The sequence below is a fragment of the Myodes glareolus genome, chromosome 3 (genome assembly GCF_982192425.1).
Source record: "Myodes glareolus chromosome 3, mMyoGla1.1, whole genome shotgun sequence".
Taxonomy (NCBI): Eukaryota; Metazoa; Chordata; class Mammalia; order Rodentia; family Cricetidae; genus Myodes; species Myodes glareolus.
Window position 1 is genome coordinate 38,119,676 of NC_142028.1, and position 206,055 is coordinate 38,325,730.

General features: G+C 40.9%; 2 protein-coding genes, 2 long non-coding RNA genes and 2 pseudogenes across 21 annotated transcripts; 3 read left to right on the forward strand and 3 right to left on the reverse strand.

Moving 5' to 3' along the window:
* Nucleotides 1-7,955: 7,955 nt before the first annotated feature.
* Nucleotides 7,956-87,804, reverse strand: Setd5 (SET domain containing 5). 17 transcript variants are annotated; one of them, XM_087904441.1, is made up of 25 exons: nucleotides 55,462-55,648; nucleotides 54,433-54,657; nucleotides 52,063-52,121; nucleotides 50,439-50,544; nucleotides 50,208-50,344; nucleotides 49,904-50,112; nucleotides 49,507-49,565; nucleotides 48,707-48,885; nucleotides 47,776-47,814; nucleotides 45,290-45,532; nucleotides 44,649-44,797; nucleotides 44,140-44,257; nucleotides 43,333-43,442; nucleotides 42,603-42,852; nucleotides 41,914-41,997; nucleotides 40,414-40,671; nucleotides 38,845-39,165; nucleotides 38,223-38,465; nucleotides 33,003-33,132; nucleotides 24,437-24,684; nucleotides 18,297-18,767; nucleotides 12,936-13,234; nucleotides 11,644-11,777; nucleotides 11,142-11,230; nucleotides 7,956-10,546 (listed from the first exon to the last, which is right to left on the reverse strand). In XM_087904441.1, the coding sequence occupies exons 5-25, from the start codon at nucleotides 50,268-50,270 to the stop codon at nucleotides 9,938-9,940; spliced, it is 4,305 nt and encodes a 1,434-aa protein (XP_087760567.1). In that variant the 5' UTR covers nucleotides 50,271-50,344; nucleotides 50,439-50,544; nucleotides 52,063-52,121; nucleotides 54,433-54,657; nucleotides 55,462-55,648; the 3' UTR covers nucleotides 7,956-9,937. The 17 variants fall into 17 exon arrangements, with proteins under 17 accessions (XP_087760567.1, XP_085542959.2, XP_085542954.2 ...); XM_085686833.2 differs by lacking the exon at nucleotides 52,063-52,121; XM_085686828.2 differs by lacking the exons at nucleotides 50,208-50,344; nucleotides 52,063-52,121 and adding an exon at nucleotides 50,817-51,009 and having other exon boundaries at nucleotides 49,904-50,055.
* On the forward strand, nucleotides 64,669-87,781 carry LOC125403147 (large ribosomal subunit protein uL5 pseudogene; annotated as a pseudogene).
* Nucleotides 87,805-87,918: 114 nt separating the features above from the next.
* Nucleotides 87,919-94,310, forward strand: LOC125403278 (uncharacterized). The gene is made up of 2 exons (XR_007232892.3): nucleotides 87,919-88,194; nucleotides 93,338-94,310. It is a non-coding gene; the product is annotated as an uncharacterized LOC125403278 (long non-coding RNA).
* A 1,816-nt stretch (nucleotides 94,311-96,126) lies between these two features.
* Thumpd3 (THUMP domain 3 tRNA guanosine methyltransferase) lies at nucleotides 96,127-117,758 on the reverse strand. 2 transcript variants are annotated; one of them, XM_048438551.3, is made up of 10 exons: nucleotides 117,634-117,758; nucleotides 116,352-116,637; nucleotides 114,343-114,420; nucleotides 109,421-109,897; nucleotides 105,563-105,693; nucleotides 102,386-102,455; nucleotides 99,611-99,726; nucleotides 97,936-98,046; nucleotides 97,237-97,360; nucleotides 96,127-96,773 (listed from the first exon to the last, which is right to left on the reverse strand). In XM_048438551.3, exons 2-10 carry the CDS (start codon nucleotides 116,604-116,606, stop codon nucleotides 96,621-96,623), a joined length of 1,515 nt encoding a protein of 504 aa, XP_048294508.3. In that variant the 5' UTR covers nucleotides 116,607-116,637; nucleotides 117,634-117,758; the 3' UTR covers nucleotides 96,127-96,620. The 2 variants fall into 2 exon arrangements, with proteins under 2 accessions (XP_048294508.3, XP_048294509.3); XM_048438552.3 differs by having other exon boundaries at nucleotides 117,651-117,732.
* On the reverse strand, nucleotides 104,758-104,858 carry LOC146895231 (U6 spliceosomal RNA; annotated as a pseudogene).
* LOC125403279 (uncharacterized) lies at nucleotides 117,693-156,005 on the forward strand. The gene is made up of 4 exons (XR_015000969.2): nucleotides 117,693-117,858; nucleotides 118,669-119,164; nucleotides 150,637-150,701; nucleotides 154,809-156,005. It is a non-coding gene; the product is annotated as an uncharacterized LOC125403279 (long non-coding RNA).
* The last annotated feature ends 50,050 nt before the right edge of the window (nucleotides 156,006-206,055 follow it).

The window sequence follows — 206,055 nt, forward strand, 5'->3', positions numbered from 1 at the left end:
AAGGGGAACTCACTAGAGTATGGAATCTGAGGTTGGTGGAGAGCATTGCTGGATAACCCCTTTATTTGAACCTTGGTAGAGGTATGATCTCTCTAGTGGCTTGATTGCTTTACTTTTCTTCATCTTGAACCTTGATATCTGTTTCTGGGTTTTTAGCATTCATGCTACATTCCAGTGTCTGGCCTGACTCCCATACATACTCATGACAAATATTACAATGAACATAAAACCACTTGGTGATTTGTTGGGATTTTTTTCCTGTTTTTTTTTTTTGTTTGCTTGTTTCTATTTTAGTTTTTTTTAAAGTTTTATTTATTTTATTTTATTTATTTATTATGTCTACAACATTCTGTCTGTGTGTATGTCTGCAGGCCAGAATAGGGCACCAGAGCTCATTACAGATGGTGGTGAGCCACCATGTGGTTGCTGGGAACTGAACTCAGGACCTTTGGAAGAGCAGACAATGCTCTTAACCGCTGAACCATCTCTCCAGTCCCCTCTATTTAGTTTTTTTAAGATAGGATTTTTCTGTGTAACAACAGCCCTAGCTATCTGAAACTCACTTTATAGACCAGGCTGGCCTTGAATTCACAGAATTCCACCTGCCTCTGCCTCAAGTGCTGGAATTAAAGGCGTGCACTTTCACACCTGCTAAAACCATACAACTTAATTTCCTCTCACCTGAGGCAGAATTAGGTGGTGAATGGTGACAGGTTTTCTAGATATTCTTAGGTTATCTTCTCCAAGATGCAGTAGGAATCCAACTTTAGGATTTAGAAATAGGGTTTCTACTGCTGTAAAGAGACATCATGACCATGGCAACTTTTTTTTTTTTAAGATTTATTGATTAATTACGTATACAGCATCTGCCTGCGTGTATCATTGCAGGCCAGAAGAAGGCACCAGATCTCATTACAAATGGTTATGAGCAACCATGTGGTTGCTGGGAATTGAACTCGAGACCTCTGGAAAAACAGTCAGTGCTCTTAACCTCTGATCCATCTCTCAGCTCAACCATGGCAACTCTAATAACAGAAAACATTTAATTGGGGTGGCTTGCTTACAGTTCAGAGGTTCAGTCCATTATCATCATGGCGGGTCATGGTGACATGCAGGTAGACATGGTGCTGGAGAAGTAGCTGAGAGTCCTACATCTTATAGGCAACAGGTCTGAGACACTGGGTGTGGCTTGAACATATATGAGATCTCAAAGTCCACCTCCACCATAACACATTTCCTCCAACATTACCTACTCCAATAAGGCCACATGTCCTAAAGTGCTACACCCTTTGGGGGCCATCTTCTTTCAAACCACCGCATTCCATTCTTTCGCTGACTGGGGGATCAGCCTCTTGCAGCATAGGGTTCAAAGGGAAGTTCACCGAGAGAGCACACTGCGACTTTTTTTTATCTGAGAGGGTAAGGGGAAAGACACATACTTTCTTGATGGTTTCCTCCTTCATTCTGTAGTCTTCATTCTGTGTTCTATATTCTCTTTTCTTATCTCTATCCAGAAATATCCCTTCCGTCTCTCTTGATATTCTCCTTCTAACTCTATCTTTATTCTTTCCCTTATAGCTTATACTCTCCAGCAAAATCTTTCAGAAAATATAATAATTACAATGTGGTTATATTCCATTTTTCAAGTGAATGATTACAATGAGTACAAGTAAAAAATAGCATGTTACCCATATTCCTTACATGATTAAACATTTTACATATTATAGGTAAAAAATAAACTATCCCAAGAACCCATATACATTCACACCCAAGACATTTGTTATAGATTAACAGAATGCAAACAAGCAAAGTAATCTTCTCAGTCAAGTCTTTTACTGACAGGCTGTTTTTTGTGGTTACAAAGAAAGGACAATCACTTTATTACTTATTTTGAAAGGAAATCTGAAAGGAATCACAAACCTAAACTTTTATACATGAAAAACAGTTCTACTTTAAATCTTTAGGGTGCATACCCACTCATTGATTTTTTTTTTATATCAGGAGATTGAGGGCAAAAGTGAGTGGGTGCAAGGAATTAATCATCTTTGACCACCAACCAATCCTAGCAAGGAAAATACGTCAGCTAGTATTAATCAGGCGGTTTTATGTTTCTGACCCTAACCTAATGAATCTATAACTAAGCTATCTGCCCTTGTGAACTTTTTCATCTCAATCCTATTATCAAAACATCTAACCTAACCTGAAGTTATTCTAAGGCTTTGTCTTAACTATGATGCACACCAAACCTGAGTATGTATCTTTCAACATTAAGGTTAAAAGAATTTGAGCCAGTCTGGCTCCTGGGACTCAGCTGTTTCCCTTCATCATTAACCTCCACTGTGATCTATGCAGTTCTTTAGTTGAAACTCATAGGCCCTAGCTGTGTGGCATTTTCGTGTACATGTTTTTAATCATCAAAACTCTATTTAAACTAATATTATTATCAATTAGTCAGTACAGTTTAAGAAGAAATCTTCATAATAATCCACAGGTAAAAATGCCCAGTAAAATGGGATGTTTCCATGAGATAAACATACATTACAGGCAATGGGGATCTTCTCATACCCACTCACACTATGCCTAATACCAGAGAAAGATGGCAGCAGCAACATGTAACTGCACAGCAGAAGCAAAAGACACTCTGTGGTCTCATTGCCTTGCTTATCTATGATTCACCCATTAGGGGGATTTGCTGCCTGGTGGGCTGACACCAGAACTTAAACTGCCACCTGCTGCTCCTCTGACACAGTGAAACCCTGGCCCCCCAAACACTGTACAAAACCATAATACAAAATGAATTTAGTCCAACTCCAAAGTACCTATACTCTATCAGTCTCAACAATGTTTAAGAGTCCAAAGTTCAAAGTCTCTTCTGAGATTCACAAAATCCCTTAACTGTAATCCCCTATAAAAAACCAAAACCAAACAGTAGATCACATATCTCCAACACATAATGACACAGAATATACATTACCATTCCCAAAGTAGAGAAGGGAGCATAGTGAGGAAATACTGGCCCAAAACAAGACCAAAAACCAGCTGTACAAACTCCAAATTCTGCATCTCCTTGTCTGATGTCAAAATGCTCTTCAGTGCCAGGTGGTGGTGGCACACACCTTTAATCCCAGCACTCGGGAGGCAGAGGCAGGCGGATCTCTGTGAGTTCGAGGCCATCCTGGGCGACAGAGTGAGTTCCAGGACAGGCTCCAAAGCTACAGAGAAACCTTGCCTAAAAAAACAAAAAAACAAAACAAAACAAAAACCCAACCAACCAAACAACAACAACAACAAAAAACCTTAAAAAACAAACAAACAAGACTACTCTTCGGATCTCAAACATCATTAGATTTGTTGATGGCAACACACTTCACACTTCTTTCTCTTGGGCTGGTTCCACTCCCCGTTAGTAGCTCTCCTCAGCAGGTATTCCATAACTCTGGCATCTCCAATATCTTGGGGTCTCCAAGGTTAATACAGGCTTCAACTTAACAGCTTTACACAATGTCCTCTCTAGACCTACATTTAGGGTTACCACAGACACAGGCCTGGTCTCAGAGGCTTTCCTTAGTGATAGAGGCAAATTCCATAACTCCTTTCTTCTATCCTTAACTCCAGAACCTGTGGCCAAACCTGCCAAGTTTTGCTGCTTATTGGGGCTGGAACATGACCCGCTTGTTCATTCACATATTTACCAACTTTCTGGTTTTGATGGTTTCCTTCACTGCCTAAGCTTGGCTGTTCTGGGACTTGTTCTGGAGAACAGGCTGGCCTCAAATTCAGAGATCCATCTCTGTCTTCTGAGTGCTGGAATTAAAGGCATGCACCATCACACCTGGTGCTAAGCTTTTAATTCCTTTTCACTAGTTAGAATCTTAGGTGGTTGGGCTCTTACGCTGAGGTCTACATTCCCTTTATTCCATTGCTTATCTTTATCTCCTTGAATACAGGACTTAGTTCCATTACATTTTCTGGTGTGTAAATGGAGCCAGCGTGTTGGTTTCCCAGCCACCCAGACCCAAATAATTACACCAAAACTCTATTAATTACAACATTGTTTGGCTAATAGCTTAGGCGTATTCCTAGCTAGCTCTTACGTCTTAAGCTATTTTTATTAATCTGTGTATCACAAGGCTGTGGCCTACTGTAAGATTCCGGCATCCTTCTCCTTTGGCAGATACACAGTGTCTCCCTGATTCAACCTACTCTCTCTCACTATCTCTTCCAGCCTAGTTATATTCTGCCCTGATATAGGCCAAAGCAGTATCTTTATTAAGCAATGGTAATAAAGCATTCATAGCATATAGAGGGAAATTCCACATCACTTGTGCTCCCTTTCTCCTCAAATATTTTTCTTCTTTAGCTTGCTCCTTTTCATTATGTATTTTCATTAAAGTTAACACTATTATACTAGGCTTTTTTGAGGATTCCTCTACTAAGGGAATTAATCCAAAAAAACAAAACAAAACAAAACAACAACAAAAAACAAACAAACAAAAAAACCCCCACCAAAACCTCTTCACTTTAGCCTCAGGCAAACTTCTCAGGCAAAAAGCAGCCATATTCTTCCCCAAAATATCACAAGAATGATTTCTAGGTAACATACTAAAATTTTGCTCTGAAACATTTTGAGCCATTCCTCCGGAGTTCAAATCAAGCTAAGCACTTCTGTCTTCTGTGCTCCTACTGGTAAGGCCCATTAAGCAGTGTTTAAAGCATCCCACTGCTTTCTAACCCAAATTCCCCAAATCCAAATTCTTATAAATAAAATCAAGTCAGGCCTATCACAGCAATACCCTAATCTCTGGTACCAACTTCTGTCTTAGGGTTTCTATTGCTCTTTAGAGACTCCATGACCACAGTAACTCTTATAAAGGAAAACATTTAATTGGGGTGGCTTACAGTTCAGAGGTTCAGTCCATTATCATCACAGTAAGACATGATGGTGTGCAGGCAGACATAGTGCTGGAGAAGTAGCTGAGAGTCTTACATCTTGTAGGCAACAGGAAGTAGTCTGAGACATTGGGCATGGCTTGAGCATATGAGACTTCAAAGCCCACCTCCACAGTGAGATCTCTAAGACCATACCTACTCCATCAAGGCCACACCTCCTAATAGTGCTACACTCCTTTTTGGGGCCATTTTCTTTCAAACCACCACCCTTACTTTCTGAGTGCTTTACTTTACTAACGATACTGTTATCATGAGTCTTAGGGTTTCTATTGCTGCAACAAAACACCATGACCAGCTGGGTGGTGGTGGCGCAGGTCTTTAATCTCAGCACTCAGGAGGCAGAGGCAGGTGCATCTCTGTGAGTTTGAGGCCAGCCTTGTCTACAAAATGAGATTCGGGATAGCCAGGGTGTCACACAGAAAAACCTCGTTTTGAAAAATCAAAACAAACAAGCAAACAATCCACCATGAACCAAAAGCAAGTTGGGAAGGAAAGGTTTATTTGACTTAAAGGAGTCAGGTCAGGGACAAACAGAACAAGATCTTGGAGGTAGGAGTTGATGCAGAGGCCACAGAGAGGTGCTGCTTATTGGCATGCTTAGCCTACTCTTCAAGAACCAGGATCACCAGCTCAGGTATAGCATCAATCACCATGGACTGGACCCTCCCTAACTGATCACTAATTGAGAAAATGCCTGACAGTTGGATCTCATGGAGATATTTCCTCAACTGAGGACTTCCTCTCTGATGACTCTAGTTTGTGCCAAGTTGACACACAAAACCAGCAAGTACACCACGTTTGATACCTTACACACTCAGCAAAACACAATTGGTTAGAGATACTGAGCAAACTTCTGCCAACCAAACCCACTGCCAAATTCTGCTGTGTAACTGTAAAACATACCTGATTCCAGCTTCTTTTCAGCTCCAGCATTGCCATTTAACAGAAGATTGCTGTATTAATAATCAAGATTTTCTAGAGTAACAGAACTTAAAGATTGAATCTATATTTATATAGGGGAGTTATTAGATTAACTTACAGGCTGTTGTCCAGTTAATACAACAATGACTAGGTGTGAATGCAAGCTCCAAGAATTCAATAGTTGCTCAATTCACAAAGCTGAATGTTTCAGTGGATCTTTAGTATACACTGGAATCTTGAAGTAGGCTCCAATGACAATGAAGAAATGGACTTGCTAGTGAGGTGAGAGCAAGCAAGCAAAGAACAAAAGCTTCCTTCTTCCAGGTCCTTATATAGTATCCCAGCAGACTATGTGGCTCAGATTGAAGGTGTGTCTACTTGCCTCTAATTCTAGATTAAAGGCATGTCTTTTCCCAGCTCAAAAGATCAGCATTAAAGGCATGCCCTCTTATATGAAAGATCTATATTAGAAGTGGATCTTCCTACTTCAAATTAAACAAAAAATCTCTCACAGGTATGCCTTCCATTTTTATACTTCAGTTAATTCCAGATGTAGTCAAGTTGACTACCAAGAATAGCCATCACAACACCACCACACTCTTTGTTTTCTCAAGTTTCTATTAATTTTTCCCTCAACAAGATCAAGACAATCTTAAGAGTATTTTAAGAAAACAGCAACCATATAGTACACTGCTTTTCTGCTTGAAACCTTGCAAACTCTCCACATCGCTTATAATGTGGACACTTTAAAGACCTTTACATTTCAAGACCACAAATTACAGCCTACAGGCCATTATCTAACCTCCCACCTACCTCTTCTGAAGTGCCCTTTTCTGGAGTTGGGTCACATACTGTCTACAGTTGCTTTTATACAGCTCTAAAGAGCTGAGTAAAGTAGCAGACAGCATGATTCACCCCATCTCCTCCATCCTATCTCTGGATCTTCAGTTAACCCTTTCCCAGTTCTATCTCAACCAAGGTTTTCCTAATGGAGCTTACACTTCCTGAAATAACCAGCACCATCCAATGACTCCCTCATCATCACTAATGTCTTGGTTTCAGTGTCAACTAACTCCTAGGAGATTTTCCTGATTAAACAAACCAGTCTTTCAACCACTCTAGACACCTGTCCTGAAAACAATAGCACTGAGGTGTTTTCCTTTGTAATGGTGAAAAAGTTTATAACTCAAATTACCTTGTTTTTTTCAGAGGTATCCACCTCTTGACACTGCAGCATGATGCTGTGGTTTACGAGTGTATTGGGCCACATTCATAGCTGTCCTGGGATATATGCCACATGCAAGGGCTTTAGAGGATCCCAACTTTGCTGACACCAGAGCTAGGAACCAGCTGAATGCATGCCTTGTCTAACCAGAGTACTGACCTTAGGCAGATCAAGGTCGTAGAGCTGCTTCACAATCAGTTCCATCTGCTGCTTACTGGCTTCGACACTTACCATTGCAGGCTCAGTAGCAATGTGTGACTGCTTGTTTTCCTGAGGTGCTCTTCTAAGATTATTGTGGATGCTTCTGGAGTCAGTGTCTTGGACTGCTGACAGTGACAAGAGGTTTGTCTACTTGGGTTTCCAAAGCTGTTGTTGGGATTTGGAAAGGACAGGGGCTTCCGTTTTTATGCTTTTGGTGCCATCATGAAAAACAATGCAATAACATAATACTAAATATTAAAATTACACACTGGTTTACTAGAACATAAGTAGGAGAGAAAAGACCCTGCTTTTTCAGACCCATATCCATTTTATCAGCACAATACACTTCGTACCACAAATAATGTCTAGTATTGCCTTTAAATAAGTGACACCATTTACTAACTGCTGAGTAAATGACAGGACACTGTTCCAAGTCAAGTCAGCTTCCAAAGGTATGTTCTAATACTGTAGATTTCATTAACATTGGCCTGATACCAATCCCAGATGGCCCGAGGAAGACGAATTAGGACTGCTGGCTGAAATGCACTAAGAGCAACTCTTTTGGACATGGGACCACTTTGCACTTGGTCAGGTAAGGTTAAAATCAGGGAAAGTGATGTTCCAGAACTGAACAAACATATTCTCAACATTATAATGATTATGGTTAAGAATTTTATTATCAAAATTATTACATCTCTTGTGAAAGTTCAAATGTTACAGCAAGGTGTAAACACTCCACTTGAGGAAGAAGCAATGCTCCTTCCCTTCCAAGAGTCCCCCCTCCCCCCTCCCCCCCAGAGGTCTGGTCTTGACAGCACCCTGCCCACACAAAGTGGCTGGGGTCTCTGCACGTGCCAGGCAGGGTGAGGGCCGCCTGCCCGCTGGCCTCTCCCCTTGGCTAAAAGCCAAGGGGAGAATGCAAACCCCAGCCCAAATGGAGAGACATTTACATACGTTTTATATAATATACAAAGAAACCGGCATCCCAGGCAACATGATTTCCACTCCCAATGCTCTCCCAGACTGATGGGTTTGTGGGGGAAAACAAAACAGAAAAAAAAAGGAAAAAAAAAAAAGAAAAAGTACTATGCTGATGGTTCAGCATTAAAAACAAAAAACTAAAACCACAACAGAAAAATCTCCCCTCATTTGAGCAAACACCTGATTTCAATTTTGAAAAGTGAAATTTTGTAACAGTCACACACAAAGAGAGAAGACTGTGCATATGATAGTTGTAGGTCAGGGTAGAAAAGAAGGAGATGAAAGAGGCTGGGGAATGGGAAAGAAAACAGATTAGAGGTAAGGAGGGAGACTCACAGTATATCTTGTCCAAAAGAAGTACGGTCCACTGCAGCACCAGGGATCACACTGTCATACACTCGCTACCCTACCAAGGTTATAGCTGAATACAAAATTAGATAAATAAAAACACGCCAGGTATTACAGTAAACAAGTGAAAGAAATAAGCTGGCAACCATATGGAATTTAAAAAGATTGTGTACCCCACCTGGGCTGGCTCTAGGCTCCTCCAGGGGTGTACAGCAGGCACAATGCACTGATGGGGAGAAGCCAGTCTGCTCTTGTCTCTCATCCAGAACAGTGTTAGGGGTATGGGTGATTTGTTAACTCTCACCTGCCCACTCTCATGTAAGCATCCCCTAAAGAAATGTGGGGCAGACCCCACACACAATCACAGCCCTGTCGGTGCCACTCTACAACCCTATCTGCCCCATTCTTACCCTGCAGTCATGAGTGCATGCTTCTCAGTCATGGAGCAGTCCTGCTTTTAGGACGGCAACTCCTGATTAACTGGGAATAGGAAAATTAAAATTCGAAGGTTCCCCAGACCACTGGATCCTTCCTAAACGGGACCACCTCCTTCTCTGCTGACTTCACTGGGCTATTTATTATTAAGCCACTGAAATGAGGGAAGGAGTGAGATGGTAACAGCTGGGGCCCAACCCACCCCAATCTGCTCCCAAATAACCAAAAGCTGACCACTAGCTCTTCTTAGAGAGCCAGGCAAGCCTCAGAGTAGGTGGCAAGCATTCCTCTCTGCCCACTTCCTTTAAGACAAAGGTAGGGAGTACTCCTGGTGGACACACCTTGACCATGCACCTGCTCTTGGAATGGTTGTCTCACAGCAAACTACATACCTACCTTTTTTTTTTCCTTAAGTGCATAAAACCCTAACACTACTCAGATGGCTTGGGGCTTTGAGATTGGCTCTTTCCACTTTTTTCTTTTGAAAAGAAAAAAAAGTTTTGTTTTTTTTTATTGAAAAAGATGTCCTTACTGCACAAGTGACTACAGGCTACAGGCAAGGATGGGAGACATAGGCTTCAACACAAGTCATTGCACTTAGAACCGTTACTAATCGGAACACCATTTGCTTGTTAACAATGTACCCTTACAGCAGGGAGAAACTTCTTTATAGTCTCTGCTTCAGACAAGATTTACATCTTTCTCCAGGGCCGGAGGCCAGTCACGACCACAAGTCTTATTTCTTGCTGACCAGACCCATTCCTCTGGCACCTTGTACCCCTCTTCCCCAGCAATATGCTCGGCCTTGGTTCCAGAGGCAGCTGGAAGGAAGCAGCTATGGGCTCATCAAGTTCAGTTTGCCCATATCCAGAAGCCCTAGGAAAGTCCTGTCTGAGTCTTGACTCCTGACCCTTGCAGTGGCTGGAGTCGGTACTGGTGTACACCCCCACTCCCACGATGTGGGTAGTGCTGTGAATTGGAAACCGCAGATACCCTGGAGGCCTGGTAGGCAGCTGACTGCCCAGCACTGGGCAGACTGATAGTCCGTAAGTCTGATGGCAATGATGACCTAGAGTTCTGAGGAAAGGAGGTGGAACTCAGTGTTCCTGTGCTGGGCTGAGAAACCGAGTCTGAGGTTGGTGAGTCTGAGGGGCCCTGTGGGGTAGGGCTAGCAGCACTCGAAGAACAGCTCCTCCTCGGAAGATTGCTGCCAGTGCTGTTTCCAGAATGCGGCTGGCTGCTGTAATACCCTGCAGTCCCCGTAAATGGGGCCAATGAGTCTGTGGACACAGGGTGGGCAGGGCTAGGGTAGGATGCGGAAGAAAGGGATGATTCTGAAGAACCATGAGAGGGGGGGTTTCCAGGTCTCAGTGCAGTAGTTCGATAACTGTATCCTGGAGACTGGGTGGGATGTCCTCTGAAGGGGGACGAACTCTGCTGAAGGAGGCTTTGCGATTCTGTCCGTGGACTGTCACACTGCAGGAGCTTCGACGAGTAGAGAGGAAAGCAAAAGAAAACAACACAATCCCGTCAACAGTGGGTAGTGTTTACAACATTCTAGTTTTATTTTATTATTATCATTTTGGTTTTTTGAGACAGGGTTTCTCTGTGTAACCCTGGCTGTTCTAGAACTCATGCTGTGGACTAGGCTGGCTACAAACTTACAGATTCATCTGTCTCTGCCTCCCAAGTGCTGGAATTAAAGGTGTAGCCATCTGGCTACAACATTCTATTTTTATTCTTTGCATTAAAAAGTGGTTTAAGTGTATGTGCTACAACACTAATACGGAAGTCATAGGTCAAAAAGAAGCAGTCCATTCTTTCCTTACACTGTGTGGGTTCTGGGAATTAAACTTAGGCCATGAGGTTTGATCACAAGTGCCCTTACCCACTGAGCTATCTTACTAGCCCCCTGAAAATGTTTTTTAAAGGATATCAACTGTTGTCAAATGGCTGTCTTACAGAACTTGCTGACACCATGAGATGTCAGCAGCTGACAGTGTATCTTGACTAGGAATATAGCATCTAATAAGTTCCATAGGTAGCCCTGTCCCTAGAGCTCAGCAGTCTCTTGATTTACCTGGTAGCTGTATCTGGAAGGGCTGTAAACAGTTGCTCCTTTAGAGAGTGCTGAGCTCAACGGTTCTGGGCCTTCTCCATCTGCAGGGTCTGGAATGCATTATAAAAATCAATTTTAATTTCTCAGAATACATATAGACATCATCCAGTCAAATCATCAAATGTTATCAACACATGCTGCCCTCTGTGATAAAATGAGCGCAGTATGTCAGGAGGGCAAAGTAAGTGGTTAATTATGCGCTAAATTTTAAATGCCTCATCTTATTCTTGTCTCCTTCTTTCTCTTCATCCTTCATGGAGGTGGAGTTCTGGAACTTTGGAGAGATGAGAGTTACAGAAAAGTATCCCTTGGGAAAAGAGCAGACAGAGAGCAGGCAATGCTAGATCTCATGAATATTGTAACTCAAAGAGCAAGACTGAGCTGAAAACTAGCATAGAGCTTAAGCATGTCAGAAATGGACTCCCTTTATCCCAGCAGTTGTGAACTGTAGACCTTTGCTCACCTGACTCTTTCTCTGTGATGTTACTCTCCCATGTGGGAGAGGGCTCTCCCTTTTGGGCCACTCTCACACTGCTTCGGAGAACTTTAGGGATGCTTCCTCCTTCTCGGAGTCGCTCAACTGATGTTGGAACCATCCTGCAAAGGTATAGGTTTCAGAGTTAAGAGCCAAGAGTCTGAAACTAGTAACCATGACAAAGATGGTGTAGTAAAGCCTCTCTCTTTTCTTTTGAGACAGCCTCATTGGCCTGGCTTGTAGACGAGGCTGGCCTTGAACTCAGAAAATCCTCCTGCTTCTGTCTCAAAGGTATGCGCCACCATCTGGCTTGCCACAGTACTGTTTCATATCTGAAATTTTCTCCTCGAGAAGCTGTGTTCCTGAAACATATATCGTAATTTAATATAGAATTCTTAGGCTAATGAATATAATAATTTGAAACTTTGTCTCTTCTTTCCCATGCTCATTTCTTCATTTCAAGATTCCCATACTTGAGGATTCCTGGAGCTCATGGCTTAATCAGCGAACTCCAAGTTCAATGAGAGATCCTGTCTTATAAGATAAGGTGGGAAGTGGTAGAGGCAGGCACCCAGTGTTGACTGTGGGCCTCCAAATGTACCACGTCAATGTATCCTCCTCCATCCCACCTCTGAAAAAAGGAAAAATATGAGTACCCCTAGTTGGGTTACTGTAACACATATTTATAATCCCAGCACCCAGCAAGTAAAGGCAGGTGGATCAAAGAGTTCAAGGCCAGTTTGGGCTACAGAGTGAGCCCTTGCCTCAAAAAATTACAAAGGAAAACAAAACTAACCTGAATTCCTAATTCATCCAATACCCAGAACTTGTTATCAGTACTACTTAGTTTGTTTTCTTTGTTATTTCCTAAACCAGAGAAGTTCTTTCAGAGTATCTTATTGCTCTGCATATGTTATCTACATGGGACAGAGTTCTTCTGGAATTAGAGGAACTTGGAGTTGGCAAGAAAGAACTGATTCCTGGAAGTCCTCTGACCTCCATATGCATGTATGTATACATACTTGGCTGGACTGTTTACTTTTCATACAATGAGGACACGGAACCCTGTAATAAAATTGCTTATAGGTAGCCACAACTACACACTGTCTGGTGAGACTCTGAAGGGTGATGATGTGGCCTATACTAACTAGCTGAACAGGACAGAGAACAAATTTGTTGTCTGTTTCAAGTTAAGTTACATTTTAGGTAAAACTGGGAACAATCCGAATGAACATTTCCTACCTGAATTTAATTATAAAGCTAATTAAATATAAACTTACCACCTACTGCTGATGTTTTCTTGAGGTCTGCAGTGAGAGGAAGAAGTGCCCCTGGAATCTGATGGGCTTACCGCCTCCAAATGTGATGTAGAGGAATGAGATGGGGAGAATTTTTTGTGAGGGGATGAGGGGGTTCGGGCTGAGGATCCCTGCACACCATGGGCGGCAGCGTCAGAAACAGAGTTACTGCTGCCTTGCCCAGCTCCTGCAGACTTGCTTTTGCTCTGTGAAGAGTCACTTCCCCCACCAGAATTCTCCTTGGCTTCTTGTTTCCGTTTGCGGTACTCTAGCAAGGATACCTAGATGTGAAAAAAAAATATCATTAGTGTGGCTTACAGGCAACAAGGACAAGAAGAGTTCTGGGTAAAGCAGTAGCAACTCATGCAAACAAAGCAGGCATCAATTAGGACAACCTTTATTGTATTTTTAAACTATACTTATGCATGACATCTGTGCATGCTGAGTGCAGGTGTCCAAGTTGAAATACCCCTGGAGAGCCAGTACAAGCAGTTGTGAACCATCTGATATGGGTGTTGGAAACTGAACTCATAGACCCTTTGGATAAGCAGTATGGGCTCTTAACCACTAAGGGATCTTTCCAACCCCCATAAAACAATCCTTTTCAGGTATAAAAAAGATCTAATCACTGCTACAGATTCAAGTCAGCTAGAAACTGGTGAGAGGGAAAAGAATATCCTAAATGTTATTTTTGAAGAATGGCACTTAAGTAGACTGTATCCTTTAACTTTCTTCAGAGGAACCTGTGAGATCATTACCTCCTTCGTCACCATCAATGTACGAGTAGGACACAAAAATGGAATTCTTCTCTGTCTTCGAAAAAACGATTATTCATTAACTCCCTAGGAACACCCACTCCACCAAGAACAAACAAACCCACAGTAAATAAAGTACCATCAAGAGGAAAAAGCATATTTCAGGGTTCTTCATTATATTCAAAATCTGCAAACACACAATGGTATTGGGATTGGGGACTATCTGTGTTACGTATAAGGGGACAGAAGCATTTTAAAGCAAGGAGAAATGATTTCATTTATAGACTTCAGCAAGTTATCTGTTACTTGGAAACTTTTTCCCAATCCTGAAACCACATTCTAATCTTTACTCATCCCCCCCGCTGCTGTTAACAGACCCTTTTCCTGTCCACTGAGTACTGTGGTCTATCACTTATTGAACCTACTGTAGAATCTTGTTTCTTGATTAATCTATTAGTTATATTAAGGTATAGGTTAATATCCTGGGCTTTTAATTTCTTTTGTGTGTCTGTAACAAGCACATATAATGATATAATGATGGGGAAGGGGAGGTCAGAGGACATTTTTGGAGTTGGTTTTTTGAGGGAGTTTGTCTTAGTATTTCTGCCCTTGTACTGCATATGTGGACTTCTGGCTGATTCTTGTCTCTACTTTGCAACTTGCTATGAGTGCTGAGACTGGGACTATAGACTTGAACTATTCAATCTGGCTTTAAATTTTAAATCATTTGTGTGTGTGTGTATGAGTGTTTTGCCTGCATGTATATCTGTGTATTATGTACACGGATGGTACTGGCAGAGGCCAGAAGAAGAGGGTGTTGGGTTGCCCTAGGACTGAAGTAAAAGTTCACTGTAAGTCATTTGGGTACTGGGAACTGAACCTCATTCTTTGAAAGAACAGCTTGTAACTGCCAAGTCATCTCTCCAGGACTGGCTCTGGCTTTTTAAATGTGGGTTCCAGAGATCAAACTCAGGTTGTCAGGGCTATATGACTAGCACTTTTACCTGCTAACTCATTTTGCTGGTATGTATTTATTTTTTAAGGGATGAGTTGGGTTTCTTTGAAGATAGTCTCATGTTGTCCTGTATGGTCTCAAATTCCTGCCTCCCAAGTACTTAGATAGATTGTAGTCAAGTATCACCATGCCTGGTTCTATTTGGCTTTTCAAACATATATATTTTGTGAGCCAGGATCTATGTAGCCCAGGTAGGCCTTGGACTTAAGAGCTACATACCTTAGTCTTCCAGGTGCTGAGATCACAGATACATGACACCACATAAACTTATTTCAATTTAAATAAAAAAACAAAAACTCATTTACTTATTCATTAATGTGTGTAGGTCAAAGGGCAACCTGGGAGAGTGGGTTCCCTCCTTCCACTATGTATGCCTTGAGGATCAAACTCAGGATGGTCAGACTTGGCAGGAAGTGCATTTACCCACTGAGCCACCTCGCAGGCCTTTTCTTAGCTTTAAAATACTATATTATTCGCTGGGTATGGTGGGGCACACCTTTAATCACAGCACTTGGGAGGCAGAGGCAGGTGGATCCCTGTGAGTCTGAGGCCATCCTGGTCTAAAGAGTGAGTTCTAGAAGAGTTAAAGCTACACAGAGAAACTCTGCCTTGAAAAAAAAAGATCAAACCAGGTTGCTGGGCGGTGGTGGCGCACGCCTTTAATCCCAGCACTTGGGAGGCAGAGGCAGGCGATCTCTGTGAGTTCGAGGACAGCCTGGTCTATAAGAGCTAGTTCCAAGACAGGCACCAAAGCTAGAGACAACTCAAAAAACAAACAAACAAAACGAAAAATCAAACCAGCGGCTAGAGAGATGGCTCAGTGATTAAGAGGATTGGTTGCTTTCCCAGAGGTTCTGAGTTCAAATCCTAGCATCCACATGGTGGCTCACAACCATCTGTAATGGGATCTGATTCCCTCTTCTGGTACATATATAAGACAGAGCACTCATACACATAAAATAAGTAAATCTTAAAAAAAAAGAAAAGAAAAATCAAACCAAACCAAAGTAAAACAAACCTCACTCTACTCCGCTGCCAAAAACAAAACAAAACAATCCTATTTTATTGACTGCATGTATATGGTTTCAGAGGGAAAAAGGGAAATGTGGAATGCTTTAGAGCTGGATTTACTGGTGTTTGTGAGATACCCCACGTACTAAGTTCTGAACTCAGATCCTGTGACAAACCAGTAAGTGCTTTTACCTGCTGAGCCATTTCTCCAGTCACCCATTCCTTGGCTTTTTACTGATAACATTCAGTACAAAAACTTGGCACATTTATATGCTTTGGTGTTTTTGCCTTCATGTAGGTCTGTGTGAGGATGCTGGATCCCTTAGAACTACTGGAGTCACAGACAGCTGAAAACTGCCACATGGGTGCTAGGAATCAAATCTGGATTCTCTAGAAAAGCAGCCGTCCTCTTAACTGCTGAGTCATCCCTACAGTTCAATGCTATGTATTTTGTTAAGTCAGCACTATTCATGCAAGGCTTTGAGCCCCCATCACTATCTTATTCCTTATTGTGTGTCAGTGTTTCCTTTTCCTATCATATAGGCTCTTAATTTTGGGCCTAAAGTGTGAAAAATCACAAAATAACCATAAAGATAGCCTATGTAAAATTTTTATATAAAATAATCCCCAGCAACCACATGGTGGCTCACAACCATCTGTAATGAGGTCTGGTGCCCTCTTCTGACCATCAGGCATACACACAGAATATTGTATACATAATAAATAAATAAGTATTTAAAAAAAATCTTGGAGAGAAGTTAATAAATTGGATAATGAACACTACTGTAATTAAAATAAAGTCACAAGGCTCTCTTCTCTCTCTTCCTGTTTTTTGAGACAGGGTTTCTCTGTGTAGCCCTACTGTCCTCGAACTTTCAGAGATCTTCTTGTCTCTGCCAACCGAGTGCTGGGTGTGCACCACTACCGCCAGGCATCACAAGGCTCTACTTCAGTGATTATATAACCACCTTTTTCTATGAAAATGTTACACACAGGATACTCTGCATTTTTAGTACCCAACAAAAAATTATACCCAAGTCACTATGATAACCTGAAATACTGCCAAAAGCACAGACTAAAAAACAAAAGCACCCGGCAGATTTTAGGTTTTGTGATTTTGAGAATAGGCATGACTTATAAGCCTCACCCCATGACAAGCTCTCTAAGGTCTGGTCTACCCACTGAGCTCTGAATTTGGGTCCTGGTTTTCACTGGCATCACCACTACTGTCAACTGTCTGTACCCATCTGCAACCCAGTGCAGTGTCACCAACAGACTGTACAATAACATCCTCACCTAGATTTGTTGGTTTATTTGTATTCTTTGCTTGAAATGTGGATAAACCTGCCAGTTCTCAATTCCTACCTCTCAAGATAAATAAAGACTTCCTGTTCATTCTTAAACTACCCACTGCGCAGGAGATTTAAGATATGAACAACTTCTCTGGAACAACTATGACCACCATAGTTCAGGATTTATTAATGCTATTCTCTAGTGAAGCTCCATGAGCACAGAATCTAGGAGGTGATCTAGCATATTAACAGCTAGACCATGTAAACTTGGAATAACAATCAGTGTAGTACCCTGACTCCTTCATTTTTTAGCGTTGTCACCAAAGACAAGTTACTCAACTACTGCTTTAGTTTTCTCACATTCAAAATGGGAAATTCCCTAATTATACAACCACTGTACAACAAAATGAATTACTGAAAACAAAACATGATCTCTATGTAGCTCAAGTTAGCTTTGAGCTCTCTCTAAAAAAAAAAAAAAAAAAAAAAAAAATCAACTCATGTCTGTCTGTGGGTGTCCACAGAGGCCAGAAGAGGGCAGCAGAACCCCTGGAGCTGGGAACTCAAATTGAGTCCTTTGTTGTTGGCCCAGTTCTTCTCAATCCTCCTGCCTCAACTCTACACATGGGAGCTGGGATTATAAATTTGAACCACATCTGTCTGAGAAAACACATCTGATGGTCTTAAAACTGTGACCCAAACTGAATTCTGCAAGTAACACAGCTTTCAGTGATATTCCAGTGTTCTTGCCTTTCAGCTGCATAGGTCAGCTATTTAAAATTTTTTGTGTTTAAAAAGCCTAGGATGGTTTCAGCTTTGCAATCCCACACCAATCTCCAGAATGCTAAAGTATTTGCTTTATTTGTATTTGGGATGCCGGAGATGGAAGGCCTTTCTCATGCTACACAGGTACTCTTCTACTGACCACACACTTCAGGCCTCTTGGCTATTCACACTTACAGCTATACTAATACAGTCTACTTCTCAGGGTCTGAGAGACAACTTAAGTTCAGCCCCAGGATCCACATGGTGGAAGGAGAGAACTGACCATCACAGGTCATCTTCTGACTTCCACATTATGTTCCTTTGGCATGTTCATGCCTCACAACACCCCACATAAACCAAAGAAGTATATGTAATTAAGTAAAAGACCTAATTTTTCACAGATCACATCAGAGAGTAGGACAAGCTATACAGTGGAGCTTGGAAAGTTCTGAATTAACCTGGTTAATATTCTTTAAAAGAGGTCCTATGAAACATGAATACTTACTTTTTTCCTTTGTGGTGGGTTCTGAGGAGCAGATGGGACTCCTTCACAGGCTCTTTCACCACTAGGTGACATGGATCCACGAGAGAGGTCTTTCATAAAACCATGTTCATATCTACTGGAAAAGCCTTCTGCAGGGGAGCAATATCCTCCATCTAAATGTAAAGGCTTCCTGTCCCCCACCAAGGGGGACCCTCTATACAGTCCATCTGCTCGAGGCATAGCGTTCAAAGGGGAGTAGGCGTACATCAAGTTGAACTCTGTCCTAAATGCCTGGTCTGAGTTTCTAAGCAAGGTCTGAGGGCCATCTCCACTCCTGCTTGAGAAGCCAGCCTCTGAGGTTGGAACAACAGAGGGATGAGAAGTCAGGTCTGGATGACTACAGTTGAGCAGGGAAGGTCTATCAGCACAGCTGTGAGCGCTGGAGTCTGGGTATCCCACTTTTGTCAAATCCAGGTCTTTTCGGTGACAAAGCTGAAAGGATAAAAATCAATAGAGCTATAGGGCATGGTAGAAAGGAAAAAGTCAAAGTGCAGAAAGGGAGGTAAAGGGGCACAGGTGTACAAGGGGAGGGATGAAAGCATCAGAGAGACCCATTAACATGTATAAAGTCCACTGAGCAAAGAAAAGTGCCCACAAGCCAGACTACTAAGAAATCTCAATGTTTCTGCATGAGAACACTGGGGAAGCGGGCACCAGGCAACTGGACAACATAGTCACTCTGGCCAACTGAAACACACTTGGGGGCTGGCAGTGCAGTCAGGGGCATATGAGAAACCCATAAGAACAACAGAAAAGGGTCTTAAATTGCTGGTTTCTGGTGTTCTACATTACTAAATTAGTATTAATAGAAGGTGGTGAGGGAAGGTGGCTAAAAAGTCAAGCATGTAAATTACTGGTTCAGTAGGACTAGCACTAAAGATAGCAAGCAACCTGTCCTTTGTAAACTTTTCTCATGCAACTTTCTGTCTGCTCAATTCTTTTTGTTGTGTCCTCTGCTGTCTACCAATGTATAAAAGGACTGCTAATGCCTACCACTGAAATATCACTACACACCTGTGATAAAACCCACCTACTATTATTCGCTAACATCAAGATTTCCTCTATTAGTTCAACTGCCTACAAAGAAGGTACCAGAAATTCAAATACCACATCAAGTATCAAATCCCTGCTATACTAGAATCTGTAGCAACCAAGATCAGAACAACTTACACTTTCCCAACACCCAGGAAATCAACAGTAAACTAGTGGAATACAATCTTTTCAGTTTCTTAATTATCTATAGAAAATCCCACTGACTCAGAATTTGGTTAATTCTCAGAAAGTTGGGCCCTAATTATTTTAGAGAGTGGGATTAAAAATTAGTTACTTTCTAAAGGATAGAGATTATAACTTTCTCTTTAAGAGGAAAAGGTCCCATGTAGATTTATAGGGTTAATAATTACCACATTTGTCTAAAGTTTATAATAAAAGCTAACACTAAAATCTGAATTTAGGATCTTTACAACCGAAGGGTTTCCAAGAAATGCACTCATTGATAGCCTAAGAGGTATCAATTACTGTATAGCAACCATATCCCAGACACTGGAGAACAGAGGGCCTGTAACCCAGAGTATGGGCTTAAGGTTCCTTGCATATTTACACACAGTAAGGAACTCTAGAAAAGATGAAGGAAAGCTGAAGAAAGTTGGGTTCCCAAAGGTAGCTGCTCAACTATCACCCAAAGCCTAATGCAGAGCTGTCAGTTTAAGCCCAAAAATAAGTCGCCAGCATGATGAATACTGAGATAGCGCCTACCAACTCTACTTTCCTTGTTAACATGCAGACATTATTCATTACTTTCTTTAACAAGGCTCTGATAGCACACAGAATCTGCAGCCTTTGAAGATTTTCTTTTTTAATCAAACTCTTCAGCCACTGCTTCTCCCAAATGGCAGCAATAAAACCAACTCCACAACAAATATACAGCAACTTAATTTTCCTTGGTCTACTTTCACAGCTACACAGAAGATTCAATCTACTTGCTGTGAATGCATGGCTGCCCTCCACCCCAGCATCCCATTCACTCAAATTCCCAGCTCTTCCACACATTCAGGACCACATCCAGGCACTCACTCTCAGCTGCCATGTGTGACTGAGATTGTGTGATAACTACCTTTATGACTATGCATAGGGGAGAGTAAGAACTCTCTTACTCTCTTACCTCAGGGTAAGAGTTCTAGAGGAGGGAAAAGCATCTTGTTATTCATCTACATAAGAGAAAGATGAGCATGGGTGTTAGTCACAACTTTTTTTTTTTGGAGGAGGGGGTAGGTGTGGTTAAGAATGTACAGGGGAAATGCTTAACTGTAGAACTCATCTCCATGGACAAAGTGATGTTAAATGCTTCCTGGTGTGTTTTTTTTTTCCTCTCTCTCCAAGACAGGGTTCTTCTGTATAGCTTTGGAGACTGTCCTGGAACTCACTCTGAAGACCAGACCGGCCTCAAATCATAGAGATCCGCCTGCCTCTGCCTCCCCAGTACTGGGATTAAAGGCTTGCACCATCACTGGCTGGTTTTTAGAGACAGGACCTGGTGTCTTGGAAAGCACTTAAGGAAAATTAGGTATAATGCTTCATGCTGTAAGTAAACACCTTAAGTAGACTCAGGAAAGTTAAGTGAAATGTTACAGAGTTAAACTTTTCTTTTAAAAATTTTTTTGAGGACTTAGGGTTTCTTATGGAATGGTCAAAGTACCCTAACCCTTATTCTTCCTAGAGGAACTCTGTTCCTTACCTCATCATACCCCCTCTGATCATCATCTTTCTTCACGTCCTTACTAGCTTCAGGCTTCAATTTTGAATTATCCAGGGGAATACTTAGGAACTAACAGAAGAGAGAGATGGCCAGTTCCTCTTAGACTTGAACGTCCCTACCAGAGTTACAATCCATTGTATTTTAGGGACCACAATAAAACAAAATATTCCCCCCCATCACACACACAAAAACCAACAAAAATACTATGCATATGTTCATTTGTTCTGTGACCTATACTGGATAGGACATTTAGCATGGGAACTGAACAGCGACCTCTTGATAGGGTGATGCAAATGACAACAGGAAAGTGATGATGGCAGCTATAACAAGAACTCAGGATACCAGGGTCTGGAGTAAGGGGAGGGTTCTCAATATATAGACTGTCAACAACTGTGGCCCAGATAGCAGACATATGCCATGCCATAATAGGATATACTGAGTTGCTTCAGCAAAACAAGGTTTGGAGAGAAAATGCTTTAGAGTGGGAGGGTGCTGGATGTTCAAGACACACTAGAACTATAACTATGCACCTGAGAGCATACCAGAAGGGAAAGGCAAGGCTAAGTGGGCATTGTTCTCTCAAGTTGCTTTTATTCTTCCTCTAGATTCTTTCTCTTCCTGAAGAGCTCATTCGTGACTTAGTACTAGATACACTGAATGTATGTCTCCTATTTTTCCAGTTTTACATTATGTGTTTGCCTGCCTGCCTGCCTGCCTGCCTGCATGTCTGTGTAATCACATGCGTGCAGTACCTGGCAGGATCAGAAGTGGGCATTAGAGCCCCAAAGACCAGCATTATAGATAGGTGGGAGAGGCCACGTAGGCGTGTTGTGAATTCAAAGTTGAGTCCTGAAGAAAAGCCAGAGGTCTTAACTAGAGCCACTCTAGCCTGTATTTTATTTTACTTTTAAAATTTTTAACAGAAAATTTTATTTCAACACTTTCTCCTTCCAAATAACTGTACATTGGAAGAACAATACAGTAGTTAAGTTTCGGATTGTATCACCTTTCAATATATTATTCCCTTTTTAGACTAACAGCTGTCTTCAAACTGAGGGATTTTAAATGTATGGCCTAGGCCCAACTCGCCGTATCACAGTTTTAATGAAAAAAGCTTGCAAACCAACCTTTCTGTACTCAAATGTAGAAAAAACCATCGCTATCAGAATGATGACAAAGAGTGGCATGTCTGGATGAAGTTGTTTTTTATAATAGTGAGAATGGCAACACTGCCTTATCCCCCCCCCCCCAAAACCTGCATGTATATCTGTGCACCATGTGCCTGTGGAAAAGAGTAGCAGATCCCTGGAACTAGAGTTAGAGGGTTATGAGTCACTACATGGGTGCTTGTAATCAAAGTCCAGTCCTTGGCAAGAACATCAGTTATTCTGAATCGCTGAGCCCCTAAAATAGTTTAACTTATTTTTAAAAATTATACGTGAATATATATGTATGTGTCTGGGCATGTTAGTACAGGTGTCTAAGGAAGGCATAGAGGGAGTTCCATCCCTTGGAGCTGGAGTTACAGGTAGTTGGAATCCACCCAATTAAGGTGCTGGCAATGGAAGAAGCTCTTGACTACTGAGCCATGTCTTTAAATCCTATATTTTAATGTTTAAAATTTTTTATTTATTTATTTTATGACTCTGTGGTGAAGCCAGAGGTTCAACTTGTGGAGTTGGTTTTCTGCTTCTACCATGTGGGTTGCTGGGCTGAACACAGGTGGTCAGACTTGGTAGCAAGTAGCTTTACTGCTGAGCCAGCCTGTTTCCTGGTATTTTAACTGTACGCTTAGACTGAGATTCACCAAAACCCATGTTCTTTCTCTCTTTTAAAAGATCTTGCATTTACATAGCATTTTATCATTATTACATGCAGCAAGGGATAGGAAATATGCTGGGTATAAACTTGCTTGTTTTGGAAGACTTCTAGTTTCATTAATTATAACGTTAATAATGAAGTTTAACCTAACCTGCCATGATAAGGTGCAACTCTATTTCTATAACTGATTGCACTCCAAGGACAATTTCTTTTTAGGATACTATACCATGAAATTCTAATTGCTAACTGAAAGTTTAATTGTTAAGCAGAAAAAGTTATAATGGTCTAAATTCTGCTTTAATATCTGATTAAAAAGAGCTGACAGTGGAATATAATTTCACTGGGAAAATCAAATGTAAACCAGGATGACATTTTCCCACCCAGAAATGTTTGCTCTATAGTAAATGAATAATGACTGAGTTAGAAAAAGAGGACATTGCTCTGATTTCACAGTTGCTAGATCTTTTACATTAGTCAAAGAAGAATCCAAGTGTTAGTAATCCTTACACACTCATAAAAGCTTCAACAAGAGTGTGGCTGTTAGACATTCAGCTTTATCAAGACAACACATAGAGAAAAGAAAATCAGACTTTTAAGTGGGTGGGTCAAGTTGCCCCCCATCACAGAGTATCTATTTAATTAAAGCAATACACATGCAAAAGATGGGTTTTAATACACATGGATTGTAGTCACATCTTCCATTTGAACTTAAATACTAAAGTGACTGAGTATAACTTTTAGAAACAGTTTACTACATATACTTCTAACGTAATCCAACCTTTAAAGCATGCTTCTAGCCTTTTAGTCTATCTCTAAGTCCTAACACATTATAACAAGGAGGGAAAGTAACCTGGGTGGTAAAACCAAAACAGCAACAACAAAAAGAGCAAACACATTCACCATAAGCCATACCCCAGTATTTCTAAGTCTCTGTCCCCTGAGGCCATAGTGGAGCTACCAAAGAACCTGCAAAGACACTATACAGTTAAAAGGTCTTAAGCACATAGACGTGAGCCTACAGCTCAGTCTGAGTGCCCAGGCATGGGAAACTAATGGGTACCACAGGCACCTAAACACTTCTTTTGACTGATACGTATAAAGATGAAGATCTAGCATACTTACTACCTAAAATTAAGGAGACTGAAGGACTAAATGCCAAAAGACAAATGAATGGGATCTCGGCAGCACTGTTCCTATTTTGGCAAGAACAGGGGCTACCAAGCAAGAGGCTACCAGCTATCAGTCCACATAGTGACTCTAGGTTTTCTTTTCTTTTCCCCAGAGTTCAAGTGAATATAGTTTTCTTTATAGGCATGTTAATGAATTTCACAACACACACACTCACAAACACACACACACACACAAAAGACAAATCATCTCATAAATTTGCAGTGGTCCAACCCTAGGGTTTTCTTAATGAGATGAAGGAAGACAGTTAAGAAACACCTGAAATGATATTATATGAAGAGGAAGTATAAATAATGATTTTCATATCAATCACTTCCAACAACCAAACCCCAATCACCTCAAACTGCAGAGGAGTGTTGGAACGACTAGCAGTAGTAAGAGATGTGATTGGTGAGAACATGAGGCTGTATCCATTTCGACACTCCTCTTCTCCTGGGTGAGTCTGGCCAGGTGTGGACAGCTGGGGACTCTTTGAGCCTGAGCTGGAAGGGGGTGGTGTAACTGGAGACAGAGGCCGAAGCAACTTGGTGATATTCTGCTCCATCAGATAGCGAGACTTCCATTTCTTTAAAGGGCTCAGTAAGTCTGTGAAACACAAAACTTGGATGAGAACTGAATCATATTTTACTGTAAGGCTAGGTAGCAAAGGTTCTGTAATTGGTCCTTCTTCACAACTCTTCTTATGCCTCATCCCATTATCTTCTCTACCCAAATCCAATGCCTAAACATACTTCTAATCACTACAATGAATGTAACTTCGGAAGCATTCTAAGTCCCAGAGAAACTACTTCTATACTACCACCTGCTGGGTTGTCACACATATATCCATCTTTTTTTATTTATCATCACCCTATACTGAAGATGAAGACTAATATACAGAAAGAAAAACTAGATGTTGTAGCACCCGGTCCATGTTTCCCTAGCCTATATGGTACTGGAGATCAAGTTACCCTAGACGGGAGCTTTTGCAAACAGAGCTTCCATCTGTAACCATCCTGCCTTACAGGCTTAATAAAAGCATACTAAACTACAGCCCCATGGGTTGGTGGGAACAATGACAATCACACCAGGCTTCCAAGGCAAAGTTTGGATCATGATCAGAGATGTGCTTAGGAACATCACTCTGCTGATATAATGGTATGGAACTAGAACTGTGAAGCTACTGGACTCAACACGCTAACCAATACAAAGAGGTATGAGGTACTAATTATGTTTAAGTAGATAGGATATTTATTTTTCTGTTTTCTCAGGATTTTTCATTTCCCTATACTGAAAAGAGTAACTTTCCAATTGCCCTATATAGCATGTATTGTTTTATTCTTAATGTGTTTAGGTACAGAAACCAAACATGTAATTCAAGACTAATCTGTACAGTGACTTTTAAATACTTCTAAAGACTTCGAACCAAATCTTTAAGAACCCTGTACTGGGAGTTCAAAAATTTTAACTACTAAAGATCACTGTAGGAAAGTTGGAGAAAGCGGCCATACAAATGAATGAATGTGATATCTATTTAAAGATATTTACTGAACACTTAGGATGCTATCCCCAGACAGACCTAGAGACTGCCGGAATTCACAGATCAGTAGTCTGTCATCTCTTTTCTGATTTTTTTGTATACAGTTGTCAAATTTTATGTCTAACACACACACATACACTCATCTTTTAAAAAAACCTTGACTCAATACTTCCCAAGATTATGTAAACAAACAACCATGCATTTAAACCCACACATATGCAAGTATGATTTCCCACAAATTTCTCTAATAAGGAATAAAATTTTCTAAGTCTCATTCTTTGGGGGCTAGCATGGGCTTTTGAAATAGGGTCTTACTTTGAAGTGACCTTGAACTGGCCATGTAATTCAGGCTGGCTTCAAACTAGCATCCTTCTCCTAACTTCCAAAACCTGGAAATACAGGCATGCACTACCATATCTAATTTATGAATACCCTTTAAAAATGAGTAAATGACATTAATATTGCCAAAATTTAACCTGTACTAAATATTCCCCTTCATTGCAATTATAAATGTACTTCAATGACTAAAAATGTTGTTTTCTATCCTTTTTTTCTGTATTTATTATTAGGACAAATATAGGGCTTTTTGTTGTTGTTAAAGAATGACTATGAGGCTGGGAGCTATGCAAACTTGAGAATCTGAGTTTGAATCCCCAATACCAATTTGAAAAGTCAGATATAGTTGTACTCTTGTCTGTAACCTCTGGAGGTGGAGGAGGACCAGACTATTAGGGCTTGCGGGTCACCAGCCTAGCAGCAGATTATTAAGCAAGAGGATGTTTCCAAACGAATAGCTCCCAAGAGCTATAGAACAAGACTGCTGACTGCCTTCTCCTCATTCTTCATGATTAACACCCACACATTTACATATATTTACTACCTTTGTATTTATTTTTGTGTATACTATCTGCCCATATTCAGCATACATTGTATGTGGATCTTTTTCTTGTTTTATAGAGTTCTATAAAGATGTTGACTGTCAAAAACGTTACAAACATACCTTTTCAGCTTGTTTGGTAGTGGTTAAGAGCATTGGCTACTCTTGCAGAGGAACCAGGTTCAGTGGCTAGTATCCACATGGCAGCTCATAGCCATCTCTAACTTCAGTTTTAGGGAATCTAATGCTCTCTTCTGAACTCCACAGGCACTAAGCACACATGTGGTGTATGTACATGATTGGTATAGGCAAAACATAAATCTAAAAAGTTTTTATTGTCTTTACTACAATGCTTTTATTAGCTAATGTATCTGTCATTTATCTTTTGCCTGTTACAATTACGTCTTTGCAATTCTATCCCTAAAACTAGGAAAATGTTACTTATTGATCTATGACCTTTAGGTTTAATTTTTAATTCCTATTTGGCTTTTAAAAAATATCTCACGTCATGTTTAAATGTATACGGATGCATACATGCAATGTCGAGTACTTCAAAGTCAAAAGACAACTTGGGGAGTTGACTCTTTCCTTTACCATGTGGATCTCAGGGATTGCGCCCAACTTCTCATGTTTGGCAGTATGTCCTCATTTTTTTTTTTTTAAATGATCTCAATATATTGAGTCTGTAACTCAGTATGCTTATGTGTGTTTGAGAGCAGGTTCTTACCATGGCCCAGTATGTAGTCCAGGCTGAGATGGAACTCACTGTTGGCAATTTTTCTGCCACAGTCTCCCAAGTGTTGGGGTTATAGGTGCAAAGCACCACACTATCTTGTTTTGAGGGTTCAACTGCAGGACACCCATACATACTGGGTAAACACTCTATACATTTAGCTATATCCCTTACCAAATTTATACTTAAGGAAAAAAAAACGTGCCCATTTATACTCTACACCTATGTAGAGGCCAGAGGTAGGTTTTGGGAGTTTGTTCTCTTTTCCCCTTGTTGAAGCAGGACTTCTATAGCACAGCATACTACAGGTATGGCCTGTGCTTTTGTGGCCTGTCTCCACAACACCATCTCACTGCGCACCTGCTTTTTCCTTCTTTGCAAATCTTTTGTAACAAAAACAGCTATAATCTTTCTTCCCTGAATTAAACACATTTATTTCCATTAGACTATTCTTTGTTATAGACGTTTTTGGTCCTTGTATATTTCTGGCAGGTGCTTTACCACTAAGCTACAATGTTCCCCTAGCTTATTTCTATTGGTTTCTAAATATACTGGTCTTGTTTCTGAAAGTTATTCTACTTCTTATACAATATGGAATTGATATTAACACCCCCATCCCCTTTGAGACAGGATCTTGTAGTGCTTGTCTAGGTTGGCTGTAAACTTAGGACTTTCCTTTCTCAACTTTTCCAGTGATGGGATTGTAGGCAAATACCACATCTAGCAATACTGATATTCTTGGAAATGATAGCTGACTACTATTTGGTTTTGATACAACAATCAATTGTAATTTAGTGAGCAACCTCATTATTGACAGTTCATGACCCTTTTTGACTAATCAAGTTTTAAACCCACCCACCCCATCATTGAGAGACTTGATTTCCAGTTCTCTCTTTTCTCTCTCGCCCCTTCCCCCATCAGAACTTGCTCTGTAGACCAGGCTGGCCTCAAACTCAGAGAGATCCATTTCCTTCTCGAGTGCTGGGATTAAAGGTGTGTGCCACCACCACCTGGCTTGTTCTTTACTTTTTATTACAATTAGGAATAGGACATACTTCTCCATTTGTCCATCTTTATGTTTACATAATGGTTTTGTATTTAGCCAATCTATAGAGGCTTACTAGTTTTCCTGCTACTTTTCTTGGTACATAACTCTATTACTTTAATAAGACAGCACTCATCCCTTTTTACCAGTACTTACGCCCCCTTTCCTTTGCAAAGAGGGAAGTATGCTTATAGCTAAAAACTCTGGAATATGATAAATAATAACAAAGCAGTGGGGTAACTTGATAATTCATATTTTTGGGTGGTTTGTGGAATGTGTGGCGTATGTATGCAAATCCATGTGTGGGTGGGTGTGTACACCTGCATGTAGAAGCCAGAGGATAATAGATGTCTTACTCTACTGTCTCCACCTTGTCCCTGAGACAGTCTCTCACTGGACTTGAACCTCACTGCTTTGGCTAGGCTGGCTAGCCAGCAAGCTCCAGAAATCTGCCCATGTCTGCTTTCTAATGTGGTAATTACAGGAATACTAATCCACGCCTGGCTTTTTTATATGGATGATGGGAATTAAATTCAAACTTAGCCTCTTACGTTTGCATAGAAAGTGTTTTTGTCCACTGAGTCATCTCTCCAGTTTTGACAGTTCACTCCTCTTACCCCTGAGACAGGGTTTCTCTGTGGAGTCCTGGTTGTTCTGAACATGCTCTGTAGATCAGTTGGGCCTCCAACCCAAGAGATCTGCCTGCCTCTGACGTAAGTGCTGCGATTAAAGGAATATACCACCATTTCCAGATAGCTCATCTAAAAGTTTAGTTTTTATAATAAATACAGCTGGCAAATGTTTTTAGATAAATTCATTAAACAATCATACACATGACACTATCAAATTTCATGAGTGGCTGTTGTTTTCTCCATTTCAAATGTCAAAAAAAAATTTATCAAGGCAACTTTATATTCCTAAGAGACCTGGTCATATACAACATCCTTTAAACCTCTTGTAGATTCAAAAAGGTGAGTAAATCTAATTCACAGTGATGCTTTCTCCTGACCTAACATCAATTTGATAAAACCAATCAAGTATAAACTATTTAAAAAATTGTGGTACCATAAATCAAATAAAAGGCTTTCTACCACTACCACTGGGTGACGACCTCAAATCAAGAATAAAAATTAAAAGGGCCCATGAGATGCCCCAGAAAGTGAAGGTTTGCTGTCAAGGCTGATTACTTGAGTTCAACTCTCAAGACCCACAAGGTAGAAGGAAAACAACTGATTTTTGCAAGATGTCCTTTGAAACTACAAAGTGTAAGTGCACGTGTGCACACAAGTAGACACACAAACTCTTATACTTCTTTAAATGTTAATGATAATATATATTATTTCATCAAGCTCATGTAGGTGAACACAGTTCAAAATGACAAATTCTATTACTCTTTAATCAGTTGGGAGTTTATATTTTTAAAAATTTGTCTATGTAATTATGCAACTATTAGCAATTATGAATATTCTGTACACAATTATTTAGTGTCTTCATCTTTATAAAGTACCTACAACTATCGAGTTTCGGATTATAAATACTTTTAAAGCATATGATGAATCTGAACAGATTGGTTTTTGTCCTTTGTTTGGTTTTTCAAGACAGGGTTCTCTGTGTAGCCCTGGCTGGCCTCAAATTCAGAGAACCACCTGCTTCTGCCTCCTGAGGATTAAAGGTGTGGGCAACCACTACCTGGCTCTTGCTTTTCTATTGTTTTACTGAAAATCATTTTATTACTATATTAACTCAAAGACAGTAGGACCACAGAAACAATAGTTAATACTATTTGAATTAAAGTATTGGGTGTGGGGGTACATACCTCCATCTGGCATTTAGGATATTAAGGAAGGAAGATGGCAAGTTTGGAGCTAGTCAGGATTATATAGTGAAACCTTGTCTCAAAAAAAGAAACTGAAACATATCAAAACCAATCAACCAAAACAAAAATGACTCAAAAATAGTAAGAGAAAATATGTTAATGCACTTAGAACTTGCATTGGCAAAGGATTCAATCATTTAACAATCTCTCAAGTAGTTGAAAACTCCAGAGCAATTTACCATGCCCCTATATCACAGCCCTAATCTAGCTGTTTTGTTCCATATTCTCTTTTGCTCTTAAACATGTGCTATAACTCAGCCATTATGGTCACAGGGAATGTAATTATGTATTTTTAGCAAAGCACTTTATTACTACCTTTCCAAGTTTTATTTGAAAAATTTTAGATAAGCTTAGAATCCAATTTTTAAATGATGCTTCCTTGGAATCTGTTGGAGGAGAAAGAATATGGGAATATGGGTGCACAGAATTTATTCTTTCCATTAGTGAATACGGAATTTCCTTTATGTGTAAACTTAAAAAGTATTTTCAATAACATTTTTTTTGCATCACATATCCAAGTACGACCATTCCCAGGTTGTTTCTTAGCTTTGTTAACTTTGAGGCTGAAAAACCTGTCTTCATTAACTTTCTTAGTATTTAAGTCATATTTACTCTACTTCTAACCAAGGATTTTACTCAACTGTTATTAGCCCTGATCTTTTCGGTTACTATTAAGGTATCCCTAGGGTCATATAAATGTTATTTACAAACAAACATCATATCTCTTCCCTGTGTTGATGGTAATACCTCTTCTTTTTATACAATTTTAGTTTCTAGCATCCTTTGACTTTTCCTTTTGACAGCCTTACTATATAGACCAGGTTGGCCTCAAAACCAGACTTTCTCACCAGTCTTGACTAGTGGGATTACACATTAGGCGCAATCACACCAGAGGAATAATTTATTATTTTTAATCTAGGTAGTTCTAAGACAAGAACGAGTATTCTGTGTAGAATGACAGCAGCAATTTCTATTATGGGTCTGATACTAAACTAAGCACTTTATAAATAAATAATACTACTGAGCTTATTAGCCTTAAAGCAGGGATTGCTCTTCTTACTTTACAGATGACGATCAGAGACATTTAGTAACATCATACAGTTTAAGGATACAGAACTGGATTTCAAACAAAGATCTGTTTGATTTTTTCTACTGTATCACATATTTCCTCACCCTCTTCATCAACTTTCCTTAGTATTCTTGCAAACAAAGGTTTTTGTAACACAAAGTAACTCCTTATGACTCACACCACATTTAAATGATGACTACTGATGGATTTCTTTATGCAACTCTTTTCTTCTGTTTATACTGATCCTTAAGGACAAGGTGTATTCTGAGATGTTTCTCATTGCTTGCTAGGATGTAGGTAGAAATATAATAAAGGTTGGTGACTAACAGTGCTAATTCTATTCCACCGAGAACATGTAGTAACAAAGACAACTTCTAAGTATGTGGAAGCCAGAAAATGAACTGCTGTATAGTTATTGTTTTCTGAGATTAACTATCTATATACCTACACAACATACCCAACAGAGGAAGTCACATTTTATAATTCAATTCAGCTATTCTAACTACACTCTAATAGCTGTCTAAAAGTTGACACAATTGAGGGAAATCTGCCTCAAAAATCATGTTTAATCAAATCTGAATCTGACTCAGTAGATGAACTAGTAAAATTCTATTAATTAAACTCCATAATAATCAGCAAGTCAACAAATAGTGGTTTAAAAAGAGCAATTCACAACCCCCCAAAACAATATAAAGCAAAACTCTGAAAAATTATATTAGCTGTAGCCTTAACATGAGTTGTAGTAACTAATATATTTTGTAATTTTTGTTTTCTGTTGAGATAGAGTCTTGCTAGGTACCCCAGGTTGGTCTTGAACTTGCAGCAATCATCCTTGTCTTACTTTCCTCCACTTTTCTGTTTATGGTATGTTTTGATTATATAATATTCAGAAAACTGATTTTGAGGTAAGCTTATGGAAATCATAGAAAATGGTTTATTTTATTTATTTCTTTGTCCGAGTCAGGGATTGAAACAAGGGCACCACAAAAGCTAAAAGTACATGTTCCATCACTGAGTGACAATCTCCCATCCCAAGGACATACTAATTATGCTGACATTGCAAAATTTTGGCAAAAAAGGAGAAAGTATGACTAAAAACAAACAAAAACTAAGTAACATGTGAAGACAAAGATGGTGGTACATATCTGAATTCGAGCACTGGGGAGGATGAATTTGACACCAGCCTAGATTAAACAGAGAAACCTTGTGCAGTAAGTACAAAACCAAAAAGGTATCATAAGTCAATGCACCAATGTTATCTGTTAGAGGTCTGCAATAAAACATGGTGAAAGACAATGGATCAGAAGATTTAAAGCCAAGTCATCTCAGGAATTTAATATGTCTTAGGGGCAAATCCTTGAAAAAAAAATCAAAAATGATTCCTCATAATCTCATTATTTCCAGCCCCTTTAGCCAGATTCCACCCAACAAGTCACTTTACATTTTCATTTTCTTCCTGAACATTAGCATTCCACCACTTTCTACTGCCTCCCCTTACAAAATACAAATAAAGATTTCCTAAACTTACTACTTTAAACGTATCTAACCTTTTTTATAACCATTTCTGCTGTTATCTGTATACTGTCTAGTTCCTTCTTTGTCGTCCTGGGAAAACTGATCCCTGACTCGAGATCTCTCTCTTCCTCTGTAAAGACAGATGTAAAGTAACTATTTAGAGAACACACTATTCCTTTTTATATCAGAGTACCAACACTGAAATTTTTACTGTGCACCTCAAATGGTAACTGTTTCACGTCAAATTGATAAAAAGATCAGATACATACCTGCATTGTCTTTACAGATACTAGAAGAATTACTATTCTCATTACTTTGGTATAGTTGCTGTGTTCTAGTCTCTTGGGGCACAGATGATGTCTGAGTCATCCCTTCTTCCAAGGCTTGCTTTATCCAGCGCTATAATGGGGAGAAAAACAGAAAATTTTAAAAAAATGTTTAAAGTTATGTAGGACATCTGTTTCAGCGAACTAACCAGATCACTACACAACTGGTGAGAAATGCAATACAAATACACTCACACAGCTTCATTGTCAAGTGATTTTTGGACAGGTTCCTGGGTGTGCAACCAAGGCTGGCTTTAGCAGTCCTGTCCCTTTTCTTTAATGAAGATTATTTTTGAAATGTCTCATGCAGCCTAGGCTAGCCTCAAGCAAGCTATGCAGCTAAAGATCACCTTGAATTTAGGATTTTCCACCCCACCTTCCAAGCTAGAATTACCGGCTTCTACCACTCTACCAAGTTTATGTGGCACTAGGGACTGAGCCAATGGAAGCAGTTTACCTACCAAGTTATATTCCTAGCCCTCACAGTCAAGTCAGCTTTTATCTACTAGGCAAAAATGAAACAATCTGGATTATAAAATGGTATCCTATCAATAAAAAATGGTAACCACTCAACTTTGCACACTGCTTAGGATAGCATTACTGTTTAAAGACAGGCTGACACTTTTCAAAGTTTATAAAGAACCCTCCTGTTACTTTTTTAAAGTAGATAATATGCAATCTGAATGTATGAGAAAAAAATAAAGTCAGAAGAAAACTTGCAGAAATTATAAGATAAGAGTATAAGAAATTTTACTTTGTTTTTCCTATTTTTTCTTTTCTTTCTTCCCTTTTTTTTGTTGTTGTTATTATTTTTCAAGACATGGTTTCTCTGTAGCTAGCTCTTGTAGATCAAGCTGGCCTCGAACTCAGAGATCTACCTGCCTCTGCCATGCACAGAGCCAGGCAGATTAAAGGCTTACACCACTACCGCCAGGCTTGTAATTTTGTTTTCTTAAGATAAACAGTTGTAAGTTGCTCACCATTCTACCCTGATAGAAAACAGATCCAATTACAGTAAACACCAATTTTAGCCAGACTGTCTCCAAATAGAAAAGGGGAACTATTATAATGTCACATCTTTAGAGAACATATACCATCCCTAAATAAATAGTCTCTTCAACAGAGTAGTTCTAGATTTGTGGTTGCTCAATTCTTAGAACCTGAGACAATCCAGTGAAATTTTACTATGAAAAAAACCTCTATCATGCAAATATCTTTGTTGTCTATCAAACTCAAGAAAAAAAAAGTAAACAGAGATAAGTAAATGAGAATATTTTAAAAAAAGGTATCTGGAGTCACTTAAATCACATTAATATTCTAGGACATGACCAAGTGTCTAAAAGCCAAGAATGAGAGTGACATGCTCTCTCATACAGATTCCCAACACACAGATTATCAGAAGTACAGTTCCTTAGAATGTATAGGAGACCTCTGAGGTTATCTTGGTCTAAAACTCTTTTTCACAGATGGGTGAAAATTAGCCTGGGAGTACAAGTGAAAAATCCTTCATTATGAATATACAAGGTTTTATTTGTAGTATCTAAGTTATTAAGCTATTACAAATTTATTTTTTCCATACAAAGGAGATGACAACTCAAATTTGAAGATCCCTATTCTCCCTAAATAATTAAAGAATATTAAAAAATTATTTAAAAAATTTTCAGAGTTTAGAAGCCACTGAAGAGTTTACATTCTAGATCTTAAGACTACAAAAGAGGGAATATAAAACTAGATAGGAAACAGAGAAGTAAGATGCTGTTAGGCCTACCTCTAAGGCCAAACACAATTATTGCCTTCATAAAAAAGGAACATAACCATTTCTTTGTGCAAAAAAACCAAACAACAACGAAAGGTGTGTATGTGTGGGGGAGGAGGTCAACCAAGGCTGAGGATGGTCACAGAGTCTTGGAGAATATAATATGATGTTCGGTTAAATTAAATTTCTTTCTATCTGTTGGCAATGGAGATACTATAGATATCAAAGTTGAACCAAGTTAGGTGTTGTGGTTCATGCCTTTAAACCCAGCATTCAAGAGGCAGAGACAGGCAGATCTCCATGAGTTTGAGCAAGGTTAGCCTGTTCTATACAGAATTCCAGGATAGCATTATTTTGAGATTATCTTTAAAAGTGAATAAATAAACGAAATTTGAAGCATATCCAGATAAAAGGACCTCAAGGATGGCTGATGAGAAGGATCAGTGGGTAAAAATATTTGTTGCTAATATCTGACAACCTGAATTTAATATAAAGGTGAGAGAGTTATCCTCTGGCTTCCCCATGATAACTACCTGCCCACACACATAGTAATAAAACACAAAAACAAGCCGGGAGGTGGTGGCGCACGCCTTTAATCCCAGCACTCGGGAGGCAGAGGCAGGCGGATCTTTGTGAGTTCGAGGCCAGCCTGGTCCACAAGAGCTAGTTCCAGGACAGGCTCCAAAGCCACAGAGAAACCCTGTCTCAAAAACCCCCCCCCCAAAAAAACCCAAAAAACAAAAAACAAACAAACAAAAAAACACACAAAAACAAGAGCTCAAATGGATTTTCTATCGAATATAAGTCAGTTATAAACACATTTTTTGTTTGTTTGCTTGGGTCTCTGTTTACTGGAAAAACAAGATAAGAACAAAAAAATTACAATCCCATATTGCAATTACCAAAAAGGCATTTCAATAGTTAGTCTACATTATTTACATCTTTATATTAATCTCTACTAAATTACCATCAACCTTCCTTAAAACAAAATCAAGCAGATTAACTTTATTTTCTATGTGAGTGTTTTGCCTGAATGTACATGTGTATGTATATGACTGAATGCAGGTCAGAAGAGTGCATCAAATCCCCCGGAACCAGGGTTACAGGCAGTTGTGAACCACCACGAGAGTGCTAGGATTTGAAGCCGAGTTTTCTGCAAGAGCAACAAGTACTCTTGATTGCTGAGCCATCTCTCCAAAGCCCCCCATCAACTCTTCTTAATAGATTTTACTGCCTGGCTCGATGAAAATGTTTTACACTACACCTACATCTTGACTGTCTTTTTTAAAAAGGTGCTTTTCTTGGCATATTTGAACTATATATAGTAATGGGTCTCATGAGTTTAGCATATACATCCATAATAATTATGAACATGCGCTTATCACTCTTGCTGATCTTTTTTTGTAACCAACCTGACGTCTATTTTCTTTTTTATTTACTTTTAAACTTACTAAGAAGAGTTTCAAATTAGGATTTATTTACAGGTACAGTGCCTAGTACCACTAAAGAAAATACACCCCCGGTCACTAACTGAGTTTGCATCCTTAGGGAGAGATAGGATCTTTCTTTTCTAGCTTTTAAACACACGTCAAAAAAGCTGTTAGGATACTGCTGTTCCTTAGGAGGAAAAAAAAAAAGTTAAGCAGGGTGGTGGCAGCACATGGTTTTCATCTCAGCACTTGGGAGGCAGAGGCAGGTAGATCTCTCTGAGTTTGAGGTCAGCCTGGACTACAGAGCAAGTTCCAAGACACAGAGAAACCCCGTCTTGAAAAACTAAAAAGTTAAAAATTATAACAAAATACTCAACATTATAATTGTGTATATGGGTCTATGCAGATGTTAGTTGTGTATATTCATGTCTATGTAGATGTTAGAGGACAATGCTGTGGAATAGTTTTCTTCCTCCACTTTTACCTAGGTTCTGGGGATGGAATTCATGTTAATGGGTGACAAATGTTTGCCCACTTAACCATTACATCAGTTTCCTGCTATTACTCTTAATGAATTGAGCAAGGTAGGCAGACTGGATCTCAGTTTTGCCATTCTATATACGTAGGAGTTCTACCACTAACTATAGCCAGTAAATCATGTTTTATTTTTTGTTGTTGTTGGTTTTCTTAATACAAGATCTTGCTATGTAGCAGGGGATAGCAATACAACAATCTTACTTCAGCCTTCTGAATACAACACAACAGGCATGCACTACATAACAACGACCATTGGTTTGTACAGCAAACCATTTTCCTTTTCAGATAATATCTTTAAGATCCAAGACAAGTCAGTCGATCTGAATGACTTGGTATAAGCAAATTCTGTAGAGACTCAACTCTCCTACATTACCTAGACAAAACTCCTACAGTAAACAGCTTTTTGAAAATTATTGCTATTTATGACACCAAGTTACTTATGTTATTGCATCATGCAAAATCCCTTTGATAAGGATCTTGTGGCAAATATCTCAGAATTTCTTCTATGTGGAAGTTTCTGACACACAAAACAAGTGAGTGTGTTATTTAGGTAGAATGTGTCAATTAAGGCTTCTGCAGTGTGCTAATGATTTAGCAGCATTGCCCTTTCTTTATGTAGATGCCTATTGTCCTCCCTTCCACATCCTATGCCATTTTAGCTGATCCTTCATTTTCCCAGATCCCAAGATATAACTTATGTTCTTGGGGAAAAAGAAAATCTTTTAAGTTTAGAGGAACTAGGGAAGACCTGCCTGGAGTTGGAGACTTCATCACATCAAATAAGCTACATGCAGCATCCTCATGAATGTGGTGCCAGTGGAGGAGGGCAATACAGACACTGAGGGAGGCAGCCTGAATCCAGATCTGAGGATTAGAGAAAAGGGTATTCCAGGGAATAGAACTCTATCTATAGAAAGAACTAATGAAGTATGTCCTATGTTTCTGAAAAGCATTATAGGTTTGGAGAACAATCTATTCCCAAAACAACTACCAAATACTGCTGCTACTAGACCTAACTAGAGAGTCACAGAAAGGCAGACAGTCTTTTACAGCATGTTCCATATCTCTAGGGAACAAGAAGTCTAACCCACTGTTATCTGATCAAGTAACAGGAATTATGTCAATTATGAGATAATTTTTTTCTCTAAACTGCTTCAAGTAATAGTGATTGATTACTTAGCTACAATCATAAGCCATTTTTAGGGCTACATCAGTGCTTTAAATATTTGGGGCCCAACATCACACAATAATCACAAATGGCCATGCTAACCAGTACCATAAAACCATTTACAAAATACATCCCTTCTATCAATTGCCTTCTGCTCTCACTCATGAGACTCACGAGCAGCTAGTTATGTAAAATACACAACTATATGCATCATTTAGTATTATAACACATTTTCATCCGCAGAAGGTGAGCATACACATGCACACACATACCTTCTTACAGGAGCTGAATGTGCCATCAGGCAGAAGGGGCCTTCGACGCCTCTCAGGCATAAAGGGTGAGCCAAAGCGAATGTAGTGTTTAGGGGTGGTACAAATTAACGGGGAATGAATAAGACCCGGTAGCATGTTGAGGGTTGTAGCCAACACAGTTGGGTCAGTGGTGATACGTAAAGGACACTCAACAGGACATTCTTGCTTCTCTGCTTTGTCATTCAACCATTCTGTAACTAGATACTAAAGTTAAAAACAAACAAACAAATCATTAATTAACACTGAATACGTAACAGCCATAAGGTGCAGTAGTGTAGCTCACAAAGACAAACATCATCTAAAAACTAGAACAGATGCAACAACCATCATGAGGATGTATGGTTTCTTTACCCTCTCTGTGTTCACAAAGAAAAAACACCTTCAGTTACCAGTATTTAAGCTCTGTCTATAAAATCAAGTGAACAAAAAGTAAGTAGGATGGTTTCAGCTTTCAGAATAAATGACTTTTATCTAGAATGTTCAATCTATAATTCTAAGATTATTTCTTTTCTGGGGAGTTACTACAAATACTCTTATTTTACTAAGACACTCCTTGTCTGACCTGACTTATACTGTCACTTACCTTTTTGGTTTTAGGGTATTTAGACGCAGCACGGATGACATGAGATCCAGTAGCTGATACCACAGTTGGTTCAGACCCCATTAACTGTCTGTTCTCTCCTGAACTGTCTATGTTTCCAGCTTCAGGAGGAGTTACTGAGCTGTTACTTCCTCCTTCATCCAAGGCAGCTTGTGAAAGCTCTGCCTGCTGTGCACTGGCCTGCTTCTGGCGTTTTAGTCTTTGGGCTGAACTGGTCCGGTACCGAGAAATTCGACTCTTCGGTCGGGGTCTAGAAGGCTTAGCTGGAGGTGGTTTGGGGATTGGTTTTTCTGCAGCTACATCCTGTAACAACATCAGAGACAAATTTTACTAGAAATTTCTCTTCTCTTTTGCAGAAAGAATCTTGCAGGTTGGCCTCTAGCTTACAATTCTCTTGCCTTAGATTTCCAAGTGCTGAGATTAGACAAGCCACCTCTTAACCAGTACCAGAAATTTCATACCTGTTTCTTATTTAGTCTATTTAAAGCATTCTAAATGATAATGTTGAAAAAGAATTTATTGTCATTTTAAATGTAATCCTTGGGGCTGGAAAGATGAATTAGCAATTATCAGTACTTGGTGCTCTTGCAGCAAAGACCTGTTTCAGTTCCTAGCACCCACATAGTAGCTCACAACCTCCTCTAACTCCAGTTTTAGAATGCCACCTTCTGACTGTGGGCACCAGGCACACACATGTGTACATGCATACACACATGTAACCATTCACACATAAAAATAAAAAAATCTGAATTGGGAATGGGTGTCACATATCTTTAATCTCAGCATTAAGGAGGCATAGGCAGGCAGAACTCTGAGTTCAAAGTGAGCACAATCTACAAAGCAAGTTTCATGCCAGCCAGGGCTATACAGTGAGACCCTGTCACAAAGCAAAAATATTTTTAAAATGTAATCTTTACATGCAAAATTTTATCGATTAATATCACCTAAATAGACTGCAGATGAACATCTGGCTTAGTTAATTCTAATTCTAATAAACAAATAGAACATAAAAATAGATCAGAAGTCAGTTAAAAGTAGCTACCTAATATACAGGCTCTTAGCAGGAAAGTAAATTACTATTTCTTTTTCTACACCCAAGTTTTATGTTAAGCCTTACTGTTGCTAGGTCAGGGAAGAAACAGACAGGCTTATCATGAGAAGACCCTGAAAGGCCAGGCACGTTAACTGGGCCATTTAGACTTTCCAAGAGAGAAACCAACAATCTGCTTTCTTCCCTTGGGGATGGAGATAAAGCTAGGTGAGGTCTTCTGCATGTTCAGCACACATTCTCATACTAAGCTACACCAAACCCAGTCCCCAAACCAAATGATCCTTGAACTCACCACCCTGCTTATCTGGGAGACAATTAAGAGCTGCAGCCTTTTGTTAATCAAATTTTGACTTCACTTGCACCCCACAAATCAGCTGCTCTGATCAAAATGGCTTTACTTTTTCTAATACAGAGCCAAGTTGAAAATACTAATTTTTACCATTCTAAAAAAAAGACAACTAATGTTAGTAGACATTTCTACTAACATAGTTTTCTCTTACCCCAGTGTGGGAAGACCTCCTTGTATTCACACCAGTGCTCTGTGGGGTGCTTGGGATGGCAATATTTGAAACAGGGTTGCTAACTTCAGCCTCAGGAGCTGTAGTTTTTGTCTCTTCTCCAACGGCTGTCTCTGAACTGCTGGTAGTAATCTCTACGTCTGAGCTGCTCTGTTCTACAGGCTGATCCCGTCGTTTCTTTCTTTTTTCTAAATTTTCAAAAGCATGCATGATGGCTTCAACCTTCCTATCTTCCCGAGTCTGAAAAAAGAAGCAAGGTTCAACCAAAAGCAGGTACAGGTGTTTTATAAGTAACTATTAGTGGAGTTTATAACAACTTATTCAAGAAAGCATATGTACTATTGAACTATAAGACAAAATTTTAAAATTGTTTTAAATATAGGAAACAATTATAAAATAAAGCAAATTCAAAATTTAAAAATTTTAAAACCAGCTGAGATACCTTGATAGGTTTTAGTACATAAGTCAACCACAACCAATATCTATCCTATTTTCTGAGCTCAAAAAGAAAGCAAATTGTCATTAAGCTTTTTCTAACCACAAACAAACACAATTAACAAACTTCTTTAAACCATTTTACAGAAAAATTATTATAGCTAAGATATGAAATGCTCCCCAAAGGCTTGGAACAAGTGGTAATTACTATTGTGAGGTTGTGGAAACCCAAGGACTGGAACCTACTTGGATGAAGCAAGCCACTAGAGGTGTGCTTTGGAAGGGTATATTCTGTCTTTGGCCCCTTTACACTTTCCTTCTCTCTGCTCTGGTAGTAATGAGGTAAGTAATTTTTTATTGCAATGGACTCCTGCTGTCCTATTTCTGCTTGTTACCAAAGCAATTAATCCAGTAGACCTGAACTGAAACTTGTGAGACTTAAGCCCAAGTAGACCAGGCCTCCTTTACCTTTACGTTGTTTTTCTTAAACATGTCTGTCATGGAGATAGAAGGCTAACAGAGGTGTTTTTTTTTTTTTTTTTTTGGCCTACTACTCTAAGTGGATCTATGGTGGACGGTGGAAGGTTGTGTGTGAGTCGTTCTGCAGGTCGCCGGTGCTGACAGACGGTCACGGAACTACATGTGGTGCCCGGCCGGGAATCGAGTTCGGGTCCTCAGGTGGAACGGTCGGGCGGTCTGCCCCCTGAGCCGTCTCTTCAGCTGATGTGATTTTTTTCCCCCCCATCCTCCCAATAATTTGGGATTGAACTAAAGACCCTGTGCATATTGTGCAACTTTACTATCACTAGCTCTACTTGATTTTTATTTTTAAATATAAAACTCAAAGCAAGAAAACTAATCCAACAAACTCTGGTCTTTGCAGCCAAGTTTTAGGGAAATCCAACTGTTAGAAGAAAATATCTTAAAACCACTATCAGATAATTACCATAAACTACTGAGGGTGTGCCTACAAATAGAAAAATAAAAACCACAATGATATCTACTTTATGGTAAACTCCTAGAGTTAGGAGAAATGCAGAGACTTACCCTCCTGCTATGAGCTGGATTCTCCTGGTCGTCTGTAGGCTCATCTTTTTCTTCTTCAGGTTTTTCTTCTGGATTGTCAGCTTCCTTTAACACAGAAACACTATTAGATCATACTCAAGCTCCAAGCAACATCAACCTGCTTTATTCTGGCATCATTACTTCTTCAAGCCTTTCTATGCTCTAAGCTAGGAATTGAACCTAGGTCCTTATGCATGATAAGTAGATGGGCTATGAGTCCAAGGATGCTTTATTTTTGTTTGTACATTTATTGAGACAGGCCTTATTACACAGCCTAAGCTGGCCTCAAATTCATGATCACCCGGCTTCAGCCTTACAGATGCTGGGACTTTGTGTGTGTTATCACCGTACCAGGACTTGAAAGGATAGTTCTACTATTAGTGTCTTTTATTTCGTTCTGGGACACATCTCATGTTTTGTTTCTCAAGACAGGGTTTTTTTGAGTAAAAGCCTTGACTGCTGGATCTTCTGCCTCCTGAGGGCTGGTATTAAGGGCATGTACTACCATGCCTCGGAGTGGTCTCATAGTTCTTAATATTATAAAGGGAAAAGAAAACTCAAGTAAGTATATTCATGCTGATGTGAGTAACATTAAATGTTTTAGTACAATGACTCTAAAACAATACATGGCAACCTGAGTTCAGACATCCTGACTTGGCCAGGGAGATTACCTCATGCTCACTGGAAACAGCTACTTTTTCTGGAACTTCTTGTGGTTGTGGGTTATGATTCTCTTCTGGAGTCTCATTTTGTTGCTCCATTTCCAGCTCTTTCCGCCGCGCTTTTCTACGTCTGGTCTCTGCTCCAATAATGGGAAAGCTAGGAGGAGGTGGGAGTGGCAATTCTGCAGCATTGGGATTTCTTTTTTGTATAGGGCAATTCCGGTTTCCCTTGTGACACGCACAGTCCACTTTGTAATTACTGTGCCAAAGAAACAACCAAAAGTGTCTCAATATTCATGAAAAGAAAACATTATGGCATATTATTCATTCACTTTATTAAAACATTAGTGTAGAAATTTCCTCTGTTATCTTTGAATAACATAGAATAGGTATGATACTTTCAGTAAATATTCTGTTTCTTTGTGTATCTCTTGTAGTTTATGTACAGAAGTGGAACGAAAGCAAACCTCCACCAAATCAGCCTACAGCTTTATTTTTGAGACAGGTCTGGCTGGCATGGAACTCCCTATGTAGACCAGGGTGACCTGGAACTCATAAAGATTCACTTCTGCCTCTCATGTGCTGGGATTACATAACTTCTAGGCAGAAAATACATTACTCATGAAAAGAATAGGCAGAGCAAAAGGGTGGTGGTGGTGAAGAATTAAAAACAGACTTCTTGAGTTAAAAATCTAACAATGTCATTAATTTAGGCTGGTAAAAGTTTCTGATGTCTTACCAGTTACTATATTCATAATCAAAAGCAATAGTGACTTCAGCATCCTTGGTGATAGCAGAGACAGCATAGATACACAGGTGAATCATCCCATCTGCAATCATGTGTCTCACCTGTGTGAACAAGGTATCATTAGGTTTGCCTTTAAGACCAACTTTTCCATAAATGGGAAAAGTTTGTGAGCCAAATAATTTCTGCCCATTTTGAGTACTCTTGTTATTTTATTTAATGCTATCATTTCATTTGAAATTATTATATAGTAACAAACAATCTACTAGACTTCTTCAAAAGAGAAAAAGCCAACAATGTTAGAAATCAGGGTAAAATTGTTTTCTATTTTAAAGATCATTTGCATTCTGCTGGAGAATTACAATTTCTTAGCCTGCAAACAAAGCTATTAATCTTACTGCACTTAGTGTGAATGCATCAAATAATGAATTTTAGAAATGTCTAGAAATTCTCAACACTGTTTTCCATAACCTAGAAAAGTGAAGACAAATGGCTTAGCTGGGACTAATGACGACCACCACCACAGGACTTTATTTTTTCCCAGTACTATTTATAAACTTCTTATCCATTTTGTTTTAAATCTTAGCAAATACAAACGCGCCTTTTATTTCTATCCTCTCTAAAGCAATGTCCCTCTCCCATTTCCATATGGCACTACACTTCTGTTTATTCACCACTGCATTTAAAGATCATACAACTAATAGCTACAGACCTTTATCTGGGTGAAGTTTTCAGACTGTTTCTTCAGTAAACGTGTCCTTTGTGGTTCCACTGAAAGGGATGTTGCTAAAGATTGCTTACCTCTGCATTTGGTGTACATGATCTCCTGATGAACCGAGCATCATTACCGAAAGTACGAGCATCCACACACATCTCTACACCATTGAATTTTGAGTAGAAGAGCACAAAGGGATATGGTCTAGGGATACAATTAAAATTCCTGTAATTCTCAACACAAATAAAAGGCCACCCCACGACTACAAACGTGAATCATATGCTGACATAAGAAGGAATAGTCATTTGCAATGCCTAAGCTAGAATACACCACAAACTTGTCTGCTTTTCATTTAAGAATATACACAAAGCAAAGAATGCTGGGCTTGGAAAGGAGTCATCACCACTTCACACACTAAACATTTTGCAGATTTATTTGCCCTTTCAAAAGTACCAACGACAGACAGGCATGGGCTTATTTGAATCATTAGCTTTTCCTTAGAAGCAGCCCATCAAGTAAGATGATTTTCATAGAATAACTGACTGGTCAGCCAGAACCATGCAAGCCCTCAGTGCTCAATGCATAATGTTCTTACTTTTTGAAGAAATGCCCATTGACCTCAAACTGTTGTCGTAACATGACTTTCCCACGATATTCTATTATAAGAGTGTCCAAAGCCAAATCTCTTGCAGCTCTCAGGATTTTCCGATGCTTCTGAACACGAGTGACTCTCCCCAGCTGTAACTGAATAAAAACAGAACATTAACATTTAAGAAGAGTAACAGCAATGTGGTCAGCATTTACAATGTTTTCCAACTATTGAAAAGGCATCAACACTTTCAGGTTTTATCTGTGTTATAGCTTGGATATCAGAAAATTTTCATTTTGACATAGATCAATTTCTCCAGGAAACAAACATGTTCCAACTCGTGATTCAGAAAATGCAAACTTACAATGGCAAGAGAGATGTATCTACTTAGATTAGCTTCTAATAAATCTTTTCTAATTCCAATCTAGGCTGCATAAGAAATTTCCGCCGCCATTTATTAAATAAAAATATTTCTAAAATATGTACCTAGACAGTTTAGTTACTGTAATCTGATTTTGGACAAAGATGATCAGCAGGTAAGTAGTTCATTTATTATTCTGTAAGGAGCTAAAATTCTAACTCATTCTTGTTCTTTGGGTATTAAAAAAATCTCGATCTTTAAGTGTCTTTAATGCTTTAGTTCTTACCTGCATTTGTGAACCAATTACTGTATTATTACAGGCCAGTTCAGTCTTATTAATAGTGTCTAAAATAGCAGGTTTGCCAACAAATTCCTTATTAGAATGTAGATGTTGCTCAAGGGCATTCTGTACATCTGCACTGTACTGATTAGTGAAAGCTTCTTCATACTGATCAGTCCATAGTCTTATCCGATTTTCCCAGCCCTCAGTGGTATTTTCATCTAAATTCTGTGCTTCAGAGGGAGAATTCTGTAGAGAACAAAAATCAAGTGAATTAGTAAGAGATCATTCAGAAATATGGAGGGGGGCAGGATAAGCAAGATACTTGTTTTCAATTGGCAACTGGTGTGGTTTTAAGAGCAATGGACTAAGAATTAGGAGATTTGGCTTCTGTTACTAATGAACTGTGAGGTCTTGAACAACTTCAAGTGAGAAAACTTATCTGCCCATTTATAAAGTGAGAATTTAATGTAGTCAGTATTTTCACCTACTACTTACTGGCTTCATGATCAATTTAAGTCATGAAAATCAATTTTTTTAAAATCAAGATTTATGTCAAATTCCTAAAAAATTCAAAAAAGCAAAAAGGATCTTAGGTTGTTTTAGTGCATAAAATTTCAAAATGGATTAATATTTACTTGTGTTAGAATAGCATTATAAATGGTTTGTCTTTGTGTTAAAAGAATGGTTGTTTTTATACCACCTATTAATTTCATTAGCAATACTAGTTCATAATCTTACCCACCCACAAGAAAAATTACAATTTGGGAACATTACTAAATGTACTTTGAATAATGTATTGTCATTCTATGTAATCTACCAATTATTTCTCCAAATGTGTTGAAGAAACATCGGTTAACTTTATTGTTTTATTTTTAAGATTTATTTTACTAATGTGCATGTGCCACAGTACTCCAGTGGAGGTAAGAGGACAGCTTGCAGGAATTAAAACTCTCCTGCCACTTTGATCTCTGGGATCAAAGTCAGGCTGTCACACTGGGCAGAAAGTGCCTTTACCTGTTTAGTCACCTTGCTGTCTCCAAACTACTGGCTAAGAGTGGTATCTAGTATGAAAGTTCTTGACTTTGAGTTCAAATGCTGTTTTCTTCTATCCATTCTCCTAGCTAATAGCTGGATATTTAGTAAAGTTCTCATTAATTGTGAGAACAAAACTTAATAGCCCAACTTAAAATAATTAAAGTAAAACCCTTTTTTTTCTATTTAGATTTTAACATATACCCATGAGAGTGAGCTGAAACTAAAGAAAGTAACAGTTTATTTTGAGCTTTTCTGAGAGCAACAGATGGCTTTCTAAGGTTTTGAAACTCTGAAGTTAGTTCTAGTAATTAGTTGATAATAGAAAAAAGGATTTACAGTTGAGGTCTACAGTTAGCCCCCAAATTCTATGTAGGATCCTTCTTAGTAAATGAAACAAAACGAAATGACCAGTTAAAATAAATTTGGCTACTCGCAGAGATCTATCTCATTAAAAAAAAATAATTATAAATATTTTACAAAATACAGCTCAGGCCTCTGAAACTCCGTGGTTGTGAAAGTTGCCTCCTATTCAAACAAGAGGCTAGACCTCCAAATGTCAGGTAAAATGTCACTTGATATCACTAATAACATCAACTGGTGCTCCAAATAAATATAAAGTAATCCCATTAAGTTTATCCTAACTTAGTCACTGTTTATATAGTGGCTAATTTAAGACATAGGAATATGAATACTTAAAAGAGCCAAACTACAACTTAAAATTTAAACTAAAGATCTTGAATCCTAAATTTTTGGGAGGTATGAGAGCTTGTATGTGGACAGGGAAAAAGATACAAGAAAGTACAACCAATTTTCCTCCTTTCTGTTAACTTTGATAAAACCACCAGTACAACAACAAACAACAAAACCAGCCAGTACCTAAAAAGGACATTACTTCTACATTTTCCAACACCTCCCCTCTCTCTCTCAATCTCTCACTCACACACACAAAGTCACATAAGCCCAACTATTTGATAACTAGTATCATATAAATCTCCACCAAACAGATATGCTGAGTGATATTTCAACAAGACTAGCTCATATTAACAACAACAATTTCCTGCTAAGGCATTATCCTTCCAAATGGTGATCAGAGCCTACATATTGACTGGGAGCATTTAAAAGAGAGCCTGGGTCATCAGCAGAAAAACATCACTCCTGAAGTTGAATCCAATGACAGAAATAGTACATACTAGCCTTATTTTGTTTTGTTTTTTTTTTAAAAAGTAACTTACCCCACCACCAACAAAGCCAGCTAATGAAACAAAAATGTAAAAATATTTCATAAAATAGCCAAGAAAATCCACTTTGGAGAAAAGCTCTATGAAAACTGACTGGCAATAATTACAAATTTATGAAAAGCAGACTACAAGATTCTCAGATCAATGTCAGAAAAGAAACCTACCAAAATGCAAGATCAAATATAAAACACATCATCAGGGAAGGTTACCCCTTACCTTCATCCGCAAGGACTTCCGGGATCCCTCTTGAAATGCCTATCCCAAAGAGGAAAACAAGTAGAACAAAACAAAACTTGGTACCAAGAATGACAATGAGACTAAAACTAAGGCACTAACCAGTACTCTAAGCTGTCTCGTCTACTCTGTGTAACCAATATAATGCTATACCGCAAACTATGATCAAGAAAAAGAACAATTCGAAGGCTAATGAACACAGATATGAATTCCAATACTTCGGAACTAGACAACTAATAGATAAGAGCATGCACCACTTAAATACTAAACAGACCCCTGACACCAAGCAGAAAGTTGTAGATTACTAGCTTTGAAATTAAGAAGGAAACAAAGACCAATCCCCTTTACAAAGGGTGGGCAAGTGACCTGGGAGCAACCAAGTTGCTGTGATGGAAAAGAAAGAATAGAAAACACTAAAGATTTCTTCTGGAGACCTTTTATTTAAGAGTATAAGAAAGTGACCAAGACACTAAGGAAACTTAGACCATTCAAGAGATATTTTCTGATTTTTGGGGTTGTCTTGTCTAGCTACAAGGACAAACAATAAACCTAATGACATGAGGCCAGTCATATAACCAAGAAAAGAAGTTCAGATTGCTCTGGGGCAGAGAAGTAGGGAGATGCTGTAAGGACAGTGGAAGCTTAGACTTGAAGTTACAACTCATGGGATTGTACCAGGTAGGGCTGGAATTCCATACCTGTGATGGTAGTTGGAGTAGAAGAAACTGAGCCTATGATGAGAAGAGAGCTCGGTCTGTTTCTACATAACATAGATCAGCTGTTTTTTGAGGGGGAGTAGTGACCAAACACTGGCATCCAATTTCCCAACCCCCTCCAAAACCCCCATACTCTTGCTCAAACATTTGAGCTATTTCAGACATACTTCTATTCAAGGTATTTTTATACTGCATACCTTAATCTTCTTCGTCTTTGGTGCTGCACGACCCTTTTCTGGACTCTTTTTTCGCTTCTTGGGTTTGGTTCTTCTAACAGTTAAGGTGATGCTTGTAGGTGTGTGCTGTGTTGCTGTGTACAACACAGTGGAAGGAGAAAGCTCCTCATCCCAGCTTTCTGTTGCACTGCTATCCCCACCTGAAAAAAGATTTCACAGTTCAGGTACTAACATTAACTCCCTCCCTTCCATGTGCACATCTAGTGAGTCATTACTTCTACTGTAACTCTACATCTATACATCAACATACACCCCATCTTTCTTCTGAAAATAAGTTTTTTTTTTATTGCTGGCATTAATTATAAGATTTACTCTGTATTCCATCTATTTCCCTCCTTCAAAGTAGTCTCTAGACTCTGTTATTTTTTTTTAAACTATAAATGAATAACTTTAAGCCAGGCAGTGGTGGCACACGCTTTAATCCCAGCACTTGGGAGGCAGAGGCAGGCAGATCTCTGTGAGTTTGAGGCCAGCCTAGTCTACATGAGCTAGTTCCAGGACAGGCTCCAAAGCTACAGAGAAACCCTGTCTCAAAAAAAAAGAAAAAAAAAAAAAAAAAAGAAGAAAAGAAAGGAATTTATTTATTTATTTTTGATGCCCACAAAGAATAATTAGACTGTTACAGGTCTATTATTTCTAGATAGAGCTATACAGTGGCTTTATGGGGACTTCTTTATGTGAAGATAGCTATAAACTATAAGAGAACATTTAAATCCCAAACTATTTAGTCAAAATGTGGGTTTAACCCACCTTCTGCTCACCTGATATGTTGTCCTGCTTCCGCCGATGAAGTCTAATAACCTTCCCCCTGCTCATTCCCCTAAAGAGGGAAAATAAACTTAAAGTAGTCCTTCCAGCAACATGCAGCACATCACATCATACATGGGATAAGTGTCTCTGCATAAACTACCCCCTCCCTCCCACCTACCAAATGTTTCCAGGACATTAAATTTCATATCAAATTCAATAGCTTTAACATCAATCTCTCATTCCTTGTTGTCAGCAATTCTCACCTAGTGCAGAGAATTCGAGCCAAGGAGCACTAAGGAATCATCTACATTAACAAACACAAGAAAGAATACTTTGAGCTTTTCCCTACTGATAAGAAACCCTAATCCCAGCAACCCAGGTTTGAATTCAAATGGAACAGGATCTTACCTGCACTTGTCACAGTTGAGAAGGAAGCCATCCTGAGAAAGACCACAAGGACACCAGGTAGGAACAGTCTCTCCTTCAGAGTTCGGGCTGTCTCCACAGCGTTCCTCTACGGGCGACGGCAGGCCATTCAGGTCAGAACGAGGGATGATCGTCTGGACAGGGGGAGAAGCAGGAGGTGTCGGAGGAGGAGGGGCTCCGTAATTATGATCCTGAAAATAAGATTTTTTAAATCAACAGTGTCCAAACACTGGCCCCTCTCTCCCCTAAAGTATGGTACATATGGAAAGAAAGAAGAAAGTAGTACCCTTTGTTTTTTGGCTTCAACCAGGAAAGTGATAAAACAAAATGCCAAGGTCAACTGGGACATAAAAACAAGAACAATGATGCAGGGCTAGACGTCCGCTGGAGGCAGGGAAGTGCAAAAGGGGCAACTTCGTCATGCTGCATATAAACATTTCAAGAAAGTCACAATGTATAAGAATGGATTACACTCCAGGAAGATCACTGCTCTGGAGAGAAACAAGTGCATACTCACAGCATAAGGCAGTCCTCGACACCCATGCCTCTGAGTGGTCCCATAATTATGAGTGGAATACACGCTCTTCTCATTAACTGCTGGACTAGCCTCCACAGATTCAGGGCTGCACAAAGGCGAAAAGCAACGCATGATAGCATAACACCTACTCTTCCCTTAAATTAACAGTTTATCTCCCATCCTAACCCCTTCTCTTTCCACAACCACCAGCCACTAGAATAAGAAAGAACTTAGTGAAAGTCTATTTAACATAACTCAGCCTATAAATAATAGTGTTATTGAATGTGGATTTGTGTGTAACATGAAGCCAGTACAGGCAGATGTCTCAAGGCAGGCACCTGGGATACAAGGTGTCCCTAATGACAAACACAAACGTACCAGCAGAGCGGGGAGTTTCCCCTAGAGAAGCCACTCTGGGCTGGTTTAGACTCAGAACTATTCTTCTTAATTGGATCTCTTAATACTTCCATGAAACCTCACATGACATTTGCAGTGAGTGAGATGATGAAAGTGCCTTCTGCACTGCCCCAGGGACCAGGCCCTCTTCCATTCACTACCAAGACAGGATACCCTGAAGAAAGTACAGGCAAAAACAATGGCATCTTATATTTATCACACCTCGATCTTGATGAACCCCCAAATACCTTTCACATACTAGAATTTCTCATCCACCAAGGACATGCAAGCATATTCAAGGACACAATTGTTTAACAGCTGCATGATAGTAACATAGAACTTCAAAATAGTCAAAACTGAACTTGGAAGTTAGATTTGTTTCATGCTAAATAGTAACGGTAGCTACCATTATGAATCACCTGTTATTTGGGTCTACCATTTATTACTTCATTTAATATCTGTGATTATTAAATATGGGAAGCAGCACTTCCTTTTTACAGAGGGAAGTGAAGCTGAGGTGGTGAGATTACATTTTTTTCCCCCAAATTCATATGCTGACAGAGTCAGGATTTGAAATAAAGATATCTGACTCCAAAACCTCTTTCTTTCCCATTATGCCTTCCTTGAAAGCAAGGACAGCATTCTATCTGTAAACTGTATTTGAAGCCTTTACTAACCAGGCTCATTGAGAAGCTTGGGTTAGTTTTGCTTTCTGATACATCCTAGACGAGTAGAAAATAAACTGTCCAGGCATTTTTTTTTAAATTAAAGAACCAAATACACTTCCAGTAAATAAATTTGACATAAGCTATACTTGATAATAAAAAGGCATCCACAGCAAAGAAAAAAATAGATTTTAGTGAAGGGTAAAATAGGTTTTTGTTTGTTTACTTCAACTTTACTTGGTTAGGTTTTATGGAGTTTTGAAGAAAAATTAAGGAATGTAATTGTATACCTTAGCAGAAGTGAAAATGGATTATATTTAATGTATTTCAACTAGAACAAAGATTTACCCATTAGCAACTCCAAGGCTCAGTGTTAATGCAACTCCAGAGATCTAAGAGTTTTAGGGAACCAAATAATTCAGTTTGCTTCAAATAACCACTTGCCTGCTTTAAGATATACAAAATACACAACACTGAGCAGGAGTAAAGCGTGCAATTCAATGTAGCACATTAACTGCTAAGTGAGGGATAAAGTAAGATTCTGAGATATGTATCAAACTCACCTAGTTTTATGCTCCACAACTGTGAGAAGGGGTCTTATTATTAACAGCAAAGGTCATTTCTAGGTGAGGAATTTAAGACATAGGAAAGTATTCTCTGTTAGTGAGGTGCATGCACTTTAGTAACTGACAGGGTCTTCAAAATGGGAACTGGGAGTGGGGGTGGCTGGGAGGAAAATATATCAAGAATGCAGGTCAGTATTCTTGTGAAAAGGATGATCTGAACATGGGTCACTGAGACAACTGGCTGAGTATTAGGAAACAGGTAGAGTTTCCTAAATGAAACCAAAGGCAGACAAGCATTAATAAAATGAAGGTAGAATTTAGTTTCTATGATGGACAGTTAAAAGAAAGTAATGGATTAATATATTGTTATTGACTATGCATGTTGCTAGATAAGTAATCCAAAGGTTTGTACATATTTTTAGGTAGGAGAGTTTACACCATTAAACACATGGGGTGAAATAAGAATTTATTAGAAATGAATTCTTTGTGGGACAGAAAAAAATAAAAGTTGCATGAAATAAAAGATGGCCATGGAGATGGAGCTATGTTGGTTATATCTTACCCATCTCCAAACTGGGTAAATATGTACATATGCACTTCATGTGCAAGTCTAGGGAATAAAAATAAAACGTATATTGTGGAGGTTAACAGGCCATCCTACTGCTCAGTAGTATGTAGTCAAGCACAGCATTTAAAATATTGCCATGCACGTCTAAACTAACATTTAAACATATATTCAATGAAAAAACTTTATAAAGTCTATACCAGTTAGGGATTAAATAATTACACATTGATATACAGTGACTTTTATGTATATTTTAAAATACAGATTAAAAATTTACATTATCAAGACTTGGGAATGCAGCTCAGTGGTAGTAGAGTGTTTATCTAGCCTGTTTGAGGACCTGGGTTCAAGCCTCAGGACCGCAAAAAACACTACACACATACACACACATACACACACATACACACACATACACACACATACACACACACACACACACACACAAAGGAGTATTAGGATTGCATGTCTTTTATTAGACAACTATTTTATGCAAATAATTATTTCTTTTTCTCTTCTGTGACTAAAATGTTGTAACTGTTGGGCATACACAGAGAAATTGGGCTCACAACAGATACAGTCCATCAATTATGTTCAGTGAACAATATGCAGCTTGCTACTATAATGCAACTTCTTAGAAAATAACAGAAATTTTGTAATATAAGAGATGGAAAGATCTTTTTTGTTGTTATAGTTAAGACATTTTCCTATAAGTGTGCGTGTGTTGTAAAATGTAAACTGCTAGAATCAGAGTTAATAATTTCATGAGGCAAGGTATAGGTTTCTTCCTTGATTAGATATGTTGCCTTTAATACCAGGTTTAATCTTAACAGTGCTTAGAACAATGGTTAGGCATGATGAAGTACAAATATCATTAATAATTAATAGACTAGCACATAAGCTAAACATCTGACATTAGTGCTCTTTATAAAACTTCTCAACAAGAAATGTAAAATTGGTTGTGACTATAGATAGTACCAGAACTTTGGAGACACAGGAAGTCCTAGGACATGGCACTACACTCATAGTACAGGCCAGACTGTGTTCATTCTTGCATTATTCCTGGATTCCCCAGTACATGCATGTAACTACTGTTATATTTTGAGAGAAATATTAGTTCTAAGAATAACTGCTGAGTCTTTTCCTCACCTACCAATTTCAAACTTACTTGTTTAAGATCTTTATTTCTCAAATATTAATGAGATCTACTTATACATCATTTGCTAATATTGTAGTGGGTTATTATTTGACTTTATAAAGGCCCACAACCACTATACAACTGAGTTGGCTATCCTATAACACAGACATTTAAGTACTTTGTTTTAGAAAAGAGTTATATAATTGGAAGTCTCAGCTAATGGCATTTAACTAAATCTTGTTGGCATGCAAAAAACAAAAAACCTAACCATCCCACAAAACCAAACCAAACCAAAAAATTAACAACAAAACAAAACCTCTACAATGAAGACAACCAGTCTTTCCTATGCCCCGCCCCCCACTGTTATAAGCGAAGAAGCTTAAAAATTGTCTTTCAATTTCAGACTACCCCAGAATACTATATATTACTTTCTAGGGTAGTTTCATGTCTTCCTCTTTAAGGAAGCCAATAAACAGTCAACAGTAGGCAGCTTTATGAAGAAATATACATGCTCTTTAATAATATCCTCAGTTTTAAGGAAAACACTATGAACAAGGGACGCCATTCAACCCAGAATTCTGGAACAGTTGCTTTGCTTTGCTGAAGGGGGAAAGAATTCCCAGGGACTGAAAATGGCAAGAGAAACGGGAATTAGAGCAACACCCACCTCACTCAAGAAGTGGCTGTGGGATCAAGAGTCTGAACTGGACCTGAACATATTCAAAACACCAGGATTTTTCCAGCCCAGACCCTAATCCCTGGTACTGCCTGGAATAGACTTGGCTTCTGGGGGTGTGCTGCCCCCTAGGCCCCTTGGGTCTCTTTCGCTGGACTTTCACATCCTGGTGTAGTGCCACTTCGTCTTGAAAGGTAGGGGGCTTCCACTTCCTTTCTGTAAGCAAGGAAGATTGGGTACAAGGGAGGTAAAAGGACAAGAGGGGGGAATCTGTGAGCGGGGGCAATCTTGGACAACTTAAAAGAGAAGGGATACAAAAGGCTAAAAAATTTTAAACTGAGTAATATATAAAATTGTATAATGAAGGCCTACCTTCATTGTCATTTGGCATTTAAATTCTTCAAGAACTGAGTCTATTTTAGGGATTGGGCTTTTCGACAAATTCTGAATTCCTAATGCTGCTCTTAGCTGAAAAACAAGTTTGGTACCACTGACTTTGAAGGTCCTCTTTCTAGGCAACGAATATTGTAAAAACAGATGGTACAGCTCTCCATGTCTTCTACCCCAGAGTGAGCTGGTTAAGCAGTTTACCCCACTTTCAGCCCCTTTACTCTAGAATAATGTCAAGTACATAGGAAGAGGCCTTCAAAGAAAATCAGTTGGAAAGAAAACCTCCTATCTCTCTAATCAGAATGGTTAACTCTTTAGAAGGAGGTGGTACACCTACTTCATTTCAATCTTCCCCACCCATAAAACAAAGAAAAAAAATGTAACCATTGCTTTGCAACTTTGATTATATTTATTATGCACCCAGAAATCCCTCCTTTAAAGTTCCTTTCCTCCCCCTTCTAATTCCTTTGTCCCTCCAGCTTGGGGGCAGGGGAAGGGCAAGCCTATTGTTTTCTGAAGTGGGATAGGTTTTAATTAAGAAAATATTACATATAACTTATGAACTGCCCAGAAGAAATCCGTCCTCACACAAACTTGAAACAATCCTATTATCTAGGAAGTAGCACTTACTCTGATCCAGCAGCCATATCTGAGTAGGATGTATCTGGTGTGGTGACTCCCAGAGGGATTGCAATGCTCATGACGTCCAAGACAGCAGTGAGTGGAAATCACGGGGTCCAATTAATGGAGACTGACCACTCAGAGAGTGGGGGTGAGCTGCAGAGCCTGAGCCAACATGTTACGGACATGAGGAATCCTGCCACAGAAAAGAAAAATAACCACTGACCAGAGAGTTTTTTAAATTTATTTTAAACGCTGTAGGATATTTTCCCACTGTTTGAATGAGATTTTTGGTGTGCTTGTGCACAGTGTATGCACATCAAGTGTGTAGGCTTGAGTGCACTTGTGCATGCACATGGAAACCACAGGGTTCTGGATATCTTCTATGGCTCTCAAATCCTATGCAGTATCTTGGGGGGCCAACAAGCTTGGCTGTCTCTGTTCCCACCAACACTGGTTAGAGGTTTATGAAACCATGTCCTCCTGTCTTTTACATGGATGCTGGCTAGAGATGTGAACTCAGCTGCACAAGTGCTATTTATCCACCAAATCACCTCTCTAGTCCCTTGAATAAGGTTTTGAAGAATAAATCTAGTTTACTTTGTACTCTAATTTAGTAATGTTCTACAAATTTCTGTTTTAATTATTTTCTGTTCTGTCAAAGCAAAAACAATGGTCTGCCAGGTTCACTGACAATAACCACGTGCTCTTTCCTCTTTAATTGTCTAGCAGAGTTTTCCAATAGTCTAGGATATACCAAACAAGCCTTAAGATTCAGGGTGGTTATCAGAAATACCCTAGTTTTATTCCTTTATAGTTCCATTTAAACTTCTCCCTAGGTAATCAATAAAAGTAGCTTTATCAACACTCAAGATTTTTCTTCTAAAGTAAACCTGGCAGAGATCAATTAGCTGTTTATATTTGATCAGATAGCCACTTCTATGCGTTGACTTATTTTTAAAAAATGTTTATGAAAAATAAAGGAAAAAAATGTTTATGTATACGGGTGTTTTGTCTGTATACTACATGCATGCATGCAGTGACAACACAGGCCAGAAGAGGGCACTGGATCCCCTCAGGCTGGAATTTCAGACAGTTGAGAGTTGCTATGTGGGTGCTAGGTATTGAGCCCAGGGTACTCTATAAGAACAACCAATGCTTTTAACTGCTGAGCCATCTCTCTGGAACCCCCTCTGACTTAAATAGTCTTAACTAGACTTGGAGCAAGATGAAATTATCCAAAAAAAGTCTTTGGGCAGCAATATACACCGATAGATATGAATAAAAACATAAACCACAGGGGAAAGCTAAACATGTGTGGGAGCAGAAGATAAACAGAAATCTGTACTTCCTGTTCCAATTTTACTATGATTTAACAACTGCTTTAAAAAAAGTGTACTTTTTCTTTGTCTGAAAAGTAACAAAAACTTTCATGACAAAGACTAGATATTTTTGCATTAAAAAAGGCAATGAACATACTGATTTGGTAGCCATAAATTGGTATTATTTAAGAAGAAAAACTCATTGAATAGTAAGTAGGAAAAAAACAAACAATTTAAGAAATTTGGAGATAAAAATAGAATCTTCATGATTCACATGAGCAGTATCATAGTAACATAAAAAGAGCCACTAAAGCATGAAACAAGAAGCATTTTAAGTCAATACTGTCAAAGACCTAGGCTAAAAAGGGTCTTATGCTAAGACAAGAGGAAGTCAAATAATTAGGCAGTGGTGGCATATGCCCTTAATCCCAGCACTTGGGAGGCCAGCCTGGTCTACATAGTGAGTTCTACAACAGCCAGGGCTACAGAGAAACCCCGTTTCAAAAACCAAAAAAGAAAGAAGTCAAATAATTTTAAAATGAAAAGTATAAGATACTAATTGAATTGATTCAGGAATTAATGAAGATTTTAAAAGTTACTGATTTGAGACATGTGAATTTCATTTTTATAAATGACACATATTATTGTGGCTAAGAGAACTAATTCTGAATGGTGAATCAGTCCAAGAATTAAGATTGATTAACGGTTATTACTTTTGCACTGTTAGTTCATAAAGCTACCACAGCTATAAACTACAATATTTTTCTGTAGGACCTGGGCCCCCTCAAATAGGGCATGGGAAAATACCCCTTTCTCTTCCAGCTCAGGATGACACTGTTAGACTGAAATTGAAATACAAACCAAGTCAACTTTCCTATCTACTTATTATAATTTATGATAGATATGACTACTCCACTTGCTGTCTTTGGACCAACTTGCAAATAAATTAATGCGCCCCCCAGTAGTCAAAAGAATTCTCAAACACCAAAGCCATTGGCAAAATGACAAAATCTGCAAATGACAAAACAAAGAGACAACCTACAAATAAGGTCAAAGGGCACGCTGAAGGATACTCCCTCTAATTTTAGCACTGTTAGATAAGTTGCATTAAGAAAAGTCGGTCTCCTGAGTCCTGGGAAGACCAGCTAGCCCTGTTGCCCTGCTGAGCAGTTCTTCCCAGAGAGATCCCTCATCTGGCGTTGGATGACGATACAGATGGAGGCCCGCGTTGGAGCACCGAACTGAGCCCCCCAAGATCCAAACGAGGAGCAAAAGGAGGAAGAAAATGACGAAGGACTGCGAGGGATACTATCACCCACTGATACAAGGGGTCGGATCTAATGAGAGTTTACCAAGGCCAGATGGACCGTGACTGAACGAGCATGTGATCCAACCAGATTCTCTGAATGTGGCCGGATTTTCTGAATGTGGCTGGCCTGCAGTCTTTCCGAGAAGCCATTGACAATGACACTGGGACTGGTTTCCTCTGCATATACTGGATTTTTGGGATCCAGTCTGTTTGGATGCTCACCTTCCTGGACCTGGAGTGAGGGGGGAGGAACTTGGACTTCCCACAGGGCAGGAGACCCTGACTTCCCTAGGGGACAAAGAGGGAGGAGGAGAGGGAGGGGGGGAGTGGGAGGGCGTTGGGAGGAGGGGCGTAAATGGAAACTTTTTATAATTTAATAAAATTACAAAAAAAAAAAAAAGAAAAGTCTAGAAGTTGCTTGATCAGATAACCAGAAGTCCACCTGATGATCATAACCTGACTAGTCAAAGGAATCCAAATCTGAAAAGGCCTTTAAAAGAAATGACTTGATCCTTTGTTACAGTCACCACCAGCATACATTCATAAAAATATATATCCATCCAACCACACATCTGCAGACACACATACATACCTAGGTTGATAGCTAATTATTTCCCCTCTGACTATACTACAAGGCAAAAATGGCAAAGTTACTTCAGGTAGTGCCTCCTTTCAAGAATGAATAAATTTGGCCAGGCATGGTGGCGCACATCTCTAATCCTAGCCCTTAGGAAGCCAAGGTAAGCAGATCTCTGTGAGTTCAAGGCCATCCTGGTCTACAAAGTGAGTTCCAGGGCAGCCAGGGCTATACAAAAAAATCCTGTCTCAAAAAAAACCAAAAAGAAAAAAGGAGAATAAATAATTCTATATCATCTAATGAAATCCTAATATAATTGCTGAGTGTGGTGGCACACCTGTAATTCTAGCATTCAATAGGCAGAAGGATCAAGAGGGGCCAGCCTGGACTACATAGTGAGACCTTGTCTCAAAGGTAGTGATGAGATCTTATACCAACTATCTGGACAGCTGACACACATCTTTAAGAAACATTTCTCTTCATAAATTCTTTTCCCTTTTGTCCATATATACTTGTCTAATTATACTACTGTTTACTGTTCTGATGAAGGCAATTGTAATAGGCCAGCTTGACCATATTGTTCTAAATCATGTTTCCATAATGTTTTGTTTTAAAATCTATTCATTTATGTTTATGGCTGTTACATCTGTATGTACACCTGGGCATCAGATCCTGTAGGGCTACGGTTATGAACAGTTGTTGGGTGCTGGGATTTGAACTCAGGGCTTCTGAAAGAGCCGCCAAAGCTCTTAACTGTTGGGTCATCTCCTCAGACCTCACATGAAGAGGTTTCTTAATTAAAATTCTAATAGAAAAATTCTCTTTATTATAAATAGTCCCTTCCCTGAAAAATGGTGTGAAATGCAACTATCTAAATGTTAATTGAGAACTTTTACTAGATCATCTATATACAATGTTTTTTTTAAAAAATATTTATTTACTAGGTATACAGTGGTCTGCTTGCACGCATGCCTTCAAGCCAGAAGAGGGCACCAGATGGTTTTGAGCCACCCCGTGGTTGCTGGGAATTGAATTCAGGACCTTTGGGAGAGCAAGCAGCTCTTAACGGCTGAGTCATCTCTATAGCCCCTATAACACCTATCTCGTGTAAGAAATCAGATACTCACTCTGGTTTATTAAACTTAGAGCAACTATTCATTTAACCTCATGTTTGGAGATGTGCCCTAGAAAGAGTATAAAAACTCTCTAGAGGAAATAATTTCAAGATATCATTTACTCCATTACTCAAATTCTTTCCACCAAAACACAAACCATGGGCAGGGATTTTTACAAAATATATTTTTACCCACTGCTGTAGTTCTAATGGCCAAATACTATGTTTGACACAATCAAGAGGGATCAGGACAACATTTACTAAGAGAACTCATCATGGTAACCAAGTTTAGCATTTACTAAAATCTAAAATACAACAAATGAAAAGGATTTGGGGCAGTAACCTTTGATTCCCCCCCCCCAATTATCTGACAATAGCTCTGAAGACCTAGAAAAAGCTGAGACACAAATTAGTATACTAAGAAAAACTGATGGGTTAAGTACAAAATGGAATCCTACAAATGAATGACAACTTTATTTCTGTTTGCTGTACTGCCTTGTTAATCACTTTACTTTCCATTTAGCACCAAGCCTAACCTTTTAACTATGGTTTTAGCAATGGTGTACGCTACACAAAATAAACTACAGACAGGAAGGAAATGGCCTTGATTTCCAAGGTGATGAGATACTATATCAGGCTGTCTTTCTCTTCCCTTCAAATCAAAACTCTCCTGTTTCCCAAAGGATTCTCAAAGGTTTTTTTCTCTCTTTACTTGAAGTTTGTCACCTACCATCCCCAAACTAAGTAACTTCCTTTTTCTTCAAAGTCTCTGTAGCCCAAATTAGCCTTGAATAGGTACCCTGCTGGCTCAACCTCCCAAGTGCTATTACAAGCATATGCCACCACACCTGACAGACCGCTTTTCATCAAATACCAGATTTACTCTAGACAAGGGCTTAGGAAATAAAAAAAAACCCACACTAAATTGTGACTCCTTTCTTCTCATCCCGTTCCTGAGGGCAGGGTGCATGGGGGAAATCAGTTCTACCTGTGGTCAACTCCATCAATATTCTACATTCTCAAAAGGAAAGGAAAACAAGTAACCTGGAAGATTTGGGGTAAAGAGGTGATCAGTAGTTCTTAAATTTCAGTGTTTTCTCTACACAGTCAATAGTATCGTCAAGAATGAGCTCTTCATACCTGAAATATTAATAGGTCATAAGCATGGAAAGAGAGCTGTTCACGAGTCACCAATTAGAGGGCATGCACTTTTCATTTATATTGTGGATTTCGAATTTTTAAAAAAACTGAAAACTATTCCCTATAAAAATATTTTTAAAAGCATACTCAAAATTAAAAAGTGAAAAGTAAGGAGATGACAGTAAAAGGTATAAAGTAGGCCAAGACTTCAGCGGCATCAAGGAAGAGGACAGAGGCAAAGTAAAAACGTAGTTTCACTCTCCCAATTAACAACCCAACAGAGCTACAGAATACTGGATCCACAAACAAACCCGGCTTGTCTTTCAATACTGAATAATCTTTTGAGAGTCACTATTTATATGTAGTTTCTAGAGTTTTAAGAGATTTCCTAAGAAATACATCAGACAGGTGAGGCGGAAGCAGCTGGGAGACAAGAGACCAATAAATAGCCAATCCAATGAAAGAACCGCAGAACAAGTCTGCTTTAGCCTTCCTGTGAAGAGGACTGGCAGGAAGAGGAGTGCCGCTTCAGAAAGACAGCAGGCTTCAGACAGTCTTTGTACTGAGGCTGTGGACCTTGGCCACTCTCCCAGAGATGATGCAATCCTGATGAACAAGATCTGCTGCCAGACAAATGATTGTTAGCAGCCTTTGCAGACAACAACTCAGCCAAGAAGCAATCTCTGTTCGGCTCTCCATGAGCCACCAAAATGTCAAATTTCTTCAATTTCAGTCTCTGATAAAATAAAGGGAATATTCCGCCCCACATAACCCAAGCCCTTTTCTTAGAATGTTCCTTTGTCTTCTCCCACTTTCTTTTAATTCGTTTGGATTTACAGTGTCTACTATTCATAATTAAATTTAAAATGAAACACCAAGAGCATTTTTACTTTGATAAACAGAATTCTTTTAACTTATTAACGACAGTATGTTTATTATTATTATCTTCCTCAGTCTCCTAAGAAAAACCTGGAACATAATGACCTCATAAAGTGAAAATTGTTATAAAATCTGGTACCCAATTATGAATTACAAAAGTAAAAATAAATCAATTTAATCTAGGGCCAGAGGAGTAGTATATTTATTTCTGTAATTATATGGAACTCAGTACATAAAATAATGTCATCTAGTAGAGAAAATCTATTCTTGTTTAGGCCAACATAAAAGAAAGTTAAACAATGTAATCTTTACTATTTTATTCACAACACTCACTTTTCTAAGGGGCAGCATTATAGTATGACTTCAGATCTTACTGGAGTCAATGAGTATAATCTATTAACTGAGACTCCAACTTAAATATACACTCAATTTAAAAAAATTTTCCCTAGAATTGTCATCCAATTTCTTTTCAGTTTCAGTATCAGGTTTTTCATATATAACATTGTTTCTTATCTTGTTAAAGATCTCATGTTAGTGAACTCTGGCTAACTAGAAGCCACAAACCAAATTTCCTTTAAAAAACATACCCTGAAATCATTATGTTCATCCCTATACTTACATGATTACGTAATTAAAATAAATATATAGCACAGCTCTGAAAAATCTTCAGTAGGCTAATGAACAAATTTAACTCAGTTAATAAGAGAACAATTTTACAAAAAGGGACTGGCTATGTAATTTGGTAGGGTACTTATCTGGCACCATAAAGCCCTGGGTTCCATCCCTAGACTAGCACAAACTTGATGTGGTGTTACAGGGCTTCAATCCCAGTGCTTTGGAGGTACAGAAGTTCAAGGTTATTTTGGAGTACATATAGTAAATTTTGGGTCAACCTGGGATATTATGAGACCCCATTTTTTTTTTTAAAAAAAAACTACCTCCATAAAAATAGCAACAAGAGTTAAAAAAATAGTTGGTAATTTTAAAATGTAATCTTTCAATCTGGTTATCTAAAATGCTGTACATGTAAGCTAAATTTTTTCTTAAATCAGCTTTTCTTATAACTACAAAATTTAAAAGAGGAACCGACTGAAGAGATGGCTCAGTGGTTAAGAGCATCGCCTGCTTTTCCAAAGGTCCCGAGTTCAATTCCCGGCAAGCACATGGTGGCTCAGCACCGTCTGTCTGGTGCTCTCTTCTAGCCTGCATTCATACACGCAGACAGAATGTTGTATACATAATGAATAATACATAAATATGGGGAAAAAAGAGGAATGGGGAAATTATATTGGCGGTGGGGTTTGAGACAGGGTTTCTCTGTGCAGCCTTGGCTACCATAGAACTAGCTCTGTAGACCAAGCTGGCCTCAAACTTAAAGAGATGCACCTGCCTCTGTGCTTCTGCGTGCTGGGATTAAAGGCATGTGCCACCACTACTTGGCTTATATTAGGATTTTTAAATGATGACTTTTATCCTCAATAATTTTTATTTTTGTTTAATCTTATACTTTAAAATAAATTACAGAACAGTTCAAAATGCAGGTTTTACCTATACAATCAACTTTCTGCAGAACTCATAAACCATCTGAATTATATGTTTATCCATTTTTAATCAAATCCCAAGTATCCCGAGGGAAAAAAAACCTAGCAATACCATAACACCACTTTTTACCTCAGGAGAAAAGGATGCTATGAAAAAGGATTACATAAGGAGTCAAAAAATTTGTGATGTAGCCTACAATTTAGTTTGATGACTTCAGAAACATTGTATTACACAGGATGAATTCTACAAGATCTCAAAACAAAATGCTCATTTTCTTTCTTCCTGTTTCGAATTTCTCTGAGTCCTGGCATACTCCCAACTGGCTTGGCAATTTATATAATGTCTCAAGTCAGTCCAACAAAATGAATACTGTCCTGCTGACTCTAAGACACACACATGGCAAAGAATTTGCAGCAGGATGTTTACGCAGCTCTACAGAGTTAGGTAAGAATCTATGAAGAAAGAGGAATTATCACTAATAACCTGAATGTGGCTAAAAACAGCTTTCACTTTTCCCAAATTGTATGTATTTCAATCCTGCTATGCAAAAAAATGTGGAAAACATGACAGCGAAGGACGAAGGAAACAGTCCCACAATAAAACCCAAACAAACAAACAAACACATACCAAAAAGTACAGGCTGGGCGGGGTGGTAAAAAAAATCTTTAATCTCAGTCCTTGGAAGGAGATTTCCAGGTCAACCTTGTCTCAAAACAAAACCTACCCAACAAACTAAACAGCTAAAGGGAGAGAAGGGATAAGCATTATGTAAACTTCTAAGAATATTCAGAGATCTGGTGAGAATTTTATCTAACTTAGACAGTATTAAGTTGTGCTTAACTCTGAAGATAGTGAATATAGGCAAAAGATTCAGGAGTTGGGGGAAAAAAGAAACAGACAGGATGGCATAAACAGTAAGAGACTGAGATAGATGATTTAGTAATTCAAGCAAGATAAAATGTGCTTTTCTCCTAATTTTTTATCTATAACACTACTAGTTTACCCTTTCATCTCTTTAACTAAACTTACATTCTCTCCACGGGATTCTGGAGCTGGTATAAGCTAATGCCTGTAAAGCTTTATTACTACAAAGTAATTTAAAACCAAATAAAAAGACATTCCTACTTATAATGGCTATGATAGAGGCTGAGTTATATACAGTAGTAGAAGAGGTAGGTAAAGAAGTAGAGTAAGGCCATATACTATGACAACAGAGCTAAATAGTATCATCTTAAATTAGTAAAACTCTTTAAGAACTTTCTGTCCTAACAGTCAAGAATATTCTCTTCTTGCTCTCTATCATGGCTCAAGAACAAGGTGAGAAGAGGAACCCATGCAGAAACTTCACATCCATAAGCTCAATATCTGTGTTGGGGAGAGTAGAGAGAAAGTGACCCTAGCAGACACAGTGATGGAGCAGCTTACAGACCAGACACCTACACTTTCCAAAGCTAGATACACCTTAAGGTCCTTGGCATAAGAAAGGATTTGCTGTTCACTTCACAGTCCATCGAGTCAACAAAAAGAAATCATGGAAAAAGGTCTGAAGGTGCACGAGTATGAGTAAGGAAAACAACTACTCAGATGATGGAACAATATTGGAATTCAAGAGCACATTGACCTGGGCATCAAATATGACCTGAACATTGGGATCTACGGTCTGGATGTCTATGTGGTGCTGGGTAGGTCAGGTTTCAGAATCACAAAACTGACAGCACTGGGGCTAAAAAGAGTAAGCAAATAGGAAGCCATGTGCTGGTTCCAGAAGTATGATCAGATCGTCCTGCCTGGCAAGAAAATTTTATTCAAAAGGTCAAGAAAATTTTCTCAAAGAAAATACGTGAGAAAAGAAAAAGCAAGGATTCTAGTAATCAAATGGGGATCTTGTCCTCAAGGAATTTAGATTGAATTCTATACTCAAGACTTCTGAGCCTGGCAGGGTGAGGTACATGCCTTTAAGCAGTCAGTATGTAAAAGCAGACAAAGAGCTCTCATGAGTTCAAGACCAGTCTAGTCTATATAGTGCAGTTCCAAGTCGGTCAAAGGCTGCATTAGTGAGACTCCCATCTCAAAAAACAAACCAAACCAGCTAACAGACCAGCCAACCAAACCAAAACCCACGACTTCTGAGGTTCTGCCCTACCGTGTTCTTACAACCAGATGATACTTAAGAACTCTTTCATACCAGCAATGTACAGGAAAATCTCACACTCAAATATACCTGCTTTCTTCTTAACAAATTCAGACCTTTTTGATTTTCAAGCCCTGAAATGTAGACAAGTTTACCTTTTCTAGAGATGGAGTTATTTACACATATTTAGAGCGCATTACTAACTCGATAATGCAATGATTTATACAAATTTTTCTACTTCACAAAAATACAATTTTAGGACTTTTTATGAATTTTTTTGTGTAAGCATATATTCATATGTGTAAGTATGAGTTTGCAGGTCAGAGGATGACTGATATGTGAAGTTATCATCCTTGTTTAAGTGAGGGTCTCCTGTTCGCTACAGAGGATATAATGGTAGCTGGCCTGCATACTCCTAGAGATTTTCCTGTCTCTGACTCTCTATGGCTGAGATCTTGCATGGGTTATATAAGGAACCCACTCAAACTCTGCCCCCATGTTTATAAGGCAAGTACTTTTAACCACTAAGACACCTTCCAGTCTTATTATTTTATAGACAAAAACAGAATTACAAAAAGATTAACTTATGGGATTGGGGGTGTACCTGAGTGATAGAGTGCTTCCCTAGAATTCAACAAGCCCTGGGTTTGATGATTAACAATGAAAGAGGACAATTTTACTGTAGCAAAAATTCTAATTGATATTAATAATAAAAACCTAGAGTCAGATATGTGAGTGGGGGAAGCTGAGAGATCAAAGAAGCAGTGCAGCCAACCACTAGAGAGACCTTTTTACCTAGACTGAATCCTCAGACTACATCTGAGTTCTGGTCTCTTTGGGCCTTATATGCCTTTCTGCCTAGCCTCGAACTCACAGAAATCTGTCTCCCGAGTGCTGGGATTAAAGTGTATGCCACCACTGCCTGGCCTCTATGGCTAGCTAGTGGCTTAGCACTGCACTCTAATCATTAAGCAAGCTTTATTTGTTAGATTACAAACAAAATACCACTATATTTTGCTAACAAGAAAGTCACATAGCAGTAGAGTTCAAAAGAAAATTAAGATTTTAATGTGAAGCCTTTATTTATTAAAGCAAATAATTTCTAACTACTTTGGATAGTAGCATCTAAATAAAAAGACTGTTTATTAATGAATACTACATTAAACAAGCCCAGAATAAAACATCCAGGTCTTTGGGATGAACTTATGCATAGTTCTTTTGGGTTTTGTATTATGCATATTTTCCACTTTTTCCTTTACTCATCATTAATTTAATAAGAAAAAATAACTACTATGAACATAAAAGTTATTTGAAGATGGAACTTCCTACATAGTCTTAGGTACTCTGTAGGCTGATCTCAAACTCTTGCCTCTACTTCCTGGATGCTAGGATGATAAGAATTTGCCAAGACACTAGAGTTTTATGTGGTGCTTGGGATCAAATTCAGGGTTTTGTGCACGGTAGGCAAGCACTCTTACCAGCTTACCACATCTTCACCCCTGAAAATGGTCCTTCCTTCCTTTCTTTTTCAGACAGGGTCTCATTTTGTAGCTCTGGCTGTCCTGGAACTCCTCAAAATTGGAGATCTTGTCTCTCTGCCTCCCAAGTACTAGATTTATGGTGTTGCGGCTTACCTATGTAACAAGTATTGCATCTCACAATCACAAAAAAACAAAAACAAAAAAACACCCAAAAACCTTGTATGTTTCTGTCTATAACTAAGTAAATTTCTGAAGGCAAAGCAACCCTCCCCCACTGCTTAAAAGTCAAATCCACTACATTGTTTACCAAGAAGAGTTTCTTGTGTAAGTAGTTTATGATGCTTAGAAAAAACACAATTTTTTTCATAAGAATAAAGGTAAATATGACAGGAAGATTTCTTAAAATATAGAATGAGCTTTACCATGCAAGTTCTATGATTCCTGACAAAGGAGCTAAGAATGTAACACTAAAGAAATCTAAAGCTTAATATTCTGATGTGTACAAGAGACTTCTTCACTTAAGTTGGTTGTTCTATCAGTCCTAACTGGTTCTATAAGATGGTTTTTACATTTAACAAGACATATCTTTGTGTAAATATGTACTTCTTCAATGATCCCAAAGCACATTTCTATTGATTCATTATAATGAATCCTCTGAAGGAAGTTGCTCATATTATTGCTCATTTTTGGTATTCTGCCATGCTGAACTGAACACTCATCCATGTTCTTACTCTTAACTTTCTTCACACATATGCATACAAGTCCTTAGGACAAACTGTTCTAAGTGGCACTACTAAGATGATATGAACATTTTTCATAGTCTTAATGAACCATCCTCCAGAAATTAAAGTCATTTTATATTCCTACAGACACTGGGGTTGACTAACATGGTAAGACAGTTAAATGTTACTTAACCCCAGGATTATCTTATAGCAAGCTTCAAAAGTAACAGTTGTGCACATCACATCTGAGTACAGATGTACCTTCCTTAATATAACTAGTGCTAATACATGAGAGGGGCCTACTTATCCTATTCAAAGTTGTGGAGGGAATCAAGATCACTCTTCTACAAGGTTCAGATGAATAAGTTTATGTAAGCCAACTTCTAGACCGTTGAGTAATGTTCAGGTGTGAATTATACAAGTGGTTATTTAATGTTTCGGCGGATGAATTCTCCTAAATCAATGGAAATGTCATCACATAAAACAGGATACACTTGCCCAAATCAAGGAAGGAGATAAAAGTTCATGTGGTGTTCTATAAACTGTTTCTAGAAAGATAACTAATCACATCACATCATGGTGACCAGCTGTTCTTGTTTTTAGTGAGTGGCTTCTGAGTACTAAGGGAGTTTTGAATGGTGACAGACTTCAGGCAAAGAGATTCATTTAATCCTGTGAAAGAAAATGGCTCCCGAAGGGAGTGGCACTATTAGGAGGTAGCCTCGTTGGAGAAGTGTGTCACTGTGGGGGCAGGCTTTTAGGACCCTTTTGCTCAAATTTCCCTTGATGTGACTATTAGTTGACTTCCTGTTGCCTGCAAGATTTAAGACTTTCAGCTTCTGCAGCACCACATCATCACACTCTCTACCATGATGATAATGGATGGAACCTCTGAAACTCTTTCCTTATAAGAGCTGCAATGGTTATGGTGTCTTTTCATAGCAATAAAACCGCTAAGAGAACTCCCCAGTAGAAAAACAACTCGATAACAATGACTGAGTGTCACAGAATAAAAACATGCAGTAATTTGGACAATTCCTGTTCTAAATGCAAAGCCTATATAACTTGGAAGTCCAGTTACCAGAAAACAGGCTGAAAGCACCATCAATGAAAACTATACTATTACCCAATAACCAAATAAATCTTAACTGTACTGATGACAATGAAACTAACCTTAGATACTTTGTAATTTTTAAAAAAATAACAGTAATGGAAGATAATAGCTACCTGGAAAAAATATGAATAAACATTGGGGTAATTTTTGCCTTAGCAAAAAACTACCTTATATTAGCCACACCGTAAATTATTAACAAAAATGTAGTCTTTGGTATTAAAAGCATATTTATTTCCCTAGAAGGCAATGAGAATAAGTGGAATTAGCTAGCTAGTGGTTGGTCTGAGACCCAGGACCTTCGACAATTCCTATCTTCCAAAGCATCAAATATATTTAAAGTCTACAAATATTTTTGCAGAAGATCTTAATATAAAAAATGATTCTGAAGTTTCGATATGAATACTTACTTTTGATCTAGTTTCAGTAAACATTTCACTGTATTTGGAACAAATTGTCTCAGGGTACTGATAAAATAGTACTTTTGCTACTCTGAATTCCTATACAAAACATAACCACAACCATATACCATATTAACATTTTAGTAGTTATTTTATTAACTCCTGACTAATTTGATGTTTTTCTGGCTGTGACCTAAAACACAGCAGGGAGTTTGCAGAATGAAGTAAGACACAAAATATCTTATAATTTCCATGTATCGGTTATTTTCCTTTTCATAAAAATATCTATTTATGATTTTTTTCTTGAACAAAATATTTTCTTTCTTTCCTTTTTGGGAAGGAATTTCAAGACAGGGTTTCTCTGTGTAACAGCTTTGGCTGTCCTGAAACTCACTCTTGCAGACCACGCTGGTCTTGAACTCACAGAGATCTACCTGCCTCTGCCTCCTGAGTATTGGAATTAAAGGCATGAGCCTGCCCCGATGAACAAAATATTTCTAAATGAATGTTTTGCTACTACTTTGCAACAAATTTAAAAACTCAGACTTGATTTTATGTTGCTGAATTTGAACGTGATATGTGGCTAAAAATGACCTTGAACTCTTGGTTGTCCTCCCAAGTGTAGCACCAGTACAACAAAAGCTAAAAATTCATTTAAAACATTCCCTCCAAAGCTATGAGAAACCCTGCCTAAAAAACAAAACAAACAAAAAAAAAACAACCCAAAGAGAGACAGACAGACAGAAGGGGTAGTGGGAGGGAAGGAGGGAGGGAGAATGAAGGAGAGAGAGCGGAGAGCGAGAGCAAGAAAGACAGAGTTTCATGTCCCAGGGTCAGTGAGTAAAGACACTTGCTGAGAAGTACGATGATCTGAATTTAAACCTGTGAACTCACATAGCAGAAGAGAACCAACCCCAGCAAGCTCTCTTCTGACTTTCACATGGGGGAGTCCAATTCACATGCACAGAGTACATGAACACATTCACACAAAAACAACAAAAAAAATACATGTTGCCGATTCCAACAGACCTCTTATAAACCAACATTAGTACTAAAAAGCAGACTCCAGTGTTCTGAGAGGGGTGGAAAAAGATCCTTGAAAGTACAAAAATTGGTCAGTGTGGTGATACATGTCTTTGCTCTCAAAACTCAAGAGGACAGAGACAGGCTTGTGAGTTAAAGGCTGCTCTGTCTACATAGAGTTCCAGGACAGGGAAGGATATGTAGATTCTGTCTCAAAATACAAAAAGTATTTCTACTGATTAGAAAAATACTCCAAAACTACACTATGGAAAACTAGCATACTTTCGCATAGAATCCTTTACTTTCTGTTCTTACATATCAATAGCAATTTATATCCAGGTTAATTCCTACTTGCCACTAAGAGTGACAAAATTAACATGACCCTTTTATAAATTTAGGATTTCTAATGTTCAAGATTGCTTTCCACATTATAAAATCCAACTCTTAGAAGAAACAAATACACTGGTTCTCCATTTGCTATAGTTCAATATTCAAACAACTTTCACTATTTCCTGAATGTTAACTAGCTTGTTTTCTATCAGCTTCCAAACATAATACATTTTGAGCTATTGAGCTATTACTTGAGTACATACACTCACAAATTCCTGTTGACCCTGCTTTAGTGAACTGCTCAAAGGAGACAATATTGGTCCTCACTTGGCTTTCAATCTACTGTATTCTAAATACACTTACAAAACAAAAAGGGCAAAGATAAATGTTTTTAGGGGCTGCCACCATTCCTTACTCTCCTGAAACTCAAATTTAGGAAGTCTTTTATGAAGTCCAGATAGTTACTAATTCTTTCCAAAAAGTATTCTTTTAAAAGCTTATCAAGGGCAAATAGAGTCTTAATACAAATAAAACCAAGCAGGCTCCAATGTCTAGTAGAAAAGCTATTTGAATTCTCAAAAACAAAAACTGAATTCACAAATCGCTTCTTTGCTCAGACAATAACAAGGCAGGCTTCACAGTAGTTTTATTGCCTTTCCCCTTTCAGGTCAAAAAACTTGTGAAGTTTGGTATACACTGCTGTCTTAGAAACCAAATTCTAGTAGGGCACCTGCAGTTCTTATCTATTTTAAGGAGTGTTTACTGATATCCATAAGAATCTGATAAAGACCATAAAACTTTTCATCAGAAGTGTGGAGACAAAATATGATCTAAAGTGTCTAGAAACTCATAAGTTTTTGATCTATATGTCCTTTTCTGAGCTGTAGCTACCTGGATTAAAGGAGGCTCAAAAGTGACTGATAATGTATAGATATTTGGAAGAGTTTTGTCTCCTATTACCAAGGAAATAAGAATTCGCAACCACAATTATAAGGGATAATACTCAATAACATCCCATTCATTTCCTCTCTATCCACATTCTATGATGCAGACGCCCTATGCAATTCAAACCAAGCAAAACGCAAATCTCGTTTCATTTGTGTGTCTTTGATCAGGCAGTATAAATGATTAATTCAATTAATGGCAGCCTTCATGTGTACACATTGTTTCAATATTTTGTTTCATTAAATGGGAAGTACATGTAAAGGACTTGTGTAGTAGCAGATTGAAGTGAGATGTGTGTGTGTGAGTGTGTGTGTGTGTGTGTGTGTGTGTGTGTGAGAGAGAGAGAGAGAGAGAGAGAGAGAGAGAGAGAGAGGGGAGCTACACAGAGAAATTCTGTCTCAAAAAACCGAAAAGAAAAGATTTTAGAATCAATAGATTTGACATATGTTTGACATATGGTATTATTTAGCTGTGTGGTCATTCTAATTAAATCTGTTTGCAACCCACCTCAGTGCACGGCTCTGAGAATTAAGCACATCACAGGACCCAAATTTTGGTATGAAGCTTTCCAATACTAGGAAGGAACAGAAATAGGGGCTTGGATGAAAACAAGGAATTAAATTCCTGCTTCTAAGTCAACTGTTTCAAGTGGAGGCGAAGGAACTGACAGAGTTTTGTTCCATGTCACTAATGATGCTAATGCTTGAATAATAAGCAGACATATTTAAATATCGGATCAATTTTCTTAGTTAAGTACTGAGCATTTGGCATGGAAATGCATTGTCAAAACTTCAACCAACTCATAAAGTAAGATCTAGTGTATATCGAACATACTATTAACAATTAACAAATCTGCTTCCCCAATCTACTGGTCAAGAAGCTTTCTAAACATTGTAGATGTCTTTATTTAAAAGTTTAAAAATCATGACAAATCTCAGCTTAGTCTACAGAGCAAGTTCCAGGGCAGCTAGAACTACATAGAGAAATCCTGTCTCAAAAACAAAAAGCCAGAAAGTTCATGACATATCTATATAGACCACAATATTCTTTTATTGAGTCACTCCATTTTGTTGCTGACTGGAAATATGATAGTCAGGAGATGAACCAGCTCAGAATACCTAAAGTAAATAAAAGGGAGAAACCAAAACATCTGGTTGTGTTTGGGTTTTGCTTGTTTTTAATCTTGAGAAAGGACCCTATTCTGTAGCCCACACTGGCCTCCAACTCTAAACAGCCTTCCTGTCTTACCCTACACCAACAAATATTCAGATTATAGATATATCTACTGGTTCTGTTAATTACTACAGTAGTCTAACTGACCAAGTTCCACCATGGCCAACTCTATGATTATTTTTATTTTAAATTTAAAACATTTTATGATGAAGAATTTTAAGTACAAAACTAAGAGGTATATAGAGGTAATATAATCTAGTCATTATTTTTGTTTGAAGGAGGATTTTAGTTTGCCATTTTGCCCTTTCTTACAACTCCCTCTAAAATACTGTCATCTAACACAATTTTTAGTTTTCTTCAACTTTGACCTCAAAAAAAAAAGGACTGAATTTATTAAGTAACCTGCCATGTGTATTTTTTTTAATCTAAAAGTACTTTTAAAAAGCAAACATTCATTTCTATGATTAAGGAATACCTGGACCTGAAACCTGTAATCCCAGCTACTTAGGAGGTCGAGGTAGGAGCCCATATTACCTGAGTTACACTGTTAGTTAAAAGTCATCCCAGGGGACTTACTGAGAAAGCTTATCTCAAGGGCTACTTTTTTTTAAGTGTGTGTATGTGAACGCCTCCAAGCACTTAAGCTTCACTGACAGACAATCCCAACAGGGTAAAGAATGAACCTGACAACTGGTCAGCATAAATGGTACTCTATAACTACTTTGTAGACTCTAATTCCTAAGGTGCAGCTGTCCTTACAGCATCCTCTTCTATTAAATTTTTAAAAAATATTTATTCTTGTGTGAGGGTGCACACATAACAGTACAGGTGTGGAGGTCAGAGGACATCTTTTGGGATATGGTTCTTCCCTTCCTCCAACTTTAATTGAGTTCCATGAATTGAACTCTAGTTGGGTTTGCACAGCAAGAATTAATTACCCGCTAAGCCATCTAGTGATTACATTTCTAAAGTAAGCACTGGCATATTTATAAAATGAGAGACCTGCCTACTGCAGTGAAGATGAGTAGCCCCACTTAGAAGCAGTCAGATTCACAAGTTCAAGGTCAGCCTGGGCTACAGAGACTTTTAACTCAAAGGAGGAAGGACATGCAAGGACCTGGGTTTGACTACAGCAATATAAACAAGATAGAAGCTTCCAATTTCAGCCATGTACCAATTACTCCTTTGTTAACAATTAGTTAATTTCATATAATCAAAATAATGAAAATCAGATGCCATTTATAACATATCAATATAATCCTAAGTAAGGTTATTTCAGAGTTTAGAAAACTAAACAAATACTTCTAAAAGAAATATCAACTTTCAAATTAAAAGGTACTGTTTACTGATTATTCTGTACTAGTCACTGCTTTTATACTCCATTTTCATGCATTACCTTTGTGTAATGTTTATTAACAATTCTATGAGGAAGGTACTATTTCTATTAGGCCAAAGAATTACACTTGCCAAGAAACGAGTTAAAAATAAGAATCTGGGGCTGAAGAGATGGCTCAGAAATTAAAAAGAGTACACAATACTCTATCAGAAGTAGTTCCCAGCACTGATGTTGGGCAACTCACAATATCTATAACTACACTTGTACGGGACCCAGGACCTTCTTCTTGTTTTCTCAAACATCCAAACTATGTGTACATACATTAATAAAGACAGAACCAGAGCATGAGTTAAGATCCAATTCTAGAGCCCCTATCTTTTTTTTTGGTGAAAGCTGGGGGGAGGGGGTGACAAGCCAATCTCAAAGTGTACTTATTTCCTTTTCTTGTAATTTAAATTTGTATACACTGTATATTCGGTATACTCCTCTCACACCCCTCATTTTACCCTTCATATTCTAATTACTCTTCCTCACTGTTTCACCTATGATTTAATACTGTTAGTCTACTTAGAAGAAACTGATAGTGCTAAAATGTGAAACTGTAACTCTAAGATGTCAGTTAGCAAGAATTAAACATTTAACCAATTTAAAAACATCTGAATGTATTTGGAATTGAAGTGATAAATGTAAAAAAGGTACTTCTAAACAGCACCTGAAATTCAAGCCTAACAGTGAACTGTTCAAGAAATGTCTGCTGAAGAGCTATTACAACAGAAACAGTATCAAGTACACCTGAAACCACCAGAAACAAACATAATCTAGCATTTCAAGACTTCTTTTTAATGGAAAATGGAAGATTCCTATCCCAAATAAGTTTTACTAAGTCAAAAAAATTCTAGTTCCTAAAAGAAACTCTATGCCACGGCTTTTCTAAAACTATTATTAGTTGTTTCATAAAAATATTATTTAAAAATCTAAATGGAGATATTAAATAAACTAACTTAATCTAAATACTCTTCCAGTAAGACGGAAGTATTGGGGCTGGAGATATGGCTCAGAGGTTAAGAGCACTGGCTGTTTTTCCAGAGGTCCTGAGTTCAATTCCAGCAAGCACACGGTGGCTCACAATCATCTAAAATGAGATCTGGTGTCATCTTCTAGCATGCTAGAAGAATGCTGTATACATAAATAAATAAATAAATCTTTAAGAAAAACAACAACAACAAAAAAACGTCCCTAGAAGTATCCTGGGAAAATACCATCTTGAGGGCCAGCAAGATGGTTCACCAGAAAAAGGTGTTTTACCATTAACCCTATAGACCTTAGTTTGATCCACAGAATGCAATATGGCAGAGAAAACGGACCAGCTGACTTCTGACTTCATGCATGCATATGTGCATGCCTACCCATAAATAAATGTAAAAAACACTGATGCTCATAAAAAGAGGTCATGTCTGAGTATGAGACAGAAAGAGGACAGGGAAGATGACATTGGGGATAGAAACAGGATATTTCTGACCATAGTTAGCTTTGTAAACTTTACATAGTAACTAGTATTTTCATTTATTGAATTGTAAAGCAGAAGGTAATCCCTGAAAAAGAAATTAAAAATTAGCTTCACCAAGTATCAAGCTGGTGGCATAACCACACAGAGAACACTTAAAAAGATTTTAAAGTACTGTAGTTTAATTGACTGTGTCTGAAGGGATATGCTTTAGAGAAAACAAAAGAAAACAAACCACCCACCTTTTAGTAATAATGTTCTACAAATACTAATTTAAAACTGGTTTGAGTATATTGAGGCAAAAAGTGAAGAAATATGTTGGTGTCACTAGAAATTGAGAGCTGGGCACAGAAAAGGGGAGATCAGTTTACATTAAGCATGTGGTACTGAATTTGAAATATTAGTGATTAGATGTTTTAAAAATAAAAGCATTTTTAGCTGGGCGGTGGTGGCGCACTTGGGAGGCACAGGCAGGTGGATCTCTGTGAGTTCGAGGCCAACCTGGTCTACAAGAGCTAATTCCAGGGCAAGCTCCAAAGCTACAGAGAAACCCTGTCTTGAAAAACCAAAAAAATAAAAAATAAAAATTAGAAACAGCATCAATTAAAGAGCAACAAACATTCTTAGTCTCTACGGATTAATCCCAATTAAAACAAACTAAGGTTGAGAGAGATGTCTGAAGGAGGAAAAAAGACCTCAAAGTTCCAGGTGAGTCTATGCTGTATGTCCTCAAGACCGGGTCACAAAAGCAAAGCAAAACAATATTCCCTCCCCCCTCATACACATACACCAGAAACTGTTTTGGGGTGAAAAATAGTAAAAATGGTTCTAAAACATTTGGTCATACTAGAATTAGAAAACAATAAAACAACTGAGGAAACTACTAAGAATGAATTCAAAGGATTTACTTAAACAACAGTCAAAGGAGTACATACGATGTACTGAATGTCAAAAATAGTAACAGCAAGGGACTAACACATTAAACATATTCAAAACCACGAGCACAAAATAGTAATACTTCACTGATCACCTCCTGCAGTTGCTAAGTTACCAATCCATTATTTTGAAAATCAATAAGTAGGGGTGATGAAAACCAAGTACTTATTTTGCCTTCTGTATTCAACTGTAACTTTGCCCAAGAATACACCAGAGAGATTATTTCAGTTCAAACAATATATGAAATGATAGAATATCATTTCAAAAGCATAAAGAAAGAATGGCTTTAGGCCCATGATTCCAAGCACAGTTGCGAGAGCTCCTAAAATCTTCTAGACTCCCTCAACGATCACTGTTGAGTTCTTCCCTTTTCTGACTATATCCATATTATTTTCAGCTTATCACAAATTAAAGGCAGAAGCAGTTCTGAAAAAGCAGCTGTCTTTTATTAAGATAGGTACTAAAGAAATTTGCAAAAATGTAAAACAATGTCATTAAAAAAATAGAAAGTTTGTTCATTAAAAACCTCATCAAGCTGTCTGGTGGTGGTGCACACCCTTCATCCCAGCACTTGGGAGGCAGAGGCAGGTGGATCTGGAATTCACAGAGATCTGCCTGTCTCTGCCTCCCAGTGCTGGGACTAAAGGTGCGCTCCACCACCACCTGGCTATGGCCCTTACCTTAAGTGGATTTGAGTAGGGTGCTGCTGGGCAGAATCCTGGTGTATACTAGACTATTATTATAATTATTGTTGGGCAGGGTCTCACTGTGTGTCCTTGGAACTCACTTTGCAAATCAGGTTAGCCTTGAACTCAGTCACCTGTCTCTGCCTCTCAAGTACGGAGCTTAGGCATGAGCCACCATGCCCAGCCCTAAACAGGGTATTTTCAACTAACAGTTTGATAAAACCAAAGGAAGTCCATTTTTTTGTTTTGTTGTATTTAGACTTATCCTAATTAAGTTTTAAAATTAATCCAATCTCTAGCTAAATTCGAAAAATTGCTTAGTAGGGGAGAATAAGAAACCAAAAGACAAATTTTAGAACAGACTCAGAACTCTGCAAAGAAAATGGCTTTCTAGGTAGGGACTAAGAGTTTCTCCATAGTTGAAGGTCTGTTCTGGGCCAGTTTTGGAGAGTGAAAAAGATGCCACATGTTACAATGCTAGGACAGTGCAACTGTCCCACGGAGACTAAGATGTAGCATGGTCCCTCCTCATAAAAACTTAAGAAAAATTTTTCCAGGATTAGGGTGTAGTTCTATAGAGTACTTGCCTTTCCCATTAGTTGTCTCAAAAAGATAATCAGCTGGGGTGCTGAAGAGAGAGCTCAGTGGTTAAGAGCACTGGCTGTTCTTACAGAGGACCAGAGTTCAATTCCTAGAACCCACATGGGTAAACACAATACCAGAGAATCTGACACCTTCTTTGGTCTCTACAGGTATTATGCATGCACATGATGTGTGGAAACAGATGAAGATAAAACACCCATACATAGGAAATAAACAGGATTTTAAAAAAGTAGCTGAAACTTTTGCAGAACTATTTGCCACAGAAATGCATTATTATTACATATTTAGAAAAAAACCAAGGCTTACCCCCAAAATTATTTTTCACCTCTTGGTTAGCACATTGCTATTTTGTCTAAATTTGTTTTATTGTTAAATTATATGCACATAAATGCGGGTTCCCTTGGAGGCCAGAAGAGACTATCAATTCCCCTGAAGCTTGAGTGTGCTAGGAACCAAACATGGATCCTCCAGAATAGTGGTTCTCAACCTGTGGGTCTAGACTCCTGGGGGTTGCTGAACAACCTTTCACAGGGGTTGCTTGAGACCACTGAAAAACTCAGATAGGTACATTATGATTCATAATGGTAGCAAAATTACAATTATGAAGCAATGAAATAATTTTAGGGTTGAGATCACCACAACATGAGGAATTTTATTAAAGGGTTGCAGCTTTAGGAAGGGTAAGAACCACTGCTCTAGAAGATCAGGCAGTGCTCTTAATCCTGAGTTGTCCAGCTTGCTATTTTATAAAGTAGGGTATGACTACTTCTTGCTGCTCTGTATACCATGAAAATTTCCAGCCATTCCTTTTCACACTAACAGTTCATAATAAACTATAAGAGGAAGGTTACACCTACCCAGAACCATGTTTCTCAAAAAATACACGTCGTCTTCGAGGAACACCATACATGGTCTACTCAAATCATGATTGGATACATTATGATTAACAATACAATAAAGCCTAAAAACATTTGGTTCAGGCCAATTAAACTCAAAATTCCAAAGGAAAAGTGCTTTGGAGTTTGCTTTTTTATTTACTTGTTCTACCTGATATACAGCAATAGTAACTTTGGAGCAATATAGCTGATGTTTACTTGTTTTGATTCTTAGAAGGTATTTGAATTTAGTTCTGCTTATTTACTGTGCAGCCAATAAATTGTAACCCGTAAAGATTTTGTTTTGAAGATTTTAAATACAGACACACTTTTTCAATAAGTAGCCCAAATACAAAAATTCCAGCAATTTCATATATTTTAGCCGTATTTGTAAATGTGCCTTGACATTATCAACCTCTCCTTATTTTGGACTTTTGCTGGACTATGAATTAAAGTTTTATTTGATATAAATAAAACTAAATTCAACAAGAGCAGAAATATTTTAAAAGAGACTTAATTTTAGACTTCTAAAATTTTTCCCCCAGCTCTGTTCTTTAAAAAAAGTCGTTTTAGCTAACATTTTCTAGGCTGTGGGCACAGAAATATATTTACTTCCATGGCTGAAGTAGTTCTTGTCACAGCATTGAGAAAATAAAATTAATGCGTTCATACAGCAATCTAATGTTACACTCACTATGTAGTCAATCTTACTGCCTCAAAAGCACATCTCTGTTTTCATTCATATTAACTGCTTATCTTAAATGAAAGTAAGTTTTTCTAATCGTCCTTTCAGTCTTGTATATGGACAATACTTGCTAACACATTCAAGGTCCTGGGTTCAATTCTCAAAACTACAAAAAAGAAGCACTCTTTTGATATATCTCAAATGTCACAATAACCATATTTATTTCTAAAATAAATATAACTGTCTTTTCCTTTAAAAACAAGTCAACTTTCAACAGTCCATAATAAAGAAAATTTAATATAAATAAATGCAGAGGAAAACATTGTTAACATCCTTCAAGGTTCTTCATAAGTAAAGCCTTGCTTGATATCAAGAATGTTCAATTAACTGTTAAATGCAGATCACCCACCCTCCTTTACAAAAGCCAAGAAGGCACAAAACTACGTGTTATGGTTGGTGGTAGGAAATAGAATTTTCAATATGGGATCAGAATGAGACGAAATAAAAAAAAAATTAAAAAGTCATGCACATAGGGAGAGAAAACAACTCCCTAATACAAACTGACAACGAATGCAAACATAAAACAATGAAATCCCCCTGGACTGACTCTACATTATTAAACATGCTAGTAAAATCCTGAAAAGTTTGAGCCAGATCATAAGGTCTAAGAACTACAAAGCTTCCACTCTTACCATAACAGCAGCACACACACCTTATTAAATTATGGGAAGCAGGGGGTCGCCTAAGTCTTTACATTACAGGACAGAGGAAATCTCAGCATCAGAACACAACAATAAAAATGATAAAAATTAAAATTTCATTTTAGCATTGGAAAAAGCTTAAAGAACTCGGGCATAAAATTTTTATATTCAAACAGCTACTTAATTAGGTAAAGAGGTCAAAAGATATAAAGGTTTAACTTTAAAAAAAAACTTAATTCTAGTCACAAACCCAAACTGTATACATTGGTAATCTCCAATATAAACTGCAAATACACAATGAATTTCACTTTATAATACAGTGCCATCTGGTAGTGATAATAACCAAGAATAGCCAATGGAATTATATGTTTTAAAACCTTTTTTGTACGCTAAGAATCTGAAACAGCTCTGAAAGAGTGGAGGACGTAAGTTATCTGTCACTAGACTTTAGAATATTTAAACAAATCCACAACCTACCATAATATAAACTACAGTATCCCATTCGATTCCCCTCTTTGTCCTAGTTTCTTTTTTGCTGGGAAGAGGCGTAGTGGGATAATAATAGGAGGAAGTAAGGTGGAGCAGCTGTACAGCAAGATGAGGTGTTGTGTGCATGCGCGCGCACGTGTGTGTGTGTGTGTGTGTGTGTGTGTGTGTGTGTGAGAGAGAGAGAGAGAGAGAGAGAGAGAGAGAGAGAGAGAGAGAGAGAGAGAGAGAGAAAGACCTCCATGTTGGCCTACTGCTGCCTCGGTCTTATGAAAATGAAATTAGCTGTTTGGGATGCCATAAGTTATAAATATTACTGGGATCAAGATGTAGTTTTCTTCTACCTTTTCACTTTTCTTAGGATCTGTTTTAGGTCTCTAGTCAGATTCAGTTAAAAGAAGCAATAAAAGCCACGTTTTTAGAGATTTCTAACATTTTCAAAGGGAACTCTAATGCTAGCAATAGTTTGTTGGTAGAGAATGAGGCTAGGACTAGCTTCCTTTTAGTCCCATAAATCTATGGAAATAATCTATATCAATCTGACTGTAAACAGAAGAAATGACCACCAAAATTTCTATAGCAAAGTTTCTATTCATGCTGTTATTTTGTTGATGAGAAACTTTTCACAGTAGTGCTAACAAATTTACTTTCTTGTTCAGGCATGCGTGCACATGGGTGCGCATATTCAGGCCAGAGGACAATTGTCATGTCATTTCATTTCTCAGGCACTATCTTTCCCGTCAATACTCAGACAGGGTCTCTTACTGGCCTAAACCGGCCAAGTAGGCAAGACTGACTGCTGAGTGAGCCCCAGGGATCTGTCTCTGCCTGCCCAGAGCTGGGATTACAAGCATCTATTAACCATCACACACATGCTGTTTCACAAGGGTTTGGAGGACTGACTTCAAATCCTTTTACAAATATCTCATCAACCGAGTCTTCTCACCAGCCTCTCAAATTTCCCTTTTCAAACCAAAATATTCTACGTGTTGTAACTGCCAAGACAGTCATACTTAACATATTATGCGGACATTTGTATTTCTTTAACAAAAGAGAGAAATGACACAAAACTTGATCAATGTATATCATATTAGTTTTAAACCATGTCTTATTTGCCAATCCATAAGAAGAAATCAGCGTTCCAGTTTTCTCATTGGAGCAACAGATGTGATCTTGGAAAAACAGTTAAAGGATTTCTAAAAATTAAATCTCTTCAAACAACTGTTCATGAAAATGAACTGTCATATACTACTTTATAAGGAGGAATTCTTTTGTAATCTAACTACTGTCTAATTTGTGAATGCAATTCTTAAAAAGAACTCTCATACATGTAACATCTGACATTTGCTTTAAAAAGTAGTTGAAATGATTCAGGGCAAAATGTTAATAACAACTTCAACAGGAACCTAAATTTGGTAGTATTTCATGGTTTTGCCCATAAGAGATCTAACTTACACACCTCCAACACCCTAATTCTTATTAAGTAACAAGCTAGATGCAATCACCTTTTGCTGAGATCTAAGCACAAACTAACAGGATTGAATCTAAGCTAAAAGTTGGGGGGGGGGCGCAACAGTAATCTCCAGAGCATATCAGATTCTACAGGAAGTAGGAGGAAGACTGGAACAATAAGGTAGCTTTCCTTTTTGTGTGTGTGTGGTTTTGGGGGAGGTTGTTGTTTTATGAGATGAAAGTCTAATTATGTAGCGCAGGCTAGCATCAACCTTTGGCTGAGCCTCCTGACTCAGTTTCCTAAGTACAGGACATACAGATGTGAGCTACAAAGTCCTGTTATAAAAACTCTTTTTCAGTATACAGTTTACATGATGGTGACCAAAAACACGTGAATGTTGGATTGTGCTTTTCCTCTTACTAAAAGAAAATCAAAATTAACAATATGTAGTTACAGTACAAAGGAAAACACAGTATTTGACACCTTGTCGAATCTAAACCCAACTAAACATACTGCATGTATTGAAATACGAACTTAATTCACACAGAATATGACATTCCAATCCTTACTAAAATCTGGCTAGCAGATGCGCTGGTCCACTAAGGTAAGGAGGCAACTTACATTTATTTAAAAGGGCAGGGAACATAACCCACACAATGCTTGAGGTTTTGTTTTTTTCCCTTGGAAGATAGGGCAGATTCGTCCCAGATTTCTAAAATATATAGAATTTGGGCTTAAAAGTATATGCTTGGCATAAATTCAAGGCTTAAATGGGAACTAAAAACAGTTTCTTTAATTGTAAACCAAAGTGAATAATGGGGGGGGGATCTCCTATTGCTTTGCCTACCTCCTGCCCCTCCCCCACTAACACTGCTTCCCTGCTGTGCAAAGAGCCCTTTGTCCTGCCCCGCACTTATCTAGCTGTTTGGCCATATTGACAGGCCTACTGGAAGCATAATAAGGGAGTCAGTTTGATATAAGCAGCTGGCGATTTGAAACAAAAATCTTCCTTTTCTACTCACACCAAATCCTGCTGCAGTGGTCTGTGGCTCCTCCCATACTTCCATCTATTTCTCAAACAGAGCAGCAAGGAACTGATCCCTTTGATCCAGCAGTATAAATCAAAAACTTGACTCCTTAGTCAGAAATTTCTACAGTTCCTGATTTGTTTTGTATTGTAATTCATAACATTAAGGCTAAAAAGATTCCTTAACTCTGGGTGTACACATATATGACTATCACTTCAATTTGGAAATGAAAATCCTGGGATGTTTCATACTACAAGACAAAAGAGTGCAGAAATGGGAGATGTATGTTCTGAGCAAAACTGACCAATAAATTTAGGGTTTTAAAAAATACCAAGGATTCAAAACAGCTGAGAATTGAGTTTCCTGACTTCATATCAAAGATACTTCAAGGAAATTTACACTAAGTAAGGAATTTCCCCAATTACTCTGCAAAAATAAAATAAAAAATAATGTAAACAGAGTGGGGCAGGACACACCCCTTACTCAGAAGTCATGCACGCGTGCGCGCGCGCACACACACACACACACACACTGGACTTAGTGTCACTGTCCCTTTAGTTACCTCACAGCTCCCTTCAAGTGCTAAATAAGAACACTCTCATGCTTGCCAGTCACAGTTAATGGCATCTCTACCCAATTTATAATTAAATACAAAACAGAACAATTTCCCTAGGATTACATGATTTAACAAAGTTAAGTATAGATAAGTGAAAGAAAGGCTATTCTCTTTACCTTTTGCAATCTTCCCTGAATTCTAGTCACTAGAGGAAATGAACACAATACCAAGTGAAGGTCATGTCATTCAGTAGATGGGTTAGAATCTCTAGAGTCCAGAATACCACCAACCTATAACATAGGTGCATTATTTTCCTAAGAAGTCTGCCTGAAAGAACATTTTAAATCAAATTATAAATGACTAACAGTTGTACTATTATATACATTTTCCAAGGTGCTTTGCAGTTTAAGCTCACTACTAACTAGCTAAGCCTCTTAATTTCAAAAACTGACAAGTCACTAGAGTTTAGCCTAAAGTTATAGTACAATTTTATTTTACTTATGATCTAATTTCTCTTTGATATGTACTCAACAATTACTGATTGCTAAGGCCTAATGTTTCAAAGTTATTTCAATATGAAGACTTTATTTCTCCATCAAAGGCAAAGTTGACATAGCCAATACTGTCAAAAAGGGTCAGAATAATTTACAGAAGTAGGCAGATTTCTAGATACTAGACAGTATCAAAAGATGTAAGTATTTTTAAGTATGTCAGTCCAAGTAATCCTTCTAAGAAAAAATTCTCTTGATTCTCCAAAGTTATTACGGTGAGACTACAACCAGTACCCCCAATCCCCCCAAAAACCACCAGGAAGTAAAAGTAGCAGTCATTATTTTCTTAAAAAAAAAAAAAACCACAAAAAACAAACTTGTATATTATAATTAAGCTAAAAACAGCTGCATCTTAAATGAAAGTCTATTAAACGGTCCGCATAAATGAAATCATACCTATGGGATATAATATCTTATCTATGTAACAACTGTATTAAAACTACCTGAAATAATCATTAAGCAAAGTTTTGTTTTATAGACCTGCTTTTAGCACTGCAAAGAGTATGAACCACATTATGTGAATGACAAAATGTTCACCATTGTTTCTTGGTTCCTTGCCATAAGTGCTAGAATCAAACTACAAATTATAGATGTTTGTGGGATTTAGATACGTTGATACAAAATTAAACAAACAGGTATTCCTTGCAGTAATAATCTTAGGGAGAGAAAAACAACACATGATTTTATGTGTTGCACATGCCTGGGTGACGGTTCTGTTTCAAATAATCCGTCAGATAAACTATTGGGCTTAATTAGAGATCATCCTGGTTCTGTTCGGTTGGAGGCGGGTATCAAAAGTTAAAAGGGACTCTTGCTGCTTTCTTACTACACTAAACTTACTCAATATCTGACTATTCCTTCTGGTTTTTCCTGTGTTTCTGATGGATTACTGTCAAGACACATCTTTGTTCGGTGGAAAGACTATAATCCAACACATAGATGATTAATCCAATTTATAGGTCAAACATCAGTGAAGTTATCTAACCTGTAAAGGTCTACAGATTAATACAGAAAATAAGAACAAAGAATTAAATATTAATCCAAAAGTAGCTCTTTTTAGTTTAGGTTTCTAATTATAGTCAGATGTTTAGATGTTCATGAACGTAAATATGGCCTAATATGGAGAGACATATACAAATCAGGAGTAACTTAAACAATTAAGAGAGATAGAGGAAAACATATGAGTTGCACTGCAAAAACAAATCATAGATCCTCTTCACCCTATTCTGGTACTCAGGGACATCTTTACAATACTACTTTAGTCTTCAAAAGGATTTTTAAAAGATCAAAACACTAATGGACGTTATAGTCCCGTGGAGGCATAAAACCTCAGGTAATACCAAAAATCTACCAACCCCCTCCCCTAAACAAAAACCCAAACTCTTTAACTTGATCCAGTTTTCAGATGGGGCTATCCATAAATGGATACAGTTACAAACTGCTAATTCTGGTCTCTTCACTAACAAAAAGCGAACCAGCTCAGCAGTGCAATTTCCCAGGAAAGCAAGCAAGGTTTCTTTCCAGGCCTGAGCAGCCATCGCCTAAGTGCAGTTCCCTGCAGCCAACAGCATTAATGGACGCTGCACTGCTGTCCTTCCCTGGAGACAGCAGCCAGCACTACTCAAGCTTCTCACGTAGCAACCAGAGCTCCAGAGCCAGCAGCTGCTGCCGCCTTGTATACTCACTCCTGTGATCCAACACAGGAGCAACCTTCTCTTTACCCCACCCCCACTTCTTAAGACACTTTTTTTTTTGACCAGTGCTCCATGATAGAGGGCTGGACATATGATTTTAGAAAGAAACAATCCAAACGTCAGTTTTAAACTGAGATCTTTGATTAGAAAAATCAACACGTACCAAATTCCAAATATTCGTTTTTAATTAAACCAGCAATTTAGGAGCAAGTATTAAGCTTTGGTTTTTAGAAAGCCAATTTTCCAAACATTCAGTGATGAAATTTAAACTTACAGCTAGGAACAAGACTCTTGGGTCGTGTCCTAGGAAAGGACATAATTCAGTATTCTACACATGACAATCTGAATAACCTTAAAGGCTCTAATCCTGTAACTGGCCACAAATTTTGGCCAGAGAACTAATGATCCTGAGAAAACTGGAAGAGATCCAAGGGAAAAAAATTCCTGTGTCCTCCAAGCTCAGAAATCTCTGATTATGTCAGTATTCCCTGCTTTAGGTCAGACTGCACACATCAAAAAACACCCCTTATAGCTTTCCTCCCAGCGATCCAAAACTATTATTAATAGAAAACTAACCATCAAAAGCACTTTCCCTTCAAAACGTTGCACACAAAAACCTCCTCCTGAAAAAGCTCGTAATAATCACCAGGATCTTCCTCAATCAAAAGTACAGCTATTTAATATACGCCCAAGGAAGTAATGTAAACATGACCTTGGTCACAAATATGTCATCTAAAAACAATTTATTTAGGCAAAGTGTGAAGGAAATTAGAGAAGCTGAATTCTTTAAGTATTCTAAGCACAGAAAAAAATTGGAAAAAGGAACTCAGGTATAGACAAAACCCAGTGGAGTCCATAGCTCTGGGCAAGAAATGAGTTGCTAGTGAACACATTACACAAGTAACATGAGAAAGCAGAAAATGCAGGTCATACACGCACCCCTGACCCAGACCAGTAGAGCGGGCTGCAGCATCAGTACACAGGAGAAAGATCCCTTATTCCTGAGCATGAAAAAGGCAAAGACGTTCTATAGAATAAATTAGCATAGAAGGGGCTTTCCCAGCAGTTAAAACTTTCCCTCAGCGCGATTCACCAACGAAAACCAGGGCTTTTGCCCACCATCGTTCACCTCACATCTTAGCCTGCACGCCTAAGGGAAGAGAATTCACGAGGGGCACATTTCCCCCCGGCTTTAAAGTCGTTCTGAAAGATCGCTCTCCACGCCCTAGGCACGGAAAACGACAAAATCTGGCTCAATTCCAGGCTGGAACCCTACAAATTCAATGGGGACATCGCAGGGATACTGGGGCACACGCCACAGGGAGTCCAAGAATGTGAGGTGGGGGTGGTGAAGGTAATGTCTTTGGTAAGGGAAAAAGCAGCAGCCATCTGAGATAGGGACTCGAGAAGCAGGGAGAGGCATTCGGGTAGACTATGGAGGGGAGGACTGGGCCCCTGAGCGATCAGAGTTGTCACAAGGCCTCAAGAACAGGGGGTGGAGGTGGGGGGTCTCAGGGACAGGAAAAAAAAAAAGTATGCCTGTGTATTTTGAGAGCAGGGTTGCGAGAGGCCTCCTGAAAAGGGTATAAACGTGGAGTAAGCAGTGCCCAGGAAAAAAAGGGGAGCCCAGAGTAGGGGGAGGGGAAGAGTCCTGACCCAGGGAAGACATTAAAAGGGTAGTAGGGTCGACTGGATTAAGAGGAGCCCTTCTCCCCAGGCAAGGGGGGTGCAATGGTGTGTAAGGGTGGCCGAGAAGATAGGAAGGACAGCATCCTCCTGCTACCAGCCTTGGGAGGCCCAGGCCCACGATCCCGAGGAGCAGGAACGCGGGGAGACTGAGGTGACCCTTCTTCCCCCGGGGACCGGTCGTGTGGTTGGGTGTCTCTTTTTCTGTTGGACCCTTACCTTGACCCAGGCGCTGCCGGGGCCTGGGCCCGGGCTGCGGCGCACGGCACTCCCGGGAGGCAGCGAGACTCGAGTTAGGCCCAACGCGGCGCCACGGCGTTTCCTGGCCGGGAATGGCCCGTACCCGTGAGGTGGGGGTGGGGGGGCAGAAAGGCGGAGCGAGCCCAAGGCGGGGAGGGGGGAGGGCCAGGGGCGGAGGGGGGCCGGCACTACTGTGTTGGCGGACTGGCGGGACTAGGGCTGCGTGAGTCTCTGAGCGCAGGCGGGCGGCGGCCGCCCCTCCCCCGGCGGCGGCAGCGGCGGCGGCAGCGGCAGCTCACTCAGCCCGCTGCCCGAGCGGAAACGCCACTGACCGCACGGGGATTCCCAGTGCCGGCGCCAGGGGCACGCGGGACACGCCCCCTCCCGCCGCGCCATTGGCCTCGCCGCCCACCGCCCCGCACTTATTGGCCAGCTCGCCGCCAATCAGCGGAGGCTGCCGGGGGGCCACCTAAAGAAGAGGCTGTGCTCTGGGGCTCCGGCTCCTCAGAGAGCCTCGGCTAGGTAGGGGATCGGGACTCTGGCGGGAGGGTGGCGCGGCGCGGTCGCGGGGACTGGCGGGTGCGGCGGGCCCTCGAGGATGCCGGGACAGTCTGGTGGGGCCGCTGGGTGCGATCCGTACGCTGGACAGGGCAGGCGGGTGGCGGTCGGGACTACGGTCCGCCCCGCAGCAACCGGAGGGGGAGGGAGAAGGGAGCGGAAAAAAAAATCTACACCGGACGCGGCCATGGCTCCCACGGGGGAGCGGAGGTGCGCTTCCGGTGCACGTCTCGTCGCTGATTGGCCTCCTCTCCTCCCGCCGTGTGTGAAAACACAAATGGCGTGTTGTGGTTGGAGTGAAGCGCCTGTCAGTTAAAATGGGTGCTGGAGTGCGCAGCCGCTCGCTGCCTCGCTAGGCCCACTGGGTGGGGCGGGAGGTAGGTGGGGTGAGGAGAGCTGGACGTGCGGGCGCGGCCGGCCTGGGGCGGGGGAGGGGAGGGGAGGGAGGGTCAGCGAAAGTGGCTCGCGCCCAGGAGCCTCCCACCCTCCCCTTCCTCTGGAGGACCCGCCGCCGGCCTGGCCTCGTCGTCTGATTGGCTCCCGGAGCCCAGAAAACTGGCCCTTGCAATTGGCCCGCATTCCTGCGAGTTCAGGCCCTGAGCGGGCTGGCGGGGGCGGCGGGGAGGTGCTCGCAGGATCCGGCCCTCCCCGAGGCCGCGCGCCGCAGAGTCTGGCCCCGCGCCCCTGCGCAACGTGGCAGGAAGCGCGCCCTGGGGGGCGGAGACGGGCGCGGTTCCTTCTAGAGTTGCGGCCGCACGAGGGGCGAGATGAGCCGGACTTGCGGCGCACCCTCCGGGGAGTGAAGAAAGGAGCGGGGGACTCAGTCGGGCCGGTTTGGAAGCAGGAAGCGCCTTGCTCTCTAAAATTTCGTGGGAGCTGCAATCAATAAGGGAGCCGCAGTGGAGTAGGCGGAGAGAGGGCCGCACCCTTCTCTGCAGGGGAGGGGAGTGCCGCAATACCTTTCTGGGAGTTCTCGGCTGCCTCCGGTCTTCTAAAGACCCGCCCCGGGCCTGGAAGAATCCCTTCCCCCTCTCCCCTCGTGATCTTCAAGTCGAGGCTTTCTGGAAGATGGGCGGGAGACTTCTGGGCAGGCTTAAGGGCTAAACTGGTGCGTGGGCGTTGCCCTGCAGGGGAATTGAACAGGTGTAAAATTGGAGGGGCGAGGCTTCCCACGGGTTTTCGTTGGTGTCGGGAGGTAATTATAATAGGGGCAACGGAGGGAAATGGGAGACTAGGCGCTCACCTGGGGTTTTATGCAGCAGAACTACAGGTTATTATTGCTTATGATCTGCCTTGGAGTATTTTTCATCGAGTTAGATTAAAGGCATGCTCACCCGAGTTTATACTCCCACTTGAGATCCTTGCTGTATCATGAAATTATAGTATCGCAACTTAGAATACATAAACAGAATCTTAGCATTTTCTACAGAGCCCAGTACTTCACTCTGTCCCTCCTGCTCCCTCTGCAGTCCTACCAAAAGATATTTTAGCACTCTCTCATTTTAGTCCCTTTTTTATTTTTTTTGTACTGGTTTATCCAATGCCTAGACAGAGCACTGGCATTCTTCCTCTCTTGATCTTAGAAACCTGATGAGTCATGAAACCAGACAGATTAGTTACACCACAAATTGAGGCTGTAGCTGGCCCTTACCCTGCAGTTTTCCTTAGTACATCTTGTTGACTGTTAGCCTTGATTTTCTTTTTCTATCCCCACCCCTTCAGGAGCTTCACTACAATAGATTTATTGAGAATCTAACCTGAAGTTTGGCTTCTTTCCATTCCCATGAATGCCTTTCTCTTCCCACCTTTAATAAATTGAACTGTTTCCTATTAATGGTCTACAGATGGATATTTCCTCCAATATCACCGACATATCTTACATATTGCCAGGCTGATTGTATTAAAAGGTGTATGAATTGACATAAAATATGCTGACTCCTTAATGCTTTAGTGGATTCCATGAGTACAATACAGAAGACCGTTAATGGGCTAATGACAGCTTTTTCATTATTTCCTACACACACACAATCTCTTAGGTCACATGGAATTGATTGTTGCCTACATTTTGTCACTGTACATGTCTGTCTGGAATACAGACTGTTAAGGTTCAGATGTCTCTCCTGGCCTAAGGTCCTGTGGTCCTATATTTTCCTATTTAGGTAGTGTTTTCTTCTGGCCTCTGGCTTGATTCATGACACTCCATGTTATTGCTGGTTTTACTGAGCTGCTTTGGTATGGTCTTACCGAGTGGTGTCTGCTAAGTTCCTATTGTATTGCTTGACTTGTAGCCAGGCACAAATGAAATGACTGAATGTACTTGTGAAGCTTGGTCTTTAGGTTCTTTGTTGTGTGTGTGCTCTATAAGAATCCAGGAGAACTTACTGCAGAGATGTGGATACTCTGTTTTGTTCCAGTGTGGTAGCCAATAACCAAATTACTTGTTAAGCGTTTGGAAATATTATGGGAACTAATTTTTATTTGAAGTGTAAATAGTGTGGACAGCGGAGCCATTGCTGCAAACTTGTGGGTTTCAGAAGACTAGTGCAGACTTTTTAAAGAATTTTCTGTTACACTTAACAACAAAGAAATAAAAATTGAACCTTTGGTAGCCTATTTAAGTTGCTTGTTGTATTTTATTTTTGTGCTTCATTTATTCTAAACATGAAAGCAAGTACTGATTAATTTGGATTTCAAAAACAGAGCCAGTGTTTTAGCTGGGAAGTGGTGGCAGTTGCCTTTGATCCCAGCATTCAGGAGGCAGAGGTGGTAGATCTCGGAGTTCTAGGCCAACCTGACCTGCAGAGTGATTTCCAAGATAGCCAGGATTACACAGAGAAAGCCTGTTGAAAAATAAAATTTACTAAGCTGAGATTTTTTTAAATCATAATTGAGGCAGTACTTAGGAGCCACCGTGGGATTTGGATTTCTCTGTGGCTGATCAACCTAATTCACCCTCCCCCTTTTGATACTCTGGGCTTCCTTATTCTTTAAAGCCTCTTTCCCACCGTGTAGCTTCTTGTTTGCCAATTCCTATGCTGGTTTAAATGGCATGGCTTTTTATTTTCTATGGGCAGCTGCTAAGATTTGCATCTTGGTTTCTGGGGTGGGGTTTGGAATTCTTTTTAAAAAAAGTTTTAAAAGATGGGGAGTGTATAATACCTAGTTTTGTGCTCCCTAAAAGACTTTGTTTTCTATGTAAGATTTCTTAAAATATGGTATGTTTAGGACAGGGATCTTAGGGTTTTAGTATGCAGAAACTGTTGCCTTGCTGTTTAATTTGAATCTTCCAGTCTCACGGCTAGAGAATTTAAATTCTGGGTAGCCAAGGCCAGATTAAAATTCTTCCCTTTCATGTTCACTTGCTTACTGTAAATATAAAAATGATAACTTCATAGGTTTTTCCTGAGACAGGATTTCACTCAATATGTATCTCTAGCTGACCTGCAACTTAGTATTTATAGGCCAGACTAGTCTTTAAGAGTTCTACCTGCTTCTGCCTCCTGAGTGCTGGGTTAAAAGTGACGAATGCATGCCTGGCCTGAACTGTTTTTTCTTCCCTCTTAAACAACCAAACAATAACAAACGATGAGTGAAAGGAAAAACCTAAATGCAGGTCAGATTCTTTTAAATATATTAAGGGGGCTTGGGTTATAATTAGTAAAGTGTTTGTGTTGCAAGCAATGAAAACTTGAATTAAATCTCCACAACACACATAAAAAAGCCAGGCATGTTAGAGCACGGCTGTATCTGTAGGACTTACTGGCCACACAAGCCTAGTTACTTGGCAGGCTCCATGTTGGTGAGAACATATCTCAAAAGACAAGGCAAACAGCAACTAAGAAACTACAAAGTTGTCTTTCACACCCATCTACATAAACAGGCAGAGAGTTAGTAAAATATTTCAGATAATGTTTCCTTCAACTTTTTATCTAATACTATGTTTCTTCTGTCAAATCACATTTTTCAAGGAAAATGGGGATTTCTTTAGTGAGTAAACAGTTGAGAACCAAACAAATTTTATGATTTGTGAAACTACGTTTTCAACTGATAGTTAAAGCCTATGAAATATAGGACAAAGCTCTTATTGTGCAGGAATCTAATACTTAACTGAGGTGTCTTAATACTCTTTTCATGGAGGAAACTGAGGCTTCCCTGTCTGTGCTCACAAGCACTTCCTTGGGTTTCCCTGAACTAACCATTGCAGCTAGCTATCCGGTTCTTATACTGGGCATGGTGGTTTAAATAAACTTAGTTTCTTGTCAAGTGGTGTCATATGATTTCATTCTTAGGATAAAAACTGCTATGTATGTTAAACATTTGTGCTTATTGTGAGTTAGGTGTGGGCTTGTAACTTTTAATTTTCAAATTTTGAGCAAGATAAGGCCTTTTGCACATACCTTATGTTGGTGTAACTGTATAATTATGGCTGCCACCGTTGGTCTAGAATGTGATAGTTGGGCATCCCAAGAACAAGACTAGTTTGACTGGAAGGAACCTTAGCTATATAACACTTTCTTGGGTCACAACTCTAGGAGTCAAGCATTTGACCTTGAAGGTTGAGACCTTGATTTTGTTGTAGTGTATGCTAGTTTATATATTGAAGGGGGGTACTTATCCAGACTCCATTCCTGGCTGGATTAGTTAGCAGTAAGTGGCCTTTAGTCTTTAATTGACTACTCACCATAACAGAGGCTTTGGTACCAGTCTATGTACAGTAGAGGAAACGAAGACTCAGTGAGATTTATCAACTTTTTATGTAATTCTAACAAACTGGGGCCAGGTATAGAAACTGGTGTAGTGTTTGGTGTTCTGCTTTGTACTACCTTGCTCTCATTGAAGCATTGCTTGAGGAAATATAGATGTGGTGTGCTATAAGGTGGTAATAGGCTTATAGAAAATTGAAAGCAGAGTAACTACTAGATTACTAGTTTTCTCTGAGGGAAGAATTCAGAAACTGGATCAAGTGTTAAGTCACTGAGAGTGTTTCAGAACATCGCAAGGATCCCTTAATGCCCTCTCCCCTACACCGTATTTGGTCCCACTTGAATGTTGTTGTGGCTCTTAAAATAAAATTAACAATAGTAATTATTGTTTTTTCCTCCTTTAGATTGTTCCTTAAGGACAGGACAGTGCCTGTTTAAGGCTGTAACCCTGCTGTCTGAGCAAAACCAGGTCTTCGAGATCAACACTTTTCATAATCACAAGATGTGTTCTCAGAAGCAAGCAGAGGCACATGATTGTCACTGACAATATTGTCATTGTGTTAAATGGGTTGTGCAGTTTGGATTTTTTTCTAAGGTAGTTTGGGTATGGATCATGTTTCTTTATGAATTAACTCTAGGTTATGCCTTCCATAATCCATGTAGTGTGTCATGCAGTTGTTATTTTTAAATCTTACAGCGTTGTACATGATAAAAGTGTTTTATTGTCTTGATGTTTTGAACATTTCCCAAAAATTCCAAATTATAAAACTGCAACTTATAATTTATTTTAGAAAGATGGTTGTGGTTTTGTAAGATGTTTAATTGTTCTACTAATCCCATTTGTGTTTTAAAATATGTGAAACTGAAGAGTTGGTCACTTTAGGAAGTGAAATGTGTACTGGCTTTAGAGATCATTTAACTTGGCATGTCTTTTGCAACACACTAACTTTGAATAGTGTTGATACCAGCATTTTGAAAGGAGTCATTCCAGTGAGTAAACACTACTGAATATTTTCAATGCAGGTTTTTGGTGTCCCATAAAACTGTCAGAAGCTTCAAACTAGAAATTAAGAAGCTGAAGTGTTTCAGAAGGAGACTACTTGCTGAAGAAGTGTATAATAGCTAAGAATTTAGAAATCATACAATTGACAGTGCTTTGTATCTGCCAGATAAAAGAAATGCTCATAGTGGTTCTTTTGAGCAGTATAGTAACTTGTTAAAGATTTTCCCACAGATACAAGCTAATCCATAATTCATAGATATATACGTAACACTTTACAAATAGATGAAGCTACAAACATGGTTAGACTTATTACTGTGCTTGTATTTATTTATGTGAAAACTTGGCAATAAACTTATGTCCTAAAATAGTCAAAACGTGGAACGACTTTTTAATCTCATGACCTATCTGGAACAGCTATGTTGACGTTTATCCTAAAGGGGAAAAACAAAGTGGGTAGAGCTGCGATGCCTTGGCACATTGCCACTCATTTGTGGTTTAAACCAAAGGGGGACCAAACTTTGAGGTAAAAATCAGAATTGGGCAGACTTGTACATTGTTAGAAACATAAAAACTTGATTATTAATGGTCATAGCGAAGTGGACCTGAGCAAACTACTGGAAGGTATCTAATAACTCCAATTGATGGGAGATAGGTATTAGTCAGTTGGAAAGCACTCTATCAATTGAATTTAGAAGATAAAAACTACCTGGGCCTCAACCCAGAAATCCAAAATTGCAAACTCTTAGGTTAGTATTCTCACTGAGCCAATACCAGCCCAGTCTTGAAAACAGGCTGACCCCCCCCACCCACACCCCCCAAAAACTCCTAACATAAATGCAGACTATAGTGTTTCAAAATTTTAAGAATGGGTAAGAATTAAATTTTGAGAAATGGCTTCTTTAGGAAGATGTACATGGTAAACAATGACTCCTTAAAAGACTGGTACTAGGCACACTGGCCTGCCAGGTTTTAGAGGAAAAAACTATCGCTTTAAGTGAGTCACAAAAGAGGAGGTAAGAACTTGGGCTAAAACTGAACTGGCATTTACACCTTCACAATCAAGAACTTTACCCTGGGCAAAACAAAAAGGAGGGGGGAGCACGGGACAGTGGTGCCCAGACTGCTGTAGGAAAGGGCCTGAGTGCAGACCATGTCACCCACACTACTAGGCAGATCAAACTGCCTGTTAACTCCAGCTTCTAGCTTCCACGGGCACCTGCACACAAATACAATTTAAAAATAAGATTCACCTGGCATGTTATTGTATACTTTTAATCCCAACACCTGGGAGGAAGAGGCCAACCAGGCTGTGTGGCAGAACCTTAACTTGGGGGAAGCTGTTCATAGTTCATTTTTTTATTCTAGTAACCAGCCTAACAGTTTACTAACCAGAGATGAAGATGACATAGTAGTGCTCACTGCATTTGCAATATCTTAAGTCAGGTTTTCTGTGGTGAATCAAGCAAAAATCTGATGTATTAGTTTGAGAATTTAGCATAAAAAGTACTAGTTCAGGCAGTGCTGGCACACGCCTTTTCCAGCGAGGAGGCAGGGGCAGGTGGATCTTTGTGAGTTCAAGGCCAGCCTGCTCTACACATAGAAACCCTGTCTCAAAAAAAAAAAAAAAAACTAGTTCATTTGTTCAGTAAATATTAAATGCTCACTGGGAAATACTGTATCAGCTCAGTAAATGAAAACACATAACTATCTTTGCACATTCTGGCTGTGACCAGCTTACTTTGAGATTTAAATGGTTTCTTTTGTCAAAGATGGATTTTAAGTTTATGTTAAACCAATAATGTATTTTGGCAATTGCAAAAATACCCATCTAGGGCATAAAACCTTTACAAATTTCATAATCCCAGTTCATTCACCAGTGAGTAGTTCCAAGAAGCCAACTGGCTATTGACTATGCTGTCAATGTGGATTCTGTTTTCAAAGAAAGGAAGTACTTTGTCCTTTATTCTAAATAGAAACATCATACTGAAAATCTAAGCTGAATGAAGCCAGACTCCCAAAATAACTTCCTATCAAAACTCAAGCAGGGCTGCTTTGGGAAGCACTATTAAGGGACTGACCAGTACTGAGGTTATTTCATTTCCCATAGTACTGTCTGAGGAAGGATTCGGTACAACTGAAGAACAATGAGCTAGGCAGGAATAACAGCTCCCCCACAAAGACTAATAGGAATAGTTTATTATTATTTATTTATTGAGCTTTGAAAAGTAATATATATACTAAAAGAAAAATTCCTTTTATTTGGCTTTGTTGGTCCCATATTTCTTCCACTAATGCTTATACTACTTAGTAATGTCCTATTACTAATAAGTCGCATAAAAGCATCTTTGCCCTGTTTTGGTTTTATTTATTTTAAGGCAGATGGTAAACTGTAGGTCTGCAGGGATGCTTTAGTTTCTGACGGTGTCAAAGAATTTAGGCTACAGAACAGTAGGCTGCATAGGTGATAGAACATGGCCTGAAGTGTTCTCAAACCTAGAAGCCAAGCAATGTAGGCCTCTCAGGAATTACCATTACCTTCACCTTGTTAACAAAAAAGCATCTGGAATAGTTGAGCAGTGAAGACTGCAATACTAAGTTACTTTTCTGCTATTTTTCTTCCAAAGGAAGTTCTTTGTCCAGCATTATGAACTATAAACACTACAGTCCTCTTCATTTTTTTTCTTTTACCAAGGAGGATGTCTTTCTTCATCTTGTTCTGAAGGATGAATAAAGACTTGAGGTGTGCGTTTTAGAAGATAAACTGCAGCATGAAGGCCCCCGATGTTCACCCAGACCGTATGGACCTTTCGCCACAAATGTCCCATTCCAGATAATGCCTGGTACACACAAAAGCATAAAAGTCATTAGGCTGCCAGTCTGCGTTTAAACTACCCTGGAATCTTTGCCACTTAAGAAATGCTATGGGTGGTGGGCTACAGAGTGGGCCCAGAAGTGAAGAGCGCTTGCTGTTTCTGCAGAGGATCTGGATTCAGTTTCTGGGACCCACGTGGCAGCTCAAAACTATTAACTCCAATTCTGGGGGGGGGAGGGTCCATCCAATATCCTCTTCTGTCTTTTGAGGGCACTGGGCAAACATCTGGTGCACATACAGGCAGGGAGTGTATAGGGATGTGTGTAGTAAGGAAGGGTCTCACTGAAACCAGAAGCTCACTGAATGGCTGCACTGGCTGGCCAGCAAAGCTCTGATGCTGTGCCCATATTCAGGCACTAGGGCCCAACCCTTCTTTTAAGAATCCTAAAGTAACCTTAAGCTGAGATTTTAACTCTCATGTTCAGTACCTTGGTAAAACATTTCTTGTCCTGAGTAAGCAGTACAGCTCTGCCTGTCCCTGGTCTACAGACACGGCTCATTTCCCGAAGGCAAGCTGGATACAGATTCCAATTTCTCTTCTTGGAGCCCATCCTATAAAAGAAGGTTAAGTATAAACTGTTACAAAAGGTAAATGGGTAGTTTCTTAGATGAGACAAGAACAAAATCCAAGGTATGAAGACATCTTTTAGAGGCCAGAGCTTTGACCTTTGACATTCTATGCCACTAAAAGAAGCTATGTTAGTTAGTCAAATGTTCAAAGTTTTCTTTCAACATTTTTTTGTGACCAATTTTTGGTTTTCAAGACAGGATTTCTCTGTGTAACAGCTCTGGTTGTCCGGAACTAACTCACTTTGCAGACCAGGCTGGCCTTGAACTCACAGAGATCCGCCTGTCTCTGGAGTGCTGGGACTACCAGATGCACATTTTTCCTTTTTTACAACTGTAACTTATCTCAGTGAAGACAAGGAAATTACATGAGCCAAACCACTGAGTAGAAAAATCTGTCCCAAAGAAGCACATGTGCCTCCGCCTATAATGTAAAACAGGATAATGTAATGGAACAATGGATGAAATGAATTATGGTACATATTTCTGACTGAGAAGACAAACAGAACAATAACAGGTGAAATCAAACTCTATTTAAAAAGATAAAAACCCAATTTTACCTTTTTCCAAATGGCATATCTGTTACAATAATATCCACAGAAGCAGTTCTCAGTGGGAGGTTGCATATATCCCACTGCACAGCATCAATGGGCAAACCCCAGGATGTTTTTCTGTGGAGACAAAGGAAAGATACTTCAATATATTCTCCCAGGCTAATGAGATGGCATTTGCCATTAAGCCCGATGACCTGAGATTCCTGGGACCCACGTAGAAGGAGAGGACTAAATCCTTTGGTTTGACCTCTTACCCCCTACTCTCATTTATTTGTTTGTTTGTTTGTTTGAGGCAGGGTTTCTCTGGCTTTGGCTCACCCCCTACTCTTATTTGTTTGTTTGTTTGTTTGTTTGTTTATTTGAGGCAGGGTTTCTCTGTAGCTTTGGAGTCTGCCTCTGCCTCCCGAGTGCTGGGATTAAAGGTGTGTGCCACCACCGCCCAGCAATCACCCCTACTCTTGTGCCCACATACAAATAAATAAATGTAAAAAAATTTCTGCAGCGTTAACTTTTAAACATCGTTTTTCTTAAGAGAAATGTTACAGTAGTGTAGGAAGAAATATAGCCATAACTGAAATACAAGCTTTCTAAATGGTTAACACTGGATGTAAGGTTTCACACACAATTTTAAAAAGCACCAGGGGAAATGCGTTTACATGTAAAAAGTGTTTAAAACTCCAGAGAAATGCCCAGTTGGCAAAGATGCCTGCCACTAAGGCTGACAAACAGAGTTTGATTCCTGGGACACAGCAGGAAGAAGAGATCAACTGCACAGGCTGTCTTCTGACCTCCACACCATGGCACAGCTGCATGACACTCCCAGGCCCACACTTACACAAACAGAAAGACCAATCTGAAAGGCTTTAGAGGCAAAGCAATGAAAGGACTTCAATAGGCCAGGCCACGAGTCAGGGTCACTGGTAATGTAGAAGTTATGGGAATGGCTTTCATGCTTCTTTCACGTCACATTATTTTACTTATTTTGTTGGTTTTTTAAGGTTTTCTCTGTAGTCCCAGCTGTTCTGGAATTCACTGTGTAGACCAGGCCGATCACAGAGTCATGGCGATCCACCTACCTCTGCTTCCTAAGTGTTGGGATTAAAGGTGTGTCACCACACCCTGGCTTAACTTACATCATTTTAGAAAAAAGCTAAATAGATTGCAATAGTTCTATATGGATGGAATGTTGTGCAGTCATTTAAAATGAACTGTGTAAAAATATTAAAAGTATTTTCAAATATGTGACATTAAAATGAATCTACTCATGTACTACAAATGTAAATAGTTGGATTTGGTAGCTCATGTCTACAATCCCAGTCTTGGGAGGCAAAGTCAGGAAGATGACTCTTGAGTCTGAGGCCAGCTGTGCTATACAGTGAGTTCAAGGTAAGAGCTAGTTATAGGATATGACCTTTACTAAATAATAAATCTATACTGTATTGTACTGTTTGAGAAAAGGACATATAAATAATTAAGAGAAAAGGAGAAATAAAATTGGAGTAAACTAGAATGGAAATTATAATTAATTATAAATGATGTTCAATAAGCTACATGGTGTCTCTCACACTGTTCATAAAGTTATAGAGATGCCACAAAGCACTGGCAAGGGTGAATGATAATTCTAAGTCAGTATGGATTGTGACTCACAAAGATGGAATGCAGTCCCTGAAGTTAAACTTACCCATCTTTAATCTGGCTCTTAGTCAATAGAGATGAGATATTATTTGCTGCTCTGTTCACTGCCAGTGGGTTGTTGTCCCCAGCAATATGGTAACAGTGAGACCACTCAGTAGCACCCTATGAGACAAGAATGTTGGTTAAGTATGCCACAAGAGACAATTAAAGGGTAAGTCATTATGGTCAATTTTCAATAACATGGCTACCGTGCCAACAGAAATGACCTCCCTGTTCTTTTTCTGCCCGCTGAATTTTCACTTACTGGAGATGTAGCTCTAGTATCACCCACTGTGACATCAATATCAGCTCCAAAAGCACTTTGTGTGCCTTTGTTGCTGACTTGTCCCATTTTTAACTATGTCTGTCAACTCTGTCTTCCACGTAATCTGGCAACTCCTTTGGGATAGGTCTATTATTTTATTCAGTCCCTACCCGGCAAAGGCTGGTGCATACAAGAGATTACATTCCCTAAATTAACATGGTTTTAAAAACTAAACGAAACTGCCAGGCAGTAGTAGTACAGACCTTTTATCCCACCACTTAGGAGGCAGAGGCAGGTAGATCTCTGAGTTTGAGGCCAGCCTGGTCTACCAAACAAGTTCCAGGACAGCCTGGACTGTTATATAAAGAAACCTTGTCTCAGAACCCAACCCATCCCCCCCAAAATTAACCAAACTAAGTAGACCTATACTCTTGGATTGTGACAGTTTAGCTTTAAAAGATAAGCACCATTTGTTTCTTAAAGGATTTTACAGTTTAGTAAAAAATGTCAGCAGAATATAAATGCACGGAGACACGCAAGCATGAATACAGCACTAACTTTGTATTTGCCCAGGCCCTTGAGGGTGATGACATACTCTAGTCTATTATTCTACAATGACTGCAAACAAAAGGAATGTTCAAGTATGCCAGAAACTGGGCAGGTAGGAATACAAAAGGAACCCACAGAGTAGGTCTCTCAGAAGATTCTTAACCCAATGGAGATATGGCTCTACTGAGTAAGAATCTTTGCCAACCATTTCTCTTTTAAACTTTTAATCTAATTTGGATATCCTACCTCAGGCTGCATGTTACATTACTTCTAAATTTCAGCATATTCTAGGCCAGGTATTTGATACTTAACACATCTGTTCACAGATCCTGGCAACTCTTCACAATTTCCATCATTTCTCAGGTAAAGCTTCTTTCTACAATGGTGCTCTCATGCCTATTTTAACACGGAAACGGCTCAGATTGGCTTTTCCCCCACTTTTATTCTCGTGTCTGTTTCTATTGTATGTTTCTGGACACATGGTAACTTTACCTGATATTTCATAGAAAAGACATAGTTTAATGCTGGAGAACTACAGCTTTGTTCCCAGAATTCTTGACCATAACTAAGCTCTCAGGTTCAGATCTCAAGCAGCAGTCACTCCCCAGCCAACACCAGTCTGCATCACAACATGCAGACCACGTGGTTTTCTCTTGATCTTAACTCCTGATCAAAGTCAGACCTTAGATTCTAATTACACTCTGGATTATTTTTCCCTTTGTGGGTTGCTTTGGGCTTGCTCATCCATTCCATTTCTGCCCACTCAACACAATCTGTGGTACTTCTGTGCAGTTTCTTTTCAATGGTTTTTGGTATAGTCTGGAATGTTTCACCGTTTTTCACACAAACCTTTAAGTGATTTTACTGTGAGCTCCTTCCTGTCAATCGCTTACAGGTGTTGTGATTCAATCTCAACAGTTTTCTACATACAAGATTCCTTTTCCATTAAAATATCATCCATACATAAAAAAAAAGAAAAAAAAAAGATTCCTTTTCCACTGTGTGTGGTGGCTCATGCCTGTAATATCAGCACTGGGAAAGGCTCAGGCAGGAGGACGCCTTTGAATTCAAGGCCAGCCTGTGCTACATATCAAGACCCTGCCTCAAAAAGCTTAAAAATTATAATGAATAAAAAAATCTTCCCAGTTCTTATTTTGCCTTCTGTAGTTTTCTTGTGTTTTGGGTTTTTGTTGTTGTTTTTGTTTTGTCTTTTGAAGACAGGGTTTCTTTGGGTAGCCCTGAGTGTCCTGGAACTCACTCGTTAGACGGGGCTAGCCTCTAACTCAGAGATCTACTTGTTTCTGCTTCCACAGTGCTAGGATCAAAAGTGTGGGTCACTGCTGCCCAGTGCCTTCTTTATGTTTTATGAGTGAGGCAGCAATTCTGAAAATTATTTCAGGGCACTGGTTATGTAGCTTTGTCAGACTTCCAAAATATGTAAAGTAATTTTTTTAAAAAAGAAAAAACAGGTAAAAAGATGAAGTATGGTAGTTTGTAGCGTTAATCCTTGCAAAATGGGTAAATCTCGGTGAGTTGGAGGCCAGCCACAGGCACATAGTGAGACTCTGTCTCAAAACAAACAAATATAAAAATGTTCATAGGTGGTGGGTTTTTCTAGTTTTGTTTTGCAGTGCCGGGGATCAAGCCCAGGACCCATGGCATGCCAGGCAACTACCTCAGCACTGAGCTACAACTCTGTGGTTTCTCCTTTTCATAACTAAACTTGTTCACTCCAGGAACCTTTAATTATATGGAGAGGAAAACCAACTTCCTCCAGTTTATGATACCTTCAGTTATCCTCTGCTATTCAATCTAGTGGCTCATCTATCATAGAAAAAGGATTTATCAGTTTGTCATTTTCAGCTCCTCTGTGATCAAGAAAATTTTACTGTCTAGTTGTATGGCACTTCCTGTTTGAAATAAATGATATTATCACTTGCTTATGGAAAAATAAATATGGATTATTACCTCTATTGGTATTGCCCCTGTTCCACACATTGGATCAACTATTACATCAGTAGGTTTAGGTTCACAAAGCCTGGAAGGAGAAAACAATTCAGTATATGTGAGATCAGCCAAAAGCTGAGGCTTCCACAATAGGGATTCCTAATGGAATCCACAAGCATGAAGAAGCAGCAATCTATAGTCTAAAAGTCAGCCTAGGGCTGGCACTCAGCAATGTTCACCTATGTGTACAAGGCTTTGGGTTTCAAACTCAATGCTGTTTAATTCTAGAGATAACATCTTTAACATAAAATAACTGCTTTACCTTTATACACTTGTTATTTCCCTGAATCCTTGTAACATCCCATTACCATCTAACAGAAAAACTGATGCAAATACACATTTCCATAATGAGGTGGCAGTCAGGACTATAGGTCAATGTGAATAACTTCACGTGTTACTTACCTCCTCTGTGTAGTACCAATCCTCAGGTCACTAAGTGTCATCTGTTCTAACCTTTCCATGTTCTGTTTAAGATCTTGCACCACGCATGCTAACAATCTCCCTCATAAGATAGATTCTTAGGCAAGCCTGTAATGTCAGTCATTGCTAATGGGCCATGACTGGGCATTGGTCAAAATACGTCACTCAAATCCTCTTAGGAATCTGGAATAAAGAGCAAGTAGCCCTGGTTGTGTGAGCTAGTCATGTGCAACTGGAGGTGCATATATTTAAATGGCGGGCAGCCACATGCATGGCTGAGCTGAGCAAATGCCCAGAAGCTTTCAAAAGACAGAAAAGCAGTCTCCTGTGTTTTCTATCATCTAGTGTCTACCCTTCTTAGTTTTTACCCTTTATGTGTACGGATGTTTTGCCTGCATGCATATCTAGATTACAGATGAGCAGTGCCTGTCAAAGTCAGAAGAGAGATCAGGTTCCTTGAAACTGGAGTTACAAACAATTGTGAGCCACCATGTTAGTGCTAGGAACTGAACCCAGGATCTCTGGAAGAGTGGCCAGTGTTCTTATGGTGCTATGCCATCTTTCCAGCCCCATAGTTTCTACCTTTCTTGAAATGGCTTTCAAGACTTTTTGTGGATTTGGTATACTTTTTTGCTCATCTCCCCAACCACCCTATCCTCGGCTTAATTATCACTTCGTGTGTATATGTGCACATGCATACACATTTGTATTTGCCTACATGCATGTGAAGGTCAGAGGTCAACACTGAGCATTTCTCTCTCTCTTTGGTTTTGGTTTTTTGAGAGAAGGTCTCTCTATAGAGCCTTAGCTGTCCTGGAACTCACTCTGTAGACCAAGCTGGCCTTGAATTCACAGAGATCCACCTGCCTCTGCCTGCAGAGTGGTGAGATTAAAGGTGTGTACCACGCCTGGCTGTGCATCTTTTTCAATTGCTCTTCATCTCAGTTTTTGAGAAAGGGTCCCTCACAACTTGGAGCTCACAGATTCAGCTGGACTGGTCCTCCTGTCTCTGCTCCTGGTACTGGAATGAAAGACACATGTGCTGCTGGGAGGTCAAACTCAGCCCTTATGTGCAGAAACTGTACCGAGCTGCTTCCTCAGCCCAATCAACACATTTTAAATTCTGTTAAGCTTTTTAATACTTGCACCCAAAATAATTTTTGTATGCTGGTTTCTATAATTACAGCTGGAGGCAGATAATAAATGTCTGTTCAATGAATGAAATTTAGGAGTATTTCTTTTAAATTTTCTGTTATCAACTTCATATCCAGTTGTGAGGAACTATGAATTCACACATGACTAGAATAAAAGAGGAAGCAAAAACTAGAATGGAAGAAAATAAACTTATATAACTCATTAGGACATGCCAGGCACTGTATAAAAAAAAGACAATCTGTCTTTGTTTCTGCATTCAACGTTCATAAACAAAACTTTTTAATATTTTTTTACTCATGTATGTATTTGTGTCTTTCTCTGTGTATGTGTACATGTATGTACACGTGCACATGTGGACAGTACCCATGGAGGCCAGAAGAGGGTTTTGGAAGAGGGTATTGAGCTGGAATTAAAGACAGTTGTAAGATGCCAGATATAGGTGCTGGGAATTGAACTCTGGTCCTCTGGGAGAACAGCAGGAACTAGTAACTGCTGAGCCATCTCTAAACCCCACAATCAGCCACCACTATATTTTTTAAAAAGTATGTGTATGTGTGCATGTGTGAGTGGATATGTGCATGTAAATGCTGATGCCTGTAGACAAGGAGACAGAGGCTTGAATCCCCTGGAGCTGGAGTTGCGGGTCACTATCATCTCTCTGCCAACCTGAGCTGGCAAACCCAGGTTCTCTGCAGCATGCACTCTTAAATCTGAGCCATCTCTCCAGCAGATCTAAATCTTTTTTCCTTTTCTTTTTTGCTTACATGGAACACTACATAATCTGTCATATTTATGTAGGGACCTGCTAATCTTCTCTGAACTGCTTTAATTTTTGTATATGAGCTGCCAAATTGAGCACATGAATAATCTTTTGAGTCCCATGTCAAACACATTTTGCAGTCTTGAAATCTCAAGTTTAGAGAGGGAAAACTCTTATTTAAGACAGGATACAGGAATAACAGAAAAATGACAACAGAAAAGGGTTGCTTGCCTTGCCTTTCTAAAAGTTCCAAGATGATCCCTGGGTTGCTGCCATTGTAACATTTAAAAATATGAGTAAGTGGGGTGTGGTGGTGTGTCTAGGATCCCAGTTCTCACGATACCAAGCTGTCCTGTATTGCAACACCTTCACTCATGTACAAGTTCTGTATTCAGTTACACATTTTAAGGATCCCTTGTCTATTTCACTGTATAAACACAAAGCCTAGCAAATCTAGCTCTAACTCCTATAAAAGAATATCCTTTCTTGCCTGGTCTACTTTCTAGGACAGACTCCAAAGCTACAGAGAAACCCTGTCTCCAAAAACCAAAAAAAAAAAAAAAAAAAAAAATCCTTTCTCAACAGAAAAAGCTGATCCATTGAAGACACACAGGAAGCTACGACTTCTCTCACGCTATAATCAATACTAATACACCAACTAAGTCAACAGTGAATACTGAAGAGGAAACAGGTATCTTTGGGTCCTAACCAAGAAATATTTTTTTTTAGAAAATGGATGTTTTAAGGCAAGATTCAGAGCAAAGTGTCCATTGCAATATAGATAGAAAATCCCCTTCTGTTACCTGAGCATCCCATAGGCAAGAGTTGACCTAAGAGTTGTTGGTCCAAAATGTGTAATATTTCTGCGATGGAGACTCTCCTCTGTCAACGCAATGCCAACAATGACTTCATTATCATGGATGTTTAGGAGAACCTACATGAAATTTGACAAAACAAACAGTTGGCAATTCTTGAAACTGCACTTATTACCAAGATTTTTTTATTTTTTTTTATTTTAAAGCAGGGCCTTAGCTGGGTGTGGTGCTGCCTTCCAAGTGCTTTAATCCCAGCACCTGGGAGGCAGAGGCAGTGGAGCTCTAGGAGTTCGAGGCCAGCCTAGCTTACATGGTAAGTTCCAGAACAGCCAGGAGTAGATAAAGAGACCCAGTGTGAAACAAAACAAAATAAATAATTTAAAAAATTAAAATAAAACAGGATTTCAGATTCCAGATTGGCTTGAATTTCTTATGTAGATTAGCTGTATTGAAACTCAAAATCTTCATGCCTCTGCCTCATAAATGCTGGGATCACAAGTACGAGATAGATGTCTGCCTCATTAAGACTTTTTGAAGTTTTAAGATAAAACAGAAACAAAACAACTTTCTTATACAAGGCTGAGGAAATGACTCAGTGGAGAGTACTCACAATTATGAAGACCTGAATTTGGATCCCCAGCACCCACAGAAAAGTCAGGTGTGGCTTGGATATACACAACCACCATGCACAAAATCTTTCATTTTAGAAATTTTTTTATTTTTGTTCTGCAGTGGTGGCGCACACCTTTGATCCCAGCACTCGGGAGGCAGAGGCAGGCGGATCTCTGTGAGTTCGAGGCCCGCCTAGTCTACAAGAGCTAGTTCCAGGACAGGTTCCTAAGCTACATAGAAACCCTGTCTCGAAAAACAAAACAAAAAATTTATTTTATGTGCATGAGTATTTTGCTTGAATGCTTATCTGTGCAACATACACACACCTGATGTCTATGGAGACCTCGGGAACTAGAGCTACAGACAATTGTGAGTTGCCTGCCACGTGGGTGTTGGAAATTAAACCTGTACCCGCTGAAAGAGCAGCCAATTCTTTTAACCACTAAGCCATCCCTCCAGCCCACACAAACTTTCTGACTGAGTTACACTTTGCATGCTTACTATAAAGTGCATGACACTCATTTATTTATGTAATTGTTTATTTATGTGTATGTGTGTATATGGTCTGGGTGTGCAAACCAGAGGACAACAGCCACCATGTGTCCTAGGTATTGAACTCGGGTCAGCAGCCTTGGTAACAAGTCTGTCTACCCACTGAGCCATTTCATGAGCCCAAAGGTATGCAAATTCTAATGACATATATATATATATATATATATATTTCAGTGAGCTTGACCTATATACAGTACCCTTTAGACAGCTCCCTTTGTTTCCTTTCCGGTCAACATGCAGGGTGATCATTAATCTGACCACTACTATTATAAATTAGTTGTATCATTTTTGAATTTCACAAAAATGAAATACACACACATATATTTATGTATATTCTATTTTCATTTAATTTTAAAATATGTTTTCACTATATATATATGTATACACACACATATATACACACACAAGTTGGCTATCATTAGATTATCTCCCAGTTTTTATTGTATTAACATATTTTTATGACATGGCTTTAAAATATGAGTATATGTGTGTGTGTTAGTGTTTTTTTTTTAAGACAGAATTTCACTGTGCAGTGGTGGCATCCAACTTTAATCCCAGCACTTGGGAGGCAGAAGCAGGTAGATCTCTGAATTCAAGGCCAGCTAGGTTTACAGAGTGAGTTCTTAAACAGCCAGTGTTACAAAGAAACCCTGTCTCACAAAACCAAGAAGGGGAAGAATGAAAAAATAATCAAACAAGACAGGGTTTCACTATGCATTCTTGCTGTCCTGGAACTCACTAAATAGACCAAACCAGCTTTCAAATTTGAGATCTGCCCATCTCTGCCTGAGTCAAAGGCATATGCCACCACACTTAACTACATTTATTTTTTAAATTACTACAATTTTGGGGAAGACTTCAAACATACGCAAGTGCAACAAGCCCTCTTCCACAGCAGACTCTCGAACACACCTTTCTTCAGAGCTGACACAGACGCATTTGCTTTATGAGCTATTGTTTTCTTAGTATTTTTATAAAATGTCTAGTGATTGTCTTTGTCCTAGTTTTCCTAATTCAAAAATATTCTATGAAGATAAAACTGTTCCCTAATCGTCCCCTCATCACGGATTTATCAAAGTCGGCAGTCAAGAGCTGACACTCCAACATGCAAGGCCCTGCTCTACCCATCTTCCTTGCATGGCCTCATTTCCTATGAGCCCCTCTGAGCCTAGGACACAGAGACAGCAGTTCATGTGCCCGTCACACAAGTGCCCGAGTTACAATTTAACCCAGGCAGTGTGGCTCCATGATTTGTTCTGTGTGACTGTGCTAGTTTCTGGACATGGATCTTCTTTAGCCTATTCACTCTCATGGCAACTGTGTAAGGGAGTATGGAATGGGGAATTGTACTAGTCTGACATGTTTTTAAAGAAAAGTTACAAAGAAAGTGGCATGCCCCAGATTTAAGTATCCCAAAAGCAACAGAAATTGACTTCTTGGTAAAATGTCAACTGCTAGGGACCTATATTCATATATATTCATATAGGCACCAGAAATTTAAGGAACTCAAATTACTATTACCCACATTAGTCACCCACTAGTCACGCGGGTAATCAAGCTAGCAGGAGGCATTGGGTTTTGAGAACCTGGCTGACTTTAAAAAGCAGAGCTGGTTTCAGTCGAGGATTAAGCCCTACACCCAGACTTGAGGGTCTGAAAATTAGATTCCATTATGGTTTGGTAGCAAAACTCTGCAACTAAGATAAAAGTTTGTTTTAGGTAAATTTATAATCTATAAGTCCACATAATGTAGAAAATTACTAGATTAGAAATTAGAGGACCGTGTAGCTCCAGATTGGAAGTGGAGTGTTTGTCTACTATGTACAAGCTCCTGGGTCTGAGTCCAGCACAATTTATAAAAAGGACTTATCTTCTGCTGGACATGGTTTTGCCAAGTTCAGAGACCGAGAGACAGTGCACACCTGAGGGGCTTTCAAGGCAGGCTCTCTACATAGTCCTAGCTGTCCTAGAACTCACTATGTAGACCAGGCTTGCCTTGAACTCACAAGAGATACTCTCCCTCCTGAGCACTAGGATTAAAGGCGTGTGCCACCATTACTTGAGTTCTGAGAGCACCTGTCCACTGAGCACTGAGCATATACCAATATACCATACCAAACACTTTAAGTCATTATTTCATTTGCCTTCTGTAGTATAGACCTTCAATAATATACTATTATTGGCTCCACTGGAAACAGAGGCTCAAAGAGATAATCTTGTCCAATTCCAGAGTTTCAGAGTAAAAATTTCAATCTATACCTATCCCTCCATAGGCCACGCTATTCCTAACTGCATCCTCCTAGCTCTGTGGCCACTGTTTTACTGTCCCTTTACTAGGTTAGTCTGGAAATCTACAGATATCCGAGAACCTGTTTTCTCTTCTCTGTGAGCTTGCGGAAACCAGTTTACACTCAGTGTCTTTCTACTATCCTACCTTATTTTTGAGACAGGGTCTCTCACTGAACCTGGGTCTTTTTTTGGTTGGACCGCCGAACAAGCTCTATGGTATTGCCATCTACCTATCAATGCTAGAGTTAACATGCGCACATTTGTTTCTGGGTTTTGTGTGGGTGCTAGGGATCCAAACGCAGGTTTTCATGCTTGCTCAGCAAGCACTTTACCCACTGAGCCATTTTCCCAGCTCCATTACATCCATAATGATCAGTCAAGACTAATACCCACCTCTACATCGAAGTTGGTCATATCAGCTTTCCACTTAAAATACTCTTGAACAGAACCCCCAAAATCCCTCGCAGCCTCATTTGAGGTAAAGCAATGTTTCTCTCCTGCTCTGTTGCAGGTGACTCTAAACTTTTGTACTTGTGGCTCAGTTTCTTCTCTTAAGCATTCACCAGTCTCATCTTTGCAAGATGCCAAGACATCGCCCACTAAGGTTGATATTTCTTCTTTGATGGCTGGATTTTCATAATAGTCCAAGATATGTGATTCTGAAGTGCTGCCGGCAAGCTTCTTCTTACCACCTGTCTCTTCTGCTTTGTCTCCTTGTCCACAATTGGCCTTCTCTTGACCTGCACTCTGACTTGCCTTTCTGCGCTTTGCTTTCTTCTTCTTGAAACTGGTGTTAATTTGCCAGACTTTTAAAGGGTCAGACCATGGGAGCTTTCCAGCCAATTCTTCAAAGTCCTTTAGAACTTCTTCCTGCAAAGGAATGGAGAATGAAGCCCTTTCATTTCTCACCAATTTAACTGAACAAACAAATGCCCACTTTCTTTATAGACAGCTGAGTCCTTATGATGAGGTGTGGGAGTGCAGAAACCAAGGGGAAAACAAATAATGCCTGCAATTAAGGAAATCTCAGTGTAAACGATGAGCGAGGATATAGAAACATCATGCTACTAAAGAGTAATAGAGAAGGCAGATCAGACACAGCACCAAGGAATGCCTGTGGGGCCGGGAGGACAGCAGTAGAGGGGAAGAAGGCAACCAGTTTAAGGCTTCCTTTCAGATGTTCTGAATTTGAACAAGATTATAGAGGTTTAAAAATGTCATCTGTCCAGACTGTAAACAGCATGATTATCTTTTTGTTTTCCATATTTGAGACAGGGTCTCTTCTCTATAGCCCTGGCTGTTGTGAAATATGTCCTAGAATAGGCTCTGTAGACTGAGCTGGCCTAGAACTCACAAAGATCCACGTGCCTCTGGCTGCTAAAGTGCTGGGATTAAAGGTATGCACTACCACACCTGGCTCATATGATTATCTTTTTTAAGAAATAAATTTGGTGGTACCTGCCCTGTCAAATTCTTTTCTTCCAGTTTGACTACAGTACTAAGCATGATCCATGGTTACTGTTTACTAGCAAGGCCACTCCTATAAGTGTATGGTGGGAAGACCCAAATTACCTTGACCTTTGCTATAGGCCACACACCTACAACAGCAGAGGCATATAAAGGGTGGTTAATATACAGCTGCCAGGGTGGGTTTATTGGCATAGGTCTGTAATCCTAGCTACTAAGGAACCTGAGGCAAAGTTGCAAGTTCAGGCTTTCCTGAGCTACAGAGTAGGTTAAAGGCTAGCCAAGATAACTTATTAACACCCTACCTCAAAATAAAAGTAAGAGGGCCAGGGATATCACTCAGTGGTACAGAGTACATGGTCCTAAATTCAACTGCTAGTACTGCAGGAGTAAACAGCAAAGAAGCAGTGACTGATGATACTGAAATTTCAAGTACAGAAGACTGCTATCCAACAGAGCAAACACTAGCCAAACAGAGCTATAGAACCTATATAAACAACTACAGTATAGATGTTTAAATGACTTAAAGCTCCAGAAGCCATGTGTGGTTGTGCACACCTTTAATCCCAGGCAGAGACAGCTGGATCTCGGAGAACTTGAGGCCAGCCATGTCTATTAAGTGATTTCCAGGCCAGGATGCAGTGAGATTCTGTTTCTAAACAAAACCTTTAGGAAATGAAATACTGTTTCTCAGTCACTTCGGTCACATTTTATACTCCAATTTAGCAGTCAGCATGCTACATCAATCTACTTTTTTCAAATATTTTTGTCTACAGTTCATTGATAAGAATTAAGTGCATTTTGCTTGATGAACTCCAAAGCCTCTGTTCCCATGAGGCCAGAGAGGAAGTAAAGATTAAGACAATTCATTCAGTGGAATAAAATTTATACTTCAATAAAACAATAAAAAAAAAAGGAAGGAAGAAAAGACTTGTTTATCCCCAGTCAGTTAAGGGACAGCTCTTGTTCTGGAAAACCCTCAGGGTCACACCCTTGGGACTCTTACAAAAGCCAGGTCCAAGAGGAACTGTCTCATTCACAGGTAAGTTCAAAATTTATCAACACAGAGCTTAGGAAATAAACAAAAGGATGCAGGGGAAGGAAACAAAAGCAGGGAAAAAATAGCAGAGGAAGAAATCACCACAGAACAATATTAAGAAATATTATTTAAATTCAGAAAAAAAAACAATGACATCCAAATTAAGCAGACTTAGAAGCAGAAAGGAAATGAGGTGAGTCACCAGGAGATGGAAGGAGTTTATAGAGTTTAAAGAGTTGAACATTATCACACAAAAACCAGAAAGCAGTAAGGGAGATTCAGATGAATTCAAGACTCTGCACAACATTTACTGCTAGAAGAAAATGAGCACTGACTACCACGCTTTTTCTAGAAAGGAAGACTAGTTGTTTATACTCCAGCTAACAGAACATACAATGTAAACATCCCTCAACTCGGGCCATTAAAAATAATAAGAAACAGCCAGGATATAGGGGTTCATGCTAACAATCCCAGGAGAATCTCTTTAAATGCAAGCCTAGCCTGGGCTACAGAAAAAAAAAAAAAAAGCAGAGTGAAGGTCAAGAAGTACAGCGGTTGTAGCTGGTAGTGCACACCTTTGAAGCACTCAGGAAGCAGAAGCAGGCGGATTCTGTGAGTTTGAGGCCCACATGATCTACAGAGTGAGTTCCAGGACAGGCTCCAAAGCTACAGAGAAACTCTGTCTTGAAAAACAAACAAACTAACAACAACCAAAAAAAAAGGGGTAGGGGGAGGAAGAAGAAATACACCTTTATCCATTAGCGTTAAGAAGTGTGGATTGTGACTATAAACAGAAGCAAAACTACACATCAGCACATAATAGGAAAGAGAAGTAATTTAAGATTGCTGCAACCCTCATCTCTTACACTTACAGGCCAAAGGATAGAAGTACAAGCTGATAAAGTATACTTACAGGTCCAACACTAAGGAAGTTAAACACTAAAATCAGAATGGAGTGGAAATGGGGAAATACATGACAATTTCATCTGTAACCATAGCAGAGATATAAAAAAAAAAGTAGATGGAAATAGTAGATTAGATAAATAATACCAAGTTGCATTTATAAAACTAATAGCTAGGATACATATATAAAAGTGCCAAACTATTTTAAAACAGCACAAGAGCCAGGTGTGGTAAGCACATGCCTTTAATCCCTGATCTCCAAGCAGATCTGAGTCAAGGCCAGTAGGGTCTACAGAGCAAGTTCCAGAACTGCCAGGGCTACACAGAGAATTGCTGTTTCAAAAAAAAAAAAATCCGTTAAACAAAGAGACAGGCTCTTTCAGCTAGGTTGGTTGGCTAGAGACTGGGTTACTCTTTCCTATCCCTCAGCCATGGGGTAACAGCTATACACTGCCATGCCTGGCTTTTATGCAGGCATCAGGGACTGAACTTGGGTCCTTGTGCTTGGGCAGTAGGTGCTTTTCCAACAGTGAGCTCTTTTGCCTTCAACAACCCTTTTCATATTGATTTCCAAAGCAACTCTGAAAGGTTAGCTCATGTACATTAGTACAACAACCAAATTCACCTCTAATTAGATATCAGGACTTCCTGAACTATACAAATTTTAAGATGACAAAAATCCAAAAATTTAATAAATTTAATACTGCCCTGACAATTTAAAGGCAAGAGAATTTAAGACAGAAAAATTTTTTTCTTAATGCCCAATAACATTTATTCATGCATAAAACTGATCTTCAAAATTCCTAAACGCTTAGCAGCATAACTTTTCAAAAGATTGCTCCTTTCTTTTAGCTTTCACTCAGTTGGTAGTAATTACAAGTCTCAAGAGTTAGGGCTGAGGATGTGGCGCAGTGGGAGTGCTCACTTAGGATGCAAAGGCAGGGATCAACCCCCAGGGCAGCACTAAAGAAAAAACTGAATCCGAAGAATTGTAATATCAGTGTTTCTAAGTGTTGAAAGTTATTTTTGTAGGTAATAAGATTTTGAGCTAATTTCAGGGGATATTCTTTTAGAGCTGTATGAATTTTTTTTTTAGGCTATTGGTTCCCTTAGCCTTTTTGTTGCTGTTTAAATTTTTTACTCGGCTCTAAGAAGTAAAGTACATTAAGCTCCCTTTCTCCCCCAGATCAGTTTGATTGATTTGGGAATACTTTGGCTATCCAAAATAATCTGGAAAATTAATAAAGACCAGAGAATTAGACAGCATACCTCAGTTCTTTTAAGAAAGATTATCTCTAAGTTAGACATTAATATAATAACATTGACAGAAAAAGTTTTAAGCACTTGATTCTGAAAACCTGGCCAGAAAAAGATGTAGGGGAAAACCTAAAGTGTTACTATTTTCAACCTTCAGATTAAACAGCAACAGAATATTTCAGACTCAGATGATGAATACAGGTTGGAGACAAAGCTGTTGTCCTAACAACTGGAGGGGTATTAAATGTTGCTTTGGCCTCACTTCAAAACACGAAGCTAAAAAGAGGACAAAAGCAAAATGGGGCAGTAATGTTATTTATGCTCTCTTTCGTTCATGTGCTGGAAGCAATTCTAGTTTTAAACTATATGTACTATAGGTCAAGCTAATCTAAGTCTCTCCAGTCAATTTTTCCTCCTATAATTTCAGACTTTTTAAAAACACTGACCTTTAAAAGCAGCTTTTAAGATGGACTGTCAAGAGATTTCTGGATTGTGATCCCATATTTGGTACGCGTAAGGCTCTTGTTTTATTCTTACCATTGTAAACAAACCAATAGCAAAGCTGCTGACAAGTAGGTAGTAAACAATAGCAAACAAGCACTTTGGGAGAGATGACTGAGAGTCAGCTACCATGCTCGGAACAGCTCACCTTTGTATTTTTGAACTGGAAATCTTTAAATTCCTGAACAACCACAAACAAGTTATCAACGGATCTCAGACAATGAACCTAGGGAGAAAAACCAACGTTAGAAACAAACTTCTGTAAATATTTTTGAATCACACAGCTATCTACAGATAAATATTAAAAAGGGGAAAAACAAAGAGGAAAAGGTACAAAAATGTCACATTTTTGTTTTGAGATAGGGTCTTGCTACACTGTTCTGGGTTGCCTCAAGCTCACAATTCCCCTGACTCAGTCTTCCAGTACTGGGATTGCCTCCGTAGTTTTAAAGCACCTCTCATCTGTATTTTTGTTGTTTTGAGATAGGATTTCTCTACGTGGGCCTGGACGGCCTAGAACTTGCTGTGTAGACCAGGCTGGCCTTGAACTCAGAGATCTGCCTCCCTGTGCCTCTGGAATGCTGGGATTAAAGGTGTGCACCACCATCACCACCACCACCCAGTTCATAACTGTATTTTATATTTAAGAATTTTCCCATCCATTTCTTTGGTTACCCATCAGTTTCTGCTTTTCTCCAGAGACAGGGCTGGTGAGATAAAGTACGACAGTTTGAAATGTTATGCAGGCAACAACACTGGTTTGGAGAAGGGAAAAATATAACAAGTGGGCTTTATCAATCAGACTTGTCATGACTTGCAGTGGTATGTTGTGTACTGCAGTGGCAAAGAGTGTGGGATTTGAAAGCTGGATGTACAAGTGCAAGCCTGTAGTCCCAGCATTCTAGAGGCAGAGCATGGGGGAACAGGAGTTCAAAGTCACCTTCAACTGTGTAGCGAAATTTAGGCTAACTTTGGCTACCTGAGACTCTGTTTCAACCTTCTACCTCCCCAAAAGACCACATGGGATTTAAGCTCTTGTTTTGTGATGACTGAGTTACTGAAGACAAGTTACTTTTCTTCTTAAACCTAATGATTAATGACAACAGTAACAGTGCCCAATCTTCACAAAACTGCTGAGGGCATCAACCAAATACCTATGTACCAACAAATACTACAAATATTTGTGGGTGCCTATTACAAGTTTGGGATACACTGGCAAGCTAAAAAACAAAACAAAACAAAACAAAAGAACAAACAAAAACTCCCGACAATAATATATGCCTATGTCTCTTATGAGATACTGAGAAATCTTGTAGCTTTTGTTACACTGGATGTCGGTTCTTGCCTCTACTTCTCACCTGCAGTAATGCATAATTACTTTTGATCAAGAATGTCTCTGACACAGATGAAATGGAAAGCCTCTGCTTTCGTACTTACCCAACTTCTGCTAAAGTAAATGTGTCATAGGCAGTCATGTATATTTCATTTCAGTGATCAATCATCAGGAAATGCTATGATCACTTCTACACCAGAATAAAACTCACACTAAAATGTACTAAACTGGATATACATTATAAAGACATTATAAACATTAACACTGTACACTAAAACATACAGTCAATTTCACAAATCAGTATACAAGCAGAAAATTCAGTGATACGTTGAGCAGACCAAAGCAAAGGACTCCCAAGGGAGTCTACAAACTAGAAAAGTAACCAAAAAATAATCAAATGTAGCTAGGTGTTGGTGGTGCACGCCTTTAATCCCAGCACTCAGGAGGCAGAGGCAGGCAGATCTCTGTGAGTTCAAGACCTGCCTGGTCTACAGAACAAGTTCCAGGACTGGCTCCAAAGCTACAGAGAAATCCTGTCTTGAAAAAAACAAAAAACAAAACAAAACATCAAGTTAGCCAGGCAGTAGTATCACGTGCCTTTTAATCCCAGCAATTGGGAGGCTGAGACAGGCAGTTCTCTTTGAGTTTTAGCCAGCCTGGTCTACAAGAGCTAGTTCCAGGACAGGTTCCAAAGCTACAGAGAAACCCTGTCTCCAAAAAACAAAAAGCAAACAAACAAACAAACAAAGAAAAAACAAAAAGCAAAACAAAACAAAAAAACCCAACAAGTTAAAAGACCAATTTAAACACCGTTTTGTTCAAACCTGAGCCAGACTTTCCACTGCAATGTCAAAATATATCTTGCCCCGGTCTTTGCTGATTCTGCATGGTGACTTCAGCTTCTCTCTCACTTCATCTGCAGCTGTTGGCTCAAAGCCAGTGGGTACAGTGGCTCCAATAGTGACCTGGAGATGCTCAGACTCACTTCTGATGCCACCTTCCACTGTGGGCACAGGCTTCTCGCTCTCATGAAGGTTCATATCCAGGAGTTGGTTGGTAGCTTCTTGAGTGTCAGACATGGCGGAAATGTTTCTAAAAGGCCTAATGCCACTTTACAGGCAATACAGAAAAGGGGGGGGGAATAAAACAAAAATAAATCCCAGTCTCTTTTCATATTTCAAAAGTATGTACCAGTTAAAATTGCCATATAAAAAAGGGCATGGATTGCAGGCAGTGAGGCAATATATGGGCACATAAGAGGAAAGAACACAAAGTGTTTCCACAGTGTGCAGTGTTTGGTTTGGGGGTCATCTGTGTTGGCAAGCACCATCTTACAACTAACTATACTGGTTAACATTAAAACAGAAATCATCCCATCTTGTCCTTCCAGCTGCCAGTTCAGAATGTCAGGCTTTGGTGAGTCTGAGAGTTTGAATTCTTGCCTCCCACATTCTCAGGTTCAAATGACCCTAAAGTTAATCCTGCATAGCCTCAAACTGGAAACGAAATAATCTTTCTTAAAGTTGGAAGATTTTAATGAGAATAATACAGTTCTGGACTAATGATCAAACATTTTAATGTGTGGGTTATCTATTTTCCTCCCTCTAGTCCAGCGAGCGGTGAATTTAACAAAGATTAACTCAACTTTTCCTATCTAAAATACAAAGATCTGAAAGCTCGCTACACGATGACGCTGAGATTCAATGATATGCATCCAGTCTTGGAAATATCTGAAGTTAATAAAACAAACTTCCGGTATTTTTGTGTCGATTGAAGGGGCTGAAGAAAGGTTACCGTGATGGAAGTCCCACACCTTCCAATAGATTTACAAAGAAGTTGTAACTTAGGTAACACCTTTGCCGTCCCTATGCTGTACCAAGGACAGGCCACAGAGATAACCACCGTGTCACGGTTGGCCGTTGTGAAAAGACCTCCACCTTGGAGAGTTTGATAGGTGGCTCAGACTGGAAGGGAAGTTGGTCTCCCACTCCCACCCTCGATGAGCCCAGCCAGAGGCCAGAGGCGCCGTCCGGTCCCGACTGACATAAAGTCACCGCCGCCTCCCTCCATCCCGCCTACCCGGCCACTCCCACCCAGGCCAGTTACCGGCTGTAAGCACAGACCCGGCAGCCGCACTTGCGAGCACGCTCGGGGCACGCCGCCGGAAGCCGCGTTGCCACCCCGGAAACGGAAGTCAGACCTTGGGGGGTCACGGGTCTCCCGCGCTCGGGGTGGGCTCGTGGTGAGATGAGTGTGCGCATAAAGCTGTGCGCGGTTGGCTGCGTTCTGAACCGGAACAGGAAAGACTGCCGGCGGGTCACCTGCCCTGAGGTAACCTCTGTGGAGGGCGGAGCCGTAGCTGGCGGTGCGTTAGCTGCTCGGTCTTTACATGGCCTTTGCGTCAAGCATGGGACTATGACTTGATTACCGTTTTAAAGTGTAGAAACTAGAACTAAAGAGATTATCTGTCCCATTCCCTTCTTGCATAGAATTTTTTTGCTTGGAATTTATTTCATTTTGTTTTTTTAGATTTTTCGAGACAGGGTTTCTCAAACTTTGGAGCCTGCCCTGGAACGCGCTCTGTAGACCAGGCTGGCCTCGAACTCACAGAGATCCGCCTGTCTCTGCCTCCCGGGTGCTGAGAATAAGGATCTGCGCCACCACTGCCGGGTGGAATTTATTTTTGAGATGGGAATCACTCTACATAGCCCTGACTGGCCTGGAACTCACAGAAATCCACTGTCTCTGCCTATGCCTTCGGAGTGCTGGGATTAAAGATGAGTATAATATGTTGCTAGGTTTCTGCAAAGGGCAATCAAGCTGGGCTGTAATTAGAATATAGCCCACAGCCTTGTCTGTAGTTTTTATATTGCATTTTTTATGTTGGCTGTTACTACACTATTGCGTATTTCATGTTTTTTCTTTATATTTCAAAGGTTACGTTTTATAATTTAGTTTATTTCGTGTGTATGGGGCGGGAGCATATGTGCCACACCTGAGATCAGAGGACAGCTTGCAGGAACTGGTTCTTCCACCACGTGGCTTCTAGTGAGCCAACTCAGGTCACCAGGATTGGCAACAAGTATCTGCCCTCTAAAATGTCTCAGTAGCCCCAAATGAAATATTTTTGTTTGTTTTTAGGAGACGGGGTTTCTCTGTGTAGCTTTGGAGCCTCTCCTGGAACTTGCTCTGTAGACCAGGCTGACCTCGAACTCACAGTAAAGGTGTGTACCACCACCACCCGGCTCAAATACAGCATTTTAAAACGGAAACTCAACAAAAGGAGACAACTGATTTGTTTCGTTTTTATTTTTAAAGTAAGATGCTGGAGAGAGGACTCAGTGATTAAAGCTTGCTTTTCCAGAGGGTTCAAGTTTTGTTCCCGGCACCCACCCATATAAGGCCACTCACAAACGCCTGCCTGCCTGTAACTTCAGTTCCAGGGAATCTCACACTCCAGTCTAGCCTCCAAGGATACTGTGACACCACGTGAATGATATGTACATACATTCTCCCTGTGCCCCCTGCCTCCAACTAATTGTTTTGTTTTGTTTTGTTTTTGTTAAGGTTTTAGTGACTGCACCAACAACAAAGACATGGTGCCACACTGTCCCTATCAGCAGGAACAATGAATAAGGTAAAACCAGATCCTAGGCTTAGATGCAGGAAAAAGTTTGGGACCGGCCAGTATAAAACATGTTATAGTTTTTTGTTTTTGTTTTGTTTTTTTAAAAAAAAAAGAGGTCTGTCAGATGGCTTAGTAGGTAAAATGTGTCTGCCACCAAGCCTGACCATCTGAATTCCATCCCCAGAACCCACATGGTGGAAGAACAGACTCCCACAGGTTGCCCCTGACTTCCACATATGTGCCATGAGGGCCCCACCCTGATAAATACATGTTTAAGGAGAGAGAGAGAAAAAAGCCAGGAGGTGATGGTGCACACCCTAATCTCAGCACTTGGGAGGCAGAGGCAGGTGGATTTTTGTGAATTTGAGGCCATCTTGGTCTACAGAGTGAGTTCCAGGACAGCCAGCTTTGGGCAGGTAGGATAAAGACACTCAAGGGAAAAGTAAAGCTCACCCAAGAGCATGGGTGTGGGCTTCTCAAAAAGGAACACACATTATTAAATACAGTTTTAGCATAGATTTTAGGCCTAGGAGTTAAGAGTAATTTAACTCTTCGTGGCTCTGAAGTTACAAATCAAAAGAAAAAGAAAACGTATTCCTTTTTTTTTCATAAATGAGATTATAGGATGTTTCAGAAGTGCCTTGGATGGGATTACAATCTGATAAAACCAGGAGCCACTAGTATTGTACAGGGAGTTAGGACATGCTCTTTACTATAATTGGAGTTTCTGATGAGAATCCTAGAAAATTATAGGTTTATAGGTGGGAAAGGAGAAAGGCCTCAAGCAGTTACTAATTGTTTTTGAGTTTGTGATTCTCAGCTGTTGAGAAAGAGGCTCCTTTTGCTTCTTGGGTCTTTGTAACTTCTCCTTTGCTACTTTACAAAGGACTTGCATCAGGGCTTTCCAAAAAGAAATGATGGTCAATACACTGATCATTAGGGAACTGTAAATTAACACTAACTTATATACCTTTTGAAATGGCAAATTTGTAAAGCAAGAATCACATCTCATGTTCTAGAGAAGATACGGAACAATGAAATGTTGCTGCTGTCAACGCAAATGTTATAGCAACGATAGAATTCAGTTTAACTTTGCTGAAAAAGGTGTAACATATACCAACACATTACCCATTCTACCAGTGGAAAATGTTCAAACAAGAAATTGTTCACAAATACACATTGCAAATAGCCCCAAAGTAGAAACAACCTGAATACTCATGAGATGATGGACAAACAGATGTGATATGTATGCACAATAGGCTAGTATTTAGTCATAAAAAGTACTGTTCAATCCCCAGTAGCATACACACACACACACACACACACACAGAGGATAGAGAGAGATCACTTAAAACCACAGTGCAATTCTGTTTATTTCCAGTGTCTAGAGAAGGTGACTATATAGAGTCCGAAAGCAGATTAGTATTGCTTATGGTTATGAGGGGAATTGGAGGTGATAAGCAAAGGTCATTGGCTTTTCTGGGGATGAGCATGTTCTCATGAGCAATTACATAGTAAAAATAAGTTACACACCATCATAAATATACTAAGACACTGAACTACACATTTTAATAAAATAACAAGTTTATCTGGGTGGAGGAAGCTTTGGATCTTACAGGAGATTCACCTACAGTTTCTTCGTCTGCAAACTTATACTTTCCTCCTAGAATTATTGGGAGACTTAAATCAGATTAACATATTGCCAGCCACATGATAAAATGGTGTTCTTAATAACTGGATCAGAGAAGCTGGTGAGATGGCTCAGAAGGCGGGGGTTCAGTCACCAAGCCTGATAAACTGAGTTCAGTCCTCTGGACATGCATGGTGTGGGGAGAGAACCAGCTGCCGCAGGTATCCTCTGACCTTCAGCCTTCAGTATTGGTCGAACTATGGCTTGCGTACACACACACAAATAGTAATGAAAAATCAGAATGAAAATAAGACACGATTACTAAATTCTAATCAGATAATGTTCTGTGTAAAAGGCTTTTATGTTATTTGTTTCTTCTAAAAATATGTTCATTTGATTATTATTATTTTTTCGAGGCAAAGTTTCTCTGTGTAGCTTTGGTGCCTGTCCTGGAACTAGCTCTTTTAGACCAAGCAGGCTGGCTTCACAGAGATCCACCTGCCTCTGCCTCTCGAGTGCAGGAATAAAGGCGTGTGCCACCACCACCCAACTTCATTTGCTTATTTATTTTACTTTAGGATTGTAAAAGGCTTTTAATAGGTTGTGAATCTACAGCCCACCTTCCAGTTAGGAAAGATGAGGAGGTAGTAGAGACAACCCAGCACTAACAGAGACCTTGACATAATGAAGGATTAAAATACTGAAGAGATAGTGTCTGGGTCTATTAGTGTCATCTCATGTGTATCTTGTGTTTGTCTTTATACTGTCTAATTAGGTTCCACCAGTCATATGCTGGACCTGTTAATTTAGGCAACAGATTATATTGAGCATGCATTGTATGTCAGACATTCTTTTAGGCTCTGGGTATGCAGCAGTGGAGGCAAGGGAGAGATCCTTAGGTGTCTGCATTTATATTCTAATGAAAAAGACAGCATGGTAAACAATATACAATAACATTCTCTGAGGATCAGTAATATGCTGAAGAAATAAGGAAAGTTAGGGTTGGGCAGGTAGAGTGCTGGAGAGATAGGGAGGAATTCAGCAGGACAGGAAAGGCCTCTTTGTAAGGTCACAGAGCAGAGCCTGAAGGAAGAAAATAGCATGATTAACAATCTGGAAGAAGAGTATGCTAAAGCAGGTTCAAGATGTTCAAAAGGCCTAAAATTAGCCAGGAGGCCTATTAGGCAGAAAATGAAGGAGTCAAGTGTAAGATGAAATGACCAATGTTTTACAAATTCTCATCATGTCTTACAGTTAAGAACACCACTCTGGGGCTAGAAAGATGACTCGGTGGTAAGGAACACTTGCTGCTTTTATGAAGCCAGAGATCAGTTTCCAGCACCAACATTGGATGACTTACAGTCACCACAGTCTAGCTCCAAGGACCTGATGCATGCAATCTCCTGGTTTCCACAGATAGTGACATAAACTTACACACACACACACACAAAATTTTTAAAAAGTTCACCAGTCTGGCATTAGGAGTGTTATCTTGGTTGGCAGAGTGCTTTGCATGCAGAATCCCTGAATTCATCTCCAGTTGTGGTGATGGTGCATGTTTGTAATTCTAGCACCTAAGAGATAGAAGTTCAAGGGCTAAAGAGATGGCTCGGTGGTTAAGAATGCTGGCTGCTCTTCCAGAGGTCCTGAGTTCAGTTCCCAGCAATCACATGGTGGCTCACAAACCATCTGTAATGAGATCTGGTGCTCTCTTCAAGGTCATCCCCAGCTATGTGGCAAGTTTGAGGCCAGTCTGAATGACCTGATAGCTTGTTTCAAAGCCAAAAGTCAAACAACACAAACAATACCACTCTGGAGGCTGGATGAAAGGAGTAACTAGACATTTCAGTGGTCCAAACAAGAGGTAATAAAACTAGAGTGTCGTGGTTGGATATGGTAAGGGTTGTCAACTTCTGGCATATTCTGAAGGAATAGCAGTCATTGCTGATAGACTGGATGTGGTTTTCTAAAGAAGATAAAAAAGGAAGTGTGTGACCCAGGGCCTACCAAATTTGCTGCTTTAGGGCAACCACATTCTGCTGATAAGTCCATGCTAAGGAACTCGTGCCGAGATGCCACCAGTGAAGCCAACGGCACATTTCCTCTTTATTATAGCTTATTGGAGAGGACTATTTAGTTTATTATAAAGAGCCCAAATATATGCTGTGAAAATACTGACTAAAATGGATCCTAGGTAGAAAATGTCTATTTTGAACAAGTTACATATGTGTATGAAGACTGAAACCTCTCATTTGTAACTCATAGCCATGCTTCTTTTTGAAGGGAGGTTGAGACAGCGTTTCTCTGTGAAACAGCCCTGTCTTCCTCTGTAGATCAGGCTGGCCTTGAACTCACAGAGATCTGCCTGCCTCTGCCTGCCTCTGCCTCCCTGAGTGTTGGGACTAAAGGAGTGCACCTGGCAGAAGTGGTTCTATTAAGCTAAAGTCGTCTCTAAGTAAATATATTTTGAAATGTCTTACCTTTTTTTAGTGTGTGTGTGTGTGTGTGTGTGTGTGTGTGTGTGTGTGTGTGTGTGTGTACACGATTGTATTCATGGAGGTCGGGACAAATGGCAGGGATTCATTCCCTCCTATACTGTGGGTACCAGCAAAGGAGCTCTCAGGTCATCAGACTTGACAGCAAGCTTTTACTTCCTGAGCATTTCTATGCCCATGTTAAGTGTTATAACTCATACCAGACAGAGAGCACCCGATTTCAAGCTCAGAGGAAGCTGTTCCTAGGAACTTAGAGGTCTGTTTCTCATTAACATCTTTCTTTGCCTATCTTTTTCTTTTCGAGGTATTTATTTTTTGACAGTACTGGGCTTTGAGTCCAGGTCCTCATATGTGCTGTGCTCTGCCACTGAGCTATTTCTCTGCTCCCAGTCTGTTCTTAAAAGAAATTATCATTATTGTGGGCAGTGGTGGTGCACACCTTTAAACCCAGCAATCAGGAAGCAGGTGGATCTCTGTGAGTTTGAAGCTAGCCTGGTCTACAGAGTTTTGAGTTCCAGGCTACACAGAGAAACCCTGTATCAAAACAAACAAACAAACAAACAAAAATATTATTATATGTGTATCTATGGCATGTATCTGTGTAGGCTGTCTGTGTGGAGGTCAGAGGACAACTTTCAAAGGCCATTCTATTCTTCCATTTTTGTGCGAGTTCCAGGGATTAAACTCAGGTCACTAGACTCACTTGACCAGCACTGTGCCCCACAAACCATCCTACCACTTAGTCTTTCGCTTCCTTCATCGATGATAGTGATGGAGGTCATGGTTTGTGGTTGTAAAGTGTGCGTATAAGGACTTTGCCTGCTGTGCTGCCTCACTCCCCAGCCCATTCTTTTGTTCCTTTCGTTTTTGTTTTTAAGACAGGATTTCTCTGTGTCGCCCTGGCTGTTCAGGAATTTACTCTGTAGACCAGCCTAGACTCGACCTCACCGAGATCTGAGATCTGCCTGCCTCTGCCTCCCAAGGGCTGGGATTAAAGGCTTGTGCCACCACACCTGGCTGCCCTAGCCCATTTTTTTAAAACATGAATCAAAGTCTTTATTAGAAAAATCACACAGTACTCTATTGCCTAGTTCGCTCATCTCCTCTGCAGACACAAGGTCTGTTAGCACTTTGTGTTTTCAGGGTTTTTGTTTGTTTGTTTGTTTACTGTTTCCCTCTTCTTTTGGTGATTGCCTTCATGCTCCACATAACACACTCACAGTGCTATTTCTTGCTTGTTCAGCTTTCCATATTTTCTATGAATTGTGCTGAAGTACTTAAGTTGATCCTGTTAACTTTGCATTCGTCCAGTTTCCCCCTTCCTTCTGTCTTTACAGCTACAGCCCCAACAGTTTGTATCTTAGTGTTACCTTTAATTTTAAATGATGTGTTAAATATTTATTTATTTTATGGTCTCATTAAAAGTAGCATTGGTTGTCCTAGAACTCAAGATCTTCCTGTCTCTGTTTCCCAAGTAATGGAATCACAAGTGCATATTACCACACCTGGCTATATATCTTGTCCTGTCAACTATATACAGCAATTCTTGATCCTCCATGCTGTAAAGTGAGGGTTTTATTAGCATTCCTGGCCTTCACTCCACATCTCCTCCCTTCTTTGTTCCTCCTAGTTCATTTTGTTAAAAGACTCTCCCACCTGGCAGGTTGGATTCCTGTGGGGATGTAATTGAAAGAAGGATGTGCCTACACCTGCTTCTATCTCAGAAAGCAGCTGAAATTCCATCTCCAAAGAAACCTTCTGGGAACCTCACTGGGAAATGAGAGATGCATCTACAATCCTATTAATGAAACAACAGCCTAATAGTCCATGAACCCTTAACCCAAAGACCTTTGTCCCATTGGGTGTTGACAACCGGAGAGAAAACAATTAGCTTTGGCCCTGTACTGAACAAGCACTGGTTTATTTGCTTTTCCCACGCCCTTTCAAGCCAAAGGTAGTAAAACTTCTTCGGTAATATGACCCCTGTGAGAACTATGAAAGGAATTAGTGACATCACAGTGGATTTTCAGAAGAAAGTATGTGAATTCTATTAGTTCTTTACCGATTGCATATTGATAAGTAAGTTGGTTTAAAAGCAACTTACTCATTTAAAAGGAACTGTAGTTTTACTGCAGTTGATGTATAGGTCATAAAGAAGGCGATGAGCCAGGCAGTGAAACACTCCTGCCACCTAGTGGTTCCTCATGGTGGCATATTTTGGCTCTTTTAAAAGCAGAGAAAACGAGGGGGGGGGGGGAAATTAAACAAGTACAGTAAACAAATGTAGCAAAGGTCCTAATGTCCTAAACTGGAAACTTCCATTTCCTCCTCCAGTTGTCCAGTTAGAGCTGAGAGAGGCTAGAAATGATGGGGGTCAGCGTGGATGGCCACTAGGGCTCTAGCACAAAGTGGCAGCGAGTTGCAAAGGAAATAAAAGCTGCAACAAAAGTACGGACAGGGTCCCTTGGGGTCAGAGGCAAAGGTGACTCAGAGATAGCGGCCAAAGGGATGATGGGATGGTGATGGGGAAGTCACAAGGACTTAGTATCTTTAGGTCACATGAGCTCTAGACACTGGTCACGAGGCTGCAGTGTAGTGCTTGGTTGAAAGCCAATAATTAGGACACCCAGGTCAACAATAGTAAGGGGGCAGTAGTCCTTAGATGCGGCAGTAGATTCATTCCATATGCCCCCATAGAGTCCTAAGTTCATACATTTATATAGATAAATTTATAAAATGGTACAAGTACTGACTTGTGCACATCGGCTTGCATACTTTAAGGCATTCCTAGGTTGTCTATTACATCTAATAAAATGTAAACGGTATGTAAGCAGTCTGTACATGTATAGTACAGGTGCAGTCAAAAGTCTTTCCTGTCTGTGAATGGCTGAGTCAGTGAATGCAGAACCCATGAGATGAGGGCCGGCTACGTGTGTCCAGGCAGGGCCTGGTCTCACCACTGTTTGAACTGTGCACATTGTTGTCAGTTCCATTATTAAGGTGGTGAAACTGAGGCTAACTAGCCCAAGTCATGGAGCCAATGAGTCCGAACCAGCATTCAAACACAAACCTAGGTGATTTAAGCTCCAGCTTCTGAACTCTTACGTTCCCATCTCTCTTAGAGAAGAAGGAACGCTGGGTTCTATTCCCTGAGCCACTGCCTCTCACCTTGAAGAACAGTTGTAAAGTGGAACTCTGAGGCACTGGAGAGCTGCTCCTAGATCTGCTGCCTGCTTATGGGGGGCTGTTTAGTCACCTGAACTGAGTTGGCCCTTAATTGTACAGTAGGGGTAAAATGATGACTGTCTTACAGTGACATCTCTCAGTGACAGGCTGTGGCTATCACTGAGGTAATATAAAGGTTTTACAAAGATGGCTTCCAACAGTTCTACTATCTTTGGTGTCAACAAGGGGCACAGCCTGGGCAGGGTTTACAGCTTGCTTTTTACCCCTGGATTTGATTTGGTTCTCTAGAATGTGGCAATGTGTTACTGGCTGGTTCCAAGTGTGAGTCAGGAGAGGCCTGCAGCCTCCACTTTCACTCTTTGCTCTGCTCTTGTTTCTCTTACTATGCGAGGCAGCCAAGCCTAGAGAGTCTGTTTGTTTTGGGAAGGGTCTAATTTCCTTTAGAGCCTCTTCCCTTATGCTGGTTAGGTTTTCATCAATGTGAAACAAACTGGAGTCGTCTGGGAAGACAGAACATCAATTGAGAAATTGCCTCCACCAGATGAACCTATATACATCTCGCTGGGGTCATTTTTTCTTCCTTCCTTTTCTTTTTTCTTTTTCTTTCTTTTTTTTTTTTTTGTTTGTTTTTCAAAACAGGGTTTCTCTGTGTAGCTTTGGAGCCTATCCTGGAACTCACTCTGTAGACCAGACTGCTTGCCTATGTCTCCAGAGTGCTGACACTAAAGTTGTGTGCCACCACTGCCCGGCTCTTTTTTTTTGATTAATGGTCGATGTAGGGAGGTGCCAGACTACTGTAAGTGATACTCTCCCTGGGCAGGTGGGCCTGGGTTGTATAAGAAAGGCTAAGCAAGCCATGGAAAGCAAGTCAGTAAGTCACATTTCTCCGTGGCCTCTGCTGTATTTCCTGCCTTGAGTTCCTGCCTTAGCTTCTCTCAGTGATGGGCAGTGAACTGTAAGATGAAATAAACTGTTTCCTCCCCAGGTCGTTTTATTATCACAGCAACAGAAACAAAACTAGGAGTTTTGTTAACTAGGAGTTAACTGAAATTCTAGTTATTTCAGTGTTATTTCTCTCCTATCTCCTTGTCCGGTTTTCTGTTTCTGTATACTGTTTCCTCTTCTCTCCTTACCTCTTTCCTGATGCTGGGGCTCAGAGTCAGGGCTGCATGTGTGCTAAGCATGTGCTCTGCCGCTGGACTACACCTCAGAGCCTCCGGCACTTCCTGTCTTCATTCTTTATTGGGATAGCTAAATAAGCTCTCCCCTGAGATGGAAGCTCCAAGGAGGGATTTTCTTGTGTTTTGTTTTCTATAAAACACTCTTTCTCTAGAACCATTATTAGGGTATAGAGCATGTGTGGTGACTATGCATTGAATTAAACAACTGATACTCAAGAGCACTATTTGACATAGATTATGTTCAGTAGCTGAAACAATCCAGTATTGTAGTACATGAGATCATTCACATTTATCTTTTAAAATGTTTGCTTACTTTTAACCTGCTTTTATTTAGTTTTATTTCTCTTTCTTCTCTCCTTCTCTTGAAAAATGTTTTGCTATGTAGCACAGGGTGGCCTCAGATTCACTATGTAACCCAGCTTGGCCTCCTATTTTCAATTCCCTGTCAGCTTTCTGACTACCGGGATTACAGGCGTGCACAGCTATGTTTGACTTCCCTCTTCTTTTCTTTCTCCCTCTATCTTTGGGTATTCTATCTTTCCTGTGATCCAAGAATAGATGGTGGAATCACAGCATATGTCTGTAAGTCATGGTTGCCTGTAATTTTATTGCATATGAAACTCCACTGTTCAGAGCTGGAAAGAAGACTCAGAGGTTAAGAGCACTGGCTGTTCTTCCAGAGGACCCAGGTTTGATTCCTAGTATCCACACAGTGGCTCACAACTATCTGTAACTCCATTTCCAGGGTGTATGACACCCTATCTGGCCATGTGGGGCACAGACAGAGATACATGCAGACACAACACCCATAACACATAAAAGAAATTGCAAAATTAAAACAAAAAAGTCTGCTGTTGAGACAAGCCCTATTCTGGTGCTTGGGAATACTTCAACCAGAGACTTCCATGAATGGAATGGAAAGTTGGGAAAGCCTGACAAGGGCCTGACTGTACATGTCTGTTAGCATGTGGGTGTTTCTAGTGTCTGCTGGTGAGTAATTGCTACTCTTGGCAGTAGAAATGTTAACAGAATCAAGTAGGAATAATTAGCCAATTTTCTCTTCTCCCTTTTCTAGATAAAGGAATGGAAATGTACTGAAGTATAGTAGAAGAGTTCTTTCTCAGGCAGTTTCTGTTAAGAATCCCTCTTGAAATGCAAGCTGGGTTTGAAGAAGTCAGACTCTATAGTCTCTTCTAAGCTGATTGTTAGGCTAATCATATACTTTTGTTTGTCACAGCGCTAGCTTGTAGACCAGGCTGGCCTCGAACTCACAGAGATCGCCTGCCTCTGCCTTCCAAGTGCTGGGATTAAAGGCGTGCGCCACCACGGCCTAACAATCATATATGTTTTAGAAGCATGATATCGCAGGGATAGATGGGAAAAGACGTGTTGAACTGATAGCTGGAATCTGTTGCATAGATAACTATTTCCTTGGGTAGTTCCTTGATGTAGGAAGGTCTTGCTTCTCTTTCCTACTAGTCTCTCCTCTTCACATCCACAGTATTATGAATCTGTAGGCCAGTAGCCAGAGCTAGCTCATCCCAGTATAAAACTGTATGACTACAGTTCTCAATATAGCCTTGTTTGTGTTTGGTAAGACTCAGCTCAGACTTCTAAACCTTGCTAATGTTCAACAGTCCCATATATTCTTCCATCACCTAAGACAGGGGCTTCCAAAGCCAAGAGTTGGCACACACCTTTAATCTCAGCATTTGGGAGGCACAGGCAGTTGGATCTCTGTGAGTTCGAGGCAAGCCTGCTCTACAGAGTGAGTTCCAGGACAGCCAGTGCTACACAGAAAAACCTTGTCTGGAAAATGCAAAAACAAACAAATGTTGTGATGTGATGTTATGCTCTTTTGGCTTTTTGAGGGCCACCCAGCTCCCAAGTAAATCACACACAGAAGCTTATTCTTTGTTGTGGATGCCTGGTCTTGGCTTGTTTATTGCCAAGTTTTCAACTTAAATTATCCCAACTACCTTTTGCCTCTGGACTTTTCTCTTTCTATATTTCTATATACCTTTCTTTACTTCTTTTTTCCGTGACTTGCTGTGTGGCTGGCCCCTGGTGTCCTCCTCACCTTGTTCTCTTGCTGTCCTCTCCCATTTTCCTCGTCTCGCCTTCTATTTTCTATTCTCTGCCTGTTAGCCCCACCTATCCTTGCTCCTGCCTTGCTATTGACTGTTCAGCTCTTTATTAGATCATCAGGTGTTTTAGACAGGCAAAGAATCACAGCTTCACAGAGTTAAACAAATGCAGCATTAACAAAAGTCACATACCTTAAAATAATATTCCCCAAAAAACAAACAAAAAATGACAAGTCTCTGACCTTCCCTCAAGATTGCTTTCAGCCCCTTCCATCCCCCCAAACATCTGATCGTCTTATAAGTCAGACCTCTTTACCTGTAAACGAACCTAGTTTCAGGGATGGGAGATTTTGAGCCATTCAGACCATTGGTTCTGATTTATTGGGGGCAAAAGACCCTGAAATGTGCCTGGTGCTTCCATTCTGCCTAGGCAGGGATTCAGAATTTGGTGATAGCAGAGGAATAAGAGAGGAGCAATAGCCGGGTGATGGTGGCACAAGCCTTTAATTCCAGCACTCAGAAGGCGGAGGCAGGCAGGACCCTGTGAGTTTGAGGCAACGTGGTCTACATGGTGAGTTTTTGAATAGCCAGGGCTATGTAGAGAGATGCTGGAGAGAGAAAGAGAGAGAGAGGGAGGGAGGGAGGGAGAGAGGACATAACAGCAACAGGAAGACATGACAACAGTGGAGAAGGCAAAAAGATTCTTCTAGAAGACTGGAAACTCCCACAACCTGTGTTTTCACATGTGCAACAGAAAATTAGCATCATTGCCAAACTTCCTGAGCAGTCCAAAATTTTCAGCTCCTGGCAGTACTTCATTTTTTTCCTGTGAACATAAAAACTTAATCACCCTTAATAATTAACGAAGGAAGCTATTAAATACTTGTGTGTAAAAAATGAAAGTCCTTGGTCTTGCATGTCTGCTTTAAGAATCAAATAAAAAAATGTTCAGTTTTGAACCTTTGTGTGTGTGGGGGGGCGGCGATAATTAATCCCTGGGGCTCATGCATACATATAGACAAGAACTGCTGAGCTATTACCCCCCCCCTTCTTTGTATTTGTCTTTTGAGATAGATTTTACTAAGTGGCCCAGACTGAACTAAGCGCTGTATATTCCACACAGATCATGCATTTTCAATCATCTTGCTTTAGCTTCCCAAGTAGGTGGGATTACAGGCCTGTACCACCAAACTTGGCTATATTTTCACATTAAAATACTTTTATTTACAAATGGTGTGTGTGCTTGCGTGTCTCTGTTCTAGTCAGGGTTACCATTGCTGTGATGGAACACAAAGCAACTTGGGAAGGAGAGGGTTTTTTTGTTTGTTTGCTTGCTTGCTTGTGCTTACTCTTTCACCTCCCAGTTTATCATCAAAGGAAGTCAGGTCAGGACTCAAACAGGCAGGAACCTGGAGGCAGGAGCTGATGCAGAGGCCACAGAGGAGTGCAGCTTACTTGCTTCTCGTGGCTTGCTCAGCCTGCTTTCTTATTGAACCCAGGACTTCCGGCCCAGGGTTGGCTCTACCCACAATGGACTGGGCCCTCCCACATCAATCAGTAAGGTCTACAGGCTTGCCTACAGCCTCTCTTATGGAGGCATTTTCTAAAATTGAGGTTCCCTTCTTTCTGATGAATTCTAGCATGTGTCAGGTTGACATAAAACTACCCAGCCGTGTGTATGTACATGCAGGTACCCAAGGAGGCCAAAGGAAGGCAATGGATCTCCTGGAACTGGAGTAATGGGCAGTTGTGAGCCACTTGATGTGAATATGTTGGGAACTGAATTCTGTGATGCACCACAGGTATGCTTAGAGACATTGACCTGAATGGCTTGTTTCTGGGCCTTCTCTGCTTTTCTGTACTTGAACCTATAGCCTTCTTCCCAGTTTTCAGCAATAGTCTGATTTGCACATTACGGTGAACCCACAGTGGGAATGTAATTGGATCAAACCTTTTTGTCAGTGCGTTTGGTGACAGCTTCAGAGTTTTATAATATGTAGCATCGTTGACTCTTCTAAACCTGTAAGAAAAACATAAATATGATCAAGATCTATGTATAAAAATATTTACCACATGGGCTGGAGAGATGGCTCAGCCGTTTAGAGCACTGACTGCTCTTCCAAAGGTCCTATCCTGAGTTCAATTTCCACAGCCGCATGGTGGCTCACAACCATTTGTAATGAGATCTGGTGCCATTTTCTGGTCTGAAGGCATGCATGAAGGCAGAACACTATACATAATAAATTAATATATCTTAAAAAAATTACCACAGTGTTTTTTAAGATTAGGAATACAGAAAGAAACCTAATAAAATAAAAATATAATATTTTTATAAAACAAAAAGAGACTGATATAAAAAATTATACACAAGACTAATTTTAAAAACAGGACATACAAGAATGTCCTTCTAAAGAGATATGGCCATTGAGGGTAATTGACTGGAATACATAATACATATATACACATTAGCAGTGAATATCTGAAACAAGATTTAGTCCAAGATGTCTACAGTAGATGTTTTATTACTTCAGCAAAATGAAAAAAAAACCTTTACATTATGAGAAACAAACAAACAAAAAACCAAAGAAACAAACAAATGAAAAATACGTTGGCAGCAGTTAGAAGAACATGAACAAGGGAGGTTGGATGAGAAAGGACCACAGCGGTTCAGGAGCGAGATAAGGTGGTGTAGCTGACTCAGGAGGCTGATCTGGACACACTCAGTACTCCTACCTATGAGATCAGTACTCCTACCTATGAGATCAGTACTCCTATCTATGAGATCAGTACTCCTACCTATGAGATCAGTGCTCCTACCTATGAGATCAGTGCTCCTACCTATGAGATCAGTACTCCTACCTATGAGATCAGTACTCCTCTGAGAACAGTAAGCACAGGCCACGTCTTCAAGTCAGTATAAAACTGGTCTTTCAATGTGATTCATTCTCATCATTGCAGTGCTTCAAATAAGTGTTTGAAGAAACATAGGTAACTTTGATGATTTTGACTGATGGAGGATCAACTGTCTTCTGGAAAGAGCATGAGGAAGGCTTGACTGAAAGAAGATAACGACGTCAGTGTTAGAAACACAAGGTGTAAAGGGTGTGTGGGGCCTAAGCTGTCGTGAACCTGGATCCCAAGTGTCTGGTCTGTAGACGTGAAGCACAGAATCAGCAGTCTAAATCATCAGTGCAGATCATGATTAAAACCGAGGTGGTGGCCGGGTTTCTTGGATATAGGCAGTGAAAGGAGCTGTGCGGGAAGTGATGCTTCTGAGTGGTACGTGCTTCGGGCAGGGCAAGGCAGAGGAGGCCACTGAGAAAGTCAAACAAGCGCAAAGCCAGACCAGCCTGTAATTGGCTAGTCTGGATTTAAAACGCACAAGACTGACCAGTTGGGCCAGCTCAGTGTTGCTTTTCTTCCGGCTTCTTAGAACGCGCGCAGGTTGGCTATGCGGCAGGCAGAGGGAGCAGCGCTCAGTGAGGAGAGCTGGAGGCTCTCCATATGGAGCTGTAACCGCAGTTCGGGATCGGCGCAGCCCCTTCTGTGTCTGACTTTTCATTTACTGCTTTTCAGATGGGGATCCTTCAAGCGTCTAAGTGCTCAAGGCAGTTCCTTGTAGTGATGCCACAGGTACAGAGGAGGTTTTAAAACTGCCTGTCTTTCCACGGATGCCTGGATTGACAATGGCGTACCAACGGTGGTCAGAGAGTTGAAAAGGAAGAGGAGGTCACCAGAGGAGAATATGATAGGAAATTGTCCATGTGACAGATGTTGGAGAGGTCAAGTACCACAAAAATGAAAAGTTCCCAGCCTGGCCACTTAGAGGCTTTTGACAGGTGTGAACACAGGATCCCGCGTGTGTGCATGGATCATTTCAGTTGCTCTTCCACCGTAGTCATTGAATTGAAGTCCCAGTCAAACCCAGAACTGGCTCTATGGCTAGTCCTGCTAGCAAGCTTGTTCTGGAGATCTCTGTCTTCTCCTTCCAAAAACTACAATTATAGGAAGGCTTCCGTGCCCTCCTAGTATCCGCTTGAGTTCTGGGGATCCAAACTCTGGCCCTCACTCTTGTCCACCAAGCGCTAAGCCACAGAGCCATCTCCCTAGCACCATTTCTCATTTTTATAAGGGAGAAACACAATATTTATTTTAGCTTCTTGACTTTAAATTTAGACATAGCAAACCCTAGTATTGTTAGCAAAGTGTTAAAAAATCTGTATTTAGAGGCTCAAGCAGTTTGAGAAAAAGGACTCCACCAGTGTGTGCTCTCTAGGTTGATGGAAAACACAGGTAGCGGACTGGAGAGATGGCTCGGAGGTTAAGAGCACTGACTGCTCTTCTAGGGGACCTGGGTTCAATTCCTAGCACCTACATGGCAGCTCACAACTGTCTGTAAATTCAATTCCAGGGAATCTGACACCTTCACAACAACACATAAAATAAAGTTAAATATATCATTAAAAAAATAAAAAAAAATAAAAAAAAAGAAAACACAGGTAGCACACATCTTTTTGGCTCACCTGTTGAATATAAGCATGACATTTATAGCCATACTTCAATCTATGATTAACAGAAAGCCTGGTGCTCACTCCTCTGAACTGGAGAGGGGAGGTATTAGAAAGCCTTGAGAGGAGGGAGGAGGCTCTTGGGTATAATTGGAGCAGCGGACTTTCTGCTTGGCATCTCCTGCTTCCGACGTTTTGAATTCCCACGGGCATGGTGCTCCGCTCCCTTCCACTGTCAGCAGCAGCTTTCACGGGACCACTGTCCAGACTGCTCCTCATTCGCTGACCACACTGTCTACTAACCTCCTCTAGATGCTGCCTGACACACAGTTCATTGGCTACAGCCTGCGTTGGTGACAGCCTCTTTCCTCAGAAGACCACTCTCCGATCTCTTTCATGTTCTTAAACATCTGGAAGACATGTAAACCTTCTCATGGGCATGTTCTTGTAGCTGAGCTCTTAGTCCCTATGACACAGCTTCCTGCTTTGTGCTTTTATTTCATAGAGCTAAAGAACACTTGATCATGGGGCGGGTGTCAAGTCGACCTATGGAATCGAATACCTGGGTTGGAATAATCAGGCGATGATCCTTCAGCATCTAATCATGCTGTTCCAACTAGCTCACTGCTCTGACTTAATTGTGTGCCTCCCTCTGTTTCACCATTCACATGGTGAAATCCTCACCCCCCAGTGTGACTCTTTCTGGACATAGTATTTTTAGGAGGTAATTAATGGTAAGTGATGTGAAATGAGGTACTAATTGCATGGGCCCTAACCCTGTAGAACTCCTGGTTTCCCGTTTTAAGACAAAGATTCTCTCTCTGTCTTCTGCAAGCCAGAGGAGAGCCCTCACCAGAAACCAATCTCCAGAATTGTGAGAAAATAATTTCTCCCACTTAAGCTATTTGGTCTGCGGTGTTTGGTTATGGCAGCCCAAGCTGAGTGAGACATCCATTTGTCAAAGTCTTTCATTCATGGTAGACTCTTCTGACAGCCTAGACTTTTTCTTTTTGAGGAACTCTATCGTGGAATATTAATTTAAGATATGTTACATTCGTTTATGCTGTGTAATGTTTGTTTTAATGACATAAAGATGTGTTGCATTCTTTTAAGTTGCAATTGTTTAGCTCTGTGAAGCTGTGTTACTTTGCCTGCCTAAAACACCTGATTGATCTAATAAAAAGCTGAATTGCCAATAGCTATGTAGAAGAGAGAAATAGGTGGGGCCAGCATGCAGAGAGAATAAACAGGAGGAAAAATCTATGGAAGAGAGTGAAGGGGAGGAGTGAGAAAAGGAGGAGAGGTGGATGCCAGCCACCCAGCCAGCCATAGAGTAAAAAGGAAAGAAAGATAATATAGAATAAAGAAAGGTAAAAGGCCCAGAAGCAAGACATAGTTAAAGAGGATAATTTAAATTAGAAAAACTGGCTAGAAACAAGCCAAGCTAAAGCCAGCATTCTTAAGTAAGAATAAATCTTCGTGTATTTATTGGGGAACTGGGTGGTAGGCCCCCAAAGAGGAAAAAAACAAAATACAACAAAAAAGTACAGAACTCCTCAGTTCATCACAATTTCAATTGTGAACTGAGTTCAGCACTTCTATAGGACTCATGTGTCTCATCCATGCCAAGGAATAAGCATGGTACCAGTGTTATTATTCCAATACTCTTCTAGTATATGAGACACATGTGCTATGTCAAGTCACATGATGCATTGGAGGGGGCACTCAGGTCTACAGAATCACACAGTCTTATAGAATGTCTAGTTAGTCTTACGTGGTTGAATACAAAGTAACTTTCGGGGCTGGAGAGATGGCTCGGTGGTTAAGAGCACTGGTTGCTCTTAAATAAATAAATAAATAAACTAAAGTAACTTTCAACTAAGTCATATGAGCTTAGAAATATATACTTACTGGGTTTCTGTGAAACAGAATGACAGCATTAGGAGTGCTTAGACTCTTCGAGAAGGGATGAAGCTGCTTCATTCTTGCCTTAAGCTAGCTTCATTTAGGGCTCCACACTGAAGCAACACCAATATCCCTATCTCTTCACATCTGCTGTTGGCCTATTATGGGTTTTCCATCTGCCCTGCTCTGAAACAGGAGGGGGAAGAGAGGACTGAGGGAAATCATGATCTCTTTCAAAGAGGACGGAACCAGATATTAAATCCATAAACAAAATGGGTTGAAGTGGAAAGAGTGAATCAGAGATGATGGAAGCAGTGAGCTTCACACTGGCAGAGGACCCCTTCCAGGGGCTGACTAAATGTTTCAGTTATTTATGTGGCTGTCCCTCAGTGATACCTTCAAATCCAATCAGTGTGATTGCATCCTTGAACTGCCTGTGCTTCTCTGCTCTCTTCCGCGCCTCCTCCCGTTGTTTGCTCCCATCTAGCCTTTCTATTTTTTTGTACCAGGCAAACTGATGACCCGTGCTGAGATTTCCTTTCCTCTGGTGATAATGATCCTGTCACTCCAGGTTCTTGTTTCAGTGGAGCGTGAAGAGAGTTAGGCTGATTGATTGAGATTGAGCTGGAGTGAAATAGATTTCACTTGAGGGTCCATTAGCTTCTCACATAATGTCTCAGAGAGAATGAAAACTGAGAGTTTGTTGAGGACCCTGCCTGCTCAGGGTCAGCTTGCAAACCTGCACTCACTGGGTCAGATATATTGTATTTGGCTCACATTAGGTTTGAAACATCTAAAAACAGGGATTTTTCCTGCTTTTCTTTAAAACTGAAATAATCCTGGATCCATGTCTGTTCTGGGACAATGAGTTCGTGTTCAGTACTTCTTGCCCTTTGGTGAGGACGGAGGCACCACAGATGAGTTTGCCATAGTTCCACTGCTGCCCATGCTTGTGTTGGCTACCACAAACACTTGCGTTTGTGTGCTTTGATCTGTCAAAAATAAGGAAACCAGCATTTATTGAGTACCTTCTAGACAAGAACCTCCGTGCCTTGTAATTTGCACAAATTATCTCTAATTTTTCGTAAGAATGCAGTGCAATTTAAGCTCCATGACTACAAGGACCACACCTAAACCTTTTGCCTCTGTGAGAGGAGACTGTGTCTGGCATAACTGTAGCTACAAGGCAGGAGCTCAGAAGCATTTTTTAAATAAATGCATGCATGAATGAATAAATAATCGAAGAAGACATTTTTTGTAATAAGAAAGCCAAAGCCCAAAGTAATTAAAGAAACTGATCTGAATTTATACAGCTGGTGGGGAAATAGGGAACAGCTAGGATTCAAATAGAACAACATGGAGAAGAAGGGGAAAGGCCTTGGACCACTTCAGGACTAAGTGCGTAGAAGGCACCTGGTAAAGACTTGCTGAATTGATTGACAGTGATGCCCAGCATGTACAAGCATCAAGGAGATTGCAAGAAGGCTTTTTCAGTTTCTGAAATCCATCTGAAAGCTGCTGATGTTGTGTATCTAGAGCTTTGGGATTCTGTAATATGAAGGCCCCGAAGAGAATGTTGAGTGTTATATTCTGCTTGCAACAGGAAGAGTGTGATGTTTTCGTCCACAGTCATCTTAGGCTCCGTAAGTGGAGTCTGAGGCTCCCTTCATTAAAGGATAATGTTCCCTCCTGCCACAGTGCAGAGATGTGCCAGAAAGCTTCTTTGTATAACCCACCACAAGGACTTGAGGTTGGCTTAAAAAGCATGGCCATTTTAAAGAGAAGGAATTAGTCTGACTGAAGGAAAGAGGGTAAAGATGACTTAATTTCCAACTCCATGCTGATGAGTCTCAAGTTAATGAGTCATTTTGATATCTTGCAGACAAATCTCAGAATTCAGAAAACTGCTGCATGTTTCTTAGAGTCCTCTGTCTACTGTGATTCTTAAACTAACAAATCACAAATTGAACATATTTTGTGTGTGTGTGTGTGTGTGTGTGTGTGTGTGTGTGTGCAGGTATGCATGTGTGTTGTGGGTGTTGGCATTGAATTCAGGGCTTCCCTCAGTTGGGCCCATCTCTGCCACTGAGCTACATTTCTACCTAACATGGCATACTTTTGCTCCTGAATCAGGTTTTCTTTCCATTCTTTTTCTTATCAGTGACTATTTGTTCTTTCATTGCATAAGCTCCAAATTTTGGAATTTTTAATTATTTTTTCCTTGTAACCTATTATATAAGCTCTTTTTCATTAAATATCTCATCATATTCCTTTTCTGCTCATTCCCACTTAAGCACAAACAAGCCTTTGTCACGTTAGACATGGCTGGGCTCTTTGTTTCTACTCTTTCCTTTAATCTCACTATATACCACTGTCAGATTCCTCTAAAACATCATGCCCCATCCTACGTTCCAAATCTGTATTATCTTCTCATGGCTTGGCATAGCATTTCCCAATATGTGCTGTGCAACACTTTAGTTCCGTGGGAAACGAATAGGTGTTAAGTGAAAAACAGGTTCTGGGATCAAACACTGATGTTGAGAAAGCCATGAGTCACTTCTTTCCAGCGGGGTGATTCATAGCTTTGATATGTTAATATGCCTCATTACACAGCGTTCCCCAAGACTTGTGTTTTCACAGAGGCCTTTTTGGTGGAGAATTTCATTGGCCTAGATCCTCATGAAAAACATTTGGGAAATACTGGTCTGCAAATTCAGTCCATATTCCCTGTGATGATTAATTTTGTGTGTCAATTTGACTGGGCTATGGAATGCCTAAATATTTGGTCAGTCACTATTTGGGCTGTATCTATGAGTGTGTTTCTAGATAGCATTAGTGTTTAAATTGGTGGATTGGTAAAATATATCCTTCTACCTAAGTTGAACTAAAAAGACTAACAGGCAACTTCACCTGCTTGACTACCTTTGGACCAGGATAATTTTTTTTTCTCTTTATATACCTGTTTCTCTTGGGTCTCCAACTCACCTTACAGGTCTCTTATTATTTATTATTAGTGTGTGTTTTGTGCAGGTGTGTGCTGCAGCATGTGGAGGTTTGAAGACAACCTTGTGGAGCAAGTTCTCTCCTTCCACCTGTATATGGCTTCCAGAGAGTCTTCTCAGGTCATCAGTCTTGTATAACAATCACTTTACCTGCTGAGCCCTCTCCCTGACTCCCACTGTGCAGATCTTGAGCCTCCGTGATCATGCAAGCTAATTCCTACATATGTATTTATACACACGGACAGTCTCTGAATTTTGAGGATTAGACCAGTAACTATTTGACCTTAAGATGCCTTTATCAGAGCTGGAGAGATGACTCAGGTTAAGAGCACTGACTGTTCCTCCAGAGGTCCTGAGTTCAACTCCCAGCAACCACCTGGTGGCTCACCACCGTCTATAATGAGATCTGGTGCCTTTTCTCACATGCAGGCAAACATGCAGGCAGAACACTGTATACATAATAAATAAATCAATCTTTTTTTTTTTTTTTTTTTTTAAAGTATTTATTTATTATGTATACAATATTCTGTCTGTGTGTATGCCCACAGGCCAGAAGAGGGCACCAGACCTCATTACAGATGGTTGTGAGCCACCATATGGTTGCTGAGAATTGAACTCAGGACCTTTGGAAGAGCAGGCAATGCTCTTAACCTCTGAGCCATCTCTCCAGCCCTAAATAAATCAATCTTAAAAAAGGAGAAGTCTTTATCAGGTTGTAACTACCATTGTGCTCTGTGAAAGGCAACTGAAAAGGAGCTGCAGCAAGGATGAGTCTCTGGCTGGGATGTAGCTCAGGGGTAGAGCACTTGACTAGCATGTGGAAGGCCTTGAGTCAGAGCCACAGCTTTGGGTGTGTGGGTGTGGGACAAGGACAGAGTGGGGTAGGGGTGGATCCTAGCCTTCCAATTTCCCTGTGCTTTCCCTCTGAGATAGCTCTTAGAGTCTTTTGCGGAGCACTTAAGTTCTTGAAGGGAAGGCTGCACCCAGGGTGTGTAAATCAGAATCTCTGGGGTGGGAGTCTGGCATTGGTAGTCTGTTAAGTTCTCCAGTGCATTAAAAGTAGTTTAGAACCAGCCCAGGTTGTCCTGATGCCTGGCCCTGTCCACAGTGCCTGCCTCAGTAGATCTGGGGTGGGGCCAAAGAATTTGCATTTCTGACATATTCTCAGGTGCTGCCGATGCTTGGCGTCTTGGGGTCTCACCTTGAGAAGCTCTGTCCATGAGGATCAGGACTGAGGAGCAGAACCCAGGTCCCTGAATTGGACTCAGATAGAATGTACCAAATAGATGTACATCAAAGGATTAGCTGAAAGTGTTACTTTGCAAAGTAGCTAACAATTGGTAGCTCAACCTCAAAATGTAGGGCCCTGATGTGTTTTGTAGTGTTACACAAGGTTTTTATTTCTTCTTCTTCTTCTTCTTCTTCTTCTTCTTCTTCTTCTTCTTCTTCTTCTTCTTCTTCTTCTTCTTCTTCTTCTCCTTCTCCTTCTCCTTCTCCTTCTCCTTCTCCTTCTCCTTCTTCCTCTTCCTCTTCCTCTTCCTCTTCCTCTTCCTCTTCTTCTTCTCCTTTATTACTACTACTACTACTACTACTACTATTATGTTTTTCAAAGCAGAATTTCTCTGTGTAGCTTTGGAGCCTGTCCTAGAACTCATTCTGTAGATTGGGCTGGCCTGGAACTCACAGAGATCTGCCTACTTCTGTCTCCCGTGCACTACCACTGCCTGGCTACACAGTGTTTTCTTTAAAACTCACTTTCTGTGAGTTAGAGGCCAGCCTGGTCTACAGAGTGAGCTCCAGGACAGGATCCAAAGCTATACAGAGAAACCCTGTCTCAAAAAACAAACAAACAAACAAACAAACAAACAAACAAACTTGTGTGTGTGTGTGTACACTTAAATCCAGGGGATTGCACTCGGTTGCCAGGTTTGGTGGAAGTTGCCTTTACCTGCTGAGCCATCTTGCCAGTTCCACACAATGTTTTTTTGTAGTGATACTTCATTTGTATTTTAATAAATAATGCTTGTCTGAAGATCAGGAAGTAAAACAGCCCCACTGGTCAGCCTTACAGATCAGGCAGTGATACACACCTTTAATGCCAGTAAGTCTCACTAGTTGCCTTAGAAACCAGGAGGTGCATGCCTTTAATCCCAGTGGTACATGCCTTTAATCCCAGTCCTAAAGAGGAATATAAAATGGGAGGAGACAGCTCTCAGACACAGTCTCATTCTGAGATTCCTGGAGGCAGAATTGCCATTTCAGACTGAGGTAGAGCTTTTCTGACCTTCAGGTTGAACCCCGATTTCTATCTCTTAGTTTTTATTAATTATACTACATTTTCTATTAAAAATTAGTTAATATTTTGAAATCGGAGAGATTTATACATAGGTCTGGGGATGTAGCTTAGTTGGTAGAGTGCCTGTATATCTTGCTAGAAATCCTAGCTTTTATCCCTAGCCCTGCATAAAACAGATGTACTGGTATATTCCTGTAATACCAGCACTTGGGAGGTAAAGTTAGTAGGTTCAGGAGTTCAAAGTCATCGTGACTACAAAGTAAATTGGAGGCCACCCTGGCCTACAGTGCCTCAACATAGATAAATAAAAAGTAAATAAATAAATAAAACACCTAAAAAAGCCTATGTCCCAGTAAATCTTTCAAAAGAAGGTAGTGATATCAGTTAGTAAAAGCTATCTAATGAACTCGTAGAATAGTAAAAAGTAATATACTCTTGATATCAGCTATCAAGTTGTGTGGTCATCATTTGTTATGCAGCAATAGCTAGCTGATATAATTAGCAGAATCCTCATTAACTACAGTTTTTATGGCAAAAGCCTGGGCTCTGGCAACCTTAGCAGGCTATGGTCAAGTCATTGGTAATGGGGGGCACAGCCCAGTACTGCTACCAAAAGTCAGAGGAATTGCTCCCTTAGGGACCTCCAATAAACAAAGTCAAATTCTTGACTATGTTGCAGAAAGAATGTCAGGATGAGTCAGCCTGAAGCTGAGTTAATGAGTTTATTAGGTAGAAATGATAAATACATGCTTCAGGTTTAAAGAGAGTGAGACCCTTAAGGGGAATGGACATTTACAAGAAATAGGTGTGAGCTATGTGTCTTTACAGTGATACTGTTTGTATAATTTGATGGTTTTCTAAGTTACATTATTTAAAAGATGTAATTTTAAAAGTGATTTTAGAATTACGTGTTTAAGTTCGTGTCTAGGTGACTTGTATGTGTAAGTTTGTGTCTATGTATATATAGGTCTGTGTAGGTGCTGGTGCACACAGAGCCCAGAAGAGGGCATCAGATCCCTAGAGCTGGAGTTCCAGTGGTTTTGAACTGCTAGGTGTGGATGCTGGGAACTGAACTCAGGTCCTCTCTTAGCCACTGAGCTATCTCTCTAGCTCTTTGAAGGATGTAGTTTACAGCAAAACTTAAACATCAAACAGAGTTTTAAAATTAGGTCAAAATACTAGAGGTGATTTACTTATTTCTCTTAAAGAATTTTCCTCAGGAAATGAAATGATAAGGTGTTTTTGTGAGGTATCTGTTTGAACTTACAGACAAGGGAGAATGCTAAACCAGATAAATTCACAGCCACAAGCATTCTGGCCCTAAGCCAACGGTGCTGTTCTTACTGAGTTTATTGGATTTATGGGAATGTGAATAACCCCAAAATAGTTTCTTTCAGGAGTGTTGGTGACCCCAAAATAGCTTCTTTAATGAAATGACCCATCCTAACATGAATAATGAGCCCCAAAAGCTATGTAGATGGAGTCCCCCTTCAGTTGAATTTGTACTTTGTGTATATTCTCACTTCTCAAGAGACCTCATGCAGAGTGGGAGAGGGGCAGTTATGGTTCCTAGGGAAGGAGTGCCTGGAATCTCAGTGGAGTGTCTCAGCTGTTCTGATCTTGATGGTGAAGTCCAGCCTTCTACAACAGTTACCTCTCAGTGACAGGTGAATCATAGTCTGGCCTTATCTTGGTGGACCCCGGATGAAAGACATTAAAGCCTTTCTTTCTTTCTTTCTTTCTTTCTTTCTTTCTTTCTTTCTTTCTTTCTTTCTTTCTTTCTTTCTCTCTCTCTCTCTCTCTCTCTCTCTCTCTCTCTCTCTCTCTTTCCCTCCCTCCCTCCCTTCCTCCCTCTCTCCCTTCCTTCCTTCCTTCCTCCTTCCTTATTTTATTTTATTTTTGATTTTTGAGATAGGGTTTCTCTGTGTAACAGACCTGGCTGTCCTAGAATTCACTCTGTAGACCAGGTTGGCCTCAAACTCACAAAGATCTACCTGCCTCTGCCTCACAAGTGCTGGAATTAATTCCAAATTCTTGGATTGAAGGTATGTGCCACCACACCTAACATTCTTTTCTTTTTTAAAAACTCACATTTATTCATTTTATTTTGCATGTGAGTTTGTAGTCTGCATGTATGTTTGTGCACCATGGGCATGCTTGGTGTCTACAGAGCTCAGAAGAGGACATCAGATTCCTTGGAATTGGAGTGATAAATGGGTATGAACCACCATGTGGGTGCTGAGAATTGAACCTGGGTCCTCTGCAGGAGCAATAGGTAATGTTAACCACTAAGCTGTCTCTCCAGTCCCCAAAGCATTTTCTGTACCCATTACCCCAATGACCTTGTCAGGTCAGGTGGAGTTACATTCCCGTGGTGCAGATGAAGAGTCCAAGCATCAGAGAACCACATACAACAGAGGAGGACAAGCACCCTCACTCCTCACTTAGTCTAGGACTTCCTCCCTTTCATCTGGCAGCCAACTGTTAGTCTTCCTGGGTAGTGAGACCTGGTGGGCACCAAAGTCCAAATCTGCAAGTCAATAAGCAGAATGTTTTCAAGAAGGGGGGGCCCTTAGGCAGGGGAGATGGCTCAGCAGAAAAGTCATTTACTACAGAAGCCTGACAACCTGAGTTTGTTCCCACTAACCAACTCCACAGAGTTGACCTCTGACCTCCACACATGTGCCCACATAAACACATCATGCCCCCGTGTAATAAACAAATAAAATTGAAAAGAAATAGGGTGGCTGTAAGACGGCTCTGTAGGTAAAAGTCTTTGCTGCTGAACTGGAAGACCTGAGTTTGATCTCTGGGGCCCATATTGTAAAACTGACTGCCATGGCTTGTCCTCTGAACTCCACATACATACAGAGGCATGTGCTTGCTCACACGCGCTCACTATATGTGTGTGTATATATATACACATTTATGTATATATCTCTGTATATGCGTACACACATATATAAAACAAATGCTTAAAAAGAAGCAGACCCTATGTCCAGTGTTTCTCTTGAGAATATTGCTCGCCATATGCGTGATGTCTAGCACATAAGTCTTAGTGAGCCAGTGCTACACTGTTATTATCCTCCATTTCCAGAGCATCCCATGACACTGTGCTTCTTCCCTGGCCTGGTTTATGTAATCTCTGATATACCATCTGATATGTTGTCTGTAGCTTTGTCCTAGAACTCACAACACCATCTTCCTTTTCTTCTGTGTCTCTCCATTCCTTAACTGTTTTATTTCAGGGTTCATGGATTACCTTTTTCTTTCCAGGTTTTAGTCTAGGATCTGGCTGAGTAAATGCTAATTAAGTAGAAATGAAATTGAGTGATATACTTGCAAGACACATTCAATTACATTAACATTTTCTTTTAACTCTTATTTCACAGTAATTATAGACTCCCTGGACATTGAAAAATCTAAACAACACACACGTTCTGATTTGATCCCTACAGTGAAAATGTTGAGAAACAAGTGTTATCATAAATCTCATTATCTTCATATTTAAATGAGTTCCTGAGAATTTCTTTCCATCTGGAGATGCTGAGGTAGTATCTGCCATTTTCCATCCAATGGCTGATTGTTGTTTCTGTGATTGTGAAGCCCAGGGTCCTGTGTCCTGTGCAAGGATTCTACTATGGACCACAGCTCCAGACCCTAACAAGCAGCTGGTGGGGCTTTGCTTTTTTTTTTTTTATTATTTCTGCCATGTGTTCTCTTAATGACAGAGCCCCAATTTTATGCTAAGGTCTGGCAGGTAGTAAACATTCAGTAATTGTTGTTTTAAATTGAATTTCTACTTCAATATATCTATCTTTAATATCATGTGTGTGTGTAAACACACACGCATACACAAATGACTACTCTCGGGAAGTGTTTGAAAATGTCATTTGGAAGTTATGTATGGGCTGACAAGATGGCTCAGCAGGAAAAGAAGCCTGCAGTGCAAGCTTGGTGACCTGAGTTTGATTCCCAGAACCCATGTAATGGTGTAAGGTGAAAACTGACTTTTCAAAGCTGTTCGTTGATCTCCACATGTGTCCCTTCCTCCAACTAACAATAAATAATAAATATTTTTAAAAGTTGTCTATGAGTGGGTGTACTCAGTGGCAGAGTGCTTGCTTTGTGTGTAGGATGCTCTGAGTTCCATCAGACATCCCTAAAAAAGCAGAAACAAAACCCTAGCAGTTACCTAGGATTCAAATCTACTGCACTTCTCTGACTGCTGACCAAATCTACCGTCATTCTTTGATCAAAATATATGTGTTGCAGGGTGCGAAAGAGAGGCAGAGACACAGAGACACAGAGAGGGTTTTGAAAAAAGGAAGCCGTGAGAAATTGCTGCGTAACATGACCCTGCCTGAGAGAGTCTTCCTTTGTACACCACCAGAGGGATGCGGGGTGCCCTGTGGGGGGCAGCTTTGCTCTTGGGGTGGCAGGCAAGGCAGAATGGAGGGGACTGAGAGTCAAGAAGAGCACCAACCAGAGGCACCAGGTGAATGAAACCAGCATAGGAAGGAGGTCTAGAAGGAAAGGCCTAGTGGCTGTTGGGTTGGAGACAGGAGAGACTGCTGTGAGGAGCCTAGTGACAGCCTCAGGGATCCTCATCCAGAGCCACCGCCACTACACTCCATTGGTGGCTTTATCATCGTTTGGGTTCCTTCTTTATAAAAGCGGGAAAGTTGTTGTTTTTGTTTCAGTTACTGATGGTTTTATTTTTAGGGCTATGATGACTGACAGGAGCACATGCGCTGGTGTTTTATAAACTGACCGTAGATCACACACACACACACACACACACACACACACACACACACACACACCAGTAAGAAAGAGTGTTCTTTCTTACTGCTGTGATTCTTGATTTTGAGAGGAAACTACCGACATGAAAGAAGCATCTTCTGGAATGAGTGGTGGGTTCTGAATTCTGTTTAGGGAGAATAGGATTTCTTGGTTTAGAGTCTTGCATATGTGATAAGAATGACAGCTCCTGTAACAGTTTGTCACATGCTTCTTGCAGCAAGTTCCTCTTGCTTGGAGTATGTTGTTAAAGAGACATTTAATTGTAGGTAAATGACCCTTGCCTTCTGTTGTAACTGAAACTTGATCTGTTACAGTTACATATAAAAACCAGTAAATCTTGAGGGGCAGGAACCCAATGTGATGTAAAAATAAAGGAAAAAAAGGTTTAATCATGGGCTTCTCTATGCAAACAGTTTGCTTCCAAGCAGGAAGAGTTCTTTTGACACAATTTGTTTCTCGCCCTCTCCTCTTTTTCACCAGAATCTGTTTAGTTGCAGATGGCTCTGTTTAGAGAGAGTATTTGGAAGGGAGTGTGAGGTTCTGTTCATTCTCTGGGCATGGAATTTGGTCTAGATCTGTGCACGAGGAGCACTGCAAGGCCTTGTACCACACCATGCAACTTTAATAACCATGGCAACCACAGGCATTCCAGTGACTTGACAGCTTGCTCACTCATAAATCCTAGTTGTCCTAGCTAGATAATGCTGCATAATAGATCCATTCCCCATCAACTGGCCCCAGTCAACAATCACTAGTCATTAAGTCCTGCAGATACAGTCTGAGAAGCCACGTCATTGTGTGGACATCATCCAGTAATAGAACTACACAAGCTATTTCCCCTGGGTAGTGCAGTCTCGTGAGACTGTCATCATCTGCGGGCTGTTGCTAGTTGAGACGTCATCAGGTGGTGCATGATTACAGAACTTTCCATTCTTTTGTGGGTCCTCTGGATAGAGTTTTCTGCTGATTTTGCCTGGACCCATGGCTGCATTCACTTGGAAGGTCGGTAAAGGGGCTGGGTTCATTCTGGCTACAAAGGATAGCTGAGCTTCTGCCTCTGTGCAGTCCTTTCTTTGGGGCTGTGCCACATGGTGGTGGTCTTGGGTTTCCAAGATAGAATTCTAACTTGACAGGTTCCCTGGTGCTGGTATATTGTCACCCCTCCCATAACCTGTCTGTCAAAGCAACTCTTAAGGCCAACTCAGATTTGAGGAATGAGAAATCTGCTTCTTGAAAGAAGGAGCCCTGGGAGCTGGAGAGATGGCTCAAACCACCTGGAACTCCAGAGCCAAGGGACCTGACTCCCTTTTCTGGCCTCTGTAGATACCAGGCACATACATGGTACACATACATACATTTAGGGAAGCATTGATATACATAAAATAAAAACAATAAACAAGATTGTAAGAAAAAATGATGAGGAGGAGATGTCTGAAAGGATTGTGGTCAGTTTGTTCAATCTACCACATAGCCAGGTACCTAAGAGAGAATTGTTGTTAGGGAATATGGGGCTGAGGAAAGTGACCATCCTGAGTTTTGAGTCTTAAATAACTGCCACCTTTGTCAGTTACCCTTAAAGTGGCTCCACAGTTAACATCTGATGGCAGCCAGGTGTATTTGTGTACATCTGCACAGTTGTATTCCTAAGTCAATCCATATGATCTCAAGCCTCATTTCCTCATCTTTAAAATGGGCTCAGTAATAGCATTTCTCATACTGCGAAGATTAAATTAAACCCATCATGTGTGGAAAATGCTTTTCACAGTATCCGACGCACAGTAGGCATTCAGATGAATAATGAATTTTCTTTTTTTATTAATTTTTATTGAGCTCTACATTTTTCTCTACTCCCCTCCCTTCCTCTCCCCCCCACCTTCAGCCCTCTCCCAAGGTCCCCATGCTTCCCATTTACTTAGGAGAGCTTATCTTTTTCTACTACCCATGTAGATTAGATCTATGTAAGTCTCTCTTAGGGTCCTCATTGTTGTCTAGGTTCTCTGGGATTGTGATTTGTGGGCTGGTTTTCTTTGTTTTATGTTTAAAAACCACTTATAAGTGAATACATGTGATAATTGTCTTTCTGGGTCTGGGTTATCTCACTCAATATGATGTTTTCTAGCTCCATCCATTTGCCTGTAAATTTCAAGATGTCGTGGGTTTTTTTTTTCTGCTGTGTAGTACTCCATTGTGTAAATGTACCACATTTTCCTTAATCGTTCTTTAGTTGAGGGGCATTTAGGTTGTTTCCAGGTTCTGGCTATGACAAACAATGCTGCTATGAACATAGTTGAGCACATGTCCTTGTGGCACAATTGAGCATCCTTTGTATATATACCCAAAAGTGGTATTGCTAGGTCTTGAGGAAGGTTGTTTCCTAATTTTCTGAGAAATCACCATACAGATATATAAAAGGGCTGTACCAGCTTGCGTTCCCACCAGCAATGCAGGAGTGTTCCCTTTACCCCACAACCTCTCCAGCATAAGTTGTCATCAGTGTTTTTGATCTTGGCTGTTCTTACAGGTGTAAGATGGAATCTCAGAGTTGTTTTGATTTGCATTTCTCTGATGACTAAGGATGTTGAACATTTCTTTAAGTGTCTTTCAGCCATTTTAGATTCCTCTGTTTAGGTCTGTACTCCATTTTTTTTATTGGATTATTTGTTGGGTAATGAATTTTCTTGCTGTGTAGCTCAGGCTGACTTAGAATTTACACTGTAGCCCATGCTGGTCTTGAAGTCATGGGAATCTACCTGCCTCAGCCTCTCCATTTCTGAGATTATAGGCATGACCTACCACACCTAGTCTAATTTTACTTACAAGTTTCTTATTTTATTTTTTGAGATACTGGTGATTGAACTCAGGACCTCATGTACACTAGCCATGTCCTCTGTCACTCACTGAGGTACATCTCTAGCTCAAGTTCCCTATTTTAAAAGTCTTCACTGTGTGAGGCTGGGGAAATGGCTCAGTGGTCAAGAGCACTGACTGCTCTTTCAGAGGACCTGGGTTCGACTCCCAGCACTCAAACAGAGGCCCACAACTATCTGTAACTCAGGTTCTAGGGGATCCAATGCTGTCTTTTGGCCTTTTCCAACACTATACATGTGGTGCATAAACATACATGCAGAAAAAACACCTATACACATAAAATATAAGCTTCCCTATATGTTTGTTTATTTTATAAGCAATCCACATTTCTTTTAGAAGATGATAAAATATAGAAAAGCAAACCAAGAAAAAATTCAAATTACTTAATATCTTGCCATCTATATTTAGCTATTATTAATCTCGTGGTAAAATCTATTTACAGTCTATCCCTTCCCACACATATGCACACATTAGTGAGAAATCAAAAGAAACCAATAAGACCCATCCCTTCTTTGTTGTGGAATATTATTTTAACTAGGCAAAAGTGTATTATATTTGTTTCTGCTGTGGAATATTACTTTAACTTTGTAAATGTGTGTTACATTTGTTTCTGTTGTGGAATATTACTTTGTGTAAAGATGTGTTACATTTGTTTTTGCTGTAAAATATTACTTAACTGTGTAAAGGTGTGTTGTATTTTTTATGCTGTAGAATGTGACTTTAACTGTAAAGATGTGATACATTTGTTTATGCTGCATTTTAACAATATAAAGATATATGCTTAATTATATATATGTGTGTGTGTGTGTGTGTGTGTTGCATTTGTTTCACCTTGCCTGCCTAAGGCACCTGATTGGTTTAATAAAAACCTGAAGGGCCAGTAGCTAGGCAGTAGAGGGATAGGTGAGGCTGGCAGGCAAAGAGAATAAATAGGAGAAATCTAGGCTTAGGAGAAATGAAGAAGAGGGGAAGAAAAAGGGAATGGGGGAGAAAAGAGAGGCACATGCTTGAGATAAAAAGCCAGGCAACTGCCAGCCAGACACAAGAAACGGTGAAAGTAAGATATTCAGAAGGAAAGAAAAGAACCCCAAGGCAAAAGGTAGATAAAGGAAACCAGTTAATATAAGTTTAAAGAGGTAGTCAGAAATGAGCCTAAGCTAGGCCGAGCATTCATAACTCATAAGTCTCTGTGTCATGATTTGGGAGCTGGTTAGTGACCCAAATGAAAAAGCCTGGTACACTTGTCTCTGCTTCTGGTACAGAGGGCAGGGCAGAGCCTGCAGGGTTACTGCCATGCCCAATTGCCAAATTGGCAATAGTGGTTCTCAAATGATAATTTGTGTGCCTTTAATAAATATATTTTACCTACTTCCAAGCATTCTCTGTTATGCTGTGTTTCACATTTGAACAGGCACACCATTCTGTGCTTATTGACTGGGGAAAAAATGTCAGAAAAGAAACAAAATAAAACAAAACGTGGATTTTTTTGGTTTCTGTTTTTGTTTTTATTTTTCTAGCTTTGGTTTTCAAAAACTTGAAGCCTTCAGAGGAACATCAAGACATGGATGGACATGGAAGCTAGGTATGGCAAACCGCGCCTGTTATTCCAGCACTTGAGACTGAATGAGGTGGGGGGATTGTTATGGGTTTGGAGTCAACCTGAGTTACAGTGTGAGAACCTGTCCCAAACAAACTGGGCTGGTGAGATGGCTCAGTGGGTAAGGGTGCAGGCTACCAAGCCTGAAAATCCAAGTCTGATCCCCAAGACCCTCATAATGGAAAGAATCGACTCCTGAAGGTTATACTCTGATCTCTATACACACATGCGCGCGCGCGCGCGCACACACACACACACACACACACACACACACACACACACACACACACCACACTAACATGTAATAAAGATATGGACATGGACAATATGGTCAGAACAAGGGTATTGAGGGGCTGGGAGGAAGCCAGGTAATGGTGGTGGCACACATTTTAATCCCAGAATTTTGTAGGCAGAGGCAGCAGGAGATTTTGAGTTCAGGACAGCCTGGGCTATACAGAGAAACCGTGTCTCGAAAGAACCAATAAAATCAAAGAGCGAGAGATTCTCTCAGATCTGCAAAGACTCCACTGTTTGGGCAGGAAAAGGGTAAAGGTGGGGAGGAGGGTACGTGGAAATGTATGCTGATGGTAGAGACGTAGGAAGTGACAGAGAACAGAACCCGTGTTTGGTTTTCTGTCAGAGTGTTCTGGACCACAAAGGACAAGGCCAGCCGATCTGGGATTCCTAGAGAGGCCTAGTTTTTACCTCTCGAAAGGTGGTGGGACCTGGGAGAATGCAGCTGATAAGCAAGGCGGACTTTAGTGATATAGCCAGCTTTATTCAGAGCAGCAGCCCGTTTGTACTCTGAGGGTTGAGGCGGCACGTGAGCACAGTGTGCAAGCGCAAGGGCAAGTCACACGGGACAAAATGTGTTTTCCATAGAGGTACATAAATAACAATCGAGAGTTGTAATGAGTGATCTGAGGTAAGCTCACTCTGGCCTGCTGCTCCTGGGAGGAACACAACACATTCCAAGAACAATTCTGTCTCTCACCCATTGCGTGGCCCCTTTGCTGCCAAGGTCCAATCTCGTGTAGAATCATAGCAGTTATAATTACAGTCTATAGATCGTCCCCAAACATGGCAGAGTGTGAGAACGAACCAGCATTTCACTCCATTTTGCTTTTTTAATTTCCACTCCCCAGTCTTCCAGACTCTCAGCAGTCAAGTTCCCATTAGATGTTTGACTGGCTCCGGCCTGGGGCATCTGCTCATTATAAGCCTCTGCTGGGAAGCTAGTTGCTTCCTCTTTCTCCCCAGAATCTTCCTCACAACGATTCCAACAGAGCTCTGTTTCACTTGGGCTTCAGTTTCTGAAAGGAAACTGGGGAGATGAGAAAAAGACCCTTTAGTAAATAAATTCATGAAAGGAATTCATCGCGGGCCAACATGATCTTAAAGCTTTATATACGAAATCTCTGGGAGCTTGTGAGCCTCGTGTGGTCTGGCACATCTCCTAGGGAAATGTGTGGCCAAAACCTCTCCTTGTTTCTGGGTCAGGAAGTGATAGCACACAGATGGAATTTACAATGGGGCCCAGCAGTGGCCCCACCAAGGCTGCTCAGAAAAGGCCCTTGTCATGGGCTTCATTCAATTATAATGAGCGTTCCCCAGGCTCTGAAGGACGCTGCTTCTGGCTGGCCCCTTTCTTTTTCCTCGACTGCTTTCACTTTTCCATGGAGGACTGGCCCTTAAGGTCCGCTGGGATTGGTGTGAGCCTCGATTTGGCAGGAGAAAGGGAGAAGGAAGTACACGGTGGCCTACAAAATTGAATTACTCCTCCTCCCTGGCCCCTTGCCTCAAAGAATAGACTGTTGTGCTCTGGAAGGCAGGGAAGTCCCAGTTTCTCAGGCTCAAAACAAAACAAAACAACCTTTCTGCAGGCTCCTCTCTCGCCTTAAGATGCTTAGTGGGGAGTAGTGAAGAGGCAGAGCAATGATGGAATCAAACGCTCTTTATTGTGCTTGGAAATTGCTTGGAAGGCCGACTTTAAACAAATGTATCTGATGCATTCTTCAGAAGAACAGAGTATTGGCTTGACTTAAACACCCAACTTCTAAAACTATGGGAAAGATTGCCATACATTAAAATAGAAAAGAAATACCTTTGAAAAAAAAGCTCTGGCTGTAGTCAGTGACCCACTTTTGTGACCTCTGGGGACCTCTGTGACAGCAGAACTGTTTTACCAGGAATTTGGCTTTTGGAATCTGCTGAGATGGTTTTTCGGTAGCAGACACAATTAATTTCTGTTTTCGTCTCTAAATCTTTTTTTTTTTTGTTATTAAATGACAAAACAGAGACTCCCCCCCCCCCCCCGCCCAGACAAGCTTTCTCTGTAACTTTGGTGCCTAGCTCTTGTAGTCTAGGCTGGCCTCGAACTCACAGAGATCCATCTGCCTCTGTTGGCTGATGGCAAGTGCTGGGATTAAAGGTGTGCGCCACCACCGCCCAAAACAGAAACCTTTCTTAACGATTTCCTACTATTCATCTGGGATTGTTTACACAAGACCCGTATAAGACTGGGCCTACCAACACTCACTCCATCATGGAGAGGGGAGGGTTCCCTTGAACATCTCCAGGCAGTTGATGGTAGCTGGGGGAAGCAGAGGCATGTTTTTCAGTGGCATAACTGCTGGTAAAATGCTCAGGCTCCTATAAATAATTCCTCATCTGTGCTGCTGTAAGCAACCCTGGTTAATGAAACACGCTGGGTTTCTGTGGGTTTCTTCCCACACACATGAAAGCAGAAGGGGGACTGTAAGTGAGGGCTACAGGGAAGAGCTGGGAAGAGGGGGATCAGTGGGAGTGGAAAGGGGACAAGACAGGGTGATGGACTGAATGTGATCCAAACCATTATGTACGTGTATGAAGATGTCATAATGGAACCCATTGCTATGCATAGCTACTATATGTTAACAAAAACCTAGAGAAGGGCTGAAAGATGGCTCAGTGGGTAAAGGCGCTTGGCTGCCTGGGTATGATCCCGGGGTCCCTCATGGCGGAAGGAGAGAGCCTATTCTGACAAGTTGTCCTCTACTTCACATGCACGGCGGCATGACTCCCACCCCTGCTCAATCAGTAAAGGCAAAAAAAAAAAAATACTAAAAAGAATACTTTCCAAAATAGTTTCTCAATGTTATTAAAGTTACAAGTGTCTGCATAGTATAAACACAAGATAGTTCTATTAAGGAAAGATGAATTTACTGGAGTTTGACTTTTTAATAAAAATTACTTCATTTTTTTAGTATTACAAATTACTGATAATGGGATTTCTCTTTTAGTTTCTTTAAAAAAGAATCCAATATTTCCCTGAGAAGCAAAGCGTTCTGAAGGGTTGCATCAAATGCTTGACTTCTATGATTGAGTTCAACCATGGTCACCTTAGCATACGCCCTATTCATGTATTAATAGGAAGTACAAGGTGAGGGGCGCACCCCCACTCTCTTCTCAGACAGACAAGCTGCTGGCGATCTGTCCTCCCTGATCCTCAGTTCCTTCTTTGACAGCGAAGACCCACACCTCAGTGTTCTCAGCTGCTTTCGGCACCCTGCCCGGGGGTCTGGCTCAGTACTAAGGAAAGCTTAGACACTTGGCTAGATACATGGGCGTCAGAACTTCAGCCCAGCTAATTGTCCATTTCTCAGAAAAATTTTGGAACATTGTGACTCATGTGATATTTTAATCTAACAACAATAACAGAGATGCCCTGTTCTTCTACGATTGAAATAACCCATCCAGAACTCATGCTGGAATGGAACTGTCTGGGCTGTGGTCATGGTTCAATGGTTAAGCGCACTGGCTGCTCTTCTAGAAGACCAAGGTTCAGTTCCTAGAGCTTGCATGCTGGCTCACAACCATCCATAACTCTAGTTCCTGGGGATCCAATAACCTCTTCTGATCTCCGTGGACACTCTACACCCGACACCCAGACCTATATGCAGGCAAAACACCCATACCCTTAAACTAAAGTTAAACCTTAAAAGACATTTGATTGTCATTTTGAGATCAAGAGGTGGGACCTTTAAGAAGTGGTTAGGTAATAAAAGTTCTGTGCTTTAGAGTGACTCTCCCTGACTGTAGGACTGTGTTTAGCTTCCAGGTCACCATCTCTCTCTGGACTGCCATGCAATATCTTCTGAGTTATGACCCCAGCAGCTGTCGTGGGATGCAGCCCTTTATCTTGGACTTTCCAGTCTAGATCCACCATGCGCATGAGCTTCTCTTGTTTATAAACTACTCAGTCTGTAGCATTGTTTCAACAGCTTCAAACAGACGAAGAGAAAGACCTCCTCTGCTGAAGATCCTCCATTACTCACCAGCTATAGGGCTTGGGGTGTTCTGCAACCCTTGCAACACCCCAAATAGGCCACACCCTAGTTGCATTTTGCTTTTACACTGGTTTCCCTCCCCGCAGTTTCTTCAGCATACTGGATATCCACTTCCGAGCCTTAGCAATTGCCATCACATTCACTTGGGAAGTTCCCCCCTCACCCCGCCCCTCCACCCGACACTCAGAGGGCTTGTGTATGCCTAGCCGCTAAGTTAATAGTTTGCAACCCTTGGGTTGAGACCCCTTTGGGGGTTGAATGACCCTTTCACAGGGTTCTCATATCAAATATTTACATTATGAATCATACCATAACAAAATTACAGTTATGAAGTAGCAACAAAAATAACTTTGTGGTTGGGGATCACCATAGCATGAGGAACCGTGTTAAAGGGTCACGGCATTAGGAAGGTTGAGAACCACTGCAAGCCTTTAAAACACTACCTTCTCCTGAAAGTTTTGCAAACACTCTCCCTGATGGTTCTTACCCTCTTTCTTGGGGTTCCCCTTTGCACTTATCCACTTGGAATATGTATGGATTATAATTGATGGGTTTTGTTTACTGTATACCTCTGCTCACTAGAATGTACTCCTTGATGGCAGGGATTTTGTTTGGCTTGTTTACTTCCGTACTGTGCTGGTCAGTGCTGTGCCTGACCTGTCACTTGGCACAGAGAAAGAACTTGGATGACAATTTAGTGCTGGGGATGTAAGTCAGTTGGTCGAGTGTTTGTCTAGCAGGCATAAGGCTCTGGGTTTGCTCCAAGCCCCGATGACTAGGGGTGGTTGTGCGCACCTGTAATTCCAGCACTCCAGAAGCGGAGGCAGCAGGATCAGAAATTCAAAGTCATCTTCAGCTGCATAGCTAGCTTAAAGCCAGCCTGGGTCATGTGAGATCGGATCTCAAAACAAAGTTGTTAATGAATGAGTAAGTGAATGAAAATACAGGTGGTAAACTTGATGGTCAGAGCACAAAGGAGCATGGGGGACAGACGTCTAACCCGGACGTGAAAAATAAGTGACCACAAAAGGGAAGAAAGATGTTCAGGTCCAACACATTCCCTAGTCATGGGGCCTCAGAGAAGGAGGGCATAAAGAGTCCCTGCAATGAAAGAGATGGGACCTACTTGGGGATTTATGTCCCTGTTGACCTCTCAAGCAAAGAGCTTGTCCTTTTCCCGCAGCAGGCCTGCGGTTCCCCACTTCCAAGTCTGGTGCTTCTGGGGCTCAGGCCAGACCTGACTTGATTGCTGTAGAAATCAGTAGAGTCAGGTGGCCTGGCCCTGTGCCTGGTCTTATAGTCAGCTGGCAGCTTCTCCCCCAGGGTCTGAGGCTAGGCCTTGGCGGATTTCAAGCTCCCTGGGACTCTAGTGGCCTGTCCAGGTTAGATGTAACGTCAGAAGGTTTGTTGCTCTTCCAGCGACAAAGGACCGCTGTGCTCTATGCATTGGTGTACAGGGTAGCAGCAACTCCTGCCCATGACGCTAGCAACAGCAGAGTATTACAGATCTCCTTCACTCCTGAGAGCAGAGAGTGGACACACACAACATACCCAGCCGACAGCAGGGTAGGGACGGCAACCATGGCTGCCCCTTCCCACATTTGCTCCTCTTCCTTCTTTTCTCAAATCCTCAAGCATCACTGACTTCGGGAACTCATTCAGAAGGCGCAGATGAAACTGTGGCCTGAAAGCCGAATCCACCCTGTGGTCCCTTTTGAATCTTTGTTATTGTCTGTCCATTTTTGGTTTTGGTTTTGAGACAGGGTCTCATTATACAGCCTGGGTTGGCCTTGATGGTTCTCTAGAGCCAGTCATAGAGATCCGCCGCCTCCCGCTGAGCGCTTGGATTGCACACACGCAGGGACACAAGATGCCAGCACTCTCTTGTGTCTAATGACTGTGATAATGTGAGCGCGCACATAACGAGCATCCAGAAAATATTGTTTGCACGAATGAGGAACCACTAAATTGGAGGTTAACTCTGCTTTAGAGTCTTCTCTTAATTCCTTCAAAATTTAGGTGATTGCCATTGCCCTAGCTTCCAGGATTTTCTCTGAAAGCCCAGCTTTGGAGGCTTCTCTGTAGAGCAGTGCACATTAGGAAGCAGTCAAATGGAGCAGGAAGAAGACACCATTTCCAAGGTTATCTGAAGTGTGGGAAGCAAAGGAGAAAAAAATGGGTATTAGGAGGGGTGAGGTGATGAGAATATGGAGTGGTGGGGTGATGGGGATTAGAATGGGTGAGTTAGTGGGGATTGGGAGGGGTGAGGTGATGGGGATATGGAGGGGTGAGGTGATGGGATATGGAGTGGTGGGGTGATGGGGATTAGAATGGGTGAGTTAGTGGGGATTGGGAGGGGTGAGGTGATGGGGATATGGAGGGTGGGGTGATGGGGATATGGAAGGTGGGATGATGGGGATATGGAGGGTGGGGTGATGGGGATATGGAAGGTGGGGTGATGGGGATATGGAGGGTGGGGTAATGGAGATATGGAAGGTGGGGTGATGGGGATATGGAGGGTGGGGTGATGGGGATATATCCTGCAGAGGCTGATTCAGTACTCATTATTTGTCTTAGTTAGGGTTCTATTGCTGTGACAAAACACTGTGACCAAAAAGCAGCTTGGGGAGGAGAGGGACTATTTGGCTCACATTTCCACAGCACTGTTCACCAAAGAAGTCAGGACAGGAACTCAGCAGGGCAGGAACCTGGAAGCAGGAGCTGATACAGAGGCCACGAAGGGGAGCTGCTTACTGGCTGGCTCAGCCTGTTTTCTTATAACACCCAGGACCACCAGCCCAGGTACGGCACCCCCTACAATGGACTGGGCCCTCCCTCATCAATAACTAATTAAGAAAATGCCTTACAGTTGGATCTTATGAAACATTTCTCTTTCTCAATTTTCTTTTGGGGGGGGATGGTTTCAAGACAGGGTTTCTTTGTGTAGTTTTGGATCCTGTCATGGAACTTTCTCTGTAGACCAGACTGGCCTCGAACTCTCTCTCTCTTTTTGGTTTTTTGAGACAGGGTTTCTTTGTATAGCTTTGGAGCCTGTTATGGAACTCACGCTGTAGACCAGGCTGGCCTTGAACTCACAGAGATTTGCCAGCTGGAGGCATTTTTCTCAGTTAAGGTTCCCTCCTTTCAGATAACTCTGTTTCGTATGTCAAGTTGGCATGAGACCAGCCAGCACAGTGTTACACAGGAGCTGCTTCAACGATTAGTGCTGAACTACAGCGGCAGTTTGTTTCTTGTTTCTTGTAACCCTTTGGTTTCAGTAGGAGATTCTCTTGGTATGGCCTGGGGGTCCTCGTGAGGCTGCTCGATCAGGACAGGAAGATGGCTGAATCTCTCTCGCCTTGTGGTTTCTGATCCCTACTATTTTGCCTGCGCTCCTTGCACAGCGATTGTCTCTCCAAGGGAAGCCTTCCATGGGGTCAGGCCCCAAAGGAGAAGTTCTTATCTGGGCTGTGTTTGCTTTACATTTGGTCACGTTTCATTGGTCAGAGTAATCTTATGGCCACCCTGAGTCAGGATGGGAGGGAATGGTGTACGAAGATGCAAAGATCAACATCAATGTTCATGGGGGAGCCAGCAACCGAGGCTTACAAATCCTGGTTTTAAACACATAGAAAGAATAGGACAGGGGGCTGGAGAGATGGCTCAATGGTTAAGAGCATTGCCTACTCTTCCAAAGGTCCTGAGTTCAATTCCCAGCAACCACATGGTGGCTCACAACCATCTGTAATGAGGCCTGGTGCCCTCTTCTGACCTGCAGGCATATACACAGACAGAATATTGTATACATAATGAAAATAAATATTTTTTAAAAAAAGAATAGGACAAGGGTGGGCATGATCAATGAGTTTCAGGGGATCTGATTATCTTCTTCTGGCCTCATAGGCACTGGGCAGTCAAGTGGTCCACAGACATATTTACAGGCAGAACACCCTTACACATGAAATACAATAAGACATGCAAACCACCCAGACAGTCTTCAAACTTCTTGCGGTTCTGCTGCCCAGAGGGCACATCTGTTTTATGTTAGTGTTATCAAGCACCCTTCAAGTGAGTTTGTATGCACATGCAAGAAATAGGGTGGTTCTGTGCCTAGAAGAAGAGGGCTTAGAGTCCTCTGGATCTGGAGTACAGATGGCTGGGAGCTGCCTCCTGGTGTGAATGCTGAAGATGGACTTGGGTTCTGTGCGAGATCAGCGAGTGCTCTTCAGCCCTCAGCCTATTCGTTAAACATAACTTGCATTCAGTTAAGAAACAAGTTCATCCCTGTGAGATGGGAATGTGAACCATCATAGTCCATGGATACCTGAGTTGGATTGTATGTAACCATGGTTACCAGGTTACCATCCCCTCCTTCAAGAGATGCCAAACCATTAGCATTTCTTTCCAGCCCTGTGCCCCCTGGCTGGCTTCTGTGTCCAGAAGTTTATATGGCTGGAGTGGGGAAAGGTGAGCAGTGACAGAAACTGTTGGAACCGTGGAGGCTTCTGCCATACTCCTTGGCCCTTCACTTACCAGGGACTTAATACTGGGCAATGCAGTGCCACGAAACAGTCACGTGTCACACACTTGCTCTTGGTCCTGTACCTGCCTCGTTGCCCTCGATGGTAAGCTTCTCAAAGGGAGGGACCTTTCCGGGTTGTTCTGTATCATCTGAGTACCCTGCAGTAGCGTCTGGGTCAAGGCACTCCAGGTAATGTCTGCTGAATGAATGAGCAAATGGATGAGTGGGGAAGAAGTGGGAGGAGTTCTTATAGCATAGATGGGGAATGTTGGGGTGCTCAGTGGAGAGGATGGATGAGGAGAAGCCACAGTACAGTAGAAGATGAAATGTGGTGTGAGAAAACCTGGACGCCAGTCTCAGTGAGGCTACCTATTGACTGTGTCACCCTGAACAAGTCAGAAAAAGTTTCTTTCCCCAATTCACCTTATATACAAAAGGAACAAGAGGCGAACTCACCAAGTATTTGCCAAGTGCTTGCTACAGCCTGAGGTGGGGCTGGGACCTCAGCAGGGAGTGGAGTCTTTTGTCAGCTATGGGCATGCACTGTGCAGTCCAACTTCAAGGGAGATCTTCTGCGAGGGGTGTGGCTAGCTGTGGCCTCCTGAGCCTGCCTGGTGGCACGCATGCTGAGGCCACCCTCTTCTTGAGCTGTCTCCACAGGGATAGAGCTTGAAAGGGCGCTAGAGTTCTACAGACTGAAACTCTTCCCGCCCAACCTCTTCCCTCTCTCTGCATAGTGTCAGGCCATACGGTCTGAGGCTCTCCTCTCTCCTCCTGCTCCCTCTCCTCCACAAGTGCTTTGCCCAATATGTCTCTTACTTTTTAATTCTGTCCTAATACCTTCTTCTAGAAGGTCCGACCTGACAGCTCCTTATTCTTTTATTTTATTTTTATTTTATTTTCGAGACAGGGTTTCTCTGTAGTTTTTTGGTGCTTGTCCTGGAACTAGCTCTTGTAGACCAGGCTGGCCTCGAACTCACAGAGATCCACCTGCCTCTGCCTCCTGAGTGCTGGGATTAAAGGCGTGCGCCACCACTCCCCAGCTGTTGTGGAGCACCGTCCTGGGAACATATCCGCCATCACCATCGCCACCAAGCAGCTGTGACTACTGCTGATGCTTCCTTATAGAAGGAGCAGGTGGGGTTGGTCATTGGCCCTCACCTGAGATTTCAGCCACTCCCAGGCCTGTGCCCCTCTCTCAGCTGTATCTAATTCTGGCCCAGCTGCACCTGGTCTCAGGAGGGACTATGGTATATAGAATATGAAAGGCAGGGGGTGATAGGGAGATGAGTCCATCTGTACAGCTATGGGGAGTCCCTGCAGACATGCAGCTGCTTGAGGGTAATCCCTGCTTCTGTAAGTGTGTCTGAGAAACTGGTTAGTTCACCTAGCCAGACCTGGGCGGAATGGCTACTCTGGCCTGTCCCAGGGGCTCTTGTTCTAGCTCGGTTTCTACTGCTGTTATAAATGTCGGTACCAAAAGGCAGCCGGGGAAGAAAGAGCTTATTTGGCTTACGTGTGATTATTGTCCATCACCGAGGGTAGTCAGGGTAGGAGCAGAAGCCAAAGCCTAGAGACAGGAACTGAAGAAGAGGCCACAGAGGGGTGTTGTGTACTGCCTTGCTCCCCAAGGCATGTTCAACCTGCTTTCTTATGCAACCCAGGGTCACTTACTCAGGGATGGCCCCACCCACAGTGGGATGGGACCTCCCCTGTCAATCATCTGTCAGAGGCAATATGATGGAGGCAGTTCCTCACGATTGACTCTTCCCAGATGAGTTGAGCTTATGCTGACAAAAACACCTACCTAACACATACCTCGTCTGGGGGGAGCAGTCGTTTGGTCATGTCTCCTCTGGAAAAGTTCATGCAACAGGGGCGTAGCAGCAGGCCATCCCAGAATACGGGCTCAGTGAAGGGTCTGTGCAGTTGTCAGCTTTATTGTCCTTAGTGACCTTGGGCCAAGTGAGGCGTAGTGCCATCAGCTTGTTTAGGCTGGTGCTGCCTCTGAATCCCCATGTCCTTAGATGTCCCTTCAGGAGTTAGGGGCTAATCTCTGTGGGTGCTAGGAGAGAGATGCACCAGAGGCTTTTTCGGAGTAAATATCTACATAGCAGCCGTTGTTCTGCCCCTTGTTGGGCATTGGTTACTAGGTGGTCAGGACACAAGAGCTGTTAAGGAGCCGAGATGTCAGAAGAGAAGCAGAGGACAAACAAGTCTGTGAGCGGTACTCGGCGTCCACGAGGAATGCAGATATAGCAAAATCTTTCTGGGCAGCAACATGTTGACAGTTCTTCCCTTAGAGCAAGTCTGCTCTTTGGGCTTCTAGATGCTTCCATACAATACATCCATCCTATGAGTACTTAGTCATAGCTCTGTTTCCCACCAAGTGGACAGTTTCACAAGCATGAGGCCCCCAAGTACCTTGGTCAGGTGCACCTCTGGATGCCAGCACAATGCTGGGCACACAGCGCCTTGTGTAGTCAGCTTTCTGGTACGGCAGCAGACACCCGAGACAATAAATCTGTCAAGAGGAATGATGCTTCTGAGCCTGTCTGTGGTGAGGCACAGCATAGAGGCAACAGAGTGGAAGGGAGTCCTTTACCTCAGGAGCAGAAAGACAGAGACCAGGGCTCCACAATTCCCTTTGAGGTCTTGCCTCTCCTCCTTACCTAAAGCTTCTCACGAGGACTCCACATACTTTTGTTTTTTTGGAGACAGGATTTCTCTTTGCAACAGCCTTGGTTGTCCTGTAACTCACTTTTGTAGACCAGGCTGGCCTCGAACTCACAGAGATCTGCTGGCCTCTGCCTCCTGAGTGCTGGGATAAAAGGGTAGTGCCACCACCGCCAAGCTTAGGGCTCTTCATCTTGAAGGTTCTCCCTCCTCCTAGCAATAGCAAGGCTGGGGACCAACCCTTTAATATATGGGCTTTTGAAGGACATTTAAGATCCAAACTGCAGCGCATTTACAGTTTCCCGACTGTGAGAACAACCACTCTTGCCCGCGGCAGTCATATGGCTTTAATCAGTGTATGTTTGTCGAGCTAATCACACTGCACATGCTATTAGTGTGGACTTTGCAAGCTGGTGGAGTCTTAGACGTTGACACAGTGAATGGTGTAGTCTTTCAGTTCCTTCCCTGCTCACGTGGTTACTGGGGGGGGGGGGGGTAAATGAAATCATAAGGTACTCCCAACCAGGCTAATCATGTAATCAATATTCAGACAGCCTTCAGTAAATGACAACTGAATCGTTTCAGTTATTCAGGATCAGTACAACATCATGCCTAGAGTTAGTGCCACCCTACCCCTACCTGGCACCACACTTCGAGGGAAGTGTGTACTTATGATTAAAAATAAGTAGCCAGGGTGGTGGTGGTGGTGGTGGTAGCCCACGCCTTTAATCTCAGCATTTAGGAGGCAGAGGCAGGTGGATCTTTTTGAGTTCAAGGTCAGCTTGGTCTACAAAGAGTTCAGGACATCCAGAGTTGTTACACGGAGAAACTTTGTCTCAAAAACCCAAAGCCAATAAACAGACAAACAAGTAAACAGTTGGGCATAGAAGTGCGTGACTTTAATCCCGGCACTTGGGAGGCAGAGACCAGAGGACCCGTGAGTTTGAGGGCAGCCTGACCTACATAGCCAGCCTTGGGTATATAGTGGGACCCTGTCTCAGAATAATAACAACAATAGCAATAACATCCAAAACCCAAGGGAACAAAAGTGAAGGGGAAAAAGTAGAGGCGACATTGTGACTTATCAACATGTCCAGAGCAATTGACTCCATGTCTAAGATTTATTCTTTGCATTGTTCACAACTCATTACCATTTTGAAATAGGTTGGTAATAAAATGTGTGCGGGAAGGGGGTTAAGGGTTGCAGGTATTACCACCATCGACAGCTTCCGATATCTTACTGTTTTAAATTCTGATATCCGAGAGTGGAAGCATCTTCCTTGGGTAACAATGATCTGGTCACAGCAGCCACTAGGAATATTCTAGGAATGTTCACCAGGTGGCGCTCTTTTACCGGGATAGGTTCCGACAAACACACTCCTCCCCCTTCCCAGCATGCAGTGGCCTTTCCCTACCAGGACAGCCCAGCATTGCAGAGCTAGCAGGGGTATTGTGTCTAAGCCTTGTTTCAGACAGAGAGAAATAAAATGTGAGGAAGCACGTCTCTGGATTCAGAGGTCTCGTGTCACCAGGAGGGACAGGGTGGAGTCCAAGTTCTTCAGTTCTGAACCTCGTTTGCTTCCTGCCTCCATGTGACATCCCTTACCAGCTCTCCACAGGCTATTCCAGATCTTGTCCTGTAGGCATCTTTTCACACTGGACCCCCTGTGGGCAGAGCTAGTGCTTCCCTGCTGGGCGTTTGCCAGTTTCTGCCATTAAGGATGAAGAAGGTATCTGGAAGCAGGAAAAGGATGTAGGCAAGCTCTGTCCATTTCTTCCCCTTCGGAGGCAGTGCCCAGGGGCGGTGTGTGTGTGTGCCCAGGGACAGGGACCCTGGAACCAACTGCCTTTGTCACAACCCTCCCTGTTCTCACAACAGGATACCTGTGAGTAAATCTGTGTATTATTATTCCATCCATAAAGTGGGGAACTAAAATACCCATGAGGGCAGAGCCGACATTGGTCAAGTACTTACCGCATTGGAGGCATATGGTAGGAGCTAGGAGAATGTGAACTTCGTGGCTCACCAGCATCCTACCTTGACAGAAGGGCTTCTGGGAGGATATTAGGCTGCCCTTCCTCAGTGTACTCTTGCCACAGCATCCTTTTCTAACACCTGTCTTGTGTTTTGGTTATGCGGAGTGGTGTGCTGAACCTAGACTCTCATGCTTTCAACGGACCTGCAGCCCAACCCAGTAGTAGGTACTATGTTTGTTCTCACCTCGGGGAAGAAACACCAACGTGAGGAAGTAATCTCTCCAGGGTCACTGCCTCACAGTCAGGCCTAGCGAAAGCCAAAGATTAAGCTGTTTCCTTCTGCACTCTACTGCCTCCTTTTGAAACTGGCAAAAAACAGTAAACACAGACCCTTCAACAGTGTGGGCATCATCCATGCTGGTGATACTCCTGCAGGAGGTATCCTGCAGAAACAGAAACTGTTTCCCAGAAACGCACATCTGTAGGGTGATATTTCTTACCCCATTTAAAAATATTTATTTATTTAATGACAGGGTCTCTTAATGTGCCAATGGACGGGCTGAAACTAGACCAGGCCGGCCATGAACTCAGAGATTCATTTGCCTCGTTGTCCCCAGCGTTGGGATTAAAGACATGTGCTACCACATCTGGCTAGATTTATTTGTGTTGTTTTTATTATATGTCTATGTCTGTGTAAATATATGTCACCTGTGTGTGGGGTTCCTGGGGAAGGCAGAAGGAGGTGTTTGATCCCCCTTGGCACTGGAGTTACTGATGGTTGTGAGGCACCTGATGAGAGTGTTGGGAACCAAATTTTGATCCCCTGCAAGAGCAGCAAGTGCGCTTAAGTGCTGAGCATTTCTTACTGCTCTCAACCTGGGGATAAAGAGGCAGCATTCTTTCATTCTTTTCTGCTCCTCCAAGCTGACTTGAGTGATGGAAACAAGGACTCTTAGATTGTGTTTAGCCCTAGGACCTTCAAGGGTCACCTTCCCCCATCTTACATTTCTGTGCAGCTCAGGCCAGCTCTTAGGGCGGCCAGGCAGTCTGCATCCAGGCACATGAGGTCTGTTGAGCTGTAGTGGCATTTCAATTGTATATTAATAAATAAAGCCTGCCCGAAGATCTGAGAGTAAAACAGTCCCACTGATTAGCCTTCCAGATCAGGTTATGGTAACACACACCTTTAATCCCAGTAGCCACCCTAGTTGCCATAGAAATCAGGTGGTGCATGCTTTTAATCCCAGCCCTAGAGAGGATTATAAAACAGGAGAGACAGTCTCATTCTGAGATTCCTGGAGACAAGATTGCCATTTCAAACTGAGGTTGAGGTAAGAGCCAATGGCTGACTGTTTTGCTTTTCAGATCTTCAGGTTGAACCCCGGTTTCACCGAGGGTTAATTGTGCTTCACCGAGTCATCCAAGATGTAACACAAGCACTTGTGACTCAGACCAGACTCTGAGCATGTGACAGAGTCTGTGCAGCATTGACAGCTTTTAGCAAGGAAAGAAACAGTAGACACCATGCTGCTGTCACAGAATCATGAGTGCCAGGAGGGCCAGAGGGACCATGAGTGGAAAGTGGATAATAGGGACCCTGATGAGGGAAGGGTGAGAGGCAAGGAAGGTGGCCACGATGCATACATGTATTCTACCATTTCTTACTCTTACTATCTGTCTGCCTGCCGATCTGTCTCTTGTATGTGATAATCTTCTAAGCAAGACTTCTCCGTCTCAACTTTTGCCAAGGCTTGTCCTGTGCACTGTCTGGTGTGAGCATCGTTTTTGTCTGCTGCCGCCCAGATAGCACCCCCCCCCCCCCCCACGTAGTGCAATAGTCTCTAGACATTTTTGAAGTCTCTTGGGGGAGAGAAATGTTCCCTCCCACTTTCTTATTAAGAATTATTGTTGTAAAAGAAACTACTTCCTAATTCCCTTCCTTAAATATGCGTTATAATTTTTCTAAGGGCTAGAGAGATGGTTTACAGTCGCAGCATATACTGCTCTTGCATAGGACCCGAGTTCATGTATCAATCAGCACTCATATTAGACCACTCACAACTGCCTGTAATTCTAGCTCCAGGGGACTCAACGTCCTTTCTGGATTCTAGAGTTACCTGCACTCAAATATGGATATACCTACTACACACAGATGCACACACACACACATAATCTCTCTAAGGACCTCTCTTTGTGCCATGGTGTCTTAGTTGGTTCTATTGTTACGATACTGGACCCTTTTTAGGCACTAATTTCTTTGCTCCTGCTAATTGCAATCAATTGCTCTGGTGAAGCCAAGGTTCCACTTCAGTGGTGGTGGTCTCTTGTTAATCATGGATGAATCTTTGGCCACATCTGACTAAGACCATAGATTCTATATTCAGAATATCAAATAGCCTTGACAGGGTCTTTGCTTCCCTCTGTGTAGCTCAAGTTCTAATTGGTCTTAATCAGAAACACCCTGAATGAGATATCAGGGTAAATGCTGAAAGATGAGAGAGACAAAGTAGTAAGCCACAGCCACCTCTTACCTTGTCGACTTCTCAGTCAAAAAGGAGCCAAACTCCTGTCTCTGCCCTTCCTTATCATTTCCTCTCTCTACCCAGTCACATCCTTCCTGTTTCCTCCTCCCAGGTGCTGGGATTAGAGGTGTGTGCCACCACTGCCTGGCCTCTATGGTTAGCTAGTGACTTGCTCCACACTCTGATCTCCAAACAAACTTTATTTGTTAGAGCACAAACAAAATATCACCACATTTTCCCTTTTCTCTCGAAAATAGAGAAGGTTATAACTAATGTAACTATATACAATAAGTACAATTGTAACAGGAGGAGCGGGCTGCTTGTTGTTCCAGCTGCCCAGCTACCTTACACCTGAAATAATCACACAGAAACTGTATTCATTTAAACACTGCTTGGCCCATTAGCTCTAACTTCTCACTGGCTAATTCTTACATCGTAATTTAACCCAGTTCCATCAATCTGTGTATTGCCACGTGACTGTGGCTTACCAGCAAGATTCTAACCAGTGTCTGTCTCAGGCAGGAGATCCATGGCTTCTGCCACTCTGCCCTTCTTCCCAGAATTCAGTTCTGCCTACTCTGACTACCTAAGTTCTGTCCTATCAACTAGGCCAAGGCAGTATCTTTATTCATTATCCAATGAAAACAACACACAAACAGAAGGAACTCCTACTTCTTACAATAACTGTGTGTAATATATGTAGGCAGTAAATATATCAACAATGTCTAGTCCATTAACAACTGACAAATTTGGAGAAATATTTCATATCTATCCTGTCTTGGTGAGTCCAAAAGGTTGTACCTAATTCACTTTCTATCCTAACTTGCATTACCAAAACTATCTTTTAATATCTCTCAACCTTATATACTTTACACTTCATTAGTGAATTTCTTTTCTGAAGCTGGTAATAATAAAAACTATAACTATAAATCTTTAACAGATTCAACACAATGCCCATCAAAATCCCAGCAAAATTCATGAAAAACCTCAAAAGAACGGTACTCAACTTCATTTGGGAAAGCAAAAAACCCAGGATAGCCAAAACAATTATGTACAATAAAAGAACTTCTGGAGGCATCACAGTCCCTGACTTCAAACTCTACTACAGAGCTACAGTACTGAAAACAACCTGGTATTGGCATAGGAACAGATAGAAGGACCAATGAAACCGATTAGAAGACCCGGATATCAATCCACACATCTTCGAATACCTGGTCTTTGATAAAGAAGCAAAAAATATGAAATGGAAAAAAGAAAGCATATTTAACAAGTGGCACTGGCATAAATGGATATCAACATGTAGAAGAATGAAAATAGACCCATATCTACCACCATGCACAAAACTCAAGTCCAAATGGATCAAAGACCTCAACATAAACTCAGCCACACTGAACCTTATAGAAGAGAAAGTGGGAAGTACTCTTGAACATATTGGCACAGAAACCACTTCCTAAATATAACCCAGCAGCACAGACACTGAGAGAAACAATTAATAAATGGGACCTCCTGAAACTAAAAAGCTTTTGTAAAGCAAAGGACAAGGTCAACAAGACAAGATGACAGTCTACAGAATGGGAAAAGATCTTCACTAACTCCACATCAGACAGAGGTCTGATCTCCAAAATATACAAAGAACTCAAGAAATTGGACACCAAAAGATCATATAATCCAATAAAAAAATGGAGTATAGACTTAAATAGAGAACTCTCAACAGAGAAATCCAAAATGGCTGAAAGATACTTAAGGAAATGTTCAACATCCTTAGTCATCAGAGAAATGCAAATCAAAACAACTCTGAGATTCCATCTTACTGTAAGAAAGGTCAAAATCAAAAACACCGATGACAACTTATACTGGAGAGGTTGTGGGGAAAAGGGAACACTCCTGCATTGCTGGTGTGAATGCAAGCTGGTACAAGCCCTTTGAATGTCAGTGTGGCGATTTCTCAGAAAATTAGGAAACAACCTTCCTCAAGACTCAGTAATACCACTTTTGGATATATATCCAAAGGATGCTCAATCGTGCCACAAGGACATATGCTCAACTATGTTCATAGCAGCTTCGTTTGTCATAGCCAGAACCTGGAAACAACCTAAATGCCCCTCGACCAAAGAATGGATAAGGAAAATGTGGTACATTTACACAGTGGAGTACTACACAGCAGAAAAAAATAACGACAGCTTGAGTGAGGTAACCCAGACCCAGAAAGACAATTATCACACGTACTCACTCATAGGTGGTTTTTAAGCATAAAACAAAGAAAGCCAGCCTACAAACCACAATCCTAGAGAACTTAGACAACAATGAGGACCCAAGAGAGACTTACATAGATCTAATCTACATGGGAAGTAGAAAGTAGAAAAAGACAAGATCTCCTGTGTAAATTGGGAGCATGGGGACCTTGGGGGAGTGTTGAAGGGGGAGAGGAGAGACATGGAGGGGAGTAGAGAAAAATGTAGAGCTCAATAAATATCAATAAAAAGTCTTTAACTCCATCAGAGACCCGAAAAAGAAATAATATTACCTGAGTAAGCAGGAAGTACAAGCAAGTGACTTCCAAAAAAATGTGAGAAATGACAGAAACAGCTGGTTACTGGGACAGTCACCCAAGGTTCCTCTGTAATGTTGTGACATCTGTCTTTGGCCTATCAGCCTAGCATATCTGACAGATTTTTCTGTGAAGCAGGATATTCTAAAGGGCTGTCCTACCTTGTCTTAACAAACTTTGGCTGTCACTCTCTTTTGTGTCCTGCTTGTCCAGTTTGTACAGTGTACTATCAGCAGTCAAGGAAAGAGCACTTTCTTATTCACTGACTTACTTTTGGCACAAAGAAAGTAAGCTCCATGTGGAGTTTCTTCGATGCCCATCATCTTCTCTGAAGTAGATTGGTGTTGCCAGGAGCAGACATGACTCATTGTCATGAAAAAAAGAACCTATGTTATTAAAACATCTTTAATGCTGTATTCTGTAGATCTCTGAAGTGTTTGAAGATAACTTGTCTATCTAAAATATATCTCTGTTTGATCATGAAAACATACCTAAGGGGCTGAGAGATGACTCAGAGGTTAAGAGCACTGACTGGTCTTCCAGAGGTCCTGAGGTCAATTCCCAGCAACCACATGGTGGCTCACAACCATCTGTAATGAGATCTGGTGCCCTCTTCTGGCCTGCAGGCATACATGGAAGGAATGTTGTATACATAATAAATAAATAAATTTTTTTAAAAAACAGAAAGAAAACATACCTAATATGACTACAAGGTTGACTGTAACAGATAACTAATTACTAATCTGCATTTTCTTATTATTCTAAGTAGTTGGTAATAATAACTTTTAAGGACTAGAAATTTGCATTACATTGTTAAATGGGCTATATAGGTACAATACCTTGAACAAGATTAGAACTGTATGTACAGTATATTCTAAAAATAACATTAAATTTATATCAGTGTGCAAAAATCCATATCAATGTAAAATATTTAAAACTAGTAGTTGCTTTTTATGGTTTAAAAGTAGATTTAATAGTCTACCTTTTTATATTATTTTTATATCCCCTTTCTTTCTTTCAGAGTAGATTCAATAATCTACCTTATATTCTATCATATCTATATCCCCCTTTTTCTTTACAAAACAAGGACCCTGAATCTAAATTCCTTTGTTCAGTTTTTTCCTGACCATTACCAATAACAACTTGTAACCAACCACCCTAAATGATGACAAATATCCATAATCCAATGAAAGACCAAAAATCACCCACCCCGCCTTTTAGGAAGGTGACATTATGTTCTTAAGTTTGCTTTCTGCTCTCTGGGGGTGACGACATCTTAGGGGATCCTGAAAACAAAAATTTGATTTAATTGTCAAGTCCTGAAAGAGGTAGCTGTATTATTTGTTGTCTGTGTAATGGGGAAGTTCAGGGCTTGTCTCAAATCCTGGCTAGAGCAGTCTGTGAGGCTGGATCATCTCAGCTAGTCACCTCAAAGTTGTCCTGAGCAGTTTGTAGTCCAAAGTCGGTCTCTAGGTGGTGTCTGTCAGCTTAGTGATGTTATCATATTCCTGGTGGGACTATGTTGTGGGGCATCATCCTCCTTTTGGAAACTTCAAAGGTCACTGTGAGGCATGATTTTGGTTCACTGCAGAAAGCTTAAATATTTTAACTGTCAAGTGCAGCAGATCTCAAAGAGGTTAAAGGACCATACTTTATTATGTACATCCAGAGTACAAAAACTCCATTCCTAGTTAGCTAATAGGGACTCAAACCTGAAATCATATACAGAAAACTAGATAAAGCCTTTTTCTAGAATTAGTACTCTCTATGACCACAATATCAGGACAAAAGTTTATATATATATGATTATATATATTATATATATATTAATCTTATACATTTTGAGATAACATTTATATTTAAAGAAAAACTTTAAAGAGTCAAAATAAAACCAAAGGATTATGAGATTAGTGACAATAAAATAGTCCCTAAGTTTGGTTTTTCTTCTGTCCCACATCAGGTGGCTCTTCTGACATGAGACAGAGAGTTTGGATTTTACTTTAACAAGCATGGTTGGGTTTAGAGAAGGAGAGAGCCAACTTCAAAGCCAGCTTTAAATTTTATCTGGACCGGGACTACAAATGGACCATTTTCATTATATGTCTGTAGACAATAGCAGACACAATCATTTGCTAAGATTTATGAAACTTTATCTTGTTGGAAATGTAATCTACCAATAGGCCAATTTGCTCTTTTTCTTGGAACATTTTTTTCTGGATGATTTGTCCTTTTTCTTCAGATGTCTCATTTGTCCAGTGGTTTTCAGATTTCCTTAGCCATATTTCTTTATTCTCCTGAAAATATGAAGTCAAAACCCTTCCCTAGGCCTAATTTTGGGGAGGTTCCCTTATTGAAGTTTGTATCTGACCAAATAAAAAGCATTTGTTAGTCGTATAAATTAGTTTAGGTTGAATTGATCATGCTGTTTGATGAACTATCATCTCTTCTAATTAAGAGGTCTCTCTTGTTCAAATCAAACCAAATTTGACATGGGGGCCTGCAAGAGGCCCCTCAAGGCATTTCCCAATGGCAAAGGGTTACTTTGATTGTCCCTTGTTGATCTACATTCATTAGTCCAATGCCTGACTTTGTTATACCATCTGCATAATTCATAAGGGAGGGAGGGGTGTTCTGTTGGGCTTATTCTTAGAAGAAAAGCATTGTTTCTAGGAATTCTCTTTTTACAACCCCCTTTTTAGGTGACCTTGTTTACCACAACTGAAACACTTGACATTCCAATTTTTCTTCAAACCTCAGACATCACCTCTCCTATCCAAGCCTCATCATGATCATGAGATTCGATATTGATAGTATCTAAGATCCATTCCTCCAGGGGTGCTGATCTCGCCTTTGATGGCCTAATTACTATTTTGCATTGTGTATTAGCATTTTCAAAGCCAGAGATTCAATTATTATTTGTATAGCTTCTGAATTTGGTATCATTCTATTTACTGTTGAAGTCAATCTTTGTAAGAAATCAGTGAAGGTTTCTTTTGGGCCCTGTATAACTTTAGTAAATGACTCAATTTTCCTTACTACTTCTTCAGTTCTGTCCCAAGTATTCAAAGCTGCTACATGGCATAAAGCCAGAGTGTGGTCATCATACAGAACCTGCCTTTATACATTAGCATGATATACAAGAAGTTGGTCTTGGGAGATTTCCATACCTTTAGCCCCACTTTGTTGTTCGATGGTCTTAGCCTTATCTTTCCACCAGGTCCTCCATTGTAATTGAGGACCAGGCTCCAAGACTGCTGTAACCAAGTCTCTCTAGTCCTAAGGGATAATGCTATTACAAATTAACCACAAGTTTAGCATCTGCTTCACAAAAGATGAATGTATGCCATATAAGATTATTGTTTCCTTGAATTTCCCTAAATCTAACATTTCCACAGGAGTCCATTGAGCTCTTTCAGTGCCCTGGGGATATCTATCATTTGGCAAATCCTATAAGGTTACTGGATAAATTAATGTTGGTTGTTTGAAAACCTAAATTGTTCCCCTCTAACTTTATAATGCATGCTGAAATTGGTTCTCCTTTAAATTCCTCTGTGAATCTGAATATCTCTATGATCTGTTTTAATAAGTTTTTCTAAGGCCTGTATCTTGGCACTCATATCAACTAACTTTTTAAAGGATAAATGAAGAATTTTAAAAACAGCAATAAAGATTATCAAAATTAGCATTATGTCAATCCTGGTTAAGTTGATTATCTCTTCATTTAATTGTTCCAAATTTAACCAGGCACTGGTGGCACACACCTTTAATCCCAGCACATCGGATCTCTGTGAGTTCAAGGCCAGCCTGGTCTACAAGAGCTAGTTTCAGTATAGGCTCCAAAGCTACAGAGAAGTCCTGTTTCAAAAACCCAAACCAAACCAAAACAAAAACAAAAACAAATTTAAACCATGCAATGTGTAATCATACAGAGATCTATCTCTCTCCATCATAATAGTGTTTCCCATTTTTTTAATGTGGGAAAATACTCTTTCTTTTAATTAATTTCTCCCTTTTTAGAATTCCCAGTTTTCTCACCAAATCTGCTGACAGTGACGATTCAGATGATGATGAAGTATGAAGGTGACTGCTGCTGTATAGAACAGAAGAAGCCCTAACGTGTTTCCTACCTAATTTGCCAGCAACCCAAGAGAAGGGGGTCCAGGGAAAGCCCACAACCTACTGGGAGAAAAGAACCAAAAAGCCAGCTTCCTACACCGGAGAATGGGCAAAAGTGGCTAACTCCTGTGGTGTTTGGAGTCCAAATGCCTGTAGAGGTTGCTGTACTGTGGCTGCAACAGAAAAATTCAGACTTGTTCAGAGGGCTTGGGGAAAAGAGGAAAGGAAAACCTAGTTGGTGGGGCAGTGACTCCAGCCACATGTAGTTCCGGCTTGTACCGGTGTCTGCAAAGCCACAGGCAAGTGGCTTTTGCATGAGTTTGTGCCCTAAAGTTGGGCACCAGATGTAACTCAAACTTTAATTGGTCTTAATAATAAAAACTCAAAGTCAGATATTGGGGTAAATGTTGAATGATCAGGAAGACAAAAGGAGCAACCACAGCTACCTCTTACCTTGCCAATTTTCTCAGTTGAAAGAGGCCAAGCTCCTTGCTCCACCCTGCCTTATCACTTTTCTCCACCCAGCCACGTCATTTCCTGTTTCCTTCTCCTAGGTGCTAGGATTAAACGTGTGTACCAGCACTGCTTGGCCTCTATGGTTAACTAGTGATTAACTCTGCACTCTGATCTCCAGATGAGCTTTATCTGTTAGAGCACAAACAAAATACCACACCTCTGAAACTTCACAAGTTGGCCTTCATGCTCTGCAAACAACTTTGCAAGTCAGCCTCCATCCTCGGCAGCCTCTGAGCATCACGAGTTGGCCTCCATCTTCTGCATTCCTCTAAGGTTCATTTTCCAAATTCTCAGCACAGCTCACCAAGCTTTGAACACACAATGGCTTCTCTAACTCAAAGTTCCAAGTCCTTTCATAGTCCTCCCCAAAGCAACGTGATCAGGTATGCCACTGCAATACCTTACTTCCTGGTACCAATTTTTCTTCTTCATTAGGGTTCCATTTGATGTGATAAAACACTAAGGTCAAGCAACTTGGGGAAAAAAGAGTTTATTTTGTTTATTATTTTTTATATGTATATATTTTTATTGATTTTTATTGAGCTCTACACTTTTCTCTGCTCCCCTACCTGCCTATTCCCTCCCCTTCAACCCTCTCTCAGGGTCCCCATGCTCTCAATTTACTCAGGAGATCTTATCTTTTTCTATTTCCCATGTAGATTAGATCCATGTATGTCTTAGGGTGCTCATTGTTGTCTAGGTTCTCTGGAATTGTGATTTGTAGGCTGGTTTTCTTTGCTTTATGTTTAAAAACCACCTATGAGTGAATACATGTGATAATTGTCTTTCTGGGTCTGGGATTGTAGTGAGGGGCTGCGGGCAGGCCTGCTTTTCGCCTCACCCGGCTCCCGCACGGCTAGCTTAGTCCCAGAAATAACAACACACAAATTGTATTCATTTAAGCACTGCCTGGCCCATTATCTCTAGAGAGTTAGTTACTGACTAACTCTCATATCTTGATATTAACCCATTTCTAATAATCTGTGTAGCACCACGAGGTGGTGGCTTACCGGAAAAGATTCAGCACGTCTGACCTGTTGGCTGGTTCCATGGCGTCTGCCTCATTGCCCTCTTCCCAGCGTTCTGTTCTGTTTATTCCACCTACCTAATTTTCTGTCCTATCAAAGGGCCAAGGCAGTCTCTTTATTGACCAATGAAAATAACACAATAGACAGATAACCCTCCTCCATCATGGGATACCTCACTCAATATGATGTTTTCTAGCTCCATCTATTTACCTGTAAATTTCAAGATGTCACTTTTTTTTCTGCTGTGTAGTACTCCATTGTGTAAAAGTACCACATTTTCCTTAATCGTTCTTTAGTTGAGGGGCATTTAGGTTGTTTCCAGGTTCTGGCTATGACAAACAATGCTGTTATGAACATAGTTGAGCACATGTCCTTGTGGCACAGTTGAGCATTCTTTGGATATATACCCAAAAGTGGTATTGCTAGGTCTTGAGGAAGGTTGTTTCCTAATTTTCTGAGAAATTGCCACACAAATATCCAAAAGGGCTGTACCAGCTTGCATTCCCACCAGCAATGCAGGAGTGTTCCCTTTTCTCCACAACCTCTCTAGCATAAGTTGTCATCAGTATTTTTGATCTTTGCCATTCTTCTAGGTGTGAGATGGAAGTGAGATGGAATTTTAATGTTTTGATTGGCATGTTCTGAGAGCTGGGACTTATTAGACATTTGTACTTCATCTTTAGCAAACGTCATATTTTATTAACCCACTTACTAATTGGATGGGTTTCTTTTGTTTAAGTTTTTGTGTTCTTTGTGTTTTCTGGGTACTAATCCTCTGTCAGATACATAGCTTGCAAAGATTATCTCTCACTCTGTAGGCCATCTTTTCACTTGACTGACTCTTTCCTTTGCTGTCCTGGAGGCTTTCATCTCATGAGTCCCACTCGCCAGTCGTTGGCCGTATTTTATGAGCAAATGTAGTCCCACTAAGAAAGTTCTTCTTGCCTATGCCCATGTCTTGAAGCATTTTCCTCTTGCACTTTTGGAGTTTCAAGTTTTACACTAAGGTCTTTGATCCACTGGGCGTTGATTTCTTGTGCATGGTGAAGACAGAGGTCTAGATTCTTTCTACATATGGTTATCTCATTTTGACAGCACCATTTTTAAAGGGGTTATCTTTTCCTCTAGCGTTGCATGAAGATGTCAAACAATTTTGGTCTTTAGTATATGGGCAGGACTCAACAGTTTAACTGAGTCACTGAAGACTGATTTTATAATCTGCCACTAGGACATTGGAGACTGGTGAACAAGAGACAGCCAAGTCAGTTAGTTCAGCCAGAGCAGCCAGAGCAGCCAGGAAGAGTCTCCGAGACAGATTATATTGTGAAAAAGAGGCAGTGGTGTGAAGATCCAAGAGAGAGCAGTCCTGAAGGTTGGCCAGCATGTGAAGACCTCATTTTCTATACATCCTGCTTCCTTGGCGACTGGTGGCATCTCCTCTCTATTTTGCTTATTACATTTGATTGTCTAAGACAGTAAGGGCAGGTACTCAAATAGTAGAGGACCCTGGAGGCAGGAACCAATGTTGAGTCCATGAAGGAGTCTCTTCACAGCTTGATTGGTCTGCTTCCTTATAGCACCCAAGACCACTATCCCAGAGGTGACACTACCTACAATGGGCTGGGTCCTCCTACATTAACTACTTGTTAAGAAAATGCCCATAGACTTGCCTACAGCCCAGTCTTATGGAGGCATTTTCACAACCGAGGTTCTCATCTCCCTCAGATGATTGAAGCTTCTGTCAAGTTGACATAAAGTTAGCCAGGCTACATGCTTTGTTGGCTTGTGAATCGGATATGCATACCATCCTTCAAGAATCTGGAGTCCAGCTGGAGAGGCAGGGGTCATACAAGTTGCAAAAGGGAAAATTCTTAGCAAAGATAAAAGCTAGGTGCTCAGAGGCTCACAAGTGGAAAGATCCAGAAAACTTTCCCAGAGGGATACTTGGCAGACTTGGCAAGTGTAGGACATTCCAGGCAGAAGGGATACATACGAGAAAAGTGTGAAGTGTGATATGTTAGGAGCAAATGTATTTTAGAGTGATTGTACCCCCAGAGTGTGCACTAGGGGTGACTAGGGAGAAGGTTTGAGAGGTAAGCAGTACAAGCAATGATGGTGGTGATGATACTTAACATACACTGAGCACTTAGTGTATGCCAGGTTCTGTCTCCCTGCAGAATGTAGGAAATAATGCGCTGGGTGCTGAGGTAGCATGTCCAGGTTACATGTAGGAAGTAACGCATTGAGTGCTGTGGTACCATGCCCAAGTTGCATAGTACATGGTGATTTCTTGTAAGCCTCATGAAGAAACAGTCAAAAGACCCAAGGAAGTGCACGGCTAGCCCATGAAGTGGGTGTCTTCAGCTGTATAACAAAGCACCCACACTTACTGGGTGAAGCAGTGCCCTTGTGTTTTTCTCACCATCCTGTGGAGGGTCTGGAGCTCAGCTGGGTGAGTCCTTTCTAGGTTTAGCTTGTAGTCTCTCATGAGGTGGCACTGCCACGGCTGGGGTGGCTTGTCTGGCACCTGGGTGACGGTCCATCATTCCAGGTCTTCCTTTGTAACCATTTTCTGTTCTTTCTGGTGGCTTGGGAGCTACCAGGTCTTCCTAGACCCACATGTCTTCATTTCCTGTGTATTGTGCTGCTCAAAGTGGTCATGGGCTGATTCATGGAGAGGGGAGATAGGACGGACTTCTGGTGGAAAGAGAGGTGTGTGCCTGCAGGGAGGCCACAGCTGTGTGAGGCCGTCTTTGGATACTAGCTATCACAGTTAAACGTTTATTTCAGAAAGGGCTTGTGGCAGCCTTGCGGAAGACGGAGTGAAGAGGATGATTAGAGAGACATTGTTCTAGTTCACTTCCTGTTGGTGTGGTAAAACACTGGCCAAAAGCAACTCGGGTGGCAAAAGGTTTTGTTTGGTTTACAGGTTACAGTCCCTCATTGAGGTAAATGAGGGCGGGAACTAAGGGAGGAACCTGGAGGCAGGAACTGAAGCAGAGGCCATGGAGGAACACTCCTTAAATTGGCTTGCTTCCATGCAGTGATATTTTGTTTGTAATCTAACAAATAAAGCTTGCCAGAAGATCAGAATGCAAAACTAAGCCATAGTTAGCCATAGAGGGCAGGCAGTGGTGGCACGCACCTTTAATCCCAGCACTCAGGAGACAGAGGCAGACGGATCTTTGTGGGTTCAAAGCCACCCTGGGCTACATGAAATTGATCCAGAAACAGAGCCAGGTGGTGGTGTCTCACACCTTTAATCCCAGTGTTGGGGAGGTGGAGGCAGGAAGGGGGGATGTGGCTGGGCAGAGAGAGTAATATAATGTAGGAAGAGACAGGAACTCAGATACAGTCTGAGGATTTAGTCTGAGGATGCAGTCTGGAGATGCAGTCTGAGGATTTGGAGATACAGGATCGCCCCTTCAGTCTGAGCATTGGTAGAGTAAGAACTCTCTAGTGGCTGTCTGCTCCGCTGCTCTGATCTTCAGCATTAACCCCTGTATCTGACTCCAGGTTATTATTAAAATCATTTAGAATTCGTGCTATACTTCCCCTGCCTTGCTTTTTTATACAACTTAGGACCAGCTGCTCATGGTGGCACTGCCCACAGTGAGTCGGGCCCTCCTACACCATCAATAACAGAAGAATGCCTACAGTCAAGTCCACAGGCAAATCTAATGGAGGCAATTATTAGTTGCATTTTCTTATTCCCAGGTGTGTCAAGTTGACAACCAAAATTAGCCATAGAAGTCATGAAGATTGATCATGAAACCTTTGTAATAAACTTGGATAATTTCAACTAATTTGTCACAAACTTTCCTTTTGAATATGTTACTATGGAAAGACTAGTACAAATGGTTTTTCACATTAAAACACTCATACTAGCTGGGCATGGTGGCACCTGCCTTTGATCCCAGCATTCAGGAGACAGAGGCAAGAGGATCTCTATGAGTTCGAGGCCAGCCTGGTCTACAGAGTGAGTTCCAGGACAGCTAGGGTTGTTACACAGAGAAACTCTGTCTCGAAAAACCAAACCAACCAAAACTAAACAACATTATACTAGCCTACATCTAATGAGCACAGAATATGTGACTCATAGTGTGCAAAAACTCACAGTGATAGGAGCTGGCAGATGTGATGCGTGCCTGTAATTCTAGTGCTTGAGAGGTAGAACATCAAGAGGAATGTGATTTGTGAATTCAGAGTTAGCCTGAGCTATCTGTCGAGGCTCTCAAACAAAACAAAATGAGTTGCATTTTGGGGCTGGAGAAATGGATCATTGGTAAAGCACCCTTACTGCTCTTGTAGAGGATGTGGATTCAGTTTTCAGAACCCATATGGTAGCTTAGAAGCTTCTATAACTCCAGGTACAGTGTTTCTGGTGCCCTCTCTGGGCCTCTGTGAGCACTGCATCTATGGGGTACACAGACATTTTGCTGGCAAAACAGGCATACATACATATAAAAGAAAATCTTTAAGTGAAAGAGTGGCAAAGCTAAACTGAATATTTGACCAGTCTGAATTAGAAACCTGTGTTCTCTTTAAAAATATCTAATTCCTGGGCCCTGATGGAATACTTTTTTAAAATTGTTTTTATTATTATTGTTTGTATGGAGCAATATGTTTTTCTCCACTCACCTCCCATCTTCTCCTCTCCCCTTCTATCCTTTCCCATGGTCCCCATGCTCCCAATTTACTCAGAACATCTTGTCTTTTTCTACATCCCATGTAGATTAGATTCATGTATGTCTCTCTTAGGGTGCTCATTGTTGTCTAGGTTCTCTGGGATTGTGGTTTATAAGCTGGTTATTCTTTGCTTTATGTCTAAAAGTCACTTATGAGTGAGTACATATGATAATTGTCTTTCTGGATCTGGGTTACCTCACTCAATATGATGTTTTCTAGATCCATCTATTTACCTGTAAATTTCAAGATGTCATTGTTTTTTTTTCTGCTGTGTAGTACTCCATTGTGTAAATGTACCACATTTTTCTTATCCATTGTCGAGGGGCATTTAGGTTGTTTCCAGGTTCTGGCTATGACAATCAATGCTGTTATGAACATAGTTGAATACATGTCCTTGTGGCACAACTGAGCATCCTTTGGGTATATACCCAAAAGTGCTTGCTATTGCTGGGTTTTGAGGAAGGTTGCTTCCTAATTTTCTGAGAAATTGCCATACTGACATCCAAAGTGGCTGTACCAATTTGCACTCCCACCAGCATAGGAGGAGTGTTCCTTTTACCCCACAACCCCTCCAGCATAAGTTGTCATCAGTGTTTTTGATCTTAGCCATTCTTATAGGTATAAGAATGGAATCTCAGATTTGATTTGCATTTCTCTGATGACTAAGGATGTTGAGCATTTCCTTAAGTATCTTTCAGTCATTTTAGATTCCTCTGTTGAGAGTTCTCTGTTTAGGTCTGTACTCTATTTTTTTTAATTGAATTATTTGTTCTTTAGATGACCAATTTCTTGAGTTCTTTGTATATTTTGGGGATCAGACCTCTATTCAATGTGGAGTTGGTGAAGATCTTTTCCCATTCTGTAGGCTGTCGTTTTGTCTTGTTGACCATGTCCTTTGCTTTACAGAAGCTTCTCAGTTTTAGGAGGTACCATTTATTGCTTCTCTCAGTGTCTGTGCTGCTGGGGTTATATTTAGGAAGTGGTTCCCTGTGCCAATGCGTTCAAGTGTACTTCCCACTTTCTCTTCTATGAGGTTCAGTGTGGTTGGCTTTATGTTGAGGTCTTTGATCCATTTGGACTTGAGTTTTGTGCATGGCGATAGATATGGGTCTATTTTCACTCTTCTACCTGTTGATATCCAGTTATGCCAGCACCATTTACTAAATATGCTTTCTTTTTTCCATTATATTTTTTTGCCCTTTTGTCAAAAATCAGGTGTTTGTAGGTATGTAGATTGATATTTGGGTCTTTGATTTAGTTCCATTGATCCTCCTGACTGTCTTTATGCCAATACCAGGCTGTTTTCAGTACTGTAGCTCTGTAGTAGTGTTTGAAGTCAGGGATTGTGATGCCTCCAGAAGTTCCTTTATTGTACAGAATTGTTTTGGCTGTCTTGAGTTTTTTGCTTTCCCATATGAAGTTGAGTTCTGTTCTTTCGATGTCTGTGAAGAACTTTGTTGGGATTTTGATGGACATTGCATTGAATCTGTAGATTGCTTTTGGTAAGATTGCCGTTTTCACTATGTTAATTCTACCTATCCAAGAGCATGGGGGACTTTTCTACTTTCTGGTGTCTTCTTCAATTTCTTTCTTTAAAGATTTAAAATTCTTGTCATACAGGTCTTCCACTTGTTTCGTTAGAGTTACTCCGTGATATTTTATGCTATTTGTGGTTTTGTGAAGGGTGATGCTTCTCTGATTTCCTTCTCAGTCCATTTATCATCTGTGTAAACGAGGGCTACTGATTTTTTTTAAGTTAATCTTGTATCCTGCTATATTACTGAAAGTGTTTATGAGTTGTAGAAGTTCCTTGGTAGAATTTTTGGGGTTGCTTATATAAACTATCATATCATCAGCAAATAGTAAGAGTTTGACTTCTCTTCTGATTTGTATCCCCTTGATCACCTTTCGGGTGTCGTATTGCTCTAGCTAGAACCTCAAGAACTATATTGAATAGATATGGAGAGAGTGGCCAACCTTGTCTTGTTGCTGATTTCAGTGGGATCACTGTGAGTTTCTCTCCACTTAGTTTGATGTTGGCTGTTGGCTTGCTGTATATTGCCTTTATTATGTTTAGATATGTTCCTTGTATCCCTACTCTCTCCAATATTTTATTATAAAGGTATGCTGTATTTTGTCAAAAGCTTTTTCAACATCTAATAAGATGATCATGTGGTTTTTTTAAAGTCAGTTTGTTTATCTGGTGGATTACATTGATATATTTTCGTATGTTGAATCATCCCTGCATCTGTGGGATGAAGTCAACTTGATCATGGTGGATGATTTTTCTGATGTGTTCTTGGATTCAGTTTGCCAGTATTTTTGCATCGATGTTCATGAGTGAAATTGGTCTGTAATTCTCTTTCTTAGTAGTGCCTTTATGTGGTTTGGGTATCAGGGTAATTGTAGCCTCATAAGAAGAGTTTGGCAATATTCCTTCTTTGTTTATTTTTTTTGCCTTCATTCCTTATTTATATACATTATACATGCAGGAGAAAAGGGAAATTATTTGTGGTAAAACATTTTGCAATTAATTAAATCCCTGCTGGGGTGCCACATATCAGCTTTAGAGACAACGCAGACAGGAAGTTGGTGCAGCGGCATCATGTTTTGTCACTTTCCAGACTCTGTTTCTCCTCCTGTCCCACCTGTCCTAGGTGAGATAAAAGTTTGCTATATGCTTCCCTTTGTGCAATGTTCCTGCCACAGCCCCATTTCAGCTCTGAATCTTTCAGAGACTGAGTGAGGGTAGGAACCAAGTGGATGACTATGTACCCACTCAGTGCTGCCACCATCTCCAGGATGCTGTACACCTGGTAACTGTACTGCACACCATAGTCTTGGATGAACTGCCTAAACAGAGAAGTCAGCTGGGTGGCAAGTTCTCCTTCTGACCCCACTTGGCAGGTTTTTATCATGCATTGCAGGTTCTCTGTGGCCAGCTTTTTAACTTGGGGTTCATTGACCAACACCAGACATTTTAAGACGCCAGGAAGGCAATATTCCTTCTTTGTGGAACAATTTGAGGAGTATTGACATTAGTTCTTCTTTGATAATCTTGTAGAATTCTGATCTGAAACCATCTGGTCCTGAGCTTTTTTTGGTTGGGAGACTTTTGATGATTGTTCCTATTTTTTTTTAGCAGTTGTATGTCTATTTAATTTGCTTATCTGGTCTTGATTTAATTTTGGTAAGTGATATTTATCCAGAAAATTGTCCGTTTCCTTTAAGTTTTCCAATTTTGTGGAATACAGGTTTCGAAAAAAATGATCAAATGATTCTCTGAATTTCCTCCCTGTCTGTTGTTATGTCTCCCTTTTCATAAGATTTTGTAATTTTTGATATTCTCTCTCTGCCTTATGGTTAGTTTGGATAAAGGTTTGTCTGTTTTGTTGATATTCTCAAAGAACCAACTCTTTGTCTCATTGACTCTTTGTATTGTTTCCTTTGTTTCTTTCTTTTTTTATTTCAGCTCTCAATTTGATTATTTCCTGCCATCTAGTTCTCCTGGGTGAGTTTGTTTGTTTTTGTCTAGAGTTCTCAAATGATCTGTTAACTCACTAGTATGGGATTTTTCCAGCTTCTTAATGTAGGCATTTAGTGCTATGAACTTTCCTCTTAACATTGCTTTCATTGTGTCCCATAAATTTGGGTATGTTGTGTGGTCATTTTCATTGAATTTTAGGAAGTCTTTAATTTCTCCCTTGACCCATTGATGATTCAGGTGAGCATTGTTTAATTTCCATGTGTTTGTGGGCTTTCTGGAATTAGTGTTGCTGTTAAATTCTAATTTAAAGCCATGGTAATCCATTAAGATACATAGGATTATTCTAATTTTTTTTGTCTGTTGAGGTTTGCTTTGTTTCCAAGTATGTGGTCAACTTTTCAGAAGGTTCCATGAGGTGTTGAGAAGAAGGTATATTCTTTTATGTTTGAATGTAATGTTCTATAAATGTCTGTTAAGTCCATTTGAGTCATAACATCTGTTATCTCCCTTGTTTCTCTGTTAATTTTCTGTCTGATTGACCTTTCCAGTGGTAAGCATGGGGTGTTGAAGTCACCACTATTAATGTGTGGGGTTTAATGTGTAATTTAAGCTTTAGAAGTGTTTCTTTTACAGATGAGGGTGCCCTTGTATTTGGGCATAGATGTTCAGTATTAAGATTTCCTTAATGGATTTTTTCCTGTGACTAATATGAAATGTCCATCTTTGTCTCTCTCTTGATTGATTTTAGTTTGAAGTCTATTTTATTAGATATTAGGATAGCTACACCAGCTTGTTTCTTAGGTCCATTTGATTGGAAATTTTTTCCCAACACTTTACCCTACGGTGATGTCTGTCTTTGAGGCTGAGGTGTTTTTCTTGTATGCAGCAGAAGGATGGATTCTGTCTTTGTATACAGTCTGATAGCCTGTGTCTTTTTATAGGTGAGTTGAGTCTATTTATATTAAAGGATATTAATGACCGATGATTGCTAGCTCCTGTTATTTTAGTTTTTGTTGTTGGTGATGTTAATTTGTGTGTTTTTCCCTTCTTTGGGATTTGCTGTTGTAAGATCATTTATTGTCTGTGGTTTTGTGGATTTAGCCAACTTCCTTGGGTTGGAGTTTTCCTTCTAGTACTTTGTATAGGGCTGGGTCTGTGGCTTGGTATTGGTTAAACCTGGTTTTGTCATGGAATGTCTTGTTTCATCTGTCTTTGGTGATTGAAAGTTTTGCTGGGTATAGTAGTCTGGGCTGGCATCCGTGGTCTCTTAATGTCTGCATAGTGCTTGACCAGGACCTTCTGTCTTTCATTGTGTCCAATGAGAAGTCAGGTGTAATTCTGATAGGTCTGCCTTTTTATGTTACTTGACCTTTTTCTTTTGAAGCTCTTAATATTCTTTCTTTATTCAGTATGTTTATTGTTTTGATTATTATGTGGCGAGAGGACTTTTTTTTTTAAAAAAAAATCCAGTCTATTTGGTGTTCTGTATGTATATACTTCTTTAGGTTTCTGTATGTATATATGTATATACTTCTTTTGATTGGGAAAGTTTTCTTCTATGCTTTCTGTGCCTTTGAGCTGGTATTCTTCTCTTTCTTCTATACCTATTATTTTTAGGTTTGGTCTTTTCATGGTGTCCCATATTTCTTGGATATTTTGTGTTAAGCTTTTGTTAGACTTAATGTTTTCTTTGACCAATGAATATATTTCCTCTATTGTATCTTCAGTGCTTGAGATTCTCTCTTCCGTTTCTTATATTCTGCTGGTTATGCTTGCATTTGTGGTTCCTGATCATTTTCTCATAATTTTTGTTTCTATAATTCCCTCAATTTGTATTTTCTTTATTGTCTCTATTTTGGTTTTCCAGTCTTGAATAGTTTTTTTCATATGTTTGATTGCTTTTTTTTTTTTTTTTTGGTTTTCTTTAAGGGATTTATTTCTTCCAATTTTTTTTGTCTTTTCCTTCATTTCTCTGAGGGAATTAAGGGCCTCAAGCATTCTCCTAAAGTTATTTTTTAGGTCATTTTCTTCTGCTTCATCTATATTTGGTTGTTCAAGTTTTACTGTTGTAGGGTCACTAGTTTTTACTGGTGTTGTGCTGCTCTTTGTGGTGTTAAGTGTATTCTCAGCTTGTCTACCCATCTTTTTCTCTGATTGGTGTAGCTGGGGCTGTCTGTGACTCTGGTGATCAATCTTCCAGGTGCCAGTGGAATCAAGGCTCAGACGGTTGCTCCTTGCGGTGCAGTCAGGGGCTTGGTTCCAGTCACCCTGTATATCATGCCAGTGAACTGAACATCTAAAAGTGGCTTCACAGTTTCTCTCTCTCTCTCTCTCTCTCTCTCTCTCTCTTTCTTTTTCTCTCCTGCCCCCTTTCTTCCTGTATCTGCAGTCCTTGGGATTAAACCCAAGGCCTTGCATTTGCTAGGCCAGCAGTCTGTAACTGAGCTGTGTCCTCAGCCCCCAAATGTCAAATTTAGTATTAGACATAATTTATGTCATAAGAAAGGAGCAAAAATGGGAGGGAATGAAACTCTCAGCTCACTGTGACAGTACTTTCCATGTTCCAGGTTGATGTGAACATATCCCTTTTTAATCTCTGTTTCTCAGAACAGGCCTTCTCTGTGCAGCCCTGGCTGTCCTGGAACTCATTAGGAACCAGACTAGGCTCAAACTCAAAGGTCCGCCTGCCTTTGTCTCCAGAGTACTGAGATTAAAGGCGTGTACCACCACTGTCTGGTTTCCTTTTTAATCTCTCTCTCTCTTCTTTTTCTTCTCTCTCTCTCTCTCTCTCTCTCTCTCTCTCTCTCTCTCTTTGAGACAGGGTTTTCTCTGTTGCTTTGGAGCCTGTCCTGAAACTAACTCTTGTAGACCAAGCTGACCTCGAACTCACAGAGATCTGCTTGCCTCTGCTCCCAAGTGCTGGGATTAAAGGCATGTGCCACCACCGCCTGACTCTTTTTAATCTCTTGATCATGATTTTAGTGGAGTCTCAGGAACAGAAAGGAATAAATGTGCATGGTCTGTCCAATCTACCAGCTATAACTACACCCCATGAGATTTTCTTTTAGTTCCTGCTACATGGATGGGAAGATGGTAGAAATACAAATACATAATGGTTTCCAAATTGGAGGAAAAAGGAGGGTCACAGGCATAACATATTTCTAAACATGTACAGTATGAAGCATGGACTGCCTCTAAGGGCATTAAAGAAGAGAGAACATAGGCGGAGCAATGTGCGATACATTTGCTGTGTTGGCTGGAGCCCTAAGTTGCCGTAGCAACAGGCCCGAGCAGGAACCTGATTAGAAGAAGGGATTCTCAGGTTCAATTTACGTTATTTAATCAGGCACAAATGATGGGGCAAATCATCACTTGGCACCATAAGATTGTCTACGTTGATAAGACACATAATTAGTCAAATCTAATAACTCTTTAGAACAAGTGAAACAACCTCCCAAATCTTGCTCTTTGCATTTCTTACCCTCAGAGTCATCAATAGTCAAACGAATTTCCTGGGGTTTCTTTGATGAAATATTTGAAGCATAGTTAGTACCAGTATTGAAGGGTTCTTCTCACCGCTGCAGGGCAAGAAGACACATGAAGAAATTCATGAGAGACAAAAGCCTGCTGCTATTGGCGTTTCACATTTTCAAGATATCCAGTGTGTGCTAGGTCATCATATGAAGAAATTACTCTATAAAAGTCAAGTTTTAGGACTTGTCATGGGGCTGGGGGAGCAATTTTGAAATTTCCATGGCAGTGCCATGCACTGTACTGCTAGGGGAGTTTAGGGTCAAGGGTGGCTAGAATCAAGCAGTTCGCGGTGTCAATCACCACCTCTTGGCTTCTGGAAGACAGGAGTTGTGTTACTTTTTGTTGCTGCGATAAAATATCATGACCAAAAACATCTTCTGGGAGAGGTTACTTTGGCTTAGAATTCCTGAGCAGTAAGAGTTCACCATGGCAGAGAAGCAGGATAGCAAGCTACAGGCCTGGCTGCAGGCACACGGAGCTGAGAACCCATGTCTTCAGATACAAACACGAGGTAGAAAGAGAACTGGAAGCGGGGTGAGTCTTTAAACTCTCAAATCCACCCCTGGTGACGTAGTTCCTCCAACAAGGCTGCGCCTTCCTATATATGACCTCTCCAAGCAGCGCCACCAACTGGGGACCAAGGGTTAAATGCTTGAGCCTATGTGGAGATTTCTTCATTCTAACCGGCACAGGCGGTTTAGACAGACTTGTAGAGGAAGTCATCCCCATGAGGAAGGCGGATTGGATTCACTAGGATCTTTGCATCATCCACAGACTGCGTCTGCTTCTGAATAAGTTGCGCTCCTTTTAGTAGGTCTCCTCCACCATCCGTCTAGAAGGTACCAAGCACAGTTGTCAACTGGAATTACATCCTGGTTATTTCCTCAGACAAGTAGTTATTTTCAAGTCTGTACCAATCCTAGAAGGCCCATGGTTTTTGCTTGCTGGAGATTTACTTTCCTATCTACAGGGCAGAACTGTTTTATAGCAGAGGAACTTTAACTAAATTGGTCTTCTCTGGATACAAATATCTTACAATCAAACATATAATTTCAATTAGTAGTTTTGTCTTGCTTTTGTCATTTTTTTTTTTTTGACTGTTGTTGCTATTCTGTAGCCCCAAGTGAGGCATTACACAGTTTAAAAGCAAAGGTCAGATATGGTGCCTTTGTGCTCTTTCTACAATAATAGAAAAAATGACAGAGGACAAGTGATTAATCACCGTAGGAGTAACATACATCAGGCGGTCCCAATCCGAGCACCGTAGGCTCCCGAGGGTCTCAGAGAGCAGTGACGGGGAGGGAGGAGAGGAGACTCATGTGCTGTACCCAGGGTTCAAAAAAGACTAAACCCAGCAGCGCCTATTTACCAGAGATGGCGTGCTCCAACTAATTAAACCAAAGCATCGGGTGTCTTTGCTTGGGGCTAGATTATATCAACTCAGTATAGAAACACCAGTTACCCCATGCTGACTGGAAGCTCTGATTGGCAGTCTTTGATTAATAAAACATGAGAAAGTGAATTCATTATCAGTTAATAAACGTATTTTGTTCGATAGAAGTGTTTCAAAGCATGGTGAAGTGAAGAAAAATAAGATGTTCCGTTTGGGTGGAAACAGTGAGAGGGCTATTCTTGCTAGATGGGGCGATTAAGGAGGGCGGGAGCCAAGTGGGCGGCATGGGGAGCAGAGGAGGTGAGACTTGCCCGAGCAGGGTCCGGGAGACAGACAGGATTTATTTATTTCAGTGGCTTTCAGAGAGTGGTCTGGACCAAAAACACCAGTTCCTTATAGGAACTTGCTAGAAATGCCAGAATCTCAGGCTTTGCCTACCGAGTCGGTCGCTCTGGGGATGAGGCACAGCTTTCTGGATTATAAGCAAACTTGGAGGGGGCTCGCATGCTCACACAGATCTTACCAGTCTCCCCAAGTCTGAGATGCTAACCTAAAAGTCAGTATTCTTAGAGGTACCTGGTCAGCTGAAGCTCTGAGAAGAGGCTGCTGGGGATAAATGCTTTCTTCCCTAAGCTCCCATCTGCTGACATCTCAGACTCAGTTCCATCCAACTGGTCTTTAAGAAGAGACACCCAAGTCTTTCTCCATCTGAGTGTTTTGAACAATGAGAACAGATTTCATTCGATTTCAGAGGCTCAGTCAGCAACAGAATCGAACCAGAGTGTGATTGTGTTTCTCTCTCCTCACATTTATTTTTACTGATGTATTTTTAATTTTTTTTTTATTTTTTGCCAAATACTAGTTTTCAGTTTATAGGGATGACGTAAAGTATTCTATTTGAAAATCTTATTTAAAATGTCACTCAACTTATGGGATATAGGCAAATGGGCTGGGGAGACAGCTTAGCTGCTAAAGTCACCTGCCTCCCAAGCCTGATGCCTGAGTTTGATTCCAAGAAACCACATTCATGTGGAAGGAGAGAACCCACTTCACAAAGTTGTCCTCTGACATCTATGCACACGACATGGTATAAGTACACTCAAACACATGTTATACACTCACACATACACACAATATTAATACATACAATTTGAAAAAGATAAAGAATTGTATCCGAAGTTTATGGGAATGAGAAATACAAAAATGTGACATGAATGATTAAAATTTGTGAGATATATTGAAGATAACCAATGTTTTATGTGTGTGTATGTATATGTGTGATATGTGTATGTGTATATGTGTATGTATGTGTCTATTATGTGTGTATTACCATGTATGTGTGTATATGTGCCTATACATCTGTGTCTGTGTATGTATGCACATATGCGTGTCTATGTATTTCCACGTGTATGGTGTGTGCTTGTGTACGTATTTAATATTGATGTTTGACTAAATATATCTGTTTATCTTTCCTTCTTTTTAGGATTTTTTTTTTGAGAAAAGGCTGCAGAAACAACAAGCATTTGAACAGGGAAGGAAGATTTCCACACAGCAAAAGTGCCTCAGTGGTGACCCACAACCTACTTGCAGGAGCAAAACTCAGTATGACAGAAACTTGCACACAGTACTTTGCCAGAACTTTGTGGTCCTCTTTTTCCTTTGGTGCAAAACTGCTGAGAAGTAATGAAAGCTGGAACATGAGCTCTGTGCTGTCTTGACAAAAGCAAGGAACCCCCCTGGGGAGGTGACAATTAGCAGCATGCTCCCAGCCACACCACATTCAGATGGATGCTGCATTTGCTCACTTTACTTGGAGTCAGGAAGTGCCAGAATGAGCTGGTACATGTACACACATAGATGTGCTATAGTAAGGGTTATTCAGAGGGAAATTTCACTGGATTCCTTTCTCCCTATTTTTTAAGTTATGGGTAAAATCTGATTGAAATAATGGAGAGATGTTCTTTAAGGCAATGTCCATCTAACTTTTTAAAACTCAGTACAAAAAACACAGCTTAGAATGTATGTGTACACGTGCAGGCACGCACACACACACATGAACACATGCATACACATGCACACACATGAACATGTTTATACACATACACAAATGAACACGTTCTTATACATGCACACACATGAACATGTGTATGCACTTGCACACACGAACATGTATATGCACTTGCACACACATGAACACATGCACACACTTGCACATGCACACACACACACACACACACACACACGCACACTTTCCTAACTTAACAAGGCTTCATGCAGCTGTCTTCATCTTTTAGAATTTTGACTTTGCTTTAATTCATAAAAATGGATTTCCCAGCCCATTAATCGTCTCAACTCTCTGGAAAGCTTCACTCTGACTCACAGGCTCTAAGTTATTGTGCGTAATGTTTTCTTGCAAGCTGGTTAAAATTCAAATTCCTCCATTCTGGAAAACTTCTCCTCCCTATTTCCCTCCCTGGGGATACCAGTTTGGTGGGGGCTATGGCTCGAATCTGCAAGTTTTGATGGGTGATCTAGAGGATTTTCATGTAGGCAGAGCTTGGACTGCGTTTTGAGAAGTACTATTGAAAAGGGAAATCCGGGATTGGAGTGGGGGGGGGGTTCAGGGGACAGCATCTGCTGTGCAAGCCTGAGGATTGGAGTTCAGTCCTCCCAAACTCATGTAAATTCTGGGTGGGCACGCTATCTGCCTGTAATTCTAGCTTCCGAAGCCGGAGACAGGCTCCCAGAGCAAGCTGTCTCATGACACTAGCCATAGCATGAGCTCTGGGTTTGACTGAGAGACCCTGCCTTAATGAATAAGGAGGAAGGGTGATGATGATGATTCCGAATTTCAACCTTGAAGTTTGCACATGCCTACACGTACACAAACATACACACTGTACCCACACGGGAAATGGGAAAACGGGATCCTTCACTTATCTTCCTGCTGCAAGCAGCTACACTTGCTGGCTCATATTTAACCCCCAGATTTGGGAGCTGGAGAGATGGCTCAGAAGCTAAGAACACTTGCTGCTCAGGCAAAGGACCCACATTAGGGCCCTGGCACCCATGTAGCAAGCCTGTAACCCTAGCTCTGAATGTGAGTAGGGGCAGAAGGATTGCTGGGGCTTGATAGCTGCCACCCTAGTTGGGAAAAAAAAGGTACTCCAAATTCAGGAGAGACTCCGCCTCAAAGGAATAGGTGGGGAGCTATGGAGGAAGATGCCAGACTCCCTTCTTTGTCCTCTGCATGAACACAGATGTGTGGACATGCACACACATGTGTGTACATGCACAAAACAAGCAAAATGCCACCCCCATTTAAAAAAATACAGATAAGCCAGGTGGTGTAGTTGGTGGGTGACACGTGCCTTTAATCCTGGCACTCAGAAGGCAGAAGCAGGTGAACCTCTAAGTTGAAGGCTAGCCTGGTCTACAGAGTGAGTTCCAGGACAGCCAGGGCTACACAAAGAAATTCTGTCTCAAAAAACTAAAATGATAGATAGATGGATAGATGGACAGACAGACAAGAACCTGCAAATTAAGGAATCTTTCAAAGTAAACACACACACACACACACACATACACACACACACAAAAACCCTAAGAAAAGTGAAACTGTTTTTTGCCTCTTAGACACTTTCTGAACTTAGTGAGTTTTGACCTTTGATTTTCCATGTCTCCAAAACTTGGATGCTGCTCAAGGGAAGGATCTAATATAACTAATCTCATAGTTGTGATGGTGATGGTCATGCTTTGGGGCAAAGGTGATTTGCTGTAAGGGTGACTGAGAATCCTGTCTGTGGAAAATTATTGCCTATATTAAATAGTTAGGCTAGGAGGTCCCCTACAAAGAAATCTTTGAGAACTAGAATTGTAAGCACAGGTCAAATCTCTTGATGACCCAGGACATGAATTCACACAGGTGCTGTTAGATGGGTCGCAATCCAAGGGAGTGCAGCAAAAGCTTGTTCCAGGCTTGCAGGCGTTTCTTACGACAGAGCTTTGAGAAGTGGTAGCTCATGATGAAAAAGAATAATAATACATACTAACGAGACAGCAGGGGTCTTGGGCAGGCTGAGACTCACCGAGGTGATGAACTGTAGACCTATCAGTCACAGAATACAGGAGACACTTTGAAATGGCAAGGTAGATTTTAGAAAAAGGATTTCTAGAAATGAAATACAGATTCAGCAGTTAATTGGATATAGCTGAGGAGACAATCAGTAACTTGGGGGAAATTCTGAGAAAAATAGAATATAAGGCAGAGAGACAAAGTGATAGAAAACAAAAGAGAGTTTGGGAGATGTGGGAGACAGAATGAAAGGATTTAATCGATATGTGTATAAATAGTGGCTGAGAATTTCTCAATATTGATGAAAACTATCTTTCTACACACTCAGAAAACCTAGTGAATCTCTCATAAGAGAAACAAAATGCATACCTACATATATTACAAGTAAAACTGAATAGGGGAATGTAGAAGACCTTTAAATGGTGACAACTCCCCCTCTTTGTCTTTGTGTCAGCAATAGTAGAAACAATTAAAAATCTTAAATGTGCTGAGAAAAGAAATCTCTTGGGATTATCTGTGCAGTAAAATATTTTTCAAGAGGAAGAGGACATGAAGGTATTTACAGGCGAAGTCAAAGAGAGTTTATAACCAGTAAAATTCTGATTTTAAAAAAGTGTGTGTGTGTGTGTGTGTGTGTGTGCACGTGCGTGTGCTTGCATGTGCACATACCCATGGTGGCCAGAAGAGGGCACTGGCTCCCCTGAAGATGGAGTTACAGGTTGTTGTGAGTTGCCTGCTGTGTAGGTGCTGAGAACCTCTGGAAAACCAGCAAGTGCTCTTGACTGCTGAACCACCTTTCCAGTTTCCACATCAGTGGCATTCTGGGCCTCACATAGAAGAACGATCTGCAGGAGTGAGGACCAAAGTTATCAGAGAAAACAACCTTCAGAAGCAATACCTGTGTCTTGAGGGGTTGAAAAAAATAAGAATTTCAAGATATGAAAACAATAATGTGGAATTTGGGAGAAGAAGTGTTGTGAGATATTTGATCACACTGTGAAACTCTGAGACTGCGTTAGTAAAATTCACCTTGGCAGGCAGAATCAGCAGCTAGTTAACAGGAATTAGTCATAGGGAATGTGGAGGGGCCACAAATATAGATAGAGAGGTGCACTGGGAGGTGTAGGGAGGGACTTAGAAATGCATGGGTTTTTTTGGTTTGGGACCAGTGGAGAGACACTTTCTTGTGTCTGTCCAAAAAGGAAGGCCAGGTGGTTGCTTTTCAGCGTCTCTGATCTAGCAGATTTTCACCCCAAGATCCAACTCCCAAGTCTTTATTGATAAATAGAATGATAAAAACTTAGTTAAAAATACGTTTGGTGACCTTGGCCGAGCTGGTGCGGTGGGACCAGAAATCCTTGGTGTTGGGGGAGTGCTGACCGTATTGTAAACATCAGTATATCAGTAGATTCAGGTGCAGTCGCTAGTGATAGAAAAGCAACAAGGAAATGATTAAAACTCAGGAATTTATAGTCTTTATTTTTTTTATGGATTTTAGTATTTACTTATTTGCTTTTGAGACAGGGTCTCACGTAGCCCAGGCTAAGCTTGAGGCCACTGTGTAGTAAAGCTGGCCTTGAATTCCTCATCCTCTGTTTTCCTCTCCTCAGTGCTGGGGCAACAATTTTGTTCCACCACATCCAGCTAATCTTGTCTGGTTTTTGAGGTGGAAGAGGTCTAAGATCGGCTCCATTTTGAATACGGCCTATACCTATGTATAGGTCAGTATTGCTAAGGTACTGTGTGGGGTAGGAGAAGAAGGGAAGAACTCTTCCTACTCATCACTAGGCTTATGACGAGGCTTTCCAAAAAAGACAGATTCTTCCAGGAGCAAGAGCCTACAGATTTATGTAGTATAGGTGTTCTCTGACACAAGAGTCTTGAGAAACAAAGACCTAAGAGACAGCTAAACCTGTGTGTTTTAGGCTTAGGTCTGAAGAACAGTGGGGGATAAGAATTGCAACCTGTGAGGTGGGCTGAGGGATGGCTCAGGCCCAGAGGGATGTGACCTGAGGTGAGGTGGGAAGTGAGCCAGGCCTGTTCCTCAGCTTCTCCGGGTCTCTGCACCTTCAGAGAAAAAGGCGCTCCTTTGGTCCCAGTTGTAGGGAAATGAAATACACCACTCAGGTGAGGCTCCCTTCAGAAGGAGGGAATTCTTTTTCTCTCACTGAACTGGGATTACTTAATTTGTTCTGCTGTGTCCTGGAATACTGAGTTTATGTGTCCTATCTCTTTCTTTTGATTGTTTCCCATTATTTAACTCTTCTTTGTCCCTCTTCCTCTGCCGCCCCTGGCTTGTCTCTGTTCTACCTTCAAGTTTCCTTTCCTTTGTTGTTTGGTGCTGGTGATTGACCTGGAACCTTGGGAGTGTAAGGTGAGCACTTTCCCTGTCTGACCTCGGTTCCACTCTCAGACTTCTGTGAGACCAAATTCCTTTTTAGCTTTTACATATGGGTGAGAGCATGGCCTTTGTGCGTCTGTGTCTGGCTTATTTAACTTAACAATAGTGTTCTCCAGGCTCATCATGTTAAAGGCAGACTTTCGTGGTTTTGGCTTGTGCTGATGTCCAAGGCTCCTGCTACCCGCAAGGCCATGCAGACAACTGAGATTAAGGGCTGTGCTGGTGTCTGGGGTCCATACTGCCGCTGGTGCCTGTGCTGAGCTGAGTGTCCTGCACTGCCACCTGAGGCAGTGGTGACCTCCAGACCCAGCTGCTGCTGAAGGCCATTTCTGGGTCAGTGGTCACATCACCAGCTGGGGTCTGTGCTGAAGTCTGGGTCCCATATTGCCACCAAAGGTTACATAAAAGTCCAGGTTTGGAACTGAAACCTGAGGCCTTGGTGGTGTCTGGCGACCGGAGTGGTTATTTCTTCCACCGAGAGACAGAACGTTGTCTGGGCCCAACCTGCTATGGCGTGCCATGTCTGGGTCTGTGGTCCAGCTGCAGCTGGGGTCTGTGTTGATATCTGTGGCAAGTGTCACCTCAGGAGGCCTTGGGAACCATGCATGATGGAATCTGAGGGCCATGCTGAGCAGGCCCTTCCTGTCGCTGGCCCTGGGAAAGCTGGCCTTACCTCTCGCTGGACAGTACAGCAAGAGAGCTGGCCTTACCACAGACTAGGGTGAACCAACTCTGAGGGCATGGACATAGGGGATCTGACCCCGTCCCCTCACCTGAGGTAGGTGTCCCAGTGGCCCATACTGACCTGCTCAGCTACCACCCAGTCCCACAGCTGGGCCTTGGGCTGGCCCACCCTACCGTCTATCTACCCCATCTAGGACCTGCTGGAACTAGGGAAGGGATTGGCCCTGTGGATTTCCAAGACTCAGGCTGGCAACAGGATATCTGGTGAGGATCCAGTGATGTCAGTGTACCAGAAACCAGAGGCCTTGAACCAGGCCAGTGACTCATTGCAATGAACATTTGCTAGTAAAGCTGGTAGACAAAAGGGTATATTATATGACACACCGAAGTCCCCAATGCCACCAGGATGAATGAAGAGGTGCTGGAGAGTCAGGAAAGAAGAAGCAAAGTGGGTATGTTGTTGTTTTGGTTTGGTTTTTGGTTTGTTTTGTTTTTGAGGAAGTGTTCTTATTTTTGTGTGTTTGCTTGCTTGTTTACTTTGCTTTTCTTCTGTGTGTGGGGTGCTGCAGGGGTGAGGGGAGAATATGAGGGGACCCGATGAGAGCAGAATTGGGGTGCATGAGGTGAAACTCCCAAAGAATCAATAAAGAAGTAATTTAAAAAAAAATCCATGCGCAGTGTATTACATTTTCCTCATTCTTTTGTTGGTTCAAGGACACCTAGGGCGAGTCCCTCTCCTGGCTTTTGTGAATAGCATTGGAATAAAAGTGGACATGTAAATATCTATTTGACATTCCAAGTTCCTTTCTTCTGGAGGTACATCCCGCAGTGGACATGCTGGATAATACCATGATTCCATTTTACGGGGATGTGAACCCAGGTTTCATAGATGGTAACCTCACCGTCACAAGCTCCCTGGCAGCTCCTATTATTAGGGGTTTTTGTTTTGTTTTTCCCTCCACATTTTTCCTCTCTTGGCTGTATATTTCTGCCAGCTACACTAAGTTCCCGCTTCTCTGCGTCCTCACCAGCTTTTGGGTGTGTTTGGCAATGGTCGTTGTATCTGGGGTAAGATAATGGCTGAGATATGTTCCACTCATAGCCTATTCTGCCTGAGGAGTTTTTATATGACCCTACATATGTAGATTTATAAAATGAGTAAGAGAACCAAACATTTATCGATCATGAAGTTTATTTTAGAATAATTTTTTGGTGTCTGTAGCATCTTACCATTTATTAATGGTGAAAGCAAGTTTGCATAATAATGAGATAATGTGCTTTTTTTTACATAAGAAATTAGATCTTGGCAGTGTATTAGATGCTGCAGGGCGAAGGGCATCTTCAACACTCTTCAGAATTGATTGATGTTTTGATTTTATCGTCACTGACGCTGAGAACACGGCATCTTGACAGGGATGCATCGTACAGAACGGCATAAGCCTGCTTCAGGACATGTAGTTTTTGTTAGAAACTCTGTCCTAATCCTAAAATAAAATTCACGGAACCTTTTTATTTTTTTTTAATGAAGCTTGAGATAGAAATTCAAACTAACTTTTAAAAATCAAATAATCTATCTGAGCATGGTGGCCCAGGCTTTAAATCCCAGTGACTTCGGAGGCAGAGACAGACAGATTTCTTCCAGTTTGAGGCCAGTCTGGTTCCTAGGGCAAATTCTAGGTCATCCAGGGCAACACAGAGAGACCCTCTCTCAAACAAAACAAAACAAGACAGAAGTAAAGAAATAAAGCCAACCATTCTAGCAATATAATGTAGAAATAAAGATACCCAGGTGTTTGGAACATTCACAACAGTGAACGGCACGCACAGCATGAAGAGCCCATACTGTGTTCAGAACTGCAACTCAGCCATAGTGCAGCCCGGACAAGAACTTTCTGGAACCTTGGATTAATTAATTAATTAATTGTGTTTGTCATGTGTTCAGAAATCTTTTACTATCAGCAAGAGTTTCATGAGCTCACATTTAGTCACATGATCCCATTTCATTGTATTGGCTTCTTAAAAAATATTATAAGTTAATTTTATTTTGTGTGTATGTAAACGTACCCATCAAATATGTGGATCCTCACATCCCTCAAAGTACATGGCATGGTATTTACATCTGACTCTTAGGTCTAGATCCATATCAATCCTAACACAATGCAAATGTGTTACAAACACAGAGCTGTTTGTAAACAGCTGTTCTACTGTATTTGGGGACCAGTGACAAAGAAAAAGCCTGTGTCTATTCAGTACAGATGTAAAGTTCTCCCCACACTCATATTTTCCATCCCCTATGGGTGTGGAGCCCCTGAAATGAAGGCTGCAGCCAGCATGTTCTTCTTTGCCAAATGTGATAAAATCAAACCAAGCCAAAAGCAAATCTCGTTTCATTTGTGTGTCTTTGATCAGGCAGTACAAATGATTAATTCAATTAATGGCAGCCTTCATGTGCACACATTGTTTCAATATTTTGTTTCATTAAATGGGAAATACATGTAAAGGACCTATGTAGCAGACTGAAGTGAGGTGTGTGTGTGTGTGTGTGTGTGTGTGAGAGAGAGAGAGAGAGAGAGAGAGAGAGAGAGAGAGAGAGAGAGAGAGAGATATGCATGAGAAAGTGAGTGGCATAAAATTGTAAGGTTTATTTGTGCTTCAAAGCAAAACTTAATATTGTTTGGAGTATACTCCTTAGATGAACCTGATTCTGTGGGAGTTATTTTACAACTCTGTCAGATTGTAGCAACACAAAATAATCTTGTTGGCTGGGGTCTAGGTCAGCGGTATAGCACTCAACTAGCACACACAAAGCCCTGGGTTTCATCCCCAGCACCAAGTAGGCATGGTGGTACATGCCTGTAATCTCAGCACTCTGGAGGTGGAGCAGAAGGATCAGGATGTTCAAGGTTATTCATGGCTACACGATGAGAGTCTCACACTAACCCAAGATACAGGAGACCTTGGCTCAAAATTAAAACAAAATAATCTTGCTTATAGATACGTAGATGAATTCTGCCTAGTGGAAGGCTACCTCCTCCCATCCAATGAAGAAAGCCAGATTTCTACCCATTTATACTTTCCTATGAACACTCTTTTATCCTTTATAAAGTTGTACCTTAAAGTTTTAAAATTCCAGAGAGAGAGAGAGAGAGAGAGAGAGAGAGAGAGAGAGAGAGAGAGAGAACACATGCCATGGTGTGTGTAAAGGACAACTTGCTGGGGTAAGTTCTCTCTTTCCACTATGTGGGTCCTTGGGATCAAACTCGGGTCATCATCAGGCTTGGTGGCAAGCACCCTTACTCTCTGAGTCCCTTTATTAGCCAAGGTCTCCCTTTTTAACTTGTCCTTTGAGCCTGCTAACATATCTGCTTGGTTCCTTCATTTATAAGTTAACTTCTTAATATGTGTTTGCTTTATGAGAGACAATAGTAAATAATTTTACCAGTAAAAATTATCCATTGATATAGATTATAGTTCTCTAGATTGGACATTTGGGAGAGAATTTCCAAGGAACAGTTAACAGGGGTCTGGCAAGGAAAACGGCTGATGGTGTTCGTTATAAAGATTATAACATTGCAGTTATCAAGTGAACATGAGAATATCTGCCTCCAGTGGGCTAGACATTGTCCCCGTCTTCAGAGACCCATCTTATAAAACTTATATTAACGTAGTAAATATGATATTGGAAAATGAAATGTGATAGTGTTTGGATGATCTGCTTAACTCAGTGAGCAAGTATTCGTCAAATGATGAACGGGTGTGTGCTGTTGCAAATCACACACACGTAAAGGAGTAAGTCCATATAAAGTGCCCCATAGGTAGGTAATGTAAGAGAGTAGAAAAAATTCGAGGAGGGCCTGGGGATGTAGCTCAATGGAAGAGCATATCCCTAGTGTGCAAAGGGCCTTAGGTTCCACCTCCAGCACCCGAAAGCCCAACAAATTCCAAACAAAGTCCACTGAAAGGGTTAGAGATTCCACGTGCGACTTTAAGAACCTCCCATGGCAGCTGTGTGAGTGAAGAGGAGGGTGTGCGTGCCACTGCACAAATGTGGATGTCACAGAAGAGCCTTGGGGAGCTCGGACTCTCCTTCTCCCTCAGGTTCCAGGGCTCAAACTCAGGCTGTCAGGTTGGCTCAGCAAGTGCTTTCCCCGCGGAGCCATCTTGCCAGCCCTGCACTGAGCTTTGCTGTGGTATCAGAGGCTATCTCGCTCTCCTCTGCAGCCGTGGTTTTAAACCTGAGTCCAGATGACCAAACATCCTAGTCTTCATACGTCTCAGTTTCCTAATCTGAGAAACAAGTGAGGTTAGATACCTTCTTCCCCAACCACGGGGCAGGCCTCCAGCACATCCCTTTACCCTGGGGGCTCACAGACACATGATTCCAAGAGTCTTGGCAAGATGCCTGATTTTGTGTTTTTCCCAAGATGTGTCCTTAGTGCCATTCCTTCAAACCCTGAGACTTAGATGGCTTTGAGGCTGGAGGATGACTAAGGAGAGGATGAAGAGGCTCGCTCATTTTCTTGGAGAGGCAATATAGAGATCCTGTAGTGAATTCCTAGGTCCTGGAAGTAGAATCCTAAGCACAAAGCTTCAAATGCTGGTAGATTTTTTTTTTTTTAATTCAGGAATTACTTTCAGCCAACATTACCTCTGCTTTTGGAGCACAAGCCAGGCTATTGTGCTGGAAATAATCCTTGTCGTCTCATTGGAGTGACTTGTGTTGCCATAGTTACTATTTGGGTTCGGTGCACCTAAAATTTCAAGTATTAGGTGAAAAGAATTTGCTGATCTCTCTCTCTCTCTCTCTCTCTCTCTCTCTCTCTCTCTCTCTCTCTCTCTGTGTGTGTGTGTGTGTGTGTGTGTGTGTGTTTCTGCCTTTGGAAAATCAGAGTGAGACAAAATAGACTTAATGCACTACTCAACTGTTGTTTTCAGTGGGGACTGTCACACAAAGCCCCGCAGAGAAACAGTTAACTCTCCAGCAGTGAAAAATGGGCTTGGCCATGGCCTTGAAAAATGGAGTTATCAGCGTCCCGCTGAGGCCCCACCATCGCCGTGGATGATGGATGGAAATGCAGGTTGTCATTGCCAGTTGTACAGCTCGGGCAACTGCATGAAGCAGCTGGTTATTTATGAGGGAGCTACACGGAGCTGGTCAGCTGGCTTCTCAGGTGCGACCACTCTGTGCTGTGGTAAATTTCCTCACTGGCTGAAGGGTGGTGGGGCAGAAGTTTGCAAGGAGGTGGGAAGGAGAGGTGGGCCCTCGACGGTGTGCGTGGCTTTAATGGCACAGTAGCCATAGCGGCAGCAGCAGCGGGGAGAGCAAACTTCCGTCATTTGTGAATAACTAGGTTCGCAACCTACCGAGACCCACGTGTTTGTGCTGCCTCTTTGCCTGGCTGATTTGCAGGCTCCGCGTTGGCCCACAGTGGTGACCAGAAATAGTCCCCTCTGCCTGGTCGCCATGAGCTAGACTGGTTTTTATGTGGCTGTCTCCTAGGAGCCCAAAGCTATGCCACATGGCTGGAAGCTGTGTTTACAAGCTTTTCATCTGTCTTTCTTAACTTGTGGTTGCTATGGTTTCCTTAGCCTGCTGGGCCTGGCCCTTGAAGAGGGACAAGCTGTCCACTCAACCAAAGCCAGAGGCACCAGCTCCATCAGCACAGGACTTTTGGCTATATCCTCAATTATATCAAACTACCTGCCTGGCCTGAGACCCACACTTTTCTCCCTGCAGAAGCTGACCTTGGTCTTGGCCCTAAGATTAGTCCCAGGTAGCGTCTGCCACTGTCCTGCATCCACTGGTGTTTGTCTCAGTTGGGATGCTCATCTTGCTTCCCATCGTGCTGACTTAGTAGCTCTGATTTGCTTTGCAGAATTCTACCCTACTCTCCTCACCTTTCCCTAATTATTTCCAAGACACACATTTACACCAGAAGTGACTCTTGTCCCTGCCACTCTGGCATGGATATCTTTTGCTGCTGGTCCAGCAATCATTCCCCAATTTCAGGTAACAGCACCTTGTGTTTTCCAGATCTGTCTCCCGCAACACATTCAACATAGTTTCCAGGGTTGTGATGGGGCTCCTGCCATCCCTCTCACTGCAGGGGTTATCCAGGTAGGATATTTCAGTCCTCCAGCTCTCAGGAAGGTCCAGACACGGACACATGAAACCAGGCCACAAAGAAAGAATCCTGGAGTGCTCATTACAAAGTCTCTCGCTCCATGGTGTTGCAGAATATTCCTTTACACCGTGTGAAGATGTGTCATGGTGGCTGGTTTAATAAAGAGTTGAAAGACCAATAGCTTGGCAGGAGAGACAGGTAGGGTTTCCAGGGAGAGAGAGGAAGAAGAGGAGGCATCTAGGCTCACGGATTATGCCAGAGGGACACCAGTGAGACTCTGAAGAGGTTGGACATATGATACAGATCAGAGATAACCAAGCCACGTGGTAGAATGAAGATGAATATATACAGGTTTATTTGAGTTAGAAGAGCTAGTTGGGGACAAGCCTACACTGAAGGCCAAACTTTCATAATTAATAATAAGTTTCCATGTCGTTATTTGTGGACTGGCAGTCCTGACGAGAAGGTACTGCGATCCTGTGGTTCTCCAGGGGGATCAGGTGTAATCCCGACGTGCAACAGTTAGGGCTGCCCTCTAAAGAAGGCAGCAGCACAGAGAAGACGGCTGGAATCAGAGCTAATCTGAGGGTCCATGTGTGCTTTCACTAGAGTCCAGGCTCCAGATCTGAAGAAACCCTCCTTTTAATGCAGATGGCTGTCTGAATCAGTTTCCTGTCGCTTACATTTGAGGAGTCTAATCCAAATCCATTACAGCGACCCCAGACATCCAGAAGTGAGTGAGCTTGCTTGCCAAGGATCCACAGCCGCTCTGATCTGACCCTGTTTCCCTAGGTTGCAGTGACAAGGTGTCTTCCACCACGCCCACTTTAAAGGGCGCTCATACACTTTGATAACTTTTAGGACCTTTGGCGTCTTTTTTTTACAGCATCCCCACTCCGTCAGCTCTGCTCGCCCACCATGGGATTGCAGCATTGCATTCTTATAAACATATTAGTATTCTCTTTCTAGGATGTAGTCACTGAAGGCTGGCTGTGTTTGCATGTAGTTTATGAGTGGCAAAGCAGGACTGTATACTTCAAGTCTGGTTTAATATTAATTTTGTTTCGCTACATGACTTCCTAGGTATGCCATAACGAATTAGTAATTGCCCCAGCTGGAGGCCTCTTTTGCCTCCAAGGAAGCCTTGTCCACTGCATGCCTTGTAGATAATTGGCTTTGGCAGAAACCTGGAAAAGGCTTGGGTTTGCTGCACAGACTGCACAGACCTTGGTTTCACATGTACAGCCTCTGTGACAGTCTTGGTCATTCAGGCTGCTGAATACCGTGAGTACCTAACTGTCATGCCATGGGTAGTTATAAGTAGCTGGGATTTCTCACTGTTAGAAAGGCAAGAAGTCGCAGACACTAGCAGGTTATCTGTCTGGTGAGGGCTAGCTTCCTGGTTTATGGCATGGAATACACACACACACACACACACACACACACACACACACACACGATGGGCCTCAGATGGTGGAAGAGACAAGCAGTTTTCTGTGGTCTCCTAGAATATTTCACATTTGTTCTTTGACAGTTTTATACATGTAAATATATTAGTTAGTTCTCTATCGCTGTGAGAAAACACCATGACCATGACTTGGGGAGGAAAGGGTTTGTTTGGCTTACGTGGCCCAGTCACAGTGCTTTTCTGAGGGAAGGCCAGGCAGGAACTTGCAGCAGGAACTGAAGCAGAGGTGGCGAAGGAGTGTTGTTTCCTGGTTCGCTTCCCCTGGCTTGCTCAGTCCTCTTTGTTTTACCTCTCAGCCCAGGGGTGTCACTGCCCTCGGTGTGCTGAGCCTTACACATTAATCCTTAATCAAGAAGGTGCCCCATAAACTTGCTTATAGGCCATCTGATGGAGGCAGGCATTTTCTCAACGGAGGCTCTTTCCAGATGGTTTGTATCAAGTTGACAAAAAAAAAAAAACAAAAAAAAACCAGGACGAATAGACAATGTATTTCATATTCAACCTAAATTCCCCCTCCTGCTTCTTCCATTTCTCCAGTCCTTTCTCCTTTCCCCATCTTCTTGTCCCTCCTCCCTTCCTTTCCTTTCTTTCTTTTTCATCCTTTCTGACTTATTGATTTCAATGAGTGCTGCCTGCACGTGCACCGGCGTCGAGCTACCTACCAGTGATCACACCCTTGCGGGAAAACCCCTCCCCATCTCCCAAGAGCCATCCATTGTCAATAGCGGCCTAGAAAGAGGTGGAGACTTGTGAGGGAATTTTTGATTGTCTTGTCTTGTGCAGGGTGTGTGTAGTAAGCCCCGCAGCCTCAAGTTCCTGAGTGCGATGGCTTTGTTTCCGGAAGACTGCATTTCACAGCCCTGCTGCTTCGGGCTCCAGCTTTTCCATCCTTTTCACCCCTTCTTCCTTGATGTACCCTGAGCCTAGGGGTGAGGTAGGGCTGAGCACTCAGTGGTCACTTATTCTCAGCACCTTGACTGCTTATGAGTCTCTGCATTGGCTTCAGCCCACTGTCAAAAAGAAACTTCTCTGACCAGTTTGGCGACACGCCCATTTAGCGAAATAACAGCAGTTTTCTGTGTTCTCAATAACAAAGGCACTAATCCTGTTCGTGGAAGATTAGCTACCTCCTAAAGCCCCCACCTCCTAGTATTATTGTTTTGGGGCTACAAATCAACATACGAATGGCGAATGGCATAGGGAGACAAAGGCTCAGAATGGGCAGATTACTCACGTTTCTGAATCTAGTTCCCTCTCTCTAAAATCTATGTGTCAGGGAGAGCAGTTCTCAACTTGGGAGGCTTTTGTGGGAACTAAATGAGGAGCACGATATAGGCATGCGTATTACAACAGTAACAACGCACAGGAACTGAGCACTGACTCCGAGTTAAGGCAACCTCAGGCCGGTGAGTATAGTACTGTTGTTCTCACAGGAGAAAGCTGAGACACAGACAAATCCAATGACTTGTCCAAGGTTGATGTCTTGTGGGTGGCAGTGTGGTATTCCTCCCGATCACGCTGGCTGGAAGCTGTTAATCACGGTATTGTTCAATACAGCCAGGGTCAGGGAACTCGAGACTGGTTCTCTGTCCCTCCCATGGTATCCAGTGGTCAGGAGAGAATGGAAACAGTGGAGCTAAGGTGGAAAAAACATTCCATGAGCACAGATCCTCCGTGATGGAGGTCGTGCCAAAGAGGTCCAGAGACTCTTGGGGACCAGAGACCAGACAGAGGTGTAGGTAGGGGCTGGCTGCTGACACAGGAGGTTCCAGAGGGACAGGCAGTTCAGAAGTCAGACCTGCACGCAGCGGGAAGCAAACTAGGGAATGCCTCAGTGATGCAGAAGGCGTTTTAATCAAACCCATAGCTTTACTGTGGTTTTCTGCTAAACCAAGGACCCATTAAAGAGTGGCTGACTTGGCAGAAGAGGATGGAATTAGGGGAGCTATAGCTTCTGGCAGGTGTAGTGTCTTGACAATGACTAATATTTGATGGTGATACTCTTGGCTGATTCATTCATTCAATGTATTTTTATAAACCTTATAAACCACATGGAAAAAAATCTTATTTTCACAACAGTAGATTCTTTCCTTTCTTAACCCCTTGTATCAATTGATTCTTTCTTTTTTTCCTTTTTCTTTTTTGTTTGCTTTTTGTTTTTTGAGGCAGGGTTTCTCTATGTAACAGCCCTGGAACTAGCTCTTGTAGACCAGGCATGCCTCGAACTCACAGACATCCTCCTGCCTTCCGAGTGCTGGGATTAAAGGCGTGCGCCACCACCGCTGGACCTCAGTTTGATTTCTATTGTTGTCATAAAGCACCTTGTCATAAAGCACCGTGATCAAAAGCAACGTGGAGAGAAAGAGTTTATTTCAGTTTACAGCTTAGAGCCCATAATGTGTTAAGCTCAGGGTCGGGAGGAGAAAGATCACAGACCCAGTCATCATGAGGTGAGCCGTTCAGTGCTTCTGTAGGCCTAAAGAAACAGCACCAGACAACCATGGGTAGAAGGCTCAAAACTGTGAGCCAAACCAACCCTTTTCCCTTTTGAAGCTGATTGTCTCAGGTGCTTGTTTTAGTGATGGAAGAGTCAGTAATACACAACTAGATTTAAAAACCGAACAAAGGTGGCTAGAGAGATGGCCTTACCACTGTGAGGAGCACGCACTGCCCTGGAGACCAGTTCCCAGTAACCACATCTGGCGGCTCATGACTGCCAGAGCCTCTGATGGTTTGTTTTTCTGGCCTCCCCAGGCAACTGCATTCATGTGCACACAGAGACAGACAGACAGACAGACAGACAGACAGACAGACACACACACACACACACACACACACACGAGAGAGAGAGAGAGAGACAGAGACAGAGACAGAGACAGAGAGAGACAGAGAGACAGAGAGACAGAGAGAATTAAAGAGAATTAAAAATAATAAACCTTTAAACTTTTTTAAAAATTTACTTTCTGTTTTTTGTTTGTTTGTTTTGTTTTTTGTTTGTTTTGTTTGTTTGTTTTCTGAGATAAGGTCTGGAATTTGTGGTATAATTCTGGCTACACCTAATTTCCTGGCCTCAGGCTCCGAAGCACACCCAGCTCATTGCCGTCACCTGGCGTTAAGACAGCCAAGCTGCAGAACTCAGTCAAACATTGGTGCAAATGTAAGAAATAGAAAAGATAGACATGTGAGTGGGGTATGCATTTGTTCATTCGTTATGTGTGTACATGGATGTCTGCATGTGTGTATTTGTTTG

Bases quoted from the DNA above. Each gene is read 5' to 3' on its own strand.
- Thumpd3 (XM_048438551.3), bottom strand. From the start codon at position 116,606: ATGTCTGACACTCAAGAAGCTACCAACCAACTCCTGGATATGAACCTT. The intron at 97,361-97,935 runs GTAAAATTGGGT...CTTCTTTTATAG, and splicing joins GATATGCCATTTGGAAAAAG to GATGGGCTCCAAGAAGAGAA. The intron at 96,774-97,236 runs GTACTGAACATG...TGTGTGTACCAG, and splicing joins ACAAGAAATGTTTTACCAAG to GCATTATCTGGAATGGGACA.
- Setd5 (XM_085686825.2), bottom strand. From the start codon at position 50,908: ATGGAAGTATTAAGAGATCCAATTAAGAAGAATAGTTCTGAGTCTAAA. The intron at 47,815-48,706 runs GTATGCAGTATA...TCTTTGGGATAG, and splicing joins CAAAGACGAAGAAGATTAAG to GCATTTCAAGAGGGATCCCG. The intron at 33,133-38,222 runs GTATGTGTGTGC...TCCCCATTATAG, and splicing joins CATTCAGCTCCTGTAAGAAG to CGCTGGATAAAGCAAGCCTT.